Source organism: Podarcis filfolensis (genome assembly GCF_964270895.1).
Source record: "Podarcis filfolensis genome assembly, chromosome: 2".
Classification (NCBI taxonomy): domain Eukaryota; kingdom Metazoa; phylum Chordata; class Lepidosauria; order Squamata; family Lacertidae; genus Podarcis; species Podarcis filfolensis.
The window spans coordinates 17772967-18060039 of NC_139605.1; the positions used below are offsets into that span (position 1 = coordinate 17772967).

A 287073-nucleotide genomic window follows, 5' to 3' on the forward strand; every position below is an offset into this window, starting at 1 on the left:
TAATATGACAAAAATCGCCGAAGAATTGTTGCTTTTGAATTATGGTGCTGGAGGAGACTCTTGAGAGTCCCATGGACTGCAAGAAGATCAAACCGATCCATTCTGAAGGAAATCAGCCCTGAGTGCTCACTGGAAGGACAGATCCTGAAGCTGAGGCTCCAATACTTTGGCCACCTCATGAGAAGAGAAGACTCCCTGGAAAAGACCCTGATGTTGGGAAAGATTGAAGGCACAAGGAGAAGGGGACGACAGAGGACGAGATGGTTGGACAGTGTTCTCGAAGCCACAAACATGAGTCTGACCAAACTGCGGGAGGCAGTGGAAGACAGGAGGGCCTGGCGTGCTCTGGTCCATGGGGTCACGAAGAGTCGGACACGACTAAACGACTAAACAACAACAACACTTTTATTACTGAGCTCCTGGGCTCACATTTTCTAAGAACTTTGCAACTCCCATGGCAACCCACATTGCCAACGTTCAGGTGTTTCACCTGCATTATTTCCACTCAACAGAGTGTGCCTAAGCCATAACAGACAACTCCCCAACTTTCCCCAAATGCACCACGCCCCCAGGACGCACACCAGCTCTGCCCCCACCTGCTCTCCGTCCCCGCCCCCCGGTGCCGGAGCATGAAGCTCCGCCACTGTGTGCAGTGTGCATAGGAATTCATATGTTTTCCAAACTATAGTCCGGCCCCCAACAGTGTCTGAGGGACAGTGAACTGGCCCCATGTTTAAAAAGTATGAGGATCCCTGCTCTAGTGCCTGAACTACTTTAGCCCTTCCTTCTGTTGATGCTCTTTTTGTTGTTCTTCGGTTTTGCAAGTGCTGAGTCCTGCTTCTTAAAATGCTGCCTTTGCCCCTGCTTCCTTTACCGTCAGCAGCCTTTTACGTGGATGCCATGTTATCTCTTTCTTTTTTATATATAATATATTTATTAAAAGTTTCGGGATTTATATAAAACAGAATAAACAAAACAATAAAACAAAAACAATAACAACACATACCATCCAAAAAAGAAAAAACATACATACAAAACAGGTATAATTTCCTTCCCTTATATTCATAAAACTTACTTTCCCGACCTCCTCATACCTCCCCTTTCTGTATTCTATTCTCTAGTTAAGTCAATTCAGCAAATCCTTTCCCTAATTTCTATGTACTTTTTTACCTTTCTTTTCTTAATCACATAATCATTACAGCTTTTAACTCCTTAGTTTCTGAATCAACATCGTTCTAGCCTTCAATAATTTTACAATGTTTCTTAAGATAGTCCCTAAATTTCTTCCAATCTTCTTCCGCTGTCTCTTTTCCCTGGTCTCGGATTCTGCCGGTCATTTCTGCCAGTCCCATATAGTCTATCACTTTCATCTGCCATTCTTCCAAGGTGGGTAGATCTTGTGTCTTCCAATACTTTGCGACAAGTATTCTTGCTGCTGCTGTTGCATACATAAAAAAAGTTCTATCCTTCTTTGGCACCAATTGGCCGACCATACCCAGGAGAAAGGCATGTTATCTCTTTCTTTTGCCTCGAGGCACTAGGCCTCAAGTCCCAACGGTGCAGTCCCAATGGCACAATCGCCTTGAAATACGCTTGCTTCCTCTTCCTGATTGGGAACCTTGCGACACCACCGGCACTTTTCTTGTATTGGGCTTGGCCAAAGAATTTGCTTAGGGCTAGTCATATTTGGGGTGTGGGTGGTGCTGGGGGTTAAACCACAGAGCCTAGGGCTTGCTGATCAGAAGGTCGGCAGTTCGAATCCCCGCGACGGGGTGAGCTCCCGTTGCTCGGTCCCAGCTCCTGCCAACCTAGCAGTTCGAAAGCACGTCAAAGTGCAAGTAGATAAATAGGTACCGCTCTGGCGGGAAGGTAAACGGCGTTTCCGTGTGCTGCTCTGGTTCGCCAGTAGTGGCTTAGTCATGCTGGCCACATGACCCAGAAGCTGTACGCTGGCTTCCTCGGCCAGTAAAGCGAGATGAGCGCCGCAACCCCAGAGTCGTCTGCAACTGGACCTAATGGTCAGGGGTCCATGAGCTCTTGGATTAGGTGGTTATTTACTTAATTAATGCATTTATATCTCAACTTCTTCTCCAAAGAGCTCAAGGCGGCCTACGTGGTTCTTCCCCTCCTCATTTAATCCCCACAATAACCCTGTGCGGTAGGCTAGTCTGAGAGCTAGTGTCTGACCCAAAGACAGATATTAAGCTTCATAGCCAAGTGGAGATTTGAACCCTGGTCTCCCAGGTCCTAGTCGAACACTATCTTGGTTTATTACCATCCAACACTGCTCCTTGTCTTCACTGTAGGATATTTTAATTTAATATATTTCATTGTGTGTGTGTGTTAAGGTTACCAGATTTTGTTCAATGAATCTGGGGACGCTTTTCAACTTCCTCCTAAATAGATGGATTTTGTCAGGGGACTGATCTGTAAATCTGGGGACTGTCCCCGGGAAACCGGAACATCTGGTAACCTTAGTGTGTGTGTGTAAAATATTTTATAACCTGACCTGAGCCCAGTCTAATCGGACCTAATGTCTTCTAATCAGTCAGTAAATATCGGGGTTGCTAAATAGCTGCCAGGGAGCAAATTATGCTGTAATCTCTGACATTTCCCTTCCTGTATTTGTAGAAAGATTGACTATATCCAACTTTACTTGCTTCCCACCCATTCCAGTTTTATTAGACCCTTAAAAATCTTACAGGATATCCTATAAAACCCATTGTGCAAAAGGTGAGATCTTCTTGGCCTCACTTTTAAGCATTCCAGATCAAGCTTTGCGTGTCTTTCCTGCACCTGTAAGGTGTTTTTTAAAAGTACTTCCTTAGGAGATATGCAACTATATTGTGCCATCCGTCTCGGTTGCGTGTACTGTGTTTCAGGTGACCTTTACCAGATAGGTGTGTTTGGGAATTGCCCTTTGAGAGGTTGGTCACCAAAGAGGTTTCTGAATCACTATTGGCTCATAGCCTGCCACATTCTGGCTATAAAATAAGAGCATTCACTTGCCATCCTTACACTGGCTATCAGAACATGGACCAATTCTGTAAGTCTTTCATTTTCTCATAGAAATTTTAGGATCCACGTGTCCTCTGGGACATCAAGTTATGGCTATGCTCTTTCTAATTTTGATTTGTTTTTAACTTTATAATGTCTTCTTCTTCTTCTTCTTCTTCTTCTTCTTCTTCTTCTTCTTCTTCTTCTTCTTCTGTTGCTGAAATATATAAAAAATAAAAAAAATGTCCAGTAGCACCTTAGAGACCAACTATGATTGTTCTTGGTATAAGCTTTCATATACACGAAAGCTTATACCAAGAACAAACTTTTTTTAAAATACATTTTTATTAGTTTTTTTAAACATATCATTTCCAACAATCATTTAGCATAACTTCTTATCTTATACAGTATTTTAGACTTCTGTCAACAACCTCTGAAGATTTTCCGTTCTTTATCACTTGTTCTGCATTTCTTAATTTCTCTATTACTTTTAATTATCATTAACTAATAATTGTCTTCATAGTCTTTCTTGCAATATTTCAAGTAGTCCTCCTTACAGAACTTCTTGCAGTCCTACTAGTGTAATCTGTTCATTACAATTGCTTTTCATATTCCAAGAACAAACTTAGTTGGTCTCTAAGGTGCTACTGGACAATTTTTTTATTTTTTATATATTTCGACTGCGTCAGACCAACACGGCTACCTACCTTCTGTTGCTGTTACTGTAGTAACTTCATAGCAACATAGTCAAGCTGGCTAGAGCCATATGTTGACTATCCCTTATGGAAACCTTGGACAAACCTCTGTTGGGGATGATTAAGGTATATGACATCCTTTTCCAATCTGGTGCCCTCTAGATATTGTTGGACTACAACTGAACATTGACCATGCTGGTGGGGGATGATGGGTGTTGGAGTCCAATAGCGTTGAGTGGGCATCAAGGCTGGTATCTGATGCCCGATGTGAGAAGGACAAGGAGATGGATCCACCATCTCTTCCTTGATCCCTTGCTTAATCATAATAATAATTTATTATTTATACCCCGCCCATCTGGCTGGGCTTCCCCAGCCACTCTGGGCGGCTTCCAAAAAAGTATTAAAATACTGTAATACATCAAACATTAAAAGCTTCCCTAAACAGGGCTGCCTTCAGATGTCCTCTAAAAGTCTGGTAGTTCTTGTTCTCTTTGACATCTGATGGGAGGGCGTTCCACAGGGAGGGCGCCACTACCGAGAAGGCCCTCTGCCTGGTTCCCTGTAACTTTGCTACTCGCAGTGAGGGAACCGCCAGAAGGCCCTCGGTGCTGGACCTCAGTGTCTGGGCAGAACGATGGGGGTGGAGACGCTCTTTCAGACATACTGCTTACAAAGTTTTTCTTTGAATTCATTTTTTTTTTGTAACTGTCGTCTTAATTGTAACGATGCCTTTGTCTTCATCTTTTTAATACCTTTCTTCATCATCTTTGTGAAAAGGAATGCTTTCTGACATGGGAGGGCTATAAGTCAAAGCAGGCAGGGAAACAGGGAAGTTCGGAGGAGACTTGGAGCTTTCGCACATGGTAGCAGCTGCAGTAAAGCGAAGAAGAACTATTGGGAGGCAATATCTAGTTCTGTGTCTTCATTTTGGCCATGGACAGCTATACAGTTAATCAGTGCTGTTTTTCTAGAAAAAGAGGAGCTGGAACTCACACTGAACACCTCCCTTGTTCTCTTATAATGGCAATGGCACCCACCTGAGAGGTGCCGGAACTGAGTTCCGGATGAAAAAAAGTCCTGCAGTTACTACATCTGATTCTGTTGTGAGAAGAGACTACAGTAATATTTCTCTGGCCCTATTTGTAACATAGACAATTTAAAAGAAAATAGGGACCAGGTTTCCACCCAGTTGGGGGGTCAAGCACTAAGTGGTTATTTCAGTGATTTCTAGAGAATTCAAAATTGGAAGGTGCCAAAATGCATGACTCAAACAAATCAACCAAAATTTGCATTTTTCATGCATTATTATTATTATTATTATTATTATTATTATTATTATTATTATTATTATTATCTGTATACTGCCCTATACTCACAGGCAGTGCTTTTTTTCTAAAAAAAAAAATGTTTAGGGGTACTCTTATTTTTGACTCAAAAAACCCCACCATTTTATAGTTCAAATCAGGGAAAATAAATACAGTAAATGGACAGAAGTACAAAGATTCACAAAATGTTTAGAGGTATGCGTACCCCGAGAAAAAAAGCACTGCTCACGGGTCTCAGGGTGGTTCACAACATAAATTCACAATATAAAAACACAAAATACATAATAATAATAATAAAAAACAATTTAAACCACACATTTTAAAAGGGCATCAGATGTCATTTCTGAATTTGCCCTCCTTTTTTATATATAGTTCCTGTTCAATCATTTCTTATTTTCTATTTTTTTTAAAATAATTTTTATTAACTGGCCAATCACATCAAATTAAATCACATCACATAGATTCCAAATTACAAAGCCAAATTTTTAAATTTTGTTGGGGGAACCCATACTTCAAGATCCAAAGGGGGATTCAGATCATCTTCTTATTACTGCGTTAATGTCCAAATCAGTCCCAATCAGTCCAAACAAAATTCATAATTCTATTCAGTCTTATCTTGGTGTTTCCACATCATATCTTGTTCATATAATTTCTATTTTTCCTTTACAATCTCTTCTGTTAGTCTCCTTAAGCTGATAAGCAAAATAATAATCCTGTGTGGATTTCCCGTTCCTCCACTAAGTCCAGATGGTTTCCATATATCTCCTTCGTAGATAACATCGCTCTTTCCATCATAAATTTGGCATTTTTCGCTCTTGAGTCCCACCGAGACGTGTGTAAATAACTCTATTTCTCTCTTTCTCCTCCCAGACCCAAGAGCTCCAACAATGCCTCCCAAAATGGCGACGGCATTTTTAACTGCGTCATTCCAAAACTCTTAGCTTTCCAGCTTCATCTTGAAACATTGCTTTGGTTCGAAAGTTTATCTCCACACAGCCTTAAATCAATCATTTCTTATTTTCTAGCACTTTTCCCGTTCCTGCTGCTCGTGATAGCCTTGGTTTCCCCAAATCACGCTGAGGACCGCGAGGAATGGATGAAGTGTTTTGAGGATCCCCACTATGAGGAGCTGTTAAATGTTGCCAGAAATGGGCTGGGAAAGGCTTCAAATCCAAAGACCATTGTGATTGTTGGGGCAGGAATAAGCGGGCTCACTGCTGCCAAATTACTGAAAGATGCGGGACATCAGGTAATTGTACTAACAAAGGCTGCAATCCTGTGTACACTTTCCTTGGGGTCAAGTGGATTTACTTCTTAGTAGCCATGCATAGGGACGCGGGTGGCGCTGAGGGTTAAACCACAGAGCCTAGGACTTGCTGATCAGAAGGTCGGCGGTTCGAATCCCCGCGACGGGGTGAGCTCCCGTTGCTCAGTCCCTGCTCCTGCCAACCTAGCAGTTTGAAAGCACGTCAAAGTGCAAGTAGATAAATAGGTACCACTCCAGCGGGAAGGTAAACGGCGTTTCCATGAGCTGCTCTGGTTCGCCAGAAGCGGTTTAGTCATGCTGGCCACATGACCCAGAAGCTGTACGCCGGCTCCCTCAGCCAATAAAGCGAGATGAGCGCCGCAACCCCAGAGTCAGCCACAACTGGACCTAATGGTCAGGGGTCCCTTTACCTTTACCTTTAGCCATGCATAGGTCTGCAGTCTGAGAAACAGGTCTTTAATCTTGACAAAAAGGAGGAAGAAGGGGGGTGGGTCTAAAATGAGTGGTTCTGCAGAACATGGACTCTTTCCTGCCATTTGAGACCCTTAATTGTAGGTGCCAAGGTTTGAACTGCGCATCTTGCTCCATATAATGAAGCTATTGCCCCTCCTATGTGCAGAGTTGTTTTTTGCATCCATGCTTGCAGGGCCCGATCTACTATGAAACTAATGAAGGTTAAGCTTCGGGGCTCTTAATCTCAGAGGGGTCCCAGATGTTACTTTAGTCCACATTGCTTAATTTTTGGGGGTCATCTAGGTAAAAAGGTAAAGAACCCCTGGACGGTTAGGTCCAGTCAAAGATGACTATGGGGTGCAGCGCTCATCTTGCTTTCAGGCCGAGGGAGCCGGCATTTGTCCACAGACAGCTTTCCGGGTCACATGGCCAGCATGACTAAACCACTTCTGGCGCAACGGGACACCGTGATGGAAACCAGAGCACACAGAAACACCGTTTACCTTCCCGCAGCAGCAGTACCTGCTTATCTACTTGCACTGGTGTGCTTTTGAACTGCTAAGTTGGCCTTTCAGAATATTTAGAATTAGCCAAATAGACAGATATAATAAGACAAAAACCAAAAAGTGAAGTGAAAAAGGAATGGGAGTCTCTAAATGAATACCTTAAAAGCCAAGGTTCGAGGACAGAAATCTGGCTGAGTCTGGAATAACCTTGTGAAGTGAAAGGATAAGAAAGAGGGATTTATATCTGGATGCTAGGATAGAGATGATAAGGAAACAGGAAAACACAATGAGAGGTAAAAGAGGTGCTGTGGGATTGGCGGAAGCCAATGTTTGTTTTTCTTTTTAGTTTTTATATTATTAACTTGTAAGATATGGATTTGTGGGGGTTTTTTGAATGTCGGTTTTTGTGTTTTGTGTATTGTTATTTTTCGATATTTTTCGTGTTGTGTGGAAAATACTAATAAAATTTATAATTTAAAAAAAATGAACTGCTAGGTTGGCAGGAGCTGGGACAAAGCAACAGGAGCTCACTCTGTTGTGCGGATTCGAACTGCCAACCTTCTGATCGGAAAGCCCAAGAAGTTCAGTGGTTTAGACCACAGCGCTACCTGCATCCCTTTTGGGTCTACTAGACCCCATTTGAGTTGGACAACTCAAATTCATTATTTTTGTTGTATGTATTTCAACAATCCCAAAGTTTGGGAGTCCGTAGCACAAATCTTATAAAGGTGTGGTGATCTGTCGTGGAACAACCCCACTGAAGAAAGTGGTTGCCCCAACCTTGTTTCTGGTTGTGAAGGGGCCCCCATGACAGTCCAAGCTTCAGGATCCCCAAAATGTAGGTGTGCTTGTTTGTTTCTGGAGCAGCAATCGGTAAGGAAGTGAAGCATAAACAGCGACAATGCATTTGTTCCTAGGTTCAGATTCTGGAAGCCAGTGACCGCATTGGGGGTCGGATAAAGACCTATCGTGAGAAAGACTGGTACATGGATGTGGGACCGATGCGTCTGCCCAAGGCACAGAAGTAAGGCAAAAAGCTTGTTGCCAATCATGCACAAAACTCATTCTGTTTTAGAAACATCTGCGGATGAAGTACTTCATTTTACCTTGTACCCTCCTTCCCATTTCCTGGAATTAGCAGTTGGTGTGATTTTTTTTAGTTTTGAGTAGGCATCTGCCTAGAGAGCAGACTTGGGAAGGGGAAGTGTTATGGCTATCGGGTGGTTGCTCGAGAGCAATCAGGCAAGATGCCTCACTGGTCTGTTCTAAAGCTTTATTATTGGTGCTAAAAACCTTTACAATGCAGAGCGCCTCTATTCCATGTCTTGCTCATTCACTGGCAGAATCTGAGAGTGGGCGGTCCTTAAATCTTCCCCAGCAGTCTCTTGATCCCCAGTCTACGCCTCCCCTCTCTGCGCGAAAGCCTACTGCGCAGGGAAGGCTTGGGTAACGGGGAACCTCCCTCCTCCCCGCTTTGCTCAGGCAAGGTGTCCTGGCACCACCTTGCATCCTCCGAGCCCTGCATCTCCTCCTCACTAGAGGCATGGCTTCCTTCCTCCGCTGAGGAAGTGCTGCTTCCTACGATCTTTGGGGGCTCTCTGTAATCCATCCGCCCTTTCCCCTCTTGCCCCTGAGTCGATAGCAGTTCCCTGACAGGAAGTGACCCTACAAGACCTGCTGCATTCTTGGCCATAACAAAATATGTTCAGCCTTTCGTTCCTATCAGGCATTATCCTCCCTTCTGATCTGTGGGTGTGTAATGAATGCTTCGCAGCCTTGCTAGCATCCCTGAATATGAAAGTATCATGTCCTGTTATATTATTTTACACATATACTTTTTTTAAAAAGGCCTTTCTTACTCCTTTCCCCCGCAGAATTGTTCGTGAATATCTTAAGAAATTCAACCTCACGTTAAACCCGTTTGTTCAGACGGATAAGAATGCCTGGTATTTCATTAGAAATAGAAAGGAAAAAGTGTCTGCGGTGGAGGAAAACGCCAAGCTGTTTGGATATGAAGTGGCTCCCAATGAGAGGGGGAAATCTGCCTCTAAACTCTTCCACGAGTCACTGGATCGGGTAGGTGTTTTGTAAAGAGGCTGTGTGTTCATGAACCAGCTTGCCTGCATCTTAAGGTCTTCTGGTAAGGCCTGGCTCCAAGTACCCTCTTCCGATCACATAGGACTATAAAGGCCCACCCAGTCTAGCATCCTGTTTCTAGCCAACCAGATGCCTAGGCAAATCCAGCAGCACGGCCTGCGTTCAGCAGCCATTTTCCCAAGTAGTGGTCAGCAAACTGGCATCGCTCGCCCGGCTTCCCAATGCCGTGCACTGCTGCTGGTTACAAAGAGGGAGAAGGGCAAGATTGGTGGGGTCCAGGACAGAGCCAATGCACCCCACTGCACCCAAACTATAAGGAGTTAGTTCCACAACACTTTGGCCCTCCCAACATTGGGAAGCCAGGTAACCACTGCCGCGCTGCCCTGCTGACGCTGCCTCTCCCTGCTTGTGATTACCTGCAGCAGGTATTCAGTTCGGCAGTGGAACTGCTTACTCCCTTTAGCAGATACACACTATGCTTCTACAAAGGCCTTTCCATGGTGGTGCTCCAACTTTTTATTGGGGGGAGGGAATGCCCTTCACAGGGAGGCTGGCTGGCCTGGCTGTGACCGTACAAGCTTTTTTTGGGGGGGGGGCAAATTAAGGCCTTTCTATTGGTAAAGGCAGGGACGCGGGTGGCGCTGAGGGACATGGGTGGCGCTGTGGGTTAAACCACAGAGCCTAGGACTTGCCAATCAGAAGGTCGGCAGTTTGAATCCCCACGACGGGCTCCCGTTCCTCAGTCCCTGCTCCTGCCAACCTAGGAGTTCGAAAGCATGTCAAAGTGCAAGTAGATAAATAGGTAGCGCTCCCGCGGGAAGGTAAACGGTGTTTCCGTGCGCTGCTCTGGTTCGCCAGAAGCGGCTTACTCATGCTGGCCACATGACCTGGAAGCTGTACGCCGGCTCCCTCGGCCAATAAAGCGAGATGAGCGCCACAACCCCAGAGTCGGCCACGACTGGACCTAATGGTCAGGGGTCCCTTTACCTTTATTAGCAAAGGCACGTCAGACTATGGATGATTTCTGGAGTTGCTTTCTAGTCTGCTCTTCCCATCTTTTCTTTCTTTTCTCTTCACGCTTTTCGCAAAGCTTCTTTGTCAGTTTCGCGCTGTGTTCCTCTGTTGTGTGGATTCATTTTGCTCACCCGTTGTTGCGCAAGCCTTGCGTCTTTGACGCGGGTGGTGACTTTTAATTGTCAAGGCTTTATGATGAAGGGTTTAAAACAAACAAACAAATAAAGCAACACATGCCCTCCACGTCGCACATAAGACAACTCCCATAATTCCCCATGCAGATATTATTACTTCCAGGCTGGGAACTTGCAGTGCACATGACTGCAGACATAGCCCACTTCCCAAGCCTTGCCCTGAAGTCCAGTTTGTTTCAAAACAACATGGCAGTGGTAGGAAGGAGCTGCTGCTGTTCAGAAAAACACAAGCCCCAAACTCCCTTTGGGCATCTGAAACTCAATGCACAGAAGTGGGCCATTACTGTTAATATATCGTCAGAGCATATCAGTTAACATAAGAATCACTTAATAAATCTTCAAATGTGACCAGAGTGTTTTTTCTTAACCGAATACTGAATGAATGTTTTAAGGCTGGTGAGGAAGGTTTCAAATGGGCAATTCTGATCCAGTAACAATATTTATGTTTACCATGCAGGTAACAAAAAACTGCACGATTTTGAAGGAAAAATACGACTCATATTCCGTCAAGGTAGGCAAAGTGGGCCTTTTCTTGTCTGCAGTATTTTTACTTTGATCTGGATTGTTGCCCTTGTATAAAACTTTTGTATGAGTTACCAGTGCGAATGGTTGATGGCTGAACTTCGCCTGCTTGTTCTCTGTCTTAATGGTTCATTAACGTTAAACAGAACTTGAACTAAACAGCCTTCTGAATCAAAGACTGTCCTCTGTAAAGTGGGCCACCTGGCAGCACGTTCAGGTACATGCGCGCCATACTAAATCAATGGAGCTATCCTCTTAGCACGTTAGTGGACATGGGCAGGCTCTGACAGCCTGTGCATTTGCACTAACAGTGAAAATACAGTGGTACCTCGGGTTAAGTACTTAATTTGTTCCGGAGGTCCGTTCTTAACCTGAAACTGTTCTTAACCTGAAGCACCACTTTAGCTAATGGGACCTCCTGCTGCTGCCACGCCGCCGGAGCACGATTTCTGTTCTCATCCTGAAGCAAAGTTCTTAACCCGAGGTAATATTTCTGGGTTAGCGGAGTCTGTAACCTGAAGCATATGTAACCTGAAGTGTATGTAACCCGAGGTACCACTGTACAGCCGTTCTGTTTGCTAAAATTATCATTAGGCCCATAGAATCTTTGGCTGGTTGGGAAATTGGATGCAGAAGACAAAACAGGAATGGGGAATCTGTGACCATACTGTTGGACTATGTTTGCGGATAAATTAGCTACAGTGGACGCTCAGGTTGCGAACGTGATCCGTGCGGGATGCACGTTCGCAACCCGCAGCGTTCACAACCTGCCTTTGCGTGTCTGCGCACGTGCGGGTTGCGCTTCGGTGCTTCTGCGCATGCGCAAAGCGTGATTTAGTGCTTCTGCACATGCGTGACTGCTGAAACCTGGAAGTAACCCGTTCCGGTACTTCCGGATTTCGGTAGTCCACAACCCAAAAAAACGCAACCTGAAGCGGCTGTAACCCGAGGTATGACTGTCTAGCTCAAATAAGGAAGCATGTGTACTTTTAACTAGCCTTTCTCTAGCTAATCCCCGCCCCCATTTCCTCCAAACAGGAATATTTAATCAAAGAAGGAAATCTGAGCAAGGGAGCAGTAGATATGATTGGTGACCTCTTGAACGAAGAAGGTGGATTCTACACTTCATTTATTGATTCTGCTATGGACTATGTGACCTTCTATGACGATGACAGGTAAAAGGGAGGGGATATTGTATCAGCTTCATTAATACTGTAACTGAGTTGGATGGAGTTTTGGTTTCTCATTATTCCAACCTGAAGGAGCGTCTCCACCCCCATTGTTCAGCCCGGACACTGAGGTCCAGCTCCGAGGGCCTTCTGGTGGTTCCCTCACTGTGAGAAGTGAGGTTACAGGGAATCAGGCAGAGGGCCTTCTCTGTAGTGGCATCCACCCTGTGGAATTCCCTCCCTCAGAGGTTAAGGAGATGAGTACTTATATAGCATCCGAAGGCAGCTCTGTAAAAGGAAAAATTTAAAGGCTTAATGTTCTATTATGTTTTCATATATGCAGAAAGCCGCCCAGAGGGGCTGGGGCAACCCAGTTGGATGGGTGGGGTACAAAGAATAAATTATTATTATATTATAAATTTGGTTGTCCACATCTCCACTTCAGTTTGCAGATTTATTTATTTATTAAGTCCTTGTGAAAATTTAACTGCGCTTTTCTCCTAATATATGCATTTGGAAGAAGACCTGTAGATTATTATTATCATTTATTTATTTATTTATTTATACCCTGCCCATCTGGCTGGGTTTCCCCATCCACTCTGGGCGGCTCCCAACAGAATAGTAATAATAATAATAATAAAGCCAAAAAAATAAAAATCAAACATTAAAAACTTCCCTAAACAGGGCTGCCTTCAGATGTCTTCTAAAAGTCAGATAGTTGTTTATTTCCTTGACATCTGATGGGAGGGTGTTCTACAGGGCAGGTGCCACTACAGTGGTAACTTGGTTTTCGAACATAATCCATTCCGGAAGACCATTCAAGTTCTGAAACTTTTGAAAACCGAAAACTCAATACGAAAGCCTGAATACGGAAAACTCAATACGGAAGCCCTGTGGCATGTTCTCCATCTGAAAAGTGTTCAAAAACAGAAGCATTTACTTCCGGGTTCACAGCCTTCGAAAACTGAAATGTTGATCAACGGAGACGTTCGAAAACCTAGGTACCACTGTACCGCCGGCCCTATTACTAGGCAAAGTGAGGTGGCTGCCTTAGGTGGCAGATGCAAGCTTTTGGAGGACAGAGTTGTGCATGTCACACAGCCTGCACTATGGCTTCTAAGCCAGTTTGCTTCCTTCAGGTGTAGGGGCTGGTCCACTGCCAGTTCAGTCAGCTTCCAAGCACAGAATGGTAGTAGACACGATCTTAGCATTGGAGGGGCAACGTCTTGCCCTTTGCCTCAGGTGGCAAAATGTCTTGGTCCTGTTGGACGTTTGGTAAATATATACAGTGGTACCTTGGGTTACATACGCTTCAGGTTACAGACTCCGCTAACCCTGAAATAGTACCTTGGGTTAAGAACTTTATCTCAGGATGAGAACAGAAATCGTGTGGTGGCGGCAGCAGGAGAACCCGTTAGCTGAGGTGGTGCTTCAGGTTAAGAACAGTTTCAAGTTAAGAACGGACCTCTGGAACGAATTAAGTTCTTAACCCGAGGTACCACTGTACTGCAGGGGTGTGCAGAAAGAAGTAGCCGGAAAGTATAACGAAAACGTAAGGTTATTACTCATGGCGCACAAAGTCATTCTTAGGCTTTACATGGAGCCAAGATGGAGCCAAGAAGTTAACTCTAGGACATGCTAACTCAACTTGGGAAAAAAGCAGGAAGGAAGTAAAACCTGAGATGAAATAAGCTGCTTTCTCAACAAGTAGTTACTAAATGAGAAGGAATCAGGGAGGAAGGGAAGAATAGGTTGCCTTTTGGTCTACCGTGTACCCCTTACTGGGCCAACCATTGCAACTTGAGGTAAAAAGGCTGGAGGTCTCACAAAGGAGGGCCAGAGAAACACATAAAGATAAGAAGCGGCACAGCGAGAGGAAAATCAGCAGTGAAATGTGATGGCTGTGCTGCTCTGGATACCATCATTATATGCCTTAGTAACTGTAGGAACCAGAGAATAATAATATGCCATTTTGCTCTTGGGAAATATAAATGTTGCAGGGAGCATATTTTGCTTAGGTTGCTCACCCTGTTCAATGACTTTTACTTTCCTTTCTTTTTCTGCTCCTGTTTCCTCCTTCTACCTCCCCAAGTTTTGAGGAAATCACAGGAGGTTTTGACCAGCTCCCCAACGGCTTCTCCCGGGAAATGCCCGGGACAATCCGTCTAAGCTGCAGCGTCGAGAAAATACTTAGCACTGGCAAGAAAGTGAGGGTGTTTTACCGCAAGCGGGGCAAAGGAACCTTGTCGAGTCTGACCGCCGACTACGTCATCGTCACGGCGACGGCGAAAGCTGCTCGGCTCATCAAATACCAGCCTCTTCTTTCCCACCCCAAGGCTCGCGCCCTGCGTTCTTTTCATTACGCAAGCTCTACCAAAATCGCCTTGGCCTGCACAGACAGGTTTTGGGAGAAAGACGGGATCCGAGGTGGGAAGTCGATCACGGACCGCCCATCCCGAATGATCTATTACCCGAACCATGTCTTCCCTAGTGGCCTCGGGGTACTCCTGGCCTCTTACACGTTTAATGATGACGCCGACTTCTTCGTCCCCCTCAGTGAGGAAAAGTGCATTGACGTGGTGATGGATGACCTGTCGGAAATCCACAACGTCTCCAAGTCTTACCTCAAATCCGTCTGCAACAAGCACGTTGTACAGAAGTGGGCCCTAGACAAGTTTTCCATGGGGGCCTTTGCTCAACCCACTCCATACCAGTTCACCCAGCTTTTCGAGGCTTTGAAACAGAATGAAGGGAGAGTGTACTTCGCCGGAGAGTACACAGCCCACCCGCATGCTTGGATCGACTCAGCCATGAAGACTGCTATAAGGGCAGCAAGTGAGATTCATCTCAGTGCCTGATCTGTGTTGTAGGAGCTGCAAAACAGACATTGGTGATGTTTATCCTTCGTGAAAAGGAAAGACCAGTTACTTGATCCTAGCTGATGATTATTTGCGTACTGCCAGTTTTCTTTGACAGGCACTGTAACCTTTCAACTGTTTGAATTCATCTGCAAAGGCGTGTTCCGCCATTGTCTCCCGAGGCAGACGGATGCTGACCAGCTAATGTTTTCTATTATTCCTTTTTGGAGGGTGTTTTGATTTTGTCTTCCCAATATGTTGTATGGCATACTGATGTGTTATCTGATTCCCTCCCCCTTTCTATGGCATAATGTATATACGGTGGTACCTCAGGTTAAGTACTTAATTCGTTCCGGAGGTCCGTACTTAACCTGAAACTGTTCTTAACTTGAAGCACCACTTTAGCTAATGGGGCCTCCTGCTGCCGCCGTGCCACCGGAACCCGATTTCTGTTCTCATCCTGAAGCAAAGTTCTTAACCTGAAGCACTATTTCTGGGTTAGCGGAGTCTGTAACCTGAAGCGTATGTAACCCGAGGTACCACTGTATGCATATTTTCTTTTCAATGGAAGTCATTTGGAGACCCTTTGGATGACAAACAACTAATCAGATAAACAAACAAACAAACAAAGGGATTTTCTCTCAACCTGCTGTGTGTTTGTGGCAGTGGATGATGTGATGGAGCAAAAATAATTTCCTTACTTGATTCCTGCATTGCAGGGGGTTGGACTAGATGACCCTCAGGGTCCCTTCCAACTCTATGATTATTCATCCACTCCCCCTCCTCATACATCTCTTTACGTTTAGCGAATGCGCGCCATTTGGCTGCCATGTCCCATGCATCTTTTAATGCCTTCTGTTTCTTTGGCGAATTCCTATCCCCGTATTCTGCTGCCTTCAAGATCAAAGGTGCAATACAAATTGTATAGCTATACGGTTCTATATACTGAGCTACCTTATCGTACTGCCATTTTGTCCACCTTCCCTCCTTTTCTAATTCCTTTCTAAATTCTTCAAAATAAAAATCATTTTCCTTCTCACTGTTCACCTCCTCCTCCTCATCCTCTTTAGGGGCCAGATGAGAGGTAGTGGGGGCCTCATTTGAAAGATGAGAGGTATTGGGAGCCTTATTTGATTTTTATTATTATTAAATATTTATTAAAATTTTCCATCTTAATAAAAAAATCAAAAAAGAAAAAACAACAAAAAAATTTAAAAAATTAAAAACACATTAAGTTTACAATCCGTATTTTCAATAACATATTTCCCTGACTTCCCCACACCTCCCCTTCTTATATTCCAATTCAAATTGTTAGTTCAACAAGTTCTTATCCCCAATTTTTAACCTTTTTACATTTAGTTCATTTTAAAAAAAGAAAAAACCAATTTTAACTTATAAACATCAATATTTGTACATCAGTGCTCATTCTTAAAACCTTTTTCTAAAGTCGACCCAAATTCCCTTCCACGAATTCCCCAGTTTTCATACTAATAACAAAACAAAATAAAAAACAGATTATAATTGTACACCCTTTGTATTCCCAAACCCCACACCCCCTTTCCCAGTTTCGATCCCCAACAGATGTCCATCAGTCTTAATCTACTATCAGCCTGGAGACCTCACGTCCGAGGCTCTTAATTCTCTCTCAATTCCTCTCTGCCGGTTTTTTTGATAGTCTTTAGTATTAAACACCAGATCTCGGAGAAGCTCTGTCCCCATAAGGTCCATGTTTCTTCCAGCCAGACCTCCATACTTAAAATTGGAGCCCGAATCTTGTTTCTTACTCCTTTTAAGTCCAATTGTCCCGAAAGCTCCAACTTCCACCTTAATCAAATTTGTAATCCATAGGTCTTCAGATCTCCACATAAGGAGATCTCTCCATTCTTCAATCTCCAATTCAAACCAGATTTTCATCATCCAGTACTTATTTTCCTTTGTAACCATCATGTCAGGCCCCTGGCTCTCCTTTGTCATCTGCAAAATTACAGCTCCTCCTTCCTTTTCCTCAGAAACAACATATGTCTCCTTCTCCACATTCTCAAAACTCTCCAGTTTCTCTTTTTGTCCAGCTGCATGGGCTTCCTGAGTCAAATCCTTATCAAATTCAATGATATTATTTACTGTTAAGTTCAGTGTTGCAACATTTGTAGCCAAAACATCCATTTGGCCTTGTAGCTTTCCCAAGAGAACAAAAACTCTGTCCAACCCAGCTTGAATTTTCCCTCCTCCAGCCATTCTTGTAATGTCCCAAATCCCCCTCTAGAAGGATTTTGGTAACTTAGTATTCTTTCCAGTTCAAATCCAAAAATCAAGTTAGTTTGTATCAGTTCTTCCTTGTTTTCAACAAAATATAACCAAATTGCAACAAATATATCCAGCAGAGACAGCAGAAACAAAGTTCTGTTTTTCCTTCTTGACAGCTAATTTTGACAGCTGTCAAACTCTTCTATATCTCCTCAACAGGCTCTCTCACAGATCACTTCCGGGTCCGGGGGGGTGGCACTTCAGCTCTCAAAATTAGCTCTTATCCTCCAATAAAATTATTTATGCTTATACTGCCAAATCGTGAAATTAATGTCTTTTACCCAATGAAGAAAAAGAAATTCTCTCGACCTTAGATTAATTAGTCCTTGCTTTAAATTATTTATAAGATGGGGAGGCGGACTTCCTGTTTGCACCTTCCCCGATCGTGCCAAATTCAACAAAAAAAGAAAAAATTCCTTTACAAGTCCAATTTCCGTACTACTCACGGGTTGTTACTTTTAGAATCCAATTGTTCGCAAGAAGAAGTCAGCGCTCTCCGACCATGGCATGCGGCTTCACTCCGCAGGAGGAGCAGTCGACTCTCAGCACCGCGCCGCTCACCCTGTCCCCCGTTCCGAAGCCTTTAAAAAGGCTCCTTCGCAGGTCGGGGGGGCGCAAATGGTGCCCGCCGAGTCACCAGGTTCACAGGCTTCAGTGCCTGTGATTTCTGAGGGTCCCCGCGTCGCCGCAGCGGCAAGACCCAGCTCCTGCGAAGCCGATTCCCTCCGGAGCTCGGAGGGAATCCGCCATTAGCCGATCGCGCTAACCCGGAAGTCTTGGGAGCCTTATTTGAATCCTTAACCTGGTCGCGGGGCGGGATACCAGACCCCGATGCCCCATCCGCTCCCAGATCTGGCAACTCTAGTGCGGTTGGTAGGTAGGGTGGAGGGGGCCAAATTACTCCTCCCTCCTCTTCTTCTGGGGCGGGCAAAACTGGTGGCAGCGTGGGTTTTATAGCTGGTTTTCCTGCTTGCTGCTGGATTGAGCACAGCTTGGTTTGGGGGGGCATATTTCTACACTTCCTCAGCCATAGGGGATTTCGGTCCACATTAGTTTTCCAGGTGGAAATATAAGGAATTTGATCTGCATGGACTTTTAGGATGTTGCGCCATAGGGGGTCAACTAGACTTTCATCAAAAGCCCCTTCACTGGGCCACCCTGTCCCTTGGGCCGGCCAATCAACCTCACATAGGGCTCCAAGTTTTTCTTTCTTCAATTTAAACCCCCAATCATATCCCTTCGTGGCGTCTTTCCAGTTGTCTAGAAAGCACTGCAAGGGGGTCAATTTACTGCTTGCTCCCCCCATGATTTTGGGACACTCGGACCACCTAATGTAATTATCCACTCAGTCACCTTTCTCCGCGTCCTGTCAGTGGCCTAGACGGACTCGCGTCGCTAGGAACCGCACCTTACAAGGACCACACTTCACTTCATCAGTGGCTCTGAGCCCCAACATCTCATGCACTCAAAGCATTCACTGGAGTGTCCCCATACACAAATAAATACACATACATACGAATCCCCGTACACATACAAACCCCATGCACCTCCCCAATCCCCTTTACCCACAAACTTCCCAAGACCGGTGGCACTTACTGCTCTTCTACCGGCAAACCAGCGGCACACTACTGCTCTCTACTGGCTAAACCCAGCGGCACTTTACTGCTCCTACTGGGCGGGGCTGATCAAACCCCTGACTCCCACAAAACAAGCTGTGGAGCCTACCTTTCCCCTGGGTACCCTTCTCCCGTGCAGCTGCTGTCTGTCTTTCTTCCGTCTCTGCTGCGTCTCCACTCAGGTACGGGGTGGGGGGCTCCCCCTAGACATGGCAGGGTGCGCGCTTGGAGCCACCAACGCCGACCGAGCTGTTCGCTGAGCAGTGACATCTCGGTCCTTCGTCCTTGTCCTCGGAGAACGCGGATTCCTGGCCAACGCACCAAGAAATGTAGCCTTACTGGAGTTCACCGATTGGGTCTGCGTTGCTCCGTGGCGGGAGGAAGGAAGTCAAAATGACACCGAGTTGGTTCAAAGAAAGAGTTTATTCTGCTCTCCGGATAGCAGAAGGCACTTGCGTGGTGGGTCCACAGCAAAGTCCAAAGAAATGACAAGTTTCATGCAGTATATATACCCTCCAGGCATCCTCTCCCCCTTCCCCAGCCACGTCAACTTGTATACGGAGGTTGACATCACATATGTTCCTGCTCTGGTACTCTCAACCATAAAAGGATCTTCCTTCCTGTACTTCTGACCATAAAAGGATCTTCCTCTTCCTGCTCTTATCTGGGGGGGGGGGGCGTCATAATCTCCGGGAACACGCTTTTGGCGTTTTCCCCGGACATTGGTCTTGTGCGTATTTTGTGGTCGGCACATAAGATAAAGTTTTGATGTGTTTTCGGTATTCCCTGGGGAGCCAAGGCCATGCCTTGCCTGTCCTGATAAAGGACAGAACTGTTTATGCAGTTGTGTCCTTATGGTTTTGCTCAACAGTTCAAGTCTTATGCATTTAAAAGTGCTCTCTTTTTAAAGAACAAAAGGGGGGGGGGTTGAGTCAGTTTTTAAACTTACTACACAGAAACCCATTCCTTCACTCAGAAGTCATTGACGCATTCACACATCATTTCAAGCCATAGTTACGTCTAACTATGATTCGTGCAAAGCTGCCCAAATCATGGATGCTTTGCTCCTCTCATGCTCCTGCTATAGTATGCTCCCTGGAGTCAAGCCATCATGCCTTGCCTTAACAATAAATCCAAACCCAGGCTGGTGATCACCTCACACTCTCAACAAACCACAAGAGGTCAACCAAGAACAACCCCTGGGTACAGCTCCTGGCTTGTTCGGAGAGAAGGAGAAAAAACGAAGAGCCTATGTTTGGTTAGTGGATGAAATCAATTAAGTTCACATTTGAAGATGAGCCCTCATAATCCACACGTTCCAAAATAATATGGGGGCCGAAACATAGCTTTCCTTTGAAATTTGGAATTTTGCAATGCAGTTCTCCAGCTATGTATGTGTACAAATATTCTGAGGTACAGTGGAACCTCAGTTTTTGACCGTAATCCATTCCTGAAGACCGTTCGACTTCCAAAACATTTGAAAACTGAAAACTGAAAGCGGAAGCCTTAATACAATAGGGAAACTCAAAATGGAAGCTGCGTGGTACGTTCGGCTCTGAAAATTGTTCGAAAACCGAAGCAGTTACTTCCAGGTTTTCAGCATTCGAAAGCTGAAACGTTCGACTTCTGAGATGCTCAAAAACCGAGGTTCCACTGTATTAACAAAAATAACATGGTAACATGCATTCTGTTAGGGGAAACTGCTTGGCAAAAATGTATAGACGAAGCAAAATGGCCTGCAAACATGTGCAGAGAGTCACACTAAAATTACTGTTGAATTTTCACGATGACTTTAAACAAAATGATTGCAAAATAGAGAGAAGCCCAAAGCAGGAAATTTCCCCATCTGTAGCCTCGATGATCTGTTGCATAACTGGCTGAGATACTGGCACATACGCACACTGCATACTTTAGCTATGGTTTAAACAATGTGACATGTGACCCAGGACTCATGTTCTGGTTGTGGTCCACCCTTCGCTTGAGTCCCAGCGCAGTTCACACCTATTGTATAACATGCAACATGTCGCCTCCAGGGAACGCCTGTGGGAACGGAAATGCATTTGACCAAATGTCAGTCAGAAGTTTGGAGGGAACAAACCAGTTTTCTTGGAATTCTGAGCCTTTGGCTCTCGGGGCCAGTTGCTCTCTATAAAACAAGAGAGCTCTGTAGACAAATAAAACTAGATGAACCCATAATCTGAGGAAAAGATGAGTGAACAAACTGGATTTGGTGTAATATACATTACTTTCAATTATATATGGGTTAAGAAGTGCGCTTTTCAGAAGAAAGCTAAGGATCAGGGAAGGGAGATTTGGTTTTAAAAACCCCAGAATTAACATAAATAAATGGATATTTGCAGGGCCTTGGAAGCGGCTGAAGGAAGAATCACTCTGCTGAGAGACATGGTTTTTGCAAATGAAAAAGGAGACTTGTAAAATCTCTGAGTTTAAAAAAGGAGACAAATTTGGTTTTAAAGACTTTCTTATTTTATTTTATTGTTCTACTCTTTTCTTTTGTAGCCTGGGAAGCTTTGCAAATAAGTTGTAGTGAAAGAGGGAAAACAGGAAAACAAATATCAAAAAATATTAGATTAAAGTACACCATGAGAAAGTAGAGTGAGGGGTTAAGGACAGAATTACAGTGATATAATGACACAGTGTGGCTGAAAAAATAATTGCAGGAGTTTTCTATTTAATGATCAAGAAATATTAGAAAGGGGGGGTATATTAAAAGATTATTTTGAAATTAATTTGAATCAGGAGACAAATTTGAAAGTGGTATGGGATGCGAGCAAAGCAGCGATGCGGGCATTTTTTACTCAGCAAAGTGCATACCCAAAAAAGAAAAGAGTTGAAAAAGCAATAAATTTTATAAGAAAGAAAGAGGAAAGAAAAAGAATTGACCAATTCCCCTCAAAAAGAGATAGTTAAACAGGATATTAAAATACTGTATTTTTTGCTCTATAAGACTCACTTTTCCCCTCCTAAAAGTAAGGGGAAATGTGTGTGTGTCTTATGGAGCGGATGTAGGCTGTGCAGCTATCCCAGAAGCCAGAAGAGCAAGAGGGATTGCTGCTTTCACTGCGCAGCGATCCCTCTTGCTGTTCTGGTTTCTGAGATTCAGAATATTTTTTTTCTTGTTTTCCTCCTCTAAAAACTAGGTGCGTCTTGTGGTCTGGTGCGTCTTATAGAGTGAAAAATACGGTATTGCAAACACAGTTTTCAATGATAATAAATCAAGAAATAGAGTGGAAAATTAAATATTTAAAACAGAAACAATTTGCACAGGCTAATAAACCAAGGAAATTATTAGCATGACAAATAAAAAAAAGGCAGGAGAAAGCTTGTATAAACAAAATTAATATAGGAGGTAAAGTTGTGGAAAGTTCTAAAGAAATAAGAGCTCAATTTGTGAATTTTTATACAGAATTATATTGAGGGATATGGGATAATTTGGATGAAATGCAAAAATATCTAGAGGACAGTGGAATATCTAAAATACCAATAGATAAAATGCCAATTTTGAATGCACAGGTGACAACGACGGAATTACAACAAGCAATTTCACAGGCAAAACTTTTGAAAGCACCAGGACCTGATGGTCTTTCAGCAATATATTATAAGAACTTGCAGGATTATCTAATAGAACCATTAAAGGACATTATGAATATGATTTTATTTTTTTTTTTTTTTTTTTTAAATAATATTTATTAAAATTTTTCAAAAATACAAAAAATATCACTTTACGGGACTCCCCCCTTCCCCCACCCCTACCATATTCCCCTTTCATATTGTTGGCCAAACAAGTTCCCCATTCAAATTGAAACTTAATTTGTTTTACAGTAAAAAAAAGAAAAAAAAAAAAAAAAAACCCAGTGTTCTTTCCCCAAGACCCACCCCATGTCATTCCACAATTTCCATTTTTTAATAAAAGAAGCACCCCAGATAATAGAAACAGAAAAGGTAGAGAATAAAAAAAATATAATGAATAATGGACCAATTCAGCAAAAAATAACCAAGTTGGCAAGCCTTTGGAGTTTTAGTTCTCCCCCCCCTGTCCCCGGTTTAATTTCCCCCTGACCATCAACCCCTGGTGTCTGCCTGGAATTCTTAAGACCATAAATCACAACTTTTCCCCAACTCCTTGCTGGCTTTTTCTTTTTTAAAATTAAAAATAAATTTTTTTGAAAATCAAAATTATTATTATTATCATTATTTTTCAAAACTTTAACTTCAGTCTTTAATAAAACTGTAATAGAACTCCCTCCATTGTTCTTTCCAGGTTGTAGTCTGATTTCCCTTTGTTCCGCTGCTAAAACGTTGTAGTTCGAAAGTTTGGTAAGTCTGCAGGGATGGTTGTTATTCAGGGGCAAAACCTTACGTTCAGTCCCTTCCTTTCTTCAATAGAAAAATCTATTGTCTCCTTTAAAAAAACAAAAAAGAAAACACCCTGAAGACGAGATGTTATTTCCGTTTTGCAGCTTTCCCAGAAGATAACCAGTCCTGTAAAGTTCCATTGGTGTTTTTCCACTTTCCCAATCCTTGTAATGTCCCGAAACTCCTCAAGGGGGATTGTTGTATCTTTGTTTCCTCTAATCCAAAAGTCAATTTGTTATCCATATTCGCCATTTTGTATCCAAATTTTAACAAGTTGTAGCAAATTGTATCAAATTTAACCAGCCAAGTTCTCATAATAAAATCCACTCCGCTTTTCGACTTTGACAGCTATTTTGACAGCTGTCAAGATCTCCGACTCCTTTCACCAGGCTCTCTCTTCAGTCACCCCGGTTCCCAGGGGGGGGGGTTGCGTTTCCCTTCTCCAGTTCCTCCTCCAGCACAGTTCTTGTAGTTCCCCATCGTGAAATTTTGGATTTTTATCAGCAATGCAAGCCTTTTTGGGTCTTGGTTTCCCCGTCCTTGTTTTGGAAAGTTTACAATAGGGAGGGGACTGACTTCCTTTTTGGATCCCCCCCGCTCGTATCCAATTCGAAAAAAAAAATTTTTTTTTCCTCCTTTTGAACCCGATTTCCAAATTTACTCACGGGTTGTTGTTGAAAAGTCCGAATTTTCAATGGAAGAAGTCAGCGCTCTCCGCCGAATGGCATGCGGCTTCGCTCAGCAGGGGAAGCAGAGAACTCAAGGCACCACGCTTCTCCCCGGCACCCGATCCGTAGCCTTTAAAAAGGCTCCTTCACGAGTCGGGAGGGCGCTAACGGTGCAAGCCGAGTCTCCATGTCCACGGCCTCCGTGGCCGTGGTTTCTAAGGGTCCCCGCATCGCCGGTGCGGTAGAACCCAGCCCCTGCCGAGCAGACTCCCTCCGGAGCTCGGAGGGAGTCCGCCATTCGGCGATGGCGCCAACCCGGAAGTCCATTATGAATATGATTTTAAATACGGGTGAGCTGCCAGAATCCTGGAAGAATGCTTATATGAGTTTGATTTCTTAACAAGACAGTGATCCTGAGCAGCTAAAAAATTATCGACCTATATCTTTGTTAAACAATGATTATAAACTTTTTGCAAACATGTTAGCAAATAGGTTGAAACTGGTATTAAAAGAGGTAATCCACCATGACCAGGCTGGATTTTTGCCAAGAAGACAAATGAAAGATAATATTAGAAATGTATTTGCTATATTAGAACACTTACAAGTGAGAAATGAAAAACAAGCAGCTTTAATGTTTTTAGACACTGAGAAAGCATTTGATAACGTCTCCTGGGATTTTTTATTTAAAGTTTTAGAATGTATGAGTTGTGGAGACATTTTTATAAAAGGAGTCAAGGCAATATATACTAAGTTGATAGTAAATAATGTCCTGACTGAGAATTGTATAATAACTAAAGGAACAAGACAAGGCTGCCCTTAGTTGTTTATAATAGTTTTAGAAGTATTGGCACAAAGAATAAGATGTAATCAAGATATTAAAGGCATAAGAGTGGGACAGAGACAATAGAAATTAAAAGCATTTGCAGACAACATGGTGATGTCCATAGAAGAACCAATAGAGTCAATCCCCAAAGTATTACAATAGATAAAAAATAAGGTAGCAGGTCTTAAGATTAATAAAGATAAAACCAAACTCTTGGTTAAAAGTATGAAGGAGGAGAGTAAGAATAAATTACAAGATGTAACTGGTTTGAAGATTGAAAGAAAGGTTAAATATTTAGGTGTATGGGTAACAGCAAATAATATATATGCAGAGTTAACCAGGGCCATCGACTATCTGGCTCCAAAGGGCTGGCTCCGATTGCATGGAGCTCTCATGAAGACACAGTCAGCCTAAGAGAAAAAAATATCCACTGCAGGGTCCTAAAAGTGTCACATACACACAAACACACACGCTCCTCCTCTTCCACGGCCCTTCCGTTAAATCTCCCTCAGTCATTTACCACATATGTGATCTCCACCAGAACCTCCCTCTCTCCCACCTACATCCCCTTCTCTCTTCCCAATCCATCCTCATCCATAGCACGTCCCCATTTTACACCAACCACTTCCAAGCACTTCTCTGAGATATCCCTGTTGCACGGCTTTGAATCTTACACAATACTCCTGTTATCTTTGACGTCTGTTACAATTGCAAGGACATTGACCTTCTCCAATACAAAGTGGTCAAAAGGCCAGACTATGCTTGTTAGATACATAGCATGGAGTTATACAGTATTGCTCTTAAAGGGGGTGGTGGGTGGGAATCTTTATCAGGAGGGCAGCATAGGGTGTCTGAAGGATTGCCTCTGTCCACATGCAACTTTGGACTCTCCTCACCCACCCCCTGGCCCATACAGATTACACCCAGAGATTGCCTCTGGGGTGGCCGTGGCCAGCCTCAGAATTTACTCAACGGTATATTCAGAGTACATTTTTCAATCTGTTTCCTCAGTGCAGCCAGCACATCTCGGTTCCTCAGGCTGTATATCAGGGGATTCAGCATCGGGGTCATAATGTCACAAAACACAGAGATAACCTTATCCTGTTGTGCTGTTCTGTAGGACCTGGGTCTCATATACTTAAAACTGGCTGCTCCATAGAAGATGCCAACCACACAGAGATGGGACAGGCAGGTGCCAAAAGCCTTGTGCATCCCTTCCAGCGATTGCATTTGTAGGACGGTCATGAGAATGGCAATGTAAGAAGCCAGGATGATGGAAAGGGGACCGAGAAAAAATATTATGACGGAAAGGTATTTCCCAAGTTCATAAATGGATGTATCAGAACAGGACAATTTCAGCAGAGCTCGGACTGCGCAGAGGAACTGATCGATCCTATTTGACTCACAGAAGGTCTGTTGGAACACAACAATGGCATATATCAAGGCATGAAGAGAAGCACTGACCCAGACGCCAGCTGACATGGCCAAGCAGATCCTCTTGCTCATGAGGATGGGATACTGCAGAGGCTTGCAGATTGCCACATACCTGTCATATGACATGACAGTCAGCAGGAGGCATTCTGCTCCTGCCATGGTCAGCGTGAAAAATATCTGAGTCACACACCCAGCCAACTCAATCGTGTTGTCCTTCCCTAAGTAATCCACGGTCATTTTGGGGACAACAGTAGAAATTAGACAGATGTCCATGACGGACAACTGGCTGAGGAAGAAGTACATGGGGCTCTGAAGATCAGGACCAGTTTGGATCACAAATAGGAAGAGGCAGTTTCCAGACAAGGCAATGAGGTAGGCAAGTTGGATGGCAGCAAAGAAAACAGTGTGCATCATGGTGTGGTTGAGAAGACCGAGAAGAATGAACTCAGTCCAGGACGTCCCATTCATCCTTCGTGTCAGAGGGGCACCTGAAAAGATGAAGGCATGAGAACTGGAGCAGAGCAAAGGTGTGATGAGAAGTGATGAAAGAAGCAGAATTTCAAAAAATCAGCAAAATGTCAGGGTCTTTGCAAAAAGCTCAACAACTTTTTGTGTCTGGGTTTTTCCTTCTTTGCATATGTCAACCCTAGAACTTGAATGCAAAAGTTTAGTGGCTTTCAGAAATCCACAGGGGTGCAGCTGGGTCATCTCAGACCTGGGACTTTATTGTCCCACAGTCTTTGGGTGCTTCAGTTGTGACGCACACAGTTCTATTTGTGAAGCACACAGTTATTAGGAATCTAAAAATCGATTTATAAATATTCCTCTTCTCTCCTCCTCTCGAATCCCCTGCTTTCTATCTCTTTCTACATTCCTGATAGGCAAGCTGGAGCAAGAGGAACAAACAACAGTCTGCCAAGTCTGATTAGAATAACAGAACCTTTGAGCATTTTAAACAAACGTAAACTAGAGCACCATCATGCCTGAGGAATAAAATGCTCTTTGCTTTTGCTGCCCTGACACTAAACACATTCTCTTCTGAATAGAGGGTTGGGGAGACATTAATTTTGCATTAAAAGACTAATCTGTCAAATCCACACTTTCCAAAACAAGGTGAGAACTAAAACGGAGCCCTCCTTTGCAAGTCACACCTACCTGAATTTTCCAGCCAACCAGTGTTAACAAACATGTATAGAAAAGTGCACATAAACAAAACAGATAACTGAAAATGGGAAAGGAAAATGAGCAGCTGGCCAACACCCAGTCCCCATAGACTATAAGATCTTTCAAAAAAGAGAGAGCAGAAAGGACTTGGTGGGGGCCGTCGTCAGATCTGTTCATAGCCTCAGCACACCCAACAATTCTGGGGGCTGATAGTGGTCATTTGCTGGGGAGAACTGGGCTGAGTCATGGCATTTTGAACTTCAACCCCCAACCCCAGCCCTGGTTGCCCCACTGGAAATCCAAACGCCCTTTAAAACTGCCCTACCCCCATCTTCTTATTACCTGCAATCTACACCCCACAAAAGGTTGCTATGCTTTCCTCTGATGTTTGACTTTCCATCTGCATTCCTCAGTGAAATGCTTCTTATGGCCCTAGGAATCCTTACCAGTGGGATATGGTGCTGGAACAACCTATTTTATTTTGCAACTATGACTATCCTTTGCATCATTCAGGCAACTTAAAACAGTCTCCCTGGGAGAGAAAAGCCTCCTGAATCCCACAGCTTTAATTAAAGTTGGGCTGGAGAAGCTGCAGCAATTTCCTATGGGATGTGGAGGGACCCAGAGACACTGAGTGAAACAGAGGCATAATAACTTTATCGATTGGACCAGATAATAGCCGCTTTCAGTATACCAGTCTTTTCCAAACAGTCACACTCGCAACTGAATTCTGCATATCAGGTGCGAAGACACAGAAATGCAACCAACTGGAGCTTAAAAGAGGCTGTGCAGTTATTGATTTGAAAAGGAACCATATATTGCTTTGCACCAATGGAGCAATTAAAGACCACCTCTTATGTCAGAGATGGGGAAACCTGTAGCCGTCTGAAACCTGTAGTGGAAAGCCATGTCAAGGAGCGGTGCTCCTGCTATAGTATGCTCCCTGGAGTCAAGCCATCATGCATTGCCTTAACAATAAATCCAAACCCAGGCTGGTGATCACCTCTCACTCTCAACAAACCACAAGAGGTCAACCAAGAACAACCCCTGGGTACAGCTCCTGGTTTGTTTTGAGAGAAGCAGAAAAAACTAAGAGCCTATGTTTGGATAGTGGATGAAATCAATTAAGTTCACATTTGAAAATGAGCTCTCATAATCCACACTTTCCAAAAGAATAAGGGGGCTGAAATTTCCTTTGAAATTTGGACTTCTCCAAATTTTGCAATGCAGTTCTCCAGCTATGTATGTGTACAAATATTCTGAGGTACAGTGGCACCTCGGTTTTCGAACGTAATCCATTCCTGAAAACCGTTTGACTTCCAAAACGTTTGAAAACCAAAAACTGAAAGCGGAAGCCTCAATACAATAGGGAAACTCAAAACGGAAGCCACGTGGTACGTTCGGCTTCTGAAAATTGTTCGAAAACCGAAGCAGTTACTTCCGGGTTTTCAGTATTCGAAAGCCGAAACGTTCGACTTCTGAGATGCTCAAAAACCGAGGTTCCACTGTATTAACAAAAATAACATGGTAACATGCATTCTGTTAGGGGAAACTGCTTGGCAAAAATGTATAGACGAAGCAAAATGGCCTGCAAACATGTGCAGAGAGTCACACTAAAATTACTGTTGAATTTTCACGAGGACTTTAAACAAAACGATTGCAAAAAAGAGAGAAGCCCAAAGCAGGAAATTTCCCCATATGTAGCCTCGATGATCTGTTGCTTAACTGGCTGAGATACTGACGCGCACTGCATACTTTAGCTATGGTTTAAACAATGTGACATGTGACCCAGGACTCATGTTCTGGTTGTGGTCCACCCTTCGCTTGAGTCCCAGCGCAGTTCACACCTATTGTATAACATGCATCATGTCGCCTCCAGGGAACGCTTGTGGGAACGGAAATGCATTTGACCAAATGTCAGTCAGAAGTTTGGAGGGAACAAACCAGTTTTCTTGGAATTCTGAGCCTTTGGCTCTCGGGGCCAGTTGCTCTCTATAAAACGAGAGAGCTTTGTAGACAAATAAAACTAGATGAACCCATAATCTGAGGGGAAAACGAGTGAACAAACTGGAGTTGTAATTTACATTGCTTTCATTTATATATGGGTTAAGAGGTGGGCTTTTTGGAAGAAAGCTGAAGAACAGGGAAGAGAGATTTGGTTTTTAAAAAAAAACCCATTTATTTCTTTTTTTGCATGGAGCTCGGAAGAAGACACAGTCAGCCTAAGTGAAAAATCTCCACTGCAGGGTCCTAAAAGTGCCACGTACACCCACACCCACACACCCACATACCCACACCTTCTCTTCCACGGCCCTTCTGTTAAATCTCCCTCAGCAATTTACCACAAATCTGATCTCCACCAGAACCTCCCTCTCTCTCACCCATATCCCCTTCTCTCTTCCCAATCCATGCTCATCCCTAGCACTGTTAGGATATTCCGTTCCAGCACAGCTTGCTGGGAACTTCTGTTTGTGAATAGCTTTTGCTTATGCTGCTTGCTTGGACACGAAGGAGAGAGACATGTTTTCCTCCTGATGTATGCTGAATAAACTACTTGTAAATAGGCTCATCACAGCCTCTCCCTGCCACTTCTGTTGCGCAGCGTTATTTACTCTGCTGAGTATGTGTGCCCAGCTTCTGAAGGTTTCTGAAGCTAGGGTCGCAGTTTCATGCTGATCCAAGGACTTGAGATCGCCCGGCACACCGGCCGGTGGGCTGGGGCCTGCCGGGGGCCTGCCAATTGCTCCCAATTCCTTGGCTGCATCCCAACAAGCACTGCACATGTGCCCCATTTTACCCCAACCACTTCCAAGCACTTCTCTGAGATATCCCTGCTCCCTGCATCAAAGTTGCATGGCTTTGAATCTTACACAAACATTTTACACAAGATTACCAGCCTCTTTGACTTATGTTATCTTTGACGTATGTTACAATTGCAAGGACATTGAGCTTCTCCAATACAAAGTGGTCAAAAGCCCAGACTATGCTTGTTAGATACATAGCATGGCGTTATATACCGTAGTTTTGTTCTTAATTAAAGGGGGAGTTTGTGGGAATTCTTGTCAGGAGGGCAGCATAGGGTGTCTGAAGGATTGCCTCTGTCCACATGCAACTTTGGTCTCTCCTCACCCACCCCCCTGCCCCATACAGATTACACCCAGAGATTGCCTCTGGGGTGGCCAGCCTCAGAATTTATTCAACGGTATATTCAGAGTACATTTTTCAATCCGTTTCCTCAGTGCAGCCAGCACATCTCGGTTCCTCAGGCTGTATATCAGGGGATTCAGCATCGGGGTCATAATGTCACAAAACACAGAGATAACCTTATCCTGCTGTGCTGTTCTGTAGGACCTGGGTCTCATATACTTAAAACTGGCTGCTCCATAGAAGATGCCAACCACACAGAGATGGGACAGGCAGGTGCCAAAAGCCTTGCGCATCCCTTCCAATGATTGCATTTGTAGGACGGTCATGAGAATGGCAATGTAAGAAGCCAGGATGATGGAAAGGGGACCGAGAAGCAAGATTATGCCGGTAAGGTATATCCCATGTTCATAAGTGGATGTATCAGCACAGGACAATTTCAGCAGAGCTTGGACTGTGCAGAAGAACTGATCGATCCTATTTGAGTCACAGAAGGGCTGCTGGAACACAGAAATGGTGTGTATCAAGGCATGTAGAGAAGCACCGACCCAGACGCCAGCAGACATGGCCAGGCAGATCCTCTTGCTCATGAGAATGGGATACTGCAGAGGCTTGCAGATTGCCACATACCTGTCATATGACATGACACTCAGCAGGAGGCATTCTGCTCCTGCCATGGTCAGCGTGAAAAACATCTGAGTTGCACACCCAGCCAACTCAATCGTGTTGTCCTTCCCTAAGTAGTCCACAGTCATCCTGGGGACAATAGTAGAGATTAGACAGATGTCCATGAAGGACAACTGGCTGAGGAAAAAGTACATGGGGGTCTGAAGATCAGGACCAGTTTGGATCACAAATAGGAAAAGGCAGTTTCCAGACAAGGCAATGAGGTAGGCAAGTTGGATGGCAGCAAAGAAAACAGTGTGCATCATGGTGTGGTTGAGAAGACCGAGAAGAATGAACTCAGTCCAGGACGTCCCATTCATCCTTCGTGTCAGAGGGGCACCTGAAAAGATGGAGGCATGAGAACTGGAGCAGAGCAAGGGTGTGATGAGAAGTGATGAAAGAAGCAGTCCAGAGGAAGGAGACAGGAGCAAAGGAACACCCTAGCTGCCAGGACTTCTTTTTAAAACATTCTCTACAGTAGCTCCATCTTATGTATTCAGTGGTCAGTGAGATTACATACGTTATGTTGAAATGAGGATGGTTGGGGGTAAACTTCCAGGCTTGTATGGTTTAATTAGAGTTGCCACATGTCTGTTTCCGCCTGGAAATGTCCAGAATTCCAATGCTGAAATTACAATCCGGGGGGAATTTCGAATAATGAGCAAAATGTCAGGGTTTTTGCAAAAAGCTCAACAACGTTTTGTGTTTGAATTTTTCCTTCTTTAGATATGGCAACCCTAGAACTTGAATGCAAAAGTTTAGTGGCTTTCAGAAATCCACAGGGGTGCAGCTGGGTCATCTCAGACCTGGGACTTTATTGGCCCACAGTCTTTGGGTGCTTCAGTTGTGAAGACACAGATCTATTTGTGAAGCACACAGTTATTAGGAATCTAAAAATCGATTTATAAATATTCCTCTTCTCTCCTCCTCTCGCAATCCCCTGCTTTCTATCTCTTTTTACATTCCTGATAGGCAAGCTGGAGCAAGAGGAACAAACAACAGTCTGCCAAGTCTGATTAGAATAACAGAACCTTTGAGCATTTTAAACAAACGTAAACTAGAGCACCATCATGCCTGAGGAATAAAATGCTCTTTGCTTTTGCTGCCCTGACACTAAACACATTCTCTTCTGAATAGAGGGTTGGGGAGACATTAATTTTGCATTAAAAGACTAATCTGTCAAATCCACACTTTCCAAAACAAGGTGAGAACTAAAACGGAGCCCTCCTTTGCAAGTCACACCTACCTGAATTTTCCAGCCAACCAGTGTTAACAAACATGTATAGAAAAGTGCACATAAACAAAACAGATAACTGAAAATGGGAAAGGAAAATGAGCAGCTGGCCACCACCCAGTCCCCGTAGACTATAACATCTTTCAAAACAGAGAGAGCAGAAAGGACTTGGTGGGGGCCGTCGTCAGATCTGTTCATAGCCTCAGCACACCCAACAATTCTGGGGGCTGATAGTGGTCATTTGCTGGGGAGAACTGGGCTGAGTCATGGCATTTTGAACTTCAACCCCCAACCCCAGCCCTGGTTGCCCCACTGGAAATCCAAACGCCCTTTAAAACTGCCCTACCCCCATCTTCTTATTACCTGCAATCTACACCCCACAAAAGGTTGCTATGCTTTCCTCTGATGTTTGACTTTCCATCTGCATTCCTCAGTGAAATGCTTCTTATGGCCCTAGGAATCCTTACCAGTGGGAGATGGTGCTGGAACAATCTATTTTATTTTGCAACTATGGCTACTCCTTTGCATCATTCAGGCAACTTAAAACGGTCTTCCTGGGAGAGAAAAGCCTTTCTGGGTTTGCACGCCCCCTAAATCCCACAGCTTTAATTAAAGTTGGGCTGGAGAAGCTGCAGCAATTGCCTATGGGATGTGGAGGGTGTCGGAATCTCAAGCCATATCAGTCAGAGGAATTGGCCACTCTCCAGGTGCCCGGCTTGAGTTCCTTGTTGATCTCCCCCGTCAGCGACTCCCGGCAAGACAAGGCCAGATCTCTATCGGCCGATCCTTCTCACGAACGTGAGTAGAACACAACCACTCCTCCCCTCTTCCCTGCCATCCCCAGGGAGGGGAAAGAGACAGACAGAAATGTATTTACATGCCTTTATTTCTGTCTTTCCAGCAGTGCAGAGAAATCATGTCTGCACTCCTCAGCAGCAACAGCAGAGAGGGAAAAACTCCTCCCATGTACTTCCAGTACAGGGTCATGTGACACTCTGAGCTAACATCCGGTGCTCAGTGCACACAATAGACTGTTCCTTGTTCCCACGGTACAGTCCCAAAACATCAACATCCTGTTTGGCTTTCCAGCCACCTGGAGCACTCAGCAGCATTGCTCCTTTTTCGTAACAGAGGGACCCAGAGACATTGAGCGAAACAGAGGCATAATAACTTTATCGAATGGACCAGTTAATAACCGCATTCAATATACCAGTCTTTTCCAAACAGTCACACTCACAACTGAATTCTGCATATCAGGTGCGAAGACACAGAAATGCAACCAACTGGAGCTTAAAAGAGGCTGTGCACTTATTGATTTGAAAAGGAACCATATATTGATTTGAACCAATGGAACAATTAAGGATCACCTCTTATGTCAGAGATGGGGAAACATGTAGCCCTCTGAAGCCTGTGGTGGAAAGCCATGGCCAGGAGTGGTGTGCCCCATTTTGCTGCCTGAGGAGAAACGGGAAGATGCCACCATGTCACGCCACAGTGTTTCTTACGTGGGTTGTCTAGTAGCACCCATGAAGCAGCAGCATCGACAGCAGGTTCCTATTCATAGCTCCATGGCGGAGTGTCTGCTTTGCATGCACAAGATCCCTGGCATCTCAAGGAGACGACTGGGAATGTCCCTTACATGAAACCCTACAAAGCCAACTCCCAGTGTCATCTCTACTGAGTTGGGTGGACCAATGTTTTTATCTAAGGCAGTTTCCCATGCTTCTAGATGTAGCTGGGTGCCATCAGCTACCAGTGTCAATAATAATAATAATAATAATAATAATAATAATTTATTTATACCCCGCCCATCTGGCTGAGTTTCCCCAGCCACTCTGGGCGGCTTCCAATCAAGTGTTCAAAACAATACAGCATTAAATATTAAAAACTTCCCTAAACAGGGCTGCCTTCAGATGCCTTTTAAAAAGAAGTTAGCTGCTTATTTTCTTCACATTTGAAGGGGGGCGTTCTACAGGGCGGGCACCACTACCGAGAAGGCCCTCTGTCTGGTTCCCTGTAACCTCACTTCTCGCAATGAGGGAACCGCCAGAAGGCCCTTGGTGCTGGATCTCAGTGTCCGGGTGGAACAATGGGGGTGGAGACGCTCCTTCAGGTATACAAGACCGAGGCCGTTTAGGGCTTTAAAGGTCAGCACCAACACTTTGAATTGTGCTCGGAAACGTACTGGGAGCCAATGCCAACCATTTGCTCTGATGTCTGGGGCTGGTGGGTAGCAGGAATTGAACATCTGAAAAGCCATAGGCACTGCCCACAGCTCCTGTAGATAACAGTGCATTCATCACAGAGTCAGAGACGCAACCGCAATACTATTTTATTGACATTATCCAGTCGAATGTCACCATGATTCATCTTCTGTGGTCTGAGCATGGAAGTGTTCTTCTGTGCTCTGACACAGTTTCCAGCTTCCCTCTCTTGGTCACCCTGGACCTTGCTGTACTCTCTGTAGAGTCACCAACTCTCCCCTCTGCTTTCTATCTTGTGTGCTTTCAAATAGCACAATGGTGTTTTGAGACCCCACTTTAACTGTCCTGAGTTCTGCTGCTTTATTGTCCCTCAGATCAGAAATGGGAGTGTGAACCATGGCATCTCCAGTCTTTCCCTTTTCACAGGGAACCAACAGATCACTATTAACAACAAGAGAGAAAGAGCCTTCTGGATAGGCTTTACCTCCATGTATTTGTCTTTCAAAGCCCTCCAAATTGGTGAACACCACAGCCTCTGGTGGGAGTGACTTCCATAGTTTTAACTCTGCACCGTATGGAGAAGCACATTTGCTTATCTGTCCCGAATCTTCCAATGTCCAGTTTCATTGGATGTGCATGAATTCTAGCGAGAGGGAGAAATATTTCTCTCTCCACAGTGTTTGAAGTGGCAAAAGAGTGCTTTAGATGTATTGTGTGAATATGACCTATAATCCAGTCAATAGGCTGCATTGCACGCACACACACACACACACACCTCTCTTTATACAAGAGGGATTGCCAAAGACATATTCCAGCCAGGCAAAAGAAGGGTGTGGAGCAGGATCAGTGAGGGGCAAGACCTGGGAAGATTCCTGAGGGCTGGACACGGAGACCTGTGCTTCCCTACTCCTGCAGCATATTGTAGCACCCTCAGAGATTCTATCTGGGCGGGTGTCAGAAGCAGACCAGCAATAACTCACACGGCATCAGTGAAGTTAACGCTCTTTATTCAAAGAAACAAAACAGCTCAGGCCTAGAGAGCACAGCAATTCTTCCCAGTAGATCTTGCCCCAATGAGGCAGTTGCGAGGACTGAAGGTCCCCATCTTTGCACAGCTGCCTAAGTCTCGTCTCCCCCCAGGACTTCTCAAGTAATTAGAGACTCTGGCACCTTATCTGCCTCTGCTTCACTCTCTTCATACCTCAGTGGGTTCTGAGAGACCAAGGACGAGGGGAACAGGTCACAGAAGGCATAGGAGACCCGTGGCTTCTTCATCTGTTTGCCTCATCTCTGCCTCTTGGCCCCCCTCCTCTCCAGCCTCTGCTTCTGCCTCTGAGTCTGGGCTGCTCTCTGCCACTGATGCTTCCTGCTCACAAAACCCTGTTGCCCCTTCAGCTTAGAATCATAGAATCATAGAGTTGGAAGAGACCACAAGGGCCATCGAGTCCAACGCCCTGCCAACCCCTCCTCCCGGTCTGTTCCCTCTTCTCCCTCTGGCCACTCATTGTAGTCCCACCACCAATTCCCTGGCTTTCAGCTTTCTTCTCTTGGAGGTTCCCACTGCTCTTTGACATCCAGCCAGTCCCTGGCAGATGCCTGATGTATCTTAGCAAGATGCAGAAACCTTCTTGCCTCACCCCCACTCTTGAACAGTGTATGAGTCATGCAGTGACAATAGGATGGGCTACTACCGTTTTTTTCCTTGTTTTCGTTTTTACTTTGCTTCTGCCCGTGAACATTAGGCACTACAGCTTACTGTTTGAAAACCAGTTTGACCAGGGCTCCTTTGACATCATTGTTCCTTAGGCTATAGATAAATGGATTCAAAAGAGCAGTCACCACATTGTAAAACAGAGAGAACTTCTTGTCCCTCTCTGGTTCATAGCTGGATGCTGGGCGCATGTATATGAACATGGCAGCCCCGTAGAAGAGCGTCACCACGGTGATGTGCGAGGTGCAGGTGGAAAAGGCTTTGAACTTTCCTTCGGCTGAACGGATGCTCAAGATGGCTGCTAAGACAAAAGCGTACGATACCACTATGAAAGAAAGTGGGATCATGAGCACAATCACGCCCACCACAAAGTCCACCAGCTCATTGACCCGGGTGTCTGCACAGGCCAATTCCAAGATGGCCGGCACCTCACAGAAAAAGTGGTTGATCTCATTGGGGCCGCAATAAGGCAGCTGCATGGTGAATCCGGTGTGCATCATGGCAAAGAAGAAGCCACAGGCCCACGACCCGGCGGCCATCTTGAGGCAGAGAGGCCTGCTCATGATGAGAGTGTAGCGCAGCGGGTGGCAGATGGCGGCATACCTATCGTAAGCCATCACAGCGTAGAGGACACACTCAGTTATCCCCAGGGACAGGAAGACGTACATCTGGGTAGCGCAGCCAGCAAAGGAGATGGTTTTCCTCTGGGAGAGGAGGTGTATCAGCATCTGGGGCCCTATAGTGGTACTATAGCTGATGTCCAAGAAGGAGAGGTTGGCCAAGAAGAAGTACATGGGTGTGTGGAGACGGGAGTCGGTCCTGATAAGGATGATAATAAGGCTGTTCCCTAGCAGGGTCATCAGGTACATGGTCAGGAAGATCGCAAACAGCAGCTTCTGCATTTGGGGCTGGCTTGAGAACCCGAGAAGAATGAATTCAGACACAGAACTTTGATTTGCCCCTGTAAGATCCTTTGCCATCCTTAGCCTAAGACAAATGACAGGGAAGTTTAAAAACTGGCAATTTCACGTTAAAATGCATGCCTAACAAAATCCCCTCCACACATCCCTATGTGAAGGTGGAGGGAACTGGACCTTCCCCACTCCCCTCATATAAAAGTCTCATAGTTCATCACCCAAACTCCCTTCCCAATAGCATCTATAGCAGAAATGCACTGGGCATGGAGGGCGGCATGGGGGCAGGTAACACTGGGGACAGGGAGGGGCAGCACCTACCTGGCCTCCCATTGCCGCCTGGTGTCAGCAGCTTACCGGCAGACAGAGGGGAAGGGACAAGGAGAGGTGGTGCAAATGCACTAGCAGGAAGTGCTGGATTGGCTCTGCCAGTGAGTTTGCACTACACTGACCATGTCACTGCCTTGTCCCTCCCAGTGAAAGCTGTGGTGATGCCAGTAGCAGGAGGTCCGGAAAGCACTGCCACCCCTTACCATGGTCGGGTTCTCCTTCCCTCACTCCTATGCCCCTCTTTAAGGTCAAAACCAGATATAGAAAAGGTGATCATATTATTTGTCCAGCTAGTCCAATATATGTAGTCTATTGCTCCAGACAGAAGCTCTAGAGTCAAGAGGTAAAATTTCAGGGAAGCATATTTTGGCTATAGGTCAGGAGGGACTTTCTTGCAGTAAAAACTGATTGACAATAGAAGAGACAACCTCATTCACTACGGTCATTTCAATAGACTCTGGATAAGGACGTTGCATTTGTACTGCGGATTGCAGACTGCATGATCTCCCAGGTCCCTTATGACTCTATGATTGTGTGCACTCTGCTGCAGCTGCAACCCCTGCCTGCCCCCCAACTTCATGCATGAATAGGCAGACACATTATTAAGCCACTGCCACCCCTAGTTTGACCCTAGTCTGAAAACTGAAAATGGTCTGCTGGGGTAAGAAGCCCCTCAGAAAACGGGTTTTGTTTTCAGGAACCAGATGGTCACAATATTTAGGGACAGTGAGAATTTCCTTTACCAGGTCAGACTGGGTGATGATTCTGTTTCTTTGCTCCATCAGACTTCTTCTAGCAATGAAGGATAACTTCCTTCATCCATATGGGCTTCTCTTTAACAAGCTTTTAGTAGTCTGGTGTCCTTCAGAGGGACTGGACTACAACTCTTGACAGCCCTGATCATTGGCTGAGATTAGAAGTCCAACACATTTGGAGATTCTCAGCATGGGGAAGGCTGCTTTACGGGGTCTTCAGGTCTCTCCCATCCTGATGATTCCCACCCCTGTCCTGTTGCAGCCAGTCAAAGATTTTACCGCTCAGCCAAAGGTCATTTCATTCTCTCTGGCAGCAGAAGCACACATAAAGGAGGAAAACTTGTTTTTCAAGAGCCAACTGTATACATAACCACCAAAGCAAGGAAAAGCTAACTTCCTCATTGTCTTAGGTCTCAGATTCTCAGCTAACGGATCTTTCCTATACTCACACACTCGTTTAGAACAGCAAGAACACCAATGACCCTTTTAAATATTTTGGAATTTTTTGGATGAAAATCTGGAAGGTTCCATTCCTTGGTGTCCACGAGGTCTATGCAGATAGAATGACAGTTTTGACAACTGAAGCATTTGCTTACCTTCATCCTTTATGTCCACAACTGGAAATAGATTCTTCTTCATGCATGAACCACTCTCTCCCAAAATTGTGCCCATACATTATTAACCTGAAAACCTCTTCAACTAGTTCTATCTCTGAAGCAGCTGTCAAGCTTCATTCTGACAGTAGAATTTGCACCTGAACCAACTACATTTGCCACTGTTCCTCCTCCTAGATCTACACAAGATATATATTTTTTGACAATTAAGTCTCCACATGCTACAAGGATCAAAGCTGGTCTCTGACAAAGTATGATGGATAAGTCAAGAAGCCAAGGAGAAGCATAATTCAATCAAAGCAGGAAAGTGGATCATTCTGGAGAATAACTTCTGCTGCTCATTCAGTGATGGATGAGAACTTAGGAGGAAATAAACAATGATTTTATATTCTTCCAGGATGACTGTCAGTCCCAGAAGAATTCAGTTCTTGAAGAAATTCACTGAGGACTCAATAGCTTGTTATTTCTGGAGCACATAAGTTGCATTGACTGGTTTCCTTCGTGTTATCTGGAAAATCTTTGAGTCTCAAACATCTCTTTTCCTGCTTCCAGCAGCAAGCAATAAAACAGTAAAAACACATTTTTTAAAAAAATATATTGAAAACAATTCCCATACAGATGCAAATGGGGACCAAATGTCCCGACTTAAAAGGCTTGTTGAAAGGGGACAGTATTCAGTAGGCGCCAGAAAGACAACAGAGATGGTGCCTGTCTAATATTTAATGGGGCAGGGGGAATCCCAGCGGGCAGGTGCCACAACACTAGAGCCTCAATTCTTATATTGTACAGAATGGAACTCCTGATCAGGTGGTACCTTCAAGAGGCCTTGACCTCTTGAGTACCATGATCAATTGGGTGTATAAGGGGTTAGACAATTTTTCAGGTATCCTATAGTTTTATTCCTGCTTCTCCTTCCCTTAGGTGAAGTGGCTTCCCTGCAACAATTTCATGAGAGCTCCATGAGATCTCGCTGGAAGCTTCTTCTTCTTTCCCCTTCTCCAGTGGTGACAGCAGGGTGGGGAGGGCAGGGTCACCACCCCACAAGATTCTGCCACCCGAAGTGGCTGCCTCAGTGCGCCACATGGGTGGGCTGGCTCTGCCCCCTCTCCTTTAGTTCACTTTTCCCGCTTCCGTCTCCTTTTGTAGTCCTTTGAACATCAAGTCCATCTAAGAGAGATGAATGCACGTAGTAATGAGATAGAGCAAGGTCTTCAATGATGTCTATTTTTATGAAAATCCTCTCTCACTGAAACAAGCTGCCTCTACTATTCATAACGGTTGGAATAAGGTAAAGGTAAAGGGACCCCTGACCATTAGGTCCAGTCGTGACTGACTCTGGGGTTGTGGTGCTTATCTCGCTTTATTGGCCGAGGGAGCCGGCGTACAGCTTCCGGGTCATGTGGCCAGCATGACTAAGCCGCTTCTGGCGAACCAGAGCAGCACACGGAAATGCCGTTTACCTTCCCGCCGGAGCAGTACCTATTCATCTATTTGCACTTTGACGTGCTTTCGAACTGCTAGGTTGGCAGGAGAAGGGACTGAGCAACGGGAGCTCACCCCGTCGCAGGGATTCGAACTGCCGACCTTCTGATTGGCAAGTCCTAGGCTCTGTGGTTTAACCCACAGCGCCACCCACGTCCCTAACGGTTGGAATAGAAGAGACCTAATCCTGTTGCCATCAGCAACTAACAGCTTGTAGCTGATGGAGCATCCAGATGAGACATGAACTTTCCAATAAATGGCACATTATAGCCAATAGCGGATAAGGAATTTAGTCCATTTCCAAGTTATGGGTTTCAAGTCAAGCAGCCTTTGTAGGTTCTGCCATTTAGCTGTGCACATGCAGAGATTAGCCATGTGAACCCAAAGAGAGAGGAAGAGAAGCTGGCTATTAGAAGATTCCTGTTTGATCAGTAATTAGAAACTGACAGTGGAGATAATCATTTATAGGTTAAATGATTACATCACTGGGACAAATAGGAATGTGCACCTGTTTTAGTGTCTGAATGATACATCTTATGATCTGGGATAATTTTCCTGTGGAAAAAAATCAATACAGAATCTAATCAAAACAAATAAATTTAAATCTCTTGAGAATCCATCACGGGCTATTTCAAATAGAAACTTTTGAAGAGTTCCATATATCTCAGAGTTTCCCTGCAGTGCTTCTTTGCAACAACTAACTACCTCCCAGAAGCAATGAACCTTATTAACTGAAACCTTTCCCCTTGAGGTTATTTTTTACAAAACAGTTTTAGTTTGTTAAAACAACAGCTCTTTAATGAACCCGATTAACATGTACCAATGGGTCTTGTTGAAGACTAAGACTATTTTCGCCCTGAGTAATGTAATTAAAGAAGTTTTAATGAGAGACTGAGTAGCACTTAGCAAATTAAAACTTGTTCAAAAGCAGAAAGACAGTTTGAACACGGAAGTTCGTTCATCTAAATTATCTTTTTTCATCTAAATTCAAATAAATTATTTTTTTAGAACGGTAATGTCAATGGTGGTGACATAGCCAGAATACGGCAGCCGGAAATCACTGAAACGTCCGGAAAAATCTGAACATATGGCAACCCTACAAGAAACAAATAATAGTACTAGTTTTGATTCAGCTCCAGTTAAATGCTTCCATTGTACTTAGACTGTGGATCTGGTTTGCTTTGAACCCACCACCATTGACATTACATGCTGGAAGTCTAGATTTTGGCAAATATCCTTAAAAAAAAGCTCAAAAATGTCATATATATATATATATATATATATATATATATATATATATATATAGCAAAAATGCTCAACCAATTTGGACAAAACTAAGAAAACCTCAGCAACTTTGGCCAAAAGACAACAAATTCAGTGTCCGGATTTTCACCTTCTGAAATATAGCAACCCTGGTTTATTACATTTACCGTGTTGGTCTGGATATAGGCTATACTTTCAGCCCCAGACCTGGCTTGTATGAAACCTGAATGTGGCCTATAATTGCACTCTTGTGAGGCAGCGGTAAAAGGAATGGAAAGTACAATGCAACATCATGGACTGAATTTACTCTTGAGAGTTTTTTAAAGCCAAACCTGGTTGCCCACTCTCTTCTTTGCTCTGCTGGTCTTTATGTTCATCAACGTCCTCTCTGAAAACAGCCTCTTTTTCTATCTGATCCAGGCAGATTCTGCTCTTCACCCCCCAATGTATTTTTTCCTTAGCCCGTTAGCCTTCATGGACATCTGTCAAACACTTGCCACTGGCCCTAAAATGGTTGTGGATTTTGTAAGCAAGATGAATGTCATTTCTCTGGCTAGATGTTCAGCTCAGATATTTTTCACTCTGATGACGGGTACAGCAGAATGCCTCATCCTTGCAGCAATGTCCTATGGCAGGTATGGGGCTTTTGCAACATCCGGTCCTTACTAGGAGGAATATCTGCCTGGCTCTGATAGCGGCAGTTTGGTTGGAGACCTCTCTGCAAGTCTTGGTGCCCGCTGTTTAGGAAAGAGTCAGAAAGTACTGGGCACTTGCCTCTCCCACTTGGTGGTGGTGGGACTCTTCTATGGGGCAGCTAGGCTCAAGTACCTGAGACCCAAGGCATATCAGACACCATTCCAGGACAAAATAGTTTCAGTGTTTTGTACCATCATCATGTCAGTTTGCATTTCTTAGTGCAGAAAGGATTGATCTAATGTGTAGATAGCTTTCCTATTCTAATTCATTCAAGAGGGTTCTGGAAGCTACTGGAAGCTTCTCTGTGTGAGATAAGCAGAGGCAGAAAGGTTAACGATTGTTTAAACTAGGGGTAGGCAACCTAAAGTGCGGGGGCTGGATGTGGCCCAATCGCCTTCTCAGTCCGGCCTGCAGACTGTCCGGGAATCAGCGTGTGTGGTGTAGTGGTTAAGAGCGGTAGTCTCGTAATCTGGTGAACCGGGTTTGCGTCTCCGCTCCTCCACATGCAGCTGCTGGGTGACCTTGGGCCAGTCTCACTTCTCTGAAGTCTCTCAGCCCCACTCACCTCACAGAGTGTTTGTTGTGGGGGAGGAAGGGAAAGGAGAATGTTAGCCGCTTGGAGACTCCTTCAGGTAGTGATAAAGCGGGATATCAAATCCAAACTCTTCTTCTTCTTCTTCTTTACATGAGTAGAATGTGTCTTACCCATGCCTACCCATGGTTTAATGCTTGATGGTTTCACAGGTAAGGCACAATGTTTACTTCAAAACAAAACTCTTTACAGATAAACTTTTGAAGAGCACTCTCTTACAAACCAAGTCTTATGTAGGCTTTCCCCACCTAGAATAGCTATCAGAGCTCTAGCCAGAAACACCCACTCAGTGCCTTCAAGCATTTAGCTAACCTTACTCACAAAGTGAAACCTTGTGCGCCTGTATCATCCTTATATGATTGTTATGCTGTCAGCATGTAACTTAAATTCTAGTCTTTCTCTCCTGACTGGTTGATTGTCTTGCCAGCTTTCATTGGTTGCTGGGTCACCAAGAGGCAGCCCCAAGGCCTGTCTGTCACACTCCCAACTACATCACCTGCAGAGGTCTCCTTCAATTACCTAGGAGAAACTTTGGGTTTGCTTATGTGTACATTGCGCCATGTCTCTTAGGTTATGGATAACCACTCAAAGGTTGGTTCCACACTTAGTCATACACAGAGTAGGCTCACTGAAATCAACCATTCATTTCAGAAATGAACATTTATTTCAGAAACCAATGTTTATTTCAGAGGGCGGTATTCAACTCCTCGCATGTGCCGAATGATTTCTGCTTGCTTCGCAGTGTGCCAGTATTGCTTTGTTCAGAGAACAAATCTAAGCCTGATTTGTATGTAGCAGAAATGGTCTCACATTTAAGCTTTTAACTTTAGTTCCCTCTGTAACAACGGCCATGTTGGGTGCAATTCCCCTTCCTATCAGTGCACAGAAAATCTAGGGTTGAAGGTTCGTTCTTTAGGCCCATAGCAAATAAGTTTCCTTTAATTGGGAGTTAAATTCTTGGTTGAGCTTTACAGAGGAGAAATAAATTACAATAACATTGCAAAGTGAAAATGTTGATCTTTGATACAGAGCTGAGAAACCTTAATAAAATCACCTTTATATAAATCGATGGTGGATAGATGGATAGAGAGAAAAAATATTCCTCTTTCTGGATGCTCAGAACTTTTGGGTTTCCAATAAAGCCAAATGTTGGAAGAATCAGGGCGGATTAAGAAAGTACGTCTTCACCCAGTGCGTAGCTAAACTGTGGAACTTGCTCCAACAGTGATGATCACCACCGTGGATGGCTTTAGACAAGTGTTGAACCAATTCATGGAGGAAGTTTTTGATGGTTGCCAGCCATGCTGGCTATATGCTTCCTCCACAGTTGGATTCTGAAGAAGAGGAAGAAGAAGAGTTTGGATTTGACATCCCGCTTTATCACTACCCTAAGGAGCCTCAAAGCAGCTCACATTCTCCTTTCCCTTCCTCTTCCACAACAAACACTCTGTGAGGTGAGTGAGGCTGAGAGACTTCACAGAAGTGTGACTAGCCCACAGCAGCTGCATGTGGAGGAGCGGGGAAGCGAACCCGGTTCCCCAGATTACGAGTCCATCACTCTTAACCACTACACCACACTGGCTCTCACAGTTTGAGTTTGGTGGAATAGTTGAGAAATGGCCCTTGTCAATTCAGTACAGTCCTACTCTAGAATATCGTGTGAAGAGACCCGAAAGAAAGAAAAATGGCGTTGGGAATACTGAAAATTAAGGGAATCCCAGACTGATTTAGCAAATGGACAGATTCCATGTCACTTAGAGAAGTCCCTTCATATTTTTTAACAGGCGAATGCAGAAGCATCTCAAGGAACACCCATGTGCTATGCTATGGCAAGGTGCCTTAAAGTGCTAAATCCTTTCAAGATGCTTGCCACTACCGTCAACACCTCATTAATTGAAGACTGGGGATCAAATTCCCGAAAGCCAGCAATCAACCAGAATGTCCTACTGGAACCTACATTGTAAAGCTTGTGTGGCTTTAGTGATGCAAACGCCAGTCTCAATTTAGGACTGATCAAAGTAACAGAAAACAGTTTTCCTCAAGGGATTTCACCCTGGTCACAATAGAACTAGAAACTATAAGTAATAAGCACCAGTTTCTACCCAAAGGACTCATGTCATCGGCAAGCGCGCTCAGCTCTGTTTCGTGCAGTATTTAGATGGAATTGTGTCTAAGACCTTTCAGCACGCCAGAGTCGCTGATGTCAGATCTCTGGCAGAAACCTTCCTACCTTTCGTTCAATAGGTTGGTGTGATGAAACAGGCAGAAGGTACATTACGAGGAGAGAGCGCCTGTCCACAGGTTAGCTCTCTGATGCTTTATGCAGGGTCTGTATAGAAGCCTGGATCTGCTTGGTCCATAGTAATCCATCTAAGCTGTGTCCTTTAAGGAGCTAATTGTGTTTGAATATTGGAAATCTAGCTCTTCAAGGACCTAAACGCTTCTCTTTCTGCTAATATAGGAACACATGAAGGTATGTGCTTTTTTTTTTGTTATTGCTGTTGCGAAGGGTGGATCTGAACCAACCAAGTCCTATGATGAATGGTTGAAAGCCTTGGGGCTGTTTTGCCTGGAAAAGAGAAAGCTATGGGGACAAATCATAGCTGCCTTCAGATATCTGAAAGGCCGTATCAGAGACAATCATAGAATCGTAGAGTTGGAAGGGACCCAATGGTCATCTAGTCCAACCCCCTTTACTCCTCACAGAGTTACAGCTCTTTCCCACCCTTAACAAAGTACAGCTTCCAGGAATCGGTGGAGGAATTCATCTGCTTTAAATGTATGGTGAGCATGCAGCTTTAAGCAAGTGGCTAGCTCTTCTAGAGAAATTAATGGAACATGTGGTTGGTGTGATAGCTCAGGCAGTAGAGCATGAGAATTTAAATCCCAGGATTCTCTGTTCAAGCCCCACATTGGGCAAAAGATTCCTGCAGAAGCCGTCCTGGTTTCTGATTTGATCCTAGACTGTCCCACTTTTCCTTAGGTAAAGGTAAAGGGACCCCTGACCATTAGGTCCAGTTGTGACCGACTCTGGGGTTGCGGCGCTCATCTCGCTTTATTGGCCGAGGGAGCTGGCGTACAGCTTCCGGGTTATGTGGCCAGCATGACTAAGCCACTTCTGGCGAACCAGAGAAGCACACAGAAACACCGTTTACCTTCCCGCCGGAGCGGTGCCTATTTATCTACTTGCACTTTGACGTGCTTTTGAACTGCTAGGTTGGCAGGAGCAGGGACTGAGCAACGGGAGCTCACCCCGTCGCAGGGATTCGAACCGCCGACCTTCTGATCGGCAAGTCCTAGGCTCTGTGGTTTAACCCACAGTGCCACCCGCATCCCTCCCACTTTTCCATAGGATGTCACTATTTTCATTGCAGAAATGCTGGAGGCCATGGATTTATCTGACCTCCGAGCTGTCTTTAGGCAATCCTGTATAGGGAAGGTTTTTTATGTTTATTCTGATTTTTTATATCTTGGAAGCTGCCCAGAGTGGCTGGGCAACCCAGTAAGATGTATGGAGTATAAATAGAAAAAATATCGTTACAGTGGTACCTCGGGTTACAGACGCTTCAGGTTACAGACGCTTCAGGTTACAGACTCTGCTAACCCAGAAATAGTACCTCGGGTTAAGAACTTCGCTTCAGGATGAGAACAGAAATCGTGCGGCAGCGGAGCGAGGCCCCATTAGCTAAAGTGGTACCTCAGGTTAAGAACAGTTTCAGGTTAAGAACGGACCTCCAGAACAAATTAAGTTCTTAACCCGAGGTACCACTGTATGGAATGGGACGTCCCTATTTTCACTGGAGAAATGTTGGAGGGTATGGACTAGATTGCCCTTGTGGGCCCTTCTATGATTCTATGATAAAAATACCCAATGGCTTGATAGCACCCGTTATGATTTCTCTCTGAAAATGAACAAGAAGCTTCTTAGCCCAGATCTAGAAATCCTTCACAGGCATGTCATCTCTCCTTCCCATTCATTCCATTGACACTAAGGTTGCCATTTGACCAGGGAAAAAGCAGACGAGCCTGCTCCTGTGTCTTTCGCAGCAGTTTGATATGAAAAACTCAGCAATAATGTTGCTAATATCAGCAGCTCGGTGGCCGTTAAATACCCTGGCTTTGTGAAAATGCATAATAAATATAAAAAGTATTTTTTAAACTCTCGTTGAAACCCTCCTCCATTGGATTGAATGAGGATGGGAAGGTCATGCATACAAAGCAAGGGCTGTGGACTGTGGGTTGTAACACTTCATCGGTAATATTGGGAGACTAGTTTCATACATTTGCACTTTCTAAAAAGCGCTATACCTTCACCACTGTGGAAATTCTGTATATATCTTAGAAGATAAAGGTAAAGGGACCCCTGACCATTAGGTCCAGTCATGACCGACTCTGGGGTTGCGGCACTCATCTTGCTTTATTGGCCCAGAGAGCCAGTGTTTCTTCACAGACAGCTTCTGGGTCTTGTGGCCAGCATGACCAAGGCGCTTCTGGTGAACCAGAGCAGCGCACGGAAACGCCGTTTACCTTCCTGCTGGAGCGGTACCTGTTTATCTACTTGCACTTTGACGTGCTTTCGAACTGCTAGGTTGGCAGGAGCAGGGACCGAGCAACGGGAGCTCACCCCATCACAGGGATTCGAACCGCCGACCTTCTGATCGGCAAGTCCTAGGCTCTGTGGTTTAACCCACAGCACCACCTGCGTCCCTCTTCTTAGAAGATAGGAAGCTACTTTATACCCAGTCAGACTACTGGTCCATTAAGCTCACCATTGTCCACACTGGCTGACTGTTGGAATCGGGGGATGAAAAGCCAGCTGGCTTGGCCCCAGCTGGAGCGTCTCCCCTCTCAGCCTTGCCGCTGCGGAGATCCATCGATCTCTGCTCCTCCGACGTGCGTCTGTGACTCAAGCTGCCATGCAGGCTTAAGCACACACTACTCAGCAGGGTAAACAGCACAACAGATCAGGCTTGAGGCATGGATACGATACTAAACTACGCATTTATTCTACATAAATCAGGACAAAGAAAACATAGCTTCTCTCCCTGCCTTTCTTCTCAGAGAGAGAAAACAAAAGCAATACAGAGCGGAAGTTCCGCTCACGCCAGCAATCTGTGCTGGAATGTAAACAGACATGTGAAATGTAACAATCCACATATCTGCATCAAAGGGTGGAATGGAATTCCCAACACTGACAGCAGGGCTTCAGACAGGGCAGTCTCTTCCACCCCTACTGGAAGATGCCTGGGATTGACCCTGGAGATGCTCCACCACTGAGCTGCAGCCCTGGCCCAGCACACTTAGGAAATTTCTGAATGGAGATCTATGAACTTGCTAGAAACTACCATCAGCACCGTTCCATTGATATCCAAATACAGTGGTACCTTGGGTTAAGAACTTAATTTGTTCTGGAGGTCTGTTCTTAACCTGAAACTGTTCTTAACCTGAAGCACCGCTTTAGCTAATGGGGCCTCCTGCTGCCGCTGCGCCACCACTGCACGATTTCTGTTCTCATCCTGAGGCAAAGTTCTTAACCCGAGGTAATATTTCTGGGCTAGTGGAGTCTGTGACCTGAAGCGTATGTAACCTGAAGCGTATGTAACAGAGGTACCACTGTATCTTTAAGTTACAAGTGCTACAAGGCTGTGTTAGCATGGCTTGTGTCTGACATTGGGGGGGGGGTCAGAGGAAACCTTGTGCCTTTTAAAACGTTGTTGTTGTTTGAAATGTCCACATAAAAAACATTTAACCTGGGCCCCTCCAGAATTCTGATGCTTTGCTTTGCTTTGCTTTGCTTTGCTTTGCTTTGCTTTGCTTTGCTTTGCTTTGCTTTGCTTTGCTTTGCTTTGCTTTGCTGTGTGGGTACATTCCACAATATGCCATTGATGTGCTCATTGTGCATTTGCTGTAGTGGGTTCATTGTTCTGTCATGCTCCCCCAATGCTATTGCAATATTGCATCTGAAGGAGTGTCTCCACTCCCATCGTTCTGCCTGGACACTGAGGTCCAGCGCCAAGGGCCTTCTGGAGGTTCCCTCACTGTGAGAAGCGAGGATACAGGGAGCCAGGTAGAGGGCCTTCTTGGTAGTGGCGCCCGCCCTGTGGAATGCGCTCCCGTCAGATGTCAAGGAAATAAACAACTGACATTTAGAAGACATCTGAAGGCAGCCCTGTTTAGGGAAGTTTTTAATGACTGATGTTTTAATGTATTTTTAATCTTTTGTTGGAATCTGCCCAGAGTGGCTGGGGAAACCCAGCCAGAAGTACTGTTTTTGGGGGACAGGGGGCGGGCTGGTGTGGAGGGCTCCCTGGTCCTGAATAGGGTAACTGTGCCCCTGAAGGACCAGGTGCGCAGCCTGGGAGTCATTTTGGACTCACAGCTGTCCATGGAGGCGCAGGTCAATTCTGTGTCCAGGGTAGCTGTCTACCAACTCCACCTGGTACGCAGGCTGAGACCCTACCTGCCCGTGGACTGTCTCGCCAGAGTGGTGCATGCTCTGGTTATCTCCCGCTTGGACTACTGCAATGCGCTCTACGTGGGGCTACCTTTGAAGGTGACTCGGAAACCACAACTAATCCAGAATGCGGCAGCTAGACTGGTGACTGGGGGCGGCCGCCGAGACCACATAACACCGGTCTTGAAAGACCTACATTGGCTCCCAGTACGTTTCCGAGCACAATTCAAAGTGCTGGTGTTGACCTTTAACGCCCTAAACGGCCTCGGCCCAGTATACCTGAAGGAGCGTCTCCACCCCCATCGTTCTGCCCGGATGCTGAGGTCCAGCGCCGAGGGCCTTCTGGCGGTTCCCTCATTGCGAGAAGCAAAGCTACAGGGAACCAGGCAGAGGGCCTTCTCGGTAGTGGCGCCTGCCCTGTGGAACGCCCTCCCATCAGATGTCAAAGCGATAAATAACTACCTGATATTCAGAAGACATCTTAAGGCAGCCCTGTTCAGGGAAGTTTTTAATCTGTGATATTTTAGTGTATTTTTGGTTTCTATGGAAGCCGCCCAGAGTGGCTGGGGAAACCCAGCCAGATGGGCGGGGTACAAATAATAAATAATAATAATAATTATTATTATTATTATTATTATTATTATTATTATTATTATTATAGATGGGCGGAGTATAAATATATTATTATTATTATTATTATTATTATTATTATTATTATTATTATTATTATTTTATTGTCGCTGTCTGGAGGAGCACCCTTGCACCACTGAGCAACAAAAGTGGAACAATAACACACACACACCCAAAAGCAAACCTTTGTGGTAGGCAAAATTTCAGCAGGAAGTTATTGGACGTGCACTGATTGCAAAAGAAGTAGTATGTCCACCCAAAACCTTTTGCACCAGCAAAGAGTATTGAAAGTGAGATGATGTCTAACTTCCCCATCATGAGCCCCCAAATCATTATTAATACACAGCAAAAAGAAAAAGCAAAAAGCAAAAAAAACCCTGGCATTCTGTGAGTTCCATCTCCTTAAATCTTATCCTTTTGTCCTCAGCTCCAGCCCAAGGAAGAGGCAATGGGTCATGAAAATGTAACATCCTGGACAGAGTTTCATCTTGTGGGGCTTCTGCATCTAAGGACCCCCACCTTATTTTTTAGCATTGTTCTGTTTATGGCTCTCGTTGCTCTGCTGGGGAACTGTCTCCTGCTGCTCTTAATCCAAATGGACTCCTCGCTTCATACGCCAATGTACTTTTTCCTCAGTCAACTGTCCTGCATGGATATGGGCCAGATCCTCATTGTAGTACCTAAAATGTCTGTGAACTTTTTAACGCAGAGGAGCACTATTTCGCTCGGCGGTTGTGTGGCCCAGATCTTCCTCACTCTGACCATGGGGAGCTCAGAGAGCCTGGTCCTGGCCGTCATGTCTTATGACAGGTACGTGGCCATCTGCAGGCCCTTGCAGTACCCAGTCCTCATGCGGAGAACCATCTGCCTCGTCATGACTGTCGGGATCTGGTCTACGGCATCGCTGACCATCATGGTCATTGCGATTTACGTCCACTCTCTGCCGTACTGTGGCTCGAACGTGATCGACCATTTCGTGTGCGAGTTCCCAGCTTTGCTGAAGTTGTCCTGCGCTGACACCTCTGCCTTTGAGATCGTGGTATACCTTGACAATGTGGTCCTACTCCTCTTCCCCATCTCAGTCATTGTTTCCTCTTACGTCGCCATTCTGGTGCAAGTCTTGAGGATGCGCTCGACCGAGGGAAGGCACAAGGCTTTAGGGACTTGCCTGTCCCACTTCTGTGTCGTGGGCATATTCATTGGGGCATCTATGCTGACCTACACCGCCCCTATGAACTCTTACTCAGCGCAAAGGGCCATGATCTACTCGGTCTGCATTACTGTCGTCCCCCCAATGCTCAACCCTTTTATTTACAGCTTGCGCAACAGAGATGTCCTAGCAGCTCTGCGGAAGCTCTTTGTGAAATGCACAGCGTATTAATGGCGCCTAGAGAGGCAACAAAATTTCACACTCGTTCAGTTTTCGAAATAAATATTCAAGGTTTTAAGGTAGAACCACGACACCATGTCAAACGCCTTTGCAACAGTGGGTGGGGAAGAACAATCAAGAATACATGTCCATACTGATATGGTACATTTGCTTACAAAATTATAGGAATCACTCAGTTTCCAAGGCAAATCTTATTTACCTTGTTATCTCTTAGTCAAAGGTGGACCTTCAGATCTTGTCAGACTAGACTGCAGCTTCCATCATCCCTGCCACTTGGCCATGGGGGGCCAGTGTGGTGTCATGGTTAGTGTGTTGGACTTTGAGGGCTGGAATCCCCACTCAGCCATGAAGCTCACTGGGTGACCTATGGTCAGCCACTGTCTCTCAGCTTAACTTACTTCATAGTGTTGCTGTGAGGATAAAATTGGTGGAGGGAGAGAACCATGTCCACTACCTTGAACTCCCTGGATAAAAGTTGGGATATAAATGCAATAAATAAACGAAACAAATAAAATGAATGTATGTGGGCAGAAAGACAGCAAAATCTGGAAGATGGAAACATAGAAAGAGAAGGGCTGAAGCAGTAAGGTAACTCACAGGGTCTAATTCAGGTTGATTAAGGGTGTTGACTTGTATTAGAATGATGCAGCAGTTCTAGGGATCAATACAGCTATTTCACTGCAGGTAAAGTCCCTTTCTACAGCAGCCAGTCCTTCAGAAACACAAGAGTCTAACTGAACTCTTTTTAAATCTATAGCGTCCTCTGACTCTCTGCGATGCACATCACGCTTCTTGCTCAGAGTAAAACCAAAGCACACACAGAGATCTGGGGCATGTGCAAAGTTCCAGTTGCACTGAGCTCCAGCTCACCATTTTATCTTCTGTAACCATTTTGGCAGATTTTATCCTCTGCATAGCAGTTTTGGCATTTTGTAAGACTAAACAGATTTCTACTTTGTCCAAACAGGGACTCAGCAATCATGTGCTAATTCCCCCTAGGAATTAAGGAACAATGCAACAACCCCATGTCATAGCATGACTCGGGGCACATAATCTTGAAATAGCATGCCTACTTGGGGTGTGGGTGGTGCTGTGGTGTAAACCACTGAGCCTCTTGGGCTTGCTGATCGGAAGGTTGGTGGTTCGAAGCCCCATGACAGGGCGAGCTCCCATTGCTCTGTCCCAGCTTCTGCCAACCTAGCAGTTTGAAAGCACACCAGTGTGAGTAGATAATTAGGTACCACTGTGATAGGAAGGTAAACAGCATTTCCATGCACTCTGGTTTCTGTCACGGTGTTCCGTTCTGCCAGAAGCAGTCATGCTGGCCAAATGACCTGGAAAGCTGTCTGTGGACAAACGCCAGCTCCCTTGGCCTGAAAGAGAGATGAGCACTGCACCTCATAGTCACCTTTGACTGGACTTAACCGCCCAGTGGTCCTTTACCTTACCTTCTACCTTTACTTGTTAATCCAGATTTATACACATGTGGGTTAATGTGTCACTAGGGCATGTCACATTAATATGCCTAAATGCTTGTCATTTCAATTTCAATGCCTCCATGCCACCAAATGCTAGAGCTTTTGAGATCTGTGGTACAATCTCCAGTTTTCTCATTACTTCCTTACCCAGGGCATTGGTATCACCCACTAAAACTCAGCAAAAGTCTTAATTATCTAGTATCCAAGCCAGAAATGGGAAAATAATATCCAGGACATTTTTCTTCCTATTAGCAAGCGTTAGGCATAAGTGAAATAATATGGCCCTGGACTCAAGCCAGTGAAGTCCTTATAAATTGCATCAGCTGATGAATTTGCTCTGACTTTAATCCCTAAGGTTTTCCAACTTCTTTAATCCCTAAGGCTGAAAGTTGAATAGACTGTTAAAAAGTTAACCCTTACAGTGTTATTCCCTTACGGTGTGATTCTAACCATGTAACTCAGAGAAGTTAAGTCCTATTGAATTCAGTTGGGGTATTTCTTCCAGGTAAGAAGGCTTAGGACTGCAGCCTACTGGCTAATGATATAATATCTAAAATATATTTTAGGCCTGCCTGAATATTTTAACTTGCAATGTGGCGCTCAATGCCCCCGAGCACCAGCAATTGGGAAGGAAAAGCGGGACATTCCAGGGATCAAATCAGAAACAGGGATGGCTTCTGTAAATTCGGGACTGTCTCTGGAAAATAGCAACACTTGGAGGGTCTGGGGTTTCTGGCATCATCAGCCACTGTGAGAACAGGATGTTGGACTAGATGGGCCAGGTTCTTTTTGGTCAATGGGTCCCCTACTTTGGCATGGTGACCTTGGCCTTTTGAGTGGAGCTGACTGCATTCATAGTACACAGGAAATTCACTCAGTTGGTTCCACCCACACAGTTCTGATATTCACTTACCGTATTTTTCGCTCTGTAAGACACACCAGACCACAAGACGCACCTAGTTTTTGGAGGGGGGAAAGAAGAAAAAAAATATTCTGAATCTCAGAAGCCAGAACAGCAAGAGGGATCGCTGCGCAGTGAAAGCAGCAATCCCTCTTGCTGTTCTGGCTTCTATGATAGCTGTGCAGCCTGCATTTGCTCCATAAGATGCACACACATTTCCCCTTACTTTTTAGGAGGGGAAAATGTGAGTCTTATAGGGCAAAAAATATGGTATCTTCTCCAACAATCCTCAATCACTCTCTGTGTGTATGTGATGTGAAGGCAATCACAGAGCATTTTAGAATAGTGGATTATTCCCTTAAACAACAATAAATGGTTGTCGTCTTTAAAGCATCCAGACTTTTTATCTGAGGCCTCCTAGTTTGTAAGATTAATACTAGTAGCTTGCTGAATATTGACGCAATATTGATGATTTTCGAATACAATTTCTTTCCTCATTAATTGCTGGATAATGCTCAGAGATGGGGAAATGGGATAAAGTTTTGGTGCAGCACTAGTCATAAAGTCTTCTCACCACTTTGTGTGGACTCAGCTATACAGCTGCAAATAAAACGTTTTGAATGGGTTGTAATATGCAAATGTGATATATGTAATATACAGAGAAGTGTGACTAGCCCAAGGTCACCCAGCAGTTGCATGTGGAGGAGCAGGGAAGCGAACCCGGTTCACCAGATTACATGTCCACCGCTGTTAACCACTACACTACCCTGGCTCTCATCAGTTCCCATAAAGTAAATTATGATGGAAAGGCAAACTCCCAGCTACATTCAAATATCCACAGAGGAGCATTTTCTCCACCCTCTTGAGAAATTCCTTCTAATCCAGAGAGCTTCTGGGTTGGAATGTTGGCTACAGGTGAGAGAGTCAGCCACACCTTCAGACTGCTCTTGCTCCCCCATGGAAAGTTTGACAGGTATTTGGACAGATAGGAGGAGACCTAGAAAGGGACAGTTACAGAGACCTAAGGTATAAAGGGAATCAAGCAGAAGAACGCCAACATCATCAAAGAACAGGGAGAATGAGAACTGAATGGAGGCCTGTACTTCTCCCCAGAATCTTCTGCTCCCTCATTCATGTTATTTAGTGGACATTGGCTTGGAGGAACCCATGTCTGCAGAAGTAGCATATGTTGCTATCTTCAGATTCTCATTATCTAGTGGGGCGGGCAATGTACTGTTTGAAGTCTGACTTGTAGCTTCCACTTCTGAAAGTATTACTTAATAAGTTGGGGAGCCAAAATTCCCAAATATACAGGAGTGTGATCGTTTCTCCTTGGAGCTTTTAAATACTGATCGTGAAAATGCTGGTTATAATATAGATCCAAAAAAGGCACATTTTTCTCTTACTGCTAGACCCTGTGGGACTAAGTAAAGATTTTGCAGAGATAAAGCAGGAGACGTAGATTTTAAAATGTTCCTTTACAAGAAAGAGCATTATTTATAGTTCACAAGGTCTGGATTGTTTTCCTAGCTGACCTCAAATCAAGCAATTTAGGGTTTGTGATTCTGAATATTTTAAGATGTGAAAAGCAATCAAGAAAATTAAATATTGATTGTGATTTTCTCTCTCTTTTTCTTTTGGAGTTATAAAAATATTTATGGTTTTCAAAATGTAAGAAGAAAAGATGCCGTTATATCAGAGTAACAACTCTGTTCTAAATCATTTTTTGCTTGCAACAAGAAAAAGGCTGTAACACTTTTAAACTGAATTATGGTTAATAGTTTAGGGTGGAGGACATGAGCAAGATTTAATTAAATCAATGGCTGGAGCACTGAAAGTTCACAGCAGAACATCTAAAGGCCAACAGCTTCTAAAAAATCACATCGGTTTTCTACTTACTGGCAGAAAGACAAGCGTTAGACACAGGTATGTGATGTTTAATATTTATATAGGTTGCATTTTCAACACAAATTTCTGTGGTTGGCATATCTGATGATGATAACATCAATTTTCATACACAAAATTCTTTGCAAGTGAATGTGGGACAGGCAAACACAATCCAAAGGGGGGGAAACACAAGTGTTTTTTTTTTGTGTGTGTGTGTGTGTGTGTAACCAGCACACCTGAAATTGTGAACCTAATTCTGGTGCTGAGAAGAGCAAATCTGTTTGGGTTGTTGTTAGAGGCGAAGGATCTTTCTTGCTTCAGTATCAGTTATATGGTTGCATCCCTATGTTTACAAAACACAAAATTCAAAGTGAGAAAAAGATCCCAGAAACAGAAATGTGTATCAACAGAGAACAGAAATCTACACGAACACAGAATTCTATGGCATATTCTACACTGACTTTGGGCAGAATATATAGTTCCCTCTGTGTGCTTATCAGAGCCTTTGAAGTAATGTGAATGTTACTTAAAAAAAAAAAAAAGTTTACCATTTCTCCAATGAACTCAGGGCACTATGGGTGATACCCAGGACTTTTTTCTTTTCAGCCGGAACTCACCGGAAATCAGTTCCAGCACCAATAAGGTGGGTGCCATTGTCATTTATAAGAAAACAAGGGAGGTGTTCGTTGTGAGTTCCAGCACCCCTTTTTCTAGAAAAATAGCACCACTGATACCCGCTTTAGTGTCCGGTGTAAAAGTGGCAAATGATAATACAAACGTCCACTCAATCCCATGTCTTGTTCACAACAACCCTGGGCATTAGGCAATGCTGAGAGGTAGCAAGTAGTCTTTTGTTGGTTGCCATTTGGTAACCCTCTGTCTTCCAGAAGATTTCCACGAGAGCTGGACCATCAAGAAGGCTGATCGCCGAAGAATTGATGCTTTTGAATGATGGTGCTGGAGGAGACTCAAGAGTCCCATAGACTGCAAGAAGATCAAAACTCTCCATTCTGAAAGAAATCGGCCCTGAGTGCTCACTGGAAGGACAGATCTTGAAGCTGAGGCTCCAATACTTTGGCCACCTCATGAGAAGAGAAGACTCCCTGGAAAAGACCCTGATGTTGGGAAAGATGGAGGGCACAAGGAGAAGGGGACGTCAGAGGACGAGATGGTTGGATAGTGTCCGCGAAGCTACCAGCATGAGTCTGACCAAACTGCGGGAGGCAGTGGAAGACAGGAGTACCTGGCGTGCTCTGGTCCATGGGGTCACGAGGAGTCGGACACGACTAAACAACAACAACATAGATTAATCTGGCAACTCACGCCATTGGCATCTATGCAAATTGGCCATTTCAAACTTTGGCACCATTGTAAATTGCTCACCGAAAGCGTTAGTTAGCTGGGGAGTTACCTTTGAGTTTTGAGACACAAAGGCACCCAGGGAGCCTTTCTCTTACTCACTTCTTTCCTGTGTCTCCCCTCTGGCCATGTTGTCAAGTGAAGACAAGCAACTTACTTTTAGGAAGAGCTAAGGGGAAGGGGAAAGTTGCAGTGTACAAATGATTGGGAAGAGACAGCTATCAGGCTAAAGAAGTCTGTCAAGTTAAAAAAAATGGCAGGATCTGTTCTTGGTCATCATTCCTCCTGATCCATGAGCCACCACGCACAATGGCTGTATTTTGGGAATGGTGAATAGGTCAGACCATCAAAACCCAAATGACCAATTTTCTCCAGCTCCCAGCTGCTAATAAGTGCTGTGAAGAGCTCCACAAGAAGCCCATCACAAAACCAAATGGCTACTTCAGGGTGGTTACAAAGCTGCTGAGACTACCCAGTACTCACTGCTGTGTCACAATACTGGACTTCCTCACTCTCTCCCTTTTAATTATTGTTAATATGACATATTTTTATGTTGGCTAAGCCATTGTAGGAGGTCACAATATGGTAAGATAAAACAGATAAACTATCCCCCCCCCATTGACTTTTTATACTCATTTTTTTGTGCTTGTATTTCTTCAACATAAGAAGTGGAGATTTGAGAACGATGTGTTTTGCACCCTTCTTTCTTCTATTTATTTATCTCTTTCCCTCTTTTCTCATCAAGATGTTCTGTGTGGTTTGTTCATAATGTACTGTTCCATTGTTCTATTTGTGTGATAAAATTTTAACAGCAAAAAATTATCGAAACAAAAACTGATAACTAATAAAATAAAAAAATTAGCATGTAACATTATGGTGGAAAACTCTTTGAAAGGGGTAGCCTGGGCTGGATCTATTTCCTCTCTTTCCAGGTTTCCTCCATTTCTCCAACAGGATGGTTTTAGCTGCGTGGCTTACCCTCAAAAACCACTTGCAACTGAAGATGGCATGTTTTATTTTTAAATGTTTCCACTCCACAGTTATAATATTAAGGGTACTTTACCTATGTTTTTTCACAGGGAAGTGTGACTTCCATTCCCCACATATTCTCTCCTTGTATCTTACTCAGCTGAAATCCAGACAAATGAAGACGGAATGGGGAGTGAGAATAAAACATCGTGGACGGAGTTTGTTCTTGTTGGACTTCAGCATCAAAAGTCACCCACCCTTTTCCTTGGTATGATCCTCTTCATGTCGCTTATTGCTCTCCTTGGAAACAGCCTCCTCCTGTTCTTAATTAAAATGAGCTCTGGCCTTCGGACCCCAATGTACTTTTTCCTCAGCCAACTGGCCTTCATGGACCTCTGCCAAGTTCTCTCCATCGTTCCCAAAATGACACTGGATTTCGCAACCCACAGCTACACCATTTCACTCTACGGATGTGCCGTCCAGATTTTTGTCACGCTGGTCATGGGAGGAGCAGAGTGCCTCATCCTGGCAACCATGTCCTATGACAGGTACGTGGCTATCTGCAGGCCGCTCCAATATCCGGTCCTCATGAGGAGCAAAATCTGCAACATCATGTCAGTCGCTTCCTGGTTCTGGTCTTCTGTGCAGGCCCTGAACTGTTCCCTCTACGTGCTGCCTCTTCCCTACTGCAAGTCCAACGTGATTAGACACATTGGTTGTGATTATACAGCGCTTTTAAAGCTTTCTTGCTCCGACAATTCTGCATTTGAAAAATCAATACACCTCGGAACATTCCTTGTATTCCTCATCCCCATCTCAATCATCCTGGCTTCCTACACAGCCATCCTCCTTCAGGTTCTGAGGTCCCGCTCCTCCGGAAGTAGCCACAAGGCCCTGGGGACTTGCTTGTCCCACTTGTGTGTGGTGGGGGTCTTCTATGGTTCGGCCATTTTAACATACATGACACCCGTATCTTCCTATTCAGCAGAAAAGGCTATGATCAACTCAGTGCTCATTACCATTGTCCCAGCCATGTTGAACCCATTCATATACAGCCTGAGGAACCGAGACGTTTTAGCAGCTCTGAGGAGAATTTTGGAAAAATGCATATTGTGTAAATAGTTGGACAAGAAAAAAATATATTAGGAACTTACATACAATGCTACTACTACTACTGTGATTTGCTTTCCATAAGGGATCTCAGTGCTATTTTACAATACAATAAAAACATTCATATACCCATTTCATATGTACAAACCGCTAAATAATTGCACATATAAAAATCTCTTTTAAAAACCATTACATACCTAAAAACAATTTCAGAAAAAGAAAAAGTATCCAAATGCTTTCATGGGGAACACACTGAGGCTGGTTTCCTTGCCTTCCTCCCCACCCAATTCCCTGCTCCCCGAGTGTGCCGGATTGCTCCGGACAGCCCAACCCAGAGCTGTTTCTGCTTGACTCTGCCAAAGTCCAGGTCTCCCTTATTTGGTTTCGGCTTTGGCTGGGCCCAGTGCTCAGACCTAATGTGCATGATCCCATCAAATGTCTGAGTCACAATCCAGAGAAAGGCTTCTTACACAAAGAGCAGCGTTGCTGCAAGACATGCACGGTTGGTGGTGAGAGGTAGTTCTGCAAGCCTGGTCTCCCAGCAGCAGCACCCCTGCTATTTATGAGGAAAGTGATGGGGTGGTGAATGGCAGTGCTGAGAGCAGGGCAGTTTGAGTGAAGTGGAAGAGCCAAGCTGGTGTGCCCAAGCTGTCACAATCTTCCCACCACCTTGCCCCACCCTACTAACCATCCTGGTACGTGGCAGTGACGCTCGTGCTGGGAGGCTGAGCCTACAGTGCCTTCCCTCACTGTTGGCTATTCCTGCTCCAAGCACTAGTCCCTGTTTGAACTCACACAAGAGAATTTGAGCTTTGGCATAGCTCTGCTCTCAGTCATGGCCTGGCATTCAAGGAATGAGGTCTATCCCCACGGCAGAGTCCAAACTCTAAATATACCATACTTTCCCATGTATAAGACTGTTTTTTTCCCTTTTAAAATCATGCTCAAAAGTAGGGGTCGTCTTATACATGGGTGGCATAGCTGTCAACGTTTCCCTTTTTTAAAGGGAAATTCTCTTATTCTGAATAGGATTCCTCGCAGGAAAAGGAAAAAGTTGACAGCTATGATGGGTGGTCCATAGGGTGGACATTTGATTGGTTGCTGCTGCAGCTGTCAGAGGCTATATTGTGTGTTATTGGTTGCTTTGTCAATGGGTAGTGTTGATTGGCTGATGCTCCAGCAGTTGGGCGGGTGATTTGCAGCTTCTGACGGTGATGGGACAGACGGAATGTGGATTTTGTGACACGTGCAAAAGCTCGACAACTCTGTGGCATCTCTCCCCATTTTCTTAAATCTGAGTCCCCCAAAATAGGGGTAGTCTTATACAAAGGGGTGTCTTCTAGACGGAAAAGTACAGTACTTTTTGAAGTGAGGCAATGAGAACTGTATACAGTGTTCCAAATGTGATCGCACCATAAATTTCTATTGGTATCTTCAATTTTATTTTCAGTTCCTTTCCTAATGATCCCTGGCATGGAATTAACCTTTTTTCATAGCTACCACACGCTGGATACCTTACGACCCCAAGGCCTCATTCCTGGTCTGTCTTTGCCGCCTGACATAGTTCAGACCCTGTGTCAGGAGCTAGAGTCAAGCGTAGGTCAACAATAAAAACATGGCGTCAGTGATGTTAATGTTTTATTCAAAACAACTAAACAGTGCAGGTGTAGTAATCCCAGTAACTCTTCCCAATAGGTCTTGCCTCAATGAGACAGTAGCGAGGTGCGTTCGAAAACGGAAGCATTTACTTTCGGGTTCTTAGCGTTCAGGTTTGAGACGTTCTAGAACAGAGATACCACTGTACTTTTGAGATGCACTCATACTCTCCAACAGTGTTAGATCACTCTCTATGTATATGTGATGTGAAGGCAATCACAGAGCATTTTGAATGCTTGCTGGTAGAGATGGTGTGTGTGTGTGTGTGTGTGGGTGGGTGGGTGGGTGGGTGTCTTCCCTTAGGCAATAATAAATGACAATTATCTTTCAAAATAGCCTGACATTTCTTTTTCTTGAGACCTTAGAAGACATTTATAAGATTAATACCAGAAACTTAGTGAATGCTGACACAGCAACAATTACCAAGTTACTGGCATTCATAAGATGTTTGTAGGCCACTGGTCAGGAACTACATGAGTAGATCTCTCAAGACCTGTTTTGGACATGTCGCATATTTACTGCTAAAACATGGACATAATATTGAAATTTGACCATCTCTCAAAGGTATCCAGCTGGTCAAATGTCAGAATTTGTTGACATTTCCTGCTGGCCCCTAAAATATAAAGAATTAGTCTTCTGGGAAATGATTTATAATGAAATGAAGAAGGTGCTTAAATGCACATTTGTGAAGAAACCAGAAGCCTTCCTCCTGGGCATGGTGGGCCAATTGGTCTCAAGGAAAGATAGGACGTTTTTTATGTATGCTACAACAGCAGCAAGAGTACTTCTAGCAAAGTACTGGAAGACACAAGAACTACCCACACTGGAAGAATGGCAGACCAAGGTGATTGACTACATGGGACTGGCGGAGATGACTGGCAGAATCCGCGACCAAGGGAGAGAGACGGTGGAAGAAGACTGGAAGAAATTTAAAGCTTATCTTAAGAACTGTTGCAAAATTAATGAGTGTTAAAATGTTTTGGGTCAGGTAGAACAGAATTGCGGGGACAAACAATTGGATATGAGAAAAAGGATTCAAAGGGGGGAAAAAAGTGTTATAAGTTGACATTGGGGCTTGCTGGAAAATTTTAAAACAGGGATGCAGAAAGGGGAGGTATGAGGAAGTCGATGAAAGAAGGTTTAAGAAAAAATGTGAAGAAATTATACGTGTTTATATGTTTGTCTGTTTTTGTATTGTTTTGTATTGTCTATTATTATGTGTTAAAAAACCAATAAAAATTTTATTAAAAAAAAAATGTAAAGAATTAGCAGAAGCAATGTAGAAGTCACAATAATCACTATCACATGTTAGAAGAAGTTCTAACAATCACTATCATGACTGAGATGTGGAGAAAGACCATAATGAATGTTACTTCAAAGTTCTCTTCCCCTGTGAAAGGGGCTTCCTTTTTTCTTTTCTTTTCTTTTTGCCTCATTCTCTGTGCACTTTACGGGACGCGGGTGGCGCTGTGGGTTAAACCACAGAGCCTAGGATTTGCCGATCAGAAGGTCGGCAATTCAAATCCCAGTGATGGGGTGAACGCCCGTTGCTCGGTCCCAGCTCCTGCCAACCTAGCAGTTTGAAAGCACGTCAAAGTGCAAGTAGATAAATAAGTACTGCTCTGGCGGAAAGGTAAACGGCGCTGCTCTGGTTCGCCAGAAGTGGCTTAGTCATGCTGGCCACATGACCAGTACCACATGCCGGCTCCCTCAGCCAATAAAGCAAGATGAGCGCTGCAACCCCAGAGTCGGCCACGACTGGACCTAATGGTCAGGGGTCCTTTACCTTTTACTGTGCACTTTTGAATTTCTTTAGAGTTTTGGTGGGTTTGTGGTTTACATTCCTTTCATCTAGCAAAGTGGGGGGGGGTTGGGGTCGGTGGGGGAGAATGGACAAGAATTTCCATAAGGAAAATGTGCTTTGAAAGTATGTTTGAAGTTTGAGCTGTAGCTTCCAGTGTGCCTTAATTGAAGTCAGGGGGCCAAAATTCCCAAACGGATAGGAGAGTGATCATTTCTTCATGAAGATTTTAAATACTGTTGGTGAAAATGCTGGTTGTGATGCAGCAGATGTAGATTTTAAAAATGTCCCTATGTAAGTGAGACTATTTTTTTAATAGTTCAGAGAGTCTGAATTGTTTTCGCAACTGACTGCAAAACAAGGAATTCAGTCTTTATGATTCTGAATATTTTAATATGTGGAAAGCAATCAAGAAAACACTTAACTACCCTAAGGCACTAAATATTGATTGTGATTTCCCCCCTTCCTTTTGAAGTTATAAAAATATTTCCACTTTTCAAAATGTAGGCAAAGTAAGTCAATAATTCAGATTAACAACTCTTTCAAAGAATGTACTGCAAATCATTTTTTGCCTACAACAGGAAAAACGTTGAATCCCTTTAAACTGAATTGTGGTCAATTAGCTTAGGGGAATACTATGGAAGAGATGGGCAAGATTTAATTAAATCAGTGGATGGAGCACTGATAATTTACAGCAGAGGACTTATATACCAGCTTCTTTTAAAACATAAGGTGTCTTTCTGCTTGCTGTTGCAAACACATGCATTAGACACAGGTATGTGACTCTTTTCTCATTGTCATTGCAATCTAATTCTTCTTTCGTTTTCTGTTTCGTATTGTTCTTTGGTGACAACACGAGTTTTCATAAAGAAAATCCTTTGCAAGAGAATCTTAAACAGGCAAAGAGAGCAAAGGAAAAACTATATATATACATATATATATATCACTAAAAAGTATATATACTGATAGTGTGTGTGTGTGTGTGTGTGTGTGTGTGTGTCTATCTGTCTGTCTGTGAGTGACACCATAAGACACTAGAACTCAGGACGCAAGGGAGAAATCAGTCATAGCTGAGTAAGGTTGTCTTCCATGAACACGGTTTTAACAGTGAGTCCGTAAGTGACTGTGGAGGCCAATTCTGGATCCACATGTCCTTCCACAGTGGGGACAGGGCAGGAGTTGATCAAGGTGTGGATTTGCCAAGTGTGCCTTTCTCTTAGCACGTTTCTCCCTTTCATCCCAAATTTGAGTGTCTTCAAAGCCCATGGCGCGTTTGATAAAGGCTATTCTCCAATTGGAGCGTTTGCAGGCCAGTGTTTCCCAGTTGTTGGTGTGACAGCTACACATATACTCCATTTGGGAGTCATGTTTATGTCAGGGGCATTAGTCATTCATTTTCAGAAAACTGTCTTCAAGAGTTTCTGCATGTAAGATGAAACTCTGGCTGTGAAGCTGGATTGTTTGCACTGGTGCAAATATAAGACAGTGACATCATGGACATGCACAGTGCGTTATGTGAGAGTGACTGAGAGAGAGTTTCGGTTTTAATCTACTGAAAAGATGCAAGCAGATCTGCTGCTGTGGGGATCCAGAGCAGTCTCTGTAAATAGCAATCGCTAAGCTTAATGACATGCAATAAAAGTAATCTTCCTAGAACAATCGTGTGTTGCTCATCAATCAAGACTCAGGGCCGATTTCCTCACGCTTCACTAACAGACTGTATTTCAACTCTGCTAAACACGTGGTCTGAAGTGTGCTGGGCGAATCTTTCACAGCAGCTTTCACGCCATAAACAGCCACAGTTTACTCAGAAGTTAATTGGAAATCCATTCTTTATTTGAAAAAACAAAACATCCTGTATCCCATCTGGGCACTGTGATGTGGTTCTCCTCTCTGATCTAGCAACTGGTGTTGCATGCAAAGCCCTTTTATTTTAAATTATTTTATCTGTAAGAATTAGCATCTTTTAATCTCATATATCATTCATGGCTTTCCCTCCCTCTTCTATCTACTTTTCATTTGATTTATCATTCATAAGGTATGTTTTATGTTGGTTAAGGCAGAAATCTATTGCACAGGGTCTCCATTCAGCAAGATAAAATGATAACTAATAAAATAAAAAGTAAAGGGTAGTATATTAATGACAGGCTTTTTGAAAGAGGGAGCCAGAGCTGGATTAATTGGCTACAAACAGGAGGATTTCAGCTCTTTTAAAAGACCTCTTTGCTTGTATATCATGAATCTCGCACACATCCAATTGGATCATATAGCCTACCTACAAAAAACACACTTGATAACAGATGGCATAATTTATTTAGAAATCCTGGGTTCCCACCCACCACAGTTACAATATTAATGGTTGTTTACCTAAAATTCTCTCAAAGTACTATGTGATTTCTATCCCCAGCAATTCTCTTCTTCTATCTTATTCAGCTAAAATCCAGACAAATGCAAAAGGAATGGGGGATAAGAATAAAACATCGTGGACGGAGTTTGTTCTTGTTGGACTTCAGCATCAAAAGTCACCCACCCTTTTCCTTGGTGCCATCCTCTTCATGTCCCTTATCGCCCTCCTTGGAAACAGCCTCCTCCTGTTCTTAATTAAAATGAGCTCTGGTCTGCAGACCCCAATGTACTTTTTCCTCAGCCAACTGGCCTTCATGGACCTCTGCCAAGTTCTCTCCATCGTTCCCAAAATGACGGTGGATTTTGTAACCCACAGCTACACCATTTCGCTCTCTGGATGCATTACCCAGATTTCTGTCACACTGCTCTTGGGAGGGGCAGAGTGCCTCATCCTGGCAACCATGTCCTATGACAGGTACGTGGCTATCTGCAGGCCGCTGCAATATCCGGTCCTCATGAGGAGCAAAATCTGCAACATCATGTCAGTCGCTGCCTGGTTTTGGTCTGCGTTCCAGGCTCTGAGCTGTTCCCTCTATGTGCTGCTTCTTCCCTACTGCAAGTCCAATGTGATTAACCATTACCTGTGTGATTATCCAGCGCTTATACAATTGTCCTGCTCTGACGATTCTGCATTTGTGAGATCAACATACTTTGGTAATTTCATGGTCCTTCTCATCCCCATCTCAGTCATCCTGGCTTCCTACATAGCCATCCTACTTCAAGTCCTCAGAGCACGCTCCTCAGGAAGTAGCCACAAGGCTCTGGGCACCTGCTTGTCCCATTTGTGTGTGGTTGGAATCTTCTATTCAATGGCCATGTTTACGTACATGACCCCCTATACAGCGGAAAAGTCCATGATTAACTCAGTGTTTACCACCATTGTCCCTGCTATGTTGAACCCTTTCATATACAGCCTGAGGAACCGCGATGTTCTAGCAGCTTTGAGGAGACTTTGTGCAAAATGCATATTGTGTAAATAATTGGACGGGGGGGGGGGGAACTATCCATGATGTTATCCTCAGAACCAGCAGAACTGGAACTGGAAATAACTAACTAGGCATAGGTGAATTTGTTCATTTCAGTTTAACTCAGTTTCTCATTTTTCCAATTTTAAGTTCAGCTCTCCACATTTCCATATCAATTTACAACTGGGTGGCTTTTTAAAAGGCCTTGTTAAAATTCATTAGCATTCGAATCTGAATTTCTCCTAATCCTCCTGTTGTTGTATGCATTTTCCCCTAACCAGTTTGCAGAGCAATTTCCCCTATTGTGATGCGTTTCTACATGCTACTTTCTACAATATAAGCATGTTCATGTACACCTTACCTTATCAAATGCATTTTTAACACTTTTTGGGCTGGAGAACTGTATTGTAAAGTCTGAACAACTGCAAAATTTGAAAGCTGGATGTATATTTGTTTGTGTGCTGCTTAGGAAAGTATGAATTTGGGAGAACTGAATCAGAGTTATCTTCCACCAATAGGAAGGAGATAGGCAGAAGTGACAGAAAGCTGCTGAAACTGCTAAGTGGTTTAAAACTAACTTTATTTGTTGACAAGAAAGTATTAAAATGTAAAACTGCAAAAAAATAGAAAGAGGTAATGCAGTACTGCAACAAGTCAGAAACAACAGAAACATTTAGTATATTTATTTTTCCAAAAAAACACACACATTGTAAATAATTATTGAGAAACTGAACAATAAAAAGGTCCTCCTATTAACCAGCAGTCCCTGTAATATATCAATCGTAACAGTACAGTGGCGTAGCGTGGGGGGTGCAGGGGGTGCCGGCCGCACCGGGCGCAACATCTGGGGTTAGGGCAAATCCATGGGTTAGGGGGCGCAAAACCACGGGTTAGGGGGCGCAAATCCACAGGTTAGGGGGGCGCAAATTACTTGCCTTGCCCTGGGTGCTGACAACCCACGCTACGCCACTGTAACAGTATATCATAGAATAATAGAACTGTAAAGTTGGAAGGGATCCTGAGGGTCATCTAATCAACTCCCTGCATTGCATATATTGAGAATAAAGCTCTTAAAATTCTATGCCTTGGTCTGGGAGGCTACAAAATTGGGTTGGGGGATTTCAGTGATTCCAGTGATTTTTTTGGGGGGGGCACACAGGTCATGATTTCTCCCTCACCCCAATTCCCTATTCCAAGGTGCATTTGGCAGTGGGGTGGGGTAATTATTGAGCAAGGTCTCAATATGGGGGTGGTACCATTCCACCATTCCACTACCACTATTCCACAGAATTTCACTTGGAAGAATACATTGGGGGTAGGAAGAAGGTGCCCACTGGCCAACTAGAGTCAAGAGGAAACTCCAGTGAGTGTCTTGTCCTCAGATTACAGCACCTTTCAAAAACCTGTGCGGCACAGGACTCTCCCCATTTCCATAGGCATGCACAGCATGTTTCATTAGGGTGTGCGCCCAGGGATGTTGTAAAAAACTATTTCAGCAAAGGAAGAAGGGGCGGGGAATGACAAGACAAACAAATAGGGGCAAGAGAGAGGTAAAGAGGAAAAACCACAAGAGCGGTCAAGAAGCCAAAATAGGATTTTTTTCAGCAAAGAAAAAGACTTATGCCAAGCTGACCAGATGCAGGGCACTTATGGAGGGCCAAGGGTGGAATGGCTTCACCACTTCCTTGCTTAAAAGGTAAAGGGACCCCTGGCCATTAGGTCCAGTCATGACCGACTCTGGGGTTGCGGCGCTCATCTCGCTTTACTAGCCAAGGGAGCCGGCGTACAGCTTCCGGGTCATGTGGCCAGCATGACTAAGCCGCTTCTGGCGAACCAGAGCAGCACACAAAAACGTGTTTACCTTCCCGCCAGAGCGGTACCTATTTATCTACTTGCACTTTGACGTGCTTTCGAACTGCTAGGTTGGCAGGAGCAGGGACCAAGCAACGGGAGCTCACCCCGTTGCGGGGATTCAAAAAGCCGACCTTCTGACTGGCAAGTCCTAGGCTCTGTGGTTTAACCCACAGCACCACCCGCATCCCTATTTCCTTGCTTACGGACCATAAAAAAACAGCCCCTATCCCCTTCAGATCTCTCTCCACGAAAGGTGGCCCAGTGGAGTGAGGATGGAGATAGAAACAGACACAGGCAGAAGAAAAAGGCTGGAATGGATCTGCAGGGGCAGCTAGTGGAGCCAATCTCTTTCATTCCCACTGCCACTGCCACTTCCAGAGACAGACACAGGCAGAGGCTCCAAGTCCTTTCCAGATCCATTCCATTCCATTTCTTCTGCCTGCATCTCTCTTTGTCTGCTTCCCTTGACCCACACCCTTTTTAACATCAGGGTATGCCTGGACACCCCCAGCACATGCCCTGTGTACTTCTAAGCCCACTTGTGATTCCCAATGATGATATTCAGAGACCTCCAGCAGTGGGAGTACAACATTGTGGCTGGAAGCCACTGATAGTCTAATCCTCCATGAATTTGTTGATGTTGGGATGAGAGCAGAAAAGCTAGCAGGCAAGTACTCGCAGATGTGATTATAAAGGATGGCATTGTACATGTTGCAACCTGTCTGGTTCAAGACAGGAACCAGAGCTGACTGGTCAGAACAGAATGACAATATGATCATGTGAGCCCGTGCACTGTCAATCCATAGCAATCTGTCCCTCAATAAGCAGGAGAAACGTCACGGTGGGGAAAATCAATGTGGTTTGACCACAACTCTCTCTGCATGGTGTCCTATAAAATCATTTATACTATGTGATATTCTACAAAGACTTTTCTCAGTCCCGCTAGCATATCCCAGTTCCTCTAGACATATATGAAAGTATTTGTCATTGTAGGTGCTATAGTAGTCAACACCATATATCTCAAAATAGATGCTCCATAGCAGAGTACCATGGCACACAAATTGGGCAAGCAGGTTCCCTAAGGCCTGGGGGCTTCTCAAATAATAGCACAGCATCTAACTTTTAAGGGATCCAGGAACAATGAAGACTTCTCTATCGCTGGAGCTGGCAGACCAGAATATGCCTGGCCCCTTCACTGAAGTTTATTGCAAAAAAATATTTTTTTGTGAGACCGGGGAATGATAATACTTAGAATTCATACAACATTTTAGGGCATTCAAAACACTTCAGATTACACGTTATCCCTGTACATTATGGTATTATCATCTCCATTTGGGAGCTCAGCCCCAGCAGGGACACACTGTCTTGCTTGAAGCTGTAGTATATATTATTAAACCAAAGGAAGTAACATTCATTCAGAAACAAAGCTACAGTATGAATATTGGGGTACATTTTTTGCTGTGGTCACCAATCATACAGCAATAATGAAAGTTAGGGTGCTTCCAGATGGGGGCTTAATAATGCAAACAGGACACTAAGGTATTGCAAATAGGTCCCGTTTTGGTTTGCAGACTGTTCACACATGAGCAGCATGAAACCCACAATATTACGCCCATCTGAAGCATCCTTTGACAAATTTTGTATCTCTCACTTAAGTTCCAAAGGGAGAGTACTTGCCATTCTGTTTCCTGCTGCAATCACTGACACATTGTGCATCTTGCAAAGAGCTTTCTCAGTGCTGCTAAGACGTCCCGGTTCCTCAGGCTGTATATGAAAGGGTTCATCATGGCAGGCGCAATGGTAAAAAACACAGTGTTTATCATGGCCCTTTGTGCTGAATAGGAAGCAGCAGGTGTCATGTAAGTCAAAATGGCCGTAACGTAGAAGATCCCCACCACACACAGATGGGACAAGCAGGTCCCCAAGGCCTTGTGGCTTCTTCCAGAGGAACGTGCTCTGAGAACCTGAAGTAGGATGGCTATGTAGGAAGCCAGGATGATTGAGATGGGGATGAAAAAGATCACGAAACTACAAGAGTAGGTTGTTATATCAAATGCAAAATTGTCATAGCAGGACAACTGAACAAGGGCTAGGTAATCGCACATGTAGTGCCTGATCACATTGGACTTGCAGTAGGGAAGTGGCAGTACATAAAGGGAACAGATCAAAGCCTGCACAGAAGACCCAAACCAGGCAGCAACTGACATGATGATGCAGTTTTTGCTACTCATGAGAACCGGATATTGCAGCGGCCTGCAGATAGCCACATACCTGTCATATGACATGGTCACCAGAAAGAAGCACTCTGCCCCTCCCATGAGCATTGTGACAGAAATCTGCATTACACAGCCATACAGTGAAATGCTGTAGCTCTGGGTTACAAAATCCACCGCCATTTTGGGAACAATGCAGAGAACTTGGCAGAGGTCCATGAAGGCTAGTTGGCTGAGGAAAAAATACATTGGGGTCTGCAGACCAGAGTCTGTCTTGATCAGAAAAAGAAGGAGGCTGTTCCCTATCACAGCTACTATGAACATGAAGAGGATCACACCAAGGAAAACCATAGGTGACTTTTGATGCTGAAGTCCAACCAGAAGGAACACAGTCCATGACATATTCCCTTCTCCCATTCCTCCTTCACTTGCCTGAAGACTTAAGCAGAAGACTTGTGAGAAGTGGTGTGCCAAATTGTAGGGTTGAATCCACTGTACACATTACATAAACAACAAAAAGAGAGGAGTTTTTAATATAATGGATTGTGTCTAATGCTCCTCACACTTAGTTCTGCCTGTGCAACAAGACTTCTCTTCTCTCCTCCAAGAGTCCCCAAAATATGTTTGGGGGGTTCCCAACCCTCCAGTTGAGATTTTGAGGATTCAATGGGGCAGCTGGAGGGAAGAGGAAGTTCTACTGAATGCATGGAAGTCCATTTTGCAGGCAGAGCTTCAATGTTGGATACTGCCCAATATGTTAGAAGTCTCTCTGGGTGCATCCAGATTCTCACTACAGTGGTACCTTGGTTTACAACCTTAATCTGTTCTGGAAGTCCGGTCTTAAACCAAAGTGGACTTTAACCAAGGTGTGCTTTCTGATGGAAAGTAAAGGAAAAAGGATTAATCTATTCCAGACGATGAAAGCAACCCCTAAAACAACAATTTGACATGAATTTTACTATTGTATTTTGCTTGTGGGATTCAATGGCACAAGCTTAGGTTTGCTCAGTTGATGTGGATTGGGTGCTTTTGTGCTACCCCTGTCTCCCTCCCCCCACCACAAAAGGCACAGAAAGGCTTGTGAAATGATAGGATAATTCCTGAAAACCCAGCCAACCTTGTGTTTTAGAAGGGAAAGGAGAATAGGGTGTTTGAGGTTGATCCAGCCCCAACTTCTCCTTTCAAATCGCTAATTGTGGGGCTTTTTCATTGTTGTTTCGGTGAAGCCCATTGCAGTTCTTTTTCAGTGGAAATGGGTCACCTGGGATCCAGATTCACCACTATAGGAGGGAAAACTCTCAAGGCCACCTCTAACATGCAACCACCGGAAGGACCATGTTCCTGTCCCTCCAGATCCACAGCACTACCCCTTTCTCAGCTTATCTGGAGCAGGTTTATAGATTCTGGCCCGTTCTCAGGGATGATGGGTTCTATAGCTTCAACATCTGGATGGCGTCAGGTTGGCAGACCCTGCCTTACTCTAACCTATCCAGCAGGCTGTTATGGGTATAAAGGAAAGGGCAAACTCAATATTTAAAAAAAGAATGCACAATAATGGGTCATATTTCAAAGCTTTATCATGCTTTAGAGATACACAAAACTCCCCATCCTGCCCAAACTCAGCTTGAGCATGAGACTGGAGTACTCTGTTTGTAAATACTCCTGTTTAAATAAAGGACGTGGATGGCAGGTGTCTATGATATATCTAAAGAATACTAGTGTTGTAGCTCAGTTGCTTTAGAGCTGCAAAACCATGAGTACTGTAGTAAATTGTTTCCAGCAGAATGGTTTATCTCACGTACATTTTGAAGCACATAGGCAGCATGTGGGAATAAATAGTATGTGTAGTGCCAAGTCTCACTTTCAAATGAAATCTGGTTTATAAAAATATCTGTTTCTCATTTTTTAATCCCTTGACCTTTCCTGGAGGGTATGGCAGGACAGAAATTATCTAAAAGGAATATTCATACGCTACATAAATACATACATTTTCCGGTTCCAAATTATATTTTTATTTACCATACGCTGGCAAGGTTTTTAAGTACAAATAAATTGGTGTTATCATGAATCAGCATGAAGGACCATCATGTGGCAAAAGATTGCATCCCATTTTAGTTCTACTCAGAGTAGATCTGTTGAAATTAATGGCCAGGACTAACTGAGGTCCGTTGATTTCCAAGGGGCTACAGAGTTGGATGCAATACAGAATAACTATGATTTCTAAAAATGTTCAGAATTACGTACCTGTGTCAACTGCTTCTGTTTACAACAGAAAGAAGGGGGGGGGAGTCTAGTTTCTTAAAATGAAAAATAATTCCCAAGGCTCCGTTGAAAAACTGTGATGCCTCTGTTGTGTTAATTAAGTTTTTACAATAATTACGATTGTTATAGCTCCCCAGTTTCAAAGGGGTGGCAATTCATCCTCTACCTCAAAAATGATTTCCCTTCCATTCTTTAAGAAAAAGAGAAATGCCTTCTTAATTAATGAGAAACGTTCACATTCTTTTTATATTCAAAAATGGGGGGGAGGAATGCCATGACCTATATTCATGGCTGCAGAATTACATGAGCCTTTGCTTCCTTTTGACATGCTTGATTTTTAAAATTCCAAAACCTAAACAAACCAATTCATGCTCCCTGATAAAGCAATGTGCATATCTCTGAAAATTTCCCAACGTACATTTACAGCGAAATGTTTGCTTAGCTCCACTGACTCCCTGTTTCCAGAAGCAGGAAATATATATCTGCCTTTTGATTCTGAAACATTCAGACCAGAACCAGTATTTCTCACCTGGCACATTTCCAGTCCAGCATTTCTACTCTCCCTGGAGAAATGCTCCGCCAGCTCCACCCTGAGGGAATCTGGCTCCCAAACCATTATTTTAATTGTTACCAAACGTTGTTGCAGTTCCAAAGTGAAAACTTCCTACCACCATCTGAAGATGCTGAAGATGCATTCTTGGACAGTATGTATGTATGTATGTATGTACGTATTTTTAATTTCTATGGGGAGAGTCAGAACTTACAGGGTTAAGAAGTTCTGAGTGACGTCTCACATTCCGAGGCGTGGCGTTAGAACACTGAGGGGAGTGTCCTACTGTGTCTCTCAGAGACAGAGTGAGCTTAGCTCTGGAACGGAGAGCAGCGGAAATGAGTGCTCTGTCACCGGGAGATTTATGATCTGTTGAACTGTATGAGAATAAAGCTCTTTGTAAGATAAGGAAGAAACCGAGCGTCCGGCCTGATTTACTACACACACACGGCTTACTGCTTTTGCTTCTACCGCTGTGTATTTCACTCTGCTAAGGAAGCTGCAGCTGGAAGCTGCCCAGAGGGAACAGAGGCACGCAGAGGAAGCGCGTGGGCTCCGGGGCAAGCAAAGCTGCAAATAAATTTCACCAAAGGTTATGGGAGGTCAGCTGACGCCGTGAAGCAAGCCAAGTCCGTGCCGGTGTGTGCTGAAAGCCAAGACGCTGGAGAAAAAGCTGGAGCCAGCTGGGAGCTGTGCCTCGGTCGTGAGGCAGGGAGCTCGCTGGGAGGAGCTGTGCTAGAACCGGGTGCGTGAAGAAGCTACTACTGTTCGTAAGTAAGCTGGGCCCCGGGGGAGAAGATGGCAGACAGCCATGAGTCGTGTGCAGTCCCTTTTGAAGAGGTGGACGGGAAGGAGCCCTGGGTCGTGTGGCAGGCACTGAAGGCAGTGGGAGCCAGACCAGAGGGGGCTAGAAGACGCCCAGAGAGCCCAGTGGGGGCTGGAGCAGTGTTTGGAAGCCGATGCAATGCTTCGACACGCCAGAGTGATGGGCTGTGTGCTGGAGAGCAGCTGAGAGCTGGGAAGAGGAAAGCAGTGGGAAGCTGTTCCTCTGGAAGCTGTGCACCCAGGATTGGGGGTGCAGGCCAGATGGGCCATTCCAAGGGTCTTGAGAGTGCCCAGGCTGTTTGGCAGGAGCTGGAGAAGGTTTGCAGAGAAACCACCAAGCTGGAAGCCAAAAGCCACGTCCCCAGATGCAGAGCCTCAAGGAGAGCTGCTGGCAAGGTTGGGGGGGGCAGAGAAGTCCAAAGGCAAGTTTGGAAAGTTTTCCACTCGTCGCTGTTTTGTTTGCGGTTCCCCTGACCATCTGCGCCGCTGCTGCCCACGGAGAGCCAAGGACATTTCCCATGGGAACCAGTCAGGTTTCCATGGCAACCAGCCCGGCAGAAGAGGCCGGCGTGGGAAGGCGCAGGGGCGACCAGAGGGGGAAGGAGGTGCTTATCAGCTATCTGCTTCAATGGCTGTTTTAAAAGACACCTGCAAAGGCCCCAAGGACGGGGGCAGAGGGAAGTCTGTTGCTAAAGCAACGAAGGACAGCACCAGTAAGGACAGAGTGCTGCGTTGGGTAGTAGACTCTGCTGCCAACAGACATCTCGTGCCTGAGACACCTGGTGTCCAGATAAAGAACAGCAGAGCTGTTTCAGCTGGGAAATCAGTGTGTTTTGCTGATGGGTCACAGAGACAAGTAACCAATGTTGGGAATGTGTTTGTTTCTTTGTTACAGGCGCAGCTGGAAGTCTGCGTGTCGCCAGGAATGAAATGTTGTCTTTTATCTGTACCATGTCTTTTACAGGAGGGGTATATGGTTTGTTTTGAGAAGAATGTCTGTACAATTTCCAGAGGGGGGAAGCAGCTGGTACGTGTTGAGAGAAATCAGAACAACCTCTTTGTTCTGGAAACACCTCTGGAGGGAGTGGGGAATGCTGGGAAAGCTACCATTCACACTCATGTTTCATGTGCGTGCGTGTGGCACAAGAGGCTTGCACATGGTTCTTGTGAGGACGTTCAGATGTTATCAGAGTGCACCAAAGGGTGCAAGGTAAGAGAATGTGGTGAACCTCTACATTGCAGGGCTTGCAGGAAAGCCAAGAATAAGGGATACAGTTATCCCAAGGTGGAGAGAGTAACCACAAAGCCTTTTGAGCTTGTGCACGTGGACCTGTTTGGCCCCATGCCGCAGCCAAGTCTGGGCAAAGCCAGGTTTCTGCTGACACTGACAGATGATTTCACTCAGAACTCTTGGGCGTTCTCGCTGAGAACGCAGGAGGACGCAACGCAACTGATCAAGGATTGGGTTGCAGAGGTGGAACAGAGGTTCTCCACCAAGGTGCAGGGATTCAAGTGTGACCGAGGTTCAGAGGTCACTGGGTCTGCTCTAAAGAGTTTCTTTCGCCAGAGGGGGATACGTCACAAGGTGACTTCGCCTCAGGAGAGTGGCGTGGCAGAGCTGAGGAGTAAAGCTCTGGTTCAAGCATCAGAGGTTCTACTGTGTGACTCTGGTTTGCCTCAATGTTTTTGGGGGGAGGCGGTAAAGACGGCCAATTTCACGATGAACAGGTGCTACAATTCAGTGGTAGGTGACACCCCGTATTTCTTGCTCAACGGACAGAGACCGCAGGTGCATTTCTTCCGTTCGTTTGGTTGCAGAGCCTTGGTGCCTGTACCAAAGTGTCTGCAGCAAGAGGGTGGTCCAAGGTACCAGGAAATGATCTACTGTGGGTATGAACCTGCTACGAAGGGATGGAGATTTGCATGTACAGAAGGTGATCAGACCAAGCTTCTGATCAGTAAACATGCTGAGTTCTATGAGGAGAGTAGGGCGAGGCGCAAAGCGAGCCCTGACGTTCTCTCAGATTGTCTGTCTGAATCTGAGGAGGAGGGAGAGCCAGGTGATGGTGACCAGATCACTGATCAGGGTCAGCACCAGGGAAGGGCGTCTCCACAGGTTGTTAAAGGAGTGTCCAAGAGTGAGCCCTCATCTCCTGTTAGCGTAAAGGAGAAAGCTCACAGACAGGTCAAGTCAGAGGGGGAGTTGTCTGATGAAGAAGACGCACTTGCTGGCCCCAGTGGGTCAGAAGAAGCACCCCAGTTTGTGCCCAGGCGGTCATCTCGGGCAACAAAGGGAATTCCACCTGAGAGGTTTCGAGTCACAAATGCGTGGGTTGGTCTCGCACAGTGCGAACCTGAGATTTGTGAGGAGGCTCAACAGGCAGGTGGGAAGGTGTGGAACACACAGAGGTCTGTAAGTGTGTGTTCACAAGTCCTCTCAGAATGTGATACGAGAGGGGGTATGGAGAGAGTCAGAACTTACAGGGTTAAGAAGTTCTGAGTGACGTCTCACATTCCGAGGCGTGGCGTTAGAACACTGAGGGGAGTGTCCTACTGTGTCTCTCAGAGACAGAGTGAGCTTAGCTCCGGAACGGAGAGCAGCGGAAATGAGTGCTCTGTCACCGGGAGATTTATGATCTGTTGAACTGTATGAGAATAAAGCTCTTTGTAAGATAAGGAAGAAACCGAGCGTCCGGCCTGATTTACTACGCACACACGGCTTACTGCTTTTGCTTCTACCGCTGTGTATTTCACTCTGCTAAGGAAGCTGCAGCTGGAAGCTGCCCAGAGGGAACAGAGGCACGCAGAGGAAGCACGTGGGCTCTGGGGCAAGCAAAGCTGCAAATCAATTTCACCAAAATTTCTATTCCTCTTTATATTTTAAATAAAAAGCTCAAAGGGATGTACCACATATTAAATCAATAAAACAATAAAATAATAGCCGGGTGATGTTCCTCTGACCTCATGAGGAGCCTCTTAGTAGGGTGAGTGTGGGCCCCGCCCCCTAAGCCAGCTGGAAAGGGCCTTGCCAGGAGCGGCCTTCACGCCTCACATTCAGACATATATGATAATATTGAGGATAGTGAAGATGATGAATGTTCCTACGCATCTACTGGACAACAAAGCAGCAGAAGATTCATCTGTTCTGTGCTCAGGTTCTGCTTATGGGTTCCTCACAGACATGTGGTGGTGGGCATTGTGAGAACAGGATGCTCAGCTAAAAGGGCCTTTGGGCTGATCCAGAAGGACTCTCCTTGTGGTTTTATGGTAGGGGGCAGACTAGGGAGACTTCACACACACACACACACACACAAACACACACACACACATTCCCCACTTGTGTAGGCATGCACAGCATATTTCATTTGGGTGTACCCCCAGGAATTTTGTAAAAATTATTTCAGCAAAGGAAGAAGGGATAGGGAATGTCAAGACAAACAAACAAACAGGGACACGGAAAGGGTAAAGAGACAAAGAACAACAACAACAACAACAACAACAACAACTGACAAAACAGTCATAAAGGTGCTCAAGAAGCCAAAATAGGAGATATTTCTTGCAGAGAAAAAGACTCAAGCCTATCTGACCAGAGGAAGGGCACTTCAGGAGGTCCAAGGGTGGAATGGCTTCTCCTCCTTGCCTGCAGACCACAGTTCCTGTCCCCCTCAGATCTCTCTCCTCAAATGGTGGCCAGCAGAACGTGGATGCAGACGAAGCTGGGAGACAAAAACTGACAGAGGCAGAAGGAAAAGGCTGGAATGGATCTGCAGGGGCCACTGCTGGAGTCAATCAGCACACTGCTGCTTCCAGAGACAAAGACAGGCAGAAGCTGCAGAGCCAATCCAGATCCATTCCAGCCTTTTTCTTCTGCCTGCATCTCTCGCTGTCTGCTTTCCTTGGTCCCTGGGTTAGTGTTGGTGTATTTCATTTTAGGGACAATATGGGACAAATGAACAGTTCTGGACTTAAGCAGGAAGAACCAGATGCATAACAACAACAACAACAACAACAACAACAACAACAACAACAACAATAATTTATTTATATCCCGCCCTCCCCAGCCGAAGCCGGGCTCAGAGCAGCTAACAACAGTAAAATGAAGGATGGGGGACACCTAGCTTACTAGCAGTACATGTGAAAAGAATCTACAGGTCTTGGTGGACCACAGGCTTAACATGCATCAACAGTGTGATGCAACAGCAAAAAAAGGATAATGCTATTCTCAGCTGCATTATTATTTCGAATCCCCGCGGCGGGGTGAGCTCCCGTCTTTCGGTCCCAGCTCCTGCCCACCTAGCAGTTCGAAAGCACCTCTAAGTGCAAGTAGATAAATAGGTACTGCCTTATAGCGGGAAGGTAAATGGCATTTCCGTGTGCTGCGCTGTGCTGGCTCGCCAGAGCAGCTTCGTCACGCTGGCCACGTGACCCGGAAGTGTCTCCGGACAGCGCTGGCCCCCGGCCTCTTAAGTGAGATGGGCGCACAACCCTAGAGTCGGACACGACTGGCCCGTACAGGCAGGGGTACCTTTACCTTTACCTTTTATTCTCAGCTGCATCAAGTCTAGTGTCCAGTGGGAAACACAATTTAAGAAGGATGTTGACCACAGACATGTGGTGGTGGGCATTGTGAGAACAGGATGCTCAGCTAAAGGGGCCTTTGGGCTGATCCAGAAGGACTCTCCTTGTGGTTTTATGGTAGGGGGCAGACTAGGGAGACGTCTCTCTCTCTCTCTCACACACACACACACACACAAACAAACACACACACTCCTCACTTGTGTAGGCATGCACAGCATATTTCATTTGGGTGTGCCCCCAGGGACTTTGTAGAAATTATTTCAGCAAAGGAAGAGGGGATAGGGAATGTCAAGGCAAACAAACAGGGACAAGGAAAAGGTAAAAAAAAAACTGACTGAGGCAGGAGAAAAAGGCTGGAATGGATCTGCAGGGGCCACTGCTGGAGTCAATCAGCACACTGCTGCTTCCAGAGACAAACACAGACTGAAACTGCAGAGCCAATCCAGATCCATTCCAGCCTTTTTCTTCTGCCTGCATCTCTCACTGTCTGCTTTCCTTGGTCCCTGTGTTAGTGTTGGTGTTTTTCATTTTAGGGACAACAGGGGACAAATGTACAGTTCTGGACTTAAGCAGGAAGCACCAGATACACAAATAAAAGATGGGGGACACCGGGCTTACTAGCAGTACATGTGAAAAGCATCTTCAGGTCTTGGTGGACCACAGGCTTAACAAGCGTCAACAGTGTGATGCAACAGCCAAAAAGAGCTAATGCTATTATCGGCTACATAAACAGAAGTCTAGTGTCCAGATCAAGAGAAAGTAATAGAACCACTCTATTCTACCTTGGTCAGTCCACACCTGGAATAATGTGTCCAATTCTGGGCAACACAATTTAAGATGGATGTTGACAAGGTGGAATGTGTTTACAGGAGAGCAACCAAGATAATTAACGGTCTGGAAAGTAAGCCTTACGAGGAATGCTTGAAGGAGCTGCGTATGTTTAGCCTGGAAAAGAGGAGACTGTGAGGAGATATGATAGCCATCTTCAAATATGTAAAGGGCTGTCACATGGAAGAGGGAGGATGCTTGTTTTCTCCTGCTCTTGAGGGTAGGACTCGAGGCAATGACTTCAAGTTGTAGAAAAGCAGATTCTGACTAAACATTCAGAAAAACCTTCTGACAGTAACAGCTGTTGGTCAGTGGAACAGTCTCTCAGGAGAGGTGGTGGAGCTGGAAGCCCAGAATATGCCCAGCTCCTTCACTGAAGGTTATTGCATATATATATATATATATATATATATATATATATATATATATATATATATGTGTGTGTGTGTGTGTGTGTGTGTGTGTGTATACAGTATGAATGTTGGGATTCATTTTTTGCTACCATCACAAATCATATAGCGGTAAGGATACTAATAGGACATTCAGGTATGGCAAAGTAGTTGTTCGAAACATTACACATGCGTACCACCCCCACCTCCATAGATATGACTTTCCATGGAGAAATTAAATCTGAATTAAAAGGGGTGGGTTGGGGAATACAGCCACACATTTCAATGCCAAGAACACTATATGGACATTATTGAAAACCTGCGTTATTCATTTACTTAATTGATTCCATTTACGAATGATGCCCCATAACATATTTCCAAGTGGTTTTACAGAAAACAATGTGAACAATGACAACAAATAAGAACAATTTAAGTAAAGCAGACTCTGTTTCCAGATTCTGTTCACACATGAGTAGCACCCATCCCAGAATAATACGCCCATCTGAAGCAGCCTTAGATAAATTTCAGCCCCTGGATAAATTTCAAAGGGATGGTGCCTGCCATTTTGTATCCTGCTGAAATCATTGACACATTGTGCATCTTGCTAAGAGCTTTCTCAGTGCTGCCAAGACGTCCCGGTTCCTCAGGCTGTATATGAAAGGGTTCATCATGGCAGGCACCATGGTACAAAACACAGCGTTTATCATGGCCCTTTGTGCTGAATAGGAAGCGGCAGGTGTCATGTATGTCAAAATGGCCGTAACGTAGAAGATCCCCACTACACACAGATGGGACAAGCAGGTCCCCAAGGCCTTGTGGCTTCTTCCAGAGGATCGTGCTCTGAGAACTTGAAGTAGGATGGCTATGTAGGAAGCCAGGATGATTGAGATGGGGATGAAAAAGATCACGAAACTACCAATGTATTCTGTTATATCAAATGCAAAATTGTCAGAGCAAGACAACTGAATAAGGGCTGGGTAATCGCACATGTAGTGCCTGATCACATTGGACTTGCAGTAGGGAAGTGGCAGTACATAAATGGAACAGATCAAGGCCTGCACAGAGGACCAAAACCAGGCAGCAACTGACATGATGTTGCAGATTTTGCTCCTCATGAGAACCGGATATTGCAGCGGCCTGCAGATAGCCACATACCTGTCATATGACATGGTCGCCAGGATGAAGCACTCTGCCCCTCCCATGAGCATTGTGACAGAAATCTGTACAAAACATCCATAGAGTGAAATGCTGTAGCTCTGGGTTACAAAATCCACCGCCATTTTGGGAACAATGCAGAGAACTTGGCAGAGGTCCATGAAGGCTAGTTGGCTGAGGAAAAAATACATTGGGGTCTGCAGACCAGAGTCTGTCTTGATCAGAAAAAGAAGGAGGCTGTTCCCTATCACAGCTACTATGAACATGAAGAGGATCACACCAAGGAAAACCATAGGTGACCTTTGATGCTGAAGTCCAACCAGAAGGAACACAGTCCATGACATATTCCCTTCTCCCATTCCTCCTTCACTTGCCCAAATTTCACCTGTAGACTCAAGGAGAAGACTTGTGAGAAGTGGTGTGCCAAATTGTAGGGTTGAATCCACTGTACACATAACATAAACAACAAAAAGAGAGCAGTTTTTAATATAATGGATTGTGTCTAATGCTCCTCACACATAGTTCTGCCTGTGCAACAAAACTTCTCTTCTCTCCTCCAAGAGTCCCCAAAATATGTTTGGGGGTTCCCAACCCTCCAGTTGAGATTTTGAGGGTTCAAAGAGACACCTGGAAAGAAGAGGAAGTTCTACTGAATGCATGGAAGTCCATTTTGCAGGCAGAGCTTCAATGTTGGATACTGCCCAATATGTTAGAAATCTCTCTGGGTGCATCCAGATTCTCACTACAGTGGTACCTTGGTTTACAACCTTAATCTGCTCCAGAAGTCTTATCTTAAACCAAAGCGAACTTAAACCAACCTGTGCTTTCCCATAGAAAGCAATGGAAAATGGATTAATTCATTCCAGATGACGAAAAGCAACCCTCCAAAAGAGCAATTTGACATGAATTTTACTACTGTATTTTGCGCTACCCCTGTCCCCCTCCCACCACCACTAAAGGTGCAGAAATGCTTGGGAAATGGTAGGATAATTCCTAAAAACCCAGCCAACCTTGTGTTTTAGAAGAGAAAGGAAATAGGGTGTTTGAGGTTGATCCCGCCCCAACTTTTTCTTTCATATCGCTAATTCCTGGGACTTTGGCTTGGGACTTTCCCATTGTTGTTTTGGTGAAGCCCATTGCAATTCTTTTTCAGTGGAAATGGGTCACTTGGGATCCAGATTCACTGCTATAGGAGGGAAATCTCTAACATGCAACCACTGGAAGGACCATGTTCCTGTCCCTCCAGATCCACAGCACTACCCATTTCTCAGCTTATCTGGAGCAGGTTTAGAGATTGTGGCCCGTTCTCAGGGATGATGGGTTCTATAGCTCCAACATCTGGATGGCGTCAGGTTGGCGGCCCCTGCCTTACTCTAACCTATCCAGCAGGCTGTTATGGGTATAAAGGAAAGGGCAAACTCAATATTTAAAAAAAGAATGCACAATAAAGGGTCATTTATCAAAGCTTTATCATGTTCTTATAGAGACAAAAAGCTCCCCATCCTAACTAAACTCAGCCTAAGCATGAGAATGGAATACTCTCTTCGTAAATATTCCTGTTTGAAATGAAAGGACATGGATAGCAGGTGTTAAGCCCGGTGTCTATGATACAGCTAAAGAATACCAATGCCAGGCTGTTGTAGTTCAGTTGCTTTAAAGCTGCAAAACCACGAGTCCTGTAGTAAATTGTTTCCAGCAGAATGTTTTATCTGATGTACATTTTAAAGTGCCACAAAGGGGGAATGTGGGAATAAATAATATGTGTAGTGCCAAGTCTCACTGTCAAATGAAATCTGGTTTATAAAAATATCTGTTTCTCTTTATTGAATCCTATGACTTTTCCTGGAGGGTATGGCAAGATAAAAAAATAACTAAAAGGAATATGCATACGCTAAATAAATACATACATTTTCCTGTTTGAATATATTTTTCCTATTTTCCATAAGCTTGCAAGGTTCTTAAGTACAAATAAATTGGTGTTATCATGAATCAGCATGAAGGACCATCATGTGGCAAAAGATTGCATCCCATTTTAGTTCTACTCAGAGTAGATCTGTTGAAATTAATGGCCAGGACTAACTGAGGTCCGTTGATTTCCAAGGGGCTACAGAGTTGGATGCAATACAGAATAACTATGATTTCTAAAAATGTTCAGAATTACATACCTGTGCCAACCGCTTCTGTTTACAACAGCAAGAAGGGAGCAAAGTTTAGTTTCTTAAAATGAAAATGAATTCCCAAGGCTCGGTTGAAAAACTGTGAGGCCTTTGTTGTGTTAATTAATTTTTTACAACAATTACTACTGTTATAACTCCCCAGTTTCAAAGGGGTGGCAATTCATCCTCTACCTCAAAAATGATTTCCCTTCCATTCTTCGAGAAAAAGAGAAATGCCTTCTTGATTAATGAGAAACGTTCACATTCTTTTTATATTCAAAAATAGGGGGGAGGAATGCCATGACCTATATTCATGGCTGCAGAATTACATGAGCCTTTGCTTCCTTTTGACATGCTTGATTTTTAAAATTCCAAAACCTAAACAAACCAATTCATGCTCTCTGATAAAGCAACGTGCATATCTCTGAAAATTTCCCAACGTACATTTACAGCGAAATGTTTGCTTAGCTCCACTGACTCCCTGTTTCTAGAAGCAGGAAATATATATCTGCCTTTTGATTCTGAAACATTCAGACCAGAACCAGTATTTCTCACCTGGCACATTTCCAGTCCAGCATTTCTACTCTCCCTGGAGAAATGCTCCGCCAGCTCCACCCTGAGGGAATCTGGCTCCCAAACCATTATTTTAATTGTTACCAAACGTTGTTGCCGTTCCAAAGTGAAAACTTCCTACCACCATCTGAAGATGCTGAAGATGCATTCTTGGACAGTATGTATGTATGTATGTATGTACGTATTTTTAATTTCTATTCCTCTTTATATTTTAAATAAAAAGCTCAAAGGAATGTAGCACATATTAAATCAATAAATCAATAAAACAATAAAACAATAGCCGGGTGATGTTCCTCTGACCTCATGAGGAGCCTCTTAGTAGGGTGAGTGTGGGCCCCACCCCCTAAGCCAGCTGGAAAGGGCCTTGCCGGGAGCAGCCTTCACGCCTCACATTCAGACATATATGATAATGTTGAGGATAGTGAAGATGATGAATGTTCCTACGCATCTACTGGACAACAAGGCAGCAGAAGATTCATCTGTTCTGTGCTCAGGTTCTGCTTATGGGTTCCTCACAGACATGTGGTGGTGGGCATTGTGAGAACAGGATGCTCAGCTAAAAGGGCCTTTGGGCTGATCCAGAAGGACTCTCCTTGTGGTTTTATGGTAGGGGGCAGACTAGGGAGACTTCACACACACACACACACACACACACACTCCCCACCTGTGTAGGCATGCACAGCATATTTCATTTGGGTGTACCCCCAGGGATTTTGTAAAAATTATTTCAGCAAAGGAAGAAGGGATAGGGAAAGTCAAGACAAACAAACAAACAGGGACACGGAAAGGGTAAAAAGACAAAAACAACAACAACAGACAAAACAGCCACAAAGGTGCTCAAGAAGCCAAAATAGGAGATATTTCTTGCAGAGAAAAAGACTCAAGCCCATCTGACCAGAGGAAGGGCACTTCAGGAGGTCCAAGGATGGAATGGCTTCTCCTACTTGCCTGCAGACCACAAAAAAACAGTTCCTGCCCCCCTCAGATCTCTCTCCACAAATGGTGGCCAGCAGAATGTGGATGTAGATGAAGCTGGGAGACAAAAGCTGACAGAGGCAGAAGGAAAAGGCTGGAATGGATCTGCAGGAGCCACTGCTGGAGTCAATCAGCACACTGCTGCTTCCAGAGACAAACACAGGCTGAAGCTGCATAGCCAATCTAGATCCATTCCAGCCTTTTTCTTCTGCCTGCATCTCTCGTTGTCTGCTTTCCTTGGTCCCTGTGTTAGTGTTGGTGTTTTTCATTTTAGGGATAATAGGGGACATATGTACGGTTCTGGACTTAAGCAGGAAGAATCAGATGCACAAATAAAGGATGGGGAACACCTGGCTTACTAGCAGTACATGTGAAAAGCATCTTCAGGTCTTGGTGGACCACAGGCTTAACATGCGTCAACAGTGTGATGCAACAGCCAAAAATAGCTAATGCTATTCTCGGCTGCCTCAACAGAAGTCTAGTGTCCAGATCAAGGGAAGTAATAGAAGCACTCTATTCTACCTTGGTCAGTCCACACCTGGAATACTGTGTCCAATTCTGGGCAACACAATTTAAGATGGATGTTGACAAGGTGGAACGTGTTTACAGGAGAGCAACCAAATGATTAAGGGTGTGACTCAAGGCAATGACTTGACTAAACATTCAGAAAAACGTTCTGACAGTAACAGCTGTTGGTCAGTGGAACAGTCTCTCAGGAGAGGTGGTGGAGCTGGCAGCCCAGAATATGCCCAGCCCCTGCACTCAAGGTTATATATTAGACAGGAGAAAGATCCTTAGAATTTATACAATGTTTTAGGGCATTCCAAAAATTTCCTATTATGCATTATTCCTATAAAAGTTACAGCAGTCATGAAATTAGGTTATTGTAATCTGTAAGAAAGCTACAGTATGAATGTTGAGATACATTTTTTGCTACCGTCACAAATCATATAGTGGCAATGATGCAGATTGGACATTCAGGTATTGCAAAGGTGTTGCTTGAAATATTACGCACACATTAACACCCCCCCCCCACACACACATACATATGATTTTCCACATAGAAAATAAATCTGAATTAATGGGGAGAGTTGGCACATTTCAATGCCAAGAACACCAAATGGGCACTGTTGAAAACCTGTGTTATTCATTTACTTAGTAGTTGATTTGATTTACGAATGATGCCCGATAAAATATTTCCAAGTGGTTTTACAGTAAAACAACATGAACAATGACAACAACTAAAAACCATTTAATTAAAGCAGACTCTGATTTCGAGATTCTGTTCACACGTGAGTAGCAAGAATCCCACAATAATACGCCCATCAGAAGCATCCTTTGACAAATTTTGTATCTCTCAGTTAAGTTCCTTCCATCTAAATTTCAGCCCCTGGATAAATTCCAAAGGGAGAGTACTTGCCATTCTGTTTCCTGCTGCAATCACTGACACATTGTGCATCTTGCAAAGAGCTTTCTCAGTGCTGCTAAGACGTCCCGGTTCCTCAGGCTGTATATGAAAGGGTTCATCATGGCAGGCGCAATGGTAAAAAACACAGTGTTTATCATGGCCCTTTGTGCTGAATAGGAAGCAGCAGGTGTCATGTAAGTCAAAATGGCCGTAACGTAGAAGATCCCCACCACACACAGATGGGACAAGCAGGTCCCCAAGGCCTTGTGGCTTCTTCCAGAGGAACGTGCTCTGAGAACCTGAAGTAGGATGGCTATGTAGGAAGCCAGGATGATTGAGATGGGGATGAAAAAGATCATGAAATTACCAACGTATCCTGTTATATCATATGCCAAGTTATCAGAGCAGGACAACTGAACAAGGGCTGGGTAATCGCACATGTAGTGTCTGATCACATTGGACTTGCAGTAGGGAAGTGGCAGTACATAAAGGGAACAGGCCAAGGCCTGCACAGAAGACCCAAGCCAGGCAGCAACTGAGATGATGCTGCAAATTTTACTCCTCATGAGAACTGTATATTGCAGCGGCCTGCAGATAGCCACAAACCTGTCATATGACATGGTTGCCAGGATGAAGCACTCTGCCCCTGCCATGAACATTGTGACAAAAATCTGCACAAAACAACCGTAGAGTGAAATGCTGTAGCTCTGGGTTACAAAATCCACCGTCATTTTGGGAACAATGGAGAGAACTTGGCAGAGGTCCATGAAGGCTAGTTGGCTGAGGAAAAAATACATTGGGGTCTGCAGACCAGAGTCTGTCTTGATCAGAAAAAGAAGGAGGCTGTTCCCTATCAGAGCTACTATGAACATGAAGAAGATCACACCAAGGAAAACCATAGGTGACCTTTGATGCTGAAGTCCAACAAGAAGGAACACGGTCCATGACGTATTTCCCTCTCCCATCCCTCCTTCACTTGCCCAATTTTGCCTGAAGATTCAGGGAGAGGACTTGTGAGAAGTGGTGTGCCAAATTGTAGGGTTGAATCCACTGTACACATAACATAAACAACAAAAAGAGAACAGTTTTTAATATAATGGATTGTGTCTAATGCTCCTCACACTTAGTTCTGCCTGTGCAACAAGACTTCTTCTCCTCTTCTCTCCTCCAAGAATCCCCAAAATATCTTTGGGTGTGCCCAACCCTCCAGTTAGGGACACGGGTGTCACTGTGGGTTAAGCAACAGAGCCTAGGACTTGCTGATCAGAAGGTCGGCGGTTCGAATCCCTGTGACGGGGTGAGCTCCCATTACTCGGTCCCTGCTCCTGCCAACCTAGCAGTTCGAAAGCACGTCAAAGTGCAAGTAGATAAATAGGTACCGCTCCGGTGGGAAGGTAAACAGCGTTTCTGTGTGTTGCTCTGGTTCACCAGAAGCGACTTAGTCATGCTGGCCACATGACCTGGAAGCTGTATGCCAGCTCCCTCGGCCAATTAAGCGAGATGAGCGCTGCAACCCCAGAGTCGGCCACGACTGGACCTAATGGTCAGGGCTCCTTTTACCTTTACCTTTAACCCTCCACTTGAGATTTTGAGAGTTCAAAAAGACAACTGGAAAGAAGAGGACGTTCTAATAAATGCATGGAAGTCCATTTTGCAGGCAGAGCTTCAATGTTGGATACTGCCCAATATGTTAGATGTCTCTCTGGGTGCATCCAGGTTCTCACTACAGTGGTACCTTGGTTTACAACCTTAATCTGTTCCAGAAGTCTGGTCCTAAACCAAAGCGGACTTAAACCAAGGGGTGCTTTCCCATAGAAAGTAATGGAAATCTGTTCCAGACGATGAAAAGCAACCCCTAAAACAGCATTTTTACATGAATTTTACTACTGTATTTTGCCTGTGGGATTCAATGGCATAACAGCAACTTAGGTTTGCTCAGTTAATGTGGCTTGGGTGCTTTTGTGCTACCCCTGTCCCCCTCCCCCCACCACAAAAGGTGCAGAAAGGCTTGGGAAAAGGTAGGATAATTCCTAAAAATCCAACCAACCTTGTGTTTTAGAAGGGAAAGGGGAAAAGTTGTTTGAGGTTGATCCCGCCCCAATAACTTCTTTCACATTACTAATTGCTGGGACTTTTGCTTGGGACTTTTCCATCATTCTTTCAGTGAAGCCCATTGCAGTTCTTTTTCAGTGGAAATGGGTCACTTGGGAGCCAGATTCACCGCTATAGGAGGGAAATCTCTAACATGCAACCACCGGAAGGACCATGTTCCTGTCCCTCCAGATCCACAGCACTACCCCTTTCTCAGCTTCTCTGGAGCAGGTTTAGAGATTCTGGCCCGTTCGCAGGGAAGATGGGTTCTATAGCTCCAACATCTGGATGGCGTCAGGTTGGCAGCCCCTGCCTTACTCTAACCTATCCAGCAGGCTGTTATGGGTATAAAGGAAAGGACAAACTCAATATGTAATAAATGAATGCACAATAATAGGTCATATTTCAAAGCTTATCATGCTTTAGAGAGACACAAAACTCCCCATCCTGCCCAAACTCAGTCTAAGCATGAAAATGGAATATTCTGTTTGTGAATATTCCTGTTTGAAATGAAAGGACATGGATGGCAGGCGTTAAGCCTGGTGTCTATCATACAGCTAAAGAATACCAATGCCAGGCTGTTGTAGCTCAGTTGCTTTGCAGCTGCAAAACCATGAGTACTATAGTAAATTGTTTCCAGCAGAATGGTTCATCTCATGTACATTTTGAAGTGCCACATAGGGAGAATGTGGGAATAAATAGTATGTGTAGTGCTATGTCGCACTTTCCAATGAAATCTGGTTTATAAAAATATCTGTTTCTCTTCTTTGAATCCCTTGACCTTTCCTGGAGGGTATGGCAGGATAGCAATGATCTAAAATAAATATTCATACCCTACATAAATACATACATTTTCCTGTTTGAATATATTTTTCTATTTACCATACGCTTTCAAGTTTTTTAAGTACAAATAAATTGGTGTTTGGTGTTCCCCTTCATGGATCACTGCCTTGCCGTGGCGAAGGGGCTTGAATAACTCAGAGAAGCTATGAACTATGCCGAGCAGGGCACCCAAGGTGGACAGGTCATAGTGGAGAGTTTTGACCAAACGTGATCCACCTGGAGGAGGAACCGGCAAGCCACTCCAGTATCCCTGCCAAGAAAACTCCATGGACAAAGACAACAGGCATATAAAAGTTATGACGCTGGAAGATGAGCCCCTCAGGTCGGAAGGCGTCCAACTTGCTACTGAGGAAGAGCAGAGGACAAGTAAAAGTAGATTTAGAGCTGATGAAGCAGCTGGGCCAAAGCCGAAAGGACGCTCAGTTGCGGATATGCCTGGAAGCGAAAGGAATGTCCAATGCTGTAAAGAAAAATATTGCATAGGAACCTGGAATGTAAGAACCATGAACCTTGGTAAGTTGGATGTGGTCAAAAATGAGATGGCAAGAATAAATATTGACATCCTGGGCATCAGTGAACTAAAATGGACGGGAATGGGCGGATTTAGTTCGGATGACCATCATATCTACTACTGTGGGCAAGAATCCCGTAAAAGAAATGGAGTGGCCCTCATAGTCAACGAAAGAGTGGTGAAAGCTGTAGTGGGATACAATCTCAAAAATGATAGAATGATCTTGATATGAATCCAAGGCAGACCTTTTAACATCACAGTAATCCAAGTTTATGCACCAACTACTGGTGCTGAAGAAACTGAAACTGACCAATTCTATGAAGACTTACAACACCTTCATATGAGGATGTTCTTCTCATTATAGGGGATTGGAATGCTAAAGTAGGGAATGAAGAGATAAAAGGAACAACTGGCAAGTTTGGCCTTGGAGATCAAAACGAAGCAGGTCAAAGGCTAATAGAGTTCTGTCAAGAGAACAAGCTGGTCATCACAAACACGCTTTTCCAACGACACAAGAGACGACTCTACACATGGACATCACCAGATGGGCAGCATCAAAATCAGATTGATTATATTCTCTGCAGCCAAAGATGGAGAAGCTCTATACAGTCAGCAAAAACAAGACCTGGAGCTGACTGTGGCTCAGCTCATCAGCTTCTTATAGCAAAATTCAAGCTTAAACTGAAGAAAGTAGGAAAAACCACTGGGCCAGTAAGATACAATCTAAATCAAATCCCTTATGAATACACAGTGGAAGTGAGGAACAGGTTTAAGGATCTAGATTTGGTGGACAGAGTGCCTGAAGAACTATGGATGGAGGCTCGCAACATTATACAGGAGGCAGCAACGAAAACCATCCCAATGAAAAGGAAATGCAAGAAAGCAAAGTGGCTGTCCAATGAGGCCTTACAAATAGCGGGGGAGAGAAGGCAAGAAAATGCGAGGGAGATAGTGAAAGATACAGGAAATTGAATGCAGATTTCCAAAAAATCGCAAGGAGAGACAAGAAGGCCTTCTTAAACGAGTAATGCAAAGAAATAGAGGAAAACAACAGAACGGGAAGAACCAGAGATCTATTCAAGAAAATTGGAGATATGAAAGGAACATTTCGTACAAAGATTACCATAATAAAGGACAAAAGTGGTAAGGACCTAACAGAAGCAGAAGACATCAAGAAGAGGTGGCAAGAATACACAGAGGAATTATTCCAGAAATGTATGGATGGCTCGTACACCACAGGTAGTGTGGTTGCTGACCTTGAGCCAGACATCCTGGAGAGTGAAGTCAAATGGGCCTTAGAAAGCACTGCTAATAACAAGGCCAGTGGAAGTGATGGTAGTCCAGCTGAACTATTTAAAAATTTAAAAGATGATGCTGTCAAGGTGCTACACTTAATATGCCAGCAAGTTTGGAAAACTCAGCAGTGGCCAGAGGATTGGAGAAGATCAGTCTACATGCCAATCCCAAAGAAGGGCAGTGCCAAAGAATGTTCCAACTACCGCACAATTGCACTCATTTCACACGCTAGCAAGGTTATGCTTAAAATTATACAAGGAAGGCTCGAGGAGTATGTGGACTGAGAACTCCTAGAAGTGCAAGCTGGATTTCGAAGGGGCAGACGAACCAGAGACCAAATTGCAAACATGCGCTGGATTATGGAGAAAGCTAGAGAGTTCCAGAAAGACATCTACTTCTGCTTCATTGACTATGCAAAAGCCTTTGACTGTGTCGACCACAGCAAACTATGGCAAGTTCTTAAAGAAATGGGAGTGCCTGATCACCTCATCTGTCTCCTGAGAAATCTCTATGTGGGACAAGAAACTACAGTTAGACCTGGATATGGAACAACTGGTTGGTTCAAAATTGGGAAAGGAGTACAACAAGGCTGTATATTGTCTCCCTGCTTATTTAACTTATATGCAGAATTCATCATGCGAAAGGCTGGTCTGGACGAATCCCTAGTTGGAATTAAGATTGCCAGAAGAAATATCAACAACCTCAGATATGCAGATGACACAACCTTGATGGCAGAAAGTGAGGAGGAATTAAAGAACCTTTTAATGAGGGTGAAAGAGGAGAGTGCAAAATATGGTCTGAAGCTCAACAGCAAAAAAACGAAGATCATGGCCACTGGTCCCATCACCTCCTGGCAAATAGAAGGGGAAGAAATGGAGGCAGTGAGAGATTTTACTTTCTTGGGCTCCATGATCACTGCAGATGGTGACAGCAGTCACGAAATTAAAAGACGCCTGCTTCTTGGGAGGAAAGCAATGACAAACCTAGACAGCATCTTAAAAAGCAGAGACATCACCTTGCCAACAAAGGTCCGTATAGTTAAAGCTATGGTTTTCCCAGTAGTGATGTATGGAAGTGAGAGCTGGACCATAAGGGGTGATATGATAGCCATGTTCAAATATATAAAAGGATGTCACATAGAGGAGGGAGAAAGGTTGTTTTCTGCTGCTCCAGAGAAGTGGACACGGAGCAATGGATCCAAACTACAAGAAAGAAGATTCCACCTAAACATTAGGAAGAACTTCCTGACAGTAAGAGCTGTTCGACAGTGGAATTTGCTGCCAAGGAGTGTGGTGGAGTCTCCTTCTTTGGAGGTCTTTAAGCAGAGGCTTGACAACCATATGTCAGGAGTGCTCTGATGGTGTTTCCTGCTTGGCAGGGGGTTGGACTCGATGGCCCTTGTGGTCTCTTCCAACTCTATGATTCTATGATTCTATGATTCTATTCTATGATTCTATAAAGAAGGCTGATTGCCGAAGAATTGATGCTTTTGAATTATGGTGCTGGAGGAGACTCTTGAGAGTCCCATGGACTGCAAGAAGATCAAGCCTCTCCATTCTTAGGGAAATCAGCCCTGAGTGCTCACTGGAAGGACAGATCATGAAGCTGAGGCTCCAATACCTTGGCCTCCGCATGAGAAGAGAAGACTCCCTGGAAAAGACCCTGATGTTGGGAAAGATGGAGGGCACAAGGAGAAGGGGACAGAGGACAAGATGGTTGGATAGTGTTCTCGAAGCTACCAGCATGAGTTTGACCAAACTGTGGGAGGCAGTGGAATATAGGAGAGCCTGGCGTGCTCTGGTCCATGGGGTCACAAAGAGTCGGACACGACTAAACGACAACAACAACAAATTGGTGTTATCATGGATCAGCATAATGGACCATCATGTGGCAGAAGATTGCATCTCATTTTAATTCTACTCAGAGTTGATCTGCTGAAATCAATGGCCATGACTAACTGAGGTCCATTGATTTCCACGGGGCTACAGAGTTGGATGAAATACAGAATAACTATGACTTCTACAAATGTTCAGAATTACATACCTGTGTCAACTGCTTCTGTTTACAACAGCAAGAAGGGAGCAAAGTTTAGTTTCTTAAAATGAAAAATAATTCCCAAGGCTCGGATGAAAAACTGTGATGCCTCTGTTGTGTTAATTAATTTTTTACAATAATTACGATTGTTATAGCTCCCCAGTTTCAAAGGGGTGGCAATTCATCCTCCACCACAAAATGATTTCCCTTCCATTCTTTAAGAAAAAGAGAAATGCCTTCTTAATTAATGAGAAATGTTCACAATCCTTTTATATTCAAAAGTAGAGGGGAGGAATTCCCTGAGGTATATTCAGGGCTGCAGAATTACATGTGCCTTTGCTTTCTTTTGACATGCTTGTTTTTTAAAATTCCAAAACCTAAACAAACCAATTCATGCTCCCTGATAAAGCAACGTGCATATCTCTGAAAATTTCCCAACGTACATTTACAGCGAAATGTTTGCTTAGCTCCACTGACTCCCTGTTTCTAGAAGCAGGAAATATATATCTGCCTTTTGATTCTGAAACATTCAGACCAGAACCAGTATTTCTCACCTGGCACATTTCCAGTCCAGCATTTCTACTCTCCCTGGAGAAATGCTCCGCCAGCTCCACCCTGAGGGAATCTGGCTCCCAAACCATTATTTTAATTGTTACCAAACTTTATTGCAGTTCCAAAGTGAAAACTTCCTACCACCATCTGAAGATGCTGAAGATGCATTTTTGGAAATTATGGATGGATGGATGGATGTTTAATTTCTCTACCTCTTTATATTTTTAATAAAATCCTCAAAGGGGTTTACCACATATTAAATCAATGAAGCAATAAAACAATAGCCGGCGATGTACCACAGGGCTCATGAGGAGCCTCTTAGTAGGTCTGGGTGAGTGTGGGCCCCACCCCCTAGGCCAGGTGGAAAGGGCCTTGCCGGAAGCAGCCTTCACGCCTCACAGCTGGGCAAATTTAATATTAATAAAAATAAATTTTTATCTGTGCCCTGCCCTCCCTGACCGGAGCAGGGCTCAGGGCTGCTAACAGGAAACTAAGACAGTATACAAAGAACATAAAAACATAAAACAGGGGATAAATTAGTTAAAATACATCTTAAAATTAGTTCAGAGCAAATATTGAGGATGGTGATGATGATGAATGTTCCTACGCATCTTAGTAGGAAACAGCAGAAGATTCATCTGTTCCGTGCTCAGGTTCTGCTTATTGGCTCCTCACAGACATGTGGTGGTGGGCATTGTGAGAACAGGATGCTCAGCTAAAAGGGCCTTTGGGCTGATCCAGAAGGACTCTCCTTGTGGTTTTATGGTAGGGGGCAGACTAGGCTAGGGAGACCTCTCTCTCTCTCTCTCTCTCTCTCTCTCTCTCACACACACACACACACACACACACTCCCCACTTGTGCAGGCATGCACAGCATATTTCATTTGGGTTTGCCCCCAGGGATTTTGTAAAAATTATTTCAGCAAAGGAAGAAGGGATAGGGAATGTCAAGACAAACAAACAGGGACACGGAAAGGGTAAAGAGACATATGGTGGCCAGCAGAACGTGGATGGAGACGAAGCTGGGAGACAAAAACTGACAGAGGCAGGAGGAAAAGGCTGGAATGGATCTGCAGGAGCCACTGCTGGAGTTAATCAGCACACGGCTGCTTCCAGAGACAAACACAGGCAGAAGCTGCAGAGCCAATCCAGATCCATTCCGGCCTTTTTCTTCTGCCTGCATCTCTCGTTGTCTGCTTTCCTTGGTCCCTGTGTTAGTGTTGGTGTTTTTCATTTTAGGGACGATAGGTGACAAATGGACAGTTCTGGACTTAAGCAGGAAGAACCAGATGCACAAATAAAGGATGGGGGACACCTGGCTTACTAGCAGTACATGTGAAAAGGGTCTACAGGTCTTGATGGACCACAGGCTTAACAAGTGTCAACAGTGTGAAGCAACAGCAAAAAAAAAAAAAAAGCTAATCCTATTCTCGGCTGCATCAACAGGAGTCTAGTGTCCAGATCAAAGGAAGTAATAGAAGCACTCTATTCTACCTTGGTCAGTCCACACCTGGAATACTGCGTCCAATTCTAGGCAACACAGTTTAAGAAGGATGTTGACAAGCTGGAACGTGTTTACAGGAGAGCAACCAAGATTATTAAGAGTCTGGAAAGTAAGCCTTACGAGGAATGCTTGAAGGAGCTGCGTATGTTTAGCCTGGAAAAGAGACTGTGAGGAGATATGATAGCCATCTTCAAATATGTAAAGGGCTGTCACATGGAAGAGGGAGGATGCTTGTTTTCTCTTGCTCTTGGTGGTTGGACTCGAGGCAATGACTTCAAGTTGCAGAAAAGGAGATTCTGACTAAACATTCAGAAAAACCTTCTGACAGTAACAGCTGTTGGTCAGTGGAAGAGTCTCCCACAAGAGGTGGTGGAGCTGGAAGCCCAGAATATGCCCAGCCCCTGCACTCAAGGTTATATATTAGACAGGAGAAAGATCCTTAGAATTTATACAATGTTTTAGGGCATTCCAAAAATTTCCTATAATACATTATTCCTATAAAAGTTACAGCAGTCATGAAATTAGGTTATTGTAATCTGTAAGAAAGCTACAGTATGAATGTTGAGATACATTTTTTGCTACCATCACAAATCATATAGTGGTAATGATGCAAACAGGACATTCAGGTATTGCAAAGGAGTTGTTCAAAACATTACGCATGCGTCCCACCCCCACCCACATACATATGATTTTCCACGGAGAAAGTAAATGTGTTTTAAAAGGGGTGGGTTGAGGAATATAGCCACACATTTCAATGCCAAGAACACCATATGGACATTGTTGAATACCTGTGTTATTCATTTACTTAGTAGATTCCATTTATGAATGGTGCCCCATAAAATATTTCCACGTGGTTTTACAGAAAAACAATGTGAACAATGACAACAACTAAAAACCATTTAATTAAAGCAGACTCTGGTTTCCAGATTCTGTTCACATGTGAGTAGCAAGAATCCCACAATAATACGCCCATCTGAAGCAGCCTTAGACAAATTTGGTATCTCTCACTTAAGTTCCCTCCAGCTAAATTTCAGCCCCTGGATAAATTCCAAATGTATCCTGCTGCAATCATTGACACATTGTGCATCTTGCAAAGAGCTTTCTAAGTGCTGCTATGACGTCCCGGTTCCTCAGGCTGTATATGAAAGGGTTCATCATGGCAGGCACCATGGTAAAAAACAAAGTGTTTATCATGGCCCTTTGTGCTGAATAGGACATGGCAGGTGTCATGTACGTCAAAATGGCCGTAACGTAGAAGATCCCCACCACACACAGATGGGACATGCAGCTCCCCAAGGCCTTGTGGCTTCTTCCAGAGGAACGTGCTCTGAGAACTTGAAGTAGGATGGCTATGTAGGAAGCCAGGATGATTGAGATGGGGATGAGAAGGAACATGGAATTACCAATGTATGCTGTTATATCATATGCCAAGTTGTCAGAACAGGACAACTGAACAAGGGCTGGATAATCACACATGTAATGGTTGATCACATTGGACTTGCAGTAGGGAAGTGGCAGTACATAAAGGGAACAGGCCAAGGCCTGCACAGAAGACCCAAACCAGACAGCAACTGACATAATGTTGCAAATTTTCCTCCTCATGAGAACCGGATATTGCAGCGGCCTGCAGATAGCCACATACCTGTCATATGACATGGTCGCCAGGATGAAGCACTCTGCCCCTGCCATGAGCATCGTGACAGAAATTTGCACGACACAACCATAGAGTGAAATGCTGTAGCTCTGGGTTACAAAATCCACCGCCATTTTGGGAACAATGCAGAGAACTTGGCAGAGGTCCATGAAGGCTAGTTGGCTGAGGAAAAAATACATTGGGGTCTGCAGACCAGAGTCTGTCTTGATCAGAAAAAGAAGGAGGCTGTTCCCTATCAGAGCTACTATGAACATGAAAAGGTTCACACCAAGGAAAACCATAGGTGACCTTTGATGCTGAAGTCCAACCAGAAGGAATACGGTCCATGACGTATTTCCCTCTCCCATCCCTCCTTCACTTGCTCAGTTTTCACCTGAAGATTCAAGGACAGGACTTGTGAGAAGTGGTGTGCCAAATTGTAGGGTTGAATCCACTGTACACATAACATAAACAACAAAAAGAGAAAAAATTTTTCCTTCCAGTAGCACCTTAAAGACCAACTAAGTTAGTTCTTGGTATGAGCTTTCGTGTGCATGCACACTTCTTCAGATACACTGAAACAGAAGTTGCCAGATCCTTCTATATAGTGAGAAGGTGGGGAGGGGTATTACTCAGAAGGGTGGTGGGAATGGGTGGTGGGCAGATAGCTGTGATAAGCCTGTTGACGACTCTTAACGACTGCAATAGGTCTTACAGGAAAAAGCAAGGGGTGAGAAGGTGAAAAATGGCTTTGTCATGTTCTGGAAAATCTGTTCTGGAAAACCGGACTTAAACCAAAGTGGACTTTAACCAAAGCGTGCTTTCTGATGGAAAGTAAAGGAAAACGGATTAATCCATTCCAGACGATGAAAGCAACCCCTAAAACAGCAATTTGACATGAATTTTACCATTGTATTTTGCTTGTGGGAGTCAATGGCATAGCAGCAGCTTAGGTTTGCTCAGTTAATGTGGATTGGGTGCTTTTGTGCTACCCCTGTCCCCCTCCCCCCACCACAAAAGGCGCAGAAAGGCTTGGGAGATGGTAGGATAATTCCTAAAAACCCAGCCAACCTTGTGTTTTAGAAGGGAAAGGGGAATAGGATGTTTGAGGTTGATCCAGCCCCAACTTCTCCTTTCATATCACTAATTGCTGGGACTTTTGCTTGGGACTTTTCCATCGTTGTTTTGCTGAAGCCCATTGCAGTTCTTTTTCAGTGGAAATGGGTCACTTGGCATCCAGATTCACCACTATAGGAGGGAAATCTGTCAAGGCCACCTCTAACATGCAACCACCAGAAGCACCATGTTCCTGTCCCTCTAGATCCATAGCACTACCCCTTTCTCAGCTTATCTGGAGCAGGTTTATAGATTCTGGCCCGTTCTCAGGGATGATGGGTTCTATAGCTCCAACATCTGGATCAACCTATCTAGCAGGCTGTTATGGGTATAAAGGAAAGGGCAAACTCAATATTTAAAAAATGAATGCACAATAACAGGTCATTTATCAAAGCTTTATCATGCTTTAGAGAGACACAAAACTCCCCATCCTGCACAAACTCAGCTTAAGCATGAGACTGGAATACTCTGTTTGTAAATACCCCTGTTTAAATATATATATATATTTATTTACCATAAGCTTGCAAGTTTTTTAAGTACAAATAAATTGGTGTTATCATGAATTAGCATGAAGGACCATCGTGTGGCAAAAGATTGCATCCCATTTTAGTTCTATTCAGAGTAGATCTGTTGAAATGAATGGTCAGGACTAACTGAGGTCCATTGATTTCCAAGGGGCTACAGAGTTGGATGCAATACAGAATAACTATGACCTCTACAAATGTTCAGAATTACATACCTGTGTCGACCGCTCCTGTTAACAACAGCAAGAAGGGAGAAAAATTTAGTTCCTTAAAATGAAAAATAAGTCCCAAGTCTCCGTTGGAAACCTGTAATGCCTCTGTTGTGTTAATTAAGTTTTTACAATAATTACTACTGTTATAGCTCCCCAATTTCAAAGGGGTGGCAATTCATCCCCTAACGCAAAAATGATTTTCCTTCCATTCTTTAAGCAAAAGAGAAATGCCTTCTTGATTAATGAGAAACGTTCACATTCTTTTTATATTCAAAAATAGGGGGGAGGAATGCCATGACCTATATTCAGGGCTGCAGAATTACATGTGCCTTTGCTTTCTTTTGACATGCTTGTTTTTTTAAAATTCCAAAACCTAAACAAACCAATTCATGCTCCCTGATAAAGCAATGTGCATATCTCTGAAAATTTCCCAACGTACATTTACAGCAAAATGTTTGCTTAGCTCCACTGACTCCCTGTTTCTAGAAGCAGGAAATATATATCTGCCTTTTGATTCTGAAACATTCAGACCAGAACCAGTATTTCTCACCTGGCACATTTCCAGTCCAGCATTTCTACTCTCCCTGGAGAAATGCTCCGCCAGCTCCACCCTGAGGGAATCTGACTCCCAAACCATTATTTTAATTGTTACCAAACTTTATTGCAGTTCCAAAGTGAAAACTTCCTACCACCATCTGAAGATGCTGAAGATGCATTATTGGACAGTATGTATGTATGTATGTATGTATGTATGTATGTATGTACATATGTATTTTTAATTTCTATTCCTCTTTATATTTTAAATAAAAACTAAAAGGGATGTACCACATATTAAATCAATAAAACAATAACTGGGTGATGTTCCTCTGACCTCATGAGGAGCCTCTTAGTAGGTCTGGGTGAGTGTGGGCCCCGCACCCTAAGCCAGCTGGAAAGGGCCTTGCCGGGAGCAGCCTTCACGCCTCACATTCAGACATATATAATATTGAGGATATAATATTGAGCATAGTGAAGATGATGAATATTCCTACGCATCTACTGGACAACAAAGCAGCAGAAGATTCACCACTCCTTGGTGTGTGGAGTGCCTCAGGGTGCGATTCTCTCCCCGATGCTTTTTAACATCTTTATGCGCCCCCTCGCCCAGTTTGTCCGGAGTTTTGGGCTGGGTTGCCATCAGTATGCCAATGACACCCAACTCTATCTGTTGATGGATGGCCATCCTGACTCGGCCCCAGACACACTGACCAGATGTCTAGAAGCTGTGGCTGGATGGTTACGTGGGAGCCGGTTGAAGTTAAATCCTTCGAAGACAGAGGTCCTCTAGCTGGGACGGGACGATATGGGATTGAGGGGGCAACTCCCATCTCTTGCGGGGGTGCAATTAGTGCCAGCACCGTCCGTTAAGAGTTTGGGTGTAATCTTTGATACCTCCCTCTCTATGGAGGCGCAGATTACAGCTATAACAAAGGCGACATTTTGTCATCTCCGCCAAGCTAAGCAGTTGGCCCCTTATCTCTCTCACCCTGACCTGGCCACTGTGATCCATGCGACGGTCACCTCCAGACTGGATTATTGTAACTCGCTCTACGTGGGGCTGCCCTTGAGACTGACCCAGAAACTCCAGCGGGTGCAGAATGCCGCGGCGAGACTCCTTATGGGGTCTTCGCTGCAAGACCACATTCATCTGGTACTATACCAGCTGCACTGGCTCCCGGTGGAGTACAGGATCAGGTTTAAGGTGCTGGTTTTAACCTTTAAAGCCCTATATGGCCTAGGACCCTCGTACCTACGGGACCGCCTCTCCTGGTATGCCCCACAGAGAAACCTACGGTCTGCAAATAAAAACATCCTGAAGGTCCCAGGCCTCAGAGAGGTTAGGCTGGCCTCAACTAGAGCCAGGGCCTTCTCGGCTGCGGCTCCAATCTGGTGGAACGCTCTGTCACAAGAGACTAGGGCCCTGTGGGACCTGACATCTTTCCGCAGGGCCTGCAAGACAGAGTTGTTCCACCAGGCCTTTGGTCAGGGCGCAGCCTGACTCCCACCTCTGGCAACCTGCACAGAATTTTGCTTAATGGTTGCCATCAACTTGATTTTAATTAATAATTAATTTTTATAATGAAATATTTTTAAAATGTTGGATTATTTTGATTGTTTGACTATTTGATTGTTGTTAGCCGCCCTGAGCCCGGCTTCGGCTGGGGAGGGCGGGATATAAATAAAATTTATTATTTATTATTATCTGTTCTGTGCTCAGGTTCTGCTTATGGGCTCCTCACAGACATGTGGTGGTGGGCATTGTGAGAACAGAATGCTCAGCTAAAAGGGCCTTTGGGCTGATCCAGAAGGACTCTCCTTGTGGTTTTATGGTAGGGGGCAGACTAGGGAGACTTCACACGCGCACGCGCACGCGCACGCGCGCACACACACTCCCCACTTGTGTAGGCATGCACAGCATATTTCATTTGGGTGTACCCCCAGGGATTTTGTAAAAATTATTTCTGCAAAGGAAGAAGGGATAGGGAATGTCAAGACAAACAAACAGGGACACGGAAAGGGTAAAGAGACAAATGGTGGCCAGCAGAACGTGGATGGAGACGAAGCTGGGAGACAAAAACTGACAGAGGCAGGAGGAAAAGGCTGGAATGGATCTGCAGGAGCCACTGCTGGAGTTAATCAGCACACGGCTGCTTCCAGAGACAAACACAGGCAGAAGCTGCAGAGCCAATCCAGATCCATTCCGGCCTTTTTCTTCTGCCTGCATCTCTCGTTGTCTGCTTTCCTTGCTCCCTGTGTTAGTGTTGGTGTTTTTCATTTTAGGGACGATAGGTGACAAATGGACAGTTCTGGACTTAAGCAGGAAGAACCAGATGCACAAATAAAGGATGGGGGACACCTGGCTTACTAGCAGTACATGTGAAAAGGGTCTACAGGTCTTGGTGGACCAGAGGCTTAACAAGCGTCAACAGTGTGATGCAACAGCAAAAAAAGCTATTGCTATTCTCGGCTGCATCAACAGAAGTCTAGTGTCCAGATCAAGAGAAGTAATAGAAGCACTCTATTTTACCTTGGTCAGTCCACACCTAGAATACTGTGTCCAATTCTGGGCAACACAATTTAAGAAGGATGTTGACAAGCTGGAACGTGTTTACAGGAGAGCAACCAAGATGATTAAGGGTCTGGAAAGTAAGCCTTACGAGGAATGCTTGAAGGAGCTGCGTATGTTTAGCCTGGAAAAGGGGAGACTGAGAGGCGATATGATAGCCATCTTCAAATATGTAAAGGGCTGTCACATGGAAGAGGGAGCATGTTTGTTTTCTCCTGCTCTTGAGGGTAGGACTCGAGGCAATGACTTCAAGTTGCAGAAAAGGAGATTCTGACTAAACACTCATAAAACGTTCTTACAGTAACAGCTGTTGGTCAGTGGAAGAGTCTCCCACAAGAGGTGGTGGAGCTGGCAGCCCAGAATATGCCCAGCTCTTTCACTGTAGGTTATATACAGACAGGGGAAATGACCCTTAGAATTTATACAATGTTTTAGGGCATTCCAAAAATTTCCAATTATGCATAATTCCAATAAAAGTTTCTGCAGTCATGAAATCAGGTTATTAAGGGGTTGTTCGAAACATTAAGCACACATCCACCCCCCACCCACCCACAGACATACATATGATTTTCCCCAGAGAAAATAAATCTGAATTAAATGGGGAGGGTTGGGGAATACAGCCACACATTTCAATGCCAAGAACACCAAAGGGGCACTGTTGAAAACCTTTGTTATTCATTTACTTAGTTGGTTCCATTTACGAATGATGCCCCATAACATATTTCCAAGTGGTTTTACAGTAAAACAACATGAACAATGACAACAACTAAAAACAATTTAATTAAAGAAGTCTCTGGTTTCCTGCTCACTCGTGAGTAGCAAGAATCCCACAATAATACGCTCATCTGAAGCACCCTTAGACAAATTTGGTATCTCTCACTTAAATTCCCTCCAGCTAAATTTCAGCCCCTGGATAAATTCCAAAGAGAGAGAGTACCTGCCATTCTGTTTCCTGCTGAAATCATTGACACATTGTGCATCTTGCAAAGAGCTTTCTAAGTGCTGCTAAGACGTCCCGGTTCCTCAGGCTGTATATGAAAGGGTTCATCATGGCAGGCACAATGGTAAAAAACACAGTGTGTATCATGGCCCTTTGTGCTGAATAGGAAGCGGCAGGTGTCATGTACGTCAAAATGGCCGTAACGTAGAAGATCCCCACCACACACAGATGGGACAAGCAGGTCCCCAAGGCCTTGTGGCTTCTTCCAGAGGAGCGTGCTCTGAGAACTTGAAGTAGGATGGCTATGTAGGAAGCCAGGATGACTGAGATGGGGATGAGAAAAACTAGGAAATCCCCAAAATATGTGACTTTATTGAAGGCAGAATTGTCAGAGCAGGACAACTGAACAAGGGCTGGATAATCACACATGTAATGGTTGATCACATTGGACTTGCAGTAGGGAAGAGGCAGTACATAAAGGGAACAGGTCAAGGCCTGCACAGAAGACCAAAACCAGGCAGCAACTGACATGATGTTGCAGATTTTGCTCCTCATGAGAACCGGATATTGTAACGGCCTGCAGATAGCCACATACCTGTCATATGACATGGTTGCCAGGATGAGGCATTCTGCCCCACCCAAGAGCAGTATGACAGAGATCTGCACGACACAACCATAGAGTGAAATGCTGTAGCTCTGGGTTAAAAAATTCACTGCCATTTTGGGAACAATGGTGAGAACTTGGCACAGGTCCATGAAGGCTAGTTGGCTGAGGAAAAAATACATTGGGGTCTGCAGACCAGAATCTGTCTTGATCAGAAAAAGAAGGAGGCTGTTCCCCACCAGAGCTACTATGAACATGAAGAAGATCACACCAAGGAAAACCATAGGTGACCTTTGATGCTGAAGTCCAACAAGAAGGAACACGGTCCATGACGTTGAATTCCCCTCTCCCATCCCTCCTGCATTTGCCCAAATTTCACCTGTAGACTCAAGGAGAAGACTTGTGAGAAGTGATGTGCCAAATTGTAAGGTTGAATCCACTGTACACATAACATAAACAACAAAAAGAGAGCAGTTTTTAACATAATGGATTGTGTCCAATGCTCTGCACACACACTCTGCACACTTTTGTTTTGTTCTGCACACTTAGTTCTGCTGGTGCAACAAGACCTCCTCTTCTCTACTCCCCCCATGAGTCCCCCCAAAATGTTTAGGGGTTCCCAACCCTCCAGCTGAGATTTTGAGGGTTCAATGGGACAGCTGGAGGGAAGAGGAAGTTCTACTGAATGCATTAAAGTCCATATAGTGCCCAATATGTTAGAGGTCTCTCTGGGTGCATCCAGATTCTCACTCCTTTGCTTGTGGGATTCAATGGCATAGCAGCAAATTCGGGTTTCTCAGTTAATGTGGATTGGGTTCTTTTGTGCAACAAACCTACTCCTGTCCCCACGCCGCCGCCCCCCTCTGGGCAAGAGAAGGTGGGGAAATGCATGGGAAAGTGTAATATAATGCAATCTCATTTAACTGGCCCTCAAAGTCGGATAAATGCTCAGTAAACAGGTCTCTTGAAAGTGCTCCAATCCTATTTTCATACATGTAAACTGCTTAGAAGCCTATTTTGGTATCAAGCGTTATATAAATATTACTGCTAATAACAAATAGGTAGGCAATTCAGTCAAATAGCATGTTTTCATGACTGCAAGTAAATTCTTAGGACTGAAAATATTTCTCAGTTTCTACTCTTTTATTATTTATCCAGTCTGCTCCATATTTACACACTACCTGATTTCTGGTTCAACCAGGTGATTTTCTAAAATTAACTTCCAAACTGGAGAATTTGTTACTTGTCTCAACAATCTTTTCCTTCAATTTGGATCTATCTTTTCATCCTGTCTACGTTATGAATGTGGATGACATTGGAATCAAAACAAAAGACACCTCATTGCAGCAAATCACCATAATGATGTGATTGTGTGTATGATTGCAAAATAGGCGACAACTATCAGCAGAAATTTTATCTGAACAGAGCCTTTCAGTATTTTAAGAAGATAATAATCTTCACCATTCACAGAGCCTTAAACAGTGAGCCAGAATTAAAGATAGCACATGTACAGGAAGAATGCAATGATAATAAATATTGCTTAATTTAATGGATGTTAGGATTTAAGGTAAAGATGCCAGAATCTTATTCTGCTAGTCTATATGTCTTCATGACTGAACTCTTTGAAAACATTAGCAAAACATTCAAATGGATTTTATTACCCTGACATTAAAATGTACATTTCCAAATTTCCTAGAAAACACAGATTCTTACACATTCTAAATCTATACATTTTACATTTTATCTAATGCAAAATTCTGAAAATAGGTGTGTGGAGCTGTCACTGATATGGTCCAAGCCAATCCAAATTGCTTTTCACTGATATGATAAACAGTTATGTTTTCTCATTTTTCCAATCTTAAATTCAGTTCTCGACATTCCCACAGCAATTTGCAATTAATAATAATTTTTTTAATACTCATGAAAATTCAGGTGCCATTTAGTGCTGGTTTCTCCTAATAATACACATTTTTGCAAGCAATTGTCCTTACATGTTGGTTGGCAAAAGATGAAGGACAGCTGTGTTTCAATTTGCATAGTGGTTTTGGAAGTGTGAATTAATTTTAATGCAAATGAAATGAAATGAAATAAACCCATCCCTAATTTGTATTTATCTCGCTCTCTTTTTAATCCCTTGGCCATTCCTGGAGGGTAAGGCAGGATATAAATTAACTAAAATACACTTACTAACTAACTAAATAAATACATTTTCTTGTTTGATTATATTCTTGCATTAACCATATGCTTACAATTTTTGAGTAAAAATAAGTGAATTAACATGATGGACCATCACACTTCAAAAGATTGCATCCAGAGTAGCCCCATTGAAATTAATGGCCAGGACTAACTTAGGTCCATTAAATTCCATGGGGCTATGGAACTGGATGCAATCCAAAGTAACTATGACTTCTACAAAAGTTAAGAATTACATACCTGTGCCGACCACTTCTGTTTACAACATCCAGAAGGGAGAAAAATTAGTTTCTTAAAATGAAATATCCGTTGAAAAACATTCATGCTTCTGTTGTGTTCATTAAATCTTTTTCAATCATTACTACTGCCATAGCTTCCCAAATTTAAAGGGGTGACAACTCTTCTTCTACTGCAAAAATAATTTATCCTACGTTCTATGTGAAAAAGAGATATGTCTTCTTCATTGATGAGAAAGGTTCACATTCATTTTATATTCAAAAGTAGCAGAGAGGGATGCCCTGACCTATATTCATGGCTGCAGAGCTACATGTGCCTTTGCTTCCCTTTAACATGCTTGATTTTTAAAATTCCAAACAATAAACAAAACCAATTCATACTCTCTTATAAAGCAACATGCATAAGTCGGAAAATATCCTAAGCTATGCTTACAGCAAAATGTTTGCTTAGCTCCACTGGCTCCCTGTTTCTAGAGACAGGAAAAAGATAGATGCCTTTTGATTTTGAAACATTCAAACCAGAACCAGTATTTCTCACCCGCCACATATCCAATCCAGTATTTCTCATCCCAATGGAGAAATGTTCAGCCAACTCCATCTTTAGGGAATTTGGCTCCGAGTCCAAGATTTTAATTGTTACCGAACTTTAATGCAGTTCAAAAGTGAAAACTTCACATCCCAAAGTTGCTGTAACTTTCTTGCACAGTATTTTATAATGTTGTTGTGGATGAGGATTAATGCTCCCACCCATCTACTGAACAATAAAAAAAGAAGAAGATTCAAACGTTCAGTGGTGAGGTCCTACTTATGGGCTCCTCACAGACATGGGGTGCTGGGCACTGTGAAAACAGGATGCTCAACTAAAAAGGCTGAGCCAACAGGGTTCTCCTTATGGTTCTGGCATGCGGGTGGCGCTGTGGTCTAAACCACGGAGCCCCTTGGGCTTGCCAATTGGAAGGTCGGTGGTTCGAATCCCTGCAATGGAGTGAGCTTCCGTTGCTCTGTCCCAGCTCCTGCCAACCTAGCAGTTTGAAAGCACGCCAGTGCAAGGAGATAAATAGGTACCGCTGTGGTGGGAAGGTAAACGGCATTTCCGTGCAGTCTGGTTTCCGTCACTGTGTCCACTTGCGCCAGAAGTGGTTGAGTCATGCTGGCCACATGACCTGCAAAGCTGTCTGTGGACAAACACCAGCTCCCTCAGCCTGAAAGCAAGATGAGCACCACAACTCCATAGTCATCTTTGACTGGACTTAACTGTCCAGGGGTCCTTTACCTTTTACCTTTTTGGTTTTATGGCATTGGGCAGACTAGGAAGACTTGCAACCTACCTTTTAAGGATTGCATGCCAGTGGTGGACTGGGCCAAAACAACAGTTAAAATTCTATCATTTGGAAGATGGAAGGTACCTCAAGGGTCCTCTAGTCTAACCCCCTGCAATGCAGAAATCTCAGCTAAAGCATCCATGACAGATGACCATCCAAACTCTGCTTAAAAACCTTCAAGGAAGGAGAGTCCATCACCTGTTGTGGGAGCCTGTTCCACTGCCAAACAGCTCTTATTGTCAGAAAGTTCTTTCTGAAAGGAGTCTCCTTTTCATAACTTGAAGCCACTGATCCGGATCCTATTCTCTGGAGCAAGAGAAAACAAGTTGGTTCCTTCTTCCATGTGGCAACGCTTGACATATTTGAAGATGGCTACCATCTCTCCTCTCAGTCTCCTCTTTTCCAGACTAAACATACCCAGCTCCCAAACTGTTCCTCGTAAGGCTTTATTATATTATGGGTCTACTAAGACCCCTAGATCCCTTTCACATATATTCCTGGCTAGGTGTCCCCCATCTTATATTGGTACAGCTGACTCTGCCTGCCTAATCGCAGAACCTTGCATTTGTCCCTTATGAAATTCAGTTCGCTAGATTGGGCCCGGTTCTCCAACCTATTAAGGTCATCTTGTATCCCGATTCTGTCTTCTACGGCATTAGCATCCCAGTTTGGGGTCATCTTCAAATTTGATGAGCATCCCCTCAATTCCTTCATCCAAGTCATTTACAAATATGTTGAACAACAACTGGCACAGGGAAAGCAGTACAGCAAAGGCAAAACTGCCCAGCCCCATGCCTAGAAAGCACAGGGCAAGCAGAAAACTGCTCAGACCCATGCTTTCTAGCAGTGGTGTAGCGTGGGTTGCCAGCCCTCAGGGTCTCACAGAGGGGAGGGGGTGGAGACCCAGGGGGTCACAGCCACAGAGATAAGAAAAGAAGATTTGTTCTGCTGTCAGGAGAGGTCACTTCCTGGTTTGCATGGAGAAGCTGTTTGGGTGGATGACCCACAGAGAGGGTTTTGCTATCCTTTCTCCCTCTGGGCATTGGTAGGTGCACATGTGTAAGGAATAAAAATGTCGCCTTTTCATAAAATCATAAGAGGTCATAAGGCCTCAAACAGTTACAGCTTCTGAGTAGATGTCTGCAACAGCTAAGAAACCACAGACTCACTTAGAGGCTTATCTTTACTGGCTTGTGGTTAGAACGCCCAAAAAAAGGGCGGATTGCTGTTAGACGATGGTTTATCAGGACACCTCAGTGAGCTTGGGCAGGGCATATCTCATACATGCCTAAGCGGTGGTTAGGGTGTGGCTTTATCGCTTGAGCAGATGTGTGAAAGCATAGGAACACCCCGCCTTATTTGAGTAAAAGTGATTAGGAGTGATGGTCCCTGGATTTAGAGGAATAGGAGTTGTCAACAGGGGTGAGCCTCCAGCCAGTGGAGGACAGGGGAGGAACTTGTGATAAACATTTGCGTTTTACTAAATGGTGAGTGTGCCTGTTTTTAGATACCCATCCTTGCCAATATGTATCTAGAAACATTTTGCTGCTTCACCAATTTTGTTCAGGTTTTATTTTAAGGGTCCCAGGACCCCAGTCTTTGGACCAGTGTTTCATTTCCAACAACATGGTAAGCAGCAAATTAGATATCATTAAATGACTGACTTCCCAACCAAGCTGAAAAAGGCTCAGAATGGTGGCCGCAAAGGCACTTCCCCACCCAAAGGTGAACCGAAAGGTCACCCAAAGTGTTCAAGTGTCAAGTGTGACACTTATCTAGACTTCAAACACTAGCACAGCAAAGCCACGGGAAACAAGGAAGGCACTGCAAATAAGGTGGGGGTGGAATAAAGAGGTGGAAACTGATCACATTGGTTTGGCTATTGCATGAGGTGGATTCTTCAGAGTAGACAAGGAGGCAGGATGGGGGCTGAGGGGGACTAGTATGGATAGTCTATAAACAGACATTGCTTCTGTCCTTCTTCATAACCTTCCATTGTATTTCCGGAAGTGGATTTCGCTGGCTCCTCCAGAACCTGCCGATATGTTTATCTAACAAATAATTTTAAGCACTGCACATTTTGCACAGAGTTTTCTCAATGCCGCCAACACGTCCCGGTTCCTCAGGCTGTATATAAAAGGGTTCGTTATGGCAGGGACCATGGTGCAAAAGGCTATGATAACCATGGACTTCTCTGGTGTGTAGGAGGACGCAGGGGTCATGTACATCAAAATGGCCGATCCGTAGAAGATCCCCACCACACACAAATGGGACAAGCAGGTCCCCAGGGCTTTATGGCCACTTCCAGAGGTGTGTGCTCTGAGGACTTGAAGGAAAATGGCTATGTAGGAAGCCAGGATGACTGAGATGGGGATGAGAAAAACTAGGAAATCCCCAAAATATGTGACTTTATTGAAGGCAGAATTGTCAGAGCAGGACAACTGAACAAGGGCTGGATAATCACACATGTAATGCTTGATCACATTGGATTTGCAGTAGGGAAGAGGCAGAACATAAAGGGAACAGGTTAGGGCCTGCACAGAAGACCAACACCAGGCCGCTACTGACAGCAGATAGCAGATTTCCCCTCTCATGAGGATTGGATATTGCAAGGGCCTGCAAATAGCCACATACCTATCATAGGACATGATAGCCAGGATCAGGCATTCTGCTCCGCCCAGTGTCAGCGTGACAGCAATCTGGATGACACACCCACAGAGTGAAGTGTCATATCTCTGGGTTACAAAATTCACTGTCATGGAAGGAACAATCGAGAGAACCTGGCAGAGGTCCATGAAGGCTAGTTGGCTGAGGAAGAAGTACATTGGCGTCTGCAGGCCAGAGTCCGTTCTCATTAGGAAAAGAAGGAGTCCGTTTCCCACCAGAGCTATTACAAACATGAAAAGCATCAGACCAAGAAAAACCCTGGGTGACCTCTGGTGCTGAAGCCCGACAAGAAGGAAAACTGTCCAGGATGTAATATTTCCTTCTCCCATTCCTCTTTCATTTGCCAGGATTTCGCTTGAAAACACAAAGAAAAAGCATGTGGGAAACGCTGTTCATAATTGTAGAGTTACTGTTCATCCATTATTTGCACAACATAAACAACAATGATGGAGCAGTTTAAAATACAGTGTGTTAGAAGAATCTCTGAGAGCTTCCAGGTGGGATTTAGTCAGCTAGTTCAGGTTGGGAATTAAAGAGGACCAACTTAGCACTGTTATGAAACAAACCCACTCTTCCCTTCACCCTAACGATGGGGAAATGCTCTTGAAAGTGCCACTTAACATTGCTCGAGGCAATGTTGTATAACCTCCCTGCAAAACAAATCAGAATGAATGCTGAGACCCGACCTGCCCGTGGACTGTCTTGCCAGAGTGGTGCATGCTCTGGTTATCTCCCATTTGGACTACTGCAATGCGCTCTACGTGGGGCTACCTTTGAAGTGACCCTCCCATCAGATGTCAAGGAGATAAACAACTATCTGACTTTTAGAAGACATCTGAAGGCAACCCTGTTTAGGGAAGTTTTTAAAGTTTGCTGTTTTGTTATGTTTTTAATATTCTGTTGGGAGCCGCCCAGCGTGGCTGTGGAAACCCAACCAGATGGGTGGGGTATAAATAATAAATTATTACTATTATTACTCAACAAGTAGCAGATTTTGTAAAATCTCCTTCTGATCATTGTGCAAAGAAATCAGGAGAAATGCTCAATGGGCAGGACTTGGAAACTCTATTGTGCTCTTTTTGGTGCTTGCTAAAAACATTTTTGTTTTTGTTTAGACAAGCCTATCTGGAATGCTGCTGTGTCTTTAGTTTATTGCTGGTTTTAATTTCCTCAGTGTTTTAATGGTTTTTACTAACTATTTCACTGGTTTATTCTTTTTGTAAACCTTGTTGATTTTGGGGGGATTTCTTTGCAATTAAGTAGTATATAAATTTTATGAAATAAAGTTTGGTAACTATACGATGCTACCAGTAATATTTTAATAACCGTGAGCCACTTAGAAGTCTAGTTTGGAATTAAGGGTTACAAAAGCATCACTAATAATAATATATGGGCAGGCACATCAGTCTAATAGCTTGTTTCCGTGACTGCAGCTATATTCTTAGGCATGAGAAGATTTCAATAATAATAATAATAATAATAATAATAATAATAATAATAATAATAGTTTATTTAAACCCCACCCTTCTGGCTGGGTTTCCCCAGCCACTCTGGGCGGCTCCCAACAGATATTAAAAACATATTAAAACATCAAACATGCTACTCCATGATTATTTTACCTGGTCTGCTCCATGCTTCCTCTCCGACTGATTTCTGGCTTAACTAGGACAATTTATTAAATTAACTTCCAAACAGAAGAATACAGTACAGGTATGCATGGTAGATAAAACACACAAGCACAATTTTGATGAGATCCTGTGTATGATTGAATGATTTTTTAAAAAATGTAGTGGTTTATTATTATACAGATCCATACATGTGTTATACCGCTAGGAATGGGGAAATCTCTCTTCTCCACCAACCCCCACACTCCGGCCAGCTTTAAATTCACTTCTCCCCATTTCCATTAGACTTTGTAGTTTGTTTATTTTTAAAGGCCCAGTGAAATTTCAGCAGCATTCTAATGCGAATTTCTCCCAATACCCATCTTTGTGTATACAATTTTGCCTAATGCAAACATTTCTACAAGGCAATTTCTGTTAATATAATACATTCTCACTAATATATGCATTAACTCTAGTTTATGCATGTATGCAAACAGTATTTAACCAGAGAAGTGAATTGCAAAATTCAGATGTAGTGTGAAGTCAAAGGATGGCTGTGCTTTTGAAGAGTGCGGAATAGGTAGATTTGCCTTTATGTGCAAACAGAATATAAATTCTCCTCATCCCTGCATCCTATGAGACAAAAATGGTAATGATGCAAATGAATGTACAATGCCAGGACACGAATGCACACCCTTTTTTGGGGGGGGCAGTGTTTCATTAATGAATACATGTGAATGGGAAAGTTGGCTGGAGTGGCAGGCAAATCTAATTCCCATTTATTCTGTTTTGGAAAGAAGACTCGGTCATTTGGAACTCCCAAATCGAGGAGGAATTTTGGAAGAGTTCCTCAAAGCCCTACGAACCCTCTGTTTTAGGGGGAGAAAGAGAGTGAAGTACATGAGATTAATCCAGCCCTAATGCCCTCTTCTGAAACAGCCAATAGTTGGGATGTAAAGGTAAAGGGACCCCTGACCATTAGGTCCAGTTGTGGCTGACTCTGGGTTGCGGTGCTCATCTTGCTTTATTGGCCGAGGGAGCCGGCATACAGCTTCCGCTTCATGTCGCCAGCATGACTAAGCCACTTCTGGCAAACCAGAGCACACGGAAACGCCGTTTACCTTCTAGCTGGAGCGGTAACTATTTATCTACTTGCACTTTGACGTGCTTTCAAACTGCTAGGTTGGCAGGAGGTGGGACTGAACAACAGGAGCTCACCTGTCACGGGGATTCGAACTGCCAACCTTCTGATCGGCAAGCCCTAGACTCTGTGGTTTAGACCACAGCGCCACCTGCATCCCTAGTTGAGATGTAGCCTTTCGTAAAACGGTAGTGCCCTCTCTTCCAGAGGTTGTTGTTGTAATAATAATGAATAATAATAAAATTTTATTTATATCCCGCCCTCCCCAGCCGAAGCCGGGCTCAGAGCGGCTAACAACTTTAAAACGATACAACATTCGAAAATCATTTCATTATAAAATCAATTCAAATCAGATTAATGGCAACCATTGGGCTAGAGTTCTGTGAGGATTGCCAAAGGAGGGGGTCAGGCTGTGCCTTGGCCAAAGGCCTGGTGGAACAGTTCTGTCTTGCAGGCCCTGCCGAAAGATGCCAAGTCCCGCAGGGCCCTAGTCTCTTGTGACAGAGCGTTCCACCAGATCGGGGCCACTGCCGAAAAAGCCCTGGCTCTGGTTGAGGCCAGCCTAACCTCCCTGTGGCCCAGGACCTCCAAGATGTTTTTGTTTGAAGACCGTAAGTTCCTCTGTGGGACATACCAGGAGAGGCAGTGCCGTATGTATGAGGGTCCTAGGCCGTTAAGGGCTTTAAAGGTTAAAACCAGCACCTTAAACCTGATCCACCAGGAGCCAGTGCAGCTGGTATAGCACCGGGTGAATATGATCCCGGGAATAGTACTCCAGTTCCCATCATCTCTAGACAGCATGGCCAATGTTCACGGACAATGGAAGTTTGAGCCCCTACAACTTCTGGAAGCCATCATATTGGTTAACCTTAACCCTGCCTCACTCTGACCTACCTAGCAGCCTGTAGAGGTAAAGGTAAAGGGACCCCTGACCATTGGGTCCAGTCGTGGACGACTCTGGGGTTGCGGCGCTCATCTCGCTTTATTGGCCGAGGGAGCCGGCGTACAGCTTCCGGGTCATGTGGCCAGCATGACTAAGCCGCTTCTGGTGAACCAGAGCAGCACACGGAAACGCCGTTTACCTTCCCGCCAGAGCGGTACCTATTTATCTACTTGCACTTTGATGTGCTTTTGAACTGCTAGGTTGGCAGGAGCAGGGACTGAGCAACGGGAGCTCACCCCGTCGCGGGGATTCGAACCACTGACCTTCTGATCGGCAAGTCCTAGGCTCTGTGGTTTAACCCACAGCGCCACCCGCGTCCCATCTAGCAGCCTGTACAGGAGTATAAATGAAAGGTTGGACGAAAGAAGTAATGAATGAATGCCCCAAATGGATCATATTTCAAAGCTTTATAATGCTTTTACAGATACACAAAGCTCTGCATTCTGCCCAAACTCAGCCCAAGCATGAGAACGGAATACACTGTTCATAAGCATTCCTGTACATACATACATTTTCTGATTCAATTTGCCCTTCTATGATAGACTTTTTGTGTATAAGAAAGTGGATGTTATCATGAATGAACATTATGGAACATCAAATTACAAAAAAATGCATCTGATGGTAGTCCTTCTCCAAGTTGACCCATTGTAATTACTGGACATGATTCATTTAGGTGTGTTAATTTCAGTGGGTTTTCTCTGAGTAGGACTAAGTTGGATACCATCCAAATAAAGTATGGCCTCTGCAAAAGTTAAGAATTACATACCTGTGTTGGCTGGTGCTGTTGAGTAGGAGAGGAAAGTGTAGGCTTTAAAAAAGGAATTTAGTTGCAAATGCTCCTTTGAAACATTTTGTTGCTCCAGCTGAATTAATTAAATATTTTTCCTCATTTCTCTTTGGCTGATCAAACTATGCGCTGTGATCCAATTAAATTGGGTTACAAGTCAACTCTTCTTCTACTTCAAAAATGCTTTGCACTACATTCTTCGGGGCGGGGGGGGGAAAGACCTGTCATTTTAAATTAATGAGATACGCTGAAAATATTTTTATATTCAAAAGCAGAGGAGGCAGATGTCAGGGCTACAGAGGTACCTATGCCTTTGCTTCCTTTTGACATACTTAAGTTTTTGAATTCTAAACCCTAAACAAAACCAATTCATACTCCCTGAAAAAGCAACATCTCCTAAATTACATTTACAGTGAAATGTTTGCTTAGCTCCACTGGCTCCCTGTTTCTAGAGGCAGGAAAAATATATCTGCCTTTTAATTTTGAAACATTTAAACATTCAAATCTCTGTGGAGAAATGCTCAGCCAGCTCCAACCTGAGGGAAATTGGCCACGAGTCCAAGATTTTAATTGTTACCAAACTTTAATGCAGTTCAAAAGTGAAAACTTCTTACCACTCACAGTCTGAAATGCTGTCAATTTCCTGGACCGTATTTGATAATATTTTGTTGTATTTATTTAGTTAGTTATTGATATATAAAACCACAAAATACATAATACAGTGGTACCTCGGGTTAAGTACTTAATTCGTACCAGAGGTCCGTACTTAACCTGAAACTGTTCTTAACCTGAAGCACCACTTTAGCTAATGGGGCCTCCTGCTGCCGCCGTGCTGCCGGAGCACGATTTCTGTTCTCATCCTGAAGCAAAGTTCCTAACCTGAGGTAATATTTCTGGGTTAGCGGATTCTGTAACCTGAAGCGTATGTAACCCGAGGTACCACTGTAAAAACGAAAACAACTACCCCCCCAAAAAAACCAATTTTAAAAGTGCATAGGTGAGGATATTTCACCCCTCCCATTGCAAGAATCTGCTGATGTTTCAGAAAGGAGGGGGCGGATTTTGCTCATTGCTTCTTCCGCTCCAGCCTGACTTCAAAGAGGGTGTCAGAGTGTTATCTGTGTATAGATAAGGTCGCTGCCTATGCAGCTGTAACACTCAGTGCAGTCCAGCGTCTCCATTTAGTCTGTAGATAGTTTGTATAGTAGCTGTAGAAAATAAAAGAAGTTATTCTACAGAAGCTGTCGTTCGAGTGATTCATGCTCTGCTGTGCTCCGCTGACTACTGGAAGTGAGTTTGGTGCTCACAGCTCTGAGCTGTGAGTCCACAGCTCTTAGAGCTGCTTCCTGCGCGGAAGATCTCTGGAAGTGCTTTTCCAGCTCGCCTGGCCCAGTCGGGGCTGAAGAGGTTGAGCCCAGTCGGGGGCACTGGCTCAAAGGCGAAGCTGACATCAGGATGTAAATTAGATCGACCAAAGGCCTGGTTTAAAAGGATCATTTTTGCCTGACACCTAAAGGTGTATAATGAAGGCCACAGGTGAACTTCCCTGGGGAGAGCATTCCGCAGATGGGGAGCCACTGCAGAGAAGGCCCCATTCTCGTCTTGCCACCCTCCGGACCTCTCAGGGAGGAGGCACACGAAGGAGGGCCTCAGAAGATGATCTCAGGGTCCGGGTAGGCTCATATGGAAAGAGGCAGTCCTTGAGGTATTGCGTTCCTGAGCCATTTAAGGCTTTATGGGTCAAAACCAGCACTTTGAATTGGGCCTGGAAACTAATTGGTAGCCAGTGCAGTCAGACCAGGATCAGTGTGATATACTCAAACTGTCTTGCTCCAGTGAGCAACCTGGCTACTGAATTCTGCACTAGCTGAAGTTTCTGAACCGTCTTCAGAGGCAGCCCTACGTATAACGCATTGCAGTAATCTAACCTTGACTGTAGCGGCAGCAAGACACGTACACGTACAGTCAATTAAAAGTTTGTTTTATTCCAGAAAAAACATGCCACTTGTCCGGAGCGCTCTGCCCCCGTGACTTATGGCTACCCTGATGATGACTGAACTAAATCCTCAGCGTTGTTCCTCTTCCTCTGGAAACTACGCGTGAAAACAAATCTCTTCCATCGTTTCTGTGATGTCAGTTTCCCCTTTTCTTGTACCCCTCCTCTTCTGCGTTCTTGCACGCTGAGAGGTTTGCAAACTGGTTCGGACAAGCTATGGTCTGCTAAGTCCTGTGTTTCTCTGGGCTGTGAACTCCCCCCTGTCCTTTCCTCTGATCTTCCCATGACAAACCTCCCTTCATCCCCTGGGCTGCCGTCCAAGTCCGGCAGCTGCTGCTGTTCACTTCATGGCTCCAGCCTGACATTGAGGTTACCAGAGCATAGACAACAGTAGTTAGGCTATCCCTGTCCAGATAGGGGCATAATATTGAGGATGGTGATGATAATTAATGTTCCTAATTAATGAGCCAGTGTGGTGTAGTGGTTAAGAGCGGTAGACTCGTAATCTGGTGAACCGGGTTTGCATCCCCGCTCCTCCACATGCAGCTGCTGGGTGACCTTGGGCCAGTCACTCTTCTCTGAAGTCTCTCAGCCTCACTCACCTCACAGAGTGTTTGTTGTGGGGGAGGAAGGGAGAAGGAGATTGTTGGCCGCTTTGAGACTCCTTCGGGTAGTGACAAAGCGGGATATCAGATCCAAACTCTTCTTCTTCTCTTTCTACCCATCTACTGAACAACAAAACAGTGGAAGAGTCATGTGTTCCGTGCTCAGGTGTTGGGCAGTGTGAGAATAAGACTCTCCACCACCCCAAGGACTGCATTCAACTGGGCGTGGTCAAAGTGGGGGTGGCCATAGCTGGCATTCCACAAACACACCACACACCCTACAAACGCACAGCACACTTGCAATCCATGCATGCATACATTTATGGACATATCCAACACACACCACACTGACTGACTCCCACCAGTAACTCGGCTTTTCTTTTCTAAGATATTTCAACTTTTTTCAAGCCTAGTTGCCTGAGTCTATGCTAACACCACTCAACAAAGTTGGAGGTCTTATCCCCCTCTTCTTCCAGGTTTGTTTTTTTCCTTCTGGTCATCTCCTGGCATGAAATGATTTATTACCAAACAAGGATGGGCAGCTACTTAACGAAGCTATGGATAAGTTTCCACTCCATGATCCATGGACCCTAAAGATTCCAAGAACCCCGATGGATCACACCAAAGCCCCATCTCGTCCACCATCCTGTTTTCAGTGGCCACCCCAATGCATCTTGGAATCCCACAAGCCGGACATAAGGAGTTGCATGAGCCATAAGCATGTTTCTCAGATGCTGTTTATTTATCACATTTTTTACTGCTTTATGTAATAAAATATCTGCACAGTTTACATAAAAGCAACAAAAATACAACAGTAAAATTTCCTAAAAAGAAACTAAGAATATGATAAAGATGCCACACCACTGTGCATCTCAGCTAAAACAAAGCAATTACAGTGGCACCTCTGGTTGCGAACAGGATCCGTTCCGGAGGCCCATTCGCAACATGAAAAGAGCGCAACCTGAAGCCCCGTATCTGCGCAGGTGCACGGCGCGATTTGGCGCTTCGGTACATGGATGAAGCACGATTTAGTGCTTCTGCTCATGCTTGAGTGGCGAAACCCAGAAGTAACCCTTTCTGGTACTTCCTGGTCGCAGCAGGACATAACCTGAAAGAACATAACATGAAGCAAACATAACATGAGGTATGACTGTACACAGAAAGTGAATTCTAAAAATGTACAAGTAGTTGCAACAAAAAAGCAAGCTCCACCCCACCCTCCTTTTTAGAAACTGACCTGCAAGTTGTTAGAAGGGCTGGTGTGTAGAACTGCTGGGCACCTGCCGGTGTAAAACTTATTCAGAGCCATTTTGCTTCTCCTATCAGCCATTTAATTGAAGTCTTGGGACTGTTTTCCCTACAGAATGAGAGACTTTCCCTTGGATGATGAAAGCAGAGCCTGCTTTTTTTAACCAACAAAAGCTGTCTAGAACTGAGCAATATCTCCAAAACAGAGATTAAGCCCCAAAGTGCCGTCAAATAACAAAGACCATCTCCGTTTTCGGGAGAAATTGAAATGTGGGATCCTCCCATTGCCACCTTAAGGATTCAAAATGATACAGGTACACCTTTTACACCTGTAATCCAGCAGTAAAAACAAAACAGATGATTTGAGGTGGTTGCTTTGTGTTCTGTGCTAATGAAATGAGTTGCGCAAACATTTTCTCATTTGTTTATCGAGGAATGTATAGCCTACGTTTCTTTTATATAAACTAGGATTGTCCCTCCAGATACTGACAGATTTTACTCCCCATCATCCCTGGCCATTTGCTAGAAAACTGGAGGGCCACAGGTCCTTCTCCCCTGAGGTAAGTCAAGGTAGGATGGCATTTAATAGTTCTCTTCACACTTAAAATTTGTGTGTAATAGAGAATGGGGGAGGGAAGCAGGATCCTATATTTTTATTATTATTTTGTGTTTTTACATTGTAATTTCATGTTGTGAACTGTCCTCAGATTGACGGGTATAGGGCGGTATACAAATTTAATAAATAATCATCATAATAATGTGCAAATAACTTTCACACCTGCATTTGCAGGGCTCGCCTCTCACAGTTGGGAACCTCGCTACATTCTGTAAGATGTGAAAAGGGCTTCTGCTGTTATGGCTGTAATAAATGCACCTGTCAGGGGGGGCTACTTGATTCACTGACTGTTAGCTGGGACAACAGATTGCATTTCTTCTGAATCATGTTTGCTTGAATTAAATAACACCACACGCTGGGCTCCTTTGTTTAGAATGGAATGAACAGTACCAATTTTTTAGAAAAAGAGGTGCCAGAACTCACCACGAACGCCTCCCTCATTCTCTTAGATTGGCAATGGCAGGTGCCAGAATGGAGTTCCAGTGAGTTCCAGCTGGAAAAAAAGGCCCTGGGGATGACAGGCATTTACTTAATTCATAATTCCACTCAATGAGCTAGTTCACGTGCAACGCTAAGCCAAACCATGGGTCAGCGAAAGCACTAGGGCTCCCAGAGATGAGATTGCAACCACTTTGCTCCTTCCCCACTCCTCCTTCTGCCATGGTGCTGTGAGCTAAGTCATAGTTTGGTTTAGCATGCCATTCAGACCAAAGAGAGCCCAGTCTGTAGCCAAGGTTTGTTAAGTGGGTTTACAGCATGAGTCTGGGTTGGGATGCTAAGCCAAACCATGGCTTAGTTCAAAGCAGCACTGCAGCAGTAGGACTGGAGGAGAAGTAAGGTGGCTGCAATCTCCTCTCTGGAACTCCCATTGAAGACTTTACTACCCCATTTCTTCTCTTAGAAAAAGAAAGAATGACATTCAATGAAAATAGTAAGAATAAAATGGCAGCACTCAAGGACTACCTTCCCTATCATTGTCTCTCCTTGTCTCTTCAGATTCAAGCAAGCCAACTCAAGAGGTCCTGGAAAAGAACAATGCAACATCTTGGTCAGAATTCATTCTTATGGGTTTTTTGAGCCAATCGAAATCACCCAGTGTCATCATGACTCTGTTTGTCATGATGTTCATCATGGTCCTCTCTGAAAACAGCCTCCTCCTCTACCTGATCCACGTGGACTCTGGCCTCCATTCCCCAATGTATTTTTTCCTTGGTCAGTTGTCTGTCATGGATATTTCTCAAACTCTCGCCATCGGCCCTAAAATGCTTGTGGACTTTTTAAGGGAGAAGAATACCATTTCACTGACTGGGTGCTCAGCCCAGATATTTTTCGTACTGCTCATGGGCAACGCAGAATGCCTAATCCTTGCAGCAATGTCCTATGACAGGTACGTGGCAATCTGCAAGCCCCTCCAATATCCGGTCCTCATGAGAAGAACTGTCTGTCTCATCCTGACCGCGGTGGTTTGGTTTTGTGCCTTTGGTGCCTTGGGACCCAGCATGTACATGCGGCTACTGCACTACTGTGGCTCCAATGTAATCCATCACATCTTTTGTGACCTCCCGTCAATGCTGAAGTTGTCCTGTTCTGATACATCTCGCTTGGAAAAGACACTGGTTTTTACAGGCTTTCTTCTGCTGATCCTCCCTTCGGCCATCATTCTGGCCTCCTATGTGTGCATTCTCGCTACGGTCTTGAGGGTGCACTCTTCTGAAAGGAGCCACAAGGCTCTCAGCACTTGCCTGTCTCACTTGACCGTGGTGGGGCTCTTTTATGGGGCAGCCATGTTCAAATACTTGAGACCCAGGTCCTACCAAATGCCATACCACGACGATATGGTTTCTGTGTTTTGCCTCATCGTCACTCCCATGATGAACCCTCTCATCTACAGCCTGAGGAATCGGGATGTGCTGGCGGCACTGAGGAAAACGTTCCGGAAAAACACATCTTGAATAACTTACTTACTTACTTATTCAAACCTTTATTAGGCATTATACAAATAAAACGATAAAAGAAAAAGTAACATATAAAAGCCTTGAGATATATACAGAAAGGCAGCAGTTGGCTACATACATATATATTTATATACATATAAAATCAGTGGTTTTCCTTGTTAACCTGCTCCTTGGAGGACTGCTACCAAAAACTCGGCTACCCCCGCCGTTACCCTTTGGTCAACGTCGGATAGGCAGAATCCCACACATTCACCTTGTTGGGGCTCCAGACCACCCAAAAGAGGGGACAGCACGCGTTGACGGAGCGTACTGTACAATGGGCACTGAAAGAGAATGTGCTCTACCGTGTCCGGGACATTCATAAAACATCTGCAGAATCTCTTGTTTCTAGGGATGTTTTGATATCTTCCCCTGACAAATGCTGAGGGAAAAACATTCAAACGGGCCAGCATAAAAGCCCTACGTTGGGCTGGAATTATTAATTTGGTGACGTAATTGCGAATGTAACAAGCTCTCTATAAATTACGAGAAGACAAAAATTTTGGTCTTCTCGAATGGTTGGAAATTAGAGAAATGGAAAATAAGAGGGCAGGAAATCCAACAAGTGAAAATCTATAGGTATCTGGGAATCTTATTCCAGAGCAATTTAGGGTGGGCAAATCATCGCACAAATGCCATAAAACAGGCAAAGTGCACCTCATCAGCAGTTACCCGTTTTTATTATCAGAAAGGCAATCAATTTATTCCTGCGGCCAATCAGATATTCCAAACAAAAGTGCAATCCCAGATATTCTATGGAATACCGCTATGGGTCCAAGCATATAATAGTGATTTAAAAAAGATTCACCCCAGCTTTCTGAGACGTATTCTTGGACTCCCAGCTGTGATCAAATATGAAACAATGTGTGCAGAAATAGGCATACACACAATGGAATATTGGGCCTGGTCCACCTCAATAAAGTACTGGTTACGCTGCCATTTTCGCTGCCCTCCATCAAGTCTGCTCGCTGATTTGCTCAAAGACTCCTACAAATCAAGATGGTATCAGTACCTCGAAAAAAAGATTGAATCTTTAGGCATCGAGCTGGAGCCCCTGTACAATTCTAATGAGCAATACATTTTCCATAATATCCTAACTAGACTAAAGGATGTCGAGAGGCAAAATATTATGGCAGCTGTAAACAAAATCTGTTCGCCCATATTCTATGATTTAAATATCTTAGATAGCAGAGCCATCTTGAATAACCTCCCAGGAAATCTTGCTGCCCTATTAAGGTTAACAGAGTCATTATGTTCAGAATCTTCATGGACGTATGCCTACTTTATCAGATGCTTCTTTGTCACTGTTTCTCATTAATAGTTCCCTGCCCCAGTGCAGGCGTTAATACAATCATCTCAGTGATTACCCCTACTGTAAAAGATGTGCCCATTTTAGCAAACTTTGAAAGTGTGATGATCACTGATGGTCATTTTTGCATTTCATTTCCACTCAAATCCCGCTTTCCAGTTTTCTCCCAAATATTACGTACCGTTTCACTTCATGCATCTGACAAAGTGAGCTCGAGTCCAAGGAAGCTTTGTCAATCTTTATGGCACCACAGCACCCTTTGACTGTTTTTGCAGTGAGAAGCTAACAGAGACTCCTCTGGAAATTTTTTTCAGTGCACTTTAATGTATGCTCTGCTTGTTGCACTAACTGAAAAATGAATAATAGTCACAATGCACAAGTTCTCAGCAGTTGCTGAACACAAATATAGAACACCCTTCACCTGTACTATGTCCTTATGCTTCTGAAGAAGAGCCTTTGATTTATTTCATATATGTCCATTACTAACAGTGCAATCCTAGAGACATCTACTCAAAAAGCAATTTTGAATCTATTTGGGAGGAAGGAGAGGAAGGAAAGCTGTGATGTGCTATGTCCTTTCTCTGGCTTCCACTAGTGGGACCAGTTAGTTCAGCATGGCCCTGGTGGTATGCACTGGCCACAAGATTCTACTTGTTTCAATATTTTAATGTTGTATTTTAATCTTGTTTTTAAGTTGTATTCATTCAACTTGTTTTTATTATTGCTTGTTAGACGCCCTGAGCCCGGCCTTGGCTGGGGAGGGTGGGGTATAAATAAAAATTATAATTATAATTATTATTATTATTATTATTATTATTATTATTATTATTATTATTAATCTGTAGCTTTGGAAAGCAGACTGACCTGTTTTGGAGCCTCTCTGTGTCTGTCAAATTTGACTCATTATTTGGGACTGGAATTAGAGTTGCTAAAAAACCAAGTTGTGTCCTCGTCTTCCCCATTCACTAAAATTATGAATTTACAAACAGCTACAACTTGTTTCTAATTTTGCAGAAATGGATGAAATTTGCAGGCAAAGGAGCAAATCCAGAGTGGATTAATGCTGAACAATTTTAGGCAGATCAAAGGTTTTTAGTGCTGGGGACCTTTAAAGTTGTTTCGTCTTATAAAGAAAAGGTATCCTTTATTTTATGCCAGAATTTTCTGCCTGCTACAGTGGCTTTCCCCCCAAGAGAGATTTACCATTTTGGGGTAGGTACAATAGGAATAGGGGCAGGGGCAATGAAAGGGCAGGGGGAATAGCATTGATCCCAAGTAAAGTCTGGGCTGGGGAAAAGGTCAACACACACACACGTATGGCTTTTCATGCAGTTGTGGTACAACTTTAGTCTGGTCATATATACAGTATTGTGTTTTGCTGAGCATTATATTATTCTTGAAAGCTGTACCCTTACTTTCTTTTTTTGTGGACAAGAACTCAAAGTTGTCAGGAGCTGCATAAATAACAATAAAATATTTTTTTAAAGCATTGATTTTATTTAAGACCGTTGTAAATGTACTCTGTGTGTTTTTAGAGAGGTATGAGGATAGTTGTGATGAAAAAAACTGAATAATGATGGAAATAAGTACAATGGAAACTCACCCAATCTAATTCCTTATCACAGACCATAAAACCATAACAAAAAACATAATAAGAGCCTGTTGGATAAAGCCAATGGCCCATCTAGTCTAGCATATGCCATTTGAAATATGATTCGGGGGGGGGGGATGCTCTGCAAAATTCAAAGACATGTGAATTTTGACAGATAGGTGTGCTTTGGTTCACATATTGTTTCAGAAAGTCTGAATTAGGTAGTTTAAAATGCAAACAAAATCAAATTCCTCCTCTATCCCTACTCCCAGGTAAATGTGCATGGGATTATAGCTCAAATGCTGTGTTTATACCTTTCTTTTGTGAACATTCACATTTATTAGGCAATTAAAGATGTTTTCCTTTTGCCATTCACCTTGTGCAGGAGAAGAAGGTGTGTGATGCCAAGGGAATACAAGACTAGTGTTTGCAGAAGTTCTTAAGTCTTGATCTCTTTCTCTCTAAAAATAGCAGCTAGTTACTAACATGTCTACCCAGAAGTAAATTTGATTGAATTTAAAAGTAAGTGGTAGTATAGCAAGCCTAGCTTTATATCTTCTACAAAAGTAGAATGTATGAATGAGTTTCCTTCTTTAAAAAAATGCCAATTAATTTTTATTGATTTTCAAAAAATTTAATAAATTAACAACAAATTAATTCAAATTTAAAACAAATTTAAAAGTTAGTTTACAATCCCCCTTCCAGATGTTTCTTTTCTCTCCTTCCTTTGCTGCTCACAATAACATACCTTTTCCTAATTTCTATTCATTTCCCATCTTTCTGAATTTTCACCAGCTGTGCATGTTTCAATTCCAATTTTCAGCTTAGACTTTTGCTTAACTACAGCATGTCCCCAGTTATTCAAATTATTCTTCCTTTATCTATCCATATAAATTGTGAACGAGCTTTTCCTTTGAGTTTTGTAAAACTGAGCCGACTGTGAAATGTGGAACAAGCAAGCAGCCTCCTGTTCATGTCTGCAAACTGCTTGCTCACCTTCCTCTTGCTCTGCCACTCCAGAAGGGATGACCACTCGAACTATAACAGAGGAGGAGGAGGAGGAGAAGCTGTCACTGCCTGCTTGCTCATTGGCAACACACACACACACACACCCCTTAAAGAAAACATTGAAGGTACTTGCAGATATTGAAAGCAATTTTAGGATGCAATAAGAAGAATAAGAATAAGAATTTATTATTTGTACCCCGCCCATCTGGCTGGGTTTCCCCAGCCGCTCCCCAGCTTCCAACAAAGATTAAAAATACATTAAAATGTCACACATTAAAAACTTCCCTGAACAGGGCTGCCTACAGATGTCTTCTAAATGTCAGGTAGTTGTTTGTTTCTTTGACATCTGATGGGAGGGCGTAGTATAGGGCGGGTGCCACTGCTGAGAAGGCCCTCTGCCTGGTTCCCTGTAGCCTCACTTCTTGCAGTGAGGGAACCGCCAGAAGGCCCTCAGTGCAGGACCTCTGTGTCCGGGCTGAACAATAGGGGTGGAGACGCTCCTTCAGGTATACTGGACCGAGGCCCTTTAGGGCTTTAAAGGTCAGCACCAACACTTTGAATTGTGCTCGGAAACGTACTGGGAGCCAATGTACACAAAGACTGCATGATCCTTTTTGTAATGAAACCAAATTCTTTTCCTTTTAAATCATTTGGAACCTTTTCTTCTTCCTTACCTTTACTGCCAGTGCATTTTGAGACTTCCGGGTTGGCGCCATCGGTAATGGCGGATTCCCTCTGACTCTGAGGGACTCTGCTCTGCGGGAATTGGGTCTGCACCGCTACGGTGAACCGGGGACCCTTCAAAAATCACAGGCGGGTGAAGCCTGTGAACGTGGGACTCGGCGGGCACCTTTTGCGCCCCCCCCCAATTTGCAAAGGAACCCAATTACGGGCTCCGGAGCGAAGTGGGGCGAGTGGCGCGGTGCTGTGAGTCAACTGCTTCTTCCACGGAGCGAAGCCGCACAGCCGTTACCGGAGAGCGCTGACTTTTTCCTGTGACAATCCGGCCATCAAAGCAACTACCCGTGAGTAGGACAAAATTGGAAATAAAGGAAATAAAGGCTTAATTCGGCACCGAAGCGGGGAGGCATAAACAGGAAGTCCGCCTTCCGTTTCTTGTAAATAGACTAATGCAAAGAGGCTGTAAGCTAAAGACCTGGAAAGTCGATTGGGAAGGACTACAATCCTAACATCAAAATAAGCGATTTCTCCCCTCGGCTGCAGGAGAGGAGGGGGGAAAGGTTTGAACTGTATTTTCCTGCAAAAAGAGAGGGAAAGAAATAAAAATCCACCGCTTAAAACCTGGGAACGGGCTGCCAATGGACAATAAGACTGCCGTTTTGTGATGCGCTGTTTGTGAATAGAGTACTTTTTGACAGTTAATTCTGCAAGAGAGAACATTGTTCCTGGTTGGCTTCTCCTGATTTTAAAGTAACTGAAAAGGAACTGAAATTGAAAGTGCTGTTTACTTTGTGAAATGGGGGGTCTAAAAAGAGTTACTTTTTAATGCAACAAGTCTTGACTGTTACTGTGTCCCCCTAGAGGAAGTTTGAAATTGTTACAACAACTGGGCCAGGGGAATTTTCCACTTCAAAACAAATTGGGACTGTGGGATTGACCTTGGTTCTCAGCTAAAGTGCTATGGCAGATGGAAAAGAAAAAGTAGATTTGCTTCAAGACAAAACACTGAGGTCTGGGAAGCGAAGAGTATCAGTATCTGCCCTTCGGCACCATCAGTGGCTGCAGCTGTACAGTCTAAGTCAAAAGGTATGGCCTCTGAAGATGTTTTAGTACTTGCATTAGGTAAAATAAATGAAACCTTGGAAAAGTTAAGTCAGCAAGTAGCTGAAGCATCAACTAAAATCGATCAAAACACTACAAGCATTAATAATTTGGGACAGAAGGTGAACACTAATACAGAAACTATTGAGAAATTGCTACAGGAATCTACTTTGACCCGACAGACAGCTGAAGAAGCTAAGGAAAAGCAGTTGCTGTAGAGGAAAAGATATCACCTATTCAAAGGCAACTCGAGGACCATAGGTCGATGCTGTCTATGATTGAATTGAAGGAGAAACAAACGAACCTAAGGATCAGGGCTGTGCCTGAACTTGAGAAAGATAACCTGATTGACTTTCTTATGCAGGAATTTGCAGACTTTTGGAAACCAGATCTGGAAAAGGAAGAATTTAAGATAGTGAGTGCTTTTAGGCTTGGAAGAGGGGGGAAGAAGAACAGGGTGAGAGACTGTCTGATTACCCTCCGAACAAAAGAGGAGAGAGACAAAATCTTGAGTCTGCATTTTCAGAAGACCTTGGAAATACATCAGTCAAGAGTGGAGATATTTAAAGACATTCCGAAATATCTTCTGGACCTTAGATCCAACTATAGAGATTTGGTTGCCCTGTTGAGAAGCAACAGAATTGCTTTCAGGTGGGAATTTCCCCAAGGCCTATCTTTCAGTTTTAAAGGAAGAAAGATAAAAATAAGATCAGTGGACGACAAAGAAAGATTTTTGAAGGATCACGAAGAAGACTTGCAGAAAGAATCTGGAGAAGAGCCAGGAGCATTAGAAAGGGGAATACTAGATAAAGCAATACTACCTTTCAAATTGGACTACCCAGAAAAAGTGACACCACCGACAGAACAAGAACAAGCACTTGGCACAGTTGGAGGAAAAGCAAAGTAACTACATCATGGCCCTGCAACTATTAAGCTGGAATACTAATGGTCTCAACTCCCCCCAAAAAAGGAAAAGAATTTTTCATTTATTAAAAAAGGAACAACTGGACTTGATTTGCTTACAGGAAACACATGTGATAAGGCTACATAGGAAAGTATTGATTAACAAAAGACTGGGTCAAGAGTTTATTTCATCGGACAAAGTTAAAAAAAGAGGAGTAGTGAATTATGCAAAGGAAATATCACCGAAATTTATTTTTAAAGATGACCAAGGAAGATTGGTGGCAATTGAAATTCAAATACAAGGAGAGAAATTTCTGATAGTAGGAGTTTATGCACCAAATGAGGGAAAATCAGAATTCTTTAAAAAGTTGCATGAGACCTTGATGGACTATTTGGATTACAATGTGATCTTGATGGGGGATATGAATGGAGTGGTATCTACAAATATGGACAAGGCACAAAGACAGGTAGTTACTAAAGACGGTAGACTACCGAAAACCTTTTTTGAGATGACTGACAATTTGGATTTAGTTGACATTTGGAGAACAAAGAACCCCTTGGGTAGAGAGGGAACTTTCTTTTCTGAAGCCAAAATGACATGGACAAGAATTGACCAAATATGGGTAACTAGAGGAATGGCTCCAAAGATAAGAAAAGTGGAAATTAGCCCAAAAACCTGCTCTGACCATAATGCTGTGAAGATGGAAATGAAACTAACACCAACTGGCTCCTTCAGATGGAGGATGAACGACACCTTGTTTAGGGATGAAGAAGTGACTAAGAAGGCCCAAAAAACCTTGAGAGACTATTTTGAGATAAATATGAATACTACTGTTGAAAAAAGAGTAGTCTGGGACGCAAGTAAAGCAGTTATGAGAGGGTTTCTGATACAACAGAATGCAATAAAGAAGAGAACCCAAAATGAGAAGAAAGATAAAATTTTGGAGAAAATAAAGGAAAGTGAGAAGAAATTGAGAGCAAAACCAAAGTCGCAAGAGATTTTGAGAGAAATTACGTTACATCAAGTACAATATATGAAAATGATGAATCAGGAAATAGAATGGAAAATTAAACAGATGAGACAAAAGACATTTGAGTCGGCTATTACATGTGGGAAACTGTTGGTTTGGCAAATAAAAAAAGACAAAAACTTAACACTATTATAAATTTAGAAGTGGAAGGAAAGAATATACAGAACCCAGTCGAGATTAGAAATTGTTTCCAGAGGTACTTTAAACAGTTATATACAAAAGGGCCACAGAAAGAAATTGATATAGATCGATTCTTGAAAATAAATGGATTACAAAAAATCTCTCAAGAAAATAAATTAATGTTGAATTACAAAATAACTGAACAGGAGGTAGAAGGTGCCATTCAGAATATGCAATTAGGTAAATCTCCAGGACCGGATGGACTGACTTCTAGATATTATCGATCTTTAAAAGAATGGTTAGTACAACCTTTAAAGGAAGTCTGTAATGAAATATTGGAAGGGAAAAGGGCACCAGAGTCGTGGAAGGAAGCGTATATCACACTTATACCAAAAACAGAGACTGAAAAGACGCAGCTCAAGAACTACCGCCCCATATCACTGCTTAATGTGGATTATAAAATATTTGCAGACATTTTGGCTAAAAGACTAAAAAAAGTACTAGTGGAAGAGATTCATAAAGATCAAGCAGGTTTTCTCCCGGGTAGACACTTGTCTGATAATATGAGAAATATAATTAACATTTTAGAAAAATTACTAGTGAATATTAATACCAAGGCAGCTTTGATATTTGTGGACACGGAGAAAGCTTTTGACAATATTTCCTGGAGTTTTATGAAGAAGAACCTACAGGGGGTGGGGGTGGGTCAAGGTTTTGGAAATGGTATAAGTGCAATTTATTCTGAACAAAAGGCCAAATTAATTGTTAATAATGTGGTGACGGAGGAATTTAGGATAGAAAAAGGGACACGACAAGGTTGCCCAATCTCCCCATTGCTTTTTATATCGGTCCTGGAGGTCCTTTTAAATATGATTAGAAGGGACCAATTGATTAAGGGTATACAGGTCAGAGCTAAACAGTACAAATTGAGAGCATTTGCAGATGACCTAGTATTGACATTACAGGAGCCAGAATCTAGTACTAAAAGAGCTTTGGAATTGATTCAAGAATTTGGTCAGGTTGCAGGATTTAAGCTGAATAAGTCAAAAACAAAGGTTCTAGAGAAAAATTTAACAGCGATTGAGAGAGAGAGGTTTCAGAAGGAGACAGGCTTAACAGTGGTTAAGAAAGTGAAATACCTGGGGATTAATATGACAGCTAAGAATGTGAATTTATTTAAAGGTAACTATGAAAAATGCTGGACGGAAGTGAAAAAAGATCTAGAAATTTGGTCAAATTTGAAGCTTTCATTGCTAGGCCGTATTGCTGCGATAAAGATGAATTTATTGCCTAGAATGTTGTTTTTGTTTCAAACATTGCAAGTTTTGGATAAAATGGACTGTTTCAAGAAGTGGCAGAGAGACATTTCTAGATTTGTCTGGCAGGGCAAGAAGCCTAGAATAAAATTTAAAATACTAACGGATGCAAAGGAAAGAGGTGGATTTGCCCTGCCAGACCTAAAACTTTATTATGAATCAGCAGCTTTTTGCTGGCTGAAAGAATGGCTGCTTCTTGAAAACACAGACATTTTGGATTTAGAAGGTTTTAACAATGTATTTGGGTGGCATGCATATTTGTGGTATGATAAGGTCAAAGCACATAAAGCATTTAAAAACCATATTGTCAGGAAAGCATTGTTTAACGTCTGGATAAGATATAAGGACCTACTGGAAAATAAAACCCCAAGGTGGTTGTCACCGATGGAAGCGAAGGCTCAGAAAAAGCTCAATATGGAGGCCAAGTGGCCAAAATATTGGGAAATTTTGGAACAAGAGGGAGATAAATTAAAATTGCAGAGTTTTGAAAAACTAAAAAACAAAGTGCAAGATTGGCTTCATTACTATCAGATAATGGAGGCATACAATTTGGATAAGAAAATTGGCTTCCAGGTGGAAAAATCAAAATTGGAAACAGAACTGTTAGATCCCAAAACTAAAATTCTGTCAAAGATGTATAACTTGCTGTTGAAATGGAATACTCAGGATGAAACGGTGAAATCTGCCATGATTAAATGGGCACAAGATGTAGGACATAACATAATGATGGTTGACTGGGAACAGTTATGGACCACAGGTATGAAGTTTACGGCATGTAATGCCTTAAGAGAAAATGTTATGAAAATGATATACAGGTGGTACATGACACCAGTCAAGCTTGCAAAAATCTATCATTTGCCCGATAATAAATGTTGGAAATGTAAAGAAACTGAAGGTACATTCTTTCACCTTTGGTGGACGTGCCCAAGGATTAACGCTTTCTGGGAGATGATCTATAATGAAATGAAAAAGGTATTTAAATATACCTTTCTGAAGAAACCAGAGGCCTTTCTCCCGGGCATGGTTGGCCAATTGGTGTTAAAGAAGGATAGAACTTTCTTTATGTATGCTACAACAGCAGCAAGAATACTTATTGCAAAGTACTGGAAGACACAAGACCTACCCACCCTGGAAGAATGACAGATGAAGGTAATGGACTATATGGAACTGGCGGAGATGACTGGCAGAATCCGAGACCAGGGAGAAGAGTCGGTGGAAGAAGATTGGAAGAAATTTAAAGTCTATTTACAGAAATATTGCAAAGTTAATGAATGTTAGAATGATGTTGGATTGAATTTAATTGGTTTTAGTTGAAATGTTATTAAGAATTAAGTAAGAATAGATTGACTATAGATAAAGGGGTAAAATGTAAAATTAAATTGTGTTAAGATGAATTATGGAATTAATTTTGAGAAAGAGGGAAAGGACTTGCTGAAATAACTAATTGAACTAGAACACAAAAAGGGAGGTGTGAGGAAGTCAAGGAAATAAGCAAAAGAAAGATAAGGATATGAAAATAGGGTTGTTTTTTCTTTTTCTTTTTCTTTTTAAATGTTTTTGTTTGTAAAATGTTTTTCTTTTCTATGCTTTCTTTTGTATTGTAAATTTTTTTTCTTTTTTATTGTTTGTATTTCTTTTTCCTGTATTTGTTAAATTTGAATAAAATATCACTTAAAAAAAAAACAATAGGGGTGGAGACGCTCCTTCGGGTATACTGGACCGAGGCCCTTTAGGGCTTTAAAGGTTAGCACCAACACTTTGAATTGTGCTCGGAAATGTACTGGGAGCCAATGTACACAAAGACTGCATGATCCTTTTTGTAATGAAACCATATTCTTTTCCTTTTAAATAATTTGGAACCTTTTCTTCTTCTTTACCTTTACTGCCAGTGCATGGAAACTTGTTTACTAAACCAGCCTCACATCCCAGAAGACAGAGGGTCTAAGAGGCAGCTCTGAATACAGCTCTTTTTATTAAACTGTTCCTCATTCTCAGCGGCTGCTGTTTGACCCGGGAACATTACAAACTTATGTGAAATGGTGTTTCGGCTCTAGAAATTACTTATGAGGGGCATGCTTCAGAAAGAGTTTCCTTAGGGCTGCTAGAACATCCCTGTTGCGCAGGCTGTATATAAAAGGATTCAGCATTGGGGGGATGATGGTAGTGCACATTGAGTAGATCATGGCCCTTTGTGCAGAGTAGGAGGATACTGGGACAGTGTATGTCAGTGCAGCTGCCCCATAGAAGAGTCCCACCACACACAGGCGGGACACGCAAGTCCCTAAGGCCTTGTGTCTTCCTTTGACTGAGCGCATGCCCAGCACTTGCACAAGGATGGTGATGTAAGAGGCAGCGATGACTGAGATAGGGAGGAGAAGTATGACCACGTCATCAAAATACACCAGTTTTTCAAAGGCAGAGGTGTCGGCACAAGACAACTTCAGTAAAGCTGGGAAATCACAAACATAATGCTCAATCACATTTGACCCACAGTAAGGCAGAGCCTGGACAAAAATCGCAATGGGCATGATGGAAAGCGTTGACAAACACCAGATCCCAGCCGTCAATATGAGGCAGGTTGTTCTCCGCATGAGGATGGGGTACTGCAAGGGCCTGCAGATGGCCACGTACCTGTCATAAGACATGGCGGCCAGGACCAGGCATTCTGCACCTCCCCCGGTCAATGTGAGGAAAATCTGTGCCACACAACCGCCGAGCGAGATGGTGTTTCTGTGGGCTAAAAAGTTCGCAGACATTTTAGGGACAATAACGAGGATTTGGCCCAGATCTATGCAGGCCAGTTGGCTGAGGAAAAAATACATTGGGGCGTGATGGGAGGAGTCTCTTTGGATTAGGCTCAGGAGGAGACCATTTCCAGCAAAGCAACAAAACCCATGAGAAGAATTGCACCAAAGAAGACGTTGGGTGTCCTCAGATGCACGAGGCCCACAAGAAGAAACTCTGTCCATGATGTGGCATTCTCATTTCCCGTGATCCCTTTGACCTGAAGACAAAAGGGCAACGTTTGTGAAGAAGGAAATAGCCACACCCAACAAACAAAACAGAAAACCTTCAAGCTTTGGCCGATGCTTTAGCTACATGGCTATTAAAAGAAAAGCTCGAGGAAGTCCATACAATGTTAATTTGACTATTAATGTTCTGTAACAACAAAAAAGAGAATTGGTGCTGTTGGAATTCCACAGGTACCAAGACAGGAGATGTGATTCAGGCAGTGTCTGTTGACCCAGAGTTCTCCTATGGGTGCAGCTCTGAGGCATATGGCCAAGAAGCTCTGGAGATGATGTACAGATGGTACACAACACCAGTGCAGTTAGGAAAAATGTACAAAACTAGTTCAAATATATGTTGGAAGTGTAAGGAAAAGGAGGGGACATTTTATCATATGTGGTGGGATTGTAAGGTAATTTAAAAAATTTGGGAAATGATATACAACGAATTGAAGAAAATGTTCCATTTAACATTTGTTAAAAAAACCAAGGCATTTTTGTTGGAGATTGTAGGGAAAGACCTGCCAAAAAAGTTGAAAAACATCTTCATGTATGTGACAACGGCCGCGAGAGTTCTGGTAGCACAAGGATGGAAGACTGAAGAAATCCCAACTAAAGAATCATGGCAAGAAAAATTGATGGACTATGCAGAACTGGCAAAACTGACATATAAGCTACAGGACAAGGATAACTGTGACTTTAAGGATGAATGGGAACCCTTTACAAAATATCTGAGGACGCAACAAAGCGAACTGGACTCCTTGGCAGGTTTTAAATAAACATTCACAAACTTTTTATTGATAATATGTCTTGTTGTAATTTTGAATAAAAAAAATTAAAAAAGAAGAAGAAGAAGCTCTGGTTTTTTCAGATTTGGCTTTTAAGCTACGTCACCTTAATCTACTCTGTTCAGTTAAGGAAAACTATATCATTGCATTGAATGTGAGGCATCGCTTTCATCTGGACTCAAAGCCAGTGGCAGGATTAGTAGAGTGGAAAGTAGGGAGACGGAGGGTAGCAGAACCAGAGTCAATGATAGGCAGAGCCAACTCGTTCTCATTTTGTCTCCATCTCTCTCATCTCTGGCAAATTTCACAAGGACAACACAGAGCCTAAAGAGCAGGATGTTGCCACTGGCCTGGAAGAAGTAGCAAAACTGGCAGGTTGGATCTGACTGAGGACTGACTGAGGTTGGCAGAGCAGCCCTCATGAACCAGCCTCCACACAACATATGCATGAAGCTACTGTGTGTACAAGTTCTGTGTGGTACCTTTTAGGCTCCACTCCCATCTGGGGACCATCCCCAAGGAATTTAGTGGGGCTTACTTCTGAGTAATGTGTGGCTATTGTGACATTACCTGTCACACTACAAACTGTGACAGGAGGGACTGCTTCTAAGCCAAGGTTAGACATGGTGCTGTGGGTTAAACCACAGAGCCTAGGGCTTGCTGATCAGAAGGTCGGTGGTTCAAATCCCCACGACAGAGCGAGCTCCCGTTGCTCGGTCCCTGCTCCTGCCCACCTAACAGTTCGAAAGCACATCAAAGTAAAAGTAGATAAATAGGTACCGCTCCGGCGGGAAGGTAAATGGCGTTTCCTTGCGCTGCTCTGGTTCGCCAGAAGCGGCTTAGTCATGCTGGCCACATGACCCGGAAGCTGTACGCTGGCTCCCTCGGCCAATAAAGCAAGATGAGCACCGCAACCCCAGAGTTGGCCACGACTGGACCTAATGGTCAGGGTTCCCTTCACCTTTACCTTACTTCTGAGTAATGTGTGGCTATTGTGACATTACCTGTCACACTACAAACTGTGACAGGAGGGACTGCTTCTAAGCCACGGTTAGACACTTTTTGGTTTAGTTAGGCACTAAGTGCTTATACAACAGCAGTGTTTTTGTGACCACGCCTTTGACCACACCCATGTGACCTCCTCGGTCCCACCTTCTTAACTTCCAGTAACAATAGTTCCCTGGGAGACATTCAAAATGTAGTTTTTAAATAAATAAAATATTATATTTTTCCTACATGGTGGGAGGAAATGATGTCTTCATTTAGGAAAAGCATCCTAAATATGCTTTAAGTATCTGTGAGTGTCTTCAGTGTTTCCTTTAAAGTGTGTGTTTTGTGTGTCTTGAATGCTGCTTGTACTGCTCTCCTTCTCTTGCTACTTCTTCAGTCCTCGTGGTCCCTTCCAACTCTACAATTCCATGATTCAAGGGGAAAGAATACATGGAATCTCACCATCCCATTAAGAGTGCCCTTCATTCCAGTTCTTTCATGGGCCAGCCATCCCTCCTCCTCCCAAACCCATGCAAAAGCACTTTCCTTGGCACAATCCAGAAAACTAATCCATGCTCACCCAAGGATGTGAAGAAATACATCTCTGCAGATCAACTAACACAACCACTCTGCATGTGGACCGGCTGTTGTAGCTTATTGAGCAGGTGCAATTTTGGCAGGTCAAAGGTGTCCAATTCTGCTGTGGCACATTTTTAGTGTGGCAAGATGTCAGGAAGCATGTCCGCAAGGACCTTTCCAAAGTTGGGAAGCAGAATAGCCTGGGCTGCACTTGACTAGTGTTGACTTTTTCTGCCTTAAGCTGAACTGCCCAGTGCACCTGGTGACTGAACAATCCTCCCTTATTTGTCATAAAAATCAACAAAAATTAATTGACAAATTTAAAAAAAGGAAAAGTTCATTCATACATTCTTCTTTTGAAGAAGATATAAAGCTAGGCTTGCTATCCTAACACTTAACTTTAAATTCCATCAAACATACTTCTGGGTAGACATGTTAGTAACTAGCTGCTATTTTTAGAGAGAAAGAGATCTTGAACTTCTGCAAACAGTAGTCTTGTATTCCCTTGACATCACATACTTTCTTCTCCTGCACAAGGTGAATGGCAGAAGGAAAACATCTTTAATTGCCTAATAAATGTGAATGTTCGCAAAAGAAAGGTATAAACACAGCATTTGAGCTATAATCCCATGCACATTTACCTGGGAGTAGGGATAGAGGAGGAATTTCATTTTGTTTGCATTTTAAACTACCTAATTCAGACTTTCTGAAACAATATGTGAACCAAAGCACACCTATCTGTCAAAATTTACGTCTTTGAATTTTGCAGAGTATCCTTCACCCATCCACACACACACCTGAATCATATCTCAAATGGCATATTTTAAAGGGAAATTGCCTTGAAATGCACATTGGTTTAAATAGTGTAGAAAAAGCATTATATTAGGGGAAATTGTTTGCATAAATGTGAATATTAGTCAAAATCAAAGCTTTTTTCTGGTTGGGTACGCAGGGGTACGCATACCCCTAAACATTTTGTGAATTTAAGTTTGGCCTCATTGAGGGGCAGTATTTCAATAGGAGTAGGAAAATGAGAGTACCCCTAAACATGTTTTTTTTGGGGGGGGGGAAACCATGCAAAAATCATGCAAAACCATGCAAAAATCTGTCTGGAGAAATTTGTGCTAAAATGCTGGTGAATTTTCAGGAGGAGGTATTGTAACAAATTGCTACATAAATGTGGAGAACTGAATTTAAAACTGGGAAAACGAGAAACCTTGAGATCCAAAAGCAACAGATTTGCCCTTTCCTACCTGGGAGTAAGCTCCATTGAACCTAGTGGGGCCCACCTCTGAGTAAACATGTCTAGGACTTCACTGTCATCACTGCCCAACTCATTCTTGCTTCCAGGTTCTCAAAACGCTGATGCATGAATGAAAGGGTTTACATCAAGTAAATAAGATTCTGATATGCATTGGAATGTCCCAATAATTGTCAATGAATTGAAATAATACACCAAATGTTGCATTTGTAACATCACAAAAGGTTTATTATCCCAATAATGTTGACAGAATAAATGCAAGATGAAAATAATTCCAAGGAAGGTTTAGGGAAGAAACCCATTTAGAGGAAACAGAAGTAAACACTTGTCTAAGTCAGGGGTCAGCAAACTTTTTCAGCAGGGAGCCGGTCCACTGTCCCTCAGACCTTGTGGGGGGCCGGACTATATTTTGAAGAGAGAAAAAAATGAACAAATTCCTATGCCCCACAAATAACCCAGAGATGCATTTGAAATAAAAGCACACATTCTACTCATGTAAAAACACCAGGCAGGCCCCACAAATAACCCAGAGCTGCATTTTAAATAAAAGGACACATTCTACTCATGTAAAAACACGCTGGTCATATAATTCAAAAGGATATTTTGCTCTGTAAATGTAAGGTTGTTCTGTTCAGTTCTGTTGATAGTTTCAGTTACCTTCTGCCAAAAATCTTTCAATATAGGACAATGAAAAAACATGTGTTTTAGAGAAGCATTATCCCTATTGTATCTTCAACAGTTAGATACCTTAGACAGCCGTTTTTTAAACAAACGTAATGGGGTCCAGTATATTCTAAATATTATTTTTTGTTGTATGAGCCTCAATTTAAGGTCCAGAGATGCCCTTGTTATAGTATTTAAAACAGTTTCCCACTGTGTGGTCGAAATTGAGATCAACCCCAGAGTCGTCCGTGACTGAACTTAACGGTCAGGGGTCCCGTTACCTTTATGCAAATATGAAATTGGTATTGTTTAAATGGTTAAACCAGCAAGTTATTTCCTATTAACATCAACTCCAATTTGGACCAGCGCGGGTGGCACTGTGGGTTAAACCACAGAGCCCAGGACTTGCCAATCAGAAAACACAGACTCACTTAGAGGCTTATCTTTACTGGCTTGTGGTAAGAATGCCCAAAAACAGGGCAGATTGCTCTTAGGCTATGGTTTATCGGGACACCTCAGCAAGCTTGGGCAGGGCATATCTCATGCATGCCTAAAGGGTAGTTAGAGGGTGGCTTTATCGCTTGAGTAGATGTGTGAAAACACCCCGCCTTATTTGAGTAAAAGTAATTAGGAGTGATAAGGGACACGGGTGGCGCTGTGGTATAAACCACGGAGCCTAGGACTTGCCGATCGGAAGGTCGGTGGTTCAAATCCCCACGACGGGGTGAGCTCCCGTTGCTTGGCCCCTGCTCCTGCCCACCTAGCAGTTTGAAAGCATTTCAAAGTGCAAGTAGATAAATAGGTACCTCCTTTGAAGTTTCTCTCTGTTTTTGTATCAACCATAGTACACACCAGGCTTTTCAAACAGATATTAAAAAGCTGAAAGTGGGCATTATACTTATGATGATGGAACCTAGAATTACAATAGCATTTTTTGCTCCTGTACCACACTGTTTACTTGTGTTAAGCGGAGACCCATAGATCCTTTTCAGATGTCCCCCATCCTATATTTGTGCATCTGATTATTCCTGCCTAAGTGCAGAACCATACATTTGTCGCTGGTGAAATTCATTTTGTTAGTTTTGGTCCAGTTCTCTAGCCTGTTAAGGTCATCTTGAATTCTATCTTCTGCCACATTAGCTACACCTCACCACCAGGTGATATGGAGAGGAATGGACAGAAATATCAAAAGGGGAAATCACAGAAAAATAAAGTAAAACTTTGTCCAAGCATTCGTGGGAGGCAAATTTCCGCTTTTCTAACTGAACCTTAATTTTTTACCTCTGGCAAAAGATCGGCATAAAACGCAAAGGAAATGCGAATGGAGGTACATAGACCCGTGAATTAGCATACTGCTAATTAGGATTCAGCTAGGGAGAGCATAAGTGTCACTGTCAGGATGGCCGAGTGGTCTAAGGCGCCAGACTCAAGGCTCATAATCCTTCCCAGGCTCTGGGTGTTCTGGTCTCCAATAGGAGGCGTGGGTTCAAATCCCACTTCTGACACATCCCTTTTCTTAAAAAAAGAATATTTTTTTTTGTTCCCCCTCATCCCTGGGACATTTGCAGGGAAACCAAAATGCTTGTTAACAAAGCTATTGTACTACCAACTTTACTGTATATTTCTGAAACACAGACCTCTTATAAACGCCATCTCCAACTCCTCGAAAGATTCCATCAGTGGTGTCTCCCAAAATTTTTACACATCACTTGGGAAGATGGGAACTAATGGCAGTGTACTGGAAGAAGCAAAGATCACCAGTGTCAAAGCAATGATTCTTCAACATCAACTTCACTGGACTGGTCATGTTGTGCAGATGCCTGATTATCATATTCCAAAGCAACTACTCTATTCCGAACTTAAAATTGGAAGGCATAATGCTGGTAGTCAACAAAAGAGATTTAAAGACTTTCTCGGGGGGGGGGGGGAGTAGTATAAACACTGACAACTGGGAAACATTGGCTTTTGAGAGCTCCAGTTGGAGGACAGCCTTTACCAAAGATGTCATGGACTTTGAAGATGCTCAAACTCAGGACAAAAGGGAGAAATGTGCTAAAAGGAAGGCACGCTTGGCAAACCCTCACCGTGATCAACTCCCACCTGGAAACCTATGTCCCCACTGTGGAAGGACGTGTGGATCCAGAACTGGCCTCCTTAAGAAGGTGTTTATGGAAGACAATCTTACTCGGCTACGAGTGAACGCCGAAGAAGAAGATTGTTAGGTTTTGTGGTTGTATTTGGTTTGCACTTCAAAGCTCCCTGTCCAAGTGTTCTTTGTCTTGCTCCGGAGCTTTCTCCATGAAAACCCACTCTTTAAAGCTAAGTTGGAGCAAACAGCAATCTGCAGAAAACCCATTTAATCTGAAAGGTAGGTATGGATAAGCCCTTAGTCTCCATGTTGCCCATGTTGGACCCACCAGGGCAGAGGACGACGACAAAAGGAGAACAAGTTGATTTTGTGTGTCATTGCTTCTGGCTCCCCCTACTGTTGGCCTCCCAGTTTTCTCCCTACCAACCCCTATGGGCTTCCTAGAGACATAAATGCAAACCACAGAACCAGATATCGAGAGAATTCCAGTTCTTTGATAATGGCTTGATGCATAATTAGAGTGGGAGGAGGAAGAGAAAGTAGGGGAGGAGCCTGCAAAATGCTTAAATCATTCTTCACTCACTCTCCTGTTCTGTTCGCGTATGAGTGTTTATTTGAAAAAGTATTTGGAGCGCCTCGCTTAGCAAAAGAAATGGCCCCAACAAGTTTTGCCATTCAAGTTCCCAAGGCAAAAGATATGAGCATCTTCTGTAAGTATAATCCTGGGTAAGATCACATCGCTGAGATAATTGTCTGATTTTAATCTTATTAATGACATTTCTGATGTCAATTTCACTACACTCAACTTTCAGAATTTGATGCTATTTAGAAAATATGTGGGAGGTTTTCTTATTATTATTACTAGAGGAGCGGAGAGCACAGAATAACAAGCGACAGAGAGAAAATACTGTTTGATATTATACATTTCCAACAAGAGAAACATATGTTAGATAAAAATGGATCAACTATTTGGTGGATTTGACTAATTCAGTATTTGTTCACCAGCATACCTAGTTGTTGATGTTACTGGATTTAGAGAAGGGGAGATGTAAAAATCTTTTGCAAGTTGCTATTAAACAAAAATGCTTTAAATTTATTATTATTGTTCTAATTTGTAGAAGTACATAAAGGAGACTGGGTACTGTACAAAAGCCCAGCCCATAAGCAAACAGTCTAAAAAAAACAAAACCTCTCTGCATTTTTTAAAAAATATTTTATTAGTTGAATATAAAAACAACATATAATCAAATATGAAAACAACATAATCAAATACAAGCAATCAAATACAATTTTCCCCTACCCCCCCCTCAAAAAAACCAGCCCCAACTACGTCCAGGTAATTACATTAGTAATATAATCAAATAACAAATTATTTCTCAGTTGCTGTTTAAAAAATATCATTCCACATGCTCCCATGTGTCTCAGGTGGTTTAAATGCATGTTCTTTCTTTGATGCATATGTAATAAAGGAGGACCACGTTATGTAAAAGTTATGTAGTTTCTCATGTTGTTTTCTTTAACACATCCTTTCTGTTAACTTTTCCATCAAAATTAATTCCAAGACATAAGCATACAAAACTTCATATAGGTTCACGTTTAATGTCCTCCAGTGTCTAGCAACAGCAAGACGTGCTGCAGTTATAAGATGCACAATTAAGTCTTTGTCTCTAAGATTTTGTGCTTCATCTGCAAATATAGAAAGCAATGCTATTTTGGGATCTAAATTGATTGATTGAGATGTAATTTGTTCCATTTCCTGAAATATTTTTAACCAGAAGTTTTTAATCAATGGGCATTTCCACCACATGTGTATAAATGTTCCTTCATTCCCACAATTTCTCCAACATTGTGGAGAAATATTTTTGTCTATTTTGCTTAGCAATGTGGGATGCAAGTACCTTCTGTGGGTTAGCTTTAAGGTGTTTTCTTTTATTCGGGCAGAAATAGCTCGAAAGGGGGCTTTTTGCCACATTCCTTCCCACAAACCATCATCAATCCCTTCTCCCAAGTCTCTTTCCCATCTAGTCTTCAACATACAGGGTTTTGAGGTTGAGAAATTTACAATCGCTTTATAAATTAAAGCAATTAGACCTTTACCTCTAGGGTCTGTGGTGTATAAAATATTTTCAAATGCGGTTAGTGACTTCGTCCCTTGTTTGCAGATTTCTGTGCTACTTATAAAATGGATGACTTGATGGATTACCATCCAATTGTGGGGAAAGTTTTGAACCATTTCTTGTAGTATTAATCCAGACAAAGGGGTGTTTTCTTTGTAAAAGTCTTTAAGCCAAAACAGGCCCACATATTCCCATTTTTCAAAGGGGAATGTTCTGTCTCTATTATAGAAAGTAGGGTGAAATGCCAATGGTATTACAGGAGAAGGCTGAGAGACCATCTGTGGGAACCATTTCTTCCAAACTTTTAAATTACTGTATTTTTCGCTCTATAGGACGCACTTTTTCCCTTCTAAAAAGTAAGGGGAAATGTGTGTGCGTCTTATGGAGCGAATGCAGGCTGCACGGCTAAGCCCAAAGCCAGAACAGGGAGACAGAGCGCTGTGCAGCACTCCGTCTCGCTGTTCTAGCTTGGGGGTGGCTGCGCAAAGCCTCCACAGGGCAGCGGGGAGCCTTCATCCCGCTGCCCTGCGGAGGCTTCAAAGGCTGTCCCCAAAGCCAGAACAGCAAGAGGCTATCCCAGAAGCCAGATCCCTCTTGCTGTTCTGGCTTCTGGGGTTCAGAATATTTTTTTTCTTGTTTCCTCCCCCCCAAACTAGGTGCATCTTATCGTCCGGTGCATCCTATAGAGCGAAAAATACGGTGGATAATAAAAAGGGGTTTTCTATCTCAATTTTTTTTTTTAATTTGCCCAAATGGGACCCCTCTTATTGAATTCTGTTCATTTAGGTTTTCCATATTTAGCCAAGCTATTTCTTGATATCATTGAACTACCAGAAAAATGCTACATAGATGGGCTCCTGAATAGTACTACATGACATTAGGTACTGCCACTCCACCTCCTTTGGCTGGTTGATATAATGCTTTATATGGTAACATTGGCCTTTTATTCTGGTGTATAAATTTTAGAAGCATGTTTTGCCAATTTTGTGATTTTTTTGTCTTCTATGGCAATTGGTAAGACCCTAAAGAGATAGAGGAGGCAGGGCAGCACCATCATTTTTATAGTGGCAAATCGGCCCAACCATGACATCGAACCCTTGTTCCAAGTTTTCAATTTTTGTCTAATCTCTTGGATGATTGGACCAAAATTAAGCTTCTCCAAAGTTTGGAGGTTCCTGGGGTAATAACTCCTAAATATTTAAAATATTTCTGACAAAGTTTTATTCGGCCTCGGTCCTGTATACCTGAAGGAGCGTCTCCACCCCCATCATTCAGCCCGGACACTGAGATTCAGCACCGAGGACCTTCTGGCGGTTCCCTCATTGCGAGAAGTAAGGTTACAGGGAACCAGACAGAGGGCCTTCTCGGTAGTGGCGCCTGCCCTGTGGAACGCCCTTCCAGCAGATGTCAAGGCAATAAACAACTATTTTACTTTTAAAAGACAACTGAAGGCAGCCCTCTTTAGGGAAGTTTTTAATGTCTGATGCTGTACTGTTTTTAATATTCAGTTGGAAGCCGCCCAGAGTGGCTGGGGAAACCCAGCCAGATGGGCGGGGTATAAATAAATTATTATTATTATTATTATTATTATTATTATTATTATTATTATTCCAGTGGAGTGCTGAAGTTGTAGTTCTACTTCAGGTGGCATATGAATGCATAGCAGGTCTGATTTGCTATAGTTAACACAAAATGAGAGACCTTTCCGTAAGCATCAAGAATTTTCATTACTGCCGGGAAACTTGTTCCAGGGTGAGACAGCATCAAGGCTACGTCATCTGCGAACATGTTCACCATATAACTCTGCCCGTTAATTTGTATTCCAGACACCTCAGGGTCTCCCCTAAGTGCTAAAAGCCAAGGGTTCCATGGCCAGGGCAAAAAGCAGGGGCGACAAAGGGCAGCCCTGCTTCACGCCACGGCCCATCGATATAGGCTCTGAGTGTATACCATTTATCAAATTATTTGCGGTGCAATCCTGATAATAAGGTAGTCAGTAGTGCAATGAATGGGGTTCCCATGCCAAAACCTCACAAGGTTTCAAAAAGAAAATTCCATTCAAGACAGTCAAATGCCTTCATTGTATCCAATGTAAGGATGGCTGTTGGTGCCGGTTGGTTTGATCCCCAGTATATTGCATTGAGGATCCTCCTAATTGGGGTAGTTATTGACCTTTGCCTAATTAAACCTGTCTGATCCGAATGCATATAATTCGGTAGAATCGTCGCTAACCTGTGTGTAATAATGTTTGTAAGTAATTTTAAATCAACATTTATTAATGAAATAGGCTGATAGGACTCAACCGACTCCAAGTCTTTATTTGGTCTTGGTAGCACTACGATGTGCGCGTTTTTCCAAGTTCCAGGTACCAGGCCATGATCCTTTATATCTGTAAATAATTTCAGCAAGAATGGGGCCACAAGTTCAGAAAAGGTTTTATAAAAATAGCCAGTAAACCCATCTGGTCCAGGTGCCTTAAATGGTTTTGTCTTTTTTATACTAGCTAATATTTCCTCAAGTGAGAAGGGGTGATTTAAATAAGTTGCATGCTCTTCTGTTAATTTTGGAATGTTAACTGTGGCCAGAAATTCATGAATGGCGTTTAGCGATGGTATAAGGTCTTATAGAATGCATGAAAGGCTTGGTTAATTTTAAGTTTATCATGTGCTATTTCGCCTTTGCCTGTTTTTATTGAGTGGGTTGTTCTGTTTAATTTACGTTTCTTTAGTTGGTTTGCCAAGATTGTTGAGTTTTTATTATTAAATTCATAGTATTGTTGATTTAAATATTGAAGGGATGTTATTATTTTTGGTATTTCTAACATGTCTATTTCTTTCCTTTTTCAAATTAATTTGCGATACACTCTGTTACTACATGTTATGTTTTTATTCTAATTCTTTTATTTCTTTTTCTAATTGGAGATGAATATTTTATTTCCTTTTTTTGATTCTACTGTTCTCACTGATTAATGTTCCTCTAATTACTGCTTTGAAGGTATCTCAAATTAAAGCTGGGTTATATAATCCTGTATCATTGATCTTAAAAAATTGTGGTAACTCTTTTAAAACAAAACCTCAAAAATATTTCCAGCGCAAGATTTTAAAATAATATTCCGTCAAGTTGAATTTCAGAAAGCAAAAGGTGTGGGAGTACAGGGAGGAGGAGCTTGAACTTGTTGTAGAAAGCTCTATTTTGACTCTTAAGTGTTACCTGTGGGATTTTGCTCTTTTGCAAACTCCCACTCATTTCAGTGGAACCGATGCAGAAAAGCCTCGCACCCAACTAATAGTGCATGTCTGCAATGTGAATAGGTGTGTGTCAATCTGCTATGGTTTACTACTGTACTACTGTAAGAATAAGAATAATAAATTTTTATTTATACCCCGCCCTTCCCAGTTCAGAAAACCGGGCTCAGGGCGGCTAACAACAAATTTAAAACACTTAATTAATGCAACAAAAAACAGCATAAAATACAGTATGAAACATGAATAACAATAAATTCAGAATTCAAAAATCAATTTAGGGGGGAAATCCATACAATAAACATTAGATGATCACCAGGGCTAGCTGGCTAAATTAGTCCCATTTGGGCCAGCGAGGAGACCAGGGGAGAATTAGCTGTGGGATCCCAGAGCGGGTAATCTTCATAAAAAGGGGAGGGGGAGGGAAGGAAGGAAGGAAGGGGGATAAAAGAACAGGCTAAGTTCAAATTGAAAGCCAGGCGGAATAGCTCTGTCTTACAGGCCCTGCAGAAGAAAGTTAAATCCTGCAGGGCCCTGGTCTCATGGGACAGAGCATTCCACCAGGTCGGAGCCATCACTGAGAAGGCCCTGGCCCTGGTGGAGGATAATCTGACTTCCTTAGGGACCGGGACCTCTAAACTATGATTATTCATGGACCTTAAGGTCCTCTGCAGGGCATACGAGGAGAGACGGTCCCGTAAATACGAGGGTCCTTGCATGAGTAAAAAGATTGGCATAACTTAATGTGGCACGGGATCTTATCTCAAATATGTCCTAATACATTGAATAAAGATCTGCACATGTCATCCAGTTACCAGTAAAAGCTAATTGACACCTGCTGCACAGACAAAATGGTAAGATAACTTTAAGAGACAAAGCATACAAGGAGAATCGGTTTAGTCTTTGCTCACTACGCTAATATTCTTTCAACTTCTACTTAAGGAGACTAAGCAAAATGGGAAATAGGTAGGGAATTCCGTAAAGGAACAACACAACAATAGAGCTGTTGGAATTACAGGAACTGCTCATCTCAACATCCCTTCTTCATTAACGTCCCTTCTTCAATTTTATTCTTGGCTAAAATTAGTACAGAAACCCTAGGTTAGTTAGCTCTCTCTAAGCTCCAACAAGGAACTTACTCAGCACTTTCAAGGAACCAACACATGCCTCTCCTTAAGGACATATATTCCCTTCCCCCTCCATCACTAGCCCTGTCATAAGTTTAGGTTCTGTGGCAAAATTGTCACACTCACTTTCCGTGGGCATTTGAGAATAGTAGTAGATTACTTTAGACCAATGTGTGTATATACTGTAGGATTTGCAGCCTGCTTAAATTGTAATTTTGCTGTCCAAAGCAACATTTATATATTCTGTCCCTTTCTTTTCACAAAATAAACTGGGTGTGGCCAACTCTAGAGGGCTGAGGTGTCATCAGTCCCATCAATATTTCTTAGCAGGGGACCCAGCTGAAGGCAGCCCTGTACGGAGAATTTTTTAATGTTTGTGTTTTGTTATGTTGTTTTATCTGTTGGAAGCCACCCAGATATTATTATTATTATTATTATTATTATTATTATTATTATTATCATCATCATCATCATCATTATCATTATCATCACCACCACCACCACCACAGTTTGGCTTTTGTTTTAACAAACATCAGGTGTGAGCTAAATCGGTAGTGCTAAATATGTCATGTCATTTACAAGCAGAATCTTCACTGGGGAGAAACAACTAGCTGGGGAAAAGCAATCACGACTACACTTAGCATTCAAGCACTGCCCCTGTCAGTATTTTGAGGACACTCCAATTTTGTTTTGAAACCTTTAATGATGGTGTCATTAAACACCCCTCCCATGCCATTGCTAAATCTTATCTGACAGCACCAATTCATTTCTCCTGTTGTAATATATAACTGGTAGGCAGTTTGCAGCTAATGCACCCAAGGTTCAACCACTTGACCGTTGAATGTGTTTCTTCTGCTATATACACTTCACACTTGGCCAGTCTTGGGAGAGGCTTGTAAACAGCTAAGAACATCAGAAGAGCTTGCTGGATCAGGCCAATGCCCCATCTAGCCCAGCCAGTGTGGTGTAGTGGTTAAGAGTGGTGGACTCGTAATCTGGTGAACCGGGTTCGCGTCTCCACTCCTCCACATGCAGCTGCTGGGTGACCTTGGGCCAGTCACACTTCTCTGAAGTCTCTCAGCCCCACTCGCCTCACAGAGTGTTTGTTGTGGGGGAGGAAGGGAAAGGAGATTGTTAGCCGCTTGGAGACTCCTTCGGGTAGTGATAAAGCAGGATATCAAATCCAAACTCCTCCTCCTCCTCTTCTTCTTCCCCCCAGCAGCCTCTCAGGTGCAAGCATAAGAGCACTCTTCCCTCCTGCCATTTCTACAAACTGCTTTCCAAGAGCACTTGTGCCTCTAACCAAAAGGACATAGATTGAGTGTGGATGGCAGAATGTGGACAAACAGGAACATGCAAATATATTCATTCTATCCATTTGTGTATTTTGCATTCCAGTTCTTTCGGCATTGCTATTCTTTTCCGCCCTGCGAAGCTGCTACACAGATGATTCTAGTCTGCTGAAAACGTGCTTCCGGGAGGCTGAGTATGAGAATTATCTAGACATAGCCAAGAATGGGCTGGGCAAAGCATTGCAACAAAAAAAAGTGCTGATCGTAGGAGCAGGCATGGCAGGCCTCAGCGCAGCCTACACTCTCACAGAAGCTGGACACGAGGTAAGGGGTCCTTTAGTCCTCACTGGTTCTCTGCTTCTGAGGTTGCCCCCTAGGGACCTGTGTATTGATTTGTTTGCACAAAGTCTGCAGGGAGGTTAAACCACTGTGGCTTTTTGCTGAGTATTCATTTTTTACTTTGCAGGGAGGTTAGGTGTTGCATCAAAGGAAGTGTTATTCCACACCTCACCTTTTCCTCTCACACAGAGTCCGATTGGGGAGGTGGGGGGTTAAGGTGTGGTATTCGAGGGCACCAAATCAATTTTAATCATGCAACCTGACTTCGCAATCTGAGTTTGGTGGTAGGTGATGGAGTCCCACCCAAAAATACCATGAATCTTTTTGGCTGCAGCAGTGCTCATAAGGGCAGCCATTTAACATGGCACAGACCTCATCTGGTAGTTGGGGAAACTAGGCCAAAATAGGTGGGGAGGCATAAGGAGCTGTTGTAGTTGTGTGCTGCCAACCACAGCAGAGCCCAGTAGAAGGAGAAGCCAGCCAACCAGTCGAGTCTCGGGGGGGTACTTGCCTGGAGGCAGAGGCTGTATTCAAGGTTCAGTCCAGTCAGGAGTATCTCAGTTCATGTAGTCAAATGATCTGGGGGTCAAGAAAGCAGAAGGTCCAAGGTCACGAGAAGCAAGAAACAGCAAGGTCTGACCAGGAATGACAAGTGTTATTTCCAGCAACTGACTGAGGCTGGAAAACTGCTTAAAAAAGCTGGAGCCATCTGGTTCTCCTCAGGAGCAAGAAGGCTGATCAGCAGCAGGTGGAGTCACTCTGCCTTCTGCTACTTCAGGCTGCTGCTCAGCAGGTGAAGCCGACTCCTGGCCCATGACAGGAGCAACAGGTGAAATCTGAATCATAGAATCATAGAGTTGGAAGGGACACTGTGGGTCTTCAAGTCCAGCCCCCTGCAATGCAAGAATCTCAGCCAAAACTTCCATGACAGAGAGCCATAAAATCTCTGCTTAAAAACCTCCAAGGAAGACGAATCCACAAACACTGGAGGGTTGAAATTGAACATCAGTCCCTTGTAAATTAGCCGTGAGAAATGGAGAAACCCATGTGGCCATGCTGATTTATCAGCTGGATGCTGGGTAAGTCTCTCAACTGCCCTCAAGAATTGGAAATCGAGGCAGGCTATTGTAGCATGAAGCAGTAGCTGGATTGATACAGCAGTAGCTGTCCTGTTTGCCTTCAGGTGATAGTTCTTGAAGCCAGCGACCGCGTGGGGGGACGAGTGGAGACGTTTCGAAATGAGCAAGAAGGCTGGTATGCAGATCTGGGGCCCATGCGTTTGCCTCAGGCACACAGGTGAGACGGGAGGTTACCACATGCCTTTCACTTCATCTGCTGAGCATGCATAAATCCCGCCTTGCTCATCCGTGACGGCTCTTTCCACGGACACGTGTCCTATTGCGCTTGGCTGTGTGGGAGACAAAAGAGCTGTTGGCCTGTTGCCACAAGGAAGAAAGTGTATGCGGAGTTGAAGACAATGTATGACTTCTTAGATGTGGCCCATCAGTTGGATAAAATCTTGGCTGCGAGGGCTATGGCAGTTTGTTTTATGTGAACGGGACAGAGCTGATGGGAGGAGGAGGCGGCCGGACCTCTTCTGGCAACACTCATTATTCCTCGCTTCCCCAGGGTGGCAAACATAGCTCACCTCCCTTTTGCCCCACGATGCACCTGTGAAGAAGATAAAGTTGAGAGATAGTGACTATTTGGTGTTTTTTTAATAATATTTTTTATTAATTTTAACATATAAATTATAAAATGTACCACAAAACTTATCACTTATACAATATTTTTGGACTTCCATCAGCATCTCTGATGATCCACCATTTTAACCACTTCTTATGCATTTCTTCACTTTATATTGCCTTTACATCTCTTAACAAATCATCCTCCCCCTTGTTCATTTTTACAATACTTCTAATAATTCTCCTCACAAAACTTCTTGCAAGCCTACAAACGTCATCTGTTCTTCACAATTACTTTTCAAATAGTCCCTAAATTTACTCCAGTCTTCCGTGAATTTCTGGTCTCGCCAGTTTCGAATCCTTCCTGTTAGTTTATCTAATTCTGCATAGTCCATTAACTTCATCCTCCATTCTTCAATCAACAGTAACGTTTCTTGCTTCCATTTTTGGGCCAATAATATTCTTGCTGCTGTTATTGCATATAAAAAGAGCTTACATTCCTTTCTATTTATATCACTCCCCACAATGCCCAATAGAAATGCTTCTGGTTTCTTTATAAATGTATATTTCAACATTTTTTTCAACTCATTATATATCATCTCCCAGAAGCATTTCACCTTTTTACATTCCCACCACATGTGATAAAATGTTCCCTCTTTTTCTTTACATTTCCAACTTTTATTACTGACTTTATACATTTTTGCAAACTTAACAGGTGTAATATACCATCTATACATCATTTTCATCACATTTTCTTTTAGGGCATTGCATGCAGTAAATTTTAAACCTTCCTTCCATAATTTCACCCAATCAGCTGTATATTATACCCAAAATCTTTGGCCCAGTGAATCATAACCGACTTAACCTCTTCGTCCTTCAAATGCCATTCAAGCAGCAATTTATACATTTTAGACATAATTTTTGCATCATTACTTAATATTTCTAATTCAAACTTTGATCCACTTTCATCAAATCCTTTTTCTTTAGAGTCTTGTTTAAACATTTCGTTGACCGGGCGATAATGTAACCAATCATTAACATATTCTTTAATTTCTTCATATGGTTTCAGTTTCCATTTACTTCCTTCCATATATATTAACTTCCCATATGTTATCCATTTCCCACTCATATTGACCTTTTTTACATTCATCGCTTCTAATGGAGATAACCAATGTGGTGTTTTTCGTTCCAATAGGTTTTTATACCTATCCCAGGTTTCTATTAGAGAGCTTCGAAATATATGGCTTCCAAATCCTTTATGGACTTTTGTCTTATTATACCATAAATATGCGTGCCACCCAAATCTATTGTCATAACCTTCTAAATCCAGCAATTCAGTATTTTCTAATTTCATCCATTCCTTCAACCAACAGAGGAAAGATGCTTCATAATATAATTTCAAATTTGGCAGGGCGAAGCCTCCTCTTTCCTTAGTATCTGTTAGTAACTTAAACTGAATTCTCAGCTTCTTTCCCTGCCAGATATACCTTTGAAATTGTTTTTTGCCAATCTTTAAAAATTGCTGCCCCTTTGATTATTGCAATTGTCTGAAACAAGAATAACATCTTAGGTAGCACATTCATCTTAATAGCTAAAATCCTTCCCCAAAATGATAACTTCATCCTTCCCCATATTTCTAAGTCTCTTTTAACAGTATTCCACACTGGTGTATAATTATTTTGAAAAAGATCAATATTTTTAGAAGTTAACCAAATTCCCAGAGAGATAGTGACTATTTGTAAGCGCTGGGCAATGGGAAGCTGCCCAGAGTGGCTGGAGCAACCCAGTCAGATAGGTGTGGCACTATAATAATAATAATAATAATAATTACTACTACAACATCTACTACAACAACTAGGTGTTTAGGAAGTGCTGTGCACAGGGCTTACCAAACCTTTTTTGCTATCTCTCCCCACCCCCAGTCTGTTTATATATTCATTATATACAGTGTTTTTTTCTGGGGGGCTGCAGGGGGACGCATAGCCCTAAACATTTTGTGAATCTAGGTTTGGCCTCATTGAGAGGCAGTATTTTAATACAAGTAGGAAAACGAGAGTACCCCTAAACATTTTTTTATATATGATTATATATATATATATATATATATATATATATATATATATATACACACACACACACACACACACACACCGTGGTGCCCCGCAAGACGAATGCCTCGCAAGACGAAAAACCCGCTAGACGAAAGGGTTTTCCGTTTTTGAGCTGCTTCGCAAGACGAATTTCCCTATGGGCTTGCTTTGCAAGACGAAGAAACGTCTTGCTAGTCTTGTGATTTTTTCGCTCCCCCCCCCTTTTTCTAAGCCGCTAAGCCGCTAATAGCCTTTTAGCCGCTAAGCCTTTAATAGCCACTAAGCCGCTAAACCGCTAATAGCGCTAATCCGCTAAGCCGCTAATAGGGTTGCTTCGCAAGACGAAAAAACCGCTAGACGAAGAGACTCGCGGAACGGATTATTTTCGTCTTGCGAGGCACCACTGTGTGTATATATATATATATATATGGACACGGGTAGCGCTGTGGGTTAAACCACAGAGCCTAGGACTTGCCAATCAGAAGGTCGGCGGTTTGGGGTGAGCTGCCATTGTTCGGTCCCTGCTCCTGCCAACCTAGCAATTCGAAAGCACATCAAAGTGTAAGTAGATAAATAGGTACCACTCCAGCGGGAAGGTAAACGGCATTTCCGTGTGCTGCTCTGGTTCGCCAGAAGTGGCTTAGTCCTGCTGGCCACATGACCTGGAAGTTGTACGCCGGCTCCCTTGGCCCATAAAGCGAGATGAGCGCCGCAACCCCAGAGTCGGCCACGACTGGACCTAATGGTCAGGGGTCCCTTTACCTATATATATATATATATATATATATATATATATATATATGGTGGCAGGTGGGTGATTAATATTCTGCAGCCTTTGAAATGTGCTTGTGTGCTCCTGTTTTGACTAATTATATGTGCTTTTATCTTGTGAACCGCCCTGAGATGAAGAGCGGTACAGTCATTCCTTGGATCTCGAACACCTTGGCTCCCAAACGATTGAAACCCGGAAGTGAGTGTTCTGGTTTTCGAACGATTTTTGGAAGCCTAACGTCTGGCTCGGCTTCCAATTGGCTGCAGGGCCTTCCTGCAGCCAATCAGAAGCCGCACTTTGGTTTCCGAACATTTTGGAAGTCAAACAGACTTCTGGAATGGACTTCCAAGGTACGGCTGTATATTAACCTAGTAAATAATAATAACATAATAATCATCTCTGCGTCTGACCGTGGAAGCACAGCATATCCATCATAGCCAGTAGCAATTGCTAGCCTTGTCCTCCATGGGTTGATCTAACCCTCTTTTAAAGGCATCCAGGTTGGTGGGCAACACTGCCTCTTGGAAAAGCGAATTCCACTCTTTTGACTCTGCACTGTCCCCTTCTCATGGCCCAGGATCGTCCGCCAATATGTCAGAAAGTTTGGCCTGAGTCTGACGGAATTCTTTCCAGAGGATGAGAATGCCTGGTATTTGATTGACAACATCAGGGAGCGAGTCGGGGAGGTCAAGAGGAACCCCAGCCTCTTGGGTTACACTGTGGATCCCTCGGAAGAAGGCAAAACCGCTGGTCAGCTGTATACGGAGTCCCTACGTCAGGTTGGGATGCTTTTTCTGCTTCTTTTAATTGGGAAAACCTTCTGTGTCCTGTTCCAAATATTAAGACCGTAGAGGTGGAAAGAACCAAAAGCCCGTCTAGCCAAAACACCCTCCTAAAATATATTGTAGAGTTGGGAAAGGTAAAACGACCAAGCGACTGGAGCAACTCCTCTATAAGGGAAGGTTACTATATTGGGGGATACATATTTTTACGAAGTGGAAGCATGAGGATATTTAAGATTATGTGATGCTAAATATTATGCATGGTATACAGAAAGTGGATGGGGTTTTTTCTCCCTTTTTCATAACACTAGAACTTGGGGGCATCCATTTAAGCTGAAGGTTAGAGAATTTGGGACGGATAAAAGAAAGCACCTCTTCAGGCAGCATATCACATTGTAGTAATCATCATCATCATCATCTGTTACTTTTACCCTGCCCATCTGGCCGGGCCTCCCCAGACACTCTGGGTGGCTCCCAACAGAATACTAAAAACATGATAAAACATCAGATATTAAAAACTTCCCTTTCTAAAAGTCAGATAGTTGTTTATTTCCTTGACATCTGATGGGAGGGCATTCCACAGGGCAGGCGCCACCACCGAGAAAGCCCTCTGCCTGGTTCCCTGTAACTTCACTTCTTGCAATGAGGGAATTGCCAGAAGGCCCTCAGAGCTGGACCTCAGGCAGAACAATGGGGGTGAAGACGCTCCTTCAGGTATACTGGGCCGAGGCCATTTGGGGGCTTTAAAGATCAGCACCAACGCTTTGAATTGTGCTCGGAAACGTACTGGGAGCCAATGTAGGTAAACTATGAAATGCATTCTGACTTTTTCTTTATGGTCATCCCAGGTTGTAGAAGAGCTGAAGAGGAATAACTGTAGCTACATGCTAGATAAATATGACATCTTCTCAACCAAGGTAAAAAGAACGATTCTTCCCCCCGCCTTTTTTTCCTTTTCATTCTTTGGATGTTACCACGGCCTTTGGCTAGCGCAATAAAACCCAATAAGTTAACAAAACTAGCTAAAGCAATGCCCCAAACTTGTGACGTACAAAGTATTTTTACTGAAACTTCATTGGTGCACTTCTGTTATATTATTAGAATATTACACAAGCCTATAGTAGTTACCCAGCTTCCTAGGTATCCCACCTAGATATCCTGGGGAGGGGGGGCACATGAAGAAGGGCCTCAGGTGATCATTGCAGGGTCCAGGTTGGTTCATATGGGGAGAGGCGGCCCTTGACCCTTTGCAGTCCTGAGCCATTTAAGGTTTTATAGGTCAGAACCAGAACTTTGAACTGGACCCAGAAACTCATGGGCAGCCAGTGCAGTCAGGCCAGGATAAAGTACACTATGCTCTAACTGTCTCGCCCTGGTGAGCAACCTGGCTGTCAAATTCTGCACCAGCAAAATTTCCCCAACTGTCTTCAGAGGCAGCCCCATGCACAACATGTTGCAGTAATCTAACCTCGAGGTTACCAGAGTATAGATAGCAGAAGTTAGTCTATCCCTGTCCTGATTAGGGGAGCAGCGGGGCCACCAGCCAGAAATGATGGAAGGCACTGCATGCTGCCGAGGCCACCTGAGCCTCAAGCAGGGCCAGATTTAGGTTTGATGAGGCCCTAAGCTCCTGAAGGTAATGGGGCCCTTTATAGGTCCAGCTGACCTTTGTCAACAACAAATTTGTGATGAATATATACTATGTGGTAATTTATGGACCTAATAGGTATCTAAAGCCATTTGCACATAACAAAATATGTATTTTATAAAAGTAACTGTTGAACTGAAATACAATTAAGAAGTATATTAATAGTGAAATAATTATTAAGCTATTTTTTTATTCATAACAAACTTAATAATGCAAGCACATTGGCATTTGGCAATAACAAAAGTTTTATTTTATTTGTTTTTTATCTTGTATTTTGGAAATGTACATCCAGGTTTTTTTCCCCTTTAAATTTTTGGGGGGACCCCAAGAGAGTGGGGCCCTAAGCTATAGCTTGTTTAGCTTATACATAAATCCGGAACTGACAGCAAGTGGCAGCAAAAGATCCAGAAGTACAGTGGTACCTTGGGTTACAGATGCTTCAGGTTACAGGTGCTTCAGGTTACAGACGCCACTAACCTGGAAATAGTACCTCGGGTTAAGAACTTTGCTTCAGGATGAGAACAGAAATTGCGCGGCAGCAGCGGGAGGCCCCATTAGCTAAAGTGGTACCTCAGGTTAAGAACAGTTTCAGGTTAAGAACGGACCTCCAGAACGAATTAAGTTCTTAACCCGAGGATCCAGTTTACTCCCAAGCTACATACCCGCTCCTTCCAAAGAAATATAATCCCATCAAGAGCAGGCCACCTCCCTCCCATCCATCCAGTCCAGGGAATCACCCACTACTAGTGCCTTAGTCCTATCTGGACTGAGCTTCAGTCTGTTGGCTCTCATCCAGTTCCATGACCGAGGCAAGACAACAGTCCAGCATATCCACTGCCTCACCTACAGATGTAAAGGAGAAGCAGAGCTGTGTGTCATCAGCATACTGCTGACAACGTGGTCCATTTGCCTCTCATTACTCCACCATTAAGAATATGGGTGGTATGCAACTAAGTTTTACTCAGAGTAAACCCATTCAAATTAATAAACATGATTAAGTTAGTGCTGGAAAACACCCTGGGGTGCTTCTGCAGCCCCTGCTGTCTGAGCGTCCTCCGTTATGCACAGCTCTGGAAAAGGCCTTTCCCTTCTTCTCTAGTCTGCTCAGCAACATATACCAGATGGTATTTGCACACTAATCTTCTAGCATTACACAGCAAGAAGTGTGAGACATCATAGGGCTAATCTACATACTTATTTACATACTATGTACAGGCAAAGAATTATGGCATCCTCTTTCATCAGCTCCGAGAGAGAACAGAACGAAGTAAAATAAATAGTACAGTCCAACGGTATGCACAACGGAAGAGAGATAAGGCTGTCTTCCGTTCCCACGGTCTACCCAGACAAGCATGTGATTTACACCAATCACATCTGCAACATCGGATACATGAAATACTAACAGTTAGGTGCACAAAGTTTGGTTTATTCTGAGTAAAACATACAGTGGACCTTCGGGTAACGTAATCTTTGGGTTGCGAACGCGGCCGACCCGGAAGTGGGTTTGGCACTCCCGTGTGCGCAGAAGCGGTCCTCCAGTTACAAAATTATTGGGATACAGCCAGGCCTCCAGAACAGATCCCGTTCGTAACCAGAGGTACCACTGTATCTGAATACAGGCGCCTCCCCAGCCACGTGCGATCAGCACCACTGGCGGAGGAAGGGGGGTGCGGTAGGTGAAGGCCGGCCTGGGTGTCATCCCTGAGGGGGATGACATCGCCGCCCCCCGCCCCTGAGGATGTTTGCCGCAGGCAGCTAGTCCTGCCCCTGCGGGCGGCTAGCCCCCCAGGTGCATAGCATGTGCCAGAGCAGCTAGCTCCGCCTCTGATCGGCATGTACACAACTAGTGACACACACACCATTTTTGTTTTTGTTTTGTTTTTTTATAATTTATTCAGAATTATAACAAGACATATTATCCAAGAACATATCATCCTTGTTTTTCCCCCCATTTTTCCTCTCTCCACACAAAACCCACCCACCCCCACCCCCCGACTTCCCTCAGTTCCAGTCTTTGGTTTCTCTAAGAATGCTGTTTTCTGCATGTTACAAAGTTGTATAGATCCTCATACTATTTAGCTGATTATTATCAATAAAAAGTTTGTGAATGTTTATTGAAAACCTGCCAAGGAGTCCAGTTCGCTTCAAATACTCTGTAAAGGGTTCCCATTCATCCTTAAAGTCACAGTTATCCTTGTCCAGTAACTTATTTGTCAATTTTGCCAGTTCTGCATAGTCCATCAAATTTTCTTGCCATGATTCTTTAGTTGGGATTTCTTCAGTCTTCCATACTTGTGCTACCAGAACTCTCGCGGCCGTTGTCGCATACATGATTTTTTTTTTTTTCAACTTTTTTGGCGGGTCTTTCCCTACAATCCCCAACAAAAATGCCTCGGGTTTTTTAACAAATGTTAAATGGAACATTTTCTTCAATTCGTTGTATTTCATTTCCCAATTTTTTAAAATTACCTTACAATCCCACCACATATGATAAAATGTCCCCTCCTTTTCCTTACACTTCCAACATACATTTGTACTAGTTTTGTACATTTTCCCTAACTGCACTGGTGTTGTGTACCATCTGTACATCATCTTCATGTAATTCTCCTTCAATAGGGAACAATCTGTAAAAACACACATACCATTTTTGGTGCTGAAAGGGGGGCTGAAGGGACTTGTGTTCGTCCCACTGACATGCACAGCATCCAGGAGCAGGTAAGCGGGGATTCCTCTGCACCACCCATTACCTCCCTGACCACTGGTCCTGTTAGCTAGGGATGATGGGAGTTGTAGTCCCAAAACATCTGGAGGGGCGAATTTGCCTATGGCTGCCCTAAGGCTATACAGCTATGTTTACTTACCTGGGACTGAGATTAAGCCTCATTGAACTCAGTGAGATAGACATATAGAGGACTGCACTGCAACTTTTTGCAGAATCCAATTCCTTGCTTTCCAGAATAAGCAAATCCTGAAGCCTGAGAACCTCAGGATGTCTCGTGTACTAGATTCCAAATTCAGTTCTTGCTTGGTGGTGTGTGTGTTTGCTTAAGTGCCTTGGTTGAGTGCCGTCCTTAAAGGTGGTTATTCTCCCCCCCCCCCATAACAGGAATATTTAACTGAAATAGCAAAGCTGAGTCGTGGAGCTGTCGAAATGATTGGGGACTTGCTCAGTGAAGATGCTGGCTATTTCGAGTCGTTCATTGAAAGTATGAGAGATGCAGTGATCTTCTCTTCTGGAAACAGGTAAGCGGAAATACGCATTGCAAGGAAATAGGGAGGATTTATTCTTGCTGAAATAAATACAGTGGTACCTCGGGTTAAGTACTTAATTCATTTTGGAGGTCTGTTCTTAACCTGAAACTGTTCTTAACCTGAAGCACCACTTTAGCTAATGGGGCCTCCTGCTGCTGCCACGCCACCAGAGCACAATTTCTGTTCTCATCCTGAATCGGGACCTCAATACCTTAGGAATGCCTCTCCCCATACGAACTGACCCGGACCCTGAGCTTGTAATCCGAGACCTTTCTCTATGTCCCCCGTCCCCCCAAGAGGTTCGGAGGATGGCAACACAAGAACAGGCCTTTTCTGTGGTGGCTCCCCGTCTGTGGAATGCTCTCCTGGTGCCATTATCATGGGTGTAGCTAAGGGGGGCAGGGGGGCAGCACCCCCCCATAAAGAAAAATCTATAAAAATGTATAGCAAGCCGAGGTTCTGCCTCCCCAACAATAGGCCTCGCCAACAAAAGGGCTACCTCCTCAACAAAAGGCCTGCCCCACCCCCAACAAAACTCCTGGCTACGCCCATGGCCATTATTACATATCTTTAGGCACCAAGCAAAAACATTCCTCTTTATTCAGGCCTTCAGCCATTAAATCGATGACCTGTTAAAGGGGTGGGCAGACTGTTATTATGATTATTTTATCATGCAGTCCCGTATTATGCTCTGCATTTTATTATTTTGTTCTTAATGTTGTACACCACCCTGGGATCTTTGAATAATGGTTGGTATATAAATCAAATGGATGATGATAGATGATAGATAGAGAGAGAGAGAGAGATAGATAGATAGATAGATAGATAGATAGATAGATAGATGGATGGATGATAGATAAAATATGTTCCCTCTCCCTACAACAAAATCAACATAAAGATGTAAGAGTCCAGCTGGCTCTTGCGAAAGTTCCATCTAGACCAGATGCCTATAGGAAGCCTGCAAGCTGGACCTAAGCTCAATAGCCACTCTCCCCATTTGAGATACTCAGCATGCATTGAATCATAGATTGCCAATTTGGAAGGGACCCTGAGGATCATCTAGTCCAACCCCCTGCAATGCAGGAATGCGCAGCCATCCCTTAAGGGGATTGAACCTGCAACCTTAGAATTATCAGCACCACACACTAACCAGCTGAGCTATCCCCTTGGATAATATGCAGTGGTACCTTGGTTCTCAAACGCCTTAGTACTCAAACAACTTGGAACCGAAACACTGCAAACCTGGAAGTAAGTGTTCCCGTTTGCGAACTTTTTTCAGAAACCAAATGTGCTCCGTTTTGAGTGTTATGCTTCCGTTTTGAGTGCCATGCTGAGGTCTGTCTGTTTTTACTATTTATTTTGCGTTTTTGTGGCTCTTTTTTTGTTTTTGTGACTGTGTGGAACCCTGTTCAATGCTGATTCATTAACTGATTGTGTAACGGCAGTACATTGATTATTGTTTCATTTTATGGATCAGTGGTCTCGTTAGATAGTAAAATTCATGTCAAATTGCTCTTTTAGGGGTTGTTTTTAAAAGTCTGGAATGGATTAATCCATTTTTCATTACTTTCTCTGGCAAAGTGTGCCCTGGTTTTGGAACGTTTTGGTTTTGGAACGGACTTCCAGAATGGATTAAGTCTGAGAACTAAGATACCATTGTTTCCACAATTAATAAAAGCCATTGAATACCTTCCATAAACTTATCTAATCCTCTTTCAAAGTCATCTGACTTGGTGGCCATCTCCACATTAACTCTGTGCTGTGTTCAGAAATGCTTTCTTTTGTCTGTGTTGAACTGAGCAACAACTGAGTAATGCACGACAGCAGTTCCCAGTGCAGCTGAAGAGGGCTCTTCCATCTCCTATCCCAGGCTTCCTCAAACTCGGCCCTCCAGAAGTTTTGAGACTATAATTCCCATCATCCCTGACCACTGGGTCCTGCTAGCTAGGGATCATGGGAGTTGTAGGCCTAAAACACCTGGAGGGGCGAGTTTGAGGAAGCTTGTCCTATCCATTCATCTGCATTCGGTTTTGTTTTGTTTTGTTTTGTTTTGCAGGTTTGATCAAATCATAGGAGGCTTTGATCAGCTGCCAACAGCCATTTACAGAAACATTTCAGAAAGGGTGCAATTAGGTAGCAAAGTGGTCAGGATGGAGCAGACAGACGAGAGCGTCACCGCTTTTTATCAAACCGCCAACAAAGCACTGTACAGCGTGACAGCCGATTACGCCGTGGTCACCTCCACCGCCAGGGCCACGAGGCGCATCCATTTTGAGCCGCCCCTGTCGCGTGACAAAAGCCACGCCTTGCGGTCCATCCACTACAGGAGCGCCACCAAAGTCTTCCTCGGTTGCACTGAGAAGTTCTGGGAAGCTGACGGGATCCGCGGTGGGAAGTCCACAACTGATCGCCCGGCCCGATTCATCTACTATATCAGTCAAAACTTTTCTGGCGACGTTGGGGTTGTCTTGGCTAGCTACGTCCAGAGTGACGACTCCAGTTTCTTTCATGCCCTCAGCGACGATGACATCATTAGCATCATCCTGGATGACCTGTCCGCCATCCACCGGCTGCCCAAGGATTACATCCAGTCTGTGTGCCAGTCATTCGAAATAAAGAAGTGGAGCTTGGATAAATATTCCATGGCTGGCTTTGCTGCCTTCACCCCTTACCAGTTTGTCGATTACAGCAAACCTCTCAAGGAGCCAGAAGGCAGGATCCATTTTGCTGGGGAACACACTACCCAAGTCCACGGCTGGCTGGACTCCGCAATCATGTCAGGGTTGAGAGCAGCAAGAGAAATCAACCTTGCATGTGGGAAGTGGCTGCCCAGGATCAAGGCTCCTGACAAAGAGGAACTTTAAACAGGGACTCTGCAAAAGGAGAAAAGATCATTTGAAGGAATACAGGAATAAGGATATAATCTCACAATATATCCTCTCCTGCATCCCTGAGCATTCCCACACTTTAAATAGGCAATCTGCAAAAGGAGAAAAGATCATTTGAAGGATTATCTTGACATACAGGAGTTTTGAATCGGGAATTTTGAATTTGGACTCTGATGGGATGCTGGATGCTATGATCCTATACACGACTGTGGCCTGATGGGAAGTCTTGCTCTCATGCTTCGCTCCTGCACATAATGCTGCACAAACCGTCCCAATACTAAGACATTCCCTCACCACCCCAGAATGTTCAGTTCACATTGAGTTCATGAAACACCATACCCTGACCTGTCCTTAATGCATAGTTGACCACATCTATTGGAACGTAATTGTTTAAGTCTTGCATTATCATTCATTAGTTATATTTTAATTAGGAGGTTTTCATGCCTGTCTAGTTCTGTGCTCCCTTTCCCAGCCCTTAATCTATCGGTGATTAATGCCTATATGCAACCTTTTGCTTTGTACTTGTGTTAACCAATCAGCAATAAGCACATGTGTGGCAATGCTGTAATATTCAATAAAAGGGACTCCCCGAGACTTGCTCGGGAGATGCCTCCCAGATGACACTCGCTACCTGTCTGTCGTTATTTCAACCCAACAGGACTCGATGGCCCTTGTGGTCTATTCCAACTCTATGATTCTACAAGTCAAAATATTGCTGTGAGTTTGGGGAGAAGGAAGTAGGCTGTATGCGATATCCTTCTAACTGCTGGATCCAGGAAGTGTTAAAATATAAGCCAGAGTAATGGGCTATTAAGAGAACAAAGGAAAAGGAGGCTCTGAGCAAGACAGAAATGTGTAGAACAACAACCACCACCACCACCACCAAAGCCAGAATTTTTCAAGTAACGTGACCTAGAAGTACGCTGGAGAGAGTCGGAGCAAGGCTTGAAAGCAAGGTTTGATTTCTGTTTGAACCCAAGGCTACGGTATTTGGTTGTCAATGTTGTGAGCCCCTCCATAGTATAGATCTGCAAATAAACCATAGATTATGAAGACACCACCGTCTCTGCTGTGCCTCATTCCAAAAGGAAACACAAACTCTGGGTAAGCGCCTCAAACTCCTGGAATCTCTGGGTTCTTGGGGTGGTGTGCAACAAAATCTAACAGCATTTCTAGATGGCAGACAAAAATGCAAAAGAAAATTAAAAATCATGACCCAATGCCTGTAGTACCATGTTGTTGTTTTTCCATTCTGTACCCTATATCTTTTCCTTCTTTTCCTGGTTATAATGTGGAGGGGAAACCCGATGGACAGCAAGGCTGGAATTTATAATACAAGCAGAGTGGGGAAATTTACATTTCTCCACATAGAAGGAACTGAAATGGGAAAAATATAGAATTTTGAAAAGATTTGTTCGTTTATTTTGCCAGCACCATCTTCACTCATTTTTCTTGTGTAGTTACAGTACAATTGGAAGTAATTAATCTTTCAATAAAATAAAAAATAAAAAGCTTTTTTTTTCAGACAATAAGCAATTAATGTTATTTCTGGGATATTTCCCCCCATTTCATTTTTATGTTATTTCCTTATTTTTGAAGGAAGATATTTTGATGTCTTAAAAAAAAAAATCTGAAAAAAAAGTGAGACAGATTTCCAGGGGTCTGGATAAAAGGTGGATCTACACGGATCCTCGTGGATCCTCCACTTTTTTATAAATAACTCCAATAAATGCAGTGTCAAATCACACCTGGAAGGCACGCCTACAAACTGGACTATAAAAAACGTGGATCCAACACTTTGCTGCGCTGCAGCACCACTAAAACATGGATCTGAGGCATGGATCCTCATGAATTCATATGATTTTTATATTGAAGCAAAATAAAAACACCATGATACTGTAGACCACATCTTAGTCTGTAGGCAGAACAAAAAAAAATCACGCATCCACTGTTTCGTGGTGCAGCAATGGCGCAAAAACATGGTTAAAAAACATGGATCCTCATGAATCCTCATGATTTTTGCACTAGATCAGCCCAAACTCACTGTCAAATTACACATCATGTCCAGGGGCACAGCATCCACCACAAAAATCACGGATCCACTCCTGCCTGGCCATACCGTGGCCCCAAAAATGTGGTTTTGAAGCACAGATCCTCATGGATCCTTATGATTTTTGCACTAGATCAGCCCAAAGTCACCGTCAAATCACACATCATAGCCAGGGGCACAGCCTGCACCACAAAAAACTAAGATCCACGCCTGCCTGGCCATACTGTGGCCCACAAACGTGGTTCTGAAGCACGGATCCTCATCGATCCTCATGATTTTTGCATTGGGCCACCCTAAACTCACTGTCAAATCACACATCATGTCCTTTTTTTTTTAAATAATTTTTTATTAGTTTTCCATACATTCAAATCATTTATCCAAATTTTACCAGATTTTAACAAAATTCGTATTTTGGACTTCCTTCGACTTCCCTGACAATCATCCATTTTTACCCTTTAATACGCATTTCTTTAATAGCATTGCCATTTGTCTTCCCTCCTTTTTTCTATTTACTTTCAGCAATACCTCTTTAAAAGTTTCTACAGTGCTTCTTGAAACCCCACTAGCGTTGTTTGCACCTCACAGACATTTTTCAGATAATCAACAAATTTTCCCCAATCTTCGATGAACTTTTGGTTTCGAACATATCTTATTTTCCCAGTCAGTTTGTCCAGTTCCGCATAGTCAGTCAGTTTCATTCTCCATTCTTGAATCGTCGGTATGTCCTCTTGTTTCCATTTCTGGGCCAAAAGAATTCTTGCTGCCGTAACTGCATACTGGAAGAGTCTAAAGTCTTTTCTTCTTATATCTTTTCCTGTAATCCCTAAAAGAAACGCTTCTGGTTTCTTAGTAAAGGTGTATTTTAACATCTTTTTCAGTTCGTTATAAATTGCTTCCCAGAAGCTTTTCACTTTCTTACATTCCCACCACATATGGTAGAATGTTCCCTCTTTTTCTTTACATTTCCAGCATTTATTACATGTTTTGTACATTTTTGCCAATTTTACCGGGGTGATATACCATCTATAAAACATTTTCATGACATTCTCCTTCAACCCCATGCATGCAGTAAACTTTAAACTTTCCTTCCATAATTTTTCCCATTCTTCAAATTGGATATTATATCCAAAATCTTTGGCCCACTGTATCTTTTACCCACGCGGGTGGCGCTGTGGGTAAAACCTCAGTGCCTAGGACTTGCCGATCGTATGGTCGGCGGTTCGAATCCCCGTGGCGGGGTGAGCTCCCGTCGTTCGGTCCCAGCTCCTGCCCACCTAGCAGTTCGAAAGCACTCTCAAGTGCAAGTAGATAAATATGTACCGCTTTATAGCGGGAAGGTAAACGGCATTTCCGTGTGCTGTGCTGGTGCTGGCTCGCCAGCTGCAGCTTCATCACGCTGGCCACATGACCCGGAAGTGTCTTCAGACGGCGCCGGCTCACAGCCTTTAGAGCGAGATGAGCACGCAACCCTAGAGTCGGACACGACTGGCCTGTACGGGCAGGGGTACCTTTACCTTTACCTTTATCATTACTGATTTAACCTCTTCATCTTTCGTATTCCATTCTAACAATATCTTATACATTTTAGACAGAATTTTATATTCATTAGCTATAATCTCTGTCTGGAACTTTGAATCTTTTTCTGCATATCCACTTTCTCTTATATCTTTTTTAAACAAATCGCACATCATGTCCAGGGGCACAGCTTCCACCACAAAAAACTCGGATCCACACCTGCCTGGCCATACTGTGGCCCAAAAACATGGTTTTGAAGCACGGATCCTCATGGATCCTCACGCTTTTTGCATTGGGCCATCCCAAACTCACCATCAAATCACACATCATGTCCAGCGGCACAGCCTGCACCACAAAAAGCTCAGATCCACGGCTTCCTGGTCATACCATGGCCCAAAAACCTGGTTTTGTTTTTTAAAAAAAATAATATTTATTCTATAATAAAAGAAAAAGAAAAAAAGAATACAAAAAACAGAAAAAATAAAGTAACAATTAAAAACAAATCAATCTTTCCATATCCTTACTTTCATTCACTTGTTTCCCTGACCTCCTCACACCTCCCTTTTTTGCATTCCAGTTCAGTTAATTAATTCAGCAAATCCTTTCCCTCTTTGAACTTATCTTAATCCTTTATCTTAGTATATTATTACTTCAAATTCCCATCTATTAACAATCCATTTTTACATAAACCTTAATAACATTACTGCTAAAGCCACTTAACTTCAATCCAACATCATTCTAACATTCATTAATTTTACAATATTTCTGTAAATAGTCTTTAAATTTCTTCCAATCTTCTTCCACCGACTCTTCTCCCTGGTCTCGGATTCTGCCAGTCATCTCCGCCAATTCCATATAGTCCATCACCTTCATCTGCCATTCTTCCAGTGTGGGTAGATCTTGTGTCTTCCAATACTTTGCAATAAGTATTCTCGCTGCTGTTGTAGCATACATAAAAAAAGTTCTGTCCCAAAAACCTGGTTTTGAAGCACGGATCCTCTTGAATCCTCATGCTTTTCGCATTTGGCCACCCGAAACTCACTATCAAATCACACATCATGCCCAGGGGCACAGCTTGCAACACAAAAAACTAGGATCCACGGCTTCCTGGCCATACCGTGGCCCAAAAACGTGGTTTCAAAGCACGGGTCCTCATGCTTTTTGCATTGGGCCACCCCTAAATCACCATCAAATCATACGTCATAGCCAGGGGCACAGCCTGCAACACAAAAAACTAGGATCCACAGCTTCCTGGCCATACCATGGCCCAAAAACGTGGTTTCGAAGCTCGGATCCTCATGGATCCTCATGCTTTTTGCAATGGGCCACCCCTAAATCACCGTCAAATCACACGTCATAGCCAGGGGCACAGCCTGCACCGCAAAAATCATGAGTTGCATTACAAAAATCACAAAAATGCCCTTACCTGCACTGTTAATGTCACCACTGGAACATTTTTATTAGAGCCAATAGCAGAATATATGACTATATATTGTACCAAGATATGGTTCATCTTCAAGAACAGATCAAATACATGTCAAAGTATTAAAGAGGAGAAAAAATATGAACCTGCTTACATACTGTCAACTAATATCCAGATTCAACAAACACTGTATGGCAAACATTTAAATCGGTGAAAAGACAGAATTTGAGTCCATCATAACAGAGTTCTACCTTCTGGGTAAAATTTATAAACTATTACTCAAATATGACACCGAGCCCGAACAAGCAAAACCTTGTATGACAAAATGGATGCAAAAATTTTAAGAGCAGTTCACAGTGGAACAATGAGAACAATTATGAATAAAGGAATAAAATTTACTGCAAGTTAAGCCCTAAAAGAAAATTGGTACAGTGTAACCTCGGGTTGCAGACATAACCCGTGACTGAGGCACGTCTGCAACCCACAGCATTCGCATCCTTAAGCGCCACGTCTGCACAGGCGCCAGCGCATTTTGGCGCTTCTGCGCATGGGCGAGCGGCGAAACCCAGAAGTCACCCGTTCCGGTACTTCCAGGTTTCCCGCGGTCCGCAACCCAAAAACACGTAACCTGAAGTGGCCGTAACATGAAGTATGACTGTACAAAAATGTTCTTTCAATGGTATATAACTTTGAAAAATATACAGAAGATGAATAATGCAATGAATGGACATTGCTGGAAATGTGATAGACCTTAAGGAATCTTCTTCCATTTATGGTGGACCTGTGAAAAGACCAAAAAGTTTGGGAGGAAAGTTCATTTCGAAATGAAAAAATGTAAAAAACCCACCCTAAATTTGCATTGGACCCCCAAACTATGCTGTTGGGAATGACTCCTTCAGCTACTGTATTGTGAAATCATCAGTGGAACTATTTAGTTATATGACCACAGCAGTCAGAGTGGTGTTGGCCAACATATGGAAATCTGACATATGTCCTGAAATAGATGCATGGAAAGAGAAACTATCAGAATATGCAGTACAGTGGTGCCTCGCAAGACTAAAAGAATCCGTTCCGTGAGTCTCTTCGTCTAGCGGTTTTTTCGTCTTGCGAAGCAACCCTATTAGCGGCTTAGCGGATTAGCGCTATTAGCAGTTTAGCGGCTATTAAAGGATTAGCGGCTTAGCGGCTAAAAGGCTATTAGCGGCTTAGCGGCTTAGAAAAAGGGGGGGGAGTGGAAAAAAATCGCAAGATTCGCAAGCCGTTTTCGTCTTGCGAAGCAAGCCCATAGGGAAATTCGTCTTGCAAAGCAGCTCAAAAACGGAAAACCCTTTCGTCTAGCGGGTTTTTCGTCTTGCGAGGCATTCGTCTTGCGGGGCACCACTGTAATGGCAAAACTCGCCAATTTAGTAAATAATTGACTCATCTTTATAATTTGTATACAACTTAACAGAACTGTAACAAAATGAACATCTGTATGGATTTGTAAAATAGACCTTAGTTACAAAAATATTTCCTGTTTAAAAATAGCAGCTTTGTGTGTATATGATAAAGAAAAAAATATATAGTAGAAGAAATCTTGTCTGTGTGATCTAGAAATGAAATCATATTTTAAAATAATTCTTGCTTTAGTTTTTTATAATCATATATGGTATTTCTCCAATAGCAAACAACTTAGAATTGGAAATAATATTTAGTACACTAACCTTTGTTTAACTCTTGATAAATGTCAGCTTGCTGAGTTATTTTGTACGATTGTGATTCAATGTTATATTTGCGCTCAACAAGGGAAACCCACATGACCTGAAGGTGTTGCTGTGCAATGCTAGGTCAATGATTCATAAGACCACTGCCATCCATGACTTGATCGTGGATGGAGCACTTGACCTGGCATGTGTAACAGAGACTTGGTTGGATGAAGCAGATGGTCCTGTCCTAGCTGCTGCTTGTCCACCAGGTTTCTCTTACACACAGCAACCCAGGTCATTGGGGGGGGGGGGTTGCAGTGATTTTTAGGAAGTCACTAGCTTGCATCAGGCGTCCTACTGGGAAGACCCAGTTCTCTGACTGCATGTTCTGGAAGCTGGGCAATAGGGATAGGGGCAGTACAGGATTCCTTTTGGTGTACTGACCTCCCCGCTGCACCAAGGATTCCCTGCCCGAGCTGCTTCAGGTCATGGCGGATGTTCTCCTGGAGATACTTAGTTTGGTTGTCCTAGGGGATTTTAACATCCATGCCAACATGACCTTACAAGGGGCTGCTTGGGACTTTGTGGAAAGCATGGCCTCCATGGGGCTGTCCCTGAATAAGTTTGGCCCAACTCATAGTCACGGACATGCCTTAGACCTGGTGTTCACCTCTAGTGACGTGGGTGATATGACACTAGGTAAAAGTGAAACAAAAGAAGTGCCATGGTCAGATCACTTCCTGGTGCAACTGGACTTCTCCGTGACCCTTTTCCTCTTCAGGGAGGTGGGACCAATGCGGATGGTCCGCCCCCGCCACTTAATGAATCCAAATGGTTTCCAGAGAGTGGTAGGGCATGCTTTATCCCACGTTGATGGACTTTCAGCTGATTCCCTGGTGGCCCGCTGGAATGCGGAGTTAACCAGCGCTATCAACTGTCTGGCTCCGAAGCGCCCTCTCCGACTGTATGGAGCCCGGACAGCCCCGTGGTTTTCTTTGGAGCTGAGAGTGAGGAAACAATCGCTGACACGGCTAGAGTGCCGGTGGCAGAAAACTCATTCTGAATTGGACCGGACACAGGTTAGAGCTCAACGTTGAGCCTACCAAGTGGCGATAGCGACGGCGAAGAAGACTTTCTTCACCGCCTCTATTGCATCTGCAGAAAATAGTAGCAGGAGACTCTTTCAGGTGGTTTGCAATTTAACGGAACCACCTTTACCACCGGGGCCTTGTAAAGACCCCAAGATCTCCTGCAACGATTTTTTAAATTTTTATGCAGATAAAGTTGCTAATATTCGGAAGGAAGTAGACACCACCGTGGGAGCAGGGTCGGGGCGGGAGAGTGCTAGAGCCCTGCCTGGTCGAGTTGCATGGAATCAATTTCAATCTGTTACCCCCGAGAATGTGGACAGGCTGCTTGGATGCGTGAAACCAACCACCTGTCTCCCTGATCCTTGCCCATCCTGGCTTATAAAAGCTACCTGGGAAGGGCTGGGCAATGGGCTCTGCGGGGTGGTGAATGCTTCCCTCTGTGAGGGAGTCTTCCCAGACCCACTGAAAGAGGCAGTCATTAAACCACTTCTTAAAAAAACATCTTTAGACCCGGCCAGTATGGCCAACTATCGCCCAGTCTCAAATCTTCCATTCTTGGGCAAGGTGATTGAGTGGGTGGTTGCTGAACAACTCCAGGCATGCCTGGAGGATGCAGACCATTTGGATCCCTTCCAATCGGGATTCAGGTCTCATCATGGGACTGAAACTGCTTTGGTCGTGCTGGTTGATGATCTCTGGTGGGCTAGGAACAAAGGTGAGGGCTGTTTCCTAGTTCTGCTGGATCTCTCAGTGGCTTTTGATACAATCGATCATAACATCCTTCTGGACTGTCTAGAGGAGATGGGAGCTGAGGGCACTGTTATTCAGTGGTTCCGCTCCTTCCTCCTGGGCTGTGTCCAGAAAGTGGTGGGGGGGATGAGTGTTCAGACCCCTGGGCCCTTACTTGTGGGGTGCCTCGGGGTTCCGTCCTCCCCTTCATGCTTTTTAACATCTACATGAAGCTGCTGGGAGAGATCATCAGGGGGTTTGGGCTCGGTGTCCATCAATATGCGGATGATACCCAGCTCTACCTCTCTTTCAACTCAGAACCAGTGAAGGCGGTGAAGGTCCTGTGTGAGTGCTTGGAGGCAGTTGGAGGATGGATGGCAGCTAATGGATTGAGGTTGAATCCTGACAATATGGAAGTACTGTTCTTGGGGGACAGGGGGTGGGCTGGTGTGAAGGACTCCCTGGTCCTGCATGGGGTAACTGTGCCCCTGAAGGACCAGGTGCGCAGCCTGGGAGTCATTTTGGACTCACAGCTGTCCATGGATGCACAGGTCAATTCTGTATCCAGGGCAGCTGTCTACCAGCTCCATCTGGTACGCAGGCTGAGACCCTACCTGCCCGGAGACTGTCTCACCAGAGTGGTGCATGCTCTTGTTATCTTCCGCTTGGACTACTGCAATGTGCTCTACATGGGGCTACCTTTGAAGGTGACCCGGAAACTACAACTAATCCAGAATGCGGCAGCTAGTCTGGTGGCTGGGAGTGGCCACCAAGACCATATAACACATGTCCTGAAAGACTTACATTGGCTCCCAGCACATTTCCGAGCACAATTCAAAGTTTTGGTGCTGACCTTTAAAGCCCTAAACAGTCTAAGTTGACATTGGGGCTTGCTGGAAAATTTTAAACAGGGATGCAGAAAGGGGAGGTATGAGGAAGTCGATGAAAGAAGGTTTAAGAAAAAATGTGAAGAAATTATATGTGTTTATATGTTTGTTTGTTTTTGTATTGTTTTGTATTGTTTATTATTATGTGTTAAAAAAACCAATAAAAATTTTATAAAAAAAAAAAATAAAGCCCTAAACAGTCTCAGCCCAGTAGACTTGAAGGAGCGTCTCCACACCCATCATTCTGCCCAGACACTGATGTCCAGCACCAAGGGCCTTCTGGTGGTTCCCTCACTGTGAGAAGCAAAGTGACAAGGAACCAGGCAGAGGGCCTTCTTGGTAGTGGTGCCCGCCCTGTGGAATGTCCTCCCATTAGATGTCAAAGAGATAAACAACTACCTGACATTTAGAATACATCTGATGGCAGCCCTGTTTAGGGATGTTTTTAATGTGTGACTTTTTAATGTATTTTTATTTCATTTTTTTGGAAGCTGCCCAGAGTGGCTGGGGAAACCACTCTGGTGAATGATTGTTCATAGTACATTTGATTGACTGCAGGGGCATACGAAGTGGGCTGCTGCTCTTGCGGCAACTGTACAGGCAGCCCCTCTCGCAGCGACCGTATGGGCCATACGGGCAGCTGCTCTCACTGCGACTGTACAGGCTGCTGCTCGCGTAGCGTCCGTACAGGCAGCCCCTCTCACGGCGGCTGTACGGGGAGCCGCTCTCCTGGCGACCATACGGGCCGCCATGCATGCACAGTCCGTACAGGACATTGTGTGCGCCCATCATCCAGGACTTGTTACCATATTATAGCTGCCACAAAATCTATTGGCATGCCACCAGAACCAGGGAAGCCTTGCCAGTTGCGGCTCACACAGTTGAAGCGAAATAAAAGACAGAAGAGTAGATCTGGAAGAAAGTTCCCCAGACTGCAGGAAAAGATAACAGTAGCTCCAGCATCTGATTCAGTGCAGGCTGCTGAGGGGTTGGACTCCTTAAGATCACCAACTGACTATGAGACACCTGGAAAGCACCCAACCTCAGATGACCTCCACTCCAAAAAGTGGGAAAGAGGATTTGACAGTGACCAATATTGATTCTTTTGGTAGCAGCCCCATATTCTCAACACAAAGTGAGAAGTGTTTGGACAAATCACTGATTTGTACATCAGTTCCCCCATGGCACAACTGTACCTTCCCCACACTCAGTCTACAAACCATGGGACTTGTGGGTTCAGTTGGCAACATCTGTGTGTATGACTATGACATAAACACACTGAAAGGATCAAACTGGATAAATGATCGCATAATAAATGCCTTTCTTGCCTCCAGGGTGATCATGGCCAAAGAGCTAGGTCACGATGGAACAATTTTCCCACTTACCGTACTTGCCACTTCATGCAGATATGTCAAAGATTACCAGTGAAAGCTCTGAAGAACTGTTTGAGATTTGGAGTGCTAAAGAAAGATGTTTTGATTATTCCAGTAAATGACAGAGAAGTCCACTGGATACTGATAGTGATCATTTTTAAAAGAAAGACCATGTTCTATCTAGATTCCAAACATGGATTGAACCACTCTGTGATTGATGCAATAACATCCTTCTTAGCATGTCTGTATGAGATGGATTCAAAATATCCCTATAGTTTTGCGGACTGGTCATTTTTTGCACCAACTGATATACCCAGGCAAGGTAATTCCAGTGACTACGGTCCTTTCACATGTACCATTGCCCATCTGATTGCTTCTGCTGCCCAATTACAGTTCATACAAAAGGATATGGCTGCCATTAGACCCTGGATTGCAAAAGAAATAATGCAGTACTGTGGGAAAACCTATTTTGAAGGACAAGACAAATATTTTCAAGTGGAAATTGATGCTGTTCCTCCCAAGAAGAGACAAATCTTGAACGAGAGTCACATTACTGTGTCTCGATCATGCCCAGAGGGATGGAAGGATACACTAACCTATTGCTCAGATATTTTACCTTCCTTGTTTGAAGGCTGCTGGTCACTATGTTTTTTGAAGGAAGGGTGCAGGAGGCCCAGTGGTGACCTAACTATGGTTTACTGTGAAGGAAACTGCAAGGACTGGTACCACTGCTTTCGCATAGGCATTGATTCAAAAGATCTTCCAGAGGTTTTCGTGTGTCCAGACTGTCAATCCACTGTGGCCAAATAGATTTTGAAACTGCGAACTGTCATATTCCACAGGTTGGTATAATACAGCAAAATCCAAACATATAGTTTTCATCATCATGGCAGGGATGGTCCTTTTCCATAGAATTCTTATTTTTGGAGTTGGTTTTTATATCCTGCTTTTCTCTACTTGAAGGAGTCTCAAAGTGGCTAAAAATCTCATTTCCCTTCCACCCCCACAACAGACACCTTGTGTGGTAGGTGGGGCTGAGAGAGTTCAGAGAGAAGTGTGACTGGCCCAAGGTCACCCAGCAGCCTGCATGTGGAGGAGCAGGGAAGCGAACCCAGCTCACCAGATTAGAGTCCACCGCTCTTAACCACTACACCACAGAAACGTATCTCTTAAAACTCTGGAGCAAGCTGCTCAGTTCAGCCTCATAGTGATACTGATTTGCGGAGGGAAGGTTGGTGATGAGCAAGATCTGTTCCCATTTCCCAACACAGAGACCATAGAGCAGTTTCTTTTGGGGGCTGAACCTGCAGAGTGTTTCTGTTCAGAATTTCCGTGGCAGAAATTGGCTAAGTGCCTTTATAAACATTCAGCTTCTCAAATCAAACCCCATCATGAAACTTTCCGGTGTAGCTGTTGGAGGTGGAGGGCAGAGAAGGTGCTAGTCCTTACCTCCCTCCTCCCAGCCCCATGATCCATTGCCCAATGGGCTGAATTTCAGGGCTTTTGCATGTAAAGGGCAAGCTTGTTCTTTACTTGTTTAGACTCTTTAAACTTGGAAACAGATATTTGGCTCCATGACCAAAATGACCAAAAGGGTCAGCTTCTAGAGGACTGGAAAGATCATGATTGTACTTCCCCTAACCCCGTTGAGTATTTTTTGTTATGAGACTGAGTGTTTGGGGCTGATGCAGTAGCATTCTTGTCTGGGGGCTTGATGGAAAAACAGAAAAGTGACCCTCACCTAACTCTCCAATGCCCTTCAACAAGAATGCCCTTCAACAAGAATCCTTCCAATGCCCTTCAACAAGAATCCTTTTTCTTCTTAATAACCTCCGAGTTGTCTCCACAAGCGAGTTAAAAGAAACAGCCTTGTTTATATTTCTGTGTGAGCTTTGTAATGCTTTCCCATAATTCATCTCACATAAATCCAAGAGTCCAAGAGTCCGTTCAAGCGGCAGTCACCATTTTAATCAGTTCCGATGAAATACAGTCTCGGCGTCCGCTCCTTAATTTTCGCAGACCTTATGCACCATAAATCAGTCTTTTCATGAGGTTTGTTGCCCTTTCAAATTTACAATCCAACCTGATAACAAAACAGTGGCTCACCCCCTCTATGACTGGAAATCTTGCAACAGGGTCTGCCTCTTAATAGCGGATCGCTTTTGTAACTACGCACAAGAAAGCCTCCCTTCTTTCCAGATCTCTCACAGAGTAAAACCTTTTATTAGCATTTTTTATTTCCACACAGTTTATTTTTCCATCTCACTTGCTGTCAGTCATTGTGGCGGTTCTTCTAAGGGGGGGTGTTGTTAGGTAAATCATATTGAAAAGCAGAAAGTCCCTCCCCTCTTTCCTTTCCGTTCAACATACCGGCATAACTTTGTTTCTTTGATGTAGTCCTCAGTTCATTCCGTCCCATCGCTCCATCATCTCAGTGGTAGATTTATTTAGCAGATAACACACTCCTGACCTCGCTCGAAGCATGTGCGTTTACTTCTCCAAATTTTTCTTCTTCTTAAGCAACACAGCCAGTTTCACTCCTGAAAGCAGCGTCCGGGAGTTCCAGAACTCGCACAAGGGCTTTCCACCCAGTGCCCCCACCCCCTCCTTCTTTCGAACTCAGGGGTGGTTTATAGGCAACCGCGGGCGAGGCAGCATCTTCCCATCCCCTGGGAAGATGAGATAGACTGATATACTCCCCATAATCAGCCTCTAATTACCTCATGCGAGCTGGAGAGATGGTATTGTCGGCCATCTTCCAAGGCGCCCCTAGCAGCCCCTGGTAGCCAGTCCAGTTCTTGGTGAATTTAAGGCGCTCTTGCTGGTGGTGTTTAAAGCTCTAAATGACTTAGGCCCCAAATATCTGAGAGGTTTCCTGCTTCCCTGCAAGACCCTCTTGAGCAAGCATCCCCAAACTTGGCCCTCCAGATGTTTTGGGACTACAATTCCCATCATCCCTGACCACTGGTCCTGTTAGCTAGGGATGTTGGGAGTTGTAGTCCCAAAACATCTGGAGGGCCAAGTTTGGGGGTGCCTGCTCTTGGGTGTTAGGATCAGAAGAGGGGGTATTTCCACTGCCCTCAGATGTTCAGGGAGGGGCATTTTCTGCTGCATGGCACCCACGGCCCCAGACACCCACAGTTGTGGGGCCACGCTGGGACTCCTAGCCTCAAAGTTGTGGAGTTTCCTCCCCACATAGATGTGTCTGGCCCCTTCAGAGATGTACCCTGGCCTTTGACACCTATTTAAAATGTTCCAACCAGCCCTGGGACCTGCCAGTAAAGGGCAGGGAATGAATTTAATGTAACAACATTAAATATCTGCAGCGTTTTCTTCCACACAAAATGGGCCAAATTCCATGTCACAGTATAAAAGTTGTGGGGGGGAAAGATGCTCAACCTGGCTGCTTTTATCTTGGAGAAAAAGCAGCGGCTAGGCCTCAATCTAGAATTTGTTCCCCCTTGGTTCTGAGCCAGCAGCCGCCTCAGCCAACGTGCATCAAAGATATTTCTGTTTAAATGTCAGCCCCAAAGTAAAACTTAGAATGGGAGGGCTCAAGTTATGTGAAAGGAGATGGGGACCGTTTGATTCAGAGGGTGAGTGTCCAAGGCTCAAAATCAGGTTGCAATGCATTTACAGTGGATGCTCGGGTTGCGAACGTGATCCGTGCGGGATGCACGTTCGCAACCTGCAGTGGTGCTTCTGCGCATGCGCAAAGAGCGATTTAGCGCTTCTGTGCATGCGCGACCCCCGAAACCCAGAAGTAACCCATTCTGGTACTTCCAGGTTTCGGCGGGTCCGTAACCCAAAAAAACTCAACCTGAAGCGTCTGTAACCCTAGGTATGACTGTATTCTTATTATTTTTCTTTATTTACGTTAATGCCATCAGTGTGCACAGGAGACTTTGCACAGAATGGTTCCTCGGTGCTAAGGACCATCATTCCTCCCTTCCCATTTGCAACCAGCCCAGAAGGGCTTGTGGCCCCGGCAGTCAGCTTCCTGCTGCGTCTCAATGTTGTTGCCTCAAGTTTCTCTGGCTCCTCCTACTGCTGGCCTCCCTCCCTTCCTCTCCAATGAGCATAAGTTGCTGCCAGATTCCCTTCCTGCCAGACTTCTGGTTTTTTTTTAAATAATTTTTATTAACTGGCCAATCATATCAAATTAAATCACATCACGTAAATTCCAAATTACAAAGCCAAATTTTTAAATTTTGTTGGGGGAACCCATACTTCAAGATCCAAAGGGGGATTCAGATCATCTTCTTATTACTGCGTTAATGTCCAAATCAGTCCCAATCAGTCCAAAGAAAATTCATAATTCTATTCAGTCTTATCTTGGTGTTTCCACATCATATCTTGTTCATATAATTTCTATTTTTCCTTTACGATCTCTTCTGTTAGTCTCTTAAGCCGATAAGCAAAATAATAATCCTGTGTGGATTTCCCGTTCCTCCACTAAGTCCAGATGGTTTCCATATATCTCCTTCGTAGATAACATCGCTCTTCCCATCATAAATTTGGCATTTGTCGCTCTTAAGTCCCACCGAGACGTATGTAAACAACTCTATTTCTCTCTTTCTCCTCCCAGACCCAAGAGCTCCAACAATGCTTCCCAAAATGGCGACGGCATTTTTAACTGCGTCATTCCAAAACTCTTAGCTTTCCAGCTTCATCTTGAAACATTGCTTTGGTTCGAAAGTTTATCTCCACACAGCCTTAAATCCACAGCTTAAGTCCTTAGTTCCTGACTCATTTGGGGAGGGGATTCTTGTTAAATCACATAATGAAAGGCAGGTTTCCCCCCCCCCCCTCAAGTCATACCATATCTTGACGTATCTTCTCATATTTTATACTTGTCTTGTTATCAGAGATCTCTTCTGTCAGCAGTCTTTACTCCCCTTTTTCCTTGAAGCATGTGCAATTTATCTCGTCCAAATTGTTTCTATTGAAGATGCTTGCAACTAGCAGCGCGAATCAGGGACGGCGTTCAGGAGTGCCGAAATCCCACAGGAGGGCTTTGTGCCTAGTGCCCCCACCCCCACAAATTCGGGGGTGGTATAGGGCACAGCAGGCAAGGGCCGTCCCCCCCACCATTCTGGGGGGGTTAAGGAGGCTAATTACCCCCATCATAGCCTCCAAATTACCTCGTGTGGGTCGGAGAGATGTTATTGTCAGCCATCTTCCGATGCGCCACCTAGTGGCCCCGCTCCTTCCTGCCAGACTTCTGACCCTGCACTCCGTTAAAAGGGCTTTGGTTATTATGGCTGGGCATTGCCAGAGAAGGATGGGGGGTTTGGATGCTGAAGCAGGTGAGTTTTATGCTCCTCCCTGGAGACAACTGACATCGAGGTGGGCAAGGACTTAACAAAAAAAATTCAGAGTTATCCCCATATACGTATATATATATAACCAGGGCTTTTTTCCCTGGGTGGACGCATACCCCTAAGCATTTTGTGAATCTAAGTTTGGCCTCATTGAGGGGCAGTATTTCAATATGAATAGGAAAATCAGAGCACCTCTGAACATTTTTTTTAAAAGAAAAAAAGCACTAGCCATTTATTCCTCTCTGGCCTTGGCCTGCCAATAAATCATAATAATAGTAATCATAATAATAATCAGTGCTTTTTTCAGGGGGTACTCAAGGACACTTCTTTTTTGTTGTGAAAAAGTGTGACATTTACGGTAACAATGTTATGGTGAGTACCGGCACCTATTTTTCTAGGAAAAAAGCACTGATACGTTTTTTGTTTTGTTTTTTATTATTTTTGCACTTTCTATTTTGCATAAACAAATGAATTAAATACATAAACATATAATCCCTTTTGACTTCCCTTCCTCTCATTGTGGATCTTAATGTAATGATTTCCCCCTCTGCATCTCTATCATAACTTTATTTTTTATAAATCCTTTGTCAACCCATAGTTAAAATTTTTACTTCAGGTTTTCTGTCAGTTCTACCAATGTACATAATTCTTTACAATAGCTTTGCAAATAAATCATAAACGTTCCCCATTCTTTATTAGAGACCTCCTCTTCCTGGTTTCTAATTCTTCCTGTTAAGTTTTGCCAGCTCGACATAGTTCATCGATTTCGTGTGCCACTCTTCTTTGGTCAGAGTTGTACCATCTTTCAATTTCTAGGTTAACAGAATCCGTGCAGCCGTGGTCTCGTACATAAATAGTTTCGTCTAGTCTTTTGGGATCTCTGGTCCTATAATACCTAAAAGAATAGCTTCTGGTTTCTTAGGAAAAGATACTTTCAGCATTTTTTTCAGTTCATTATATATCACTGATCATAATCGTACCCTGCCCATCTGACTGGGTTGCCCCTCTGAGCAGCTTCCAGCATATACTAAAACATTAAGCATGAAAAACTTCCCTCAGATTGAGGAGGCTACTTTTTAGCTCTTTGTTATTAATTATTATTATTGAGTTTATATACTGCCCTATACCCGAAGGTCTCAGGGTGGTTCACAGCATAAAATCAGAAGATAAAACAATAAAACACGTAATCAAAACAAACAACAACAACCCAATAACCACCACCCCAAAACACATTTTAAAATGGCATAGGATGTCCATCAAATCAAGGCCTGCTTAAAGAGACACATTTTCCCCTGGCGCCAGGCAGGTGTTTAATTTTGTAAGCTCAAGGTGGCTTACATTGTTCACATTTAATACCATATACCGTGTATAGTTTTACTGTGTATACTGTGTTAGTTTTATGATGTTAGCTGCCCTGAGCCTGGATCCGGCCGGGGAGGCCGGGGTACAAATATACCTTTATTGTTGTTGTTGTTGTTGTTGTTGTTAATAATAATAATCCCCGCAACACCTCTGTGAGGTAGGTTAGGTTGGCCTCCTGACCAGAAGCCGGTGGAAAGGGAGTTTTGTGAGTCCCTCTCTGGTTATGTTTGTGCTTCTACTGGCACCATACAACATACCTCCACATGTGGTGGGAGTGCCCCAAAATCCAACTATTCTGGACAACAGCCACATGAGAAATACGTAAAATAACTAAGCAAGTATTAGTTACAGATAGGTAGCTGTGTTGGTCTGCCATAGTCAAAACAAACAAAAAAAAAAATTTCCTTCCAGTAGCACCTTAAAGACCAACTAAGTTAGTTCTTAGTATGAGCTTTCGTGTGCATGCACACGAAAGCTCATACCAAGAACTAACTTAGTTGGTCTTTAAGGTGCTACTGGAAGGAAAAAAATTTTTTTTGTTTAAGCAAGTATTAGACATCACCCCAGAATTGGCCCTTCTAAACATCTTCCAACATCTTCCAATGCCCATTTACAGCACAAAGAACTCATAACCCACCTACTTTCAGCAGCCAGAAACACCATAACCAGACACTGGAGAGACCTGTCATCGATAAGCATGGATCAATGGTACCAAATAGTATGTGTTATGTACTGAGTTGAATAGGATCCAAACTGCAGCAGTCTGATTGGTCCTAGAACAATAGGATCCAAAAGGCAGCAGTCTGATTGGTCCTAGAACAACAGGATTCAGAATGCAGCAGTCTGATTGGTCCTAGAACAATGCAGCAGTATGATTGGTTGGCAGGAACCACCCAATCATGCTCCAGATAGAAGTGAATCCACAACCTGATTGGCTTACAGTAGAATTCCGGAATTAGCCAATCATGTGCAGCCCATTGTGTAAATAATGTATATAAAGCAGATACTTTGAGGGGACTTTCATTCATTCCTCCTCACCACTATGAGCTGAATAAAGAGCATGAAATCACTTTGCGACTCTGAGTATATTTCAGTATGGGAAACAGCCCTACTAGAAAAATTAACCAATAAACTGAAACTGACACGGGGACAAACAGAAGAAGACGCCTTTACCCCGGTATGGCTCTCCTTTATCACATACACAGCCCAACAAGACAACGGCAATAATCCACCAACAGCATACAAATCAATATGGCTAACCTGATCCAAAACACCCACCCACCCCACTCACACACGAAAACAAGGAGCACCACAGCCAACCACAAATGAACAGCCACACCCTAGGCCAACCCCAACCTCTCTCGCCACCAAAGGAACGCAAGTGAACAGCACAAGCAACGCTGACACCAAACCCTACATACATTAACCATAATAGAAACATCGCCACCCGACCCCACCCCCACCCATCTTCCCCCCCTCCACCCCTTTTTTTCCTCCCCCTAATGTCTCAACAAATGAAACAGATTTGTAAAAATGTTACATGGAAAAAATACGAGAGACATTACACATACTTCTGTAAAACAAGAAAATCTGTAATAAAAAAAAAATTTAAAAAATCCAACCATCCTTCTTTCCTTATTTTTTCTCTTCTCCGCAGTGAACGTGACTCTGAATCCCAGCACAGCTCATGCCAACCTCATCCTCTCCCAAGACCTGAAGAGAGTAAGATGGGGATGCAGGACCCAGGACCTCCCTGACAACCCTTCGCGATTCGACTGGGAGCCCTTTGTGCTGGGCCAAGAGAGGCTCGCTTCGGGAAGACACTGGTGGGAGGTGGAAATAGAAGAGGCGACGCCGCAGACCCTGTGGACTTCGCAAGAACCGTCCGTCAGGAGGAAAGGAGAGTCTCGTCCAAATGAAAGGCAATGAGAGTTGAAAGAAAACATGGAGATCTGGGCAGTGGGAGCTGCCAGAGAGCCCGTCGTAAGGAAAGGAGAGGTCAGTTTCAATCCCAACGGGGGAATCTGGGCTCTGGGCAAGGCCCTGCCAGACTCACTGAGGACGCCATTGTCTCCTTATCGGCTCACGGCGTTTACATCCTCCGAGAGGACCCTCTTGAGCTTGAGATATGAGCCCAGGAAGATCCGGGTGTACCTGGACTACAAAGGGGGTTGCGTGGATTTCTTTGACGCCGATACAGATGACTTGATATTCAGTTTCCCTGCAGCCTCGTTCTCTGGGGAGAGGATCTGTCCCTTTCTCGGGGTGTATTGGGGAGTCAGACTGAGCTGCTGAAATCTCAAATTCCCCAGCAAAACCCAATGGCCAAGTGGCAAATTCTGAACTGCGAGTGCTCTTTGTGACCAGCTGCACGTGAGGCATAAAAGGGAAATGGATTTTTGACTGATGCAGATGTCAAGAGCAAGACAGCTTTCCTCCATCACTCCTCTTCCTTGCTTTGCTTAACACCTAAGTTCTGGTAGACTCAAAACCTTTCATGATTTTACTGTCTGGTTTTACATTGCTGTAAACCACTGACTTTTTTTATGATACAGCAGTATATGAATATTTATATAAACAGCTAAATAAAAATTTGCTCACCAGTTTGTGACATTTTGGTTGGCCATAATAATGTTAAATTACAGGTAGGTAGCTGTGTTGGTCTGCCATAGTAGAAACAAAATATATTTTTTTAAAACTAAGACAGCTGTAAGAAAACAGTTACCATATTATGCTGAAGGAAAGATCTGAACTCATTTCTTTCAAGTACAGCCATACCTTGGTTTTCAAACAGCTTAGTTCTCAAACGTTTTAGCTCCAAAATGCTGCAAACCCAGAAGTGAGTGTTCCAGTTTTTGAACATTCTTTTCAAAGCCGAACATCCAATGGGGCTTCCGATTGGCTGCAGGAGTTTCCTGCAGCCAATCAGAAGCTGCACTTTGCTTTCTGAACATTTTGGAAGTTGAATGGACTTCCAGAACGGATTCCATTTGACTTCAAAGGTACAACTGTACTGCATTCATTGTATTACACTGGTTGCTTGTGTAATCTCACTGTATACAAGTTGTACAAGTTGTACAAGTATTTCAATTTCAGTTCTTTTAAGGCACCAAGGGACCAGATTGCTGTCACCAAGCAGCTCAAATACATAAGGCCAAGGTGGCATTCGTACTTTTCACACACACTGTAAGATCGTGGGAGCTGTAGTTTATGCCTCAGAGAGATACAAAGCTCAGCATCCTTAAAACTAGAGTTCCCAGCATTTTTGGGGGGGAGGGTGTCCTTTAAGCATATGGTGTGTGTACACAGCCAGAGGGTTGTGCCACACTTTGAAAGAGCTCAGTGCTTTTGCTTCACAAGTTCACTGGCAGAATTATTGCATTTCTATACATTCTATTAAATGCTTATTTACTGAAGTCACCTGAAATGATAACCTGTCAGGAGGTAAGAGAAGAGAAAGCAAAAACTTTTGGCTCCTGCTCTCCTTGAACAACTTCCATCCCAGCTGGTCATTAAAAGAAATTGTAACTAAAAACTGTTCTGAGTTTGCTTACTTCCTCCTCCCAATCCATTTTCCTTTTGTGTTGTCTTTTTAAGATTCTAAACCCAAGAACTGGGACTGTTTCATTTTTGTTGATCTGGGAACAGCAGGGTAAAAACACTAAATTAAGTTCAATGAAACATGGGTTCTAGATAAATCTCATTGAACATAACGAAATTGTGCATGCATTCACACCTTAGCCAAGGAGAAAACCTGGAATTCAAATCAGGAACAATCTAACTTTAATCCAGGTTCACATTTGTCGCTGGCTGGTATCTGTTTGCCTCCCAGAGTGGAGTGCTATTTGTATGTCAATAGGAATCCCCAAGAAAATGGCAAGGCAGACAAGGTCAAGCAACACATTTTATTTTCTGTTTTTCCTTCAATAGGCATACAAAATAAGACATGGCTGAACTTCAGTCAAACTCGACACTTGTGATCGCAAAGTCTCCCTCCACCGAGAATATTTTTGCAGAATTCACCCCAAGCCGATTAGGGAACTTGACTTCCTGGCCCCCTTTGATCTTCACAGTCACTTCCTTGGAATCAAAGGACAAAGAGATCTGGGAAGAAGAAGAGTGAAGGAGTTAGGTTCATGGGTTGTGCCTTGGAAAGAGGCAATTAGATGCTTCCAAGAGATTTATGGCCCAAACAGGAGTATATTAATGGAGAGAGGGAGGGAGGGAAATAAACAAACTACTATCACCCTTGCAATTACACCTCCTGACCAATTTTGTTTGGAGGGGTTCTGTTAGGGCAGTTCAACCTGAAACCATGACACTCATCGTTTGGCTGTAGAAGTTAAGGTTGGGGAGAGAAATTCAGAGTTGTAGCCAAAGCCAGTTCTACTTAGGTTAGGCCCCCTGAATTAATGGGCATGGAAAATTTGAGCTCATTCATTTCAAGGGGTCTACTGTAAACAGGACATGGAGGCAACCCTCTTTTTTAACACTTTAATGAAAAAAAAGCAGCTAATTGATGCTTTTCACATCAAAACATATCTATCCTTTCTTTCCCTCTAGTGGTGCAGCAATAAAATTGCTAGAACATTGGAAAAGCTAAGCAGGGTCTGGTCTGGTTTCAAATTGGATGGGAAACCATGTGTTGAGATGCCTGCATTGCAGGGGGTGTCTGGAGGCAGTTGGAGGATGGATGGTGGCTAGCAGATTGAGGTTGAATCCTAACAAGACAGAAGTACTGTTTTGGGGGGACAGGAGGCGGGCAGGTGTGGAGGATTCCCTGGTCCTGAATGGGGTAGCTGTGCCCCTGAAGGACCAGGTACGCAGTCTGGGAGTCATTCTGGACTCACAGCTGTCCATGGAGGTGCAAGTCAATTCTGTGTCCAGGGCAGCTGTTTACCAGCTCCATCTGGTACGCAGGCTAAGACCCTACCTGCCTACCGGACTGTCTTGCCAGAGTGGTGCATGCTCCAGTTATTTCTCGCTTGGACTACTGCAATGCACTCTGTGTGGGGCTACCTTTGAAGGTGACTCGGAAACTACAACTAATCCAGAATGCGGCAGCTAGACTGGTGCCTGGGGGTGGCCGCGGTGACCACATAACACTGGTCCTGAAAGACCTACATTGGCTCCCAATATGTTTCTGAGCACAATTCAAAGTGTTGGTGCTGACCTTTAAAGCCCTAAACAGCCTTGGTCTGGTATACCTGAAGGAGCGTCTCCTTCCCCATCGTTCTGCCTGGACACTGAGGTCCATCTCCAAGGGTCTTCTGGCAGTTCCCTCAATAAGAGAAGACAAGTTACAGGGAACCAGGCAAAGGGCCTTCTCGGTAGTGGCACTCACCCTGTGGAACGTCCTCCCATCAGATGTCAAAGAACAACTACTATTTGACTTTTAGAAGGCATGTGAAGGCAACCCTGTTTGGGAAAGTTTTTAATGACTGATGTTTTAATGTATTTTTAATCTTTTGTTGGAAGCCGCCCAGAGTAGCTGGGGAAGCCCAGCCAGATGGGTGGGGTATAAATAACAAATTATTATAAGAAATTGTGTGCCGAAATTGAGAGAGAGATTCACCACAAATGATCATACTTCACTTCAGAACACCCTCAAAAAGGCAGAAGCAGCACAAGAGAATTATTTCATTACATTCCTATCTGGTTAGCAGCCCCTCTGAGGATGCTTTAGCCCAGGGGAAAGAGCAACCATATCACATGCAGAAGACCTGGGTTCAATTTTTCAGCATCTTCAGGTAGCCTCTCCCTGAAACCCAGGTGTTATGTATTGAAGTTCTCACCCTGGCCACCAGGGGGTATTGTGCATATAGTTTTCACTCAGGTCCACGTCAGTTAATTTAGGCGGGAAACCCTGGGTTGTTGTTGTTACAATGTTGACAGTTGGCTGCCTATAAAAGCAGGCCGGCTGAGCTGTTTGCAGTGCAGTTCAGTTCCAGTTTACTTATAAAGAACTACTTGGAGAAATCTCTGTCGTCTGCTATGTTCACTCACTACTTAATACCAGGAGAGTCAATGCCAGGTAGCGAAGGCAGTGCTGAGAGAGATGGAGCAAGGATCCAACTTATTTTGAAGTCCCCAGTGCCCAAGGAGCCCCCCAATCCAGGAATGACCACTGCCTCTCCTTGAAGTTATGGCAGTGCTGAGGCTATTCCTGCTCACCTTGGTGTCTTCCCCCTGCTTGAAAGGGAACATCGACTCCAGCTGCTCCGAGCCCCACAGCCCATTCTTCTTTGAGTTGCATACAATGGTGTTCCTTTCAAAGCGAGGATTGAAGTGGAAGATTATGTCTGAATCATCGTGGTACAAGTTGAGGGAAAAGCTGGAAAGAGAGGAGGACCACATGAGACAAACACTCACAAGGTGGATTAGCAGAAGCTGGCAGAGACAAAGACTAACGGTTCTATTGTTATGGTGATATTGGAAGTAGGATACTGTTGCTGATTGACAAGAACCTAGCCTGGGTTTGTGACTTGGCTAAAGTCCTGTTTGGCAGTGGTGTAGCGTGGGGGCAGTTATCCGGGGCACAAATTTCACCACCCGGTGCTGCCTCAATACAGTTGTATGCTTCTGTCGCAACTTCTCCATGTGAACCAGGAAGTGACCTCTGCAGACAAAGGAAGTCAACTCTTCTCATCTCTGCAGATCTCCCATGTGATGCAGATGTCGTTAAGCAGTTGAATGTGCATGCGTACTACATCCATTTACCTCCCTCTCACCCCCTCCATGTGGCCCCGGGCACTGCCAACCCACGCTAAGCCACTGCTGAAGGTATTTGACTGCATCTTTCAAGTCCTTTAACAGACTGGTGGTGGTGATCATGGGACCGTTTAACTTGCTTGTACTAAGAGGAGTCAGATAATGATTAATGGGAAGATATGTAACCCCCCCCCCCAAAAGCTATGCTTTGCCTCCACAGTCAGAACAAACGCTCAATAAAGAGCAGGCATTGTATAAGCTCCACGTAAGCTTTGAAAAGCAGGATGGACAGTTCATCTGGAGGAGCCCATAAAAGCACACAAAAATAGCATCTAATAATTCTTAAGGAAAGTTAAACTAAGCATCCTTTAGTAGTGATCAGCATCAGTGGCTGGTTAGATTACTAATTAAAAATATATGGTTGTACTGTATTTTTTACCTTATCATTCCAGTAATGTATTGGTTGCTCCAACAGCATGGCTCTCATAAACCATGATTGAGTTCCTATACCAATAATTTAGGCACTTTCACCACTTTGTAACCAAGCTAAGTTTTACTGCCTGTGCAACTTTTCTGAAGCACATGAATCTGACCTTTGGAGAGTTTGTAAGTAAACCATTTATAACATACCAAACATGTGGTCTTTTCTTATGCAGGGGGGAGAGAAACTTTGGAAAGAAAATTTTTAAGGGGACATTTTGGAGGGGCATATTTTAAATACAGCCTGTATTTCCACGCTCTGCCTTGCTGCATATTTTGTGACTTTAAATCTCTGTTGGAGTTCCTTCACCAAAGAGTACTTGCCCCAAACTTAGAGCTTGGCATTCAGGAATTCTCCTTTCTATATGTGTTGTTGTTGTTTTTGCACCAACAAAAATAGACCAGCCCACCTTCAACAACACAAACCTCTTGGCCTTTGGTAGCACTTTCCCCTTCACTATGATGCGTTCACCAGGCTTGATTAACAAGTGGCGAAAAACTATTTGCTGGAGGAAAGGCAGAAAAAAAAGAGCATTAGAATGCACACAGGTAACATCTTCTCCACTGTCATTCCTATCTGGAAAGGGGAACCCTTTCCACTCCAGTTTCTCTTGGAAGAAACTCCCTGCAAATATTTGCAGTTCCCAGAAATGGCCCAGCAGCACCCTAATCAATGAAGTATTGTTTCCTTTTCCCCACCCCCCACGGGCTTGGCCTTTCTATTATTGAACACACAACCCTTAAAAATGCCCACAGTTCATTGGGTTCCAGAATCCACCTATTCCGAATGAAGGAGACATGTAACAGGCTTCTTTCTGTGAGCAAGTGGGGGCAGTGGCCATTATTTCCATTGATGGAGGGGACATGTCCATACATGTCCATATCATGTTCTGGTCCATAGCTTTCAACTTTTCCCTTTTCTTGCGAGGAATCCTATTCGGAATAAGGGAATTTCTCTTTAAAAAAGGGAAATGTTGACAGCTGTGGGAGCCATGAAGTCATGGCAAAGGCTTGTAGCGCCACCTGGTGCGTCGCTGACCTCGGCTGACCAGCACTCTGTGCCTTACAATGTATTAGAATGTATTGACCTTAAAAGGAGTTGTGTTTTCCCTGGGCAGTGATTACCTTATATGGCGATGGGTGGGTAAAAGCCATGACCGGATGGTCATCTTCGCTCCCACACATCACACCCAGGGTATTTAGCAGAGGGCAATTCAAGAGCAGATTCAGCGCTGAAGAACATTTCTGCCTTTTCTCTCTTTTCTGATCCTGTACTATGTCATAACACCTTTCACCTCCCTGCGAAAGCATTAGCAAAGCAGTTTTCTATTCCTTTGGCCCAAGCTAGGGATATTGTGTCCCAATGTGCTTCCTGTTCTAAATCTCAGCTGGCCATTCCTTTTGATGCTGTCAATCCTAGGGGCACGTCTGCATTGGCGTGTTGGCAGATGGATGTCACACACACACCTGTGTTGGCTCCACTCTCCAAGGTTCACCTCACGGTGGACACCCACTCTGGATTCATATGGGCTACGCCCATGAGGGGGGAAACAGCTTGGCATGTCATTCAGCACACTATCCGCTGTTTCCCAGTCATGGGTAAACCTGCGCGTATCAAAACTGATAATGGTCCAGCATATATTTCTAAAACATTTTCGGAATTTTGTATGTTGTGGAATGTGAAATTAACTCATGGTATACCCTTTAACTCCACAGGACAAGCTATAGTGGAAAGAGTGCACCTGACGTTCAAAACACTGTTGATTAAGCAGCTTGGCGGCCGAAGCATACCAACAGCAGATATCCCTTCGGTAGTTCACCAAGTTCTTTTTGTACTTAACCATCTTTTATATCCACATAACGAGACCCATACCCCCGCTGAATTGCATTTTAGGAAGGAGGAGGCACTCCCCCGCCCCTTGGTGGTGTACCGACGCTTGCCTGATCCCGCGTGGCATGGACCTGTCCCGCTGATCACATGGGGACGAGGGTACGCGGCAGTGGACGTCGAGGACAAGCCTTTGTGGGTTCCAGATCGATGTGTGAGGCCATGGCGAGCCTCCTCAACCGCGGAAACGCCTTCCTAACAATTTGCCTTGCCATCCTTTCCTGCACCGTTATACAAGGAAGAGAAGCAGACGACCCAGTCCAGTTGAAACCACCATATTTCACCTTATCGGCTGGCAAGCAGCTGTCACCTGAATCCTACTCTGGCTGGCAGTATCCACAGCTCAGCCACTCTCAAACTAGAAGAACAGCGTTGTTGAATAAGACTTTTAGGGGAGAAAATTATCATAAGATATGGAGGGATAATATTTTTGTACAAGATATGATTTTGTTTACCAGTTTATTACATGCTTCTAAATGTTGGTTGTGTATGCACATGCCCCCTTTTGCCAGTCATTCAGGCATAATGCTTCATGGTGTGCCTGTCAGTGGATCTTTTCAATTTACTAATATTATATCCCCCACGCAAACTTTTTGGCCTCCAGTACAATTGACCCTCCATGAGCCTGCCCCCATTTGTTTTCAAATTAAAGAGGGGAAAGAATCATGGGGCATATATCCAAACTGTCAATATACATTGAATTTCACTTTTAATAGCTCTTGTTCTCTTACAGGAACATACAGTGACCAATTTCAGTGCTATAGAAGCGATACCAGTGCATGGCTAAAAACTAGGAAAGAAATCTACCATGCAAATTGGCATCTGAATTCTTCTATCCCTGGCTTAGCAAATGCCGCTGATGAGCAATTTCATATCAGTTCTTTATTTACTGCAGCCTTTAATTGGTCCCAACAGAGTAGCAATATCAGCTATTTTCTCCAAAGAGAGTTGTGGTTGCTTTGTGGCGAAAAAGCATACAAAGCCATTCCTCGAAACCTTACAGGCACATGTACCTTGGGTATCGTGGTTCCGTTGTTGTATAAGGTTGATAAGTTACCATCTTCTCTTAGACTACGAAATCATCGGGAGGTTAATTCACCCATAAATCAATATACCGGTACCCAGATTTCTCGAGCCTTGCTGCCCTCAGTGGGCGCAGCAATGAACTATAGGGACCTCCATCGGCTAGCAAATTGGACTGAAGGATTATTCAATGATACCATAAAAGCTTTGAAGGAACTCAACCAGGAGGTGTCTGCAATGAGACAGGTGGTTTTACAGAATCGTTATACTTTGGATGTGATTTTAGCCTCAAAAGGAGGAGTTTGTGCACTTGTTCATTCTCGTTGTATGTTTATTCCTGATAATAATGTCAGCATATCTGCGACAATTGATCATATGGAAACCATGGTAGCTCACAATCCGTTTGCTCCTCTGCCTTCCGTTGATCCATGGGCATGGTTATATTCTTGGCTTCCGGATGGAAGTTGGCTTCAACATTTATTGATTATAGTGATCATTATAGTAGTTATTTGCATTATTTTGTGTTGCTGTATACAATGTATTCCTTCTTTAATCTCTATATGTACTGCATGGTTCTCCCGTCAGCGGCCTGCTTCCGGCCTCACAAGAGTCGCCTATCGTGCTCGGTATAATTGTATCGGTAATGAAATATATGATTCTGATTGAATAAAATAAAGAAAGAGGGCATGTGGGAGCCATGAAGTCATGGCAAAGGCTTGTAGCGCCACCTGGTGCGTCGCTGACCTCGGCTGACCAGCACTCTGTGCCTTACAATGTATTAGAATGTATTGACCTTAAAAGGAGTTGTGTTTTCCCTGGGCAGTGATTACCTTATATGGCGATGGGTGGGTAAAAGCCATGACCGGATGAGGTAACGTGAGACATTGGCAAACGGCCATGCGACAGGGGAGAACAAAGGAGAATAAAATCGGGGGAGAGCGGAGGAAGGAGCTGCTCTTACCTGCCTGAAAATATAGCTGGCTCTTTGTGTGTTTTTCTATGCTATGCCTCACCATTTAATGACGGGTGGACTTCCGGCAGACAGCTATGTTTCACTTCTGGTCTTTCAGATGTGGCGGCCATTTTGCATTATGATATGCTGCACCACCACGCCATCTTGTATTGCGCCACAATTCTACAGGCACCATTTTGCATTATCCCAACCCCACCACAACAGCCATGTTATGGCTGGTGCCCACACTCCTTTTAGGGGTGTGTTAGGAAATACACACACACCCTTCCCAAGAAACCTGGGAACTTAATTCTACAAGCATGGAAGGGGAAGGGAGAAGGAACTGAAGGAGGTGAGGACAGGTGACCACACCTAGGCCCGAAGTCACACACCCCCAACCAGGCCGCAAAACTGTCCAAAATTCCTTTCTCTCTTCTAAAAATCCACAGCTAAAGTTTTCCTCTGTTTTCTCACAAGATGCATAGGCAAACTGTTACTTTTATCAGTACAAGAAGGCTTCAAAAAGCTAATGAATAGACTCTGTCAAGCAAGCCTGAGAACTGACTTTTATCTCATTCAGTTGCAACATCTTGGACATGCTGAACCGCGAGACTCCTCGACCCACCCCCTTGGCTTCTCACCCCCCCCCTTCCCAAAGACAGGAGCTTTCTGTACATGCTCAGGAAACTCAACATGGGGCAGGACTCCTGAAGAGTAGGAGAAAGGGGAGGGAACTGGAAGGGGAAAATATACTCTCTGCAAATGACTGAACTCGTGCTTGTTTGTGAGTTATCACACTTGCTCCTTCTACCAGTTCATGGATGGTAGAAATAAAGCTTTTTCTCCAAAACTATTCCTTGAGTGTCTGTTTGACTCCCACTCCCTTTCCCGGGCGCAATATTTTTCCCCACCCGAGGGCAAAGCCTCATAAGGCTACAGAACCAGAGATCCAACCAGAGAAGTAGGTCACATCTGTATTATACATTTAAAACACTCATAATGAGGCATCTGATCAAGGCCTGTATTTTAAAATGAGCTTAAAGATATATTTGCAAATGTTTGTATGTTTCATGCCAGTCAGAAAGCAGCTGGCTAAGTACTTTGGCAGTTGTTTATCTTCCTGCTCTCTTGAACAAGGGCCTCCCTGATTTATAGCAGTAACAGGAGACAAGATTCTCAAAGTTGTAAAAGGGAATTACAGGCTGGGAGCAAAGGTTACACTGACCCTACATATTATAGAATACAATCAAGCTGCAAAAACACTAATTAAGAGTTGGTAAATAGTAAGATTTATTGTTTAACAGAAAATAATACTATTTGCCTCCCATCAGACTCTAGCAATATTTTCCTAAGGTTTAAGGTATATTGAGAGAGTTAAAGGGCAGAGCTAATGGAAAAAGCAGCTGGCTGGAAAAAGGGGGGTGTAAACTGAAGAGGCTTCTTTTGAAGCTGTTTTTACTGAGTCCCTTTTTACTTTGCAAAGGCCTTTTCTTCTAAAAAAGCTATCTATGTTATTTATGAGATTTATTGGCTTAATGTAATTATGCAAAGGATTTAGAAAGTAAGAACTGTTAGATTCTTATGTTAGATTCTTATTTCATTGATGGTGTGTGAGAATGTGAACCCAAGATCTCTGTTTAGATAGAATTTAATACCATGAGCCATTTGTTTTAGCCATTTGTTTTGGAATGCAGGGGCAACAAGGGCAAAAGGTGATCTGGTAATTAAGGTGCCTTGTCGAGGCAAATGTAAGATATATGGCTACTTGTCTGCCATTTATGGATAGAGGGAAATATAGCTCTTTGTCTCCCATAAAAGGTAATAGGAAATGGGTGTATCTTTTATGATTGGTTCTAGCAAACAGCCAATAGGAATTTCAACCAGGCTGATTGGACAGAGGCAGCCAAAGGAGGAGCAAGGGGGCTGGGCTGAGGAAATATAAGTGCTGGCCATCAGGGCTGGAGGCAGGCAGAGCTTTTGGTAACCATATACCACTGTGCCTATCATTTGTCTGACAAATAAATTATTATTTTAATTTCTCTATTGCTGTGTTGAATATTTCATTCCAGCTAAGCGTTAACCATGAGCAGGGTGCTACAATACCACTTTAAAACAGCTATGTTCCCAAAGATTCCTGGGAACTGTAGAGGGTGCCGAGAGTTGTTAAAATCACAGTTCCCAATATTCTTTAGGGGAAACCAAGTATATGAGTGATTTACATCTATGGTCTGGACATGATCACAGACAAAGTGTTACACAGCTGTTATTGCTGCTTTCCTTGTGAATGCTCCCATATGCAGAGCAGGGACACAGGGCAAGAAATTACAAGCCTTCCCCATTTCCCAGCAATTCTAGGAATCCAGCTGGAACAGCGGCATTTTCGGAACAGCTCACCTGTGGCCTCCAGCTCCCATCAGACCCCAGCAAAATGGTCAATGGCCAGAGAGAATGGGAGTGGGAGCCCCCAACAGCTGGAGGACACTATGTTGGTTGCAGATGTAGTTCACGTCAGACAAGGGAGTCACACAAAGAGTTCATTACTTCAGAATAAAATGTGGGGCAAGGCACAGAAAACCATTAGTGCTTTAACAAATGCATTTGTACAGGGGAGAAAATTCGGCTATTTCGATTCCGTTTCACAAGAAGCCAGCTGCAGGCTCTCTTCATGTAGTTAATGAGTAAATGAGCAAGACGAGTTGTTTGAGTTTCTCTGACCCAATCCAACATGAATGTTCTTTTTTTGGTTAAGAAAATCAATGACGTCTTTTTTTCAGGAATGTCCGTTATCATGAGGTTATCAGGATATTTGCTATCCTTTCTCCCTTTGCTATTGCTAATGAATCCCCTTGCTAATTGTGAATGTAGAATGACCATCCTACCTATCCAAATAAATAAGAATTACACTTACGAGGAACAAGTTTTTGTGTTTCCATGTAATCATCAATATTTACTGCTCCTACGTCATAGGTAAAAAGAGAAAACTTGCCATTTCTTAGTGCTCATTGTGTCAGACATTATGGAGAGTATGAAACTTGAGTCAAAAGCGGCTTCTGAGAAGGAGAGCGTGGCGCTAGAATTACACAAGTACATGCTTGCAGAAAATCTCTGAAAACTCTGAGCATTGGTAGGTGCACATGGTAAACAGCAGATTAGATATCATTAAATGACTGACCTTCCAGGACCTGCCAATTTATTTACCTAACAAATAATTTTAAGCACTGCACATTTTGCATGGAGTTTTCTCAATGCCGCCAACATGTCCCGGTTCCTCAGGCTGTATATGAAAGGGTTCGTTACGGCAGGAACCATAGTGTAAAAGGCTATGATAATGATGGACTTCTCTGCTGTGTAGGAGCTTCTGAGAAGGAGGGCATGGCGCTAGAATTACACAGGCACATGCTTGCAGAAAATCTTTGAAAACTCTGGGCATTGGTAGGTGCACATGTGTAAGGAATAAAAATGTCGCCTTTTCATAAAATCATAAGAGGTCATAAGGCCTCAAACAGTTACAGCATCTGAGTAGATGGCTGCAACAGCTAAGAAACCACGGACTCACTTAGAGGCTTATCTTTACTGGCTTGTGGATAGAATGCCCCAAAACAGGGCAGATTGCTGTTAGGCTGTGGTTTATCGGGACACCTCAGCAAGCTTGGGCAGGGCATATCTCATGCATGCCAAAGGGGTGGTTGGGGTGTGGCTTTATCGCTTGAGCAGATGTGTGAAAGCATAGGAACACACTGCCTTATTTGAGTAAAAGTAATTAGGAGTAATTCCTCCATTCTGAAGGAAATCCGCCCTGAGTGCTCACTGGAAGGACAGATCCTGAAGCTGAGGCTCCAATACTTTGGCCACCTTATGAGAAGAGAAGACTCCCTGGAAAAGACCCTGATGTTGGGAAAGATGGAGGGCACAAGGAGAAGGGGACGACAGAGGACGAGATGGTTGGACAGTGTTCTCGAAGCTACCAGCATGAGTCTGACCAAACTGCGGGAGGCAGTGGAAGACAGGAGTGCCTGGCGTACTCTGGTCCATGGGGTCACGAAGAGTCGGACACGACTAAACGACTAAACAACAACAACAATTAAGAGTGATGGTCCCTGGATTTAGAGGGATAGGAGATGTCAACAGGGGCGAGCCTCCAGCCAGTGGAGGACAGGGGAGGAACTTGTGATAAAAATGTGTGTTTTACTAAATGGTTGGGTGTGCCTGTTTTTGGACACCCATCCTTGCAAGTATGTATCTAGAAACATTTTGCTGCTTCACCAATTTTGTTCAGGTTTTATTTTAAGGGTCCCAGGACCCCAGTCTTTGGACCAGTGTTTCATTTCCAACAACATGGTAAGCAGCAAATTAGATATCATTAAATGACTGACTTCCCAACCAAGCTGAAAAAGGCTCAGAATGGTGCCCGCAAAGGCACTTCCCCACCCAAAGGTGAACCGAAAGGTCACCCAAAGTGTTCAAGTGTCAAGTGTGACACTTATCTAGACTTCAAACACTAGCACAGCAAAGGCACAGGAAACAAGGAAGGCACTGCAAATAAGGTGGGGGTGGAATAAAGAGGTGGAAACTGATCACATTGGTTTGGCTATTGCATGAGGTGGATTCTTCAGAGTAGCCAAGGAGGCAGGATGGGGGCTGAGGGGGACTAGTATGGACAGTCTATAAACAGACATTGCTTCTGTCCTTCTTCATAACCTTCCATTGTATTTCCGGAAGTGGATTTCGCTGGCTCCTCCAGAACCTGCCGATATGTTTATCTAACAAATAATTTTAAGCACTGCACATTTTGCACGGAGTTTTCTCAATGCCGCCAACACGTCCCGGTTCCTCAGGCTGTATATAAAAGGGTTCGTTATGGCAGGGACCATGGTGCAAAAGGCTATGATAACCATGGACTTCTCTGGTGTGTAGGAGGACGCAGGGGTCATGTACATCAAAATGGCCGATCCGTAGAAGATCCCCACCACACACAAATGAGACAAGCAGGTCCCCAGGGCTTTATGGCCACTTCCAGAGGTGTGTGCTCTGAGGACTTGAAGGAAAATGGCTATGTAGGAAGCCAGGATGACTGAGATGGGGATGAGAAAAACTAGGAAATCCCCAAAATATGTGACTTTATTGAAGGCAGAATTGTCAGAGCAGGACAACTGAACAAGGGCTGGATAATCACACATGTAATGCTTGATCACATTGGATTTGCAGTAGGGAAGAGGCAGAACATAAACGGAAGAGGTTAGGGCCTGCACAGAAGACCAACACCAGGCCGCTACTGACAGCAGATAGCAGATTTCCCCTCTCATGAGGATTGGATATTGCAAGGGCCTGCAAATAGCCACATACCTATCATAGGACATGATAGCCAGGATCAGGCATTCTGCTCCGCCCAGTGTCAGCGTGACAGCAATCTGGATGACACACCCACAGAGTGAAGTGTCATATCTCTGGGTTACAAAATTCACTGTCATGGAAGGAACAATCGAGAGAACCTGGCAGAGGTCCATGAAGGCTAGTTGGCTGAGGAAGAAGTACATTGGCGTCTGCAGGCCAGAGTCCGTTCTCATTAGGAAAAGAAGGAGTCCGTTTCCCACCAGAGCTATTACAAACATGAAAAGCATCAGACCAAGAAAAACCCTGGGTGACCTCTGGTGCTGAAGCCCGACAAGAAGGAAAACCGTCCAGGATGTAATATTTCCTTCTCCCATTCCTCATTCATTTGCCAGGATTTCGCTTGAAAACACAAAGAAAAAGCATGTGGGAAACGCTGTTCATAATTGTAGAGTTACTGTTCATCCATTCTTTGCACAACATAAACAACAATGATAGAGCAGTTTAAAATACAGTGTGTTAGAAGAATCTCTGAGAGCTTCCAGGTGGGATTTAGTCAGCTAGTTCAGGTTGGGAATTAAAGAGGACCAACTTAGCACTGTTATGAAACAAACCCACTCTTCCCTTCACCCTAACGATGGGGAAATGCTCTTGAAAGTGCCACTTAACATTGCTCGAGGCAATGTTGTATAACCTCCCTGCAAAACAAATCAGAATGAATGCTGAGACCCGACCTGCCCGTGGACTGTCTTGCCAGAGTGGTGCATGCTCTGGATATCTCCCATTTGGACTACTGCAATGCGCTCTACGTGGGGCTACCTTTGAAGTGACCCTCCCATCAGATGTCAAGGAGATAAACAACTATCTGACTTTTAGAAGACATCTGAAGGCAACCCTGTTTAGGGAAGTTTTTAAAGTTTGCTGTTTTGTTATGTTTTTAATATTCTGTTGGGAGCCGCCCGGCGTGGCTGTGGAAACCCAACCAGATGGGTGGGGTATAAATAATAAATTATTACTATTATTACTCAACAAGTAGCAGATTTTGTAAAATCTCCTTCTGATCATTGTGCAAAGAAATCAGGAGAAATGCTCAATGGGCAGGACTTGGAAACTCTATTGTGCTCTTTTTGGTGCTTGCTAAAAACATTTTTGTTTTTGTTTAGACAAGCCTATCTGGAATGCTGCTGTGTCTTTAGTTTATTGCTGGTTTTAATTTCCTCAGTGTTTTAATGGTTTTTACTAACTATTTCACTGGTTTATTCTTTTTGTAAACCTTGTTGATTTTGGGGGGATTTTTCTTTGCAATTAAGTAGTATATAAATTTTATGAAATAAAGTTTGGTAACTATACGATGCTACCAATAATATTTTAATAACCGTGAGCCACTTAGAAGTCTAGTTTGGAATTAAGGGTTACAAAAGCATCACTAATAATAATATATGGGCAGGCACGTCAGTCTAATAGCTTGTTTCCGTGACTGCAGCTATATTCTTAGGCATGAGAAGATTTCAATAATAATAATAATAATAATAATAATAATAATAATAGTTTATTTAAACCCCACCCTTCTGGCTGGGTTTCCCCAGCCACTCTGGGCGGCTCCCAACAGATATTAAAAACATATTAAAACATCAAACATGCTACTCCATGATTATTTTACCTGGTCTGCTCCATGCTTCCTCTCCGACTGATTTCTGGCTTAACTAGGACAATTTATTAAATTAACTTCCAAACAGAAGAATACAGTACAGGTATGCATGGTAGATAAAACACACAAGCACAATTTTGATGAGATCCTGTGTATGATTGAATGATTATTTTTTAAATGTAGTGGTTTATTATTATACAGATCCATACATGTGTTATACCGCTAGGAATGGGGAAATCTCTCTTCTCCACCAACCCCCACACTCCGGCCAGCTTTAAATTCACTTCTCCCCATTTCCATTAGACTTTGTAGTTTGTTTATTTTTAAAGGCCCAGTGAAATTTCAGCAGCATTCTAATGCAAATTTCTCCCAATACCCATCTTTGTGTATACAATTTTGCCTAATGCAAACATTTCTACAAGGCAATTTCTGTTAATATAATACATTCTCACTAATATATGCATTAACTCTAGTTTATGTGTGTATGCAAACAGTATTTAACCAGAGAAGTGAATTGCAAAATTCAGATGTAGTGTGAAGTCAAAGGATGGCTGTGCTTTTGGTTTCTGAAGAGTGCGGAATAGGTAGATTTGCCTTTATGTGCAAACAGAATATAAATTCTCCCCATCCCTGCATCCTACGAGGCAATGAAAAGTCACAAAAATGGTAATGATGCAACTGAATGTACAATGCCAGGACACGAACGCACACCCTTTTTTTTTTCTGGCAGTGTTTCATTAATGAATGCATGTGAATGGGAAAGTTGGCCGGAGTGGCAGGCAAATCTAATTCCCATTTATTCTGTTTTGGAAAGAAGACTCGGTCATGTGGAACTCCCAAATCCAGGAGGAATTTTGGAAGAGTTCCTCAAAGCCCTACCAACCCTCTGTTTTAGGAGGAGAAAGAGAGTGAAGTACATGAGATTAATCCAGCCCTAATGCCCTCTTCTGAAACAGCCAATAGTTGGGATGTAAAGGTAAAGGTAAAGGGACCCCTGACCATTAGGTCCAGTTGTGGCTGACTCTGGGTTGCAGCGCTCATCTCGCTTTATTGGCCGAGGGAGCCGGCGTACAGCTTCCGCTTCATGTCGCCAGCATGACTAAGCCACTTCTGGCAAACCAGAGCACACGGAAACGCCGTTTACCTTCTAGCTGGAGCGGTAACTATTTATCTACTTGCACTTTGACATGCTTTCAAACTGCTAGGTTGGCAGGAGCTGGGACTGAACAACAGGAGCTCACCTGTCACGGGGATTCGAACTGCCAACCTTCTGATCGGCAAGCCCTAGACTCTGTGGTTTAGACCACAGCGCCACCTGCGTCCCTAGTTGAGATGTAGCCTTTCGTAAAACGGTAGTGCCCTCTCTTCCAGAGGTTGTTGTTGTAATAATAATGAATAATAATAAAATTTTATTTATATCCCGCCCTCCCCAGCCGAAGCCAGGCTCAGAGCGGCTAACAACTTTAAAATGATACAACATTCTAAAATCATTTCATTATAAAATCAATTCAAATCAGATTAATGGCAACCATTGGGCTAGAGTTCTGTGAGGATTGCCAAAGGAGGGGGTCAGGCTGTGCCTTGGCCAAAGGCCTGGTGGAACAGCTCTGTCTTGCAGGCCCTGCCGAAAGATGCCAAGTCCCGCAGGGCCCTAGTCTCTTGTGACAGAGCGTTCTACCAGATCGGGGCCACCGCCAAAAAAGCCCTGGCTCTGGTTGAGGCCAGCCTAACCTCCCTGTGGCCTGGGATCTCCAAGATGTTTTTGTTTGAAGACCGTAAGTTCCTCTGTGGGACATACCAGGAGAGGCGGTCCCGTAGGTACGAGGGTCCTAGACCGTTAAGGGCTTTAAAGGTTAAAACCAGCACCTTAAACCTGATCCACCGGGAGCCAGTGCAGCTGGTATAGCACCGGGTGAATGTGATCCCGGGAATTGTACTCCAATTTCCATCATCTCTAGACAGCATGGCCAATGTTCACGGACAATGGAAGTTTGAGCCCCTACAACTTCTGGAAGCCATCATATTGGTTAACCTTAACCCTGCCTCACTCTGACCTGCCTAGCAGCCTGTAGAGGTAAAGGTAAAGGGACCCCTCACCCTTAGGTCCAGTCGTGGCTGACTCTGGGGTTGCGGCGCTCATCTCGCTTTATTGGCCGAGGGAGCCGGCGTACAGCTTCCGGGTCATGTGGCCAGCATGACTAAGCCGCTTCTGGCGAACCAGAGCAGCGCACGGAAACGCCGTTTACCTTCCCGCCAGAGCGGTACCTATTTATCTACTTGCACTTTGGTGTGCTTTTGAACTGCTAGGTTGGCAGGAGCAGGGACTGAGCAACGGGAGCTCACCCCGTCGCGGGGATTCGAACCACTGACCTTCTGATCGGCAAGTCCTAGGCTCTGTGGTTTAACCCACAGCGCCACCCGCGTCCCATCTAGCAGCCTGTACAGGAGTATAAATGAAAGGTTGGACGAAAGAAGTAATGAATGAATGCCCCAAATGGATCATATTTCAAAGCTTTATAATGCTTTTACAGATACACAAAGCTCTGCATTCTGCCCAAACTCAGCCCAAGCATGAGAACGGAATACACTGTTCATAAGCATTCCTGTACATACATACATTTTCTGATTCAATTTGCTCTTCTATGATAGACTTTTTGTGTATAAGAAAGTGGATGTTATCATGAATGAACATTATGGAACATCACATTGCAAAAAATTGCATCCGATGGTAGTCCTTCTCCAAGTTGACCCATTGTAATTACTGGACATGATTCATTTAGGTGTGTTAATTTCAGTGGGTTTTCTCTGAGTAGGACTAAGTTGGATACCACCCAAATAAAGTATGGCCTCTGCAAAAGTTAAGAATTACATACCTGTGTTGGCTGGTGCTGTTGAGTAGGAGAGGAAAGGGTAGGCTTTAAAAAAGGAATTTAGTTGCAAATGCTCCTTTGAAACATTTTGTTGCTCCAGCTGAATTAATTAAATATTGTTCCTCATTTCTCTTTGGCTGATCAAACTATGCGCTGTGATCCAATTAAATTGGGTTACAAGTCAACTCTTCTTCTACTTCAAAAATGCTTTGCACTACATTCTTCGGGGAGGGGGGGAGACCTGTCATTTTAAATTAATGAGATACGCTGAAAATATTTTTATATTCAAAAGCAGAGGGTGGATGTCATCGCTACAGAGGTTCTTATGCCTTTGCTTCCTTTTGACATACTTAAGTTTTTGAATTCTAAACCCTAAACAAAACCAATTCATACTCCCTGAAAAAGCAACATTTCCTAACCTACATTTACAGCGAAATGTTTGCTTAGCCCCACTGGCTCCGTTTCTAGAGGCAGGAAAAATATATCTGCCTTTTAATTTTGAAACATTCAAACATTCAAATCTCTGTGGAGAAATGCTCAGCCAGCTCCAACCTGAGGGAAATTGGCCACGAGTCCAAGATTTTAATTGTTACCAAACTTTAATGCAGTTCAAAAGTGAAAACTTCTTACCACTCACAGTCTGAAATGCTGTCAATTTCCTGGACCGTATTTGATAATATTTTGTTGTATTTATTTAGTTAGTTATTGATATATAAAACCACAAAATACATAATACAGTGGTACCTCGGGTTAAGTACTTAATTCGTTCCAGAGGTCTGTACTTGACCTGAAACTGTTCTTAACCTGAAGCACCACTTTAGCTAATGGGGCCTCCTGCTGCCGCCGCGCCGCCGGAGCACAATTTCTGTTCTCATCCTGAAGCAAAGTTCCTAACCTGAGGTAATATTTCTGGGTTAGCGGATTCCGTAACCTGAAGCCTATGTAACCCGAGGTACCACTGTAAAAAACGAAAACAACTACCCCCCCAAAAAAACCAATTTTAAAAGTGCATAGGTGAGGATATTTCACCCCTCCCATTGCAAGAATCTGCTGATGTTTCAGAAAGGAGGGGGCGGATTTTGCTCATTGCTTCTTCCGCTCCAGCCTGACTTCAAAGAGGGTGTCAGAGTATTATCTGTGTATAGATAAGGTCGCTGCCTATGCAGCTGTAACACTCAGTGCAGTCCAGCGTCTCCATTTAGTCTGTAGATAGTTTGTATAGTAGCTGTAGAAAATAAAAGAAGTTATTCTACAGAAGCTGTCGTTCGAGTGATTCATGCTCTGCTGTGCTCCGCTGACTACTGGAAGTGAGTTTGGTGCTCACAGCTCTGAGCTGTGAGTCCACAGCTCTTAGAGCTGCTTCCTGCGCGGAAGATCTCTGGAAGTGCTTTTCCAGCTCGCCTGGCCCAGTCGGGGCTGAAGAGGTTGAGCCCAGACGGGGGCAGTGGCTCAAAGGCAAAGCTGACATCAGGATGTAAATTAGATCGACCAAAGGCCTGGTTTAAAAGGATCATTTTTGCCTGACACCTAAAGGTGTATAATGAAGGCCACAGGTGAACTTCCCTGGGGAGAGCATTCCGCAGATGGGGAGCCACTGCAGAGAAGGCCCCATTCTCGTCTTGCCACCCTCCGGACCTCTCAAGGAGGAGGCACATGAAGGAGGGCCTCAGAAGATGATCTCAGGGTGCGGGTAGGCTCATATGGAAAGAGGCAGTCCTTGAGGTATTGCGGTCCTGAGCCATTTAAGGCTTTATGGGTCAAAACCAACACCTTTGAATTGGGTCCAGAAACTAATTGGTAGCCAGTGCAGTCAGACCAGGATCAGTGTGATATACTCAAACCGTCTTGCTCCAGTGAGCAACCTGGCTACTGAATTCTGCACTAGCTGAAGTTTCTGAACCGTCTTCAGAGGCAGCCCTACGTATAACGCATTGCAGTAATCTAACCTTGACTGTAGCGGCAGCAAGACACGTACACGTACACGTACAGTCAATTAAAAGTTTGTTTTATTCCAGAAAAAACATGCCACTTGTCCGGAGCGCTCTGCCCCCGTGACTTATGGCTACCCTGATGATGACTGAACTAAATCCTCAGCGTTGTTCCTCTTCCTCTGGAAACTACGCGTGAAAACAAATCTCTTCCATCGTTTCTGTGATGTCAATTTCCCCTTTTCTTGTATCCCTCCTCTTCTGCGTTCTTGCATGCTGAGAGGTTTGCAAACTGGTTCGGACAAGCTATGGTCTGCTAAGTCCTGTGTTTCTCTGGGCTGTGAACTCTCCCCCTGTCCTTTCCTCTGATCTTCCCATGACAAACCTCCCTTCGTCCCCTGGGCTGCCGTCCAAGTCCGGCAGCTGCTGCTGTTCACTTCATGGCTCCAGCCTGACATTGAGGTTACCAGAGCATAGACAACAGTAGTTAGGCTATCCCTGTCCAGATAGGGGCATAATATTGAGGATGGTGATGATAATTAATGTTCCTAATTAATGAGCCAGTGTGGTGTAGTGGTTAAGAGCGGTAGACTCGTAATCTGGTGAACCGGGTTTGCATCCCCGCTCCTCCACATGCAGCTGCTGGGTGACCTTGGGCCAGTCACTCTTCTCTGAAGTCTCTCAGCCTCACTCACCTCACAGAGTGTTTGTTGTGGGGGAGGAAGGGAGAAGGAGATTGTTGGCCGCTTTGAGACTCCTTCGGGTAGTGACAAAGCGGAATATCAGATCCAAACTCTTCTTCTTCTCTTCCTACCCATCTACTGAACAACAAAACAGTGGAAGAGTCATGTGTTCCGTGCTCAGGTGTTGGGCAGTGTGAGAATAAGACTCTCCACCACCCCAAGGACTGCATTCAACTGGGCGTGGTCAAAGTGGGGGTGGCCATAGCTGGCATTCCACAAACACACCACACACCCTACAAACGCACAGCACACTTGCAATCCATGCATGTATACATTTATGGACATATCCAACACACACCACACTGACTGACTCCCACCAGTAACTTGGTTTTTCTTTTCTAAGATATTTCAACTTTTTTCAAGCCTAGTTGCCTGAGTCTATGCTAACACCACTCAACAAAGTTGGAGGTCTTATCCCCCTCTTCTTCCAGGTTTGTTTTTTTCCTTCTGGTCATCTCCTGGCATGAAATGATTTATTACCAAACAAGGACGGGCAGCTACTTAACGAAGCTATGGATAAGTTTCCACTCCATGATCCATGGACCCTAAAGATTCCAAGAACCCCGATGGATCACACCAAAGCCCCATCTCGTCCACCATCCTGTTTTCAGTGGCCACCCCAATGCATCTTGGAATCCCACAAGCCGGACATAAGGAGTTGCATGAGCCATAAGCATGTTTCTCAGATGCTGTTTATTTATCACATTTTTTACTGCTTTATGTAATAAAATATCTGCACAGTTTACATAAAAGCAACAAAAATACAACAGTAAAATTTCCTAAAAAGAAACTAAGAATATGATAAAGATGCCACACCACTGTGCATCTCAGCTAAAACAAAGCAATTACAGTGGTACCTCTGGTTGCGAACAGGATCCATTCCGGAGGCCCATTCGCAACATGAAAAGAGCGCAACCTGAAGCCCCTTATCTGCGCAGGTGCACGGCGCGATTTGGCGCTTCGGTACATGCGTGAAGCACGATTTAGTACTTCTGCTCATGCTTGAGTGGCAAAACCCAGAAGTAACCCTTTCTGGTACTTCCTGGTCGCAGCAGGACATAACCTGAAAGAACATAACATGAAGCAAACATAACATGAGGTATGACTGTACACAGAAAGTGAATTCTAAAAATGTACAAGTAGTTGCAACAAAAAAGCAAGCTCCACCCCACCCTCCTTTTTAGAAACTGACCTGCAAGTTGTTAGAAGGGCTGGTGTGTAGAACTGCTGGGCACCTGCCGGTGAAAAACTGATTCAGAGCCGTTTTGCTTCTCCTATCAGCCATTTAATTGAAGTCTTGGGACTGTTTTCCCTACAGAATGAGAGACTTTCCCTTGGATGATGGAAGCAGAGCCTGCTTTTTTTAACCAACAAAAGCTGTCTAGAATTGAGCAATATCTCCAAAACAGAGATTAAGCACCAAAGTGCCATCAAATAACAAAGACCATCTCCGTTTTCGGGAGATATTGAAATGTGGGATTCTCCCATTGCCACCTTAAGGATTCACAATGATACAGGTACACCTTTTACACCTGTAATCCAGCAGTAAAAACAAAACAGATGATTTGAGGTGGTTGTTTTGTGTTCTGTGCTAATGAAATGAGTTGCGCAAACATTTTCTCATTTGTTTATCGAGGAATGCATAGCCTACGTTTCTTTTATATAAACTAGGATTGTCCCTCCAGATACTGACAGATTGTACTTCCCATCATCCCTGGCCATTTGCTAGAAAACTGGAGGGCCACAGGTCCTTCTCCCCTGAGGTAAGTCAAGGTAGGACGGCATTTAATAGTCCTCTTCACACTTAAAATTTGTGTGTAATAGAGAATGGGGGAGGGAAGCAGGATCCTATATTTTTATTATTATTTTGTGTTTTTACATTGTAATTTCATGTTGTGAACTGTCCTCAGATTGACGGGTATAGGGCGGTATACAAATTTAATAAATAATCATCATAATAATGTGCAAATAACTTTCACACCTGCATTTGCAGGGCTCGCCTCTCACAGTTGGGAACCTCACTACATCCGGAAGATGTGAAAAGGGCTCTTGCTATTATGGCTGTAATAAATGCACCTGTCAGGGGGGGACTACTTGATTCACTGACTGTTAACTGGGACAACAGATTGCATTTCTTCTGAATCATGTTTGCTTGAATTAAATAACACCACACACTGGGCTCCTTTGTTTAGAATGGAATGAACAGTACCAATTTTTTAGAAAAAGAGGTGCCAGAACTCACCACGAACGCCTCCCTCATTCTCTTAGAATGGCAATGGCAGGTGCCAGAATGGAGTTCCAGTGAGTTCCAGCTGGGGAAAAAAGGCCCTGGGGATGACAGGCATTTACTTAATTCATAATTCCACTCAATGAGCTAGTTCACGTGCAACGCTAAGCCAAACCATGGGTCAGCGAAAGCACTAGGGCTCCCAGAGATGAGATTGCAACCACTTTGCTCCTTCCCCACTCCTCCTCCTGCCATGGTGCTGTGAGCTAAGTCATAGTTTGGTTTAGCATGCCATTCAGACCAAAGAGAGCCCAGTCTGTAGCCAAGGTTTGTTAAGTGGGTTTACAGCATGAGTCTGGGTTGGGATGCTAAGCCAAACCATGGCTTAGTTCAAAGCAGCACTGCAGCAGTAGGACTGGAGGAGGAGTAAGGTGGCTGCAATCTCCTCTCTGGAACTCCCATTGAAGACTTTACTACCCCATTGCTTCTCTTAGAAAAAGAAAGAATGACATTCAATGAAAATAGTAAGAATAAAATGGCAGCACTCAAGGACTACCTTCCCTATCATTGTCTCTCCTTGTCTCTTCAGATTCAAGCAAGCCAACTCAAGAGGTCCTGGAAAAGAACAACACAACATCTTGGTCAGAATTCATTCGTATGGGTTTTTTGAGCCAATCGAAATCACCCAGTGTCATCATGACTCTGTTTGTCATGATGTTCATCATGGTCCTCTCTGAAAACAGCCTCCTCCTCTACCTGATCCACGTGGACTCTGGCCTCCATTCCCCAATGTATTTTTTCCTTGGTCAGTTGTCTGTCATGGATATTTCTCAAACTCTCGCCATCGGCCCTAAAATGCTTGTGGACTTTTTAAGGGAGAAGAACACCATTTCACTGACTGGGTGCTCAGCCCAGATATTTTTCGTACTGCTCATGCCTAATCCTTGCAGTAATGTCCTATGACAGGTACGTGGCAATCTGCAAGCCCCTCCAATATCCGGTCCTCATGAGAAGAACTGTCTGTCTCATCCTGACCGCGGTGGTTTGGTTTTGTGCCTTAGGTGCCTTGGGACCCAGCATGTACATGCGGCTACTCCACTTGCACAAGGATGGTGATGTAAGAGGCAACGATGACTGAGATAGGGAGGAGAAGTATGACCACATCATCAAAATACACCAGTTTTTCAAAGGCAGAGGTGTCGGCACAGGACAACTTCAGTAAAGCTGGGAAATCACAAACATAATGCTCAATCACATTTGACCCACAGTAAGGCAGAGACTGGACAAAGATCGCAATGGGCATGATGGAAAGCGTTGACAAAGACCAGATCCCAGCCGTCAATATGAGGCAGGTTGTTCTCCGCATGAGGATGGGGTACTGCAAGGGCCTGCAGATGGCCACGTACCTGTCGTAAGACATGGCGGCCAGGACCAGGCATTCTGCGCCTCCCCCGGTCAATGTGAGGAAAATCTGTGCCACACAACCGCCGAGCGAGATGGTGTTTCTGTGAGCTAAAAAGTTTGCAGACATTTTAGGGACAATAACGAGGATTTGGCCCAGATCTATGCAGGCCAGTTGGCTGAGGAAAAAATACATTGGGGCGTGAAGGGAGGAGTCTCTTTGGATTAGGATCAGGAGGAGACCATTTCCCAGCAAAGCAACAAAAACCATGAGAAGAATTGCACCAAAGAAGACGTTGGGTGTCCTCAGACGCACAAGGCCCACAAGAAGAAACTCTGTCCATGATGTGGCATCCTCATTTCCCATGATCCCTTTGACCTGAAGACAAAAGGGCAACGTTTGTGAAGAAGGAAATAGCCACACCCAACAAACAAAACAGAAAACCTTCAAGCTTTGGCCAATGCTTTAGCTACATGGCTATTAAAAGAAAAGCTCAAAGAAGTCCATACAATGTTAATTTGACTATTAATGTTCTGTAACAACAAAAAAGAGAATTGGTGCTGTTGGAATTCCACAGGTACCAAGACAGGAGATGTGATTCAGGCAGTGTCTGTTGACCCAGAGTTCTCCTATGGGTGCAGCTCTGAGGCATATGGCCAAGAAGCTCTGGTCTGGACTCAAAGCCAGTGATGGGATTGGTAGAGTGGAAAGTAGGGAGATGGAGGGTAGCAGAACCAGAGTCAATGATAGGCAGAGCCAACTCGTTCTCATTCTGTCCCCATCTCCCTCCTCTCTGGTGAATTTCACAAGGACAACACAGAGCCTAAAGAGCAGGATGTTGCCACTGGCCTGGAAGAAGTAGCAAAACTGGCAGGTTGGATCTGACTGAGGACTGACTGAGGTTGACAGAGCAGCCCTCATGAACCAGCCTCCACACAACATATGCATGAAGCTATTGTGTGTACAAGTTCTGTGTGGTACCTTTTAGGCTCCACTCCCATCTGGGGACCATCCCCAAGGAATTTAGTGGGGCTTACTTCTGAGTAATGTGTGGCTATTGTGACATTACCTGTCACACTACAAACTGTGACAGGAGGGACTGCTTCTAAGCCAAGGTTAGACAAGGTTCTAAACCACAGAGCCTAGGGCTTGCTGATCAGAAGGTCGGTGGTTCAAATCCCCACGACGGAGTGAGCTCCCGTTGCTCAGTCCCTGCTCCTGCCCACTTAGCAGTTCGAAAGCACATCAAAGTAAAAGCAGATAAATAGGTACCGCTCTGGCGGGGAGGTAAATGGCGTTTCCGTGCACTGCTCTGGTTCGCCAGAAGCGGCTTAGTCATGCTGGCCACATGACCCGGAAGCTGTACGCCGGCTCCCTCGGCCAATAAAGCAAGATGAGCACCGCAACCCCAGAGTCGGCCACGACTGGACCTAATGGTCAGGGCTCCCTTCACCTTTACCTTACTTCTGAGTAATGTGTGGCTATTGTGACATTACCTGTCACACTACAAACTGCTTCTAAGGAGGGACTGCTTCTAAGCCACGGTTAGACACTTTTTGGTTTAGTTAGGCACTAAATACTTATACAACAGCAGTGTTTTTGTGACCACGCCTTTGACCACACCCATGTGACCTCCTCGGTCCCACCTTCTTAACTTCCAGTAACAATAGTGTTATGTACTGAGTTGAATAGGATCCAAACTGCAGCAGTCTGATTGGTCCTAGAACAATAGGATTCAAAAGGCAGCAGTCTGATTGGTCCTAGAACAATAGGATTCAGAATGCAGCAGTCTGATTGGTCCTAGAACAATGCAGCAGTATGATTGGTTGGCAGGAACCACCTAATCATGCTCCAGATAGAAGTGAATCCACAACCTGATTGGCTTACAGTAGAATTCCGGAATTAGCCAATCATGTGCAACCCATTGTGTAAATAATGTATATAAAGCAGATACCTGGAGGGGACTTTCATTCATTCCTCCTCACCACTATGAGCTGAATAAAGAGCATGAAATCACTTTGCGACTCTGAGTATATTTCACTGGCGACGAGGATGGGATCCCGCTGAGCTGACTGCCACACACAGCACCGCAGCACCGCCACCTGCCGCACCGCTGCCTCGCACCGTGTATCCAGGCTTCAGCTCCGGGACGCAAGGAACTCAGAATGGCAACCGACAACAGCTTCTCACCGTTCAACCCAGCATCTGGAGACTGGGAAGCGTACGCCTCCCGTTTCACCTTCCTCCTAGAAGCCAAAGGGGTCACCGATGAAGAAGACGCCAAGAAGAGGGCAATATTCTTCAGCGTCTGCGGAGAGGAGACGTTTGAAATCGCCCGGGCTCTCCTTGCACCTGAAGACGTTGCTACTGTTCCATACAAAACAATAATGGAACAGCTGAAGGGGCACTTTTCGCCGCAGCCCTCAGTGGTGGCTCGTCGAAATGCCTTCTACGCAAAGCGGCAAGCCCCTGGGGAAACCATAACTGGGTTTGTGACCTCTCTCCGCCAAGCTGCCCGGTTCTGCAACTTCTCAGAGCTGGAGAACATGCTTCGTGACCGCCTCGTCGGTGGCCTGAAGGATGAGAAGCTGCAACGACGCCTCTACGCTAAGAAGAACCTAACGTTCCAAGTTGCTCTGGAGGAGGCCCTGGCAACGGAAGCTGCCGAGAGGTCGACGCAAGAGGCACGGCCGAGCCAGCCGTCCCAACCGAGGGTCCACCACGAAGACCTCACCGACGACTCGGGACCCAACAGGGAGGAGGTGCACCGAGTACAGCAGCGCACTCAAGCAGCCCACATACCACAGCTGCCTCGACGAGAAGGAGGGAACTGCGCAAGCTGTGGAGAAAGTCACGAGAGGAGGACCTGCCGTTTCCGCAACGCAGAGTGCAGGCAGTGCAGAAAATTGGGACACATCGCCCGGGTGTGTCGGGCTCGGCCCACCCGACGCCAGGCATCAGATGATCAATCCAAGAGCCCCAGGTCCCGGGGCCCAACGCACCAAGGCAACTCGACGGAGCTCACGGACTTCCAGGTATACCAGTTGCCCCACCCCAACGTAGAGAAAATTTATGTAGAGGTACAGATAGAGGGGGCCCCATGCCGCATGGAGCTTGACACGGGTTCAACTCTATCCATAATCTCGGCAAGGACCTTAAGGAAACTGTGTCCTACTGGGGGTCCCAAACTCAGGCCGGCCCCATTCACCCTCCGGGACTTCCAGAAACGTAAGGTCCCCACAATGGGGGTGGGGACCTTCAGGGTGCAATACCGAGGGCGGACGCGGCAACTGGACTTGCTTGTGGTCAAGGGCCCCTACATTAGCTTACTGGGATTGGCATGGTTTGGACCACTGGGGCTAGCCGTCACCGGGGTGAACCACACTACCTTACAAGTGGACGTGGATGCCATATGCAAGGAATTTCCAGGGGTTTTCGATGGGAAATTGGGACAGTATACGGGCCCCCCCATTGCTCTACAGCTTGACCCCGCTGTACGACCGGTCAGGCTCAAAGCCCGCCGGGTCCCGTTCGCCCTGAAACCCCGTATAGACGAGGAATTGGACCGACTCGTGGAGCAAGGAGTGCTGGAGCCGGTGCCTAATGCCCCCTGGGAAACCCCAATCGTCACACCCGTCAAGCCTAATGGTTCGGTCCGCATCTGCGCAGACTACAAATGTACCATAAACAAGGCCCTCACGGCCCATGCATACCCAGTGCCAGTGGTCAGCCATGTCCTTGCTACCCTGGCTGGGTCGAAAATTTTTGGCAAGCTGGACCTGGCCCAAGCATATCAACAGCTGCCAGTAGATGAGGCCACAGCAGAGGCACAGACAATTGTTTTTTTTTTTTATTAATATTTATTGGTATTTTCGAGAAACACACAACAAACAAAAAACAAAAAATTTAACAAAACAAAAACAATACAAAAATGCACATTCAAAACTAAACAGAAAAATAGAAAAAACACATATAGTTTCTATTACTTATTTTCCTCAACCTTATTTCTCAGACCTCCTCACACCTCCCCTTCTTGTATTCCAATTTAAATTGTCAATTCAGCAAGTCCTCAACTTATTTCTTCACCTTAACTTAAACATTTATTCTAGCATACTATTATTTTACTTTACTTCTTTTTTCCATTTCCTCAATTTATTTTTAAACCTTATTTTCAATTAACTTAAAAAAGAAAAAACCAATTTCACCTTATTAAGATTACACATCAATACTTATACCTCATTCACTTATTCTTAAACCTTTTTCCTAAAGTCGATCAAAATTTCCCTTCCACGGTTTACCCAATTTCCTTGCCACTAACAAAATATAAAATAAACAAAGCAATGCAAATTATCCTTATGTACCCTTTGGATTCCCAACCTCCACCCACCCTTCTCCCGGTTCCAGTCCCCAACCAATATCTATCAGTCTTTATATTATTTATTTAGCCTGGAGATCTCAGGTCCGAGGCCCTTATGTCTCTCTCAGTTCCTTTCTGCCGGTCTCTTTGATAAACCTTGATGTTAAGCCCCAGGTCTCGGAGGGGCACCGGCCCAACAGAATCGATGTTGCTTCTAGCCAATCCTCCATGCTTAAAAGCAAAGCCTATGGGGTAGTCCAACTCTTGTTTCAAATTTCTTTCAAATCCAAATGCCCCCACAGCTCCAGCTTCCACCTTCCACAAATTTGTAATCCTCAAGTCTTCAGATCTCCTCCAAAGAGGATCTCTCCATTTTCCAAACTCCCAATCAAACCAGGCTTTCCGCATCCAATTTTTATTGCCCTTTTTTATCATCATGTCAGGCCTCATATTGTAGTTCTCTTTTAACTCCTGCAAACCTCCAGCTCCTCCTTCGTTTCCTTCAAAAACAACATATTGCTCCATCGTGTCTACACTTTCAATTTCATTTATTTGTTCAGTTGAATAGACTTCCTGTTTCAAGTCCTTATCAGACTCCAAGCTGTTGTTTACTGTCCAGTGTAATAGCGATACCTCCGTAGACAAAGCATCGTATTCATCTTGTAAGTTTCCCAAGAGAACCAGCGCTCTGTCCAATTCTGCTTGGAATTTAGACACTCCAGCCATTTTTGTAGTGTAGTATCCTTGTTACCCCTCTAGGGGGATTTAATTCCTTAATCTTCCTTTCAGCTCAAAGCCAAAAGTCCAGTTATTTTGTATCAACCTTATTTTCAACAAGTTATACGAATAAACCAGCAAAAACAGCCAAAACAATGTTCTCTATTTCCAGCTGACAACTAGCTGACTAGCAGCTCACTTGACAGCTGTCAAAATCTTCCATGCAACAGGCTTTCTCATCGGACGTTCCCGGGTCTAGGGGGGGGGTGTAGTTTCAGCTCCCAAAATTCTTTTTATCCTCCAGAATATCTTCTTATAATGTCAAAACCGTGAGGTCAAGATCCTTTGTTAGAAAAAAAAAACAAAAAACAGATTCTCTCGACCTTAGCTGCCCAGTCCTTTGCTTTAAATTGTTTACAAAGAGGGGGGGGTGACTTCCTTTTTAGCCCCTTCCCGCTCGTTCCAAATCCGAAATAAAAAAAAATTTTTTTTTTTAAAGTTCCAATCTCCGTATTACTCACGGGTTGATGTTTTAGAATCCAATCGATCTTAGAAGAAGTTGGCGCTCTCTGTCAATGGCTTGCGGCTTCACTCCGTAGGCGAGGGAGTACTCTCAGCACCACGCCTCACCCTGCCTCCGTTCCGAAGCCTTTAAAAAGGCTCCGTCGCGGATTGGGGGGGCGCAAATGGTGCCCGCCGAGTCTCTGTGTTCACAGGCATCCGCGCCTGTGATTTTAAGGGTCTCCGCTTCGCCGCAGCGGCCAGACCCAGACGCTACGGAGCCGATTCCCTCCGGAGCTCGGAGGGAATCCGCCATTAAACAATGGCACCAACCCGGAAGTCCCAGAGGCACAGACAATTGTGACTCACAGAGGAGCGTTCAGGGTAAAGCGGCTGCAATTCGGTGTCAGCGTGGCACCAGGCATATTCCAGAATCTAATGGACTCTCTCCTTAAAGGGATTCCTGGTGTCACCCCCTTCTTCGATGATGTGTTGATTGCCGGGCCCACACCCGAGGAGTTTGAGGACCGCCTCCGCACCGTTCTGCACCGTTTCCAGACGGCGGGTCTCAAGGTGAAGCGGGAAAAATGTCTACTAGGAGTGCCTCAGGTGGACTTTCTGGGATTTATGGTGGACGCAGAAGGGGTCCACCCGACTGGGGACAAGGTACGGGCCATTTGTGATGCCCCAGCGCCCAAGAACAAGACTGAACTTCAGGCCTTCTTGGGACTATTGAATTTTTACCATTCCTTCCTTCCCCACAAGGCGGCGGTAGCGGAGCCCCTACACAGACTCCTGGACAAGCGGGCCCCTTGGGTGTGGGGCCAGCGCCAGGAGGCCGCATTCCAGGCAGTCAAGGACTTGCTTGTCTCAAACTCGGTCTTGGCACACTTCGACGAGAGGCTGCCGGTGGTGCTAGCATGCGACGCCTCACCCTATGGCATTGGCGCTGTCCTGGGACACCAACTCCCGGATGGAAGAGAGATACCGGTGGCATACTTTTCCCAGACACTCAACGCAACCGAGCGGAACTACTCGCAAATCGACAAGGAGGGTCTGGCAATCGTGAAGGGAGTAAAAAAATTCCATGATTTCTTGTACGGGCGGCCCTTCACCGTGGTGACTGACCACAAGCCGTTGCTTGGCTTGTTTGCCCCCGAAAAGCAGACCCCCCAAGTGCTGTCTCCTCGTGTCCTCAGGTGGTCAATTTTCCTTGCCAGCTACCAGTATGCACTGATTCACCGCCCTGGGAAGGTGATGGGCCATGCGGACGCCCTCAGCAGGCTACCACTACCGGAAACAGGCCCCGACCCAGCACCTGCACAAGAGGTTATGAGCCTGGAGCTGCTTCCCGACCGCCCCATTCAGGCACAAGAAGTTGCACACCATTCCAAGAAAGATAGGGTCATCTCCCGGGTCCTGGACTGGGTGTGGAGGGGATGGCCCAGCAGCAGCCCCGGGCCAGAATTCGCCGGCTACGCAACCCGCAAACATGAACTGTCGGCCCACAAGGGGTGCCTGTTATGGGGAAGCAGGGTCGTTGTTCCCCAGCCCCTCCGCAAAAGGGTCCTCACAGCCCTACACGAGACACACCCAGGGGTAGTAAGAATGAAGGCCCTTGCCAGGAGTTATGTGTGGTGGCCGGGGATCGACGGAGAGATAGAGGCCTGGGTCAAACACTGCCAGGCCTGCCAAGAATCCCGCCCAGATCCCCCAAGGGCCCCAGTCCAGTCCTGGGAGTCCGCCCGAGCACCATGGTCACGCCTGCATGTGGACTTCGCTGGCCCCTTTCAGGGGAAAACATTCTTCATAGTGGTGGACTCCTACACCAAATGGCTGGAAGTCGCACTGGTACCGTCCACTTCTACATCCGCAGCCATCCGGGTACTACGCAGGCTGTTTGCAACCCACGGGCTCCCTGACACTCTCGTCTCAGACAACGGGACTGCATTTACGTCAGGAGAATTCCAAACCTTCACAGCGCAGAACGCCATCCGCCACATCCGTTCGGCGCCATTCCACCCTGCCACCAATGGCCAAGCAGAACGCATGGTGCGGACCACCAAGGACACCCTTCGCCGCATGACGCAAGGGGATTGGGAGTACCGCCTGGCCACATTCCTTCTAGCACAGCACAGCACCCCCAGCTCAACGACTGGCCGGAGCCCCGCTGAACTACTAATGGGTCGGCGCCTTGCAATTAGATTGGACCGCCTTCACCCCGATAGAGCTCAGGATGAGGTAGTGGTGGGGGAAGGCAGGAACCCCCGGACCTTCAAGGCCCAGGACCCAGTGTACGCAAAGAATTTTGGGGCAGGCCCTGCATGGGTACCCGCCACAGTCACCAGGGTCACTGGCCCCGTGTCGTACGAGGTGCTAACAGATGGGGGGCAATGCTGGCGCCGCCACTGCGACCAGATACGGCGACGATTCCCGGGAGAAAACCAGGAGGAGGAGGACAGGTCAGAGGAGTCCCAAGGGAACAGTGGGGCAGTGAGGCCCATAGAGCAGCAGGGGCAAGCAGGAGAGGCAGAATCAGTAAATACAGAGAGGACCCGTGAGGCCGAAAGGACACCGGAACCAGAACCACGACTGAGCGAGCCGGTTGCGCCAGACCATACAGCCCCATCACAGCCAGCATCCTTGGAACACGAGCCAGAACCTGAACCCCGGACCAGGGAACACCCCAGGCCGCAACGCACACGTAGGCCACCGGCGTACCTTGAGGACTATGAATGCAACCTCCCGGGCAGGACTGGAACTTAGAGGGGAGGGGTGTTATGTACTGAGTTGAATAGGATCCAAACTGCAGCAGTCTGATTGGTCCTAGAACAATAGGATTCAAAAGGCAGCAGTCTGATTGGTCCTAGAACAATAGGATTCAGAATGCAGCAGTCTGATTGGTCCTAGAACAATGCAGCAGTATGATTGGTTGGCAGGAACCACCCAATCATGCTCCAGATAGAAGTGAATCCACAACCTGATTGGCTTACAGTAGAATTCCGGAATTAGCCAATCATGTGCAACCCATTGTGTAAATAATGTATATAAAGCAGATACCTGGAGGGGACTTTCATTCATTCCTCCTCACCACTATGAGCTGAATAAAGAGCATGAAATCACTTTGCGACTCTGAGTATATTTCAAATAGTTCCCTGGGAGACATTCAAAATGTAGTTTTTAAATAAATAAATATTATATTTTTCCTACATGGTGGGAGGAAATGATGTCTTCATTTAGGAAAAGCATCCTAAATATGCTTTAAGTATCTGTGAGTGTCTTCAGTGTTTCCTTTAAAGTGTGTATTTTGTGTGTCTTGAATGCTGCTTGTACTGCTCTCTTTCTCTAGCTCTAGCTACTTCTTCAGTCCTCATGGTCCCCTTCCAACTCTACAGTTCTGTGGTTCTATTCATACCCTATGATTCAAGGGGAAAGAATACATGGAATCTCACCATCCCATTAAGAGTGCCCTTCATTCCAGTTCTTTCATGGGCCAGCCATCCCACCTCCTCCCAAACCCATGCAAAAGCACTTTCCTTGGCACAATCCAGAAAACTAATCCATGCTCACCTAAGGATGTGAAGAAATACATCTCTGCAGATCAGCTAACACAACCACTCTGCATGTGGACCGGCTGTTGTAGCTTATTGAGCAGGTGCAATTTTGGCAGGTCAAAGGTCTCCAATTCTGCTGTGGCACATTTTTAGTGTGGCAAGATGTCAGGAAGCATGTCTGCAAGGACCTTTCCAAAGTTGGAAAGCAGAATAGCCTGGGCTGCACTTGTTTTGATTAGTGTTGACTTTTTCTGCCTTAAGCTGAACTGCCCAGTGCACCTGGTGACTGAACTATCCTCCCTTATTTGCCATGAGCATAAGCTTTCTCCACATATGATGGTGGTGGGATTTCACAGGTTGTGCACATGATGGGTGGTTCAGATGACCTGCTCACTGTGTGCAACATGCTACATGGGGTGGGATGAGGAGTGAGAAATGACCATGCTCAAAGCCACCCAACATGTGGCAAGTAGCAGTAATAGGACCATTTTCTGGCTGGGAGGTAGATTCCTACTTCAGCCACCTCAGCCCCTCTTTACTGCACCTGCTGTTGTGCCTGGGACTAGAAAACTGCTACCTGTTGAGGTGCCAGAAGGTGAAGCCAGCCAGCCTCACCCTGGAAACCAGTTGTTTCTGGACACCCTTGTGTTTGTGGTGGGAGCACATATTCAAGTCATGAATGTGTAATGCGTTGTTTGTGGTGCACCTTTGCTGTTGCTGTTTTGTATTCTTATAACTGTGAGGTTTAAAGACTGTCTCAAGGCAAATCTAAAAAAAAATTAGTATAAACACCGGCAACTGGGAAACACTGGCCTGCAAGCGCTCCAATTGGAGAGCAGCCTTTACTAAAGGTGTCATGGGCTTTGAAGACACTCAAACTCAGGACGAAAGGGAGAAATGTGCTAAGAGGAAGGCACTTTTGGCAAACCCTCACCATGATCAACTCCTGCCCGGAAACCAATGTCCTCGCTGTGGAAGGATGTGTGGATCCAGAATTGGCCTCCACAGTCACTTACGGACTCATTGTGTTTATGGAAGACAATCTTACTCGGCTACAAGTGATCGCCAAAGAAGAAGGTTCTTATTGATTGATCGTATTGCACTTTGGTTTAGCATTTTTCCCCATTTTCTATTTGTCTGTTCACTGCCTTGGGGGCCTTGGCCAAAGAGTGGTATGGATATAAATTGATGATGTTGTTCGTGATGACGACACTGCATGTTGGCTGCACTAAGGTACCTGCATCTCTGAAACATTAAGTACCCATCTGGTCCATTTCTTACGAATTGGAGAATGGCTGTGGGTTTTTCCAGTCTGTGGCTAGATCTCATGCTTCAAGGCTGAATCTTGTTGAGCATCACTTATTTTGGATCTGCCTGCTATTAGGCATGGTGTTGATTCTACTTTATTTCTCATTCACTGCCAACCCAGGACCTAGGCAGCCATTTTTTTTCTAGTGTTGGGAAATGCTTATAAAATCTGTACTATCAAGAGCCATCGCTCAATAAAAGCCTCACCAAAGCAAAAACAAAGCCACTTACCTTCATGTGCACATTTCTGGATATATAGAAGAGACAGGAGCTCACCCTATCACGCAGATTTGAACTGCCGACCTTCTGATCAGCAAGCACAAGAGGCTCAGCGGTTTAGACCACAGCACCATCACTTTATCCCAGCTTCTGCCAACCTAGCAGTACAAAAGCACACCAGTGCAAGTAGATAAATAGGTACCGCTGTGGCAGGAAGGTAAACAGTATTTCCATGCTCTCTGGCACTCGTCACGGTGTTCTGTTGTGCCAGAAGCAGTTTAGTCATGCTGGCCACATGATCTGGAAAGCTGTTTGTGGACAAACGCTGGCTCCCTCGGCTTGAAAGCGAGATGAGTTCCGCACCCCACAGTCACCTTTGACTGGACTTAACCATCCAGGGGTCCTTTACCTTTTTACCTTTTACCTTACCATATAGAAAAGACTTTGGAGGACATTTTGGATGGAGGAGGCAACAACAACAGCTCTAAATAAAATCTATGAGAAAGCTATACCGATTAATAGAAATACCTCGTAACATCAGGTATCCTGATTTACTGAAATGAGGATGCTCTTCAAAATAGCAGCATCTCAGTTCTGGAAGCCCTAAGTTGTGTCATCTTAGTTTGTTTTGTTTTGTTTTGTTTTTACCCATGATGATTTCAGCCTCTGTCTCAGGGGCTAGGGCTGCAGAGTTCTTCAGAATGCACCAGTTTTAGTTCTCTTGGCAGCATGGTGAAAATCACCTGAGGAAGAACTAAAGAGCAATATTTGCATTCCTCAGGCACTTCAAAGTTTAAAATATCTAGTAAAGTATTCTTGGTGACTTTTGACCTTAGGGAAATTGGTCCCAAGTCCTTAATTAAGAAGTTGTTGATGGAAACATTGCTCTAAGGAATTCTGTAAGCTATGTGATTGCAGTTCTCCCCATTGATGTTTATGTAGAATCCTCTACATTTACCTTTTCGTTTCCAGATCATGAACCTGAAGTGGTATTTGTGCATTTGCTGTGTTACCCAGGGGTACCCTTCATTTCTGGCCATCCTCAAACTGACCTGTCCTTTTGAACCTATTGATTTGGTTGCCTCACCTCAAGAAGGATATTGTAGAGTTGGAAAAGTTTCAGAAAGGGCAACCGAAGTGATTAAGGGGCTGGAGCAACTCCCTGGTGAGGAAAAGTTGCAGAATTTGAGACTTTTTAGTTTAGAGAAAAGGCAAGTAAGAGATGACATGGTGGAAATTTATAAAATTATTAGGCATGACGTTAAATATATACACATATTTTTTACATATGTCCTGACTCCACACAAAAGATTCCATTCCTCTAAAGAGTGTATGTTGGTCTATCCAGGTTTGTTGGACTTCATCACCCATCATTCCTGACCCAGCTGGCTGAAGCTGATGGGAGTTGGAGTCTAACAACATCTAGAAGGCTACAGGTTCCCCACATCCCATCTGGAAAGTAGTTAATGTTCTTACCAATCTACTCATATTCCAAAAACCATGCAAATTGCCAAAAGAATTTTTTTTTGGGGGGGGTGGGTTATAGGGACAGAACTACCCAAACTGTATAGAAATTTATTCATGTATGCAACTATAGTGGCAAGAATGTTATTTGCCCAAAAATGGAAAAAAGAAGAAGTCCCAGTGAAAGAAGAATGGATAAAAAAACTTATGGAATACGCAGAAATGGTGAAATTTACCAGAAAAATAAGAAATCAAAATAACAAACTTTTTATGAAAGAATGGAAATGGTTTATTGAATATTTTCAAACAAACTGTAAACAGATAAGAACATTGGCAGGACTATTGTACTGTAATAACCTGCAGTTTTATACGTTTAAAGTAGATGAGTAAATGATTACCATATTTTTCGCTCTATAAGACGCACCAGACCACAAGACGCACCTAGTTTGTGGAGGAGGAAAACAAGAGGGGAAAAAATTCTGAATCTCAGAAGCCAGAACAGCAAGAGGGATCGCTGCGCAGTGAAAGCAGCAATCCCTCTTGCTGTTCTGGCTTCTGGGATAGCTGCGCAGCCTGCATTCGCTCCATAAGACGCACACACATTTCCCCTTACTTTTTAGGAGGCAAAAAGTGAGTCTTATAGAGCAAAAAATACTGTAAGTTAATTTGGAATATGCAGAAAATAAAAAAAATAAATTTAAGGAACCGCAGAAAGAGGGGGAAGGAAGTTAAGTTTCGAAATGTTTAAATGATTGTTAAAATTATTGAAATGTATAAAACTGAAAATCATAAATAATTTTTTTATTTAAAAAAACCAAATATGCAAATTGTATTTTGAGGCTCTTGTCTTAACTTGTCTGCAGGAAAGCTGGTGTATATTCCCACTTATTGTGCTCGATTAAATTTAGTCTTCCTTTATCTTAGATAAATTTAAGAACAAGATCTTTACATGGCGCTTAGCGTCCAGTTCATAGAACATAACACAATACCCATATTTAAGATTACCCCTGCTCCCCAACCCTTCAAGGTTGGCTGTTGCTTCCGGAAACTGCCTTTCTGCTCTTCTGCTTGGGTCCTCCTCATGGGATTTCCATAGATATCAGGTTGGCCACTGTGAGAACATGACATTAGGCTATATGAGCCATTGGCCTGATCCAAAGGCTCTTCTTATGGTCTTTGTTGTGGTTTTATGCTCTCTATTTACTGCTGAATCAGAGCAAGCATCCATTGGGCTTTATCCACATTGACTTTTGCTCTGATGTAGCACTAAAGGGTGAGTTTCTGGAGGGAAGTGCCAGGGCAAAGGAGAAACCGCTTCAACCCATGCCTAGAAAGGATGGTGTTTCCATGGGTGGCGTTCGCCCATTCTTTTGGAAATGTCTGTACAGGGGGAGAGAAAGAGTTAATAGGTAAAGTAAAGGTAAAGGTACCCCTGACCATTAGGTCCAGTCGTGACCGACTCTGGGGTTGCGGCATTCATCTCACTCTATGGGCCGAGGGAGCCGCCGTTTGTCCGCAGACAGCTTCTGGGTCACGTGGCCAGCAAGACTAAGCCACTTCTGGCGAACCAGAGCAGCACACGGAAATGCCGTTTACCTTCCCACCGGAACGGTACCTATTTATCTACTTGCACTTTGACGTGCTTTCGAACTGCTAGGTTGGCAGGAGCAGGGACCAAGCAACAGGAGCTCACCCCATCGCGGGGATTCGAACCGCCGACCTTCTGATCAGCAAGTCCTAGGCTCTGTGGTTTAACCCACAGCGCCACCCGCGCCCCTCAGTTAATAGGTAGACTAATAGAAAAGCCAGAGGCGGATCCTACCTGTTTTTAAAAGGGCTTAGCCAGAGGTTTAGACAGTTGGGAAGGAGCGGTTGGGAAAGCAGTTGGCAGACAGTTGGAAATAGAGAGACAGTTAGTGCAGTTGGTTCTTGTGTGAGGGGAGGTAGAAGAGTTAGAGACAGGATAAAATAAGACTAGGAGGGTAAAAGGGTTAACAGTGTTTCGAATGCAATTAAAGTTTATTTTGTGCTTGCAATAAACTACAATCTTCGTGGTTAACTTGAGAACTGACTGAGACTAAGTGATTTACCGGGGAGGACCTGGTTGGTGGCAGCGGATTAGTGGTGTACGGGTCAATAGTCCGTGAGCCGACTGTTGGGAAATTCAAGCCCTTCTCTTGAGAAGCTGGCAGCAGTCCCAGGCACCCGGCTTGATTCCCTGTTGACCTCCCTGGCTGCATTCCCCAGCAGGCGCAGGCAAGGTCTCGATCGGCGATTCTTCTCAAACGTGAGAAGAACACACCCCTCTTTCCTGCCCCCCCAGGCAGGGGAAAGAGATAGACAGAAACGTATTTACATGCTTTTATTTCTGTCTTTGCAGCGTTACAAAAAACATGACTGCTCTCTCCATACACCAGCAGTGTTGTGACAAACACTTCCTGTACATCCCGGACAGGAATAAACGGAAGAGCTCATATTTCACTCTGAGCTAATTCCGGTGCTTCGCACTGTGAAATGACTGTCCCTCTTTTTCTCACGAGCAGTCCCAACATTCCCATCATGTTTACATTTCAAGCTAGCACTTTGCAGCAGCATTGCATTCATATCGTAACAGGGGGCTCCGTACGAACGCCACACCATGAAATATGGTCTCAGCTTCCTAAACACTTTTCAGGCAGTATGTGAAAAGTTCCACTGTAGATAGGACAATGACACTATATAGAACATATCTGGAGTCCTGCCATTAAAACTTGAAAGGGTAATGATAATACAATGACTTTCTTTCAAGATAACTGAGGTGTGGGGTTGCACCAGAAACAATCATCATGGAAATATATACCCATAAATGCTAATAAAGTTTTAGTCCCTGTATTTACAGCAAGTCATCTACGATTATGATTGCTGTGTTTTTAATTGTGTTTACTGATAGAAAACATAGGTGCATAGCTAATTATTCTTATTGTTTTGCAATTTCCAATGTAGCCTTATGAGGCTTTGCCCTCGGGTGGGAAAAAGTATTGCACCAGGAAGAGGGAAATCATAGAATCATAGAGTTGGAAGAGACCACAAGGGCCATCGAGTCCAACCCCCTGCCAAGCAGGAAACACCATCAGAGCACTCCTGACATATGGTTGTCAACCCTCTGCTTAAAGACCTCCAAAGAAGGAGACTCCACCACACTCCTTGGCAGCAAATTCCACTGTCAAACAGCTCTCACTGTCAGGAAGTTCTTCCTAATGTTTAGGTGGAATCTTCTTGTAGTTTGGATCCATTGCTCCGTGTCCGCTTCTCTGGAGCAGCAGAAAACAACCTTTCTCCCTCCTCTATATGACATCCTTTTATATATTTGAACATGGGTATCATATCACCCCTTAACCTCCTCTTCTCCAGGCTAAATATGCCCAGCTTCCTTAGCCGTTCCTCATAAGGCATCGTTTCCAGGCCTTTGACCATTTTGGTTGCCCTCCTCTGGACACGTTCCAGTTTGTCAGTGTCCTTCTTGAACTGTGGTGCCCAGAACTGGACACAGTACTCCAGGTGAGGTCTGACCAGAGCAGAATACAGTGGCACTATTACTTCCCTTGATCTAGATGCTATACTCCTATTGATGCAGCCCACAATTGCATTGGCTTTTTTAGCTGCCGCGTCACACTGTTGGCTCATGTCAAGTTTGTGGTCAACCAAGACTCCTAGATCCTTTTCACATGTACTGCTCTCAAGCCAGGTGTCACCCATCTTGTATTTATGCCTCTCATTTTTTTTGCCCAAGTGCAATACTTTACATTTCTCCCTGTTAAAATTCATCTTGTTTGTTTTGGCCCAGTTCTCTAATCTGTCAAGGTCGTTTTGAAGTGTGATCCTGTCCTCTGGGGTGTTAGCCACCCCTCCCAGTTTGGTGTCATCTGCAAATTTGATCAGGATGCCCTTGAGTCCATCATCCAAGTCGTTGATAAAGATGTTGAATAAGACCGGGCCCAAGACAGAACCCTGTGGCACCCCACTAGTCACTCTTCTCCAGGAAATGGGAGTCAACAGACACTCAAGGAATAGTTTTGGAGAAAAAGCTTTATTTCTACCATCCATGAACTGGTAGAAGGAGCAAGTGTGATAACTCACAAACAAGCACGGGTTCACAGTCATTTGCACAGAGCATATATTCCCCTTCCAGTTCCCTCCCCTTTCTCCTCCTCTTCAAGAGTCCTGCCCCATGTTGGGTTTCCTGAGCATGAACAGAAAGCTCCTGTCTTGGGACTCTTTTTGGACTCTTGGCACCCTTCCCAGGAAAGGGGGATGAGAAGCCTTGCGTTCAGCATGTTCAAGATGTTACAACCGAATGAGATAAGATTCAGTTCCCAGGCCTGCTTGGCACTGACAGAGTCTATTCATTAGCCTTTTTGAAGCTGTCTTGTACTGATAAAAGTAACATTTTGCCTCTGCACAGCATCTTGTGAGAAAAGCAGAGGAAAGCTTTAGCTGTCGATTTTTAGAAGAGAGAAATGGAATTTCGGACAGTTTTGAGGCCTGGGGTGATTTCACAGACAGGATTTGGGTATCCTGTCCTTTCATCAAAACTCCAAATATCAACATGATCCAGAAGGGCTCTTCCAATATTTTTACGGAAGTACCTTCAGTTTCCTGAACAGTTTCCCTAATGCTGCTAGTACATCCCGATTTCTCAGGCTGTATATAAAAGGATTCACAGTCGAGGTGACAATTGTGCACAATGCACCAAAAATCTGGTTCCTCTCTGCTGAGTAGGAGGAGGCTGGCCTTAGGTGCCGCAAGATGGCCGACCCATAGAAGATGGCTACCACACACAAGTGTGACGAACAGGTGCCCAGTGCTTTGTGGCTTCTTTCCGCTGAACGCTTAGCCCTCAGAATCTGCAGAAGGATGGATACGTAGGAGGCCACAATGATGGAGAAGGGGAACAGAAGCAATAAATGGCTACCAATTAATAATGACACTGTTTCAAAGATGGATGTATCTGAACAGGACAACTTTATCAGGACGTGGAACTCACAGAAAAAATGGTTTATCACGTTTGATCCACAGTATGAAAGAGTTAGTAAATAAATCGCTTTCATCAATGCATAATGGAAAGATGAAATCCACACACTGGCTGACATGACTAAACATAATTTTCTTCTCATGAGAACTGCATATTGCAGAGGGCGGCAAATGGCCACATACCTGTCATATGACATGACAGCCAACAGGAGGGACTCTGCTCCTCCTATGTTCAGAACAAGGAAAATCTGGGCCACACATCCAACAAGAGAAATTGTTTTGGACTCTGTTACAAAAGCCATTGCTGTTCTGGGAACAATGACAAGGACTTGGCACATATCCATGAAGGACAACTGACTGAGGAAAAAATACATTGGAGTCTGAAGACTTGAGTCCACCTGGATCACAGCTAGGAGGAGACTATTTCCTAGCAAAGCAACCATGGACATTGATAGGAAGACAGCAAACGAAATCGTTGATAGCTTTGTTTGGCTTAGAATGCCCAGGAGAAGAAACTCTGTCTGTGATGTTCCATTTCCATGTCCCATTTCTCGTTTCGTCTGACCTCCTGAGATCTGAAAATGCAAGGAGACAATTGGAAGAGAAACAAAGCCACAAAATGCTAGACATTTCTACACATTCTTTTCTTTTATCAAATGGCTAAATTCACTGAGCATCAACAAATGGACAGCTTCTCCTCCACCACCCCAATAAAACCCCAACTGAATTATTTTTTAAAAAACATAATTGAATGAAATTTATGTAGGAAATATCTTTGCTAATTGCAGTTACCTTTATAGAAAAAGTATGCACTCAGAGAAGGCCCACTTAAGGTCCATTGATTTCAGAGGATTGTAGCCAATGAGGTTGTCCTGTTTGTGCAAGGAGTTCCACCTGTGCAACAGGATTTGTTCTCCCTCTCTCCTCATTGTGTTCTGTTCTGGATTCCCTACCCGACCTTCTGGAATAGATTTGGGAGGGCATGCAGAGAGGAAGTCTTGTGCTGGCAAAAGTCTGGAATACAGTGGTACCTCAGGTTAAGTACTTAATTCATTCCAGAGGTCCGTTCTTAACCTGAAACTGTTCTTAACCTGAAGCACCACTTTAGCTAATGGGGCCTCCTGCTGCCACCGCGCCGCCGGAGCACGATTTCTGTTCTCATCCTGAAGCAAAGTTCTTAACCTGAAGCACTATTTCTGGGTTAGCGGAGTCTGTAACCTGAAGCGTATGTAACCTGAAGCGTACGTAACCTGAGGTACCACTGTAAGAATGCCATTTCAAGGAGATATTACCCAAGTCAGATTTTGTTGAACCAATATACAAACTGAGTTACCTTTCAAAATGCAAACTTCTCCAAATTTGGGGCTATTGTTCCTCAGCCAACCAAGACGCACACAAAAATGTGCATATTATGGGAAGCTGACCCACTCGCCACAATTATTGGCAGGTGGTGTTGCTCCTTTGCCTTGCAGCTGGCAACCCCTGCTCGCTTGTCAGAAGCAGCCAATGAGCAAGCAGGCAGTGACAGCTTCTCCCCCTCCTCACCTCAGTTGTAGTTTGGGTAGTCATTTCTTCTGGGGTGGCAGAGGAAGAGGAAAGCGAGCAAGCAGTTTGCAGATATGAACAGGAGGCGTCAATAGCCCCTGCTGCTGGGATGAGGGCCCTTGGCCCAACCCAGTCAACCCTCAACACCAGCCTTGCCTTGACCAAAACCATCAGGAGGCTGCTTGCTTGTTCCACATTTCACAGTCAGCTCAGTTTTATCTCCTGGTACGAAACTCAAAGGAAAAGCTCCTTCACGATTTATATGGGTAGATAAAGGAAGAATACTTGAATAACTGGGGACATGCTATAGTTAAACAAAAGTCTAAGCTGGAATTAAAACAGGCACAGATAGTGAAAATTCAGAAAGATGGGGAATGAATAGAAATTAGGGGAAAGTATGTTATTGTGGGAGGCAGGTGGTGCTGTGGGTTAAACCACAGAGCCTAGGGCTTGCCGATCAAAAGGACGTGGTTTGAATCCCCACGACGGGGTGAGCTCCCGTTGCTCGGTCCCTGCTCCTACCAACCTAGCAGTTCGAAAGCACGTCAAGAGTGCAAGTAGATAAATAGGTACTGCTCCAGCAGGAAGGTAAATGGCGTTTCCGTGCGCTGCTCTGGTTCGCCAGAAGCGGCTTAGTCATGCTGGCCCCATGACCTGGAAGCTGTATGCCGGCTCCCTCGGCCAAAAAAGCAAAAATGGTCAGGGGTCCCTTTACCTTTACCTTTACCTATGTTATTGTGAGCAGCAAAGGAAGGAGAGAAAAGAAACACCAGGAAGAGGGTGGGAAGCCAACATTTGAATTTGTTTTAAATTTGAATTAATTTGCTGTTAATTTGTTGTTTTTATAAAAATCAACAAAAATTAATTGACAAATTTTTAAAAAGGAAAAGCTCATTCATACATTCTTCTTTTGAAGAAGATATAAAGCTGGCTTGCTATCGTAACACTTAACTTTAAATTCAATCAAACTTACTTCTGGGTAGACATGTTAGTAACTAGCTGCTATTTTTAGAAAGAAAGAGATCTTGAACAACTTCTGCAAACACTAGTCTTGTATTCCCTTGGCATCACATACTTTCTTCTCCTGCACAAGGTGAATGGCAGAAGGAAAACATCTTTAATTGCCTAATAAATGTGAATGTTCACAAAAGAAAGTTATAAACACAGCATTTGAGCTATAATCCCATGCACATTTACCTGGGAGTAGGGATAGAGGAGGAATTTGATTTAGTTTGCATTTTAAACTACCTAATTCAGACCTTCTGAAACAATATGAGAACCATAGCACACCTATCTGTCAAAATTCACATCTTCGAATTTTGCAGAGCATCCCCCCACACACACACCCGAATCATATCTCAAATGGCATATTTTAAAGGGAAATTGCCTTGAAATGCACATTAGTTTAAATAGTATAGAAAAAGCATTATATTAGGGGAATTTTTTTGCATAAATGTGCATATTAGTCAAAATCAATGCTTTTTTCTGAGGATACTGTAATGGTTCTAGGGGTTGCTCGTGCGTAAGCCGGTGCCAACACCTGGCTGGGTTGCCTGAGTGAACCTTTTCTGTCCGGACAGCCACTCTCTCGTGGCTATCTCAATCGCTGGCAGAATCCATCAGTGGGTGTTTCTTAAACTTCTTCCAGCAAAGAAGCTTTTTGACACCTAGTCTCCTCCTACTCTCTCTGCGCGAAAGCCTTCTGCGCAAGGAGGGCGTAGGCAGCGGAGGACCTCTACTCTCCCCGCTGGTCCCCGGCAAGGAGTCATGGGACCGCCTCGCCGCTTCCCCCATCTGCCCCCCTTCTCCACTGGTGCTACGCTGATTCTCTTCCCCAGAAGATGGGCTGCCTCTCCCAATCCCGGGACGCTCTCTGGAATCCCTCTGGATTTTGCTCTCTCCCTCCGGCACTGATGGCAGTTCCCTGACAGGTACGCAGGGGTACACATACCCCTAAACATCTTGTGAATTAAATTTGGAGTCATTGAGGGGCAGTATTTCAATACGAGTAGGAAAATGAGAGTACCCCTAAACATTTTTGGGGGGGAGGAGCACTGGTCAAAACCATGCAAAGATCTGTCTGGAGAAATTTGTGCTAAAATGCTGATGAAATTTCAGGAGGAGGTATTGTAACAAATTGCTACATAAATGTGGAGAACTGAATTTAAAACTGGGAAAACGAGAAACTTTGAGATCCAAAAGCAACAGATTTGCCCTTTCCTACCTGGGAGTAAGCTCCATTGAACCTAGTGGGGCCCACCTCTGAGTAAACATGTCTAGGACTTCACTGTCATCACTGCCCAACTCATTCTTGCTTCCAAGTTCTCAAAACGCTGATGCATGAATGAAAGGTAAATAAGATTCTCAAGCAAATAAGATTCTGGTATGCATTGGAATGTCCCAATAATTGTCAATGAATTGAAATAATACACTGAATGTTGCATTTGTAACATCACAAAAGGTTTATTATCCTGATAATGTTGACAGAATAAATGCAAGATGAAAATATTTCCAAGGAAGGTTTAGGGAAGAAACCCATTTAGAGGAAACAGAAGTAAACACTTGTCTAAGTCAGGGGTCAGCAAACTTTTTCAGCAGGGAGCCATCCACTGTCCCTCAGACTTTGTGGGGGGGCTGGACTATATTTTGAAGAGAGAGAAAATGAACAAATTCCTATGCCCCACAAATAACCCAGAGATGCATTTTAAATAAAAGGACACATTCTACTCATGTAAAAACACGCTGATTCCCGGATTATCTGCGGGTCAGATTTAGAAGGCGATTGGGACGGATCCGGCCCCCGAGCCTTGGTTTGCCTACCCGTGGTCTAAGTGATCTTTTTTGCTGCTGTGTTCTGGAGTGTTGGATCAAATATTTACCCGTATCACTGTGAATCCTGAGTGTTGCACTGAGATGACCCAGTATCACCACAGCTCCTCAAAAAGTGGTCTCTGATCTTTGCATCGGTGTAACTTCAAAATGATCTACAGCCCTGCTCTGGTAAGATGGTCGAACTCTTCTATTCATTGCTTTGCTGTGAGGGGCACTTTAAGCTGGTTTAAAAAGTGAAACTCTGCCTGCATCACCTAAGGGAAGATTGTCCCAAGACTTTAATTAATGTGGATTACAGCACAAGCAAAATGTACTTGAATAATTTTTCATTATTAGGTGCTTGGCAACTTTGTGCTTCTCTGCTTTTGCATATGGATATCACTTGCTGCGGGTGGCGCTGTGGGCTAAACCACTGAGCCTCTTGGGCTTGCCGGTCAGAAGGTCGGCGGTTCGAATCTCCGCGATGGGGCGAGCTCCATTTGCTCTGTCCCAGCTCCTGCCAACCTAGCAGTTCGAAAGCATGCCAGTGCAAGTAGAAAAATAGCTACCACTGCAAGGAAAAGTAAACGGTGTTTCTGTGCACTCTGGTTTCCGTCACGGTGTTCCAATGCACCAAAAGTGGTTTAGTGCTGCTGGCCACGTAACCTGGAAAGCTGCCTGTGGGCAAACGCCGGCTTCCTCAGCCTGAAAGCAAGATGAAAACTCGAAACCTGTAGTCGCTAATCGTCCAGGCGTCCTTTAAGGTAAAGGTAAAGGGACCCCTGACCATTAGGTCCAGTCATGACCGACTCTGGGGTTGCGGCGCTCATCTCGTTTTATTGGCCAAGGGAGCCGGCGTACAGCTTCCGGGTCATGTGGCCAGCATCATGACTAAGCCGCTTCTGGTGAACCAGAGCAGCACACGGAAACGCCGTTTACCTTCCCGCCAGAGCGGTACCTATTTATCTATTTGCACTTTGACGTGCTTTCGAACTGCTAGGTTGGCAGGAGCAGGGACTGAGCAAGAGGAGCTCACCCCGTTGCGGGGATTCGAACTGCTGACCTTCTGATCAGCAAGTCCTAGGCTCTGTGGTTTAACCCACAGCGCCACCCGCGTCCCTCAGGGGTCCTTTACCTTTTACCTAAAGGACACAGGACGCAGGCCTAAGAGACAAAATTGTGTAAAGGTATAGAATACTTCCAGGCATATTTTGATGTTGGAGGCTGAGCTTTCCCTGGAACTGATGGTAGGAAAAAATCTAAAGTCTATTTGCTACTAAATTCCAATGGAGATTTCCGGGATCTCCATCACAAAATTCAGTTTTCGTCAATAACAACTTTGTATTGATTCTATCACTTCTGTATCCAGGGCATTGCTATTACTAAGAGAAACGTTTCTGAGGTCTTAATTACAAATATCTCTCGCTAGGCAGAAATGGATAAATAATACTCAGGATACTTTATGTCCAATTAGTAAGGCTTACACATCTGTGAAAAAACATGGCCCAAACTCAAGTCAGTAAACAAATCTAATTGCATCACTTGTTGAGTTTGTTCCGACTTTAATTCTCTGTGGTGTGAACTTAAGTAATTCTCCAAGGCTGTAAGTTGAAAAAGGAAATAAAAAGTTAACCCTTAATTGCTGAACCTTTCAATAATGATATATCCATGATATGTTTTAGACATAACGTAGAAATTTGTAACTAAGCGTAGAAGTTTTGGATTTACTCAGTCCTCCCTACAATAGCAAATGAGTTTTACGTATGAATACAGGAAACTGCCATAAAGTAAACCCCAAACAAGGAGCTCTCCCCCGACACTTGCCCATTTCTATATTATTATAATAATTTAATATTTGTACCCTGCCCATCTGACTGGGTTGCCCCAGCCACTCTGGGTGGCATTTCTGAACTTCTGTCATTAACATACGCACTTATTTTTCTTTCTCACCCACCTAGAATCACAGAATTGTAGAGTTGGAAAGTACCCCTAGGATCATTGAGTCCAACCCCTGCAATGCAGAAGTCACAGTTGAGAATTCCTGGCAGATGGCCATCCAACCTCTGCTATAAAACCTCCAGTGAAGGAGGCTCCACTACCTTCTAATGTAGTCCATTCCACTGTTAAACAGCTCTTACTGTCAGAAAGTTCTCCTTTCTTGTAATTCAAATCCATTGGTTTGGGTCCTGCCCTCTGGAGCAGCAGAAAACAAGCTTGCTCCATCTTCCATGTGACAGATACCACCTCTCTCTGCTCCAGGCTAAACATACCCAACTCCCTCAACCATTCATCATAAGGCTTAGTTTCCAGACCCTTTGATCATCTTGGTCGGACTCCTCTGAACACTTTCCACATTGTTGAAATCCTTCTTAAACTGTGGTGGTCAGAAAAGGACACAGGACTCCAGGTGTGGTCTGACCAAGGCAGAAGAGAGTGGGACTTTTACTTCCCTCAATCTGGACACTATACTTCTTTTTCCCCAGACATCTTTATTGAAAAGTACATAATTATATGTGCACTAAACGTGGTGAGTTGTAAATAAAAGAGAGAGAAATAAAAAGAGAAACAGCACCCATGTAGAAGGGAAAGTAAAGAGGGGGAGAACCCCAAAACTGTATACAGTGGTACCTCGGGTTAAGTACTTAATTCGTTCCGGAGGTCCGTACTTAACCTGAAACTGTTCTTAACCTGAAGCACCACTTTAGCTAATGGGGCCTCCTGCTGCTGCCACGCCGCCGGAGCACAATTTCTGTTCTCATCCTGAAGCAAAGTTCTTAACCTGAAGCACTATTTCTGGGTTAGCAGAGTCTGTAACCTGAAGCGTATGTAACCCGAGGTAGCACTGTACTTTACAAAGTTGTTATTGTATTTCACCGGATCTTAACCTATTAATGTATTTGTAAGAATGGATTCCAAATATCATTGAATTTGTCCATGGCAAGTCTGCATTTATATGCAAGTTGTTCATATGTTGCGAGTTTGTATAAGTCTTCAATCCAATCGAAGAAGGGAGCCACATTTTTGTTTTTTCCAAATCATCAGTATGTCTTTGTGCCATAGTAAGGGCACAGAGAGTCCACTCATATTTCCTTTTCGAAGGTTCCATGTTGTCAGGGAACTGCCATCTGAGACGAAGGAGGTGAAAGGGCTCACGGAGGGTGAGAGAGACCGTTCAGCGGAAGAGGGGACCAGCAGGGGGAGAAGTGGAGTTCCAAGGGAAAGTGAGTCGGAGGGAGGGCTTAGAGACACTTCAAGCGAGAACAGTGGGGAGGTTTCAGGACCTCCTGTAGGGACACCCACTCCTCGGCGGAAACTGTCACGCCGAGAGTCCAGAAGACGCGTTTCCGTTAAGGAGCTTTTATGCTGGAAGAAGTTCCGCAAACGCCCACTGTCCGATTCAACGAGCGATTGATGGAGCCATGCTTAAGGAGCTCCGTCACAGACAGAGGTTTGGGGACTTAGCCAAACTCTGAGGGATTAGGATTTTACGCACAAGCAGCTCACCATCCCACCACAGCAATCGGACAGTCCCTGAAAGCAGCTTGTGCAGAGAGGCATCATGAGCAACCCAGCCGGAGCCGGAGGAGCAGCAGGAGCTGGAGAGGGTCCAAGCCTGGAAGAAAGGTACAGGGTGTTGGAAGTCCAGCTAGCACTGCAAACGGCGAGGCTAGAAGAAAGGAGGGCGCAGGATGCAGAAAAGGCAAAAGGCGCTACACTAGCAAGAAAGATGCCAGGAATGGTGCAGAAGGTGGGGGGGAGCCCAGTGTTTTTTGTGGACAAAAAAAACACGGATAAACCCAGGCTTGTAGTGGACTACCGGCGGTTAAATGCCGTGTCAGAACCAGTGACTTTCCCCATGCCCAGGATTGATGACATTTTGACCAGGGTGAGGAAGGGAAAGATATTCACGAAACTGGACCTGAGAGGAGCATACAACCTGATACGAATAAAGAAAGGGGATGAATGGAAAACCACCATGTTCACCCCTTTGGGGGCGTTTGAATATCTCGTTATGCCATTCGGATTACAATCAGGCTCCGCCTGTTTTCAATCGCTCATGAACCATGTACTGGGACCTTTGCTCTACAAGAATTGCGTGGCCTTCCTCGATGACGTGCTGATATATTCAGAGAATGAGGAGCAGCATGTAAAGGATGTCAGGGAAGTGCTGAGCCAGCTGCAAGCAAACCAGTTGTGGGTGAAATTGGAGAAGTGTCAGTTCCACACCAAGGAGGTGGAATTCCTGGGGTACCGCTTATCGGACAAGGGATTAGCCATGGATCCAGGCAAGGTCCAGGCGGTGCTGGAATGGAAGACACCGAAAACGAAAAAGGATGTGCAAAGGTTCTTAGGGTTTGGGAACTTTTACCGTAAATTCATCAAGAACTTTGCCCACTTAACGGCTCCCATCACGGACTGTCTAAGCAGCAAGAAGAAATTCGTTTGGACGGCGGAGGCGGAGCAAGCTTTTGAGGAATTGAAAAGGGCATTCGCTTCGGAAGAACAACTCCTGCATGTGGATTTACAAAAACCCATGAGAGTGGAAACTGATGCCTCAGACCGGGCGGTGGGGGCGGTGCTGCTTCAGCCAGGGAGCAATAAGTCGGAATGGAGGCCGTGTGCCTTCTTTTCGCGTAAGCTGAACAAATCCGAGAGGAACTACACTGTATATGACCGAGAACTACTCGCCATCCACGAAGCGTTCCGGAGATGGAGACACTTATTAATTGGCGCACAGCATAAGGTGCAAGTGTGTACGGACCACAAGAATTTGGAGTATTGGAGAACGGCACAAGTGCTCAACCAACGACAAGTGAGATGGGCCCAGGAGTTCTCCAAATTCCATTTTGAAATCTGCTATGCGCCAGGTCCAGAAAACATCAGAGCGGACGCTCTCTCTCGCAAACCTGAATATTTGGAGGGGGAGGGAGCGCCGGAAGAGAGACATATTATCCCGGAGGACCACTGGGTGTGTGGGGCGGCCTGGGTGGGGCAAAGAGAACTGGTAGAGGGAACGGTAAATGATGAGTACGCCCAGGATAAGCTCAGAGGTTTAAGGAGAGAGGGAGGAGACCCCGGAGGTTTTGAAGAAAGAAACGGGGCATTGTATTACAAAGGGGCACTATATAGACCTGAAGGGGAATTGAGGGGGAGAGTACTCAAACAGCTGCACGACAATCCCACAGCGGGGCATTTTGGGCAACACAAGACCATGTGGTTGGTGACCAGGGAGTTTTGGTGGCCCAAGGTGAGGGAGGATGTACGGGAGTATGTGAGAAGGTGTGACCAATGCCAGAGAGCCAAAGGAGAAAGGCGGGCACCAGCGGGGTTATTAGAACCGTTACCCACACCAGAACGACCGTGGGAGGCGGTGTCGATAGATTTTATGACTGATCTGCCCAAATCCCAGGGGAAAACCGCCATACTAGTCGTAGTAGACCTGTTAACTAAGATGGGTCACTTTATAGCTTGCTCACATGCAGTCACGGCGGAAGAGACGGCGAAATTGTTTATAGAACATATTTTTAGGCTGCATGGAGCCCCCTTGAGGGTGGTTTCCGACAGAGGGAAACAGTTCACGTCCAGATTCTGGAGGAAACTTATGAGTTTGTTGCACGTAGAGGTCAACTTTTCGACTGCCAGGCACCCTGAGACCAATGGGCAGGCAGAGAGGGCAAACGGTATCCTCCAACAATACCTGAGGTGTTATGTCAATGACAGAGAGAACGATTGGGTCGAAAAGTTGGCACTAGCGGAATTTGCTTACAATAATGCAGAGAATGTGTCCACCGGGATGAGCCCCTTTTTGGCTAATTATGGGTGCCACCCCAGGGCGTTTCCAGGGGAAGGAGGGGAGAGATGGAGTGTTCCGGCCGCTGAACATTTTGTAGAAGAAATGGAAGCGATCCATCGTCAACTCCAACTCAACTTAGAAAGGGCCAAAGAAGAATATAAGAGGCAGGCAGACAAGAGCAGAAGGGAAGGTGAAACAATTAGGGTGGGGAATCGGGTCTGGCTATCAACCCAAGGGTTGCCGTTCAAGGGGGGTTGCAAGAAATTGAGACCCAAAAGATTGGGACCATTTGAGGTCATCCAACAGGTCAACCCAGTGGCTTTCAGACTCCGGTTACCGAACCACATGAAACTGCACCCAGTATTCCACAGGTCATTACTGTCACCATACAGGGGGGAAGGTGAGGGGGTATCCACACGGGGGCCAGCCATAGAAGAAAGGGAAAGCCGCAACCATGTGGCGGAAATCATCGACTCCAGGTGGAAGGGTAATCAGGTGGAGTATTTGGTCGCGTGGGAAGGGGAACCGGAGTCGGAAAACACCTGGGTGACGGCAGAGGAGGTCCGTGACGAGATCTTGATCGAAACGTTCCACCAAAGGTTCCCCAGGAAACCTCAGCCAGTAGCGAGGTTCCGGAGGGAGTACTTTGGCACCACCGACGATGAGGAGGAACTGGAAGGATTCAGGGAATCGGAGTTGGAAGGAGGAACAGACTCTGATGAGGAGGAGTACTTGGAAACCGGAAACAGCAAAAGGTGGAGGGAAGTGTTCGAAACTTCGGAAGATGAGGGGGGTTCCTTCAGGGGTTTTGCTCCCTCGCCTCCCGCAGAGGAGGGGAGGGAAGGGGGTGAAGGGGGCCCTGGAGGGGAGGTGGATGTCAGGGAACTGCCATCTGAGACGAAGGAGGTGAAAGGGCTCACGGTGTTGGTTTCTGCTTTCCTTCACTGTGCAGCGAAAGGGCTTGTCACGAGACAGGTGTTTACATTCCACAGTCTGTACTGTTGGAGTTTCTCACGGGAAAGGGAGACTGGATGTGACGTACACTGGTTTCCTGTTTTTCACTGTTCTTTGCAGTTTCACTTTGGTGATTCTCTCCGAGCTGTCGAGGAGAGAGGATGCATTTCTCTGCTCCGGCAGAGGCAAGATGTCTTTCTGTAATATAATCGCTTTGAACTTTAAATAAAGCAATATAGAGTATGCAGCACGTACTCCTCATCCTTCTGCTGTGCACGGGACTCTGCTTTAAACTAACACGGGGTTATGGGCTCCAGAAGTCGAATCGGAGTGCCGGCAAGGGATCGGAATGCAGAGGGACAGATCGGATCAGAATCTGCTCTGCGTGTCAAGATGATTGATGAGGTATGTGCTACTGCTCCGGGCAGCCTGCCAGCTTCTAGTTAATGGCCTTATGGCTGGACTTTTAACTTTAAAGCCGTTTTGCTGGGAATAGGCAAAAGGCTCCCAGGCACAAGTTACTATGCTGGGGAAATCGAAAGTAACTTTTAAGTGCGCTTTTGGAATAAGGCAGCTGCAGCAGTGACGCAGCAAGATTTAAAGCAGCATATATGACGCTGAAGGCTAATGCCAGAGTCATGATGGCCCTTCAGGATGCTTGTGGGATTCCAAAGCTCAATAAGAAGAATTACGCGGACTGGGTTCTGTATGCAGAGGCAATTCTGCGGAAAGAGGGTTTGTTTGAGGTGATTACAGACAACCCCCCAGCTCCAGTTACAGATGTATGGGCAGCTAAGGATTCCAAAGCAAGGGGAACTCTTACATTGATAGTATCCCCGGAAGAGCTCTGTCTGTTGCGTGATAAGACCTCAGCCAGAGAAATTTGGGACGCTTTGAGAGAGGCTCACTTAAGGACAGAAGCTGGATCCACTATGTTTTACTTCAACAAGCTGCATAATATGGCTCTTGCTGAAGGTGGAGATGTGCGTTTACATCTGATGGAGATGCAAAATCTGAGACATGAGCTGCAACAGAGAGGACTCAACTTTCCAGAGGCTGTGTATTCTTTCATGATACTACAATCTTTGGGTTCAGGTTGGGAGTCTGTTGCAACCCAGATTGCTGTGCAACCAACAGCTCAGCTAACAGTGGATTATGTTACTGCCGTGATTTTAAATGAAGCAGATCGCCGGGGTGCTAGCTGCATGGGCAAGGGGGAGTCTTCACAGACGTCGTCCCATAGTGCAGTGGAACCACCAGATGGCGCCAAAGCTTTGAAGGCAGTGAAATGCTACTCGTGTGGACGTCTAGGCCATATGAAGAGGGAATGCAGATATCCCAGGGCCAAGACAGAGCAGCGCAGCGAAAGCTCATCGCGCGGAAAAGGCCGAGGCAAAGGCAAAGGTCCGGTGTCAAGGACAACGCAGCACAAGGCTATGGTTTCACGCTTCACTCCAAAGGTTGCAGAGGTCCAGAAGACGTCTAGATCTTTCTTCGTTGTTGATTCAGCGGCGACCCACCACATGTGCAACGATAAGAGACTGTTTGTGTCTTTTACACCGCAGGAAGGTGCGATTCACCAGGCGGATGACCACACAATTCCCAGTAAAGGCTACGGAACTGTTGTTCTTCACAGTTTGGACTTATCGATACAGAATGTGCTTTACGTGCCAGATGCCAAACATAATCTGCTCAGCGTTGGACAGCTGAATGAGCGGAACATTGACGTTTCCTTCAAGAACAGGAAGTGCATCATCACAAAGAAAAATGATTATGTATTGCATGCTGAATATGTTGATCGTTTGTTTGTTTTGTATTATGATGATGTTGTGCAGGATGACACTTGTTGCATTGCAGGTTCTAACAAAAGTTTGCATGCAGAATGTATTCATGATTTTCATAGAAAATTTGGTCATTTGCATTTTGAGGCAGTATCTAAAATGCCTGCCTTGGTTGAAGGTATGACTATTAAACCCTGCAGGTACCACATGAAGTGCAAAGCATGCGCAGCAAACAAGGTAAAAATGGCTGCGAAAGGTAAGGTGTCTAGTAGGCAAGCTACGGAACCATACCAGATTGTTCATGCAGATTTGGTTGGACCACTAGCGCCCTCTTTGGGTGGCAATAGGTACTTCATGGTTCTCATTGATGCATTTTCCAGATATATTTTTGTGTACAATCTCAAGCAGAAATCAGAGGCTTTTCCTAGGTTCAAGGAATTCTGTGCTTGGTTGGAAAATGTGCATGGTAAGAAGATAAAGACTCTTTTCAGTGATCGCGGGGGAGAATTCACTTCTCAGCAGTTTGAAGCTTTTCTGACTGAGAAAGGAATTCAACACGATTTGTCTAGTCCTCGCTCGCCATGGCAGAATGGACTTGCGGAAAGGGCAAATCAGACATTGCTTCAAGGGTTAAAAACCTTGCTGCATGATGCCAATCTTCCAGAGAGTTATTGGGCTGAATCTCTCTCGTGTTTTGTTTACAGTTACAATCGCAGGTTATCTTCAGCGATTGGTTGTACCCCCTATGAGAAGATGTTTGGCAAGAAGCCATACATTAAACACATGAAAATTTTTGGTTCTGACATGTGGGTTCATTCACCACAAAATTCCAAGTTAGACAAGCGTGGATTGCATGGTATCTTTCTAGGTTATCAGAAAGGGTCTTATAGAATAATGATGACTGACTCTAAGGCAATTAAGCTCACGAGAAGTGTTGAGTACAATGCAAAGTGGGGGGAGAATGTGGGAATTTTCCAATGTTATCCTGATGACGGTGATGAGACTGAGGAAAGTCAAAAGCAGCCACAACAACCCACACCCACTGATGAAGGTTCTGAGTCTGAATCTGAAACTGAATCGGGTGATTCAGAGGATTTCAAGAGTGCGAAAGCCTCTATGCGACCCTCTGAAAGCTCTGATCAAGAATTGGAGGAACCATTGTTCACAATAGGTCGTTTTTCTCCTAAGAAGGAAGAGGAGAGTGTTGAAGACTTAAGGCTAATTCGTAGGTCACAGAGAGCCACAAAAGGCAGACCTCCAAAGAGATTTGCTGATGAATTTGCTACGGTAGCAGTAACAGCTGTTAAAAGCTCCAAGAAGGTATTTGAACCTTCTAGTTTCCAAGAAATCCAGGGTTTGGATTCAAAGGAAGCTGAGCCATGGTTAAATGCCATGAAGGCTGAACTTGATTCCTTAGAAAGGAACAAAACATGGGAGCTAGTTCCAGTAGTTCCAGGAATGAAACTGCTTGGAAGCAAATGGGTCTTCAAAGCGAAGACAGATCAAAATGGCAAGATAGTCAGACACAAAGCCAGATTGGTAGCCAGAGGTTTTGCACAGGTACCAGGTGAAGACTATCACGAGACCTACTCACCCACAGTGAGGTATGAAAGCATAAGGCTTATGCTCAAGCTAGCTGCAGAGGAAAATCTACACATTAGTCACCATGATATTAATACAGCTTTTCTGTATGGATCTCTAGATGAATCACTTTATATGCTTCCACCTGATGGCGTACAGGTAAAACAGGGATTTGTTTGTGCTCTGAAGAAATCCCTTTATGGTCTCAAACAAAGTGCACGGTGTTGGCACACAAAACTCACTGAAGTATTGTTTTCTCTAGGTTTTCAGCAAGGGAAAGCTGATCCATGTGTATTTGTCAAAGAGGAGGGGCAAAAGAAACTGTACTGTTTGTTTTATGTTGATGATTTATTATTCTTTTGGAAAGATGTCGCAATGTACAATAACGCCCTAGCTCAACTGAAAGAGCACTTTGACATGAAAGATCTTGGTGAGGTAAACAACTACCTATCTCTGGAAATAGAGAGAGATCAAGATGGTAACATTCTAGTACACCAGTCACGGAAAATTGCTGATGTGTTAAGCAAACTAAATCTGATGGATGCTAACCCTGTAGACACACCGATGACAACAGGTTATCAGATAGATGACACTGAAGAAGCATTTTCTGACACTACATTGTACAGAAGTGTGCTAGGCAAGCTAAACTTCATTGCCAGATGTTCAAGACCAGACATTGCTGTTAGCTGTAATTTGCTAAGCAGACAAGTCAACAATCCTAGTATCAAGGATTGGAAAGCTCTGAAACGCATAGCGCGGTATTTGAAAGGCACTATGCATTACAGACTGAGATTTAACAATCGAAAGTCTGGTGGTCTTGAGATATTTGCAGATGCAAGTTTTGGAAGTGACACTACAGACAAGAAAAGTACGTCTGGAGTTTGCTACATGTACAATCAGGGTCTGTTTGATTGGTCATGCAAGAAGCAAACAACAGTTAGCTTAAGTTCTTGTGAAGCCGAACTGAATGCACTGTCTTATTCACTTAAGGATTGTGAATGGTTAATACAATTGTGCAAAGATATGAAAATTCCTGTCAAATGTCCAATCCGGGTTTACCAGGACAACAAAGCATGTTTAGCTTTGCTGAAGTCTGAAGGTTGTAAGCAAAGCACAAAGCACTTGCAATTAAAGTTGCAGCATGCTAGGGAATGTATTCAGAAGGGACTCGTAACGGTGTCCTATATGCCAGGTAATGAAATTCCTGCTGATGTATTGTCCAAGATTGTATCCAGGGATCAACACTGTACCTATGTGCAAAAGTTGGGTTTGTACTGATATTGTACGAACACGCTGCCCAGTGATGTTCACAGAAAGGGGGAGGATGTTGGTTTCTGCTTTCCTTCACTGTGCAGCGAAAGGGCTTGTCACGAGACAGGTGTTTACATTCCACAGTCTGTACTGTTGGAGTTTCTCACGGGAAAGGGAGACTGGATGTGACGTACACTGGTTTCCTGTTTTTCACTGTTCTTTGCAGTTTCACTTTGGTGATTCTCTCCGAGCTGTCGAGGAGAGAGGATGCATTTCTCTGCTCCGGCAGAGGCAAGATGTCTTTCTGTAATATAATCGCTTTGAACTTTAAATAAAGCAATATAGAGTATGCAGCACGTACTCCTCATCCTTCTGCTGTGCACGGGACTCTGCTTTAAACTAACACACGGAGGGTGAGAGAGACCGTTCAGCGGAAGAGGGGACCAGCGGGGGAGAAGTGGAGTTCCAAGGGAAAGTGAGTCGGAGGGAGGGCTTAGAGACACTTCAAGCGAGAACAGTGGGGAGGTTTCAGGACCTCCTGTAGGGACACCCACTCCTCGGCGGAAACTGTCACGCCGAGAGTCCAGAAGACGCGTTTCCGTTAAGGAGCTTTTATGCTGGAAGAAGTTCCGCAAACGCCCACTGTCCGATTCAACGAGCGATTGATGGAGCCATGCTTAAGGAGCTCCGTCACAGACAGAGGTTTGGGGACTTAGCCAAACTCTGAGGGATTAGGATTTTACGCACAAGCAGCTCACCATCCCACCACACATGTGCTGGGCATATGTCAAAAGGATATTTTGCTCTGTAAATGTAAGGTTGTTCTGTACAGTTCTATTGATAGTTTCGGTTACCTTCTGCCAAAAATCTTTCAATATAGGACAATGAAAAAACGTGTTTTAGAGAAGCATTATCCCTATTGTATCTTCAACAGTTAGATACCTTAGACAGCCCTTTTTTAAACAAACATAATGGGGTCCAGTATATTCTAAATATTATCATATATCATTTATTACGGCCATAGGCCCATACAGGTAAAAACAACACATAAATAACAGCTTGTGCCGTAAGGAGAAAAAAAAGCAATCGCTAAAACACCACTATAACAATAAAATACTATAAAATGGAAAGGCATACTACGCCTTAATTAGCTTGTAGAGCTCCTTGGCGTCGCTTTTGGGAAAGGACAGCAACTAGAAACCTAGCCACCTTCAGGGTCGTGTGGGTATCCTTGTCCTGCAAGATTTGGGCAAGGTGGAATTTTGGTGGGGTACCCTCTAGTTTCTGTATGATTGATCCCAACAAATTTGCCCGTAGCACATTAAACAAGGGGCAAGTGAACATAATGTGCTGGAGCGACTCCGGCGTCACCTTATCACATTCGCACACGGCGGGGGCTTGGCCCTTTGAGAACCTATGTCTCAGGACATTGGAGGGAAAAACGTTAAACCTCGCTTTGGTGAAGGCCAGTCTATGTGCAACAGTCGAAAGGGAGGAGAGGTATGATGGAACGCAGTAAGTTAAAGTGATACCAATGTTCTGGGGCGAACAAACACCTCCCCCCAGCGTATAATTTCGCTGTAAATCGATGTCATCCAGTCTTTGGCGGATCAGTCTCTGAGCAGTGATTTGGTCTAGTTTTAGGGAATCTGAGGGAGAGATTCCATAACTCAGGAGTTTGGCATGAATTCTACTAGTCCAAAGGCTAGAGAATTCATCTCGCCATAAGCATTGGGCAAGGTAATGGTTTGGTAATCTATGCCACAATGATAACCAGTAATTGAAGACTTGCTTCCACAGGCAAGTTTCTAGGGATGCGACCTTCAATTCTAGTCGCATGGCTGCGTTGCTTACGCACAGGGGGAGCATTAGGAGCCGACGTAGGAATTGGCTTTGCAGAGTCTCAAGGGGAGCAAGATCTGTCATCACGGCCCAGAGCGGGGCAGAATTCTAAATATTATTTTTGGTTGTATGAGCCTCACTTTAAGGTCCAGAGATGCCCTTGTTATAGTATTTAAAACAGTTTCCCACTGTGTGGTTGAAATTCAGATCAACCCCAGAGTCATCCGCGACTGGACTTAATGGTCAGGGGTCCCGTTACCTTTATGCAAATATGAAATTGGTATTGTTTAAATGGTTAAACCAACAAGTTATTTCCTATTAAAATCAACTCCAATTTGGACGAGCGTGGGTGGCACTGTGAGTTAAACCACAGAGCCTAGGACTTGCCAATCAGAAAACACAGACTCACTTAGAGGCTTATCTTTACTGGCTTGTGGTAAGAATGCCCAAAAACAGGGCAGATTGCTCTTAGGCTATGGTTTATCGGGACACCTCAGCAAGCTTGGGCAGGGCATATCTCATGCATGCCTAAGGGATGGTTGGGGTGTGGCTTTATCGCTTGAGTAGATGTGTGAAAGCATAGGAACACACCGCCTTATTTGAGTAAAAGTAATTAGGAGTGATAAGGGACGCAGGTGGCGCTGGGAGTTAAACCACAGAGCCTAGGACTTGCCGATCAGAAGGTCGGCGGTTCGAATCCCCGCGACGGGGTGAGCTCCCGTTGCTCGGTCCCTGCTCCTGCCCACCTAGCAGTTCAAAAGCACGTCAAAGTGCAAGTAGATAAATAGGTACCACTCCAGTGGGAAGGTAAATGGCGTTTCCGTGCGCTGCTCTGGTTTGCCAGAAGCGGCTTAGTCATGCTGGCCACATGACCCGGAAGCTGTACGCCGGCTCCCTCAGCCAATAAAGTGAGATGAGCACCGCAACCCCAGAGTTGGTCACGACTGGACCTAATGGTCAGAGGTCCCTTTACCTTTATAGTATATCCAGAGATAATGCAATATATAATTGTTTTTGGCAGTAACAATGGAACAGTACTGTGAGGTTTCGTGATAAACAAAAGAATATCATCTGCAAACATTACCAATTTGTAGTCAAGTGAGTTATGAATTACACCAAAGATTTCCTTATGCTGTCTAATAGTGTGGGGTCTCAGAAACGTTTCTTTATTCTGTTTGAATATGGCATAACTAACGCCATCTTGCTTCTGTACAAATTGCTTGCTGAATTAATCCTGTGTGCTTTTAAAAGAATGCCGGCAAAGGAATTTAGTGTGAAGTCTCAGACCGCCTTTGAAGGTTCTCTATGTTTTTGTATCAACCATAGTACACACCAGGCTTTTCAAACAGATATTAAAAAGGCGAAAGTGGGCATTATACTTACGGTGATGGAACCTAGAATTACAATAGCGTTTTTTGCTCCTATACCACACTGTTTACTTGTGTTAAGCGGAGACCCATAGATCCTTTTCAGATGTCCCCCATCCTATTTTTGTGCATCTGATTATTCCTGCCTAAGTGCAGAACCATACATTTGTCGCTGGTGAAATTCATTTTGTTAGTTTTGGTCCAGTTCTCTAGCCTGTTAAGGTCATCTTGAATTCTGTCTTCTGCCGCATTAGCTACACCTCACCACCAGGTGATATGGAGAGGAATGGACAGAAATATCAAAAGGGGAAATCACAGAAAAATAAAGTAAAACTTTGTCCAAGCATTCGTGGGAGGCAAATTTCCGCTTTTCTAACTGAACCTTAATTAAGGTCTAGGGATAAATTTCCTAAAGGTGAAGAGGACTGTCAAATTCTTCTTGGAGGCTTTAGACAGAAGGATACCTGGGTGACAAAAGCTCCGCTCCTGATTTGGATGTAACAAAATGAAAACGCAACTTTTACTTTCTTCCACGGCAGAGAGTGAACCAGGGGGTTCCATGTAAAGATTTCACAGTTAAGGCTGTAGATGTGTGCTAGAAAACAGGGCGTTTAAAGAGAGCCAAAGTTTTGGGAGTCTTAATTGCTTCTGCAAGGGTGCTTTATGCAAGATTGTTGGGCTTGCGATTTAAAATATTTTAATCTCTGAAAAGAAATCAAGAAAACTCTTATTTCTCCCAGCCCGGGCTGTGCATATTGCCAATTGTCTTTCTTTTCCATTGTTTTGACAAGAAAAAGATTCCAGTCTTTCAAAATGTAAACTAAAACAAAACAAAACCCTCACTGATAATTCAGAATGATTGGCCACTGATTTTAAACATTTTGCATTTTTACCCCAATAAAACTGCATCACAGTGGATAATTTGGGAAGCTGCAGTACAAGTTCTGAGCAAGATGTAATTCAATCAGTAGACTCATCAAAGCTTTTCATCCGAGACCAGTTTAAACAATTTAGATATGTGACTTTTATCTATTGTAGAAGTTGTTTATAATTTAGTATTCTGTACTATTGACTGATGATAACCTCATTTATATTTTTATTGTAAATTGCAAGTGAATCACAGCAGACAAATGCAATCAAGCAGACAAGCAAATGTATACATTTTCTGAATTTATAGCTGTCATGGTTAATCTTGTTCACAGTCATGTCCTTCATGCTTGATACTTTAAATGTAGGTGAGATGAGTATATTCCTTCCAATTGGTTGATATGGAGGATCTCAAATCTCAATGCAGCACCAATTACATTTACATATTGCAGTGGTGTCTTTTATTTCATGTAACTAATATTTTCCCATTTCTATGGTCCTGGTCCTATAAATATACAGATTGTCGGTAAGAAAGCACATGAGTCAATAGCACGATAACTTTATAAAGACCCCGCAGTTTGCTCTGCTGTTGGCAGCTAACAGCTGATTAGTCTAGCTAATTTGCAAAATAACCCCCATGTTGTTTGTTTCCATTTCAGCAGATATTTCCCCTCCGCTGCTTAAGCAAGCTAGAAACAGCATGAGCCTCAAACCAGAGAACTGCCTTTAGCATGGAAGAAAGTGGAGTGTCTGTGCAATAATGACAATGTTATGAGAACTAGCTGGCTTTGGGGAGCAGGAGTTTCTCCCAGCCCAGATCAGCTCAGGAAAGGATGGATCTCCTTCTGGGTGCTGGGAATACAGCAGTCACATAAACTCCAAGTTCCTCGTTCCTCCCTGCTTCTTCTCCCATCAGGTCAATAAACTCCATGAAGGGCTCCCCTGAGATCCCATCCCAAACAGAATCAAGTACTGATCAGAGTAAGAGTGCAGAGACATCACCAAAGAGATGTGCTAAACATGCGTCTATCTGTGCCAAGTCTGCAGTCAAGCTTTTAGTGCATATTCCTGCTCCCAACTCCATATTATTCTGCACCCTTCCCCATTATGGCAGATCAGATACAGGGAAGCCAATATCCACCAGTGGATCCCTGTTGCTGACATGATGTGCAAGCTGTTGCACCACGTTGCATGGGGCATCATTAGTTTTAAAATGCTGGGTTTTGTTTTGTTTTGTTTCCCTACTGCTAAAATGGTGATGATCTGTAATATGGCACTGGACTGCATGACTTCCACAACTTCTCTCCTTGTGTCTTAGATAAAATCCAGGCAATAGGACGAGCAATGGGAGAGAACTCAACATCATAGATGGAGTTTGTTCTTGTTGGACTTCTGCATCAAAAATCACCCATGGTTTTCCTTGGTCTGGTTCTCTTCATGTTTGTCATCACCCTGATTGGAAACAGCCTCCTTCTTTTCCTGATCAGGACGGACTCTGGTCTCCAGACCCCAATGTACTTCTTCCTCAGCCAGTTGTCTGTCATGGACCTCTGCCAGGTTCTCTCCATCATTCCCAAAATGACCGTGAACTTCGTAACCCAGAGGTACACCATTTCACTCTACGGATGTGTCGTCCAAATTTTTGTCACACTGGCTGTGGGGGGGTCAGAATGCCTCATCCTGGCTACCATGTCATATGACAGGTACGTGGCTATCTGCAGACCTTTGCAATACCAAGTTCTGATGAGGAGGAAAGTTTGCTACATCTTGTCAGCTTTCATCTGGTTCTGGCCTTCAGGCCATGACAAGTTCCCTGTATGTACTGCCTCTTCCCTACTGCAAGTCAAATGTAATTTACCATAACCTCTGTGAATATCCAGCCCTTATAAAGTTGTCCTGCTCAGACAATTCCAAATATGAAATAGTAACCTTCCTTGGTACCTTCCTGATACTCCTGCTCCCTCCCTCTGTCATCCTCGCTTCCTACATTGCCATCCTCCTGCAAATCTTGAGGGCACGCTCCTCCAGAAGTGTCCACAAAGCCTTGGGGACATGCCTATCCCATCTGTGTTTGGTAGGACTCTTCTATGGAGCAGCCATTTTGACATATATGACACCAGTATCCTCCTATTCAGCACAAAAGGCGATGATCAACTCAATATTTATTACCATCGTGCCTGCCATGATGAGCCCTTTCATATACAGCCTAAGGAATCGGGATGTCTTGTCAGCGCTGAGGAAAATATTCGCAAAATCCGCATTGCATAAATAACTTCCTGGGAAGGCAATTGAAGAGGGGGGAAATGGTGAGATAGTATATTATATTTGGAATCCAGTGGTAATCCAGGATAAACACAAACAGAAAGCAACTGGCAGCAGCAGAAACAGTTTGCCTAAGCATAATTTAATTTTAGGGTGCCATTTTTTCCCCTTGCAATAAAAGGTGGACCGAACAAAGAAACAAAACCCAGAACATGTGTGATAAGAGAAGTAAAAGGACTTCAGCGGGAAGCTATGAGACAAGCACTGATTGGTCAGTGATTGATGAGACAAGCAGCAAGCCCACCCCAAAACCTTTTGCAGTATTGAAATTGGGATCATGTATAAGCACCCCAATACCGTCATGAGCACAAATAATCATAAAAGTCCAGTAAAAGGACCTTTGAAGGGACCCACACACACTACCACTTTTCCAAGGTTCATAATATTATAAATGCCCAGCACCCGTCCCTCTTTCTGCCAAGCCATGGAGAGCAGAAGAAACGGTGGAGGCCGTCGTGCTTTAAGAAATAGGGTTTATTCGCCTATTTACACCCTCAATCTGCATGGAGGGAGTCCAGATCTTACAGCATGGCCCAAAGCATTGCAGGCAGTCCTTCCACTGCCTCCCGCAGTTTGGTCAAACTCATGTTGGTAGCTTCGAGAACACTGTCCAACCATCTCGGCACCGTCCCCTTCTCCTTGTGCCCTCCATCTTTCCCAACATCAGGGTCTTTTCCAGGGAGTCTTCTCTTCTCATGAGGTGGCCAAAGTATTGGAGCCTCAGCTTCAGGATCTGTCCTTCCAGTGAGCACTCAGGGCTGATTTCCTTAAGAATGGATAGGTTTGATCTTCTTGCAGTCCATGGGAATCTCAAGAGTCTCCCCCAGCACCAGAATTCAAAAGCATCAATTCTTCCGCGATCAGCCTTCTTTATGGTCCAGCTCTCACTTCCATACATCACTCCTGGGAAAACCATGGCTTTAACTATACAGACCTTTGTTGGCAAGGTGATGTCTCTGCTTTTTAAGATGCTGTCTGGGTTTGTCATTGCTTTTCTCCCAAGAAGCAGGCGTCTTTTAATTTCGTGGCTGCTGCCACCATCTGCAGTGATCATGGAGCCCAAGAAAGTAAAATCTCTCACTGCCTCAGTCACAGAAATGACAACTACTGTGGGACCTCCAGTTACAAATGCCTCAGGTTACAAACGCTTCAGGTTACAGACTCCTCTGAGTTGGGCTGCGATCTCCTTACACACCAAGATTTTCGAATGCCACCCTGCGCGCGGGATGCTCCCCATGAGGCTTCTTCCGCGATTGGCTGAATGCGGGACCAATCGGAAGCTTCCTTTACATTCCAGAGGCGCTACCTGGGTTCGCTCCTTTGCTGGGGCAAATCCTACGGCGCCTGCGCATTTCGTTCTCGTGGGGCTGATGGGCAGAAGCAAGTGACTGCTTGCAAGAGGCATCTGCAGGCAGCGGTGGGCAAGACCTGAAGACTCTGGAGATCCTCTGATCGTAGGATCGCGCTGAGTTTTAGCAGTATTATCGTGGGCACGTGTCTGCTTAGAAGATCTGCTAAGCCCCTCGGGGTGCAGTAGGACTTGACTCCCGCCTAAGTGAGCAAGGATTGCAGCCTAAGCTCTGTCGGGGAATCAAAATTAGGAAAATTGGCTGGTGAGCATCATTTTCCCCGAGGAAGGTGGGAAAAAACTTTCTCTCCCCACCCGACCCTATGTAAAAGAAATAAAGTTCCGGGTTCTTTGCATCCGTCCGCAAAGGAGGTATCCCGCAGTGGAGACGTAAAATGAGATGCTGCCGAACTTGCACGAGAAGCGCTGGCGCTTCGTTATCTTTATTCGGAAGAGTTTTTTAAAAGTGCTCAGGTTTTCTGCAGAAGGCAATTTCTCTAGGTAGAAGGGAAACTTCAATGGAGAACCATCGGCAGAGCTGTGCGCGCGTGCAATGCTTTAGGTTTTTGACATGCAGATTAATTTGTTTGAGAAGGAGGCACGCTATGCACAGAACTGAAGACTTCCTTGTATTACAAACTGCAGAAGGAAATAGTACTGATAATGGCTAGCTTTCTGGCAAACCTACCACAGCTTCCCTGGTGGTCTAGTGGTTAGGATTCGGCGCTCTCACCGCCGCGGCCCGGGTTCGATTCCCGGTCAGGGAACACTTCTTTTGAAAGGATTTGCCTTCAAATTCAACTGGATAAACCTTTCGCAAGGTGTGCAATATGCTTGGAAACAGGTTACTTTTGCTTTCAAAAGCTTTGCGTTGGAATGCTCCATTGTAAGTCGTTTAATGAAATAATCCATATTAAATGTGGGGGGGGGGATATATGCAGAAACTTCCTGTGTGATTTGACATAATTTTGATATTAGTTCAGTGCTGGAAATCTGTCTCACTTTTTTTCCAGAATTTTTTTTTAAAATATCTTACTTCAAAAGTAAGGAAATAACATAAAAACGAAATGGGGAGGGGGGATATCCCAGAAATAACATTAATTGCTTATGGTCTGCAAAAAAGGCTTTTTATTGTTTTATTTATTGAAAGATTAACTACTTCCCATTGTACTGTAACTACACAAGAAGAAATGAGTGAAGATGGTGCTGGCAAAATAAATGAACAAATCTTTTCAAAATTCCATATTCCTCCCATTTCAGTTCCTTCTATGTGGAGAAATGTAAATTTCCCCACTCTGCATCCCTGTACTGTATTATAAATTCCAGCCTTGCTGTCCATCCGGTTTCCCCTTCACAGTATAATCGGGAAAGGAAGGAAAAGATATAGGGTACAGAATGGAAAAGCAACAACATGGTACTACTGGCATTGGGTCATGATTTTTAATTTTCTTTTGCATTTTTGTCTGCCATCTAGAAATGCTGTTAGATTTTGTTGCACACCACCCCAAGAACCCAGAGATTACAGGAGTTTGAGGTGCTTACCCAGGGTTTGTGTTTCCTTTTGGAATGAGGCACAGCAGAGACGGTGGTGTCTTCATAATCTATGGTTTATTTGCAGATCTATACTACAGAGGGGCTCACAACATTGACATCCTAAGGGGGTCTTGTTTCTTTCATAGCCGTAGCCTTGGGTTCAAACAGAAATCAAACCTTGCTTTCAAGCCTTGCTCCGACTCTCCAGCTTACTTCTAGGTCACATCACTTGAAAAACTCTGGCTTTGGTTGTTGTTGTTCTTCTACACATTTTCTGTCTTGCTCAGAGCCCCCCTTGTTCTCCTAATGACTCATTACCCTGGCTTATATTTTAACACTTCCTGAATCCAGCAGTTAGAAGGATCTTGCATCCAGCCTACTTCCTTCTCCCCAAACTCATAGCAATATTTTGACTTGTCCCGATTCAAAACTCCTGTATGTCAAGATACAGTGGTACCTCGGGTTAAGTACTGAATTCGTTCCGGAGGTCCGTTCTTAACCTGAAACTGTTCTTAACCTGAAGCACCACTTTAGCTAATGGGGCCTCCTGCTGCCGCCGCACCGCCAGAGCCCGATTTCTGTTCTTATCCTGAAGCAAAGTTCTTAACCTGAAGCACTATTTCTGGGTTAGCGGAGTGTGTAACCTGAAGCGCATGTAACCTGAAGCGTATGTAACCCGAGGTACCACTGTATTCCTTCAAATGATCTTTTCTCCTTTTGCAGAGTGCCTGTTTAAAGTTCCTCTTTGTCAGGAGCCTTGATCCTGGGCAGCCACTTCCCAGATGCAAGGTTGATTTCTCTTGCTGCTCTCAACCCTGACATGATTGCGGAGTCCAGCCAGCCGTGGAGTTTGGTAGTGTGTTCCCCAGCAAAATGGATCCTGCCTTCTGGCTCCTCGAGAGGTTCGCTGTAATCAACAAACTGGTAGGGGGTGAAGGCAGCAAAGCCAGCCATGGAATATTTATCCAAGCTCCATCTCTTTATTACGGATGACTGGCACACAGACTGGATGTACCCCTTGGGCAGCTGGTGGATGGCAGACAGGTCATCCAGGGTGATGCTAATGATGTCATCATGGCTGAGGGCCTGAAAGAAACGGGAGTCGTCACTGTGGACGTAGCAAGCCAAGACAACCCCAATGCTGCTGGAAAAGTTTTGAGTGAGGTAGTAGATGAATCGGGCCGGGCGATCAGTTGTGGACTTCCCACCGTGGATCCCATCAGCTTCCCAGAACTTCTCGGCGCAAGCGAGGAAGACTTTAGTGACGCTCCTGTAGTGGATGGACCGCAAGGCGTGGCTTTTGTTACGCGACAGGGGCGGCTCAAAATGGATGCGCCTCGTGGCCTTGGCGGTGGAGGTGACCACGGCGTAATCGGCCGTCACGCTGAACAGTGCTTTGTTGGCGGTTTGATAAACCGCGGTGACGCTCTCGCCTGCCTGCTCCATCCTGACCACCCTGGTCCCGAAATGCACCCTTTCTGGAATGCTTCTGTAAATGGCTATTGGCAGCTGATCAAAGCCTCCTATGATTTGATCAAACCTGCAAAGAAACACACACAAACAAATGCAGATGAATGGATAGAAGATGGAAGAGCCTGCTGTTGTGTGTTGCTCAGTTGCTCCTCAGTTCAGCACACACAAAAGGAAGCATTTCTGAACCCAGAACATAGTTAACACACTGGAATTCGCACCGACAAGGTGTGGAGATGGCCACCAAGTCAGACGACTTTGAAAGAGGATTAGACAAGTTCACGGAAGATAATCAACAGCTTTTAGTTATTGTGGATATATTATCCAAGGGGATAGCTCACTTGGTTAGAATGTGGTGCTGAAAACGCCAAGGTTACAGGTTTGATCCCCGCATGGGACAGCGGCATGTTTCTGCATTGCAGGGGGTTGGACTAGATGTTCCTCAGGATCCCTTCCAACTCTGCAATCTATGATTCAATGCATGCTGAGTATCTCAAATGGGGAGAGTGGCTATTGAGCTTAGGTCTGGCTTGCAGGCTTCCCATAGGCATCTGGTCTAGATGGAACTTTCGCAAGAGCCAGCTGGACTCTTACATCTTTATGTTGACTTTGTTGTAGGGAGAGGGAGCATATGTTATTTGTTTATTTATCTATCATCAATTTGATTTACAGTGGTACCTCGGGATACATACGCTTCAGGTTACAGACTCCGTTAACCCAGAAATAGTACCTCGGGTTAAGAACTTTGCTTCAGGATGAGAACAGAAATCGTGCTCTGGCAGCACAACGGCAGCAGGAGGCCCCATTAGCTAAAGTGGTGCTTCAGGTTAAGAACAGTTTCAGGTTAAGAACGGACCTCTGGAACGAAATAAGTACCTAACCCGAGGTACCACTGTATATACCAACCATTATTCAAAGATCCCGGGGCGGTGTACAACATTAAGAACAACATTTACAACATTAAGAACAAAATAATAAAATGCGGAGCATAATACTGGACTGCATAATAAAATAATCATAATAACAGTCCGTCCACCCACCCCTTTAACAAATCATCGATTATTTAATGGCTAAAGGCCTGAATAAAGAGGAATGTTTTTGCTTGGTGCCTAAAGATATGTAATAATGGCCACAGGCATAGCCAGGGTTTTTGTTGGGGGTGGGGCAGGGCTTTTGTTGGCGTGGGGAGGCAGAACCCCAGCTTGCTATCCATTTTTATAGATTTTTATATATTGGTGGGGTGCTCCCCCCCCTTAGCTACACCCATGATAATGGCACCAGGCAAGCCTCTCTGGGGAGAGCATTCCACCGACGGGGAGCCACCACAGAAAAGGCCTGTTCTTGTGCTGCCATCCTCCAAACCTCTTGGGGGGACGGGGGCCACAGAGAAAGGTGTCGGATTACAAGCTCAGGGTCCGGGGTCAATTCGTATGGGGAGAGGCATTCCTAAGGTATTGCGGTCCCAAGACGTTCCTACAGTCCCGGTTTTGGAAATGAACCAAAAGGCTATCTCGTCTAAAGAAGAGCAGATTATTTACTTCAGCAAAAATAAATCCTCCCTATTTCCTTGCAATGCATATTCCCGCTTACCTCTTTCTAGAAGAGAAGATCATTTCACCTCTCATACTTTCAATGAACGACTGGTAATAGCCAGCATCTTCATTGAGCAAGTCCCCAATCATTTCGACAGCTCCACGACTCAGCTTTGCTACTTTGATTAAATATTGCTGTTATGGGAGGGGTGGGGAATAACCACCTTTAAGGATAGCACTCAACAAAGATGCTTAAGCAAACACACCACCAAGCAACAACTGAATTTGGAATCTAGTACACGAGACATCCTGAGGTTCTCAGGCTTCAGGATTTGCTTATTCTGGAAAGCAAGGAATTGGATTCTGCAAAAAGTTACAGTGCAGTCCTCTATAGGTCTATCTCACTGAGTTCGGTGAGGCTTGCTCTCAGTCCCAGGTGAGTAAACATATCTGTATAGTCTTAGGTCAGTCATAGGCAAACTCGCCCCTCCAGATGTTTTGGGACTACAACTCCCATCATCCCTAGCTAACAGGACCAGTGGTCAGGGATGATGGGAATTGTAGTCTCAAAACATCTGGAGGGGCGAGTTTGCCTATGCCTGCCTTAGGGCACATCCACCCTTCTGTTTGGGCTCATCCACCCTCCTGCTTCTCCTTTACATATGTAGGTGAGGCAGTGGATATGCTGGACTGTTGTCTTGCCTCGGTCATGGAACTGGATGAGAGCCAATACACTGAAGCTCAGTCCAGATGGGACTAAGGCACTAGTAGTGGGTGATTCCCTGGACTGGATGGATGGGAGGGAGGTGGCCTGCTCTTGATGGGATTATACTTCTTTGGAAGGAGCGGGTATGTAGCTTGGGAGTTCTTCTGGATCCTTTGCTGTCGCTTGAGGCCAGTGACAGATTTACGTATAAGCTAAACAAGCTATAGCTTATGGCCCCACTCTCTTGGGGGGCCCCAAAAAATTAAAGGGGGGAAAAACCTGGATGTACATTTCCAAACTACAAGATAAAAAACAAATAAAATAAAATGTTTGTTATTGCCAAATGCCAATGTGCTTGCATTATTAAGTTTGTTATGAATAAAAAATCACTTTAAGTTAGAGCTTAATAATTATTTCACTATTCATATAACGTACTTCTTCTTAATTGTATTTCACTATTAATATACTTCTCAATTGTATTTCAGTTCAACAGTTACTTTGATAAAATACATATTTTGTTATGTGCAAATGGCTTTAGATACCTATTAGGTCCATAAATTACCACATAGTATATATTCAAGACAAATTTGTCGTTGACAAAGGTCAGCTGGACCTATAAAGGGCCCCATTACCTTCAGGAGCTTAGGGCCTCATCAAACATAAATCCGGCCCTGCTTGAGGCTCAGGTGGCCTCGGCAGCATGGAGTTCCTTCCATCATTTCTGGCTGGTGGCCCTGCTGCTCCCCTAATCAGGACAGGGATAGACTAACTTCTGCTATCTATACTCTGGTAACCTCAAGGTTAGATTACTGCAACAAGTTGTGCATTGGGCTGCCTCTGAAGACAGTTTGGAAAGTTTTGCTGGTGCAAAATTTGACAGCCAGGTTGCTCACCAGGGCGAGACAGTTTGAGCATAGTGTACTTTATCCTGGCCTGACTGCACCGGCTGCACATTAGTTTCTGGGTCCAGTTCAAAGTGCTGGTTCTGATTTATAAAACCTTAAATGGCTCAGGACTGCAAAGGGTCAAGGGCTGCCTCTCCCCATATGAACCAACCTGGGCCCTGCAATGATCACATGAGGCCCTTCTTCATGTGCCCCCCCTCCCCAGGATATCTAGGTGGGATACCTAGGAAGCTGGGTAACTACTATAGGCTTGTGTAATAATCTAATAATATAACAGAAGTGCGCCAATGAAGTTTTTACTGAAACTTTGCACTTCGCAAGTTTGGGGCATTGCTTTAGCTGGTTTTGTTAACTTATTGGGTTTTATTGCGCTAGCCAAAGGCCATGGTAACATACAAAGAATGAAAAGAAAAGAAAAGGCGCGTGGGGGTGGGGTGGGGGAAGAATCGATCTTTTTTACCTTGGTTGAGAAGGTGTCATATTTACCCAGCACATAGCTACAGTTTGTCCTCTTCACCTCTTGTTCAGCCTGGTATGACCATAAAGAAAAAGTCAGAATGCATTTCATAGTTTACCTACATTGGCTCCCAGTACGTTTCCGAGCACAATTCAAAGTGTTGGTGCTGATCTTTAAAGCCCCCAAATGGCCTCGGTCCAGTATACCTGAAGGAGCGTCTCCACCCCCATCATTCAGCCCAGACACTGAGGTCCAGCTCCGAGGGCCTTCTGGCGGTTCCCTCACTTCGAGAAGCCAAGTTACAGGGAACCAGGCAGAGGGCCTTCTCAGTAGTGGCGCCCGCCCTGTGGAACGCCCTCCCACCAGATGTCAAGGAAATCAACAACTATCTGACTTTTAGAAGACATCTGAAGGCAGCCCCGTTCAGGGAAGTTTTTAATAGCTGATGTTTTATCATGTTTTTAATATTCTGTTGGGAGCCGCCCAGAGTGGCTGGGGAGGCCCGACCTGATGGGCAGTGTATAAGTAATAGATGATGATGATGATGATGATTACTACAATGTGATATGCTGCCTGAGGAGGTGCTTTCTTTTGTCCGTCCCAAATCCTCTAAGCTTCAGCTTAACTGGATGTCCCCAACTTCAAGTGTTATGAAAAAGGGAGGAAAACCCCACCCGCTTTCTGTATACCATGCATAATATTTAGCATCACATAATCTTAAATATTCTCATGCCTCCACTTAGTAAAAATAAATAAATCCCCCAATATAGTAACCTTCCCTCATAGAGGATCTACAATTTATTTTAGGAGGGTGTGTCAGCTAGACTTGCTTTTGGTTCTTTCCACCTCTACGGTCTTAATATTTGGAACAGGACACAGAAGGTTTTCCCAATTAAAAGAAGCACCAAAAGTATCCCAACCCGATGGAGGGACTCCTCATACAGCTGGCCAGCGGTTTTGCCTTCTTCCGAGGGATCCACAGTGTAATTCAAGAGGCTGGGGTTCCTCTTGACCTCCCCGACTCGCTTCCTGATGTTGTCAATCAAATACCAGGCATTCTCATCCTCCGGAAAGAATTCCGTCAGACTCAGGCCAAACTTTCTGACATATTCGCGGACGATCCTGGGGCATGAGAAGGGGACAGTGCAGAGTCAAAAGAGTGGAATTTGCTCTTCCAAGAGGCAGCGTTGCCCACCAACTTGGAGGCCTTTAAAAGAGGGTTAAATCAACACATGGAGAACAAGGCTAGCAATTGCTACTGGCTATGATGGATCGCCAAAGAATTGATGCTTTTGAATTCTGGTGCTGGAGGAGACTCTTGAGAGTCCCACGGACTACAAGAAGATGAAACCTCTCCATTCTGAAGGAAATCAGCCCTGAGTGCTCACTGGAAGGACAGATCCTGAAGCTGAGACTCCAATACTTTGGCCACCTCATGAGAAGAGAAGACTCCCTGGAAAAGACCCTGATGTTGGGAAAGATTGAGGGCACAAGGAGAAGGGGACGACAGAGGGCGAGATGGCTGGACAGTGTTCTCGAAGCTACCAGCATGAGTTTGACCAAACTGCAGGAGGCAGTGGAAGACAGAAGTGCCTGGAGTGCTCTGGTCCATGGGGTCACGAAGAGTCAGACACGACTAAATGACTAAATAACAACAACAATATGATGGATATGCTGTGCTTCCACAGTCAGACGCAGCGATGATTATTATGTTATTATTATTTACTAGGTTAATATACAGCCGTACCTTGGAAGTCGAACGGGATCCATTCCGGAAGTCTGTTTGACTTCCAAAATGTTCAGAAACCAAAGTGCGGCTTCTGATTGGCTGCAAGAAACTCCTGCAGCCATTCGGTAGCGAAGCCAGACGTTAGGCTTCTGAAAATCGTTCGAAAACCGGAACACTCACTTCCGGGTTTCAGTCGGTTGGGGGCCGATTTGTTTGGGAGCCAAGGCGTTCGAGATCCAAGGTATGACTGTACCGCTCTTCATCTCAGGGCGGTTCACAAGATAAAAGCACATATAATTAGTCAAAACAGGAGCACACAAGCACATTTCAAAGGCTGCAGAATATTAATCATCCACCTGCCACCATATATATATATATATATATATATATATATATATATATATAAAATCAGTGCTTTTTTCTAAAAAAAGTGTTTAGGGGTACTCTCATTTTCCTACTCGTACTGAAATACTGCCCCTCAATGAGGCCAAACTTAGATTCACAAAATGTTTAGGGCTAAAGCACTGTATATAAAGAATATATAAACAGACTGGGGGTGGGGAGAGATAGCAAAAAAAGTTTAGTAAGCCCTGTGCACAGCACTTCCTAAACACCTAGTTGTAGTAGTAGTAGTAGTAATTATTATTATTATAGTACCACACCCATCTGACTGGGTTGCCCCAGCCACTCTGAGCAGCTTCCCATTGCCCAGCGCTTACAAATAGTCACTATCTCTCAACTTTATCTTCTTCACAGGTGCATCGTGGGGCAAAAGGGAGGTGAGCTATGTTTGTCACCCTGGGGAAGGGAGGAATAATGAGTGTTGCCAGAAGAGGTCTGGCCGCCTCCTCCTCCCATCAGCTCTGTTCCGTTCACAGAAAACAAACTGCGTAGGCCTCGCAGCCAAGAGTTTATCCAACTAGTGGGCCACATCTAAGAAGTCATACGTTGTCTTCAACTCCACATACACTTTCTTCCTCGTGGCAACAGGCCAACAGCTCTTTTGTCTCCCACACAGCCAAGCGCAATAGGACACGTGTCCGTGGAAAGAGCCATCACGGATGAGCAAGGCGGGATTTATGCATGCTCAGCAGATGAAGTGAAAGGCATGTGGTAACCTCCCGTCTCACCTGTGTACCTGAGGCAAACGCATGGGCCCCAGATCTGCATACCAGCCTTCTTGCTCATTTCGATACGTCTCCACTCGTCCTCCCACGCGGTCACTGGCTTCAAGAACTGTCACCTGGAGGCAAGCAGGACAGCTACTGCTGTATCAATCCAGCTACTGCTTCATGCTATGCTAGCTAAGGTAAAGGGACCCCTGACCATTGGGTCCAGTCATGGCCAACTCTGGGGTTACGACGCTCATCTCGCTTTATTGGCCGAGGGAGCCGGCGTACAGCTTCCGGGTCATGTGGCCAGCATGACTAAGCCACTTCTGGCGAACAAGAGCAGCGCACGGAAGTGCCGTTTACCTTCCCGCCGGAGCGGTACCTATTTATCTTGCACTTTGACGTGCTTTCGAACTGCTAGGTTGGCAGGAGCAGGGACCGAGCAATGGGAGCTCACCCCGTCACGGGGATTTGAACCGCCGACCTTCTGATCGGCAAGTCCTAGGCTCTGTGGTTTAACCCAAAGCGCCACCCACGCTACAATAGCCTGCCTCAATTTCCATGGTCCACATCACAATTCTTGAGGGCAGTTGAGAGACTTACCCAGCATCCAGCTGATAAATCAGCATGGCCACATGGGTTTCTCAATTTCTCAGGGCTAATTTACAAGGGACTGATGTTCAATTTCAACCCTCCGGTGTTTGTGGATTCGTCTTCCTTGGAGGTTTTTAAGCAGAGATTTTATGGCTCTCTGTCATGGATGTTTTGGCTGAGATTCTTGCATTGCAGGGGGCTGGACTTGAAGACGCACAGTGTCCCTTCCAACTCTATGATTCTATGATTCTGATTTCACCTGTTGCTCCTGTCATGGGCCAGGAGTCGGCTTCACCTGCTGAGCAGCAGCCTGAAGTAGCAGAAGGCAGAGTGACTCCACCTGCTGCTGATCAGCCTTCTTGCTCCTGAGGAGAACCAGCTGGCTCCAGCTTTTTTAAGCAGTTTTCCAGCCTCAGTCAGTTGCTGGAAATAACACTTGTCATTCCTGGCCAGACCTTGCTGTTTCTTGCTTCTCGTGACCTTGGACCTTCTGCTTTCTTGACCCCCAGATCATTTGACTACATGAACTGAGATACTCCTGACTGGACTGAACCTTGAATACAGCCTCTGCCTCCAGGCAAGTACCCCCCTGAGACTCGACTGGTTGGCTGGCTTCTCCTTCTACTGAGCTCTGCTGTGGTTGGCAGCACACAACTACAACAGCTCCTTACGCCTCCCCACCTATTTTGGCCTAGTTTCCCCAACTACCAGATGAGGTCTGTGCCATGTTAAATGGCTGCCCTTATGAGCACTGCTGCAGCCAAAAAGATTCATGGTATTTTTGGGTGGGACTCCATCACCTACCACCAAACTCAGATTGTGACGTCAAGTTGCATGATTCAAATTGATTTGGTGCCCTCAAATACCAAACCTTAACCCCCCACCTCCCCGACTGGACTCTGTGTGAGAAGAAAAGGTGAGGTGTGGAATAACACTTCCTTTGATGCAACACCTAACCTCCCCGCAAACTAAAAAACGAATACTCAGCAAAGAGCCACAGTGGTTTAACCTCCCTGCAGACTTTGTGCAAACAAATCAATACGCAGGTCCCTAGGGGCCAATCTCGGAAGCAGAGAACCAGTTGCAACATCTGTGACGACTAAAGGACCCCTTACCTGGTGTCCAGCTTCTGTGAGAGTGTAGGCTGCGCTGAGGCCTGCCATGCCTGCTCCTACGATCAGCACATGTCTTGGGTGCGATGCATTGCCCAGCCCATTCTTGGCTATCTCTAAATAATTCTCATACTCAGCATCTTGGAAGCACTTTTCCAGCGGACTAGGATCATCTGTGTAGCAGCTTCGCAGGGCAGAAAAGAATAGCAATGCGGAAAGAACTGGAATGCAAAATACACAAATGGATAGAATAAATATATCCGTCTGCATGTTCCTGTTTGTCCACATTCTGCCATCCACGCTCAATCCATGTCCCTTTGGTTAGAGGCACAAGTGCTCTTGGAAAGCAGTTTGTAGAAATGGCAGGAGGGAAGAGTGCTCTTATGCTTGCACCTGGGTGGCTGCTGGGGGGAAGAAGAAGAAGAGGAGGAGTTTGGATTTGATATCCTGCTTTATCACTACCTGAAGGAGTCTCCAAGCGGCTAACAATCTCCTTTCCCTTCCTCCCTCACAACAAACACTCTGTGAGGTGAGTGGGGCTGAGAGACTTCAAAGAAGTGTGACTAGCCCAAGGTCACCCAGCAGCTGCATGTGGAGGAGCGGGGACGCGAACCCAGTTCCCCAGATTACGAGACTACTGCTCTTAACCACTACACCACACTGGCTGGGCTAGATGGGGCATTGGCCTGATCCAGCAAGCTCTTCTGATGTTCTTAGCTGTTTACAAGCCTCTCCCAAGACTGGCCAAGTGTGAAGTGTATATAGCAGAAGAAACACATTCAACGGTCAAGTGGTTGAACCTTGGGTGCATTAGCTGCAAACTGCCTACCAGTTATATATTACAACAGGAGAAATGAATTGGTGCTGTCAGATAAGATTTAGCAATGGCATGGGAGGGGTGTTTAATAACACCATCATTAAAGGTTTCAAAACAAAATTGGAGTGTCCTCAAAATTCTGACGGGGCATTTCTTGAATCCTAAGTATAGTCGTGATTGCTTTTCCCCAACTAGTTGTTTCTCCCCAATGAAGATTCTGCTTGTAAATGACATGGCATATTTACCAATTTAGCTCACACCTGATGTTTGTTAAAACAAAAGCCAAACTGTGGTGATGGTGGTGGTGATGATAATATCTGGGTGGCTTCCAACAGATAAAACAACATAACAAAACATTGAACATTTAAAAATTCTCCATACAGAGCTGCCTTCAGATGTCTTCTCAAAGTTGTTTAGTTCTTTATCATCTTGATATCTGATGGGAGAGTGTTCCACAGGGCAGGCGCCACTACCGAGAAGGCCCTCTGCCTGGTTCCCTGTAACCTCACTTCTCGCAGTGAGGGAACCGCCAGAAGGCCCTCGGAGCTGGACCTCAGTATCTGGGCTGAGTGATGCGGGTGGAGACATTCCTTCAGGTATACTGGGCCAAGGCCATTTAGGGCTTTAAAGGTCCGCACAGAATTGTGCTTGGACAACACTGGGAGTCAATGTAGATCCTTTAGGACTGGTGTTATATGGTCTAGGTGGCTGCTCCCAGTCACCTGTGTAGCTGCTACATTTGGGATTAGGTGTAGTTTCTGAGTCACCTTCAAACGTAGCCCCATGTAGAGCACATTGCAGTAGTCCACGTGGAAGATAACCAGGGCACGTACCATTCTGGTGAGACAGTGCACAGGCAGGTAGGGTCTCAGCTAGCGTACCAGATGGAGCTGGTAGACAACCGCCCTGGACACAGAATTGACCTGTGCCTCCATGGACTGCTGTGAGTCCAAAATGGCCCCTAGGCTGTGCACCTGGTGCTTCAGGGGCACAGTTACCCCATTCAGGACCAGGGAGTCCTCCACACTGTCCCCCGTGGCATCCAGAAACAGTACTTCTGTTTTGTCGGGATCCAGCCTCAATCCATTAACAACCATCCATCCTCCAACTGTCCCCTTTCAACAGACTTTGTGGTTGGGAGATTCCTGTCATTGTCTAAAGACGTTGTTCTGGAGGGAGGGGGTCAGAAGCCGAGTTTCACCACAAACCCTGTTAGAACCTGCTTTTTAAGGAACTAAAGTTCTAACTGAAGAGTGATTACAAAACTTTCCCCTTTGCTACCCATGACTGAGCTTGATGCTATTAAGCAATAAGATGTTGCACAGTGGAAGCACCAGATTGCTTCTGCTAGTGGTCCTGCACCGTTGCGTCCTCACTGCCATCCTCACCCCCCATCTCATGCCACCCCTGTATGTGTTGGAAGCTGCCCAGATGGGTGGGGTATTATTATTATTGATTACTACTACATGCAAATCGACCAACCTAGACAGCATCTTAAAAAGCATAGACATCACTTTGCCAACAAAGGCCTGTATAGTTAAAGCTATGGTTTTCCCAGTAGTGATGTATAGAAGTGAGAGATGGACCATAAAGAAGGCTGATCGCCGAAGAATTGATGCTTTTGAATTGTGGTGCTGGAGGAGACTCTTGAGAGTCCCATGGACTGCAAGGAGATCAAACCTATCCATCCTTAAGGGAATCAGCCCTGAGTGCTCACTGGAAGGACAGATCATGAAGCTGAGGCTCCAATACTTTGGCCCTCATGAGAAGAGAAGACTCCCTGGAAAAGACCCTGATGTTGGGAAAGATGGAGGGCACAAGGAGAAGGGGGCGACAGAGGACGAGATGGTTGGACAGTGTTCTCAAAGCTACCAATATGAGTCTGACCAAACTGCGGGAGGCAGTGGAAGACAGGAGTGCCTGGCGTGCTCTGGTCCATGGGGTCATGAAGAGTCGGACACGACTAAATGACTAAACAACAACAACAACACATGCAAATCAGCCAATCATTTCAGTATTTCTATGATCATTTGTGTATGTAGCCAACAGTTAACGTGATCACGCGTTCGTCCCATGTAATGATGTATTGGGGCCTTATAAGTATTGACCTCATTTGAGGAGTTATGCAAATGTTTCGGGTGTTAAGCTATTCTGTGCCTCCTGCTATAGCTGAATAAACTGTCTGGACTTTCCACCCAGGCGTGAAACTCATTAGCTACCTTCACCCCAGCGTAGCCAGAGTGCTGCTGAATCAGGTGAAAGCCCCGTCTAGTCCAGCATCCTATTCTCACAGTGACCAACCAGAGGCCTGTGGGAAACCAACAAGCAGGACCTGAATGCAACAGTGCTCTCCGCACTTGTGATTTCCAGGACCTGGTATTCAGAAGCATACTGCCTCCGACATTTGTATCATGGCTAATATCCACTGAGAGCCTTGTCCTCTATGCATTTGTCTAATCCTCTTTTAAAGCCACCACTCTGTCCTGTGGAAGTGAATTCCCATCACTGATTATTTCATCTCGCTTGTGGAAACAACTCAGAGGCCATGAAAGAAGGAAGGTTAACAACAGGAAGATTTAAAGGAACTATTGGAAAGACTATTCAAGGCAGCAGATATGAGATGATCAGAGCGCCCCCCCCCCCGAAACTTGGAGCGTGGGAAGTCCCAACAAAAAAATTCTAATTTAGGCAGAATATTTGGACTATTTGATATGTATTTGTATACAGTGGTACCTCGGGTTAAGTACTTAATTTGTTCTGGAGGTCCGTTCTTAACCTGAAACTATTCTTAACCTGAAGCACCACTTTAGCTAATGGGGCCTCCTGCTGCTGCCGCGCTGCCGGAGCACGATTTCTGTTCTCATCCTGAAGCAAAGTTCTTAACCTGAAGCACTATTTCTGGGTTAGCGGAGTCTGTAACCTGAAGCGTATGTAACCTGAGGTACCACTGTAATTTGGAGCATTCAATGTGGTTTGATTGGATTGTTAAAATGGAAAACTTATTAAAAATTATTTTTTTAAAAAAAGTGAATTCCACAGTTTAACTACGTTCTATGCAAAGAAGTGTTTTTATTTCTCTTTCCTGAAACTTCCAATATTCAGCTTCATTGGATTGTCCCAAGTTCTGCTATTATGAGAGAGGGAGGAAAAACTTCCTCAAGCTCTTTTAACTCTAAGCATATACAAACGGGGTGCAGGTGGCAAAAGAAATGCCTTGAGGGATTTCAGAATGTCACTTGGTCATGGGCAAAATCTGTGGGAAGTAGCAGTGGTGTACCATGGGTTGCCAGAGCCCAGAGCTGCGTTGGGGGGGGGTTGTGTCATGTATTCAGTGGTCTGTGTTTGTCTGAGCAAACTGGATTAAGGTCTGGACTAAGGATTCTGAGCTCCTGTGTTCTGATTCGATATCTGATATCCAATCACGTAGCATTATCAGAGTTTAGGCTACTAGCATTGGCTCTAAAGCTCCGGGTTACGATTCACAGCTTCGGGGTTTAGACAGCCGATCATGTTGAGGGTGGCCCAGGCCTTCAGAAATGCACATATGCAGTTATCTGTTGTTCTTGATGATTCAATAAAGCCTTTAAGCTGAATCACTGCCTTGAGTCTTGCTTGAACCCACATATACTTCAGGTGGGAGGCAAATAGGTGGAGTACACATGCACATTCAATTGCCTAACGGCGTCCATGTCACCCAAGAGATTGCAGCCGCAGAGATAAGAGTTGTTCTGTTGTCTGGTGGCGAGGTCACTTCCTGGTTTGCATGGAGAAGCCATTTTCAATGGAGCCCAGCAATGGAAGTACGCAGCCGTATGGAGGCAGCACCGGGTGTTGAAATTTTGCGCCCCTAACAATTTTGCGCCCAGGGCTACTGCCCACACTACATCACTGGGAAGTAGTGCCAAGTAGGCAAGGTCAGGTGGGGCTACGAAGCCAAAAACCAACAAATAATTAAACAAAATAAAATCTACACTACTGATATGCAACTAGCCACACACAGTAGATCCGTTTTCCCCAATCTGGTGCTCTCCAAATGTGGCTGGCTTACAACTCCCGTCGTCCCTGACCATTGACTGTACAGTGGTACCTCGGGTTAAGTACTTAATTCGTTCCGGAGGTCCGTACTTAACCTGAAACTGTTCTTAACCTGAAGCACTACTTTAGCTAATGGGGCCTCCTGCTGCCGCCGCGCCGCCGAAGCACAATTTCTGTTCTCATCCTAAAGCAAAGTTCTTAACATGAAGCACTATTTCTGGGTTAGCGGAGTCTGTAACCTGAAGCATATGTAACCTGAAGTGTATGTAACCCGAGGTACCACTGTACTGGCCTGGGTTGAGGGGAGTTGTAGTGTAAAACATTGGGAGGGAAAAGCTGGTATGGAATGTACAGCTTGGTAGAACACTAGCACACACCCGGTGTAATCCTGACCCATGGATTTGAGTTTTTGCCCTTGTGAGCTTCGACATGGTTAGTATACCCTGACACAACGTGAACCGGGCGAGTGTCCAGCACTCATGTGTATTCATACACACACCACTGAGAGGTTTGGGATCTTCTGCTAGAGTTAGGAGTGTGTCTGCTACGAATATGTGTTCTACCCATAACCTTACGCCTATAAGAAGTTCTTACACAAAAGAAATAAGCAAAGCTTGACTTCATGCAGAGGCGCCACCTTGGGCAAAGACTGGGTGGCCCAGCAGCGTGGTACATGCACGATGTTGCGCACGCGCCTGTGATGTCATGCACGTGTCGTCGGGAGGAGGCACATTGTTGAGAGGAGGCCTTGCTCAGTGCTGCACAGCTTCAATGGTCACAACTCTTCCTCTCTCACGCTCAGAAGGAGCCTGCCTTTGATGCTGTCTTCAATATTTGGGGTGGGTGGGGCTGAGTCCCCTGCTAAGGAATATTGATGGGACTGATGACACCTCAGCCCCCTAGAGTTGGCACACCCGGTTTATTGTGTGAAAAGAAAGGGACAGAATATATAAATGTTGCTTTGGACAACAAAATTACATTTTAAGCAGGCAGCAAATCCTACACATTGGTCTAAAGAGTGAAGTAATCCATTACTATTCTCAAACGCCTACGGAAAGTGAATGTGACAATTTTGCCACAAAACCCAAACTTATGACAAAGCAAGCGATGGAAGGGGAAGGGAATACGTGTCCTTAAGGAGAGGCATGTGTTGGTTCCTTGAGAGTGCTGAGTAAGTTCGTCGATGGAGCTTGGAGAGAGCTAAGTAACATAGGGTTTCTGTACTAATTTTAGCCAATGCATTCTAATGGAGAAGGGACTTTGAGATGAGCAGTTCCTGTAATTCCAACAGCATAGCTGTCAACTTTCAGATTTGAAAATAAGGGATCAGCAACCTCAGCTGTTTCGGGGACAGTCTACGGGATATCTAACAATCCGGGATAGCGGCGGGAAGCAGCGGGAAACGGCGCTGGAATAAGGGAATTCCCCGCAAAAAAAGGGAAGGTTGACAGCTATGTCCAACAGCTCTATTGTTGTGTTGTTCCCTTCTGGAATTCCCTGCCTATTTTCCCATTTTGCTTAGTCTGCTTAAGTAAAAGTTGAAAGAATATTAGCCTAGTGAGCAAAGACTAAACTGGTTCTCCTTGTCTGCTTTGTTTCTTAAAGTTAGCTTACCATTTTGTCTGTGCAGCAGGTGTCGATTAGCTTTTACTGACATGTGCGAATCTTTATTCAATGTATTAGGACGCATTTGAGATAAGATCTCGTGCCACATTAAGTTTTACTCCTGCAAAGATCTTTTACTCATGCAAGGACTACAGTAGTACAGTAGTAAACCATAGCAAAAGTTCAGATTAACACACACCTATTCACATTGTAGACATGCACTATTAGTTGGGTGCGAGGCTTTTCTGCATCGGTTCCACTGAAATGAGTGGGAGTTTGCAAAACAGCAAAATCCCACAGGTAACACTTAAGAGTCAAAATAGAGCTTTCTGCAACAAGTTCAAGCTCCCCCTCCCTGTCCTCCCACACCTTTTGCTTTCTGAAATTCAACTTGGTGGAATATTATTTTAAAATCTTGCGCTGGAAATACTTTTGGGGTTTTGTTTGTTTTAGACTGTTTGCTTGTGGGCTGGGCTTTTGCACAGTACCAGGTCTCCTTTATATACTTTTACAAATTAGAATAATAATAAATTTAAAGCAATTTGTTTAATGGCAACTTGCAAAAGATTTTTACATCTCCCCTTCTCTAAATCCAATAACATCAACAACTAGGTATGCTGGTGAACAAGTACTGAATTAGTCAAATCCACCGAATAGTTGATCAGTCATCTGTTAGATAAAAAGACATTTTTATCTAACATATGTTTCTTTTGTTGGAAATGTTTAATATCAAACAGTATTTTCTCTGTCGCTTGTTATTCTCTGCTCTCCACTACTCTAATAATAATAATAAGAAAACCTCCCACATATTTTCTAAATAGCAACAGTTTCTGAAAGTTGAGCATAGTGAAATCTGACATCAGAAATGTCATTAATAAGATTAAAATCAGACATTTACCTCAGCGATGTAATCTTACCCAGGATTATACTTACAGAAGATGCTCATACCTTTTGCCTTGGGAACTTGAATGGCAAAACTTGTTGGGGCCATTTCTTTTGCTAAGTGAGGCGCTCCAAATACTTTTTCAAATAAACACTCATACACGAACAGAACAGGAGAGTGAGTGAAGAATGATTTAAGCATTTTGCAGGCTCCTCCCCTACTTTCTCTTCCTCCTCCCACTCTAATTATGCATCAAGCAATTATCAAAGAACTGGAATTCTCTCAATATCTGGTTCTATGGTTTGCACTTATGTCTCTAGGAAGCCCCACAAGCAATTCTTGAAGGTAACACCCCCTGTCTCCCCAGTGATGACTGATGCCATAGGGCTTGGTAGGGAGAAAACTGGGAGGCCAACAGTAGGGGGAGCCAGAGGCAATGATACAAAGAATCAACTCATTCTCCTTTTGTCCTCCTCCTCTGCCCTGATGGGTCCAACATGGGCAACATGGAGACAAAGGGCTTATCCATACCTACCTTTCAGATTAAATGGGTTTTCTGCAGATTGCCGTTTGCTCCAACTGTGCTTTAAAGAGTGAGTTTTCATGGAGAAAGCTCCAGAGCAAGACAAAGAACACTTGGACAGGGAGCTTTGAAACGCGAACCAAATACAACCACAAAACCTAACAATCTTCTATTCGGCGTTCACTCGTAGCCGAATAAGATTGTCTTACATGAACACCGTCTTAACTGTGAGTCCGTAAGTGACTCTGGAGGCCAGTTCTGGATCCACATGTCCTTCCACAGTGGGGACATAGGTTTCCAGGTGGGAGTTGATCACGGTGAGGGTTTGCCAAGTGTGCCTTCCTCTTAGCATGTTTCTCCCTTGCGTCCTGAGTCTGAGCATCTTCAAAGTCCATGACATCTTTGGTAAAGGCTGTCCTCCAACTGGAGCTCTCAAAAGCCAGTGCTTCCCAGTTGTCAGTGTTTATACTACTTTTTTTATATAGATTTCCCTTGAGAGAGTCTTTAAATCTCTTTTGTTGACCACCAGCATTAGGCCTTCCAACTTTAAGTTCGGAATAGAGTAGTTGCTTTGGAAGACAATAATCAGGCATCCGCACAACATGACCAGTCAAGCGAAGTTGATGTTGAAGAATCATTGCTTCAACGCTGGTGATCTTTGCTCCTTCCAGTACACTGGTATTAATTCGCCTGTCTTCTCAAGTGATATGTAAATTTTTTGGGAGACACCGTTTGCTCTTTCGAGGAGTTGGAGATGGCGTTTATAAGTGGTCTGTGTTTCACAAGTATACAGTAAAGTTGGTAGTACAATAGCTTTGTTAACAAGCATTTTGGTTTCCCTGTGAATGTCCCGGTCCTCAAACACTCTGCACTTCAATTGGGAGAAAGCTGCACTTGCAGAGCTGAGGCGATGCTGGATTTCGGCATCAAATGTTGGCCCTTGTGGAAAGATAACTGCCCAGGTAGGAGATGTGATTGACACTTTAACCCATTTTAAGCACATAAGGCCAAAATTATTCTGTTTTTACTTGAATCCCTCTCATAAAACACTGACAGTCTGGAGGCGTCCAGGGTGTCCAGAGCCCCCCGGAATAATTTCTGAAGGGTGGAGTTGCGTTTGAGCAGAGCTACAGCCATCACTCTCACATATGCAGCATACACTGAGATTCCTCACATTCACCTCCTCTCTTTATGCCTTAAAAAAAAAATATGAAATAGGCATATTCAGGAGCTGAACTTGAGTCACAGCTGCGTCTGCTAGATGGGATGGGCAAAAGGTAAATCAGGATCTCATGACAGATCTCTGGGTAATTTTAGTATATTGGCAAGGATTAGAACAACAACAACGTGGTTCTCCCGGAGGCTTGGCTCCCATAATACTGCTGACATAAAGAAAGGAGGAGGGTGGATTTTGCATAGAAGGATTGGGAGCTCGCTTCAAAAATATTCAAACTATAAGCTTCTTTCTCATGCATCTGGCTCCAGCTGGTGGATCACTGATAAGTAATAAAAAGAACAACAGATCCCTCAAGCTTGGAGAATCTTAGAACTGCTGTCATGCCCTGTTGGTGGATGGCAGCGAGGAAAGAAAATTGTGAAGGGAGGTATCTTTTACAACTTGTGGTGGACTTTTAAAGCGGTAAAGGCTTTCTGGGAAATGGTACATATGTTGATATTTTCACCCCTCCCATTGCCAGAATCTCCTGATCTGATGTTTTGAGAAAGGAGGGGGCAGAAACTGCTCTTCTATTCTTCCGCTCCTGACTGATTGCCTGACTCTGTGTCGAGAGAGTCTTATCTATGAAGTGACTAGAGGGCTAAGTGGGAGAGGTAACACTCATGCAAGCCAGTACAGCGGTACCTCGGGTTAAGAACCGTTTCAGGTTAAGAACGGACCTCCGGAACAAATTAAGTACTTAACCTGAGGTACCACTGTACAGTCATACCTTGGGTTAAATGTGCTTCAGGTTGAGCGTTTTCAGGTTACGCTCCGCAGCGACCCAGAAGTAATGGAGCGCGTTACTTCCGGGTTTTGCCGCTCACACATGCGCAGACGCTCAAAATGATGTCACACGCATGCGCGGAAGCGGCGAATCGCAACCCACGCATGCGCACACGCAGGACTGGAAGGTCTCTGAAAGCGCTCCAGTTGCCTATGCGGGTCAGGGCAGAACCAGTTAATTGAGCCCAGTCACTGCACATCGGTTGAAAGGCGTACTGACAATATAATGAGTTAAAGAAAATGTATAAAAATACTTTTGTTAAAAAACCCAGAAGCCTTTCTATTGAGGATAGTTGGTGAGGAGACACCAACAGGAGATAAAGTACTGTTTATGTATGCAACAACTGCAGAATTTTTAGCCCAAAAATGGAAACAAGAAGTACCAACAAAGAAGAGTGGCAGATGAAGATGATGGTCTTTGCAGAACTGGCGAAGCTGACAGGAAAAATCTGAAACCAGCATGATCAAGCATTCCAAAAGGACTGGAGTAAATTTATACAATATTTGAAATACAGTGGTACCTCAGGTTACATATGCTTCAGGTTACATACACTTCAGGTTACAGACTCCACTAACCCAGAAATAGTGCTTCAGGTTAAGAACTTTGCTTCAGGATGAGAACAGAAATCGTGCTCTGGCGGCACAGCGGCAGCGGGAGGCCCCATGAGCTAAAGTGGTGCTTCAGGTTAAGAACAGTTTCAGGTTAAGAACGGACCTCCGGAACGAATTAAGTACTTAACCCGAGGTACCACTGTATTACAGTAAGCAAGTAACCTCACTAGCAGGGTTGTCTGAAGACTTGTAATGAGAGATATTCTACCTTTCTTATGTTTATTTAAATTTTGAGCCATTTTGTAATGAGTGTAATTAGAACTGGAAAACGTACAAAATGCAGTGATATAAAGGTGAGAAAACTGTGATGGAGACTTTTCTGCAAGCTCAGAAAGGTACAAGAAAACTCATTTCTTAACGTCGATCGTCTGTCTGAATTTTTGCAAAGCGAGGCAGTTCTTTGCTGCAGGCAGCACCCAGGAAGAAGCTTGCATGGCTTTTCCCCGGGGACCTCTGTGTCCGGTTAAAAAAAAATGCAACGCATGGACGCGATCGGAGACTCTTCCGCGGGCGAAAGAAAGCGCTGCCGATCTGCAGGCAGTCCCCTCTCTGTCCCCGCCCCACCTTTGCGCGTAACCCGCCTCGCCAAAGCGCGAGCCAGCAGGTGACACGAGGACGGAAATGACTCGCAGGCAGGCGCGTGTGAACTCGGAAGTAAGTTCAGAACCTGCTCAGTGGGATCGCTGTTAAGATCCTGTGCGGAAAAGGACAGGGATAAATGTTTCAGGCTTCACAGAGGATTTTTCCACCATTACGGAGAGAGAGAGGGATGAGGGGGAACCAAAAAAAAATTCTTTTTTTTTTTTTAAAAAAAAGGATGTGTCAGAAGTGGGATTTGAACCCACGCCTCCTATTGGAGACCAGAACACCCAGAGCCTGGGAAGGATTATGAGCCTTGAGTCTGGCGCCTTAGACCACTCGGCCATCCTGACACTGACGCTTGTGCTCTCCCTAGCTGAATCCTAATTAGCAGTATGGTAATTCACGGGTCTACGTGCCTCCATCCGCATTTCCTTTGCGTTTTATGCCGATCTTTTGCAGAAGCGGAGAAGCCTCAGCAGCCTTCCTTCTGTCAACGCGGCAAGGCGCTCGCACACACGCATCGACCTCGCTGTGCATCGGGGTTGCGCTGTAGCAGCGCCCTGTTCCCCAGATTCAGTGCAGAGCTCCGAGAGGAAGGAGATGTTCTAAAATCGTTTATTCTTTTAAAGGCAATTTGCTCTTGCAGTTACTCGGTGCGAGCTTTTGAGTTGCCACAGGATGCTTGATCAGGTTGGGAAGACCTGCATTTGCAGATTTTAAGCTTCATCTTGAGCTATGCATGTCTACTCGGAAGTAAGTATCATCGAGTTCAAAGGAACTCACTCCCCGGGAAAGTTCGCACGGGATTTCACTGTCAGTTCTGTCAAGAAGTGCAGGAAAAGAATTAAAAGTTAGAAATCATACATCTCAACATCTATAAACAGAAAGAAAAAGAAAACAAAAAGGAAAAGCAAAGAAAAAATAAAGAAAAAGACAAGACAAAAAACAACAACAACAACAACATAATTCAAAATGTATCTTCTGTTAGAAGGAGTGTTGGAGGTGTGAGGCTGAAGTTACTTTTTATCATATATGGTGGGACTGTAAAAACGTAAAAATATATTGGGAAATGATATACAATGAATTGAAAAAAATGTTGAAAATAATATTTGTTAAACAACCAGAAACCTTCCTGTTAGGTATTTGAGGTCAAGATCTGCCGAAAGAGAAGAGGACATTATTTATGGATGCTACTACGGCAGCGAGAATTGAGGTTTAGTGAAAATTGGTGCTGCTTTGGGGTTTGAGATCCTCCATATCAACCAGTTGGAAGGAATATACTCATCTCACTTACATTTAAAGTATCAAGCAAGAAGGACATGACTGTGAACAAGATGAACCATGACAGCTATAAATTCAGCAAATGTATGCATTTGCTTGTCTGCTTGATGGCATTTGTCTGCTGTGATTCACTTGCAATTTACAATAAAAATATAAATGAGGTTATCATCAGTCAATAGTAAACCTATTGGAATGAATAGGCATTCCAATGCCTATTCATTTTGCTCCTCAGTTTTCTAACATTCCAGTCTTCCGGAACATTCCGGTCTTCTGAAACGGATTACATTCGAAAACCAAGGCACTGCTGTATATTGTGTTATTTATTTTATTTTCAGTATTGTGAGTTGCATTGTTTTATGTCTTAAATTTGGAATTCAAATTCATTTCTGTAAATCTTACCTTCCCCACATTTTTATAGTATCACTTGGGTTTTTTTAATAAGTCATCTGATTGTTATTAAGTATCACACAGTGGATACGTTTCTTAATCAGCATTCTATATAACTAAATTTGTAGCCATCACCCAAACCAAAGCTCAGTTCCGGGGAATAGAAGACACAACACTTGAAAAGCGCTAAAATTCTGATTTATTGGAAGAAGTGAATAAACCTAATAAAATCCTGCTTTACTGGAATTGTGGTTCTTTTCTTTCGTGTCTTTTCCATAGCAATTCTCTTCATTTGGTGTCCGATGAGATGTCTAAAGTGGTAAATGACAGGATTTCTTGGACTTATGAAGGCAGCAATTTATTTTTTTAAGTCTCTTGGGTATTATATGGATCTTCTCAGGGCAACCTTTGCTCCTCTCTTTTCTTGCCGCCGCTGGAGAAGAAAAGGGATTCTTCTCTAAGTGGTGGTGATGGCAGTGGGCTGTTCAGCCATGTGCTTGGTCAACTCCTTCTCCATGGCCTCCTTCAAGGCAGTTTGGACATTGTTGCAGCTGACGAGGGCCTGGGCCTGCTCCGCTTTCTGCCTCAAGGCCTCTACTTGGGTCGCCACGTGACTGTATAAGTCTGCCAACAAGGTCTTCATCAGATTCCTGGCCTTGGCCTCCATGCGCACCTTGGGCATCTGTCGCAGAATTTTGGCGGCAAAGAGCTTTGAGGAACAGATCTTTCTTGGCTGCCCACTGCTCCTTGACTTAGCGGCTGAGGTCCTCTTGGCTTGACGCTTCAAATGAGGCTGCTTCTTCTTATGTTTTTGAGCCTGGAGCTTCTTCCAATTCCATCTCGCTTGTTGGTGCTTCTTGTTGACGTTCTTTCTCTTTGGAACCCTGGCTTTCTTTTTGCCTTGCTGTTTGGCTGCCATTGTTCTGTTCTCCTTAAGCTCCGGCCTTCAAATGTCACCATATTTTTGTCAGCATGGGCATTTATAGGCAGTAGCATGGCAATGAAGGTGCCCCTGACTTCACTGTAGCTGAGGAACCATTGTTACCCTGAACGGGACTATGACCTACCCTTACTATGATCTAGTTGTGAGTTTTGACAGTGGCTTCTGGCAGATATTAACTGCACCTCACACTTCTACTTTTACCACAGAAATCAGTTTTCAACTAAAAAAAAAAAAATCAGCCAGGTTTCATCATCCCATGCATGTTTTGTGGGAATAAACATATATGCCATTAGCCCCAAAACTGATTTATCATCACAAGCTGAGTTTCTGCACCAAAACAGTGTGTGTGTGATCTGAATAAAGACTACAGTCCTGGGATAGTCCTTCTGCTCATAGCTGTCAACTTTTCCCTTTTCTCGCGAGGAATCCTATTTGGAATAAGGGAATTTCCCTTTAAAAAAGGAAAAAGTTGACAGCTGTGCTTCTGCTCCCTACTTTGCCACTGTTGGTGGTAGAATACAGAACAGGCAGATCTCTGGACAGAAGCCAACTTTCCCAACAGCCCCTATTGCAATGCCTTTAAAAGATTCTTTGTGTTCATCAATTTGCAAGTGCTTCCTGATTGCTGAAGGCCAACTTTCACCAACTCTCTCCAGGTAGCCCCAGGTTGGCAAAGTTTGCTGGGCGCAAATCCTCTTAAAGCTGCAGCAGAACCAACTGAAAAGTGGGCAGGAAAGCAGCTCTTAATGTTTTCAAAGGAGCTCAAACTGAACTACCACCAACATGCTGGAAGGAAAGTGTTATGTATTGAAGTTCTCACCCTGGCCACCAGCAATATCGTGTATATAGTTTTCACTCAGGTCCACATCAGTTACTTTAGGCGGGAAACCCTGGGTTGCTGTTGCTACAATGTTGACAGCCGGCTGCCTATAAAAGCAGGCCGGCTGAGCTGTTTGCTGTTCAGTTCTGTTCCAGCTTACAAATAAAGAGCTGCTTTGGAGAAATCGCTGCGTCGTCTGCTATGTCTACCCACTATTTAACAGAAAGCTCTTTTGGACAGATCTTCTAGAAATGCCACCCCTTCTTCCATATTCCATTCCTTTAAAAAAAAAAAAAAGCAAACCAACTATATTATTTCTGTTTGCCAAAGTCAGAGCAGCCCTAAACCTTGAGAAGCATTTCCAGGAACCAGTATTAGTTTTGAAAAGGTAAAGCAGTGTGGATTTTGGTTGCTCTGGGTTTTATCTGGCAGTCACCCACACTGGCAGCTGATAAGGGCACTTAAGTATGATAAATGTGATTATTATGTATGGTTTTAAGTGCAATTAAGCTACACAGGTTATTAATGACAGAGCTCATCCTGGAACAGGTGCGTAGTCTTTCAAGACACTTCTACACAGGACTGATTATCTTAAAAGTTGCAAATTCATCAGGGCTTTGGGCTGTGCTTTCCAGTCAAACAAGATGAGCAGGAGCGTTTTAATAATTTGTGTGGGAAAATGAACTCAAGAGTACTCAGTCGGGTCCTTCTGCTGATTGATTCTAAAACCGTGTGTTTATATTCCAGCATCATCTAGGCTGTAACAGGGGTCTTCTCAGATCTGCAGGTGGCCACTGACTGGAGCAAAGGCCCAAATGACATCATAAAGATTTGATTATTACACATTCTTCAAAATTCCAAAGATGAGCTTGAGTGATGCAAAGCAGTTAGGAAGTTAAATTTTACCTCCTGAATGTGGCCAGCTTTATAACCATTTTAAAAAGAAATTAAACCTTCATTTTTTGTGTATTCTCTGAATAGCCACTTTGCCATTTTTTTGGTTTTGTATAGCACCTCCTACATGACTAGCAGCAATCTGAAAGGCCAGCGGCAGCTAATAGTGGGTGGCATTTAATTAAGTTTTACTCCGACCCACTGCAATTAATGAATCTTAGTCATGGTTCAAGTGGGTCTACTCCGAGTAAAAATTAGTTGAATGCTACCCATTGGCTTTCTCCGAATTCTCAACGTTTCGTGAGGGGACAGGGTTGTTAAGGTTTTCACACATCGGATCTGCACAATTTTCAAGGCATTTCATGAACTTCCATTTATTCCTGCTTCATATGACAACCCTGACACCTTTGTACATTTTAGTATTTTGTATAACTAGGTTTGCAGTCAGTAACCAGCAAGACACATTGTCCTAGATTAAAAACAACACACACACACTTCAGTGAATAAGGCTGCTAAAAATCCTGGTTTATTGGAAGAACAATATATGGTGTTTCTTTTCTTTCAGAAACCAGCTCACAAACAATTCTCTCATATATTTTGATTTATGTTCTTCCTCACTGAACTCTGCTGATTCTGGCTGATGGCGATGGAAAAACCTCTTGGGCATGTGTAGTCTGTAGTCCAAATTTAGCTTCCTTTCCCATGGTCTTTGACGACACCCCCATAAATGGAACAATTGTTACAAGCAATGAAGATTGTTGAGGTGAAGCTGGTATCTTAGATTACAGGATTTCTTAAGACACATTCAGGCAGCAAAGTCTTTTAAAGGTTTCTCAAGTTTTAAGGATCTTTTTTCAGGGCAGTTTTTGGTCCTCTCCCTTCTTGGCCCTGTTGGAGAAGGGGAGGGATGTTTCTCTAAGCACATTCGTTCCTGAGGGGTTCAGACGTGTGGTTCACCAACTCCCTTACTACAGCCTCCTTCAAGGCCGTTTGGACATCAGTGCAGCTGATGGTAGCAGACGGGCTCTTCTGGCTCAAGCGATCTATTTCTGTCGCCACATGGTTGTACACATCCGTTAGCAAGTTTTTAACCATGCCCTTGGCTTTGACCTCAATGTATGCCTTTAGCACCTCTCGCACCATCTTGGATGTAAACAGCTTAGGGGAACAGATTCTCACCACCTTACTGCTCACAGTATTTCTGGCAAGTGGCTCCTTGACCCCATGCTCAAGGCAAGATGGGAACTTTCTCTGTTTACGGTCCTGGAGTTTGTTTTTCCTGATGTGCTGATATTTCTTCTGGAGCTTCTTTCTCTTCAAAGTCCCAGCCTTCCTTTTCGCTTGTTGTTTTGCAGCCATTTTTCTGTTCTGTTCTGTTGACGTCTGTTCTGAAGCTTCGAGCCCCTGCCTTCAAATGTCACCGCACCTTTGCCAACGTGGTCAGTTATAGACAACAGTATGCAAATGAAGGAGCTACATGGAGGGTATGATTGGCTCTCTCTGCCTGCACAGTAGCCAGGTAACCATTGTTATGCTGAATATGACTATGACCTGCTACTGAATATGAGTATGAGCTGCTGCTATCCAGTTATGAGGTCAGACACTGCCACTGTTTGTTGACTTTCTGAAGAGCATGATGGCATCTGGCCCTTCAGGAGTTGCTGTCGCAATCAATCCTGGCTAATTTTAAGAAAATAAATGTGTGTAATTTCCATCCACCTTAAACCAGGCTACCATGCCCAGAATGTGTTTTTTTTTCTCTACATCAAAACAGGCTTTGAAACCAGGGATGGGTGGGTGTCTCCAGTCCCTGTTGAGAAAATTTCATAAATTCCTAGCTGATTCTGTCAATGACAGTGTTCTAGGTTAAACAGGTCTTTGGAAGAGCTACCACCACCCCCCACCAGTTCGGACTACTGTGCCTTTAACCACTACTTTAATTTTGGCAGAGAATCACCTTTATCCCATGAAAGGTTTTCCCTGCCGACTGCTGTAAGAGGAGTGCCTGTAGGCTCGTGAACAAGATTCTGGTTGAAAAGCGGGCAACCCTTATTATTAATCTTAGACATTGGAGCACTTATAACGTAAAGTTTTGCGACGTGGGATCCCATGTGAAATTTATAAAGTCCCCTGAAAACAGTGGTACAGAAATTCAACAATAAATAGTGCAACAATAATAAAGTATTTTTTTTAATTAGCAGTAGCAGTAATTTAGACTGCCCTTCACCCCACAGGGCAGTGTACAAATAACAAAAACTAAATACAGTGGTACCTCGGTTTTCGAACGTAATCCATTCCGGAAGACCGTTTCTAGTTCCAAAACATTCCAAAACCGAGACTCAACAGCTGACAGCTAGGTCTCCAGATCTTGCATTCAGCAGAAGACGTGTAGCATGTTCGACTTCTGAGGCTTGTTCGAAAACCAAAGCTATTACTTCCGGGTTTTCGGCGTTCAAAAATTGAAACATTCGACTTCCGAGACGTTTGTAAACCGAGATACCACTGTATAAATGTTAATTAAAATTAAACATTCAAACAGTTTAGCAGCAGCACAACACAGAAATAAGCACGCCAGACTTCACACTCTTCCTCTTTTTTTTTTTTTTTAAGTTCTTTTTATTAAGTTTCAGTTACAACATAAAAAAGAGAAAAACAAAAAACACAAAAGACAAGACAACAATTTCAAAACGAAACAAGGAGAACAAGAAGACAAGAAAAAAAAAAGTATCCGCATCTAACACCAAAAAGCAACAATCTCTGTTACAGTTCTATCTCTTATTCATTAAGATTTTATATAATTAGATATTTATATCTTTCTTCTACTCCCCTATTGACCTCCTTCCCTCCTGATTTCGGGCTTCTTGATGAAATTTTCCATTTTCTGCAGCTAGTATTTGTTAACAATTTGCACATCATAAGTTTTATAACAGACCTGCTATAGTTTTTAGGTTTCTATGGTTTCCTTCAATGTATGCCATAAATTTATTCCAATCACTAATAAACTTTGTATTTTTTTGGTTTCTAATTTTTTGCGTCATTTTTGCTAATTCAACATATTCGAATAATCTTGTTTGCCATTCTCTAACCGTTGGTATATTTGTACTTTTCCAATTCTGTGCAATTAATATTCTGGCCGCTGTTGTCGAATACTGGAATAAAATCCTATCTTCCCTTTTAATTTCATCCCCAATTATACCTAATAAAAAGGCCTCCGGTCTCTTAGGAAAAGTATATTTAAATATTTTTTTTAACTCATTATAAATCAAGTCCCAGAATTTCTTCATTTCCTCGCAAGTCCACCACATATGGTAGAAATTGCCTTCTTTGATTTTACACTTCCAGCAGGCCTTATTTCCTGTTTTATACATTTTTCCTAATTTTGCTGGTGTGATATACCACCTATATATCATCTTCTCCAGATTTTCTCTAAGGGTAACACTTGCCGTAAATTTTATTCCATTATTCCACAATCTCGACCATTTTTCATAATCTATATTGTATCCCAAATCCATTGACCATTTTGTCATAACCTCCTTTATTTCTTCGTCTTTGGTGTCCCATTCCAATAGTATATCGTACATTCTAGATAATAATTTGGTTTTACCTTCAATTATTTCTATCTGAAATTTGGATTTTTTTTCACTTATCCCTACTTTTTTATCTTCTATCCACATTGCGTTTATTTGATGATATTGTAGCCAGCCTGTTAATTTTTCTTTCAGATCCTCATATGTTCTTAATTTCCAGCCGCTTTCTGATCTTATTAGTAGGTCTTCGTACGTTAATCTTTTTCCTTCCATATTTGTTTTCTTAATTATTAAAATATCCAATGGCGACAACCACCAAGGTGTTTTCCATTCTAGGAGTTTTTTATTTTTCTCCCAAACTTCATATAGTGGTCCTCTAATGATGTGGCTTGAAAACCCCTTATGTACCTTTTCTTTATTTGACCATAAGTAGGCATGCCAGCCGAACCTATTGTTGAATCCTTCTAGGTCTAATAGGTCAGTATTTTCCAAAGTTATCCACTCTTTGATCCAACAAAGGCAGGCGGCCTCGAAATATAATTTCAAATTTGGGACTGAGAATCCCCCCCTTTCTTTTCGATCTGTAAGCAATTTAAAACAAACAAACAAACAAATTTCTTTCCAGTAGCACCTTAAAGACCAACTAAGTTAGTTCTTGGTATGAGCTTTCGTGTGCATGCACACTTCTTCAGATACACTTCTTCAGTGTATCTGAAGAAGTGTGCATGCACACGAAAGCTCATACCAAGAACTAACTTAGTTGGTCTTTAAGGTGCTACTGGAAAGAAATTTGTTTGTTTGTTTGTTTTGAGTATGGCAGACCAACACGGCTACCTTTCTGTAAGCAATTTAAATCACACTCTTCCTCAAAGGCCTGTGGGAAAAGATAATCTGTCACTGAAAGGCCTGGATCTGGGAGGCGGTGGGGACACACGTACACTGGGCAGCAGGATAGGAGGGAAACAAACAAAAAAATTGTCCGGGAGTACTGTGAAGACTTCAAGTGGAAGGGATGTGGAGCAAGAGAGCCCAGTATGGCAGGGTTCTGCAGCCAACATGGCTCCACCACTGGGCTATGGAGCTGAGTTTGGCCTGGTTCAATGGCAGCTGCGGAGAACAAGCCGGTGGTTGCTCACCTGTTGCATTCAGCACCTGTGCAGGCACACCTTGGTACAATTAACTGATGCATTGATTCATTCCAGATTTTTAGAATACAGTGGTACCTCGGGTTACAGTCGCTTCAGGTTACAGACACTTCAGGTTACAGACTCCGCTAACCCAGAAATATTACCTCGGGTTAAGAACTTTGCTTCAGGATGAGAACAGAAATTGTAGCAGGAGGCCCCATTAGCTAAAGTGGTACCTCAGGTTAAGAACAGTTTCAGGTTAAGAACGGACCTCCAGAACGAATTAAGTTCTTAACCCTGAGGTACCACTGTATGTGCGAAAGCGTTGGCATGGTGCTATAGATCCTCTTGCAAACCAGTCATACTTCTAACACCGAGACCTTAATGATGTTTCTTCAGAAGTCCCGCTCAATTTGAAAGGCGCCTCCTTCTCCCTTGGATTAAATAAAAAAAAATTCCTTCCAGTAACACCTCAGAGAGCAACTAAGTTTGTTATTGGTATGAGCTTTCGTGTGCATGCACACTTCTTCAGATATTGCAACTTGGATATTCTCTCTGTGTGAGAGAGAGAAAAGAATCATTTGTTCCAGAAACAGAGAAGAGCAGAGAAGTTTCAAGAAGCAGCAGAAGGCTAGACTGTTTTGTCTATGCAAGGATGTTTTCTGTGGCAACGGTTCTTTGGACATGTGCAGTGTGACAGGAAGTACTGATAACAGTGGTTTTGTATAACTTGTTGTAACTTGTTGTGAGTCTCTTGCTCGTGTCTTGTGGTGAGAGAAGCAGAGCGAGAGTCTTGGACTCTTGTTCATAGCTGTCAAGCGTCCCTTATTTTGCGGGACAGTCCCTTATTCCAGCGCCATGTCCTGCTGCTGTCCCTTATTGATGATGTCTCTTAAATAAGCTACTGAAGGTAATGGGGCCCTTTCTATGTCCAGCTTGCTTTGTCAACAACAAATTGTTGCTGGTTTTTTGTGTTGAATATATGCTATATGGTAATTTATGGACCTAATAGGTATCTAAAGCCATTTGCACGCAACAAAATATGTATTTTATAAAAGTAATTGTTGATCCCTTATTTTGGCTGCTGATCCCTTATTTTCAAGGCTGCTGGTCCCTTATTTTCAAATCTGTAAGTTGACAGCTATGCTCTTGTTGGACTCTAAGCATGCCTTGACCATGGCGGTGGTGAATGTCCGTATAAATTTGCTACCAATATACTTTTATGCCTGTCAAGTAAACCTCTACACTTGATTGAATCTTTATGGCATCCATGAGTGTTTATTGCCTACTGCGTGTACCTTCAACCCCGAGGATGCTTCTAAGGAAGAAGCTGCGTTGAGATGTAACTCTGCTGAGTATGGATACTGGCACACAGTATCTTCTTTTTTTTTTTTTTAATAATTTTTATTAACTGGCCAATCACATCAAATTAAATCACATCACATAAATTCCAAATTACAAAGCCAAATTTTTAAATTTTGTTGGGGGAACCCATACTTCAAGATCCAAAGGGGGATTCAAATCATCTTCTTATTACTGCGTTAGTGTCCAAATCAGTCCCAATCAGTCCAGACAAAGCTCATAATTCTATCCAGTCTTATCTTGGTGTTTCCACATCATATCTTGTTCATATAATTTCTCTTTTTCTTTTACGATCTCTTCTGTTAGTCTCCTTAAGCCGATAAGCAAATATAAATCCTGTGTGAATTTCCCGTTCTTCCAATCTAAGTCCAGATGGTTTCCATATATCTCCTTCGTAGATAACATCACTCTTTCCATCATAAATCAGGCATTTTTCGCTCTTAAGTCCCACAGAGAAATTAATCCACGATATGTAAACAGCTCTATTTCTCTCTTTCTCCTCCCAGACCCAAGAGCTCCAACAATGCCTCCCAAGATGGCGACGGCATTTTTAACTGCGTCATTCCAAAACTCTTAACTTTCCAGCTTCGTCTTGAAACATTGCTTTGGTTCGAAAGTTTATCTCCACACAGCCTTAAATCACAGCTTAAGTCCTTAAAGTTCTAACTCATTAGGGGAGGGGATTCTTGTTAATTCTTGTTAATCACATGAAGAGGAAAGAAAAGTTTTTTTCCCCCTCCCCCCTCAGTCATTTGCAATACCGTATCTTGACGTATCTTCTCATATTTTGTTCTTGCCTTGTTATCAGAGATCTCTTCTGTCAGCAGTCTTTACTCCCCCTTTTTCCTTGAAGTATGTGCAATTTATCTCGTCCAAATTGTTTCTTTTGAAGATTCTTGCAAACTAGAGGCGCGAATCAGGGACGGCGTCCAGGAGTGCCGAAGTCCCACAGGAGGGCTTTGTGCCTAGTGCCCCCACCCCCACAAATTCGGGGGTGGTATAGGGCACAGCAGGCAAGGGCCGTCCCCCCCCATAATCCTGGGGGGGTTAAGGAGGCTAATTACCCCCATCATAGCCTCCAAATTACCTCGTGTGGGTCGGAGAGATGTTATTGTCAGCCATCTTCCGATGCGCCACCTAGTGGCCCCCCGCACACAGTATCTTCTAAGTAGTGTTACTAGCTTCCCTGCAAAATAGAAAAAAAAATCACCTTAAAATGGGTCTAAGTTAAAAATGAGGGGGGAAAGTGGATCTAAGTCATTATTGCACAAGCTATTCCTGATATGTACAAGTCCCTTTTTGCCTTTAAAAAAGATGGAGTCCAATGTTTATTTTTAGAACTCATTCTTTTGAAAGCTATTCAAGATCACCCTCTGGAGGACAGTAGTAGCTGTGCTCAGAAATTGTTATCTATAGCACAGCCATTCTTTCAGCACAAACCCATGTTCAAAGCCAAGTCTAGAACACTATAAATGCACTTGGGTTAGCGAACCGTCTGACATAAGGTGAATGTTTGTTATTGTTGTTGCTGCTTCATTTCACTGAATTTGTATCCCAACCTTCAGGATTCAACGCTTCAGGCTTTTGGGGGACGACTACTTTCAACATCTTTTTCAATTCATTGTGAATCATTTCCCAAAAGCCTACTGCATTTTTACAAGTCCACCACATATGAAAATATGACCCTTTGGATTGTTTCATTTCCAGCATTTACTTGGTGGCTTTTAAAACAAATAATATTAAGTGGTAAGTGAATATCCAACACTAAAATATGGCCAAAAAAAATTCAAGTTCTAACAGGTGCTTCCCCGCAACACAGTACATTAAATTGTAAATATGCAGTAATGTTTTTACTTATTAAACTGCAACAATGAACAGCTGCTCAAAGCAAAGAAAAAGTATACAGTGGTACCTCGAGTTACATACGCTTCAGGTTACATACGCTTCAGGTTACAGACTCCTCTAACCCAGAAATATTACCTCAGGTTAAGAACTTTGCTTCAGGATGAGAACAGAAATCATGCTCCGGCGGTGCAGCAGCAGCAGGAGGCCACATTAGCTAAAGTGGTGCTTCAGGTTAAGAACAGTTTCAGGTTAAGAACGGACCTCCGGAACAAATTAAGTACTTAACCCGAGGTACCACTGTATTAAGATTGTTTCATTTCTGAAAATTTTACCTCCCCCCCCCCATTTTTTCAATATCACTTGGATATTTTATTAAAATCTTTCATCTGATTGCTGTTTAGTATGACAGTGGATATTTTTCCTAAACAGCATTTTATATAACTGGATTTGTACTCATCACCCAAACCCAAGCTCAGTTCCAGAGAAGCAGAAGAAGACACAATTAGACTGGAATAAAGCTGCAAAAATCCTGATTTATTGGAAGAAGTGAAATAAGCTGCTAAAATCCTGCTTTACTGGAATTGTGGTTCTTTTCTTTTTGAAAGCCGCTTCTTTCACGGTTTTTCCCCATAATAGCAATCCTCTCCATCCGGTGTCCGATGATGTCTAAAGTGGTAAACGACAGGATTTCTTGGACTTATGAAGGCAGCAATATATTTTTAAAGGCTCTTGGGTATTATATGGATCTTCTTAGGGCAACCTTTGGTCCTGTCCCTTCTTGCCGCTGCTGGAGAAGGGGAGAGATGGTTCCCTAAGTGCACTCGGTGGGGATGGCGGTGGGCTGTTCGGCCGTGTGCTTGGCCAACTCCCTTTCCATGGCCTCCTTCAAGGCAGCTTGGACTTCGTCGCCGCTGATGGGGTTCTGCTCCTCTTGCTGGCTCATGGCCTGTACCTGGGTTGCCACATGGTTGTACAAGTCTGCCAACAAGGTCTTCATCAGATTCCTGGCCTTGGCCTCCATGCGCACCTTGGGCAACTGGCGCAGAATTTTGGAGGCAAAGAGCTTTGAAGAACAGATCTTTCGCGGCTGCCCACTGCTCCCTGACTTCGTGCCTGAGGTCCTCTTGACTTGACGCTTCAAATGAGGCTGCTTCTTCTTTTGTTTTCGAGCCTGGAGCCTCTTCGGATTCTTCTGATTCCGTCTAGGTTGTGGGTGCTTCTTGCGCACGTTGTTCTTCTTCTTTGAAACCTTGGCTTTCTTTTTGACTTGCTGTTTAGCTGCCATTGTTTCTTTGTTTCCTCCTTAAGCTCCTGCCTTCAAAATTTTTATCAGCATGGGCATTTATAGAAAATGGCATGCAAATGAATGTGTTATGTGGAGAGTGCTGATTGGGCACCTCTGGCTTCAGTGTAGCCAAGGAACCATTGTTACCCTGAATGTGACTATGACCTATTCCTTGCTATCACGCATCTAAGCAGAGCTTTTTGTCATCATTTTTTTCACCTCTCAGCGGGTGGGCCTCCCTCACACTGCACTGCTCCTTCTGCCACTGCCAGTTGCCGAGGCGGAAAAGTTTACTTTCTACACCAGGCACCCCCAAACTCGGCCCTCCAGGTGTTTTGGGACTACAATTCCCATCATCCCTGACCACTGGTCCTGTTAGCTAGGGATGATGGGAGTTGTGGTCCCAAAACATCTGGAGGGCCGAGTTTGGGGGTGCCTGTTCTACACCAAGGATCCTCAAACCTTTTTCTCGGGAACCACACTTTCAGAATAAAAACTTGCACCACTGAATTTTTTTATCGATTAGAAATACAGTCATACCTCAGGTTGAAGTAGCTTCAGGTTGAGCATTTTCAGGTTGCGCTCTGTGGCAACCCGGAAGTAATGGGGTGCGTTACTTCCGGGTTTCGCCACTCACGCATGTGCAGAAGCGGCAAATCGCAACTCAGGCATGTGCAGACTCACAGACGCAGGTTGCGTTCACTTCAGGATACAAACGGGGCTCCGGAATGGATCCCGTTCGCTTCCAGAGGTACCACTGTACGTGGGGAAATGAAAACAAACAACTCCTAGCAATGCTCTACCTCTCTTTCAAATCAGAGCCAGTGAAGGCATTGAAGGTCCTGTGTGAGCGTCTGGAGGCGGTTGGAGGATGGATGGCGGCTAACAGATTGAGGTTGAATCCTGACAAGACAGAAGTACTGTTTTGGGGGGACAGGAGGCGGGCGGGTGTGGAGGACTCCCTGGTCCTGAATGGGGTAACTGTGCCCCTGAAGGACCAGGTGCGCAGCCTGGGGGTCATTTTGGATTCGCAGCTGTCCATGGAGGCACAGGTCAATTCTGTGTCCAGGGCAGCTGTCTGCCAGCTCCATCTGGTACACAGGCTCAGACCCTATCTGCCCACAGACTGCCTCGCCAGAGTGGTGCACGCTCTGGTTATCTCTCGCTTGGACTACTGCAATGCGCTCTACGTGGGGCTACCTTTGAAGGTGACCCGGAAACTACAACTAATCCAGAATGCGGCAGCTAGACTGGTGACTGGGGGTGGCCGCGGTGACCCCATTACACTGGTCTTGGAAGGCCTACATTGGCTCCCAGTACGTTTCTGAGCACAATTCAAAGTGTTGGTGCTGACCTTTAAAGCCCTAAACGGCCTCAATCCAGTATATCTGAAGGAGCATGTCCACCCCCATAGTTCTATCCAGACACTGAGGTCCAGTGCTGAGGGCCTTCTGGCGGTTCCCTCACTGCAGGAAGCCAAGTTACAGGGAACCAGGCAGAGGGCCTTCTCGGTAATGGCACCCACCCTGTGGAATGCCCTCCCACCAGATGTCAAAGAGAACAACAACTACCAGACTTTTAGAAAACATCTGAAAGCAGCCCTGTTTAGGGAAGCTTTTAATATTTGATGCATTACTGTATTTTAATATTTTGTTGGACACTGCCTAAAGTGGCTGGGGAAGCCCAGCCAGATGGGCGGGGTATAAGTAATAAGTTGTTGTTGTTGTTGTAACATGGAACACAACTACTTTATAACAGCCACTTGAAATCCAGAAGGTATAAAGCAATGCAACTGCATTGTTCCCAAACTATACATGAATCCTTCCCAAAATATAATTACAAACAAGCCTCTTACGTATGTATACAAACTCAATGAAAGACGTGAGCTTGCTATTGCCAGGTAATCTCATTTATAAATCTAATCTGAGACCAAACTGTCATTTCCTCATCAACACAAAGAAGCCTTTCTCTTTTCTGATCTTTCGTATTTGTCAGAGTTGAAAATCCCTGTATCACCAGACAAAGGAATTTCCAAAATATGTCACTCAGCATCACCATCAAACAAATTGTTCATGGTCAAGCCACTGGTGGGCTTAATCAATATTTCAGCTGTTGTATGTGGGGAGTTTTCTGCTGAGCAATCAATTCAGCCACTTGGTAAGATATAAACTGCATCTTTTCTGAGAATTTTACTTGTGTGGGGTTGTTTTTTTAAAAAAAGTATGATGCTTGTCATTTCTGCTGCTCCGAAAGCCTTTCAAAATATTGAACATTCTTGTTTGCCAGATTTCCATGTTTTGACAACAGATGTATTTTCTTCCCATCTGGGGCCACAATGGAATTGGAAAGCATCTCACTACACATCAAACACAGAGGTCGAAGGACATTTCAATCTCCAGTCCATGCGAAACCAAGATTCAGAGCTATCCACATATTGTTGACAAACTTTCTTTTGCTTGGGCCTGCTACTGGTGTCAAATTAAATGGGTCTTCTCTACTCCACTGAAATGTTTGAATGTTTCTTTGATTGTCCTTGAATCTTCCCACCACATTTGCCACACCCTTTGAGAACCATTGTTCTACACCAGGGGTCCTCAAACTTTTTAAACAGAGGGCCAGTTCACCAACACAGGCATTGAAATGTTGTGGATTTTCAAAGTTAAGGGGAAAAATTCAATATCTTGCGTGTGCAATATTTTCTTTCAAAACTGGTTCAGAATATATTTCAGGAATCTGTCCATAGGGGAAGAAATACAAATTTCAGAACAGAGATGGGGAACGTATGTGCCTCCTGATGTTGTTGAACCTCCTCTCTTCCTCATCATGCAGGCTGTTTTCAATTATTTTATGCACAAGTCACCTTGAGACAGTTCTTTAGAAACTGTCAATGGTGATGCTCTCCTCTCTTGCCCCTCCTAGACTCCAATTAATATTACTGTTTGTTTGCTTTTGAATTATGGTGCTGGTGGAGATTCTTGAGAGTCCCATGGACTGCAAGATGATCAAACCTATCCATTCTTAAGGAAATCAGCCCTGAGTGCTCACTGGAAGGACAGATCGTGAAGCTGAGGCTCCAATACTTTGGCCACCTCATGAGAAGAGAAGACTCCCTGGAAAAGACCCTGATGTTGGGAAAGATGGAGGGCACAAGGAGAAGGGGACGACAGAGGACGAGATGGTTGGACAGTGTTCTCAAAGCTACCAGCGTGAGTTTGACCAAACTGCGGGAGGCAGTGAAAGACAGGAGTGCCTGGCGTGCTCTGGTCCATGGGGTCACGAAGAGTCGGACACGACTAAATGACTAAACGACAACAACATGTCAATGAATCCACCTAGTCCTGTAGCTTTGCAGATTATCAAAGATATGAGATTTGCACTTTTTATCTGGTCAGGTAGTCCATGTGACCTCATCATTGAGGTGCAGCTGAGGTGCACATCCCCCCCCCCCCGTAAAGCACGATTTTCTCCATCAGTTCACCCCATGTCTGCCAATGGAACTTCCACGTCAAGCTGCAGTGTAGCTGGGGTGCAGTTTTTTCATTCCTCCTTTTGGGAATGAAGCAGAACAACAAACATACCTGCTCTTCCTCTGGATGTGCAGCAGCACCTGGTTCCAAAAATGGCATATGCTAGGCTGCCACCTGGTGCCAAGTTACAGTATAAATCTTTATGAAAATGAATGAAGGAATTGGCAAGCAATAATACAGTGGTACCTCGGGTTACAGACGCTTCAGGTTACAGACTCCGCTAACCCAGAAATAGTACCTCGGGTTAAGAACTTTGCTTCAGGATGAGAACCAAAATTGTGCAGCAGCAGCAGCAGGCCCCATTAGCTAAAGTGGTACCTCAGGTTAAGAAAAGTTTCAGGTAAAGAACGGACCTCCAGAACGAATTAAGTTCTTAACCCCAGGTACCACTGTACAGTGGACCCTCTGGATACGAACTAATTTGTTCCGGGGGTCCTTACGTACCCCAAAAAGTCTGCAACATGAGGCGCCATTTCTGCGCACACGGCGAAACCCATAAGTATACACTTCTGGGTTTGCGGCGTTCGCAACCCAAAAGTTACGCTACCTGAAGGTAACGTAACCCAAGGGTCCACTGTAATAATAATAATAATAATAATAATAATAATAATAATAATAATTTATTTCCTTGACATCTGATGGGAAGGCGTTCCACAGGGTAATTGCCACTACCGAGAAGGCCCTCTGCCTGGTTCCCTGTAACTTCTCGCAGTGAGGGAACTGTCAGAAGGCCCTCAGAGCTGGACCTCAGTGTCCGGGCTGAAGGATGGGGGTGGAGATGCTCCTTCATGCAATGTAATGTAATGCAATCAAATGATTAAGTGCAGGAACTCACCATGAACACCTCCCTTGTTCTCTTATGATGGCAATGGCGCCCACCTGAGAGGTGCCGGAACTGAGTTCCAGTGAGTTTCAGCTGGGGGGAAAGTCCTGGTCATCGGTATGCTGATGACACCCAGTTTTATTTCCTTATCTTTCATTTTTTGCAGGCAGTAGAAAGGGCCAGCGAGCTCTGTTGGCTCACCTGGAGCATCTGTCAGCCGGCTTTGGAGGGCGGGCTCAAAATCCTAGGCACCTAGAAAACTAAGCTATGCAAGGGAAGCACTTTAGGGTGGGCATGCAAAGGAGGAACCTTTCTTCTTTTTAAATCAGTTTTTATTAGTTTTCATACATATATCATACATTATTCAACTTAACCAAACAATCGTTTTGTAAATTCCCCTCTCCCCCTTGGCTTCCCTCCATTTCTGGTTTGTTAAACCACGTATTACATTCTGCTGCTTATATATAGTAGTATACAGTGGACACTCGGGTTTCGAACGTGATCCGTGCGGGATGCACGTTTGCAACCCGCAGTGCTGCATCTGTGCACGCGCGGGTTGAGATTTGGCGCTTTTGCGCATGTGCAAAGCGTGATTTAGTGCTTCTGTGCATGCACCAAAACCCAGAAGTAACCCGTTCCGGTACTTCTGAGTTTCGGCGCGTCCGTAACCCAAAAAAACGCAATCTGAAGCGTCTGTAACCCAAGGTATGACTGTATTATCACATTGTTATCTTTCTTGTTCTCTACAATTACCTTCTAATTAAGCTTTAATTACCGGTAACCTTTTTATTTTTCAGGAAAGGAGTCCTGTTGAAAGTTGAAATGAGGCAAGGAACACTTTGGCCTCAAAATTGGATGATCCCGTTTTTTTACAGGGCAGGTGACAACCCTGGGCGAACCACAAAATGGTGTTCTCCTTCAGCCCTGCTGCCAGGGAGGCAGGGGTGAGTGAAGATCTACATCAGGAACCAGGGGAAAATAAAGATCTACATTGGATCTCCTGTCTTTGTGTATCCTGCTTGTCTCATGGCTGGACCAGCCCTGACCACAGAATTCCTCTCAGAATATTCTGAGGTGGTTGGGGCAACAGCCTCCAGCCTCTAAGATGTGCCTCTTTGCTGCCGCTGCTGCTATTTCCAGACAGTGTTTTTACACACGGACCAAAATTGGAAGCCATTTTGGCTTAGCCTTAAAACATGGCTACTGCAACACCTACTCCTATGAGACTACAGAATGCAGGGAACTATAGTTTGTTAAGGTGCCGAGAGTTGTGAGGAGACCCCTTGGCAGAGCTGCAATCCACAGCAAACTTCAGTTCCCAGGATTCTTTGGGGAAAGACCAAGGTGCTATAAAAGCTCAAGTTTGCCCTGTCAATGATAAGTCAAAGAGTACACTAAGATAACCTGGTAGCAATATTGCCCTGAGGGATAGGAGATCTGCATGGTAGGAGAAAGTGGGTAATGTAGAATAACACTTTTTGAAGAAATAATCAGCGTGCTTATATTTTTGTAATTAATATTGAAATGTTTTTTTATTATTATTATTATTATTATTATTATTATTATTATTATTATTATTTTATATTGTGTAATCTTTTGTTGGGAGTCGCCCAGAATGAGCAGGGTATAAATAATAAATGGTGGTGGTTGTTGTTGTTGTTAAATTTATACCCTGCCCTTCCTCCCAAAGATGCTCAGGGAGGCAAACACAAAATGTTATAACAATAAATTAAAAATAAGTGACATAAAACTTTTACAAACATTTTAGAAGGATTTAAAACATATAAAAACAACCACGTGCCTTCACAGTTAATAATGTCAAACCCAAGCTCAGTTTCATAGAGGAGGAGGAGAAGAAGATACAAATAAACTGGAATAAAGCTGCTAAAATTCTGATTTATTGGAAGAACTGAAAAAAAGCTGCTAAAGTCCTGCTTTACTGGAATTGTGGTTCTTTTCTT

General features: G+C 44.2%; 20 protein-coding genes, 2 long non-coding RNA genes and 1 pseudogene across 24 annotated transcripts in view; 8 read left to right on the forward strand and 15 right to left on the reverse strand.

The window, feature by feature from the left end:
- Positions 1-3031: 3031 nt before the first annotated feature.
- LOC310756866 (L-amino-acid oxidase-like) lies at positions 3032-15878 on the forward strand. The gene is made up of 7 exons (XM_083601748.1): positions 3032-3046; positions 6043-6266; positions 8161-8267; positions 9118-9319; positions 11006-11059; positions 12109-12245; positions 14332-15878. Exons 1-7 carry the CDS (start codon positions 3034-3036, stop codon positions 15095-15097), a joined length of 1503 nt encoding a protein of 500 aa, XP_083457874.1. The 5' UTR covers positions 3032-3033; the 3' UTR covers positions 15098-15878.
- A 9964-nt stretch (positions 15879-25842) lies between these two features.
- Positions 25843-26787, reverse strand: LOC310758202 (olfactory receptor 2T2-like; the record flags this gene model as incomplete). Its single annotated transcript, XM_083604130.1, has 1 exon — positions 25843-26787. The coding sequence occupies one exon, from the start codon at positions 26785-26787 to the stop codon at positions 25843-25845; it is 945 nt and encodes a 314-aa protein (XP_083460256.1).
- A 3881-nt stretch (positions 26788-30668) lies between these two features.
- LOC310758203 (olfactory receptor 2V1-like) lies at positions 30669-223591 on the reverse strand (the record flags this gene model as incomplete). Its single annotated transcript, XM_083604131.1, has 3 exons — positions 223165-223591; positions 221803-222194; positions 30669-31257 (listed from the first exon to the last, which is right to left on the reverse strand). Exons 1-3 carry the CDS (start codon positions 223333-223335, stop codon positions 30669-30671), a joined length of 1152 nt encoding a protein of 383 aa, XP_083460257.1. The 5' UTR covers positions 223336-223591.
- On the reverse strand, positions 36236-217763 carry LOC310757133 (olfactory receptor 2D3-like). Its single transcript, XM_083602330.1, has 4 exons — positions 217629-217763; positions 216233-216307; positions 215158-215303; positions 36236-37429 (listed from the first exon to the last, which is right to left on the reverse strand). The coding sequence occupies exon 4, from the start codon at positions 37420-37422 to the stop codon at positions 36484-36486; it is 939 nt and encodes a 312-aa protein (XP_083458456.1). The 5' UTR covers positions 37423-37429; positions 215158-215303; positions 216233-216307; positions 217629-217763; the 3' UTR covers positions 36236-36483.
- LOC310758117 (olfactory receptor 2T2-like) lies at positions 50621-51553 on the forward strand (the record flags this gene model as incomplete). Its single annotated transcript, XM_083604053.1, has 1 exon — positions 50621-51553. The coding sequence occupies one exon, from the start codon at positions 50621-50623 to the stop codon at positions 51551-51553; it is 933 nt and encodes a 310-aa protein (XP_083460179.1).
- LOC310758118 (olfactory receptor 2M5-like) lies at positions 58343-59278 on the forward strand (the record flags this gene model as incomplete). The annotated part of the gene is made up of 1 exon (XM_083604054.1): positions 58343-59278. The coding sequence occupies one exon, from the start codon at positions 58343-58345 to the stop codon at positions 59276-59278; it is 936 nt and encodes a 311-aa protein (XP_083460180.1).
- LOC310758119 (olfactory receptor 2AK2-like) lies at positions 65183-66109 on the forward strand (the record flags this gene model as incomplete). The annotated part of the gene is made up of 1 exon (XM_083604055.1): positions 65183-66109. One exon carries the CDS (start codon positions 65183-65185, stop codon positions 66107-66109), a length of 927 nt encoding a protein of 308 aa, XP_083460181.1.
- Positions 80175-80826, reverse strand: LOC310758120 (olfactory receptor 2AK2-like; the record flags this gene model as incomplete). The annotated part of the gene is made up of 1 exon (XM_083604056.1): positions 80175-80826. The coding sequence occupies exon 1, from the start codon at positions 80799-80801 to the stop codon at positions 80175-80177; it is 627 nt and encodes a 208-aa protein (XP_083460182.1). The 5' UTR covers positions 80802-80826.
- On the reverse strand, positions 85855-86801 carry LOC310757160 (olfactory receptor 2T27-like). The gene has a single exon (XM_083602381.1). The coding sequence runs from the start codon at positions 86757-86759 to the stop codon at positions 85893-85895; it is 867 nt and encodes a 288-aa protein (XP_083458507.1). The 5' UTR covers positions 86760-86801; the 3' UTR covers positions 85855-85892.
- On the reverse strand, positions 95760-96386 carry LOC310758121 (olfactory receptor 2T27-like; the record flags this gene model as incomplete). Its single annotated transcript, XM_083604057.1, has 1 exon — positions 95760-96386. One exon carries the CDS (start codon positions 96384-96386, stop codon positions 95760-95762), a length of 627 nt encoding a protein of 208 aa, XP_083460183.1.
- Positions 102125-103110, reverse strand: LOC310758123 (olfactory receptor 2AK2-like; the record flags this gene model as incomplete). Its single annotated transcript, XM_083604059.1, has 1 exon — positions 102125-103110. One exon carries the CDS (start codon positions 103108-103110, stop codon positions 102244-102246), a length of 867 nt encoding a protein of 288 aa, XP_083460185.1. The 3' UTR covers positions 102125-102243.
- On the reverse strand, positions 108629-109541 carry LOC310758124 (olfactory receptor 2V1-like; the record flags this gene model as incomplete). The annotated part of the gene is made up of 1 exon (XM_083604060.1): positions 108629-109541. The coding sequence occupies exon 1, from the start codon at positions 109484-109486 to the stop codon at positions 108629-108631; it is 858 nt and encodes a 285-aa protein (XP_083460186.1). The 5' UTR covers positions 109487-109541.
- On the reverse strand, positions 130962-135037 carry LOC310758125 (olfactory receptor 2Z1-like; annotated as a pseudogene). Its single transcript has 2 exons — positions 135024-135037; positions 130962-132327 (listed from the first exon to the last, which is right to left on the reverse strand). The product of its transcript is annotated as an olfactory receptor 2Z1-like (transcript).
- On the forward strand, positions 139161-159826 carry LOC310756777 (L-amino-acid oxidase BmooLAAO-I-like; the record flags this gene model as incomplete). The annotated part of the gene is made up of 7 exons (XM_083601506.1): positions 139161-139326; positions 146501-146718; positions 147917-148029; positions 151858-152059; positions 152911-152979; positions 156817-156953; positions 159019-159826. The coding sequence occupies exons 1-7, from the start codon at positions 139176-139178 to the stop codon at positions 159824-159826; spliced, it is 1698 nt and encodes a 565-aa protein (XP_083457632.1). The 5' UTR covers positions 139161-139175.
- On the reverse strand, positions 181181-217720 carry LOC310757281 (galectin-1-like). The gene is made up of 4 exons (XM_083602586.1): positions 217615-217720; positions 184907-184986; positions 183464-183623; positions 181181-181393 (listed from the first exon to the last, which is right to left on the reverse strand). Exons 1-4 carry the CDS (start codon positions 217690-217692, stop codon positions 181247-181249), a joined length of 465 nt encoding a protein of 154 aa, XP_083458712.1. The 5' UTR covers positions 217693-217720; the 3' UTR covers positions 181181-181246.
- LOC310757467 lies at positions 184905-189196 on the forward strand. Its single transcript, XR_014545237.1, has 2 exons — positions 184905-185029; positions 188821-189196. It is a non-coding gene; the product is annotated as an uncharacterized lncRNA (long non-coding RNA).
- On the reverse strand, positions 193104-214625 carry LOC310758126 (olfactory receptor 2AG2-like; the record flags this gene model as incomplete). Its single annotated transcript, XM_083604061.1, has 3 exons — positions 213275-214625; positions 204182-204867; positions 193104-193371 (listed from the first exon to the last, which is right to left on the reverse strand). The coding sequence occupies exons 1-3, from the start codon at positions 213311-213313 to the stop codon at positions 193104-193106; spliced, it is 993 nt and encodes a 330-aa protein (XP_083460187.1). The 5' UTR covers positions 213314-214625.
- Positions 217894-220621, forward strand: LOC310757431. The gene is made up of 3 exons (XR_014545201.1): positions 217894-218018; positions 218398-218599; positions 219636-220621. It is a non-coding gene; the product is annotated as an uncharacterized lncRNA (long non-coding RNA).
- Positions 223592-242488: 18897 nt separating the features above from the next.
- LOC310757152 (olfactory receptor 2Z1-like) lies at positions 242489-243744 on the forward strand. The gene is given in 2 exon segments (XM_083602360.1): positions 242489-243199; positions 243201-243744. Coding segments are annotated over 2 exon segments (903 nt in total). The 5' UTR covers positions 242489-242780; the 3' UTR covers positions 243685-243744.
- A 2927-nt stretch (positions 243745-246671) lies between these two features.
- Positions 246672-263886, reverse strand: LOC310756779 (L-amino-acid oxidase-like). 2 transcript variants are annotated; one of them, XM_083601512.1, is made up of 7 exons: positions 263638-263886; positions 256236-256453; positions 254545-254657; positions 252606-252807; positions 251689-251757; positions 249676-249812; positions 246672-248155 (listed from the first exon to the last, which is right to left on the reverse strand). In XM_083601512.1, exons 1-7 carry the CDS (start codon positions 263771-263773, stop codon positions 247348-247350), a joined length of 1683 nt encoding a protein of 560 aa, XP_083457638.1. In that variant the 5' UTR covers positions 263774-263886; the 3' UTR covers positions 246672-247347. The 2 variants fall into 2 exon arrangements, with proteins under 2 accessions (XP_083457638.1, XP_083457637.1); XM_083601511.1 differs by having other exon boundaries at positions 263623-263886.
- An 8234-nt stretch (positions 263887-272120) lies between these two features.
- LOC310757334 (uncharacterized protein) lies at positions 272121-273054 on the reverse strand. The gene has a single exon (XM_083602654.1). The coding sequence runs from the start codon at positions 272973-272975 to the stop codon at positions 272532-272534; it is 444 nt and encodes a 147-aa protein (XP_083458780.1). The 5' UTR covers positions 272976-273054; the 3' UTR covers positions 272121-272531.
- A 6936-nt stretch (positions 273055-279990) lies between these two features.
- On the reverse strand, positions 279991-280812 carry LOC310757280 (uncharacterized protein). The gene has a single exon (XM_083602585.1). It carries the CDS (start codon positions 280760-280762, stop codon positions 280289-280291), a length of 474 nt encoding a protein of 157 aa, XP_083458711.1. The 5' UTR covers positions 280763-280812; the 3' UTR covers positions 279991-280288.
- A 6176-nt stretch (positions 280813-286988) lies between these two features.
- The window catches only part of LOC310757283 (uncharacterized protein), an 841-nt gene continuing 756 nt past the window's right edge, over positions 286989-287073 (reverse strand). The window contains exon 1 of the mRNA XM_083602591.1: positions 286989-287073. This exon is cut by the window's right edge and continues 756 nt beyond it. The gene's annotated coding sequence lies outside the window, so the exon portion shown is untranslated.

Bases quoted from the DNA above. Each gene is read 5' to 3' on its own strand.
- LOC310756866 (XM_083601748.1), top strand. The intron at 8,268-9,117 runs GTAAGGCAAAAA...TTTCCCCCGCAG, and splicing joins CGTCTGCCCAAGGCACAGAA to AATTGTTCGTGAATATCTTA. The intron at 12,246-14,331 runs GTAAAAGGGAGG...TACCTCCCCAAG, and splicing joins ACCTTCTATGACGATGACAG to TTTTGAGGAAATCACAGGAG.
- LOC310757133 (XM_083602330.1), bottom strand. From the start codon at position 37,422: ATGGCAAAGGATCTTACAGGGGCAAATCAAAGTTCTGTGTCTGAATTC.
- LOC310757160 (XM_083602381.1), bottom strand. From the start codon at position 86,759: ATGGTTTTCCTTGGTGTGATCTTCTTCATGTTCATAGTAGCTCTGATA.
- LOC310757281 (XM_083602586.1), bottom strand. From the start codon at position 217,692: ATGAGGAGGACCCAAGCAGAAGAGCAGAAAGGCAGTTTCCGGAAGCAA. The intron at 184,987-217,614 runs GTAATCTTAAAT...CCTTTCCTCCAG, and splicing joins TGAAGGGTTGGGGAGCAGGG to CAAATAGTTTTTCGCCACTT. The intron at 183,624-184,906 runs GTTTGTGTTGTT...CTCTCTTTCCAG, and splicing joins GTGCTACCAAAGGCCAAGAG to CTTTTCCCTCAACTTGTACC.
- LOC310756779 (XM_083601511.1), bottom strand. From the start codon at position 263,773: ATGCTTAAATCATTCTTCACTCACTCTCCTGTTCTGTTCGTGTATGAG. The intron at 251,758-252,605 runs GTTGGGATACTT...TGGTCATACCAG, and splicing joins ATGAGGAGTCCCTCCATCGG to GCTGAACAAGAGGTGAAGAG. The intron at 248,156-249,675 runs GTAAGCGGGAAT...GTTTCTTTGCAG, and splicing joins ATCTTCTCTTCTAGAAAGAG to GTTTGATCAAATCATAGGAG.
- LOC310757334 (XM_083602654.1), bottom strand. From the start codon at position 272,975: ATGGCTGCAAAACAACAAGCGAAAAGGAAGGCTGGGACTTTGAAGAGA.
- LOC310757280 (XM_083602585.1), bottom strand. From the start codon at position 280,762: ATGGCAGCTAAACAGCAAGTCAAAAAGAAAGCCAAGGTTTCAAAGAAG.